This window comes from Electrophorus electricus, chromosome 14 (genome assembly GCF_013358815.1).
Source record: "Electrophorus electricus isolate fEleEle1 chromosome 14, fEleEle1.pri, whole genome shotgun sequence".
NCBI classification, from domain to species: domain Eukaryota; kingdom Metazoa; phylum Chordata; class Actinopteri; order Gymnotiformes; family Gymnotidae; genus Electrophorus; species Electrophorus electricus.
This window is the reverse complement of record NC_049548.1, coordinates 600,001-857,500: the sequence shown is the minus strand read 5'-3', so window position 1 is coordinate 857,500 and position 257,500 is coordinate 600,001. Positions and strand designations below refer to the sequence as shown.

The following is a 257,500-nucleotide window of genomic DNA, read 5'->3' as shown; positions in this document are numbered from 1 at the left end:
GGTCAGACTTCCACTTTCCCCAATCCGTCACATGTGGGAATGTTTTTGCCAAGCTGCTTTCCTGCATGAGAGAGTAACAGTTCTAAGAGCTGGAGATGAGCTCCCCAGAGCCTCTGCTGGAGCCTCGTTATGACTAATAAAGAGCTGAGCCCTTGCTAGGGAGGCTCGCTGTTCTGCATCAGCTCTAGCAGGCCCTCGAGGAACGCCAGAGCGTCCCGGCGTCCCGGGTAACCCGGCAAGCTCGTTTAATCTGATTCAGCAGCCACCCAGGGAGCACAGAGTGTGTCCAGCTAGAAGCCGGGGACGCTGCTCGTCTTTCGGGGGAACGTCTGGTCTGTGGGGGACTACGTTAAACTCGGGAGTGGATCTTGGCTGGCTCTTCCTTTGCCTGCTGGGACTTGCTCCTGCTTCCTCCCCTGATGGAAGCCCTGAGTCAGTTTAATCAGGCAGTGTTCAGCCTGCTCTGAAACTGTGGGAAGATTGAATTAACAGTCCATTATTCGGCGTCCCCCCCCCACCCCCACTGCACCGTGTCGAGTTCTCTAGCTAATAGTGCTTGCTGTCAGTAGGAAACGCCCATGTCAGTGGGAATCAGTGGGAAACAGTGGTAAAACAACTGCACACTTCATTGACCAAATGAGAGGCTGTTTCAGTTTGTATGCCCAGTTTGTCTGAAATGGGGGGCCTGTTCTGGTGCCGTGACCTCTGTGTTTGGTGCAGGTGTGTGCTGAAGGCTGCTAGGACCCCTGCCTTCTCTTTGACCTGTGTGTTTGGTGCAGGTATATGCTGAAGACTGCCAGGACCCCTGTCTTCTGCAGCTGCAACAACATCTGCCCAAGTACTTCGGGACCTGGTGTTCTCCTGACAGCCCCACAGGTGCCAAGCCTTATGGGACACCTGCAAGCAGGCCCCAGTAGCATCCTAAACTCCGTCATATCTCAGGTGTAGGATAGTACCATGAAACTCCAGAGAGCCTAACAAAGTCCTCTGTAGAGCAACATGCCATCAGATGCTTTAAAATCTTCTAGGGCCAAACATTCTTGTACCTTTTGCAACAAGAATCCATTTTTACAGGCACCATGATTTTAAACTGAAATTATTAAAATGACAATATTCATGTTGACAATAGTTGACAATAAAGATTTAGAAGATTTGTTTATTGCTTTAAGGTTTTTTTAAATTTGCAATAGCATTATTAATTGTAATAGTTTTTGTACAAAAATTGCTATAGCAACTATCTCAATTTTAGAAACTACATTTTATCTTGCGTATTAATCATTTTATCTGAATAATATACAAACAAGATTGTAAATCTGCAATTATGATTGGTAGACAATATTTGACACAATCAGTATATATACAGTATATAGGTTAGAATTACAGGTTAAATTGTGGTTAGATATTTTCTCCCAGATCGTTCAGCCCTTCCTGTCCACGGTGAAGCCCAAACCAGTCGCCTGATTTAAAATCTAATTAACAAAGAAACACAACAGGATGAGCGTAGAGTGCAGGTGCAGACAGACCATGATGGCCGGGTCTCTCCGTGTGAGCAGAGCTGTATCTGAAGCTGGAGGATGTGACGCGCCAATTCCAGAAGCCCTGCATCATGGACGTGAAGATTGGCCAGCGGAGCTATGACCCCTTTGCCTCGCAGGAGAAACGGGAGCAGCAGATCAGGAAGTACCCGCTGATGGAGGACATTGGCTTCTTGGTGCTTGGGATGAGGGTGAGTGTGAGAACACGGTGCCCTCTGGGCACGTGGCTCTGTGTCAGTGTAGATATTGGCTTGAAATGAGTTTCTGTACTCTGAAGTTTGGCTGAAATTGGCTTTTTCAACTGCATTTAATCAGACATTCTGGGTATTGCATTCAGTTGTACACTGAACGTGATGAACGACGTTGCATCACCAGAGACCTGACTGGTTTTTTCCCGCAGGCCGGCGTGCGTGTGTCGCATCCACTGCAGTTTCATTATGATGGAATGCTTTGAGGTTGTACATGTCAGTCATGCTCAGGCATATCTGATGCCAGTCAGCAAGGGACTGACAGGTAGCTGCTGACTTAAATCGTTAGTTTGGAGAAGTCTGCATCGCTGTTCGGCGTAACGGGAAAGGCGTTCGAGCGCTGACGGCCATATAGCTGTGCCTTCGGAGCGTCGTCTAATCCCCGGTCACCGCCGAGTGACGAGGGTGGTGAGCAAGGCCAGGGTTCCTGCATGGACTCCGTGTCCCTCAGCGTCTCTGCTCCGCAGACAGAGTTCAGTGCCACAGCAGAGAAAAGACGAGCAGTTCTCTGAACCTGCCTCGCAGAACAGATCTGTTCCAGTGAAATGGGGTGGAGATGCAGATTAGATGCAAACACAACAGCTTCTGGCGGGCCATCACACGCCACCAGTATTTTGGTTTGCTTTTCACCATATGAGTAGCTGACAGGCTTAATTCATCAAAAATATCCAGAAAATAAATATAGAACCAGTTGGGTGGTTTACTGGTTGTGTTGTTATACTGAACTGCACTACTGGAACAAAACTGTACTTTAGAACAGTAGCTCCTTTACTACTGATGACACGGTCATAATGTCCTCAGCCTATCCACAAGCAGATGGGCCTCAGCGCTTTCTAATGATGCTGTCTGCTCTTAATACACTGTTTTGTTTTCACTTGATTTCTGATTCATACTTTGCCATATTTGTAAAACATTACAGGGTTAAATAACAAATCTCAAGTTTTTAAATCAATGGTTAGGACAAAATCAAGTGCAGGATATTTGCTTTTTATGAAAAGCTGCTTAATGTTCCTCATGAGATTAACCCTTTATATGTATGCACTACATGTGGGTTTTGTTTCCGTTTGGTTTTGCTTGAAAGGGGTGTATGCAATGTGTCAAATGTCAAGACCACAATGAGTTGTTTCTGAAATCCAGTTAATACACAAAGTGAATCATATATTTTGCCCTTCAGTGTGAAAAGCTGAATTATGACGGATAAAATTATTGCTTGTTGTAGTACTTTCCCTCCCAAAGAGCAAAATAAGGTTTCACCACCTGTTGTGTTTTTTTAATAATATAAATAATTCATATATAATAATATAAATAATTATTCATAATTACTTACTTTTAAAAAATAACTGATATAAAACCATTTTGGTGTATGGTCAAAACCAATGTGTCATCTTGTGAGCAAATGTTTTTGGAAATATCCATGTGGTTCTAGGGCTACCGCCAGATCAGGTTAGTACTGGTCAGTTTTGTGTGTGTGTGTGTGTGTGTGTGTGTTAGGCTCATCCTGTCTAGCTGATATCATTCTCTCTCATTACCTGCCAGGAGTCTGGCTCTTATCTCCAGCAGCCATCGTGAGCTTTACACAACACCCCTCGCCGTCATGTGGGACGGGGACTTGAGTGCTTTCTAATGTCTTAAGAGGGAACATTTTATTGCGAGCTGCAGATCTTGCCCGACAGGAGCGGGCCTTGCGGGGGTGTGTTAATTTACCTGAGGTGTGGCCTGACGTAGGTTGTGTAATGCGTAGTGTAATGGCCTTTTGCCTCCACCAGAGGGAGACATGACCTCTGTTAAAACAATTAGAGCCACAAACGTCCCCTTCTCATTTGTCATTTCTTAGGTGTACAATGTCGGCTTGGACAGCTTTGATACATATGATCAGCATTATGGAAGAAGTCTTGTGAAGGACACCATCAAAGACGGTATGATTTAAAGTGTTTATAAATTTGTTATAAATATTAAATTCTTTTTCTGTTTTGGGAATTGTTTGGTTTCCTGATGCTTTATGGCACTTGTTAGGTCATGATAAACAGAACTGAATAAAATCCATCTTTCTAGTTATTATTCAGTTTAGCAGCCACTAAGCAAGTAAAAATTTATTTAGTAAAAAAAAAAAAAAAAAAGTCATGACCACCTAGCAGAAATGATTTTCAAGCTCGAGGCTGCCAGCCATGATCTTTGACCCAAACTCAGAAGTTTAGATTACTTCTCCGTAAACTATCCACAGTGAGCAGTTCCTTCTCTTCACTATAGGACTGTCCAGATTCTTCTACAACGGAGAAGTCCTCCGCAAAGACGCCATCACTGCCAGCATCGCCAAGGTGCAGAAGATTCTCCAGTGGTTCGAGGGCCAGAGGCAGCTGAACTTTTTCGCAAGCTCCCTACTCTTCGTGTACGATGGCGACTGTTCCGCCGGCTCCCCTGCCCCAGCCGTGCAGGAGATGCCCGAGGACGTGCTGGAGTACAACAACAACGAAATCGACCAGAGTCTCTCCAGCATGTACTCGCTACACACCAAAGGCTGTGGGCGGAGCCACCACCGGGCTGAGCGAGGCAACGGTGGCTGGGCGCCTGCTGCCCACCAACCAAACGGCAACCACACCGACCACCCTGAGCCGGAAGATAGGGGGCAGGAGGAGGCGGGGCAGGTGGGGAGGGTGGCCTCAGCCGCACCGGCCCAGGTGGAGGTGAAGATGATCGACTTCGCTCACGTGTTCCCCAGTGAGGTCGCAGACCTTGGCTACGTCTACGGCCTCAGGAATCTTCTGATGGTGCTTCAGCAGGTTCTTGAGGACCCGAGGGCTCTCCTCCAGGCTCCATCTGTAGCGACGCTTACATAAACGTCCATAAGGGGGCGATGTGGCTCCACTCAAGCCACTCTGCCTCTAGGCCCCGTGTTCTGCGTCGCCTGTGGTAACGGTGAAGTCACCTGCTCAATCACCTAGGTCTTACCCATGTGCTTGGTTCATTTTAACAGCTGCATGCAGTTCTGTGTTTTACTCAGGTAAACTGTTTCCATCCTCATGTATTCAAATGATACTTCACACACTTAGTCTTAACACTCAGCCTGGTTTGCAGCTGTACACATTAGCTTGTTTTTTCAGAGACATGAAACAAGGTAATTGTTGATTTTTTTTTCATTTTATTTTTCAGTAGACTTTGTGGCTTTGTTAGGTAAACATGAGGATTTACAAGTACATATTTGACAATATTCGCTGCCAAACAACCCCTGTCTGTGGTTTTGCAACCTTTCGATGGTATGTTTTGTGATTTTTAAACATGACAACCTACATGTGAATGATCTAAACCTACATACATTTTCCAGTGTAAATATATTACTTATGCTTTGTGATAACTGATGCAATATGCCAATGTGATGAAAATGACAACTGATTCCAATGAGACTGGAAGAGACATTGAGTTTTGTTCTCTCAGTCGATGGTTCCTGTAATCACCATCAAACGCCTGCATATCCTGATGGTATGCCAGGTAATTCTGAAAAATGAGGGTGTTAAGAAGGTCTATTACTAACACATGTTTGTTTGGTTCTCATTTCCCTGGTCTGGGAGGGTGTTTTAATAATGCTGCATCAGCTGGGAAAAGTGTCTTTCTCATTTTTTCAATGTTACTGGGCAGAATGAAGCTACATTTTGAGTACATCAATAGTATGGATTTCAGTAAGGAAGCAAATGTTAACATGAGATATTGACCGTAATCATAAAGCCATAGACTAAAAACAGGAGGAAAAAGCACTTGGAAAGTAAAGGTTTTAATCTCAAAATCAAGTTGAGGATTTTCTCATAAATTTCATCTGCCCTTTACCCTCATTAGTCAGTGGATACACGCTTGTTAATGTCATTTCAGTTTGTAGTCTTGTCCATCTTTTGTACTTGTGTATGTTATTTATTAGCACTAACTTTGCATTATAATTATTTTAGTAAGCTTTTTGGGTTATTGTTTGTTTTCCTTTTTTAAAAGATTCTGGGGCATTATAAGATTTTTCATCTCATTGTTTTGTCACCTATAGGTGCATACTCACCCTACGTTCAGATGAGCTTAAACGTCGGTGGAATTTATTACACATCTGTACTAAGTAGTTCTTACTTTACTCTGAATCTGTTGCAGCATTTCAGGAAGATGTTGTGTTTTTAATGCATTGCCTTTCATGTTTCGCTATAGCATTTGCGTGGTATGTCTTATGAAGCATCATGTGTTTGGTCGTAGCGTGATGTGATGTGTGTCTTTTGACCTCGGCTTGCGCTGAAAGTCTGCCACTGGGCTCAACACATATGAAATTCTGTTTTAACGTTCCTGTTCAGTTGAGGCCTTTGAAGATGTTGGCTCACTGTTTGTCCACACCGAAGGAAGCCCAGCACTGATGGCAACGGCAACAAAAAAAGAATCTCACTTTCATGTCTTTGGGCAAAAAGTCAAAACTACCTGCGTGTCTGATTCTCAGGAACATGGTAATGTTTAAGGGGACGCCAAAGCGCTTGATAAAATATCAGTGTATGCAAGAACTGGAAACAAACAGGATTTTAGATACTGCATTTATCTTACAGCTCTCAGCCAGTTGAAGCCAATTACAGCCAGGGGTTGTTCATTAGCACGGTCAGTTAGCGTGGACACCTGGTGACGTTCTGTATATGTTTGCGCTGGTTAGCGATGTAGTGGCATTGTTTTGCCATGAAGACTAATGGTTCTTTCTCATTTGTACACTGAAGAAAGTTGAAATACTGTATGATGCACAGCCATTCTGCTGTGAACTAAGCCAGTCTTCTTTAATTTGCTTTGGATCATTTTAGTGTTTGATCTTTTCTTTCATGTGCTTTTTTTGTTTGTTTGTTTGTTTTTTTGGTTTGTTTGTAATTACACCTGAGAGTTGTGCTTCTGTCAAGGCACTTTAATGATTTGCTTGTCTGGATTTTATCCCAGGAACAGATGAATTTGAAGTAACAGTAAAGGAATCTTATACTTTTAAATATCTCTTAAAAAGATTGTATAAAATTCTCATTTATTCGCCTGGTCAAGTGGTTTTGATATCATTTTTCCCCTATGGCACATAAGGCTTTTTTGTTGTTCTTACTAACAGTCAGGGTAATTTTGAATATGATGGGATATGTAAAGTATCCTTAAACCTGTCTCTCCTGGAATATTCAGGCTATTTTCAGCATGAGCTGACTGAATATGTCAAATGCTCAAAGGTATCTAAGTAATTGTACCTGTGAAGCAATGAAGCAACAGGGTTGTGCAAAGAAAGAAAGATCCAGTAGCCATTCTGTCTGGATGACCCTGCGGGGTTTGGGTTGTTTACTGGACTGATCAGTGAGCTGTAAAAAGCCCCTGCCCCCTTTAACCCTGTACACAACTGCAGCTTTTGTCAAATTAGATATGTAACAACATATAGCAGTAAACAATAACAGATTCATGATATTGGGTGTATATTTGGCAAACTTCATTATTAATAAAATCTGCTATTACTGAATACATAGTGGTCGGTTCCATTTCTGTACTTCTTTTATGTTTATTTTTTGTTTTTTTGGTGTTCCACATAGCAGGGCCCCCATGCCAACATTTAAATGACAACTGACCCTGCACCTATGTTGACTAACTGAAACTAGTACTACTGTAGGCTATTGTTTATTGCACTGATGTTGACTAAACATCAAACTTGAAACTTGAAACTAACAAGATGGAGCTTATATGTATTGTGCACTTCTAGGCATCAGCATTGATCCCTGTATTTCTACAGTATTCTAGTTCATTGGTATATTGAACTCTAACTCACTCTACTGACTAGGATGTATTCTTTGAGTAAATGACAAAGCACTTTTGTAAGTCACTCTGGATAAGATAAATGTAAATGTAATGCCAACTACTTGCAGTCTAAATGGTGTATCAACTTTCCTATGAACTGAGGTGGGTGTACAGGACAGGGCATCTTTAAAGTCATTGATTTAAACACTTTGCAAAGACCTGGTGAAAAAAAACAAGGTTTTACATATTGCAGCTTTTTGGTTAATTAGTCTCCAGTATCTGGTTTGTGTTGTAAATACACTGGAGCTGCTGAGATGGATAGATGGATGGATAGATAGATATATAATGTCACATTATTGTTATATCCTCCATTCCTGAAGAAATAGGTTAGTATATGTTAAATACATTAACCCTTTGGCTATTAGTCAAATAACAACAATCATCATCATCATAAATCATCATAATTTGTTTTTGGGGTTTTATTGTATCCACACAGATTCACCCTCTCTCATGTCTTCATGAATGCAGATTTCAAGTTGGTGCCAAACTCTTGGTCTAAACCCAGTTGGCAGTGGCTAAAGAACCAGAACCCTGCCAGCAGCCCATTAACAGGATGCACAAAGATGACCTCAGCCTTCAAAGTTCAGCAGTAACGCCACCCGGACAGCTGACCCAACCTCACATGGGCGCAGGACAGGACATTATCTCACAGCTTTGGTCAGTGTTTTCCACCACTTCAGCAAGTATGAATATGCATGAAGGGACGGAAACGTAGCTGAATAATGAATCAGTCTCACACACAGGGGCTGGAGATGTTCCTTCACATGTCATCTCATTAAATCTGATTCAGGCGCGTTGACCAGGGTCTTTCGGGAAAATACTGAGGCGTGCCAGACACGATGATCTTTATCCTGGAGGCTGTGGATCCAAATGATATGATCTGTGGAAACAAAGATATTTAACTACATAAAACGAACTCAAGGGAAAGTATTGGTCCACGTTTATTTTTAAGTCGATACATTATTGGATTAATCACCAGCAATATTTTCAAGTATTGAAATGGAGTGAATAAACGAGTGCGATGTGATTTCTGGTGGTACTTGCGTAACTGCATTGGGAAGGCCATGACAACCTCACCAGCGGGGCGCGTCTGTCCACACCGTCCCCTGACTGCATGTCACAGGTTTGTTACATGTTCTTCCTCGTAGACGGACAAAACCGTATCGTTACGTCTGAAAGCACGTTGTTTGTCCTTCGACTATCACAGTTATTACAAAACACTATTCGGACAAAAACAGATGAGAGACGAGACAACTCTGCCTTCTGCCACCACTGAATCTTCTTTTGCTGAGTGAAAAAGATGTTTTCTTCTCTCCCTTCCGGAAAGTTTAATGGGGTTAATGTGCACGCCAGTGTAAATATTTTCGACGACTAAATGTTTTCAGAAGTGTTATTTTAGTTAGCCAATATTAAGGTTTACATTGTATTTTTCAAATATGTTTTTCACAGTGGCCTGTTATCGTTTCACGATGAGGAAACACTTAAAAAATTTAGATTAGATTAAATTAGATAAAATTAGAGTACTGAATTGTAGCGTGAAGTATTAGCCTACTAAACACATCTCAAACTTTGGTTTAATTAAAGGTGCTCACACTAACGTCTATGTAAAGCTGGTTATGTGGCAACTGGAAAAGTCCTCTTGGTGGCGCCATCACCCCTCGGAGGAGGTCTAGGATGGGTTCCTCTTCCACACAACGTGGACCATCGATTTATAAACGGCAACCTGGGGGAAAAACCTTATTGTTTTCGATGTTTGATTATATAGTCAAAATTAACCATACAGAATAAACGTTTGATTGTAATTTTCCAAGAAATGCGCAGCGATCTATGAGTGTAATGGGTAACTAGCGCGGGGCCTAATAGGAAGAGATGTAGGCAAGGCACGAAGTTTCGGAGTGCATCGACGCACTATAACCCACCCTGAGTTTACTCAGCACGCCCATCACTCCAGCTAATACAAATCACGGTGTCTTTGAATAAACCTCTTAAATGCGTCTGTAACTATATTTTAGGATAAAAAAAGGAGACTGAGACAACCCTGTCGCGTCTCACAAGCACACCGTTCGTTTCTGCACCAGTCGAAATCTGTTGTGTCGGTTGGAGTACCAAGACCTTGAATTTTCATAGAGAGCACAGTAGTAATTTACTGGAACGCACCGTCTTCCTTCAAATGAGGGATGTCGGAGTTATAAGTTGGGGGGAATCTACGATGCAAAACATTAATTCCAATCGTTTAACTTGCCATCTGCTGCATGCCAGCCACGCAGTTTGTATGTAAATGTACAAAGTCAGGCAACAGAACGAAGCTGAAAAATACAATACAGTCGGAGATGTACTGCTTTTATGAGTTTTATTTTGTTAAAAATAATGCAGAGGTGGGTAGCTTCACTGTGTAGCCTTAAAGGCAGTCAGATATAGATAACTGTCTCGCGGAGGAAGCCTCAGGGGCCTCGATGTTTCCTGAGATGTTTAGTGAGTAAACTGTCGCTTCCAGATTGAGGAGCCTTTTCTGCTGTCAAATGTCTGGTTCAAGTTCGATTGGCTCACAAGAAAACATCCCGATCCCTTGAGAGACACCACGTGTAAATGCTGCCCAGTGCCTGACCTAATGTGCCTGTCCGACATCATCTCTGAACCATTTGTTGAGTTTATTGTTGTGTGTTCTAACAGACTTTCCCTGAAGGTTTGAATTAATTATCAGATAGATGACTGCGTGTGTTGAGTGTGAATTAAGGATTCATACATTGAGAACCACAGACAAAAACATTGTTCCCAATTCTAGACTTCACTGAGGCTACACTGATGATATAAGATAGACATGGGCAAAAAATCGATTTATTTGACCTACATATGACATAAATCTGAATTTTTCCCCTAAGTAGTGGGAACACTAGACTAATATTTTCAGATTAGATTTGGGCCACTTTGGCTTTGCTCATTCTGGCAGATCAGATCCAATGCATCAGCACATTTAAGCAAGAAAGATATCTGCAGTTAAAATGACCAAAAGCCACATGAAATGCCAACTGGATTCAACGCACATTTGAATGTACCACCAAATATTCAAATCCAGCTTCCTACCATGTGTGTCTGTTGGACCAGATTGTTAGCACCTGGTGCAGTTTCTGTTATTAGTTATTTGATTACAGTTTGTGACTCAGACTCTCTGCTGCCTACATCCCATTAATGACTTCAGTGTATGTACTGAACAATCAAACCCACTCCGTATAACCGACACGAACACCTACTCTTGTCTGATGCTCTGCTACACTTTTGAGTGTCATTTGAGTGCAATCTTTATCATGGTAAGCATTCAGAGCATTCACAACTTTCACTTGTTTGACTGGATCCACTATGTTCCATAGAAATGATTGGCATATCATGTGTGAGTGGTTCATAAATGTAGGCTAGGCTATATGCATGTGGGATGTTTGTATGTGTGTCTGAGAGAGAGAGAGAGAGAGAGAGAGAGAGAGAGAGAGAGAGAGAGAGAGAGAGAGAGAGAGTTTGAGCTCCAGGGCCCATTGGTCCTATAATCTGGCTAACGTGATAAGGATACCATCAGCCTTCCTTGACAGTTTAAGTTACTGAGTTTGACCAGGTATCTTGTCATACCAGAGGTAATCAATTTTAATTAAAATTGATGTTTTTAATACAGTGATCAGTCATATTAAGCGATTACTGCACAGAACGAGCCAGTCAGGCCCTTTTGTCAGAAGTGATGCTCAGCAAACGCTAAGGTCTAAACGTGAAAGCTCAAAGTCACAGCTGTTAATGAGGTCTGAGCATGAAAAGGTTCTCGGTCTGTTAATTAGATTTATTTAAAGACATTAATGTGTAATTGATCAAATAGTCTGCAGGCTCTGACCCTACAACGCCAACAGTTGTGTGAATCCTGGCCGCCACCCCGCTCATGAAACATGGATGAAAGAAGTGGAAACACTCCAGATTCAGTGTGGCTCCGTTGCACGGCGTTGCTCAGCAGGATTTTTAAATATAGTGCTTGTCTTTACATGTTGAAGAGAACAGCTGTGGAGCGCCCAGCCTTGAAAAGTCTTGAAAACCCGTGTTTAGCAACACTAAGACGAATGTAAAGCCATCTGTGGTAGGGAAAAATATTTCAATACATCTGTATTTTGTGTGTTATTTTAATAGTTAAAGTTGTGTCTTAGGATATGGAAAAAATGTAAAATTGTGTCTTAGATACATATATACATTATTGCAAATATACATTATTCCAAAAGTCTGAGTTCTCTTTGTTCACTTTTCAGCTAGTTGTAACAAGGTCAGTGCCAAATTATTCAGTTTTTGGTAGTGGACACATTGTTGGACCCTACTGTATATGAGTCAGTGTGTGTTTACAGAGATTTGTTGGTGCATTTCAAGCCCTATTCCCAGAGGTGAGATGATGCATCTTGCTAATCCCACAAAAGGTTACTGAGTACAGATTTACCCGATGAGGTCCAGTTGGAACAATGTTTATATAGGTCACCTTTAAAAAGTCCTTAATTCAGATATTAAGTCACTGCAAGAGAAAGTTAACATGACAAGAAAAAGTGAATTAGTTTCTTGTGCATGTGTCATGTCATGAGAAGCAGGAGAGAGGGTCATATCAGTACTGCAGGCTCTTATGTCACTGAGGCAGTTTTGGAACACACTATCCATGCTACTGTGTCCCACCTGCAGATAAAGTTTCAACAGGCTGTCGGGGCAGATGGCTGTCCAAGATTTGGTCATTCTCCAGTGAGCATTCAGGAGCCGCACTCCCACACCAAACTAACCCATCTGAGAGATTGTCTTGGATCTTAAGCCAGTGGTGTGGGCAGCAACTTGCCATACAGAGGGGCTACAGACCCACTCATGTTGAGGCCAGGCTAAACCAGATGTATGAAGCGATGTTGCAGCGTATACCTGCATTCCCTACAGTACATGAGGCACACAAACAGCAGGTACACCAGCATGATGGCAGGACTCAGACAGCTGCTGTGGTCCCAGGTACCCTGACGAACGCTGGTGTGAAGGTGTCACCTTAGCTTGCATCAGTGGAGCTATGCGCTGGTGTGGAGAATGGAGGACAAAGAGTGACAACAAAAAAAGTCATTAATAAAGAATTTGATAAACAGAAAAAACATATGGCACATAAAATAGTAAATAAATCAATGTTGTACTTATTTACGCATTTATGCATTTGTGCCTTTATTTATTTATAATTTATTTGTTTTTGTATTTTCTTCAGTATGCTTAACCAGCACACTATTGGGTAGTCAAAGAGAAAGCAACGTCTTGCCTCTTTGCCTCTGTGAATCAGGTTAACCCTTTAAGTCCATTTTACACCTGAAGCATCACAGATACTCCACGTTTGCTGTCACACCGGACGTTTCTACACGTGTGTAAGGAAATATTCCTACAGTGACAAATGGGAACGAGGATCATATACAATCCACTCGTCGGAACGGTGCTAAAAATATCTGGTAACATCTCAATATCAGTTACCGTGTTTTTTGGTTTGCTCTGAAATAACATCTGATCTCAGGGACTTTGTCATACGTTTCCTTTCAAAAAGTTCAAATACTGATGAAAAGTGAAAAATTAGGAAATTACACTTTTGTGGAGATGCTGGGTAAGACATGGCATATGCTAGCTATTTTCTGTTTTGAGTATTGACCTAGATTGCATGATATATCAAGAGTACTTCGCTTTTTTCTAGGTAGGTACTGCATGTTTGCACCAAATGTCTAAAAGACCCAATGATAATTTTTCTAAAGGAATAGCTGCAGTTCTGCTTGTAGCACGTCTGGCATGAAAGGTCACGTTGATTAACACAGGAACGTATATAGTATTACTACAGCAACAAGACATTGTATAGTAGCCTGTTATACATACAGATAGCTAACAACTGATGGCAGCTGCTCTGAGTAATTTCTATAGAAGTTACATTTAATAGGTTTATTTTAGACTTTGGAGATTGTGGAGTTGATTTCCCACAGATTCTGTCTTCATGGCCATGCTGGTTGGATTTGATTGACCTGATGTTTAGTTGCATCTGGTCCCACTCAGCCCTGCTTACTATGAACAATGGCTCATTAGAATGACATCAGTGTCGCCCACCTTGCTAACATGGACTGGAGGGAGAAATCTAAAGATAATTAAATCTATAAATAAATAAAAGCAGAAATAAATAAAATGATAATTTATTTTAGTATTTCTGCTCATAAGTACACATTAATAAATAAATAATTTAATTAACTAATTAATTTATGAATATATTTCTGTGCCACATTTATTTTATGATTTTCTGACAAATGTATTTATTTAAAAAATCTAGCACAACTTTATTTATTTGCTCTTTAATGTCCAATTTTTGTTTGTTTATTAATTTGTTTGTTTAAATGTTTGCCATGTTTATTCGTTTTTATTTGTTTGTTTGTCACCTTTCATCCTCCATATTAGAACAGCAGTTACTCAAACACTGAAGGACTAACTTTTGTTAATGTTCACAACTGCTATTCTTTTCACATTATTGTCATAATGTTTGTCTTGTGTTTATTTCTGTACATGTACTCAGTGAAGGTAGAAACATCAGTCCAAAGTGTGTGGCGTCCTTCCCCTGCTACACTGATAATGCACTTGAGACAAAGGAAGGCTGCATGGACTTCATGTTGATTGCATATATAAACTCTGTGTATAAACCGAGTTGCTGGTTTAGTTTGGTGCTATGATCTTGTAGAGTGTTGTGCCTTCTTTATATAATGTGCTCTGGCCTTTCAGAATAGCATGAACTGGCAGGAACATTTGCTTGACAATATGCTTCGTGGACTATTCAGAAATATTTGATCATGCGGTAATGTTAAATGCATGTAAATATATGCATTATTTTGCTGGAAGTATCTATTAGAGAAAGGAAAGTGAGCATAAGGGATTCACTTTCTCAGCAGCGATGCTTAGCTATGCTGCAGACTCAGTTGATGCCCAATTGATGTCAATGTGTCCAACGCGCCAAAAAATATTTCCCAGATCACCTTCCCAAAGCTGTGGTTTCCCATGGTTTCACCCTGTTTAGCACAAACCCTGCCCTCCACCTGTTTACCACAAACCCTGCCATCCACTTGCTTTTGAACTGGTCTGACAAGGCAGCATTTTCTGGTCTTTAGCTGGCCAATTTTGGTGATCACATGACCATGTCCAGTTTAGCCTTATCTTAGTTGAAGGTGCTTCTATTGCTTCAACCTGTCATCTCATAGTTTGGTGCAGTATGTGGGCAGGGCTGCTACAGTGGTGGCCCTTGGCTTATGTGAAATGGCCCATCCTCCTTCTTTCTGACTGTTGTCATTAACTAGACATCCCAGAACTACTGCCACTGAATGCTTTTGTAGCAGTATTCTCTGTGATCTCCAGAGATGGTAATGGATTGTGGTGTTAAAAGACTGGAAACAGTAGAAATGGCATGCCTCACCTCTGAAATCAACAATCAAAACATAATTCAGTCAAAGCCCATTCAGTGTGTGTGTGTGCATGCGTGTGTGTTTCCACAGAGTGTATATATAGTGTACTTACTAAGTAAATGTGTACAGTATAAATAAGATAGAAGTCCTTTACATTTGATGTATGTCCTTCATCAAAAGTCAGAGAAAAGGGTTCCTTAAATTATAGGAAGAGAGCAATTAGTGATAGTGCACATATACTGTATATATAAGTATAAAAGGAAGCTGCTTCAGAGATTAAATCTACCTCTATTCTTCATTTAAATTAAAACAATATTTCTGTTCAAACAGACCTAAGAAATATACATTTCCAGAAGAAGCCGTCATCTTTATGTGAGTCTGTTTGACACTGTTAATCCATCAGTATTACAGTCTTCTGCTATACGCCATTGAAGCCAGTGCTGACCAATGAGGGCCAGGTCATGTTTAAGCATGTTAAAGATTTTGGTTTCCAGGCTTTCTTTATGCTCTGTCAGATCACAGATTCCTTAGAGTCACGTGCTGGGGAGAACAGAGAAGGAGAAAAACTGAACTCCCATACTGCTATGACAATGGATGGATATGGATAAATACAACAGCAAAACCAAGACAACAGCAAATATTTTTTTGATGTATATACCTTAATGTAGATCAATATAGAATTATCATAAGTGGTAAAGAAATGCCATGTCCAGAGAAAGTAATCTCATCAGCCTGTGGCTTTATATCACATACAAGTGTGGTGGAGCGCAATATTTCCTAAACATGTCCACTATCCCTCTTTGGCTGTAGCAGTAAAGAGTGCATACGGTGGACAGAGGGGAGGATGGCAGGATGAAAAGATCACTGATTTGTCAGGGGGATTAAAAAAGACAGAGTTCTAATTTTGTCTGAGGGTTGTGAACCACAGAACTTCAAACACAGTGCGCTGAAGACTACTGGCCCCTTAGGGACAAACGTAAGAGCTCCCCTTTGACACGGCGGACTGACTTATATTTGTGCGTTTTCCTATGATTGCTAAATTCTCAAATGGCATTCCACTGTATATTCATAGAGATTTGGAATCAATCTTTGAATAAATGATAGATAAGTAGAAGTATATGAGTAGTGCACGTTGTGGTGCTCCGTCTGCACAGCTTTCCTAGGTGCCTTTGTGATTGCACTTCCTTTCTTAAAGACATTCAGAATAAAGGTCTTGAGCAGTGAGCTATTCAGGCTTTTCAAATGTGCAATATTTCCTTTCTTTTGGGAAGGGAAAAATGGATCATGACATTTTCAAATAAATTGCATTTGAAATTTCCTCAGATAGGCTTGGAGTTTAATGTCACTGAGAGGATGATCAAAAATCAATAATCTATTTTTGTGCACGGCCATTCCGGCTGTAGATTGGAGATTGTTCCAGCTCATCACTTTGCTGAGCTAAACATGAAAAACGTAACTTGAAATTCTATCTACAGTCAATTTTTGTCCCTTCTCTGTCCATGTTGATTGTGAACAGTGATGGATTTTGCAGATGTTGTGACCATAGAGAAACCTACATTATGCTGTATGAATTTGATGTCGTCATGGAGACTCCATCCTAGGATTGGCTTCAGCTCTGCCCAGACTCTGGCCGTTCATCTTCACTTGCAGCTGTGTCTGTGTCGTTGACAGTGTAATCACTACCTGCGTATAAAGTATTAGTCTGGTCCTAGTCTTAGTCCAGGGTTGTCTTCACATACCCTCACGACCTGCCTTGGGTTTGGACTGTTCTGGCTGTGCTGATGGTGGTTTTTGAGAAAAGCCCCAACAGAGCTGCCCTGCAGTCTACTGCTTACAACCCATGTTAAAGACACTGGAAAACAGACCGTTGCAAAAAGTGTTTACCCAAACGCATTTTTAAATAATGGCAATAATGCTAAACATATAAGCCGAACTGTCATTCATTTATCTGCAGGCTTCCAGGACATAAGCAGTGGGACAGCTTGAAGGATCACTGCAATATCAAACACATGTCAAGGTCTTGTGTAACGACATCCTGGTGAGCAGGTCTGAACTGCATGATGCCCATGAGAACATGTGCTGGATAAAGGACCTTCAAAGTCTGCATTAAGTGCCGGATGTTGATGATTGTGTGGTTGATTCTGAATAGGTTTTGTTTTGTTTGAGACTCAATCTTAGTGTGCACATGATAACTTATCCTCAAGTTGACTTCCCAGTTCTAAGCAAAACCATGTTTTTGCCATTATTGCTATTGATCTGGTTAATGACCATCTTGGGTGAAAAGACATTTCATTTGCACACATTAAAAGAACATATTACATGGGGATGTGCATTAAGAGATGATATGTGAGGTGTGTTATATGAGTACTGGTCCCACAAGGACAAAGTGTGCAATTTGTTATAGGCGTGATGCGAACTAATCTTTGATGGGGCTTCTTTTTTCCTGCTATTGAGGTTTTAATTAAGATTCAACGGTTCTTAATGTTGCATTAATCTGGGGGTCCTTGCTCATGCAGGATCTAATGGTCCAGAACTAATTAACTAAATCCAATAATTTAAAACTCGCCTGAATTATTGGAATGATACAGTTTCTATAATAGCATGTAAAAAAAGGTAAAACGTGTACGTCCAGCAGGAGTATTAAACAGCCCCTCCAAGAAAGAAAGAAAATAAAAAGAAGGAAAAAAGAGGGACAGAAAGCCTGCTCATCTGCTTCATGCGCACAGTGACCGAGCTAAATAAATGCTGCCGTGTTCTGGCCACACAGCCAGATCTCCGGCTGCTGCACATCAGCCAGCCTCGGCGCCCACACCTGTTCCTATGATGCACCTTCCCATTCCCCCCCGAATTATTCTTTTTTTTTTTTTTTTTTTTTTTTTTTTAAATTTTTGTCTGAGTGCCTGCAAACTAAACATTATTTGACACCCCTAATGCAACTCAGGTTACCAAGAACCAGTTGATCATAGTGGTACCGGGTTAAGGCTTTTGAATGGCAATATTATACTCTGTAAAAATGAGCTGGGGATTCCAAGCGAGATGCTGTCATGAATGTTTTATAACCTGAAAAACAGAAGACTAACCATATAAATCATCCATCTTGTTATTGCATTACTGACCTTGAATTGGACAGCTTTCCTTTATCAGTGATATAAATTATTTTGGCCTGTACAAATATTTTGCATGTGTTTCAGCTGATAATCATGTTTCTTTATATGCATTGTTATAGCTTATAAAATACCTTGGCCACGTCTTGTCCCCTTGGCAGTCTTACCTCTGCAGCAGGGAGCTGTGGGCATCTTAATCTAATCCTCAGGGAGGGAGAGGTGGAATTATTCTTCATATTAATTTCACCAATCTTTCACTCAACCCGTTTTGTAAATAGTGACAAACTTGCTGGTAATTGTTTTCCATCCATCCAAGCCTGGTAGGTGCTATCCATCTGGTAGTCACGCTGCGGTTCAGTTCATCCTTCTCTTCTGGGTCCTTGGGCTATTTTTAATACATTTCAGATGAGATCTGTTGAGTCTGCGAACTCGAAGTGTTTGGCAGCTGCGCATGCGTGATCCGTGGCACTCGGGTGTTAATTCTGGTTTGTACATTTCTTCTTCTGTGTTTACTTCACACTGAAGATACACTGTGACGGGTAAATATGAGGCTCATAGATCAGTCTAAAAAGTATTTAAAAAATAAATGGCCATTGCTTGAGGATATGCCTGATAAAGAAGAGTACGTGAACATGGTCGTAAAAAGGCGCTTGATAGAGCAGTTTAAACAAACTGTGACAAATTAGTTTAAAAGTTTTAAAACTTCCTGCCTGCAACAACTCCACAGTAGTTAACTGTAAGATAAAGGTCACTAGCAAATTTAAATACTGAAAATGTGTTGAAGGCGATGAATAGGCCGTCCCTCTTTAGGACCAAGTTTGCTATGTGGTTTGCTCTGTAAACGCTGACTCATTAAAAAATGTTAAGGGTAGTTTTTTAATTTAATTTAATTTTTTGGTAAAAACCCCCTTCTATTCAGATTTACGGCTTTTAAGATAAACTATCAGCAGCGGTCATCCCGACGTGCTCATGCAGAGCACGTTTTTCTTCAGAGACAGTTAACGGACCCTGGGTGCTTAGGTTCTCCTCGCGGAGACGTGTAACGAATAAACACACCGATGATCCAACTCAGACAACGATTTCTCAACATCTCAATAACGGCCCGCGTTGCCGAGCTGTTGCATCACTCCGCGCCCGCGCGTCCATGCCTATGCTGGGGAAAAGACCGAGGTGATGATGATGATGGTGATGAAAACAAGAGAAGCTGTCAGCCGAACCCATTTCATGTCCCCCGAGAGGCCGCTTCCTTTACAACTTCAGCACTCGCGTCGCAGCGTTCGCGTGATGAATTTTTCCGGGAGGCGTCCGGAGAGCTTGGCACGTGCTGCGCAGCTCGCGAAGGACACGTTGGAGGTGTGACATGATTCCAGCTCGGGCCGAGCACCTGTCCTGAGCAGGCGGACTGCTGATGTGTTCACAACAGAAGCTTTCGTTCTCTGAGAAGACAATCGGCTTTGATTACACTGGAAAGCACATATTGTGTAGACTACAACAAATCGCACAGTGGATAATCGGTATGTATACAGTTGCCAAGCCCTCATACAGACATGATAGAACTGGTCGTGGTGAAAAGAATTCGTTTTTTCGTGTTTTATTAGAAACCTTTGAAGATTTTAACAGTTCTTGTAGCCCTACTGAAGTAAGATGAACTTTCTTAAGTCCACAATAACACTCAAAGGGGCTTCTCACGTCAGTCCCTACATGCCAGTCCCTCAGCAACGTCACAGCAGAGAAATCTGTAGATGATGACTGTGTAAACTGCTAACAATCATTTTCCAATAGTAATCATTCAACTGCTGTACAATATGTAGAATGAGAAATAAGAGGAACACCTACCATCCACTTAAAAAACAAAAAAAGAATCGTTGAGAAAACGGCAGGTGCATTGGTTAACCCTCCAGCTCATGGTATGGCCTGCGTTTCTCTCCATTCAAACTGGGTCTGGGTCCAACTCAACACTTGTAATGACCCAATCACTAAATCCAGTGACAACTACACTTATCATTTCTATCACTTTGCTTAGCAACAACATTTTATTTAAAATCTTTTCCATTTTGAAGTCACTTGTAGTAAACATATTTAATACATTCTTAATCCTCAAAGCAAGAATGTGGTAGTTTTTCAAAACACATTAGGTGGAAATGTTTTTTATATGATGACAAATTGGCAGTTATTTCCTGTTTGATATGCTTCATATGGTCATTTCATCAGAAAACATGCAAGGATATTCTATAAATAAATATAAATATTTATTCATATTCATAGGGGCTTATTAAAAGCCTTAATCTCATTTATTACCAGCCAACATTAAAAGCAAGTTGATCAGTTTCTCCAAATGGCACTTGTCATCCTAGTCTAAGTGATAGGTGTTGGGGTGGGAAGGGGGTTGAAGGGGGGCGTTTCTGGGCTTTAACCTCCAGAGTTAGAACACTTGTGCTTTATCTTTCATTTAATGGCTGCGAAATAGGCACAGATATATTCTGCAGTTTGGCCTGTTAAATTATTTTAATGGTTTATGAGGCAGGATGTAGAGCTCCAGGAATATTCCGGTACTCACTTCAAGGCTTACACGCTCCCCGACGCATGAGACTTTAACTCATATACATTTTATATAGAGTAGCAAAAGGAAAACAAATTTGATTGTGCATGTTCTACACTTTTAGTAGACCAGTGTAAGAAAGCACTGCAAGATTGAGAGAACGACAGCTGTATCGTTAAACAGCACAAGAAGCAGTTTCAGACAGAAGCCACTATTTTGCTTGTCGCACGGAGAACCAGAGAGCGGACAAATGTTGTGTAAAAAGTTAAGAGTTACAGGAGGGTAGTAGAATGCCTGCAAGCAAAGCTGCAGCGTTAAATGTTCAGAGCCCCACTGCTGGTGTGAAACTAGTATACGAGTTTTCAGTCATCTGCTTCCCGGATTGGTGAAGCAGCACTGGAATTCAGTTTTTGATGCACAAACCATGATGCTCTGCTTGGTGGTGGAGACAGACAGAAGTCCTTCTGATGGCAATACAAAGATGAGTTTCATGACATTACATCATATACTATATGACAAAAGTATGTGGACACCTGACTATCACAACTGTATGAGTTAGTTACAAGGCTAGGAAAGCAGGGGCAGTACATGCTATATTTCATGATTATTATGTGCTATTATTATTAAGAAAAAAACACAGTAAAATAACCCAAAAGCCAAAGCCTAACCCTAAACCCTAAATTCCAATCAGAAACATAAACCAAAAAGTAAACCAAATCTGTGGCTTAAACTAATGCAATTTGCCAAAAAACGTCCTGAGGTGAAGCATCTCAGTGCATATGCCACTGTGGATGAAAGGTGCTTCACAAACAAACCTGCCTTGCCTCACCAGGGGTTGTATCTGTTTGCTAAGTACGTGTCTATATGCAGGTATTCTAAGTTCAAAGTATGGATGCAAAATCTTTCTAGTCCTTCTTCCCTTACACAGGCTACAATCTCTGACACAGAATGAGAACAAGCTGCCAGTCTTGCTAAGCTTGTCCCATCCAGCTCTCAGGAGGACTGGCAGGCTCTAAGGCTGAGCTTGATGTCGTCATGCTGCACCCTCACAGCGTGGTTCCCCTCGGCGACTCTTATGGTATCCAAGCAACTTATGGAGAAAGACAATAAAGAATGAAGCAACAAAACAAGGCTCTACAATTTGTGCACAGCCCAGAACCTAGGCAACCCACGGAAGAGCAGGGAACACCCCATCGCAGTAGAAGATAGAAAGAAAAAAACACTCACAATAGCTCTGACACGTAACCAGCATCCCATTCCAAAAACATGGGATTTCATTTAGAGCTGACTCCTTTGTGGATATAAGAGCCTTCACTCTTTTGAGAAGGTTTTCTACAAGATTATGGAGTGTATCTGTGGGAATTTGTGTCAATTCACTTAAAAGAGCATTTGTGAGGTCAGGCGCTGAAATTAGATGAGAAGGCCTGGCTTGCAATCGATGTTCCAATTAATCCCAACTGTGTTGTGTGGAGTTGAGATTAGAGTAGGGCACTGGACGTCTACACCAGGCTCATAAAACTATACCTTTATGGGGCTCACTCTGTGCACAGGGGCACAGTCATACTGAAATAGGAAAGGGCCTGCCCTGAACTTTTGCCACAAACCTGTAAGCAAGTAACTTTAAAATGACTGTGTATGCTGTAGCACTGACATTACGTCTCACTTAAGCCCAGGCCCACAACCAATCTTGAAAAGCATCTACACACCATTATCCCTCCTCCACCACACTTAAGTTGGCACTCTGTATTCCAGTAGGGAACGTTCACATGGCCTCCGCCAAATCCAGATTCATGCATCAGACTGTTTTGCATGCTTTACATCCCTCCAGCCAGTGCTGGGTATTACACATGGTGATCTTTGGCTTGTGTGCAGCTGCTTGGACACAGAAACCCACTTCAGGTCTTTTTGTTGATGTCACTTCTAGAACCGGATTAGAACTCTGCATACAACAGGGGGTTGGCGATTTTTAAGCTCGACGTGCGTCATCACTTGGCTCTCCTGCTTTGTGAGTTTGCATGGTCTACAGCTTTGTGGCTGAACTGTTGTTGCTCCTAGATGCTTCCACTTTACAATAATAGGACTTACAGTTGACTAGGGCAGACATAAAGGAGGCTTGTGGCAAAGGTGGCATCCTATGAAAGTGTCGAAGACACAGAGCTCTTCAGTACAACCCATTTTTGCTGCTGCTGTTTGTCTACAGAAATTGCATGGATACATACTTGAATTTAAGCTTAATATTTAGGAGAAGGTGACTACATAATTTTGGCCATCCAGTGTATTTCTTGTTCAAGGTCCCTGGGTGTTTTGGACAGTATAGTTAATTTAGCTGAAAATTCTCATACTGTTTGAAAGTTCCTCATTGTTCTTTAGTACTTTACTGCTTTGAGGGTATACAAGATATATGTGGGGCAGGTGACAGGTTTATCACAGAATGACACCATATTATTGGCTTACCTTCAGGGAGGACTGACACACTTACTTTCTCCAGTGAGATCTCCTTAAACTTTCCAGAGGTATCACAGTGACACATCTAAACATTGAAGTTATTGGTATTTTCCTTTAAAATGTTTTCAAGTGGAGGTTTTTGGAAAAGCTGTTATGCTGGATTGGACGAATGCATTAAGATGTATTACTTTATCTCACATTCATGCAGGTTTTCAGTCTGCCTGGAATTTAAAGATATTCTAACAAATAATAGTCATTTTTGTTGTATTTCCTATGAATGCAGTAAGAATTCTGCAGCTACTAAACCTGCCACTCACCCCAACTTTAACCGTTCAAACAACTTAGTTCAATCGAATTCCTGTGACTTTGTCATTGGGAGATCATGTTTCTTCAGTGGACAGGGGCTACAACATGCTGTAAATACAGTCTGGAGTTGCTATTTGTCCCGTCAAACAAGGCAATGATGGAGGAGGTGATGTCACTTTCAGTAATGGTCTTTTCAGTGTACAACATTAGGTTGGGTGCCCTTTTTCATTTGCTGCAGACAGCATATACACTGCGGAGCTTTTCTTGTTGATGGAGGTGATGTTTGTGCCCCAGGACTGACTGTTAGATGTGGTGGTTTCCAAGACTCTGAACAGCATAGCCACACAGACACTGGTGTGATTGATTTTGTGTATGTGTGTATGTGTGTGTGTGTGTGTGTGTGTTGTGTTGGGGGTTTGCAGAATTACAGAAGTCGATCATCCTTTTCACTGTTTTAGAGATACTGAGTCCCAGATTGTTTACAGCCAACCACAATGTAAGGTCTCCTGCTTCTCTGCTACAGTACATATCATCTTATTACATCCCTGTGAAAAATTATTGCAGGCCCTTTGTAGTCATGGCTATGAATTGAATGTAGTATATAAGATACACACTGCAGCAACTCAGCAGACTTCAACTTCAGTGTAAATATTTGGCATCTCATGTTAAAACTGGTGCAATATTTCAAGTCATAGAACAAATATAAACTAGACGTTATGTTCAGTGCCATCAGATTTAGACAGAATTATGCATCTATAGACCAATTATTGTGTTTTCATAAACTGATTGGATTCATAAAATGGATATCGTTGTTATAAGAAATTGTAGAAGGCCAGCCAAATATTATGATTCACAAACCTACCTAAGTAATCTACCTGCATATTTCTTCGTGTGTATTGCAATATTTTATCAGACTTAAACTTACAGTTTGTAACTGATAATTGTTCACACATTGTAAAGGCAGCTGGGTATATTGAATAACAATAGTTGCATTTAATTATTGCTTTATTATAACAAAGAGGAGTACAGGTAATATCTTATCAAATTAACCTAGAGCTCAGTGGTTCGCGACCAGTAATCAGAAGGTTGCTGGTTTAAGCCCCATCATCACCAAGTTGCCACTATTGGGCCCCTGAACAAGACCCTTAACCCTCAATTACTCAAATTGTATTCAGACATAATTGTAAGTTGCTAAAGATAAAAGTGTCTGTAAAAATGCTGTAAATATAAATTTGTTCAAAATGTTTGTTATTCTTATTCATAGCAATGTATAAATCTGATTTATACACTTAATGGAGTTATGGAATAACTGACGTTTGTACCATACTGCTCTTTCTCTTTCTCCATCTTCACTGGGGGTGTCCGTGGGGTCAAGGGGGCTGGCTTCTCTACCTAGAACTCCATCCCAAAGATCTCCCGAGTTCTTCCCCCATCCTACAGTCTCACAATCACTGTTCCAGCCTCTGTGGAAGGCATAGTTTGCACCTGCAAACTCGTAGACTAGCTCCCTATCTTTGGTGTAGGCAGTGCTCAGTGACTCTGCCCTTTGTGGGTTACACAGAAATCTGTGATATATTTTGAAGTTGACAAAAACAGAATTAAAGTTCAGGTCTGTGCAAAAGCTGTTCAAATACAGCACCAAAGTGCTTTCAAACAGTAGCATTTTCCAAAACAGTCAGCTAAGTGTGACCTTGTTGTGTTGAAATAGATCCCACCCTTGTGCAAGGAATCCAATAGCAATCTGAAGTCAATAGCCAGATGAGAACATTCAGAAAACAAATGTGTCAGAATAGCAGGTGGCATGAGCAGTGGTAGTGGGGGGATTTCCTGTGCAGAGAACCCCAAACACAAGGTGAAAAACAAGGTTAACAAGCTTGAAATTAAGATACAGGGACACTCTCACTGTGGAAGTGTAGTGTAGGAGAAACTCCTGGGAGCTCTGAGTTTGTCTTGCAGAGAAAATCACCGTTCTGACACACCTGACACAGAAGTCCGTGAAGGGAGCTGGGTGGAATGACAATGTTTCCTCAGCATCCACAGTTTTAAAAGCCTTCAGTTAGTTGACCTCTGAAATCAATCTTAGACTCCACCCCTAACTCTGCCCTAACAAGTGGCCTCTCCTGTTTCTCTGATTGATCAGCGACATGCTTTTAATCATTCATGTGACGCCCCGGCCTGATAACACAAACTAAACACATACACACAATTAATAATTAAGATTTGGAATTGATGAAGCATCAGACCGTTACACTTGGGAAGCGTTTGTCAGCTGCGACACCCTGCAGGGTTAGACTGCTGTGTGTAGTGTGCTGATCGAGGTGAATTTTCTCTCCCCTCAAGTGGACTGAAACAAATAAGACTCTGCATTAACCTGGCATTATGACTGCTGAAACATAACTGTTTCCCAGAGCATAACGCCTGCTATAGCCTGGGAACTGAGAGGTTCACAGCTCCAGCGCTTCCAGAAAGAGTATAGTGGATGTAACACTCCATGCTATAGCACTGTTCTCACGTAGGCCTTCAGTACAGTTAGTACAGTACTGCAGAGGAACAGAATGTTTCACCAGCCTTACCGTCTAGATTTGTGCTTCATGTAATTGCACTTTTGGAAACTTCAAAATGAGGGTTAGCCTACTTTTGGCTCCAGTGCGCTAATATAAATGAGGCTATGTGCAAAGCTTCAGTGCTTTAGCCAACAGTGTTTCAGCCAACTTTTGAGTAATTCTACACTTATTGCTATTCAGTTTACCGCATTGCTATTTAATTTACATAACCTTTTGACTGAACCGAGGAGCATATCATATGGAATAATTCATGCAGTTCCACAATGTAGCTGCTGTACAGCAGTGCTGGTGTGGGCCATCCCGGAATCACCCCTCACCTCTCCCGCCACATCATTAGCGCTGGGATGTAACATACTCCGCTGTTTGCATGCAAGATTTGAAAGCAAATGTCACATGTGACTGTCGGGGTCTTTTTGGGCTACTGGTTGGAGCCCCTGTACTAATTACGCTCTCGCACATTCGTTTCCCCAGTCATGAGGAGGCATCCTCCCTTACTGGGTATTTATAAATCTGCGTGATCTGCGAGCCCGCTAGGTTTCGACTAATGACCATGCTCATTTCACTTTCAGCGCGCATTTTTCTCGGTCCACTTTGCCTGGCTTGTAGCAGTTTGTACATTTGCTTGATATAACCGCCACTGGCTAATTTACACATAAGAAGCAGTTACCGACGTCAAAGTTTACTTGCAGTCAACCATCCTCCACACCGAGTCCTCTTCTTGTCTCCTTCTTCTTTGGTAGATAGGAGCGTATTCAAAACAACACAGCTCCTGCCTGCATAGAGAAACTAGCTGATCGGTTGCAGTAATCTTGGACCGTTTCCCTGAATATTGATAACCTATTCTTGTTAGAAACGAGGGCGTTTAATGCCGCACCTGTGCGCAGTTGCGCTGCGCCTCGACGGAACAGTGCACGCTTTTGTTCGGCGCTGTTCCTGCCAAACCGCACTGTCAATAGCCCAGAACTCTTACTGTTTCGTTCATTCCTGTTTCTTAATACACATTATGTTTGTATTCCTGTCAGTCGTGTTTCCATTTAAATTTACGCTCTTATCCAGAGCGACTTTAAAAAAGTGTTTCTCCTTGAAAAGTCTTGAAATGACATTTGTCCTCTAGCTCTCTAAATGTACCATGCGCTGTAACACGAATTAGCCCAAAAACACTTAATGTGCAAGCTATAATATTTTTGGATCTCCAAAAAAAAAAAAGAGAGAAAGAAAGTCCATGAATTGGAATGACATAGACTACCAGTCCAGTAGACATACAAGCAGACAGACGCTCTGTGTAATTCCAGCCCCTGATGGGCTGATGGCAAACCATTTAATCCATGTGCATTAGGACCCAGAGGAATAGCGAGGCCCAGGCCCTTGTAACACCAGCTCCATGCGCTGCACTCCAGGTGTGTTGCTCTCCACTCCAGGTGTGCTCTTAGACCAGAGGCACTTCGGTTCTCAAAGAATTCATGATCCTAAAGTGCTTTTTTTAAAAAAAATCTATTCACTTTTATCCATTCACAAAAAATGCATGCATTTTATAAATTTTTGAAATATAGTTTAAGCAGCCACAAGCAGCTGCAGCCTAAATGTAAAGTGGGCTTCAGCCCAAAAGGCTGGTGTGGTTTGTTGCCTGCAACCAGCAGTAACCGTGGCTGAGGTTTCCTTGCACAAGGCACGTAAGCCTACCTGCTCCTTGAGTGCTGCGACAGGTGTCTGCTCACTGGATTCACTCCAGATGAGTTAAACACAGAGAGGAATTTCCCCAAGGGAATCAATAAAACCTTCTTCTTCTACACTATCCTACTTCCTACACCTTTCTTACATTAATTGCATACACCGTTTACTGATTGATTTGCGATTCTGACAGCATTAGATGGTAATGTATGAAACAAACTGTTTAGCTGTAAATCAGGCTACAAAAACAAGGAAATTAAATTGGAAAGATTAATGCTTGGGAATGCAATATTATGCTAGCAAGTGTTAACACAGAATTTCAAAGTTTGTAAGCCTATCTTATCTAAAAGTTTCCCAGCTAGTATTATATGTATTTCCCATTTGTGCTCACTGAACTCTATAGAAACAAAAGTTAAAAGTCTTTTTTATTCCTCAACAGAATGCGGCTGACAAAACAAAAGATCAGGCATTGTTTCCAGACTTAAAAAATATAGTCTGCTTGAGAGAAGGTTTAAAAAAAGAAGCTCTGAAAATTGTGTCAGGGTAGCGCTTAAGGGTTAAGTTAATTTCTGATGCTGATCACAGCGGGCATCACGGCAACGAGATCATTTTTCTTTGGCTGTTGAATGAAGCTGCTTCACAGCGTTTAACCCTGGAGCGTAACGCTGAATCAGCAGCACCTCAGCGGGCAACGGGAAACTGAGAGAGGTACTGCAAGACTTATAACCTTCTACAGGAATGAAACTTCAACATATACAGGGCAATAGCAGTGTGTCATGCAGTACAACAGCAGAAATGATCTCTGACCAGTTGGACTAACTATATTGTAGAAAACAGTTAGTCTAAATCTTATCATTTGATGGAAACATAATGTGCTCCTTTGTAAAACCTCCCAGTGAAGTATTAAACAATAACTTTCCATATCCAATAAGAAAAGTGCTGCATTAAAGGTTATGGACCACTGATATGGAGGCAACTAGCAGTTCTGGAGGCCCAAGGCAATTTCCCTATAGGTGCACCAAATATTTCCTCAACAGATGGCTCAAACAGCTCACAGAGACATGCCCACATGGCTACGTGCATGTGCGCTTTAAAACTAAGTAGAGTATTGAACATTTGCTGATGTGGAAGAAGTATTACTGCGCACAATGCAGACTGGGGGAAGGGTTTTTATACAGTGTGTCTTCATTTGAGCACTCTCCAGGAGCACATGGATGTATTTTACACCCAACGCTGTGGGGGAGATTGGCCTCCCTTTTTATGGCTTAATCGTTACTTTCAAGGGTGGAGGGGAGTGAACTCACTGACATTTCCTAGTGAGTGATGCTCTACACAACAGTAAGAGGGAGCCCAGAACTGAAACAGCTCTCCTACCCACCCAGGGCATAATGAAAGCGGTACAACATCTTGGCTGTGTTCTGTTGGGATTTTCCTATCGGCTGAGTGAACTTTCCCAGTTTAGGAAACAAATAGCAATTTAATTTGTTGACTACAATACACCTAAAGCATGCATACCTCTATTCCTAGGACTGATATCACTTCCCAAATTAATATTAATTACATTTCTGTCTTTACTACCAATAATATAAACATTTAAGTTAAATCTTAAATAATTAAAATAATAGGTTAATAGTGTAATATAAAAACTGTCGTGAAGCCAGGCTTTCTCAATGTACAGTAAATATAATTATTATACTTGTTTAAGGTTCAGTATTTATTTTTCAATATGGTGTTTAAAGTAGCACACGTACAAAACATTAATGTGAACCTGCTTTGAATTTGCATGTCAAAGCATCTGACAATCCAGCAGCTGCCCCGTGGTCAGAAGCTGAATTAATAACTGAATGATGTGCTATCAGCTGTACCATGCCAAAGGAAAAAGCAGAAAGGAGAGAACTTGCTCTGTTGCTGGCGGTGGGAAGGAATTGATGTTCTCAAGGAATTAAACTGCACAGTAGGAGCCTCTGGATGTGTAATTGGGCTCAGCCACCAGCTTGGAGTTAATAAGGATTCTGCCCTTTGCATAAGACACACATATTCACCTTAAAGAACAATAGCAATTTCTAGAAAGTGTTCAGTTTTCAAATGCTTAATCAAAGGTCATTCAAGCTGATCTCAAATAAAACGTAACCTCCAGTCTGGGAAAAAAAATATGGCATGACATATCTCAGGCAGACCAAAAAGGAAAGTGTGAAAGATTAAGCAATTCTAAATGAGCTGATTAAATAAGTACAGAGTTGTGGAGAATCTCCGAGAGCAGCAGTGACTGATGAAGTCTTTGGTCCTCTGCCAGCAGACAAGAGGGTCATGTCCACCCCACTCACGTCCTGGGCTGCACCAGGAAGGACATTCTGAAAGTCAAAGTCACTGCGTATTATATCATCAAAACCGCCTCATCACAGTACAGTTACCACGGCTGAGAAATGGAAGTGAAACAACATATAGAGAGTGACAGAACGAAGGAGATCTTCTCTCAGATTCCCTTCTGAACTATGGACTGATAGCGATTCGTTAGACCCTACCCTTTTGCCAAGGACCTAGCATTATTCCAAGTACAGAGGGCGGATGAGTCGCCCTCATCACATCCAATCCAGGTCAGATTTTGTGGTCCGAGTTTGAGGCCTACAGTACGTCGCGTCTAGTTAACGAGGAGATTGCTCATTACAATGCTGTTCTGTTCAGCCCTTGAGAAAATGGGCCTATTTTGAATTTCGTTTTAGAGGCTGGTGACTTCTTTTTGCCAAGCGCATTGTGCAGTATGGTTATGTGTTTGTCACGTTCCAATACAACCAATGGCCGGATATTTCCCAGGGAAAGTCATGTGAGTGAACAGGGAAGTAGAGAAACACAGGAATAGGACTGAAATCCAATGATCTAACTATTGTGCACCACCCAAAAAGAGAACTGATGACTTCTCTCTCAGAATTCTCAGAGTCTTTGGGAAATCCTTTTTTCATTATTTATTTTTTGCATTTTTTTTGTCCATTTAGCTCCCCAAGGTTTGCTGACACCAGTTCCTGCTGGATGTCTGGACAGGGAGAGTGAAAGAGAGCGAGAGCTTCATATCGAGATATGCAAAGCCAGACTGTACTGGTGTAGAGCAGCTGACAACTCTTGGAGGAGCCCAGCTGCCTGCTTCTGTGTGTGAGCTGGCAGGTGTACAGGACCGGTCCAGCCCACTGTAGATCGGCAGGCGAGAGGAACTAAACCTCCCACACAGAGAGAGCAGGGCCCGTTGTGCTCCTGGACTCCCAGCGGTAGATGAATACTGTGTCTTCTGTAGCATTATTATGTATTATCCACTAAACATGTTTGCTCAATGGGAAAGATTTTACCTCCAAGGAGAGTGCAAAAAAGTGTGTCCATGCACAGTACATTCTCACATAAAAACATAATTATAATGTTTTTTTTTCTTCTTGACTTTATGCTTGAGTCACAAGAATGATAACTTGAATATGTTCTGCAATTATAGGCCAACTTGTGTTCCTTTTTAAAACAACTCATTGTGCATATGCAGTAATATTTCTTATAAACATGTACCTGCAATCTCAAATCAAAGTGCAATCAAATGTCAAAGCAAAAAAAAAAAGAAGAAGAAGGAAAAGAAAAGAAAAATAGGAACTAGAGCGCCTCACTGCCAGAGGCCTTTAATTGCATTTTGTCTGAAAATATCAATGTTCAATTTTCTAGGCTGTCAACTACAGAGATATACATTTAAAAAAAAAATCTTCTTCTTGTCATTAAAACACTGTCACTGTGAGTGCCTGGCTGTGCTGCGTCCCCAGAGCTGGAGCCCATACACTCAGAAAACAGAGTAACAGGACACAGCCTGCAGAATCAATAGGCTTTAAGGATGGTTCAAGTTAGACCTAGTGAATTGGACACCAAGTAATCAGCTATGCACACACAGCCCTGATACTAAGCACTGCAGTGGAGCTCATATACCCACAATCCATAATGTCCCGTTAGATTCATTTAGATGCTCCAAATTGGATGGATGCAAAATGTTTTGGTGCCTTGAAGGTCAGAATGTGGGTTTTCTTGACACTCTATAGAAAGATAAATAACCCTGGATACAGAGGCAGGTTTCAGTTATTACATTTTCATTAGCTTAGAGAGAAACAGTCATCTGCGCATGCTGCATTAAAATTAACCTCTGTGGAAATTCCAGTAATTACTTTCCAGTAATTAATTGCAGAATTACTTTATTAATTACAGAATTACTTTGTTTTGACATTAAGAGATCTAAGTGTATATCTTGATATATTAATATACTGGTTGATGTATTGGCTAATAAATTGTTTACTCATAGAACCTGAGTCTATTGCTTTGATCATCCTGAAAACATCTTTCTCTCTTGCTAGTGGAAATCCCCAAAAGCTCTTTTCCATACACTAATACATTGGGCACGACCACAAGCACATTGAAAATCACATATTAATGTCTTCAAGAACGTAGACTGAGTCAGCGCTCACTGATCAAAGTGTTGGATTTGGACATTCTCGCCGAGGTGTCCACACCACCTGTTTCACCTTCCTCACACACAGGCGTTTGGATTTATTACGCAATGCACCACACTGTTTCAACATCATCGCTAAATTCACGTTTTCACTTTCAGCTGTCTAGTTCCGTTACACCAACACTAGAGCCTTCTGCTAAGTTCCGGTCTACATAGTCCGTTTTTGAAGAGAGGTGAAATCATGGCTAAATCCACCACGACTCTGTGCTTTTTTTCATGGTTTTGAAGGGGAAGGAAGTAAAATACACTGGAACTTCTGAACTACCTAAAGTTGTCTGCGGTTTGCCTTTTAACAGATGTAAAAATTACAATAGCAAAGTTGTTTTGTTTTTGGACTAAATAACTATGTGAGTGTTCGCAGAATGTAAACTAGCTTTTCCATTTATCTTAGTGTTCCAAGTTTTCTTTCTCCATTTATTTTGAGTCTGGGTTATGTATCATCAAGGAAATAGAACAATACCTTTTCTGTCATTGTAGAAACAACTGGGGTATTTTTATTTTTGTTTCATTATAGTCAGAGTTAGTGTTTGCGTTACTTCCAGTCCTTTAGAGGTTAGTTAGCACTGTTTTAAATTTAGGCAATAATTTCTGAGTTTATACTATTAGTCCAAATAAAGCAAATGAACCTTTGGTCAAATGTATTTATCCATCCAGAAGGGCACTAACACTAATTAAGTGTGTCTAGCTTAGGGTTTGAAAGTCATTTGAAAGTCAGAAGGAGGCTGTGCTTTCATTAACATTATCCTCTTAACCATGCAGTCTAAAAATGGGTGCAATTGTGTTGTAATGGTGCAACATATTAATGTCCTTGCCTGTGCATCCAAAACACTGTCCAGTAAAAACATGGTAAAAAATAAATATAATGGCTTGCTTTGGTATAGTTAGTAGATCAACACCACTGCCTACATGACCTCCAGTAAATATGCACTAAAAATAGAAACTTTGGAATTGGTGTCCACAGCAAATTGGGGGAACATTTTCATTTTAGAATCAAATGCATCACATAATCACTCTGTTAGTGGACCAACACTGGAATAGGAATACCATCAAATATACATCACTGGTTAATTTTATACCATTCTATTTTATTTTATATGAAAGATTGTTATCACATAACAATACATTTTATGTATTGTTAATACATAAAAACTGTAAATATGTCTTTTTCCAAAATGGATCTGTACATTCTGTATATTGTGTAAATACATATATACACAACCATATACATTGTACATTGTGTATATAAACATAATATACATATATTGTACATACATTGTTAATATATTTTTGTACATATATAGAATATATATTCCTCTATGCACCCCTGTTTTCTTTTTCCTCAGTTTGGACAGAGCACTCGCAACCATTTCACTGCGAGTTATACTGTGTATGACTATGTATGTGACAAATAAACCAAACTTGAAACTTGAAACTTGAAACTTGAAACTATTACTTGGTCAGTCAATAATCAACCAATGACTCTGTCTTACATGTAAGCACCTTTAAAGTACTTTCTTCCTTGGACATCAATCAGATTTCCTAGGTCTTGGTCTAATTAATTAAATGCAGCATGCTGTCCATTCAACAGGGATCAATCGTAAATGTGTTTTAACACCGATGGTTTTTTGTGCGCTGCGGGAAACTCACTGGTGGCCTTAACACCTGTTAACAAGCAAAAATATCATCAGGTCATAGAGTCTTTAATACCCACATCAACATTTCACCGGGTCCTGTCACAGCTGTTCTTGTTCACATTTAAGAGTTTTGATGTTTCCATTCATTTATTTTTGGGATGTGTGTTTTCCTGAGTGATTCTGCCTTAGTTTCTCCAGTAATGTAAATAGCTGCATGGGTGGTTTATAAATGCGTTTATTTATCCTGGGCAGCGGTGGTTCTGCACAGGGACCTGAGGGGCTTGAGCTGTGAGAGCGAGACAAGACAGCACAGGCTGTGAGAGCGAGACAAGACAGCACAGGCTGTGAGATCGAGACGAGACAGCACAGGCTGTGAGAGCGAGACAAGACAGCACAGGCTGTGAGAGCGAGACGAGACAGCACAGGCTGTGAGAGCGAGACAAGACAGCACAGGCTGTGAGAGCGAGACGAGACAGCACAGGCTGTGAGAGCGAGACAAGACAGCACAGGCTGTGAGAGCGAGACGAGACAGCACAGGCTGTGAGAGCGAGACGAGACAGCACAGGCTGTGAGAGCGAGACGAGACAGCACAGGCTGTGAGAGCGAGACGAGACAGCACAGGCTGTGAGAGCGAGACGAGACAGCACAGGCTGTGAGAGCGAGACAAGACAGCACAGGCTGTGAGAGCGAGACGAGACAGCACAGGCTGTGAGAGCGAGAGTCTTCTGAGTGAAGCCCAGAGGCTCAGGGGAGCTGAAGGGGGAGGAACTGGTGGAGAGCTGGTTTCAGAGCAGGACGAGCCAATGCACTGTGGGGCGATTAATAATCCAAGGCCCGGTCAAGCCACTGATACTGGCGCTGTGCTTCTGGCTGGGAAAAATAATTAATGGGATTCATTTTTTTGTAGCCCCTTTTGGATTTACTGAGAATAGTATGCTCAAATGTCCATCATATAACATGTGAACCATATTTGTTAGAATGACTGAGATGAGGTGTATTTTACTGGTGTTAGAGTACTTATATAACTTACAAATAGACATCTTGAATGCACTGGAGGTAGTGTTTACATCCCCAGGCAAATATACTTGCCAAAATGTTGTTGTAGGATCTTTGAAGAATTATGAATGTGTTACAAAGGTTTCATGAAGCCCTTCATTAAGTAGGGATCTTCAAAATAAAAGAAACCTGAAAAGACTTAAAAGTTAAACATGTAAACACAAGTTTAGATTGTAATCTGAGGACACCATAATTTATGTTTTAAATGCACATGCCTTATGTGAGAAGAAACGCCACTACTTATTATTTCTGATGAAAGCAAATTCTCTGCATCTCATCATTATAAGCAGATCACTGTAAACATATAGATCTTCTCTCTTCTATTGTCATGTTTAGTTTACATTGTACTACTTATATTGTATTGCTTGTACATCTTACAATCTGACTTTCTAAATTCTAAGGCAGCCAGGTTGATTTTTTAAAGTTAAAAGCAGGACATTTTGTACACAATCTTGTTTTATTCTGGTTACTATCTGCTAAAAAGGCAGAGGGCAAACACACAGCCAATATACAGTCCAAAGTGCTGAAATGAACCAGTTCCCTCATTCAAGCCAGAATGAAAGTCTCTGGGACCGAGCCCCAGGTCACCCTGTTCTCTCCATTACCCCCGTGGTCCCTCCCAGACCCGAACACCACCACCACTGACCTTGGCGCTTCATGGCTGGCGGCGGGAATTTTAACTGAAAATTGCACATGGCAGGGGTTCTGAGCTTTGGAGAATTCCTTTGACTGAGTGCAGCCCATTCCGGTGCAAACAGGGGGCAGCAGTAGAAGGTTCCATGACAGGCCCATGTGGCCTGGCGGGGAAGAGATTAACTTCAGTTCTTTTTCTTGCTTCACAATCAACTTGTATTTGGACACGGCGCTAAATGTGTCAAGCTAGAGTTCCCAGCCTTGATGTGAGTATGATTGAACTGGGCAGTGAACTGCTGGTTTGGATGGGAGAAAAATAAATTGTGTCCGACATCTTCCATTGACAGCAGGACAGACACGGTGCACCGACCTCCAGAACCTGCTGCTGTAATGTTTGAGAAGACGCCGCAAGACACCAGAGACATGATCCATCACACTCGTTGGAATTCTGCACTTCCATCCACTTCTTGAAGCCAATTCACCCTTTTCTTTCTGATATTTACCAGGTTGGTATTTGCCTTCCTGTTCCTGGGTTGGTTTTTTATTTCCTCCTTTACACATGACAAAATGGAACTTAAAAATAAAGCCTCAGTATAAAAACATCATCAGAGTAACCCTGGCTTCACTTCACTGAACTGCTTTGAAATTCGCAGCCTCCAAGTTTATGGATGTGGCCCTGGTCTGAGCTGAATTCCCACTCACCAGTCAGGCCTCAGAGGCCCTGGAGAGAATGGGGCCTGTGTGAAGTTTTCTCCCTCCGCAGGGACACTTGCTGAGGAGACAATCTTGCGACTGTCGGTTCACCTTCATGTCCCAGTTCAGCTCACTGCAGCAGGGGACTGGGAGTCTACCATGCAGCTAATGCCTTTTCTAATCTAGACCTCAGAAAAACGTGTCTTCCGTGGAGAAACTCCATAGTTATTTGAATGATTCATATTACAAAGAGTTCAGTGCTAAACTTTGCTATTCATGCCAAGGGGTGGTTGATTTAGCTCTGGTGCATTTTTTGTTATTTGCCTTACCGAGTTGCAAAACTAATAACTAGTGACTGAACCCAGCTGCTTGCCTTGCTTGGCTTTAGCTATGTGTTGATATTCTAGTGGAAGAATCTTCTAAGTGCATGGTAACAGTGTGTTTTACAGTCGATGACCACGGAGCAGGTAGTGCTGGGGACGTGTGTTAGAACAGACTGAATGTATCCTGTGTGGACTAAGAGAGAGTGCTTCTATGGATGAAAGGTGTATAAGGAATAAAGAATGAATCACTGTTCAAACTATGCAACCTCCTGCCCCTCATAGAAGTGCAGGAGGAGTAGCAGACTGGCTTTTTATCAGGACTTCAGGGTTGATCCATACTGTGTGTGTGCGTGTGTGTGTGTGTGTGTGTGTGTGTGTGTGTGTGTGTGTGTGTGTGTGCATGTGTGTGTGTGTGTGTGTGTGTGTGTGTGTGTGTGCACGTGCAGGTGTGTGCATGTGTGTGTGTGTGTGTGTGTGTGTGTGTGCGTGTATGTGTGTGTGTGTGCATGTGCATGTGCGTGCATGTTGTCTGTCTTGGGATACATAATCTCTTCGGTTCTTCCATCAACCATGCAAATATAGAAAACCTGAAAGAGTTCATCTGATAGGCATTCCAGTATGTTACAGAATCTCCCAGGTAGGAGACCAATCTTTCCTCTTCTTGGTGGAGGTCATGTAGGGCAGAGGTTTTCAGTCCATTCCTCAAGGACCTGCCTAACTTTTCTCTTCTGCTTGAACTACCAACACACTCAATGAAGTAACCAGGCACTGCAGAGCATGAAGCACCCCTGTGTTGGGGCAGAGAGAGCACAACCTTGTGGATTTGACTGAAAACCTCCCGATGACGGCATAGTCAGATTGATCCGCGTCTATCATTAGTGGGTTACCACCTACCCTTTCTTCGGTTTGAGTTGGTGTAGGTTGTTGTAAGTTCTTTGTTTTAACACAGCTGTCTCTGTATCTCACAACAGGACTGCTTTTTTCATTGCAGCAGACAAATAGCTCCCTAATACACCAAACCATCTTAAAAAACACGGTTAAATTAACACTTACAATGTTCATTTTACATCAGCATTCCTTCAGACTGGATTTGAAGGAATACTGTGATTGTTAACTCTGTACTGGGGCATTTTGCTGCATGAAGGATGACCTCAAACCTTCGTGTGGAAGATTTGGTGAAGTTGATTCTTCACTTTATCATCAAAACATTTTGGAAACTAGGAAACCTTCTTAGAACATGCTCAGTGAGTGTATAGATCACAAGATCACAACTTGTCATCACACACACAGTTTGTCTAGAAAGAAACAGAAAGAAAGTCCACTGTGGAGGATTTACCAAGCAAAAGATTTAGGAGCTTGGATTAGTTTGGATTAGTGTGGATTAGTTTGTCTCAAATACTGTTCAGAGCCAGTGACCAAGGCTGCTCTGGTACACTTTAAGAAGTGGAGTAAATTAACAATATACATTTAATTACCTCAGTATGTTATAAACACAGAGCAAAAAACAATTAAATAAATGAATTAAAAAACCAAGCATATTTACACCAATCAGATACACTGAAATATGCATCTTATGTGACTGAATGAGCTTAGTTTTCATGTCTGTTGATTTGGCATCACCTCTGACATGTAGGACCAAACAAAACATTCATGGTTTCGTATCTGAAACAGAACATCCATGGTTTTGTATCTGAAGCAGGCTGTCTGCTCTTATTTAGGTGCGGTCGTGGTCTTCTGTGCAGCAGAACCCCAGCAGCGGGCTGGTCACTGTGTCTCCATCCACCTGCCACTGGAGGCCTCATCGAGCAGGAGACACGGACAGCGTTTATGGCCAACATTCCTAACAGGTGCTTGATGGCTCTCATCTTCAGTCTGGGCTTAAGCTGCCGTGCTTAACGACTGTCTGTCTCTTAAAGGAGCCGGCGGTCCTGAGGCAGTAATATTCACCGTGCAGGGTCTCCATTCTTGAGAAAAGGCTGTCTGGGGGATGGATATAAATGGGGTATGCACAGGATGAGACATGGCGAGGGAGAGAGATTTTCTTTTAGACAAAGACGAAACGATAAATGCTAAAAAAGATGAACTGAATGTTATTGCTCTCTTTACCCTTTTTTCATTTTGTTTGTTTTTCTTTAAGTCTCTCTCTACTGGTTATTAATGATACCCATTTGCCATGTTATTGGTCCAGTCTGCCTGCCTGTTATTTATTGTGATGCTCAGCGATTGAGTCGGCATCACTATAGGTCATGTATACAGACTTAGGAAGTTATTGCTCTCATCCCAGTGTGTTGAGTTCCCCTATAGTGCTGTGTGAGCCACAACATGAATCTCGTAACATGCAGTAATAGGCTTCCCATGACTCTGACAAAGCATGTGTTAGCCTCCATCCTCTCAGATCGGAGAAAATTTAAAAAAAGGAAACAGTCTTTATTCTATGAGTTATACACCACCAGTGTTATATTATTAAAAATACCCAAATACCCACATTAATAGCAATCTTCAGATCATGCTGTCTGAAGCACTGGTACATCTGGTACACTATGCTATCAGGATATGACTGTTTAGCTCAGAATAATGCAATAGCATCCAGAGGGAAAAGCATAGTTCTTCATTCTTTGTAGGGCTGACTTATCATCTCAGTCCAGAATAATCTCTGCTGCTTGGCAGGAAGAAACCAAAACATTGCAATTAGATTGCAGGCATTTTCATTTTATTTGTTTGTTTGTGGCTGGTTTTGTTGGCAAAGTAGATTTGATGTTTTCGTGGAGAATGTGGTGGCAAGCGGGCATCTGTTGGCCTGTTGACATTTCCTCCTGTTTTACATTCCACCACACACTTGAAAGGTTGGGCTTTGCTATAAATTGCCTGTGTTACCAGCTGAGTTCTCTAGATTTACCACACATGAAGCATGTAATCCTGCTCATAATAAATGATTCTGTGTGGAATCTGTTATTCATGGTGTTTAGAGTTCATACCACACAATTCCATAAGCAATCCATGTGTTGGCTGCGTGTTACCTCCCCCACAATAAGCACATACACACACACACACACACACACACACACACACACACACACACACACACACACACACACACACACACACACACACACACACTGCATTCAGTATGCTGACATTTCATACCACATCTTCTCTTTTCTCTTTGTGTATGCCACAATGCATGAGGGGGAGAGAGAGATGGCGTGCGAGGGAAGCAGTGTAGGTGGGTGTGTAGGTGGGTGTGTTTTCAGCACGCTGAAAGCCCTGGCCTCTGCAACTCCTTTCCCTCCTGCGTCTCAGCAGAGGGAGGCGTAGCCGACAAGCCGACAGCCCATGAGGCGTCAGCCCTGCAGGCTGCCCTGCAGCCACAGCGGAGGGACCACACAGGGGAGAGAGAGCAACGACAGCACACCTCACTTCACGCTGCGATCTGCAGGGGCTTCAAAACATCTCCCCAGGCATCTCAGGGTTTGGGGCCGTATGAAAATGTCAGCAGCTCCGCCCAGAAGAAGGGCACACTGCATGACAGGAAAAAAGGGAGATTAGAGTCATCATGACTGTCCAGGCTTGACAGGGTGTCGCAGGACTCGGGAGAAACATATGGCTGGAAGAACATGTGCATGAATAATACCATACATCTGGTTTCATCATGACTTGCTAAAGATTGGTTCATATCTAAGACATCCCCTTTCCTACTGCCGTAGATGCGGCTCTGTGTAATTAGGCAGAGTTGTTGCCTGGACGACTGGATTAATAGCAGGGTAAGTAATGCAAATATGAAAATTAGAAATGAAGCATGGAATAGCATTCTATTCCTAAAAACTTTATTTCACTGTCAGTGTTAGCTGGTTGTACAGAGTATTTCTGATGATGAGTCAGCACTAAAGTAGAAGTCCATTCTGCAGAGTGGCTGCTGGAAATCAATTTTTAATGACAGATGGCGTTCCCATGAGATCTGGTGCCTGTGGAAACAACTTGCTGGGGTCACAGTGGAGTGATTAGGTATGTTGTCTGGTTACATGTTCACTCTGTTTGTCTCAGTCAATGCTTTTGTCAAAATAAAAAGAATAGAACAGTCAATATGTGCCTTCAGTTTTGAAGGATTTATTTTAGGTATTACAACTTACCTAATAACATCAACCTCAAACTATAGATTTGCAATACTTGTGTTTTTAAGATTTAGGTGCGACCTGGTTAAATCAAACTCAGGCCCTTGTGACTTTAGACAAAATGACTTCTGACCTTTACAGGTAGAGATCTTGATCCTTGGCTTCCCCTCCCTGAGGACTGGCCTTCACTCCTGGCTGCAAACGTTAAGCTCTTTGTTTACATACACAGAAAATAACCTGTAAGTCATCTGCATGAAGCAACAGTCCTGCCACGACAGGAACTGTTTCTTCTTATGTTTCTGACAGGGCAGAAGCAGCACCGGACCCTGAGGGAGCAATGGACTGACACAGATGAAGAACCACCCTCATCAAAAACCCATGTGGGACTTAGATTAAATCCCAGACTTTAGGGTTGGCCCCTGTAGTGTGTTACAGAATGACTAGAGGCTGTATGCTGACGACACTCCATGTGGGACAGTGAACAGACCCTGGACTCTACTACAGTCCCAGCCATACAGAAGGCAGTGCTATTGCACTACATCTGAAGTTCCACAGGAGGTTGCTTTCTCTGGAGTCTTTCATCTCAGAAGTATCATCTGGACAGTGAAAGGGCACCTACATGCTTTGCTCATGTTTGGACTTAAATTCTTATCTTGTTTGTGTCTTTGTTTAGTCTTTTTTTATGTACAAATGAACACAACACACACAGTTCTGTTCTTGCAAGGGTGCAGCACGCACGGTCAGTGTAATAAACATAATACATCTGCAAGATTGATTATGTTTATTATGTATCCCATCAAAATCGGTGGCATTTATTATGTTCATTGACTAAGAACTGGAGAAAGAGGCCCCAAATTGGGTGTGATCTCCTGTGATCAGCTATCCTTTATTTGAAGTGTGTAGTGGGTTTACTACTGGGATGGAATAAAAGTAGGAAATGTGTGATTCTCAGTGTTGTTACAAGTTTGTCCATCTGTGTGTGTTCAGCAGAAATGATGGCTGGAAGCAGAGGGAAAGATTCATGTCCGTATGTAACTCTTGAAGAAATAAGTACATCCAATCTCATGGGTTTAACAATGGCTTTCTGAGGCCTGGGAATTTATATTTTGAATTTGAACCAAACCAATCAAGTCCTCAAGTGAAACGCCCAATAATAAAACTTGAAATTGGGTGATGCAAAGAAGCTCTGCATTGTCATGTTGTGTGACATATTCTGTGTTGCTTGATTTTCCAAAGAAAACTTTTGAAAGCGATGATTTAGAGGTTTTCTGGGAAGCACAAAAAAAGACAGTGGTGGTGATTTGAATAACAGTTTAGTGACTGAAATCCTGAAGGCCTTGGGTAATACAAGGTAACTGTCATGGGCAAATAATGTACAGGAAAACAGGAAGAAACAAACGTAAGTCTCCAACAGAAGAGTTCAAACAAACAAATGAAATTGAACATAAAGGTGCACCAATGAGGGCAATTCTATGGATTAGGATGTGTGTTTGTCTATTTAAACCCCGTCAGCGCGTGCCTCACCGTTGGTCATTGTTTGTTTGCTGAGGTATGTAAGTGCATATGTAGTCATTGCTGGATGTTACTATAGCCTGTGTTTAGTTAGATGTATAAGTCATGTCTGTCGTTAATGTGGTGTGAGTGCCACCGTTCTACATGTTTTATGTTAATAAATGTTTCACATCGAGGGAGTCTGTGCGTCCTGCTCCACGCCCACCGGCACTCGGGCCAGCGACAACGTTACAATCGTAACGTCCCGGTTGGCACCTAGCCAAGGTTCCATTAAGACCAACACCAGTCATGTTCCACAGTCACATCCTGGCTAACTGTCACAAAGGCTACTGTTGTCCCCCTCGACATTGCTGTCTTTCTCTGGAATCTACTCACAGATACTTTTTCCTTTCATGTTAATTTTAATTTAAATATTTAATCTAACCTTTTTTTTTTTTTTTTGGTTTACTATCATTCTTTGGCCAGACCTTAAACACCTAAGTTGTACTAATGTATCCTAATTAGTTGTAATAATGTATGCTAATTAGCTGTACTAATGTATGCTAAAGTAAACATTAACATTTTGAATTAAGACAGCTTCTGTTTAACATCACATTTTGTTTCCAGCAGGTTTTCTCCTCCTCTGGTCAACAATCATTTAATAATGGCTATTTAAATAAGCACATGTCTGTTTAAATGTTCACATTAAGACTGTGGCAGGCTAAAGCTAAGCTTATGAACTTTACAAGCTCTACGAAGCCGTAACACTTCACAAATGTATTTTTTTCCCTGGATTAAAAATAGATTTTTGTCTCCACCACTTGTGACTCAGTTCTGTGTCAACAATGTCACAGAATGTGATGCCCAAAGACAGCAGCGTAGTGAGTGATGCATCCGTGGCCGAGGCGATGGGCATACAGGGCACGGTGACTGAATGCCAGCAGCCAGGGTCTAGAGATCTACCACCTTAGAGCTGGCATGGACAGGCTGGGCACTGCGTGGTGGGAGGGGGGCTGGAAGACCAGCTGAAGTTGCCACTTCTGGGTCTCCATCGTATCCACATCGCTACTCCTTAGGTACACAGCGGGGGCCTGGAGGGGCGGGAGAGCTTCATTTTCCAATGTGAGCTGTCATTTGCTTACCAGCCCCTCATGCCAGCTCACACCAAGTTGGTGTTCATTATCGGTTTACTCACAGGGAGAATTAAATCCTGGGTCACTGAATTAAAGGTCACTGATGCGCCTCTGACTTTGTGCGCCAGCTCAAGGTAGTCTTCCATCAACTGAAGCTGGGTAGGGCCTACAGTCAAGCCCTGTTGCACCTCGAGAAGGGCTACCACTCAGCAGAGGATGCCTTGCAGTTCCACACTGGCAGCGGTGACTCCGTGGAACGAAGATGCATTTATTGATGTGCTTGTGGACAGTCTGAGGAGAGACCTCCAGGCTGAGCTCACCTGCAGGGAAGGTACGAATACTCTGGCCATTGTCGCTGCCTCCTGGAAGAAAAATCTCTCCACACATGCCAGTGAGCAGCATCCTGTCTGCTGTGCTCTCTTTCACTTTATTATGCACAAGGGGTGCTCTATCTCTTTTGCAGCCTTTATGGACTCTAACAGTGGGGAACCTGATCAGCAGAGGACTGGTCCTCCAAGCTTGGCCTGGAGGTGCTGTCTTTGACATCTCCCCTTTCCATGCGAGTGCTGAGGAAACAAGGCTTGTAGGGAAAGCAGTCATAGCACATCAAACACCCGTCATTCACATACAGACCAGTGCCCCGCACACAGAACACCTTTCGTTTCTGATTACTCACTCCCCAGCACACCCTGGCTGCATACACACCACACTCTTATTTCCAGTCAAGTATCCATACCCCCTGCCTTTGGTCCCTGCAGCCCTGGAGCAGCTCTGAGGCGCTCGGTATTAAATTAAATTGGATCTACACAGCACCTACAACCTGGTCAAGGTTAGGGAAAGTGATAGGTGGAAGACCTTGTTCAGAATGGCTTCCTCTTTCTGATCCCTCTAGGCTGTTCACTGTGATGTTTAGTGCTTTAAATGCTGGAGTGGAAGCCCTACATTTACATTTACCTGACGCTTTATCCAAAGCAACTTACAATTATTAATCAGCATAGCTAGAGAAATTGAGGGTTAAGGGTCTTGCTTAAGGGGCACAACAGTCAAGTACCTTAACCACTGAGCCTTTATCATTAGGTTGACGGAGAAGATCTGGCCACTATAATGGTCTATACAGGTGAATGTGTGATGGCAGTATAGTCCTAGGGTGGAGCATTGTGTTCAACATGTTTGCCCCACCCAACAAGACACTGGCTGAGCAGCCTGTGGGAACTTTGGCAGGAACTTTGGCACATGAATTTGCCAACCTCTGTAGAGACACCAGCAGCAACAGGCGGATATATTCCAGGGACTAGTACACCCGACATCAAGGCAAGTCTCAAGGTGCTGGCTGAACGTAAATATTTCAAGGATGTTATACACATCGGCAATGATGACATGAGGCTGAGGCAGTTGGAAATGACCAATAATAACATTAAAGAAATGTATGAGTTAGCAGAGACATTGTCGGATGCTGTAATATGCTTTGGCTCCATTCCAATCTGGTATGGCACCAAAAACATACAGCAGATTATGGGTGCTTAACTGCTGGATGTCAAAATGGTGCTCAGAAAACAATGTGGGTTTTATAGATAACTGGATCCATTTTGAGGGCAGGCCTGGCCTTTTAAACATGATGGCATTCACATCTTGTTGGGAGGTTCTGCTCTCATTTCTGCTAGCATAGTCGCAAGGCTTTATAGTGGTAGTGCAAGAGTAGTGGGAACTGACTAACCAGAGTGGAGGCCAGGCAGCAGACAAGCATGCTAAACTGATTGACTGCGAACTGCAGTGAGACGTCACATGCTTCCACTCTGCTGAGAGTCTGTTCCTCGTGCTTAGATCTCATGAAGTCTAATACCAACATTATGCTAATACCAACTATTTTAATCTGAAATTAGGATTACTAAATATAAGGTCTTTAATATCTAAAGCACTAAATATTATTTAAATAAAAATTGACCATAATATGAACATGCTCAGATGAAACCTGGATCAGACCAGATAATTATAATTCAGATTATGATTCTGAATGAAGCCTTTCCCTCAGGCTGTTGCTATGCTCATAACTCCTGTCCTACACAGAGGTGGTGTGGCCACTGCATGTGACAAAGATTTAGGCATTTCTCAAAATCAAGAATTTCAGGTTGAACTCTTTGAATTCTTCATTCTCAATGTATCCGACTCGTCTTCAAACAATAAAACATGCATTTTTGCTCATTACTGTTCACCCCCCCCCCCCCCCCATGTTTCTACTCAGAGTTTCTGCAAGAAGTTTTGGATCCAGCATAGTACGATGGATTGATAAGGCAATTATCGTTGGAAATTTCAACATTTATTTTGAAAATCATTTTAAAATGAACTTCCAATCCTTTCTTGATTCCATGGGTATCACTCAGAATGTGGTGGGCCTACACATAATTGTAACCACAATGTAGCACTAATCCTGTCTTTGGTATTCAGCAGTACACTCCTCAACATGAAGGCAGTATCTGATCATAATTTATGAAGTGTGTTTGAACCATTCATCAGCTGCCCTGTTATCAAAAAAAGGATGTGAGTGTATAACTGTACAATTTCTGTATAATTTTAGATAAGGTTGCACCTTTGTTGATCAAAAGAGTGAATGAGAAGAGAATGGCTCCTTGATCATATGAGTAATCTCAAACAAGCTGCATGAATCTTGGAATGTAAATGGCAAAATACTAATTAGAGGTATTTAAGTGTCATAGAAAATAAATTATTAGATATAACCATGCCCTCTCTGCAGCAAAATCAATATAATTATCATCTCTAATGGAAAACCATAAAAAATATCAAGATTCATATTTAATACTGTATCAAAACTAACTAGGAATCATACTGAAATTGAATACCTGATCACAGAAGAATGCAGCAGTAATAGATTTGTATAGATAGATAGTAATAGATATTTTTTTAATGCCAAGATTTAAAATAGCAGACAAAAAATTAATTGTGCTTTCTTAGACCCTGTTAATCTGCAAAGGCATTTTGGCAGCTGCCTGGTTAGATCAGATGTAGAATTCTCTTCCTCGATCTGTCTTGAGGAGCTAATTTCTTTAATCATGGATACTTGATCTAGTCCCACCTCATTTATTCAAAGAATTAGTGCCTACTGGTAATTCAAAGAATTACTGCCTATTGGAACCTTTGCTCAATACAATTAACTCTCTGGGCCAATTCTCTGGGCCTATGTTACATTCCCAATTCATAAAATTAAAACTTGCAGTCATTAAACCACTAATTAAAAAACACAGTCTTAATCCCCATGAGGTTTCCAATTACAGGCCAATTTCCAATGCACCTCCAGTTTTAAGATCATTTTTCAACGATTTATACTTGTTTAACACTAGTTATCTCAAATTGTACACATACCACAATGATCATTCAGGATTCAAATTAAAAGTAGACACTTGGCACAAGAAATCCATTCACATCCAGGCTTATTTTTCCATCATTTAGATTCCATTTCAACTCATCTAATACAGAAGAAAATGTAAAAAAAAACAAACAGAAAATGCCTTTTATTTTTGGGGTGTATAATGTGTATTTTGATGTTGGAGATTCATTTTCAGTCATGCTCTACATTTTCTGATTCACCAGGGTCTTGTCTAGTCACAAGGTCATCAGTCAAAGTCATCAGTCACTATACATCGAGGGTAGATGATTCTTTTTGCTAAAACATCACAATAATGTGAGAAAACTTACTAAAAGACAATATTAGCTTCATAGTTTTATTGTTATTAGGCTAAACGGTTATGCTGGGGAAAGTACTGTAATACTGTAACTGCTGTAATACTGTAAAGAAATAATATCTCACTTATACTTACATTTTGTAGCAGGATTATGAATTTTTCCAGCAGTAAATGGAAACATCCAGTGATTTGCGATGCAAACATCAAAGCTAGTCTATGCTAGCAGTCACTGAACTGTCTCTCAGATTCCAGTTCATAACTGTACCCATACAACTCCACATAAACTTCAGCTGAAATGAGCCTCTTCCTTTCCATGATGTCCAATGCCATTGTCCAATAGTATTTGCTTTCCATGATGTCCAATAGTGTTGTCCAATAATATTTCCTTCCTGCCTTTATTTCCAAAGTACTATAAAATGTTCTTTCATCACAGTTATGTGCTATTTTGCAGACAAATCATGTTCATGAAGTATTTCAGCCTGGATTTAGACCCCACTGCACTGTAGCACTGAAACTGTGCTAACTATAATAGTTAATCTCTTTTCTTATACCTTTAGAGTTTATTGCTGCATTCAGCACCACCAATCAACAACATCTTACTGATAGACTGGAAACACTCACTGGCATTAGAGGTCTAGAAAAGCACTAGAAAATTTGACCACATTCGTCCAATTCTTTCAGCTCTACACTGGCTCTTGGTTAAATTTTGGATAATTTTTAAAATGCTTATTTTGACATATAAAGCACTAAATGGTCTGGCCCCACTGTATCTGAGTGAAGTCACTGCATACTATAATTCATCTTGCCCCCTGCACTCTCAAAATGCAGGGCTTTTCTTAGTCCCTAAAATCAGTAAGACTACAGCCAAGGGTAGAGCCTTCTCCTATAAAGCACCTCAGTTATGAAGTAGCCTTCCTACATCAATCTGAGATTCAGACACTCCCAGTTTATAAATCTAGACTTAATACTTACTTATTTACTCAAGCTTTCATTGACCCTTCTGCATATAAAGGAGAAGAACCTGGAGGCCCTGGTTGTACAGTCTTCTGGTAATCCAAGATGTTGATGCCGTCACACAGCCACTTCATGTGTTCATTAAAATTTGTGAAAATGATTTGGGTGGAATGCAGTATCTCAGAGAGCCCTGTGACTGTGGTCGTACTCAGGCCCTCCTTAGTTATGGTGCTATAGATAAACCTGTCAGAACTACATGGTAATTTCTGGCATGTATACTGTATTTGAACTGTTCATGTGGTGTTCATCTTTACAAATCTGACCTACATCTGTTTGTCTACTTGTATGCTACTGCAGAGATGATGCCAATGTTGGTCCAGTCGTGTTCCTTGGTGATAATGCATCCTGAAGATGATCGGTTTTGATCGGTGTTTTTGGTGGGCCTGTATGGAGGTGGTACTGTCACGCTCCTGTAAGTGTATTATTGTCTGTACATGTGTCCGATCACCTCACTTCATCGTTACCCCACTGGAGCTGTCGTCCAGCTCTAAAGCTTCACTAACTTCTAACTTCACTCCCACATTCCACGATGATGCAATGCTTTATTAGCATATTTTTCCTTTTGATTTTGGATAAACACTGTTTTTTGGCTCCACTTCTCCCGTCTTGCTCCTATGTCACAACTGCAAGTTTATTCTGGCAACATCTTTTGAGGGTTCCAATTTTGTTTCTAGTTTTATTTTACTGTAACATTATTAAAGTAAAACAACATTATTAAGTGCGCTTAATAATTCAGCACGGTCAGTAATTTGAAGTAGGTTGTGCAGGGTTTGATGTGATCCCAGTTAAAATTTATAATCTGGGAGATTCACAATAAATCTCCTGCAGTAGCTGATATGATTGTGTGACTAGTGTGGTGGTGTGGTGACTATATTGTGACTGATACATAGGTCAAATGAAATAAAGGAGATGGCATGAGACTGGGGAATGATGACCGTTTTTTATGTTCATGCCATTTGTCAGTATTAAATCAAACATGGCCATCAGAATGTGTGGAATCTCAATGAGTGAAAGTGATTTCAGTAGAGAACTAACTGCTGCTCTCTAAGGATCTTGAAGATTATCAAAATGAATGATGAAATCACCAACAACAAAAGCTCTTCCTACAAAAATAACTAGATTAGAGAGGAAATCTGCAAACTCATTAAGAATCTCTGAATAGAGTCCTGATATCCTGTAAATAGTATCAGTGAAGTAGGCTGAGTAGTCGTCTTTTTGCTGGCTACAGCGTTTATGCTAATAAAATGGATTTGATATCATAATCAGCTTTTGGGTTTACGCATAATGTGAGTATAAATAATTGTAATGACACACAGCCAGTTAGGTGAGGGCGGTGTGCATAGTTATAGCCAGAAGGACTTGTTTCATTTTAAAGCTATGTACTCAGTTGGTCTGGGATGACAATCTTCCCTTCCTGATAATGTAAAAATTCACCAGCCATTCATGTCCTTTTGTTGAAAAGAACAGAGAACTGCTAAACATCAAGATTCCGTTAAAAACTCCTATGGATGTGTGTTCCTTTTCGAGCCGTGACACCAGATCTTATTTTGGCTCCTGTGAGAAGTTTCAGTTGTGGAAGAGCGAATGAGTGATTCTAGTGGACTAATGAATTAGTGTTTTATTCTAGGGAACTGGGAGGATGTAAAACATTAAACAAACTCCCAAAGGAAATGACAAAAAGAAACCAGGAATCTCTTGCTCTATCACAGATTATATAAATTTCAGTGCCTCTACAGCTTTTGTAGCTGCTTTCAGATCCCAGTCTCAGTAAACTGACACAGGGACATAAATAGGTCAATCTTAATTGGACACAAGTGACTGTGCTCTCTCTCATTATCATCCAGTTCCTGGATCTGTGCATAACCACGCCCCCAGTACAGGGCATCTGACAAACCTGAGTGCTGCTGGGATGGGAGATATAAAGCTTTCATTGTCACAGAATTTACATTTCTACAGAAGTAAAAATTAGCTAAATTTGAGACTATGAATAGCACAACCAATCCCTGGAGTCTCTGAGTAGATGTACAGAGGCTGAGCACACAGAATGTTTGGGTCTCAAAGCTATTAGGCAGGAACTGTAGGTCTATATTCATTATAGATTTGCCATCATTCATTCAGTTTTGAATGCATTTCTTGCATAAGATAAAAATCGATTTTATGACATGAAATATGTATTTAAAATGTTTAAAGTGTTGAAAATAAGTTAAAATTAAGAACATTCAGGTATGTGAAATTGGAGTCATTAAAATTTTTTTTTAATAAAACTAGTGCAAAGGGCAAAGGAAACAAAGAAGCATGTTCAACCCATTAATTCATACAAAGTGTTAGTGGTGGCAGGATAATAATAAACACAGTAAGCCACGAGCAAAAGACAGAACAAAGGTCAAAGACAGACAGGCAGGTGAGTTCATAACACAGTATCGCCAGGAAGAACTGGCAAGGGGTCAAAGCATAGAGAGGGTAAACAGGACAAAACTAGCAGAATAATAAGGCTGAAATGTCTCAGCATGCACACCAGAGACGTCATGAATGGCAATGCAGACACACGGGAAGCATAACCGACTACTAATGAGTCTGTGATGATGGGTAGGAGTGTTATGACCAGAAGGAGCTGGGCTGTAAGGAGAGCCAAGCAGGAAGCCACTGGATATTAGTCTGGCAAAGCCGACCTCCGATTGCATGATGGCCACAGGGCGGAGCGGATGATGTGCCGCCACGGGCCGGCTTCCCGGAAATGGTCTGACTGGATTGCAAAGAAAACGGTAAAGGTCGTTCAGAGTTCATTCAGTTCTGGTAAATTTGCCCTTATTAAACATGTCATCAATACACGCACTGCAACACATGCATTAAACAGGAAATCAGGCAGCATTAAGAACCACAATCCTCCAAAAAATTGTGCTGTCTGCCAAAAACAAATAATCAAATAAACAAATAAATAAATAGAAGCTTTCAATTAAACTATGTGGTGCTAAGGATGGAGCTGCAAAGTCCTTTCTGCTTCACAAAGGAATTATGGGTCTATAATTTCTGCTTTTCCAAAGTGTGAAAGAAATAAAACCTAGAGAGATACACACAGCGCACAGTACCAAGCTCTTTGTTGTAGTTTGCCTGTCCATCTGTGTAGCCTGAGTTCTTGGGCTCTGCTCGCTGACTCGTCTGATGCCTTGTCTTTGGAGCCTGCATAAATACAGTGGGATCTTTCAACCCCAATAATACTGTCAAGGTAGGAAAGCAAATCGGCAGGTTTCTCTGCTGGAGAGATAGCACGCTGTCTACCCCGCAATGCTCAAGGAGTTTCTTCCACCTTGACTGTGTCTCTGCACTGCTCACACAGTACCAAAAACAAGCCCTTGTGCTTTATTAAAAATAATAGCATATTTGGTAAATATTTGATTTGAAATCATTTTTTAAAAATAGTTAATAATATTTCTTGAATGGATTTTTCCCTCTGTGGTTACCTCTTCCTCTTGATCCCATCCAATGACAAAATGCATGCAGTGCTTTGCTGTAGTGTCCTTTTGACCTACATGTGTTTACACCAGCTGGTAACATGGCAGCTATCAGATCAGAGACACTGTGAACCAATTCAAGGAAAGCTCAACAGATCCCTAAATGTAAATAACGAGAGAGGGTCGTTCGTGCCAGCAGTTAAAGTAACAGTTCAGAGGCTGATGAGGCTGTTAGCGAGATGTTATGATGACATGTCTGCTGGCTCCCACAGCCACCTGGAAAATGTTACATAATTATACTTTAATTGAATGTTTGCCGGCCAAGATCAAGATTGTTTTCACTATGCCAGGGCAATGAAGAAATCTGAACATTTTTAGTTAATATTGTACAAACAGAGGCATTATGATATCGCACATGTTGATTTATGTTGCTAGGTGTTCCAACTTCAATGGGCTGCCAGAGAAATTCCACAGCTGCCTGCGTCTGAGAATAAACAGTTATGACTATCTAAGCGGCAAGACCAGCGGCTCTGATAATGGGTGACAGGGCCAGTTCTCCCCTGTTCAGCAGTGGTGCTAACCTGTGGTTTCTCCATGGAACCTACGCACAGCTTTAGCAACAGGCATTTTGGCTCAGTCACATCATGCTTATGTCATTGCTCTGGCATGCAGCGCACGCAACCTGTTTTCATCATGATGTCTGCAGAAAAATGTCCCATACCACAGTCCTCCTGGAAGTGAAGCTGTTCAGAATGCTGTTGATGGCATTAGACACAATTTCTCATGCAAGCTCCCACCCACCATTTACTGAATGGCTGTGGAGATTTAAAAAAAAGCAGGAATACTGTTCTTTGTCACTTAAATGGGGCTGCTGAAACAGAAAGAAATGCTAGATGTCTCTCCCCTGCTCTCCTCCTCATGATATCTGCAACTGATCACATTATGACACCATATGTGCTTAGAGTTACTGTTAGTTCTAGAGATGTGACATGTAAAGTGTTGTCCATATGCATCTGAGCACTGTGTGTATGTTGGTGGTAGAGAGACTGACAGCAGTCTGAGAGAATGCAGAGAATTCGAGGTAATTCATCTATCAAATCTTCACTTTATTTGGGCTTATTGGTTAACCCTGTACCTGCCTGCTCCGTATTTTGTTTTTATTTTTGAGGAAAAATGTATGACACATTACCAAGGCCCAGTCATTTCAGTTGGGGAGAGCACTTAACGATTAATGAAGACTGTCAGGAACACAATCATTTGTGTTAATTGGTTCATTCAGAGAATATTCACTGTAGTACCTGTTTAAATTTCTCCTGTTCTACTACTCTCCTTTTTTTTTTTCATGAGTCTACTGTCTCTATAAACTGAGCATTAATTTTCCAATTATTTTGCCATTAAGACCTGAGCACTGGTGGAATTAATTTAGTTAACAATAACACTATTTGTAAGTGGAGATGAGAGAAAAATGAAAAAAGACCAAATAACTATTTGAACTGAGGGAATGACCTGTAATATTTAATAGTATCATTTTGGTTTCTGGAACCCCCTCACAGCATGAACATGCATGCTAGACATTGGGGTGTGAAGATACAGGGCTCTTTTTACATACGCTTGAACTCTGGACTGAAGAAAATCTTTTGTGAAGGAAGTTTTTTTTTTTTTTTTTTTTTTAATATCTATGTATTTTTAACTTTCTCAGCAGCACACCAGAGCTGGTTAATTCTCAGTGAGGTTTACATGGCTAGCAGTTGAGTCTCTACATCAAATGTTGAAGATTTTTTGTGTTTGTAATGTAGTTTTTATTTCTATATTACATTATATTTATATTATATAGAATAAATAATATATTACATCTTTTCCTGGTGATTTGTACATGGGACAGAATGTTCTGAAATGATGTATTTGTTCTGATCTCTCTGAATTGATGCTAAATTTACTCCATGCACACAGCTACAGGGAAGGTGTGTCTACAGGTCTGTATCTAAGCTTGAAAACTCAGGAGCGAAGATTGACGATCAAATTTTAACGTTACATTTTTCTTGTGAAGTAAAACCTCGGCATACCAATCACTTTATGAGTACAAAGGATAAAAACCTCCCTACTTTACGATGTATTTTTATTTGCCCAAGACAGGAATAAACAAACAAACACATAAAGAATCCATGCTTCCACAGACAGATTCTTTTTTTCTGTTTCTTTTTCTGATTTTCAAACGATTCTGTCACCAATGGGATTGTTTTATCAAGGTTAATTGTCACACTATGCTCAGTTTAGGTCAGTTTTGATTAATTTCATATCCTTTACCTATTAAGCTTTGTATTATAGATTCTAGCTTCTATTTTAGTAGATGATTCATGCATACATTTATGCATTTATTTATGTTTTTCATAACAGATCTTAAAAATATCTTCCTTTACCATTCAGTGGATCAATGGAGCTTGGCTTTAGTGTAAATGTCCTCAGAGAAAAGTACTTGGTAGCCTAGTCAACCATCGATCTCTCTCGCTCTCTCTCTCTCTCTCTTTCTCTCTCTCTCTCTCTCTCTCTCTCTCTGTCTATCTCTCTCTCTCTCTCTCTCTCTGTCTATCTCTCTCTCTCTCTCTCTGTCTATCTCTCTCTCTCTCTCTCTGTCTATCTCTCTCTCTCTGTCTATCTCTCTCTCTCTCTCTGTCTATCTCTCTCTCTCTCTCTCTCTCTCTCTCTGTCAGCATCTCCCTCGTTCCCCCAAAATTCAAGATTACGGATAATCCCTTGACATTTGAGTCACACTCATGTGCACATGTAACTTACTAGAGGAGAAGCTCCAGTATGGAGTGCCTCACTCTCAGTTTTTTCTTTGAGTCTCACATTAGCAGACTGAGCCAGTACAACTTTCTTTATCAAACTCTGGCATACCGTCTTGGTATATCATTAGCAGCGTCATTAGAGTCTCATTCATCCTGTGGAATATTTGCTTGTGTTTGCAGAGATGATGTGCCTTAAAAACATGGTGTCTAACCGCTGGTAGTAGCTGGAGTCTACGCTGGTAGTAGCTGGAGTAGAGGAAGAACTGGGGAGAACTGGATGAACACTGCTATGATAATTTTATTACCTGCCACATATGAGACAAAACGTGGGTAAAGCTTGCCTTTACTAATGTTTATAACAGCACTTGAGAGAGAGAGAGAGAGAGAGAGAGAGAGAGAGTGAGAGAGAGAGTGTGTGTTTGTGTATTTGTGTGTGTGTGAGTGTGTGTAAGTGTGTATATGTGTTTGTGTGTACCCCCTAATGCTGAAATCTATCAATGCCCATTTCTTTGTCTTTATGGTCAGCTGGAACATTTTAAGATGCCAGTGCCGTTCAGCAGTAAATGCCTGTAAGGCATCCATTGATTTCCCACATTTAAAGGCCTAAGAGTGGCAGGCCTCTGGGACCAACTGGCCTGCAGGTAGCCTGGAATTGGTAAGTATGTGTGAAGAGATGTGAATTGTCCTGACTGGCATTTGGCTCGAAAATATTGCCATTGTGCAACTGCTGGGTTTTAAAAATATTAAATGGTATATGCAGAAATGCAGCTTTTATTATTGATTCTTGTGAGGAGCACCCTTAAATGGCCTTAAATTTGAAAAAATGATGATTTTATTGGCTTAAGTGGCAGTCCTCTTATTTAAGGTAGACCCCTAAATGATGCAATTATCCAACGAACAATTTCAAAACATAATTTTCACCTCATGGGTAGTTTGGTATGGCATGGTGTTATTTTTTCACACCAGCAACACAATCTCCTCTGACTTTGTTGCTGGGACCACAAGAACAATCTTTTTGGCCACAGATCCATCGGTTGATTGGAATGTGGTGAGTAGACAGTAACAGCTCCTGAGAATCAGAAAACAAAAGTACAAATTGAGTTTGAATGTAGAAACAGTTTGGGTTTGCTGACCACTCATCAATGTGAAGATGTCGATATTCCATTAATATCATATTAATATCCCTTTAATATCCTGTTAATATCCCATTAATATCCAATCCTATTAAGATCACACTAATATCCCATTAATATCCCATTAATATTCTATTAATATCCCATTAATATCCCACTAATATCCCATTATTATCCTGTTAAAACCCCATTAATATCCATTTAATATTTAATTAATATCCCTTTAATATTCCATTAATATCCCTTTCTCAGTCTTGTCATTGTCACAATGAGTCCCTCCCAGTTTCCATGTTCCATGTTTTCCCTGTCTTATGTATTTTTGTTCCATGCCATAGTTTAGTTTTCTCAGCCCCTCGTTTGATTTTCCACACCTGTCCCTCATTTAGTTCAGGTATTTAAACCCTGCCTTGAGCCCTGTGTCTTTTGCTGTTCTTTGCATTTGTGTTTGCTTCATTTCATATATGCATTCATTGTGGTTGTTAGGCTTCATTGCGTTTATGTGTTTGGTGAATGTTTTTGAAAGCCCGTATATGCATGTATTTAGGTTTTTACTCTGTGCCTTTGTGTTTCCTAGCCTTTGTTATAGCCTGCTTCCCTTGTTTGCCTTCATGTGCTTTGTTTATCCCTGTAATCTCGTATTGGTGCTTTGACCCTCCCCTCCAAAGTGATCCAGTACAGTTTAAAACATGAGAGGGCACCCAGAGCATAGTTCCAATTACATACATTCTGGAGAGTTTCTAGTTTCTCCTCTGGGTTAGATCTCAGTGTTTGTGTCTCATTAGAACAGCCCTAAAAATGACAATTCTTGAGAAACTGCAGCAAACATTGTGAGATACTGACCCACAGCTACTTAATCACGGGAGACTCTGCTCATTAGAGCAGGACAACAAAATGCACAAATGTCAACAATATAAATACAGAAAGCCTCTCACTCCAACTAACACAGCTAACACGAACAGTATAGTAACTGTGTGGTATTTCAAAAAAAAAAATTGAAATGTTGAATGTAATTCTGACTTTTGGAAACACAACAGCAAACCTGCCACCCAGATAGATTATAAACAAGGATATAAACATTACTCATCATTCACCAAAACAAGTGCTTGTGTTGTGCCCGGGTTGAACTGCACTCACTCTCCAGGACTCTCTATAATGCATAATGTGAAAAAAAAGTAAAATAAATTAAAACAACAATCTAAAAAAAGTCATACTTTACTTATGCCAAGTGGACACTACACGACTTTCAAGATCTAACTCAATATAGTTACACAGAGATGTGAAATGTACGTGGAGTACCTTTCTGTAGTAAGAGCAAAGCACCAAAATAAATGAGCCTGTACCGCCCTGTGATACTCAGGGATAACCCTTAATATCCAAACATTTCCCTGCAGTCCTCTCTATTAATGATCTAGGCATGGAGGCCACCAGTGGGCTATTTCCTTATTTGTTCTTATGCATAATGGAGGAAATGGCCCACTTTGCAGCTGTGTTCTGACCCTCTTCTGTTTCTGTGTGACCTCCAGGGATTCTGCTAATTCAGGGTTAGTCATCCGTGGAAAATCGATCCGTATATGTAGTAAGGTTTGGCAGGAGGGACGCGGAGGCACAACACTGCTCAACAAAACCAGGCTGAGCAAGGGGACGAGGAAGATATTTTTAAACATAAAAGTCAAGAGGAAATTGCTGTTGAAAATTCTGTCAGTCCATGTCCAGCGGGTGCACATATCCAAACAAGACTCCCCGTGCCAGGAGAAGCGCTCTTACCCTCTACTTGCAAACGCAAGGTCCTTTTGAAGTTTTCCTGATTGAATTAACACTTCCAATAAAACAAAAGAAAAGCTAAAGTGCCTGATAGGCACCTGCAGTATCATATGAACGTAATGTCCAATTTCTGAAACTGTTAACGTGCAACAGAATAACAGCCATACCCAGGCTGCACGTCAGTGACTGTGTGGATTTGGGTTGTTGTAAGGAGGACGCAGGTGTACTTAAAAAACACCTAAAGCACAGAGACCTCGAAGAGAGGTTCAGGAAGAGGTTCAGGAAGGTCACAGACTTTCATCACCTCAGTCCAATTTTTAGCATAAACACGAGATCCCTGCACAAATTCTGTACAAATTATCTACGACATTCACAGTCTGGACTATGTTCAGTTTTCCAGCTGGTTTGTCAGTATCACCATCATCATCATCATTATCACGTTCATCATCACCGTCATCATCATCAGCATCATGATCAGATGACACATCATTGCAATTTTTAAAAATATATATTTTTATTTGGCTTGTTTCTTCTCCCTAATGACATTAGAAAGCACAAGGCTGCCACTCTTGCAAACCAAGTGCTTGTTATTAGTAAACAAGCTATTAGCTTGCTATTCCTAAGACATTGATCGAATCCCATTAGGGTCATAATTGAAGAGGTGAGACCATGAGGTTCAAGATAGGGGCAGGACTTATTGTACAGTGTAACCAGTCAGATGAACTCAGATGCTTGCAAAATCAATGACACAAGTAGAAAAAAAAGGCAGGCAAAAAACAGACAAAGTAGAACAAGGGCGAAACCAACCAGACGGCATCCAAACAACAGTCAGCATACTGGAAAAGCAGTACAGAGAAAACATTTAGTATGCATACTAACGATTGGCAGTAAATCTCAAAGAGGAGACATCCTGGACCTGCTTAAATACACTCAGATATGTAAGAAACAGGTGAGGCTAATCAATATTCAAGAGATGCAGCTCTCCCGTGGTTTCCTGAGGCACTGTGGGAAGTGGAGTCCTGAAACTTAGGACTGGAAGGCAGCAGGACATAAAATGTGAGCCTCCTGTAATCTAAGAAGCTTCAGGTATCACTACTCTGTTTTACTTTCATACCCGTTACTCTGTGCTTGGACCTTAATAACATTTTTATATTTATATTCTATTCTATATTTCTATATTTTATTTCAATGTCTAAAAATTATGAATGTTGGTAAATTACAAAAAATTCTTTGAGAGACTTGATGTGCTTTAAGATAAAAAGGGTGTGCATTCAATGTATGCCACTCTTCCCAGAGTGCAACTGACCTTATTGATAGGATCACAGTGGCACCCGTCTGCTTTGCTGAGGTATCAGAGTGGATTCTGCTCCACCTTATTTCAGCAGCAAGTCCATCAAGACTGTTACACCCAGGTGGTTCACAGAACACACAGGGAGCACAGACAATACTCACTATCATATTTAGTTCTAAAAATCTAGATAAGGAAGAACAAAAGTCACTTTTTAACTACCTTTCCTGTTCCAGTGAACAGACAGCTGCAAAGCTTTCTCTCACGCACGCACACATACACACACACACACACACACACACACACACACACACACACACACACACACACACACACACACACACACACACACACACACACACTTACTTTTGCTTATTTGACTACTAATCTACTGGTCAAAAGGGACCTTCTGCAACTTTATAATACAGAATAATACTTATGTGTGTGTATCTGTATTGTGTATTTAAAACTTATTTAAGGGTCCGACATGCATATTTTTCGTTTTTGTGACTTTTTTATTTTTGCCTTTCAGACTAAAAATGGCAATCGTTTACAAAACAAAAGTCACCATCTTACAATGTGTCCTATAGCAGAGGAACTAGTCAGAATAGCTATTAACACAGCAAGCGTCCGCCCTTCTGTAATGCTGTTTCCTTTTGCTGAACCCTTTGACACTCTCCTTACCTGCTGTGTTGCATTTACTGAGCACAGGTACAAAAAACCTTGGACAGAAAAAAAAAACTTTCAAATAAATGAAATTGCCCTTTAAGAAGATTAGTAGTTTAAACAAATCCAGAGTCCTAGAGTTGGCTACTGTTGCTAAGGCCATGTGTCCCCCACCACCCCGTGATTAGGGTTCTCCAGCAGTACATTGGGCTGGGCTCTCTCCGGGAAGGAAATGCCTTCAGCTTCCATTTTGTCTTTCACTCCATTCAAATTGAGCCTGGATTGTGTCTTCTGATAGGGCAGATAGGGCTGAGCAGATATCACCAGGTCAAAATAACACCTGCAGTCTGGGTCACACCAGTCGTGGGAAGGCTTGTGCTGCCCCTTATCTTCACACATCGCTAGCCCCAAAGAGGAGTATGGGGGATACTGCTAATAGCATGGAGATACCTCCACCACAGGGGATGGGCTACAGCAAGCAGTGAAGGACAACAGGAAACAGCTTTAAAGGTACAGAGAAAATCCCTTCATTTGCAGTTCATCCTAATGATTTTACAGGAGGGACTCTAAATCCCAGGGCTTGCACAGTACTTTATTTAAATTTTTACTCTTGATACATCCTTCAGCTGATGAAAGGTTTGACAGTTATGTGAAGAACTGAACTGGTTGTGGAAGAATGTGTATCGGTTCCCAGCACTGGCATTGAGAGCCACTGTCAAACAGGCCACGCCAGCATTGGGTTACTAGGACAGTTAAGAGAAGTGTGGTGCTTATGAAGATACAGCTTGTTTCAGGGCTCTGACTAACCACATTAAAAAAACAATGGCAGGAAAGGCACTGTTCTTGTTAGCCAGAGTTAGAGAAACAACGCTGTTAGACCTGCAGATTTAGGAAATGACAAGATTGCTTAATATTTAAAATTCCAGTGACATTCATACATGAAAAACCGTAGTTGAAGGACAAAAAAGTGCATTCCATTCTCGGTTGAGAGGCATCTTCTTCATTCAGGGTCTAAAATAAGGAAGCTGTGCAGCCAGACAAGATGGGGACAGGTGTCTTCCCCCATCGCTGTGAGCTATGTACTGTGACAGAGGTGACAGGCTGCGCACTGAGGCGTCAGAGTGCGCCTCACCTACTGCACAACCTGAGGAGGATAAATTGATGCCAAAAGAGTGAAAGTGGGAACTGTGAGAAATGCTGGTGGAAACACTGATGGCTAGAGATACCCACAAAGCATGTGGGAAAGGCAGGGAAACTGGCTTTTTCATACACACTGCTGTTTATTTAATGGTGTGTACAGAGTAAATGAGAGGTCACATTGTTTTATCTTTGTACAGTTCAGCAGTGATCTGAACGGTATTGATCACCAAGACATTGCTGAGATAAATAGGATAAGGAGCAAGGAACTGTTTCAAAATGATCCAGATGTATAGAAACTTCACCTGTAGAATCAGTATCAGCAACGACGGCGAGTATCACACCTATAACAGACGAGAGACTAGACAACACTCACTTTTCATTGCCCTTCTGGTAAGTGATAGGTCACTGAAGCACTGTGAGCACTGGGCCTTCAATAAGAAATGCAAAGGTACATTTCACAGGGGATAGCACTCACACTTTACAATTACACACATAATGTTATATTCACATTTAAACCACATTACAAGATTTATGCATGAGTAAAAGTTAATTATTCAGTAATAGTAATATTATTCATTATAGTAATATTTAAAGAATCATTGCATTCTGAATTTATCTAGCAGTTACTGATGCTGATTTGTCTTCAAATGATTACATTTTCATATGAAATTCAGTTCAACTACAGTGAGTTTTGTTAGTTCTTTTTACTAAAACTAAAATAAGGCTGTCCCTTAGACAATTCAGTTATTAATATATCTTGTAAATATTTATTGAAACATCTGTTATTTATAGAATTTGTAGGTTATATCGTTTAATTTTTATTTCACAAGTGCCTGTCGTGTCAAAATCACTGATTTAGAAGTTTCATTAATCATTTAACTTTTTAAAGCAACATTAAATAATCCTATAAAATTGCCTTAACAAAGTGCAATCAGAATCAGAATGGGTTTTTCTGAATCAAAACCAATCTTGGCAAGGTATCATGTTTAGTCCCTCCCAGCTTAAGTGTTCCATGTTTTCCCTGTCGTGTGTATTTTAGTTCCATGCCGTAGTTTTGTTTTCACCGCCCCTCGTTTGATTTTCCACATCTGTCCCTCGTTTAGTTCGTGTATTTAAACCCTGTCTTGTTGCCTATGTCTTGGCTGTTTACTTGGTTTACTTGCATATGCATATGTGTATGTGTATGTGTATGTGTATGTGTATGTGTATGTGTATGTGTATGTGTATGTGTATGTGTATGTGTATGTGTATGTGTATGTGTATGTGTATGTGTATGTGTATGTGTATGTGTATGTGTATGTGTATGTGTATGTGTATGTGTGACCAGGTCTGAGGAAACTACATGTGTTATGTACAGTTTATTGCTGTATGACTTTTCATTTTTGTGTACATATAGTTTTAGGTTGGATTACAAAGATGATATACTGGACAAGTACAAGCAATGGGGTTATGTATGATAAAGGTGTGCTAGTTTATATGCTACAGAGCCAGGAGCTCACTCTAGTTACTGAGGACCACAGCCCTGGGAAAAACAGCTCCTATATCTAGTTTACTTTGATGGTTGTCAGTCTTCTCCTTCATGGGAGGGATTGAAATAGATGTAGGTGAGTTCTGGATGAGTTTTGGGCATGATGTAGGTGAGATGTAAGTGAGATTTGGGTGAGATGTAGGTGAGTTTTTGCGAGAGTCTTTGCCAGCGGGCTTCCTGACTCTGCTGTTGTACGTGTGCTGAACTGTTGGCAGGTTACATATGATAATCCTCTCAATCTGGACTGTGCACTAGGAAAGTTCACATTCCTCTGAAGTGGAGAAGCCAAACTAAAGTGTTAGGGAGGAGATGAAGACACTCAACAATTACAGTGTAGAACTGAATAATCAGAGCCTGTGGCAGGTTGAATTTCTTCAGCCGCCTTAGAAAGAATACCTCCTGTGAGGGACACATCTACTCCCACTCCCACATAAAGGCCCTGGAAATATACTAATAACCAAGAACTTGAGAGCTCATAGCTGGAAACTCAGTCATTGATGTTGAGCGGGAGAGTCGATGTTCTGTCTACAGTCTGCAAACATCTCTGCAGTCTTTTGGGTGTTGAGCCTCAGGTAACTGGAACCACTGCAAGACACAGAATTTCCAACCTTTATGTGACTTGTCACATTCCATTATTCTTTGAAGTAACACCCATTTTGTGTAATACTTAAGTTGTTTTATCATTGCATATATTACATGTACCGAAAAAAGGACTTAAGCATTCTAAAATACTATAGACCTCTTCTGGTCAGTTTAATAAATTAATGTTTGAGCTTAAATGTTGTAAAAACAGCACAAATGCACAGTGCACTGCTATGGCAAATAATGAATGTCAGATCAACTAAGGTTCAACTGAGTAAATCCAATGTTTCTATTTATGCAATTGTAACATCCACATGATGGGTAAAGGATAGTGGACACAGTCAATTTCATATTGTTCACTTTGTCCTTCACTGAAATGCAGGATAAAATATACTTAATCTTCTTTTAGCAAGTAAAGCTATCTATCTATCTGTCTCTCTGTCTCTATTTGTCTGCCTATTTGGCCACCCTCCTGACATCCCTGTTTCCTTGGTTTCTCTGTCCTGTCTGTTTTCCTTTACTTCCTTGTTTCGTTTTCTCCGCCCCTCATCTGTTCCTTAATTCCAGTCCTTATTTTGGTTTTCCCTGTTCCTATGTTCACCTGTGTCTGGTTAGTGCCTAATTGTCTTGGTTATTTAAGCCCTGTGTTTGGTTTCCCATGTTGTTGGTTATTTTGGTAAGTCTGCTCATGTGTGGAGTTGTTGTCCTTTTTTTTTTTTTTTTTTAAATTTAATTTCTTTTAGTGTGTGTGATGCCTTGCTTTAGTGTTTTCACTGTGTCTGTTTTATTTGCCTCCCTTGTTCAGTTTTCCTCGTTTAGTAAAAACCCTCCTGCATCTGCGTTCTACTTCTCGCCTTGTTTCTGCACATGTTATTCTCGCTATCTCTCTCTCTCTCTCGCTATCTTGAAGTACAATTTTACCTGGCCATTACTTATAATGCATCACACTGTATTTTTCATTGGATTTGATGTTGATGGGCCTTCCAGTAACATTACCTTTTTAATATTTAAGCTACAATACAATGAATGGCCATTCTTCTGAAAAGTTGTTCACCCTAATTTTCTTATCACACTGAAAGAGGTTTTCATGTTGCAACTACCTGTAATTTACTCTCTACCTGAATGCATAATCGCTGTGATGCTGATATTTTTGCTTTGAATTTAAACAAATGGTTTAATGGGTTACATATAGTACTGCCTATCACTGAATAAGGCACAAAACCCTTCTAGTATATTCTGATCAGATGCTAAGGTGCTTTCATGATATCTAGACATATACTGAGTAATTAGTTATGTTTATCACTTTCACAGTATTCATGTTAATGGTGACACATCAACTACTGTCCACTAACGTCTGTGGCTCCTTACGATTAATTTTAGCACTCACGAGGGTTTTCCCCAGAATGTAGTTAAACTACTTGTTGAATTTTAGAAGACGCACTTTTTTAGATAGTGTGTGAGGGTGAGGATAATGTTTTCACTTCCTAAATTGTTAACCCACCAGGACACTTAAGCCCACAAAATGCATAGTTTGCAATGTTTTTCTGGTTAAATTCCTTGTGACTTATCAGGTCATTATTCAAAAGCATCGAGCTAAAAAATATCTGTACAGCAGAGAAAATGAATACAACACATTTTAAAATTATTTTAACATGACAGTAAGAGGTCAGACTCTGACCTCCCTACAAATGGTGCATCAGCAGTGGAAAGTACAGTGCTCAGGTGAACCCCTCTGAGCAGAGAGGATGTATGAGTTCACCCTGAACCCCTAGTGAAGGGCATGGGTGTAACCCTGGTTAAGGTGTGGATATGGGAAGGACACATGGGACATATGAAGTGCACAGGAGAGGGCAATGGGACAGAGACAGTCCCTTCCTGAAGGACAGGCATGTGACATCCACCAGCACTAAGGAGGGTTAATGTGTCTTGCTGCCTTGCCAGCAGGCTGGCTCATTGCTTGAGTCCGGGCCTGGTTGTTGCACTCTACCTTAGCTACATTGCCAATCTGATGAGCTGCTTGAAGCACAGAAAGTCCACATGGCGGGAGACTTAGTCCATGACAAAAGGATGTCGCCAGTCATTTCATCCAGACAATGGTAACAGCATGTGAAGCTCATGCGCTATTACAGTGTTTATTTCTCATTTCTCATGTCTCCTCTCCCTGTTCACAAACTTCCACTTTCTGGTCTCTCGCCTTGCCAGAGAGATGTGAAACCGCATTAACAACCTTGGGTAGGTTTGTGGGGAACTAGAGGGGTCATGTGGTAGATAAAGTAAATGCTGATGCATAAACCTCCCACAGGCCAATGTTTTATAGTTCCACCTTTCTGGTTTGGAGAACTTTAGATTCGTGTGCACAACCGGGAGATTCCTCTCTGCAGTGGATTGGGATAATGTGCAGAGAGTGGTCAGCTGACCAGTAATGACGTTTGTGGAGGAGGGTCATCTGAGGTTGATGTTGGAGGCCGTCACAGCTGCAGCTACATTTGCTGTTGCTGCTGCAACATAAGTTCTTCTCTAACCTTTGCAAAAATAAGGCTCCACTTTCAGCAGCAAATAACAACAACAATAATAATGCAGTGAAGATAGATTATTCCCCTGGTGAAACTCTGACCTTGTCAAAAGGCGGTGCTCTGTCCCACCCCCCAGGCCACAGACTAGACCTGGGACATGCTGGTGCCTTGAGGCTGAGCAACAAAGCCAGAAGTGGCCCAACTATCAAGATGGACTGACCTCTGACCCTCAACCCCATCACCCTAAAGGGTCATAAACTGGTGGATGGGAAGGTGAGAAGTTCTTACCAACCTGGTTATATTGCAAGAAACTGAGACCAAAAATTCCATTAGACTCAAATCTCTACCAGGACAAGTAACTTTTCTCCTCCCCACAGATTCACAAAGTAAAAAGAAAGGATGCTACTCTCATCACCATTTGGGCAGTTGGACGAAAGACCGATTTTAACTTGGCCTACCTTAGTAGTGGTAGTAATGGTGGTAGTAGTGGTGGTAGTAATAGTATTGGTGGTAGTGGTAATGGTGGTAGTGGTAGTAATAATAGTAGTAACAAAAATAAGACAGAAAGTAAGAAATATGTTTACATACCAGTCAAAGAAAGGCTAAGGCACAGACACATATGAAGATGTAAGGCTTTGCAACACACACACAAACACATTAAAAACACTAATTACATTTAAAAGAGATGTTAAATATCCAGAGAGGCAGAGCACTGGACATGCACTGTCAGGGGCGGAGCACAGCCATCAGTGGAGCACTGCCAGGGGAGGAACTGTGACAGAAACCAAAGAAGCCTCACTCTGAGGCAGTGTGAAGCAGGCTGACATGAAGCGGATAAATCTGAAGGAATCATTAGGTGTATCTATCAATCAAAACATTGGGCATACTCAAATCAATTTCATTAAATAAAAAAACTCCAAAGTGGATAACTTTGCTGATGTGTAGTCTTCACACAGACAGAGCATTTGTGGTCTGGCTCCAGATCAGTGGAGTCAAAAGCTCAAATGAGAATTGCTCGACACTTAAGTAGGCCTCACAATCATTATACACCACCTGATTTTACTCTTTGGTTAACGTCTGCTCAGTAATTAAACACAGCGTATACTTTCCTTTCTTTTACTTCACTCTTACATAGGTAGGGACATGGACAGATAGATCACAGCTCTGCCTGTAACATCCTGGCCCCTCTTTTAGTAGCAATTAGCATGAATATCACTGAGATGCTTACACAAAGGCTGTGATCAGTCCTGATATGAACTAGGATTTGCCACATATAACCCTCCCTTATGACCGATCCAAGTAATAACAGTAAGTAACTCAGTGCATTCACATTAAATACACCTGCTCTTTCTGGCTGTACTACTACAGAGTGCTACCCTGCTGGCCCTGGATTTGTAAGTTGCTATCAAATCCCAATATTTATACATATTCAAAACAATAACTTTGAAGAATAATGGCATGAATGCAAGCAGTGTATGTTTTTAATTGCTTTAGGCTGCTCCACTGTGCAGCAGTGCAGCTGATTAGCTTCCATTTATAAAGTGACTGCATAAGTGAAGGGTGAGGTGACTCATTCTGCCAACCTGAACATGGCAACAGGAGGCACTTCCAGCAGAGGAAAGTAATGTTCTTAGCACGTACAGAGACAGATTTGCTCGCGGTAAGACAAACGCTGCTTTATTAGAGAACACACGAAGTCCACAGACAGAATCCAAAGTACATAAGCCAAGGTCATACATCCAGAAAAGCAGTCCACGGAGCAACCAAAACAGATAGGGAACAGGTGCAGATCCAACTAACCAGGTACAAATATACAAATATACGACGGCTCAGAAACCAAATGAGTAGACAAGACTTCACAAAGCCTGAACACAAACACCAGATTTAAATAGAGAGACTATTTAGGACTAACAGTGCAGTTGGTTACAATAACTAACTTGTATGTAATAGAACTAACTAGGGGGTGGAACTAAAAAAACAAAACAAGGAAACATAAAGAAACCAGAACCAGGAAGTAAACAATCATACTGGCGTTGCTGTGGGAACCGCGACACCAGGCAGGGGCAAACGAGACAGGGTAAATAATTTACACACCTTATTTTTTTAATGCTGCGAAGACCTGTGTTCACAACAGCCCAAATGTAACTGCAATGTCCCATCAGGTTAGCTGTAGGCCAGCCCCGAGGAAGAGGAGAAAGGAGACAGAGACCTGCCACTGGAGGAAGAAGGAGGTGATGTCCGTATGTGCGGTGATGGCTGGGTCATAAACTGAGCATGAGCAGAACATACAGGTAACTGAGCGGAGGTGTGTAATGGAGTCATTTCCTGAAAGACAGGGTGGCGTGATGGAGTCAGTCACTCAGGAAGGCAAAATGGGTCCTCTGGGTCTTTGGTCGGGTGGTCAGAGCATACGTTTATTGCCTGCAAGCCCTGGGTTTGAGATCAGGTGTGATTTCTGCCCTCAGCCTTGGCTACAGGCTGGACATTTGTAACTGCTGACACTTTCAACAGTCTGGGTGAAACATGACTGAGTGAAAAAGCAAATACGACAGTTAGCAGAGCTAATAGCCTGCCATCCAGAAAAAGTCCCATGAACCTGAAGATTCAGTGTGAAGTTTCTAATTCTATTAATGCTTTTTTAATGGAAAATCCTCCACTCCTAAAACGGAATATGGAATAAAGGTGTATACCATAAAATTGGTTTATATAACATGAGCAGAAATCACAGACTGTAGCTTTAACTCTCTAAGTATGACAACTGGCACCGAATACATTGGAGGTTTTTAACAAAGTGCTCAGTGTAATGGAGGAAACAACCAATAAAATAAAAAATTATGCCTACCTAAGTGTTTTGTCTGACTCTATCTCCTTTCCAGAGTTTAATAAATGTTAATTATTAAAAAGACTCCCTGCTTGTATGGGTTTATGACAGCCTTAAAATGATGATTAAAAGTAGGCATACTAGCACTAAACTGAGGGCTTTGCAGTAACCAGCTAGAGATAATGATGCAGCCCATAGCTGAATTCATCCTTTCAGAGAGTAAATATATTTTCATTCATATAGGTTCATTTTTTTTTGTAACTGAACAAAAGATCAAGTGTGAGCCATCAAACATGCTCCAAATGCAGAAATAAAAAGAAACCTCGCCTGAGGACGACCATGTAGGTCAAAAGATTGTATTTGGCTTTTAGCTTTTTTGCATTTTGGCTACTCTGCCCAGCTGTGCTTCTTACGTGATGTTTAGATTTGCGTGCTACACCTCAGAACAGGGATCAAAAGCACTGCCCTACCAGGTGAGCCTGCATTATATCATTTTACTCTACTTGAGGTTACTAGATATCTATGAGTGTATTTTTATGATGCTGCAGGTATTTTGCAGTTGGACATGGGATGAAATGTTAATTGTGTTTGCTTGTGTGGGCTTCTGAAGAGATCTGCGCTCATTTTGGTTTGAACTGACATCGGCTGGAGCAGTCGTAGCCATCTGCTGTGAAACGGGAAACCTGAACTGGAAGTAGCTGAATTTCAGCTAACCTTTCCTCCTCCTCCGCAGGAGCTGTGGTGGGCAATGTGCTTGTTTTATAATGTTTCAAACTATAACAAGAGAAGCATCTTTATAAGTTTATTGAGCGTGATCCAATATTTTTATGGCAAAAATATTTTCTTTCCCCAGTTTTAAATGAATGTTATTTTTAAATATAAATGAACACAATTTGGTCCAAAAGTATGTGGACACCCCATGTGCTACAGTTGTGAAATGGAAGTGTCTGGGAGTAACAACAACTCACATAATGTAGGCACCAAGTGATGGAACTGTCACGGACTGCTCTGTCCCCATAAGTCCCGTGGTATGGCCCGCCGTGTGCAGGGAGATCAACATATACTGTATTTATTTGTGTTGTAACCACACCCCCCCGGATTGTACACATGTGCACAGGATTTAATGTTAATGTCTTATGTCTATTTAAACCCCTGTCTGGGTGTGTTCCCATTGTTGGTCATTGTCGCTATGTGCGTGTTTAACTAGATCTGTGTAACCGTAACCTTGGTTTGTGCTATTATCGTTAAATGTGTATACATCTTTTAATGTTAAATGTATAGTCATGTTTATTGTAAACGTTGAGTGCCACCTCTGTCTCACTTGTTTATTGTGGCAATAGTTTGGGAAATGTTCTTTCCTGTTCCAGCATGACTGTGCCCCTGTGTACAAAGCGAGGTCTATAAAGACCTGTGATGAGTTTGGTGTGGAGACACTCTAGGAGACTACACAAAACCTCAACCTCAGCCCCACTCAACACCAAACACAGTCATTTGAGTGTTAATAAGAAGGTCTGCCCTTTGTGGCTATATCAGCTGTAATGTTTTGGTATGGCTCTCCATAAGAGTTTGGAGTCTGTCTGTGGGAAATTATGCAGAGCATCTCTGAGGTCAGGCACTGTTGCGGCTGGAGAATTCCTGGCTTATTCCTGACCTTCCAGTTCATCCTTAAAGTCCTACATATCCAACAAGATCATGTAGGCATGATGTTCAGTTGTCCACACACTTTTGGCCATAAAGCTATTTTTGTGTGACTATGTAAATTATTGATCTAACATTTCTATGAAATTCTTCCCTAATTAAATGTGGTTGCGTGTTGTTTAACAAATAAGAGATAGTTGCTTTTACAAAGTTTAAGGAACATAGATTTTTTATTGTATATAGAATGTCCCGAATACTCATACATGGTTTGCACCATCCCGCTGCAAAACATTACAAATATTATTACTGTTAACAGGAGACCATGTGACTTTGACTGAATGAAGTTAGTTGCTGTATTTATGACAAATCATAAATGGATTTGGACATTAGGTTATTTTGTTTAATTACATTTTCCTTTTTGTGGTGATTCATGTTGTAGGTGGCCAACCAGTCTCACAAGAAAAATCCTTTCCAGTACACCTGAGAGGGTGACTTAATGACAGTGTGCTCGTTACCGCGGTGATGACTGATAAGGGAAGTACTGAGCAACTGGGGGTCCGTGTTTTGGTTTTTGATTTTCTTTCTTAAGTGTAAGTGTAGATGTCTGCTTTAATTTAAGAGTATTCACATCTATATTAGGGTGAACCATATAAGAATCACATATCACACATTAATACCTCCCCAACCCCCCACCAAACTGTGAAATCAGTGACCACTGAAATCACCAAAAACGAAGCATCTTCGCTGGTGAAGCGCTGTCAAGCCTGTAAAACAGCCATTTTCAGTTCTTATTCTCGTCTCGTGTTCAGGAAGTGAAAGGCATGCTCAGTGGAATTCAATGCTATGTATAGCCCTATTCAGATTGGATTGGTCTATCAGGGGATGTCTGTAATGTCTATAACTTTTTATATCTCTCTTCAGTGATAAAACTCTCACATTCATTCACAGCAGGAAATGAACAGAGGAGTGAGTTTCTAGTGCATTGTATTTTTTATGAACCTGGAACTTGGTAACATTTGTAATCATATGGTAATGTGCAACTGTAAAAGATTAAAAGTTTGAATATGAACAATTCAATCATTTACATAATTGAATTGTATTTAATCAAAGTATTTAAATAATTTAGCACCATTTAACATTAGATAGTTAAGAAACATGAAGTGATACAATTATATATAGAAAACTAAAAGTTAATGATATTGTGCATATGTGAACATAAAGTAATGGTTTATACCCAGAGCTGCTATTATAATCACCCCTTTTATCAGCCTGTGGGATCTCACTTTTCCAACAGATTTTATTTCCTTTATCCTGCTGGTGTTTCTCTACCAAATAATGTATGGAGTCAAGGGTTCACCACCCACACAAAGTAGATCATTCAATCAGTCTTCAAAAGCATCCATTTAGCAATTTATGATTCAAATAGTGTTTGATGTCTGGGTGAGGGTTACTAACATGCACAATTCAAGACTAAATATGGCAAGTAACAGAAACAACTTTTTTTGACAATGTGAAGCAACACCTGCATGGAAAATCACAGACACGTGAATCCAGACGGGAATAAAATGATCAGACAATGGCTGAGGATGGTGAAAAACAGTGGGAGTGTAATGTTTTCAGAGAAAGACAGAGAAAAACACAGATATGACTGATACAGATAGAAATAAAATTACACTGTAGCACCCGCAAAATAGGAAATGAAACCAGCACCCTATATAAATGTAATGTCGTGCGAATAGGGCTTGATTTACTTAGTCTGTCAGGAACATTGCACTTTTTGGCCCTAAAATGCTCCAATTGTTTATGTAGTGTGTTTCAGGTCATTGTCCTGCAGTAAAGCGAACCACCGTCCATTTGTGTTTTGAGGCATTTGGTTGAATCTGAGCAGTTATGATGCTTTTCTACACTTCAGAGTTCAAGGATATGTATGCCAGCAGGACATCATTACTTGGTCTGTGCTCTGTCATGTTGTACCTGCTAAAATGTGGTGTTTTTAATACAATTTAAGCATAAATGTGATTGTTTTGTCCTGTGCGTGACTCTGGTCATGTCACCATAAGCAGATACAGTGAGCTACGAGGTCAAACTGCCAGCAGCTTTCTGTGCCAAGGAAATGGGTCAGCTAGGAATGGGTTACCTAGAGTGTGATGTTAACTCTAGAGTGTGATATGTTAACCCTGGAGTGTGATATGTTAACCCTGGAGTGTGATGTTAACTCTAGAGTGTGATATATTAACCCTAGAGTGTGATATGTTAACCCTAGAGTGTGATGTTAACTCTAAAGTGTGATATGTTAACTCTAGGGTGTGATATGTTAACCCTAGGGTATGATATGTTAACTCTAGGGTGTGATGTTAACCATAGTGTGAGAAATTAACCATAGTGTCTGATGCTAACCATAGTGTGAGATGTTAACATATCTGGCTACAGTTTGGAGGAGCAAATCTACTGACAGGTTGAGACTGTCGGGGGAAAGGAGGGAGGTCTCAAGGGTAGTTGAAAAGGGTCATATTGTGATATATTACTATTCTATGGTTGTTGATTTATACAAAAACTCCTGTGGCTAATATTCTTTCTTCCATTTTCTTTTATTCATTTTTATTTAACAGTGGTCAAATTCAAAGAACTGTGTGTGCATATGTTGGTTTGTTATTTTTAGTCTGCCTAATACAATACATTTTTTTTAATGATTTGAATGTGTTAAATGATTTCACACATTCTTGGCACACCACAGAGGCTGTATGTATCTGACTAGGCAGGTAAAGAGTTTGCTAGATCACCCAAACAGGCTCTTTTATAATGCACTGTATAACTTAATCACTGCCACTGCCACTACATATTACTGAACATCAGCTGAAGACTTGTAAAATTATAGCAAAAATGTTTGAAAACTGCATTTATGTCCAGTAAGGTGTGAGAAATATGTGGTGACCTTAGGTTGTCAGTCTGCTTTTTTCATGTTAGGCATGGTTCTAAACTGTGCAGGTTAAATGATGCCCGACATGGAAAATGCTTTAAATAATCGAATACACAGAAATGATGTTTAGCATCTGGGTCAATCCATCAACAGACATGAGCTGTGTCTAGCACCTGGGTCAATCCAGCAGCAGACATGAGCTGTGTCTAGCACCTGGGTCAATACAGCAGCAGACATGAGCTGTGTCTAGCACCTGGGTCAATACAGCAGCAGACATGAGCTGTGTCTAGCACCTGGGTCAATCCAGCACCAGACATGAGCTGTGTCTAGCACCTGGGTCAATACAGCAGCAGACATGAGCTGTGTCTAGCACCTGGGTCAATACAGCAGCAGACATGAGCTGTGTCTAGCACCTGGGTCAATACAGCAACAGTGCCAGGTGCACGTGCAGGTGCAGGTGCACTCCTCTTGCTGGGGAGAACTGGTAGTTGCTTTCCATTGTCAGAATTACAATAATGTATCACTGGCTCACCTCTGGTGACCTACGAATCCATCCATTGGCTTACCGCAGAAAATCTGCACTCCCAAAGCTAGTTAGTTCAGACATTCTCATGACTGCTCTTGCAATGCTGTGTAAATGCCATGAAGATAAATAACTTACAGCTCTCAGTGATCAGCACATCCTTTTCTTTTGAACAGTAGGAATTATCATACCTTCTGTACACTATGCCACACCTCAAGCTTGGAGAGAATATTAATTTATATCACACAGTTCTTGTTCGAATTGGACTCCTCTGTTATATAAGTTGTGGTCTTTGTTTTGTGTGTTGAAGTGTTATATCCCCATCTCCCATATGCTCTCCTTTTGAGGGTGTAGTAATCGTTTTAGGGGTTATGAAAGTGGCCACCTCGTTGATGGTGCTCCCACCAAGACAGCGCTGCCAACATGTTTGATATGTGGGGGGTATCACCTCCCTCTGCACTTCTGTGACTCTCTGATATTTCAACATCAGGTGAGGCAAGTCATGCATTCTTAAGGGTTTGCATGCCTGCATATCCTTGAGTCAACACTGGGAAAGCTGTAAGACCTTGAAAAAGCTAACGCAAGTTACATTATTTTACTGATGTACACTTTGCAGTCTTCTATTTGTTTAATCCCATTTCTGGGCCACTCATAGTTAACTAAAAAATGCTATATGCAAAGCTCATATCCATAGGTGCTTACTATCAAGCCAAAGGTAAACCATTATAAGATCTTGTGCCTTAAATACCAAATAAAGAGAATCATTGGTAGTTTGGTTATTGAAGATGCTTTTCTAATTGCTCACTCAGAAGGCCTCTGAAATCTTTGAATTAGCATTAAGGAAAATACCTCATAATTCATCATCAAGGAAAATATCTCACAAGTCCTTGTTAAGTAAATATCTCACAATTCCCCATCAAGGAAAATACCTCACAACTCCTCTCACTGGTACACTCTGATGCATTGCACAGGGCCTCATCCACAGCTCTTGCAGGGTTCCACACACTGAACACTGTGACGGGGCCATAACGTGACAAACACATTCTCACTGGCTGTTTGGGGTTGAACAGCAGGGATCTTCATGGTAAATATTTCATGACCCTGTTGAAGTTTTATCCAGCACAAATGTGACATATGTATATATATATATGTATATGTATATATATATGTATATGTATATATATATATGTATATATATGTATATATGTATATATATATATATATATATATATATATATATATATATATATATATATATGTGCATATATATATGTGTATATATATGTGTGTATATATGTATATATGTATATATTGCTGTCATCAGGTCAGTCAATTAAAATGTCACATCAAAGATTTGGGGGGAAAGAAATGCAGCAAACGCACGTCTCAAAATGCAACGGTTTAACAAACAATGTAATGCAAATAAAATAAAAGAAAGTCAATGCAACCAAAATAATAATTAATAATTGTCACGGTATGGCCCCTCCTCCCAGAGTGTCTGTGTGTGTGTCTGATTGTGTGTGTGTGTGTGTGTGTGTGTGTCTGATTGTGTGTGTGTGTGTGTGTGTGTGTGTGTGTGTGTATTTGTTTGCATGGCCATGCCCTCCCTGTGTATTGCACCTGTTCCTCGTTTCAAGTCGTTATTGTGCATGTATATAAAGCCTTGTGTAGTCATTGATGTTGTTGGTGTGTGACGCTGTGTTAGCCTGTGTGCGTCGGTGTGTGAGAGAATAAACGTGTCACTGTGTTTTATATGGCTCGTTTCTGCATCCTGCCAAGTCTCCTGCATTACAGTAATAATAATAATAATAACAAAACACAAACGGCTTATAAAGGCAGCACATAAAACAATAATAATAGGCTGTGTGGTAACAGGCATAACACATGCCACCTGAGTGGGGCATGGCACAAAACAAAAATATAGACACGTGTAACACAAAACTGAAACAAACAAAAGGCCACGTGGATGTGCAACCCGTGCCAGACAGAGGCTGCTGACGGTGAGGTACCAAAACAGTTTGAAAACAGATATGTACCCTTTCCACTTCTAAAACACTCTCAACTAAATGTTTTACTCAGTAAAAAACAGACTTTGTTAATGTCTGCTATGCACAGATGCCTTTTTAGAGAAGGTCATGAAACAAGTAGCAACATGAACAACGTGAAGAGTTTACTGAACAGAAATCAAATGTACAAATCCATTATTTTCCCATTGTTTAAAAAAAATTAAAAATCAGTGATGGTACTCTCATATTAGTATTTAAGTGCTGCTATTGTAACATTGAAAAACTCTAGTCCAGGGCCATCAACATAAGTAATAGTTGTTGAAAAAAATCTGTGGAGGCATTAAATCTTTGATTATATTGATTTATAAGCAGAGGAATGAACAACAGTGCCAAAGTGATTATTCCAAGTGTCATCGCTCAAATTATTGTCATGAAACTGAAATGCAAGTGTACTGAGGCCTGACCAAGTAGAGGTTACACTATATTTCATATTTGACAAGCAAAACCAACTTTGTCACTCTTGTGAACAACATTTGCATTTAGCCTCAGTTAAATGTCAAATATATTAAGTATGTTGCTAAAGCATGTTTCTACAGTACACAGTTTGTAGATCATCACACATCAAGATTTTAGGTTCATGCCAGATGGAGTTTTTTGTAACATCAAATATCTATTTTTCCACACATTTTTCATGTTTAATTTAGCTATTTTGGCTTAGTGTGTGTGCTGAGATGGGTAAAATGCTTGGCCTTTTTCTATATCCATTTGCATGCTAAATAAATATGCAGGCTTTAGGTGTGAAAATATAATTAGCAACTCCAGTCATGTCCAGTTTATTTATATAGCACTTTTTACATGTGTTGTCACAAAGCAGCTTTACACATGTTTGGATCCAGATGCCTAATGAGCAAAACGGTGGCAAAAAAACCCTCACTGGGTGGAATTAAGGAAAAAACCCTGAGTGAACCCGTCCTCTGATTGGCTGAGCCAATAAACACCCCATTCTTTCTTATTATATATTTATTATATATAGTCCATGTAGCCAGTTCAGTATAGGGGTGGGAATCCTGGCTTAGCTGGAGGGTCTAGGATGGACAAACTGCTTCCCATGGAGTAGTTGGGATGAGTAGGTGGGGTCAGGATGAGGTTTGAGTTCACTCCAGTGATAAATTCAGTGATAAACTCCAATTATAAATGTAGACCACACCTATTACAAATGTGACTAAATGTACTAGCAGGCTGCAATACAAACATAGCATCTAATTGCTCTAATTGCACAATCCAATGAATTTTCCTGAAGTAAATATTTCTGACAATTTAGTCTAAAAAGGCATAGAAAATAATTTTTACGATAGTGCATGTGATGCTGAGTGAGGAAACGATCTACGAGTGCACAGAGTTTCTTTCTTCTCCATTCCATAAAAGAAGTAAAGGTGCACAGTGCAGAGCTCACACAAAAAACAAAAATGAAAACAAAGCACACAGGCAGTAAGTACGCAGCGCATGGAAACGCGGGAGAGCAGTAGACGTCGTCATGGTGAGGCACAGCACTGGAGGAGAGTATCTGCGGGCTATAAACAGGGGTACAACCAAATAAGAAACAGCTGCTCCTGGTTAGTAGTCAGGATACTGGGAGCAGGGAAGGAGTGGTGTGTGTGTGTGTGTGTGTGTGTGTGGCGGTGGGCATGTCCCTAGGGTGGGGTGCCTAGTGCACCATGACAGCACAGACATTGTTCAAATGGTGATAATATAAGACATCAGTGAATCTTCTCAAAGTGCCAAAAATCATGGCTAACCGTTTCTACTTAATACACATTACGCAGTGCACAGAAAACCTGAGGTGCACGACTGAGTGCCCATTACATTACACTAGATTACACTTGATTCAGAGCACACCAAGGAATTGGTGTCATTCATCCTTGTCTGCAGCACCACAGCTGTTTTGATGATATGTCACTGTACAAATACCACTACTGAATATTACTAGGCACCGTACATTTGAATCATCCTTAATAAAACCAAGATGAAAGTGGATCACAATGTTGCAGGGGCCCTTAAGAAAGATGTACTAGCTTCATGGTTTTCTGATGCAGTCAAGCTTTTATTCAATCAAATAATCCTTCCAACAGTAAAACACAAAGGGCAAGTTTCTCTGACATGGACTAAGCCTTGAACTGAATTGTAGTGTGAATGGTGGAAATTCTTTTTGTTCTGGGTTTAGATATAATCTGGATCTGGCCCTGTATTTCATCCATGAAGTGACCAAAAACCCTCGACAAGCCTAGCTGTGCAGTGCTCCTTGACTCTTCTGTTAAGCCTGTACCGTACTGCTGTAAACAGATTGCATCTCAGAAAGGTTGTTATATCAAAGTTGTGTCAAATACAGCATGGAAATCACATTAATGAGCAGCACTGAGGTGTTCCATATGTAAGAGGCAACACTGGGATAACAAAGACGAACCGAAATCAAAGTAGATCCTAGAAACTGGCACCAGAGCGCCCAGCAGGAGCAAAAGCGGGAAAGACAGCAACTGTAATGAAAGTCCAGACAACAGGCGAACAGTAACTGAGAACTAAGACTGCCACAAACAGCATCTTGCAGCAACTTCAGGGATATGTGTATCTTAATTACTTCAGCCAAGATCAGTGTTCAAAATGGCACCATTAAAGGGAATCAAAACAAAAATAGAAACATGTAGCGGTGAATCAAAGTGGAAAGCACTGCTGACTTAGAAAATGCTCAGAAGAAGTTTGACTAAAAGCACTCGCAATGAACTCCAGAAGAAACGTAAAAAAAAAGTAAGAAGATTTGGATCACACGGGTCGTGCTGTATGTACTGAAACCACATACAGCATGAGCCGTATTGAACAATATGTACATTCTTACAGATGCTCATGTGTGTTCACATAATTGTTGTGGTTTGGGGATGATTTGTTGTTTCTGCTGCGTCAGCTCGGAAATCTTCAGAAAACTGTTGTTTGAGTTGTCTGAGACAAGTTGAAGCTAAAGAAAAGCCAGACTGTTTAGCACTTTTAAACACATAAGCGTGTTTATGTTAGTGTGGTTCTGAAATAAAGGCTTGCCACCAGCAATTCTTGCTTGAAAAGCTGCTGAAAGGTCAAGAGTTAAAGTGGTTCTGCATGGATGAACTAACTGTAACCCTGTACTCACAACAGTAAAAAAATGAGCAAGGTTGCTTAAAAACATCAGAGGACAATGCATCACTGAGACACTAAAGCAGGCATCACTGTGGACTCTCTTGGGGTAATTGTTGCACTGTGGATGTTATACTGGGCCTCGGGTAGAAAGACAGCAGATGGTTTACTTAATTTCTTACAAGCAGGAATCACTCTGCTAACTTCAGTTCAGTTCAGTTTGATTCAGTTCAGTGTTATCAATATAGTGCTTTCTACACAGATGTTGCCACAAACTACCTTTACAAAGATCCTGAACTAGATCCCCGCTGAATAGGCCAATGATGACAGTAGCAAGGAAAAACTCCCTGTATTATTGCTATGCCAACACAGGATAACACAGAATGGCTTGGCTGTGCTCGAGAGAAGGGTTGTGAGAATAACTATTCTACTTCATCTTCATAATATGCTGATAATGTCCCGTCAATTGCCTTTCAAGGTGATACCTTTTTGTGCTTGGTTTCCAGGCTACAGACGATCACAGGCTGAAAGTTATATATATTCGATTATGCCCCCCCCAGCTCTGACAATCAATCATCCAGTTAGCACCCATAGGCAAGGCTTTGTATCAGATGCCCAACTATCAGTGCTTTGCTCATTTCTCTCTGGCCTCTTGTCCTCTGTCAGGTTTCTGGGGCTTATGATGGGTTCCTCCATGATTACTCGTGTGTGATATCCACAAATGCGCCCAGTGCTTACATAAGACCAGCTCTCTTTTACCAACTGCCCAAGGCCACAACGTCGCTGTTAAATTATTCTGTGTGAACTGGAAGCTATGTGCATGTATTAAGATTGTACATTACAATAAGGAAACCACATTTGTTCAGCTTATCTGGGACTTGAATACTCAGCTTGGAGAAAAGCAGACCAAGCTCTGAACATCTTTGTAGCAGGATTTTGTGTGTAGCATTATGGAGCTTATGAAATCTGGCCCAAAACAAAGTCCTTCGAATTTGTTCAATGACTTTTGCAGTGTAGTTACCTGTCAGTAACCAGGCAGCTTGGTTTTAGGCAAGCATATGCTGGCACTATTTCAGTGGTAGCCCCACTATCTAAATATAGCTTTAAGAATGACACGTCTTCCCTCCCCTGTGTCAGACACAGTACAGTACTTTCATGGAGTGCCAGGCTGTCTGCGTGAACCATGTGCCTTTCGTCTTTCACCAGTTTATCACACTGCAATGGAGATGTCTGCTTGAGCAGTGTAAATGACTAATGAAGTGGCCTGACACACTAAAATAAGTGTGACAAAGTGACCCCCAATGCAGCACTTGTCATTTTGTGATGACAGGCCGTGAAGTTCTTAACTCTGGGGACCTACTTCGCTCCCACAAATGGCTCATGTCTGGATTTGAGAAATGCCAAACACCCTACTGATATGTCAGTGGGTTTGACAGGTTTAAGAATGGAAGGATGAGGAACGCGAGTGGTCATCATTATCCCAAACACTGTTATAGATCTGTGTATACACAGAACTTCCTCCATGCAAAATGTAGAGGGGAAAGGTATCAACGTCTATCTTAAATTTCTACTCAAGTTATCTGCTAGTATCTTGGTACTTGGACTGGAGCTGTATTTTGGTTGTTGTTTTTTTATGGTAAAACTAGAAAAATGGCAAACGTCATTAATAAAACGTCCTACGTTACCTAAAACAGGAATGTATTTGACCAGTGGCCAAAGAATAAATCAAAATAACATATTCTTTGCATCTTTGTGAGTAATTAAAAGGGGAAGTGACCTGATTAATACATTGTTTAGAGCCAGGAAATACGAGGAGATAGAACACTAATTTATTAATTCAGTAAACATGTTTTTAATACTCCTGCATTTTGTGCTGCAAGCATAACCTACTTGGATTATTTTTTTTTAGCATTTAGCATTTAATTATTTATAGAACATTACCCCTTATTTATGATATGATAACTGAGAGATGCCCAATTCATATTATTCAGTTCAGTTTGGCCAACTGTGCTGTCTCCATGTGCTCTTTCAGAGTGCCCATAAAAACACTTTCATGGCATTCATCTTCTATGCCAAGCTTCAAACACCATAATGCATGGAGCAATCACAGATATCACTGAAACATATCCATTAACTCCTAAATCCTTGGCATCACATATTTTTGGAACCCAGCAAGGTTGTTCTCATTATCCCAGTTATTCTTCTTCCCTGACATTTACATTATTGAGAGGAAGTTTATTTCCTGCTTATTTTCCTGCTCACGGAAAAGCTGTGTTCTCACACTATTAGCGCCATTGTCCTCCTCGTTGGCCTTTCTGCTAAGACATATATGTCAGTTTGCTTTGCTGAGGATGATACGGTTGTGCTATGAAAGCACACTGCCATCCCTAGACATCCTGTGGAATGTTCTGGTGTGGAGAAACACTAGCTTCCCTGGTTCTTGGAATCATTTACAACATAATCACAAACCAAGCCTACTTTCTCCTGCTCAAATTCTTTTGAGCTGGATGTCAGCAGGGAATTACAGCAATCATGGAGCTAATCGATACAGGACCTAATATAACTGCTGAACCCTGCCCGTAGGATAAATACTAGGCCTGAACTGATTTTTTTTCCTCTCAGCTTTCCTGTGCTGTCATGATTCAGAGAATATGTTTTACACAATAAGGGTTCATTTGAGGAACAATCAACATGATTTTAACTGCATGCAAGTTGGCTAGTGAATATATATATATATATATATATATATATATATATATATATATATATATATATATATATATATATATATATATATATATATATATATAGTTTCAGTATTAGAAAGTGTTTATCTACAGAAGTAGGAGTCATTATTTAACACCAGTTCTCAGTGTTTAAGAGACTCTCTAAAAGAGCAATACAATCTGCAAGTCCTCACAACAACAGTAGATCTCCAAGAGAGGGTTGCAACCATGATCAATGGTGGCTGCACCAGAGTATGACATAATCTATGTCTCCTGGCCTAAGAAGCTAGTAGATCTGCATACCCTGCAGTACAAATGAACCAGCGGCTAGAAACAGGCACCTCCCCTGGCTGGCTAAGCCCAGTGCCAGGCTGTACTGGTCAATATCCCAACAAGAGACAAGTATCATCTAACTACAAATAAGCCTGTTGGCCCTCATCATATGAACCTGAAGTGAAATAAAAGTTCTTATCAGGCATTGTTATAGTTACTAGTCTGAATTAGTTTTTATTAGATACCAAACCTATAGATGTTCCTAACACACTACTACACTATATTTTACAAACCAGATTGTGATGTTCCTCATGAGGATGCTCTCAATAGTGCAGGTATAGAAGTTCCGCAGCACCTTGGAGGGCAGTCTGAGTTTCTTAGGCGTCTGGGGTGGTAAAGACGCTGATGAGCCTTCTTTGCCAGGGAGTTTGTGGTGGAACCAGAACAGGTCCTGTGAGACGTGAACTCCAAGGTACCTGAAATTGTCTACTCTCTCCACTGTGGTTCCGTTGATCCTAACCAGTTGGTAGTGCCACTCCTGCTTCTTGCTGCAGTCCTCAATCATCTCCTTTGTCTTGCTGACGTTTAGGAGGAGATTATTTTCCTGGCACCAGTTTTTCAGGTGTTTAATCTCCTCAAGGTAGGCCCTCTCATCGTTGTCCGAGATCAGGTGCATGAGGACGGTATCGTCAGCAAACTTGACAATGATGGTGGAGCTGGAAGTGGCTGTGCAGTCATAGGTGTACAGTGAGTAGAGCAGAGGGCTTAGGACACAACCCTGAGGAGCTCCAGTGCTGAGGGTGAGGGTGGAAGAAACACAGTTGCCCACCCGTACTGATTGCGGTCTGTCTGTTAGGAAGTTGGAGATCCAGTCACACAGAGATGGATGCAGTCCTAGATCCTCCAACTTAGTAGTGAGTAGGGATGGGCATGATGGTGTTAAATGCTGAATTGTAGTTGACAAACAGGATTTTAACATAATTACCCCTCCAATTGTCCAAGTGGGCCAGTGTGGTGTGGCGCAGATGTGCAATTGCATGATAAGTAGAGCGTTTGTCGCGGTATGCAAACTGCAGTGGGTCGATGGAGGCTGGCAGTGAAGAGGTGATGAAGTCTCTGACCAACTTTTCAAAGCATTTCATTGTGACTGATATGAGGTCAGCAGGGTGGTAGTCATTGAGACAGGAAGGCCGAGGTTTCTTTGGGACAGGGACGATGGTGGATCATTTGAAGCAGGATGGGGTGATACCATGCGTCCAGGAGACGTTAAAGATTTCAGTGAATACCGGGACTAGCTGGTCTGCGTAGGCTTTGAGGACTCTACCGCAGATGCCGTCTGGTCCCGACGCCTTCCTGGTACTCACTCTTTTGAACACTCTCCTCATGTCACTCTCCATGATGACGAGAGGGCGCTGGCCCATGGCGGGCTCTGCGCATGCGCCGTTGTTAGTGCTAGTACTGTTAGCATTAGCGCTGCCAAGTGCAGCCTCAAAGTGAGTGAGGGAATGTGTTTAGCTTGTTCGCCAGAGACCTATCCGCGCTCATCAGTCCAGGGGGTGGGCTCCTGTGGTCTGTGATCGTCTGTATATTGTCCGTAGATTCTGTGAGGTGTATTCCAGCTGCTGCTGCTGTTCTGTACAAGCCACAGCCCCCCCAGCTGGATCATCGCACCCATAAAATAATTAAAGTCACATTAAAGTTGCTACGTGGTTGCTATGCATGGCATACGTGACACTGCTGACCTTCCCAAGTGCTGACATCACCTTTCTTTCCACCATCTTTATCAGCAAAAACGCGCCACATATTTTAAGATCTCATTTGTGTTGTGACCAGGGGTTCTGACTCCCCAGATAAAAACTTTTCACAGCTGCACTGTGAAGCCACAGCAATGAGCTTGAGGCATTTGCTAGTAAATATTCTAAAGTAATTACACTATGCCAGTATTCACATCATTAGGCTGCAGTGATAATCTAAGCCATGATGCTCTTTCAGATTTTCCCCTCATTTCATTCTGTGTGCTTTGTAAACTTGTTGTTTTGATAATGGTTAGAAGTTTACACCTTGTGCTGAACCCTTTGTTTCTGCTGATGAAGTGCTTTAGAACCCTGAATTGTTTCTGTACTCTGTATGTTGTTAATAATTTCATTTTATGTTCTCAGTTGCAGTCATCTGCAGCTTGGAGTCAAGTGAATGGCAGGATCAATGTCATTATGGTGTGTACGGCTTATGCAGCAAATTTTATACTTTGACTTTACATTTTTTACTTCTAGCAGATCCTCTTATCCAGAGCGACTTACAATTTTCAATCATGTTACAGAGTTAGTTGAGTGTAGTGTTAGGAGTCTTGCCCAAGGACTCTTATTGGTGTAGCAAAGAGAATTTGCCCCAGAAGGGATTGAACCCCAGTCCCCCACATGAGAGGAAGTGTTGTTACTCCAACTTAACATACATCTCACTCCTAATTTACATTTTCTATCAAGTGTCAATTGTTCTAGTTTAATTTGAGGGGACCAGGAATAAAAAAAACTCTAATGAAGTTTAATAGATGAGTCTAATGTTAGCAGTCAGTTTTCAAATATCTACAGCATGTTAACTGTATTTGACATTAAGTAAGTATTCCTGTGAATCTCTTCTATCATTTGTGAAGTGACAGAAGGGTGACATTAATCTTAACCTATTTAGTGAAAATCAGACAAAACACCCCCAACTCTCAAGCTGTTTCTCACTGTTGTGTATCTAGACTGGATACAAACATGTCAGTGTAAGTAACATTACTAAAACTGATTGCAGTTCAAGCCTCTGGTAGTGTGCTTTTATAGGCTATACAACATTCTACCTTTGTTTTCCCAGTGTAAATTACCATGGCTGGTACACTGCCCTTGTTTTGTGGCTAAAGTCAAAGATTCCTTTGATCTCTCAGTGACGACACCCTTCTACAGCTGCCTCTCAGTAGAAGCCGCCTCCTGCCACAGCGATCTCCACTTTCATATTTTCCTTTCGGAGGAGGTAAAGTCAGACTGTCTGTCATTCGGCTGCCTCGACTCCCAAACCAGTTGCTCGTTCGACTTAAGTCAACTGCTGTCAACCTGCCCATTGCCCATCATCTCAAGCCCAGATATGAGGGAAGATTATGCAAACAGCATGTAATTGGTTTTATTAATGGAATATGTCAGAGAACAAGTGCACACGCTGCTGACAAGGCATTTTATTTCCAGAGATCTCTGGATTGCCTTTGATCTCGGAATTGTGGGCAACGCTTCATGTGCTCTGAATGTGGTACTGTGGCGGTGCCTTCTGCCACCTTTGGGGCTTTTGCCCAGAAGCCTGCAAGACATAACCACAAGATTTTGTGCCTGAAAATACTGAGATATGAGCCCCATTCAGGATTTACTGGGTTTTTTCTGTGCCTTTTTTGAGGTGGAATGAGAATATTTTCGTGTTGCTTCTGCTGTGTATTTTTGGAGAGGTCACAGAAGTAGAGTCAAGATTGATGGTGAAGTACTCTCTTGCAGTGTTGGTCAGTGGCGCGTCCCATAGCTTTTCTTGTATGCCTGTTTACTGGGCTTGCTTCGTGTTAAGGCTTTCAAAGGATTGCAGTGCTCTGCCTATGATTGTGGGAAATGTAGGATTCTTGTCATTTTCTTAATTGCCTTTGCCTTGCACCACCACATACTCACATGATGGCTAGTAAAAATGCATTCAATAAAATGTAATCATTTTTGACCTACTACAGTGACGCAAGCTCAAATATTTGCTACGAATGTGTGTTAGTGTGCAACCTGATTGAGCATGTGAGTACAGAGTGTGTGAGAGAGTGTGTGGTAATGCAGACAGGCCTTCCATTTTAAACTGAAAAACAAAACAGAAGCATTGTGCTTATGGCTGCAGGGTGGAGTTCCAGCTCCCCTATACTGGTGAGTCACTGCAGCGAGAGAATAAACTGAATGTTCAAACTGAAGAACCCCTGGGACCGAACATATAAATGTATGCTCCCAGAGGAGGAGGAGAGGAAGAACAGATCGCTCATCTCCTACTGAAGTGTTTGTTCTCACTCACAGTTCGGCTGTTCATGTATTATTGAGGCTGAGAACAACGCACTGAGATATGCTTCCAGTGAACTGTGTTTGTCATTTCTATAATTTATTTTGTGGTTTGGTGTCTGGGTCAATCACTAGTCTTAGAGAGGTGAAGAATTGATTTCATCGATTTTGGGCAGGACAGAATGCTGAGATATTGATCATGGTATTTTAAGAACAATCTAAGACACAAATTTGATGTCCATTAAGAAAGGCAGGAACAATAACATGGTGCAGTCATAACATTTATATGCTTACGAGCAAATCACCTTTTATCATTTAACTGATAGACATATTTTACTATTGCACCCTTGTCTCATAATGCAGCCAAGTCATGACACTCAAAGGAAGGCCCTACACTGTGTGTACAATTATTAGGCAAGTTGTATTTTTGAGGATTAATTTTGTTATTGAACAACTACAGTGCTCTCAGCCAATCCAAAATGTTAATAAACCTCAAACCTGAATATTTAAGCAAAAATGAGGTTTTGGCTTTCTTGGGAGAATATCTATGTGTGCATAATTATTGGGCAACTATTAGTGTGAAATAAAAAATGGAAATATTCTCAACTCACATTTTTGTCTGTTAAAGTGAAAATAATAAACAAACAACTCAAAATATACAAATAAACATTTCTGACATTTAAAACAAAAAATCAGTGAACAATATAGCCAGCCTTCATTTCAAAAACATCTTCCATTCATGGAATCTGTCAGTTTCTTAACCTGTTGATGATCAACTTTTTGTGCAGCAGCAACCACAGCCTCCCAGACACTGTTCAGAGAGCTAAACTGTTTTCCTTCACCGTAGGTCTCCTGCTTAAGAAGGGCCCACAAGTTCTCAGTAGGTTTTAGGTCAGGTGAGGAAGGGGGCCATGTCATTATTCTTTCATCTTTAAGGTCTTTACTGGCTAGCCACACAGTGGAGTGCTTCAGTGCATGTAATGGAGCATTGTCCTGCATAAAAATCTTGGTCTTCTTGAAAGATACATAGTTTTTTTTTCTGTACCACTGCTTGAAGAAAGTGTCTTCTAAAAACTGGCAGTAGGTTTGGGAGATTTTGAGTCCATCTTCAACCCAAAAAGGTCCAACTACCTCATCTTTAATACCAGCCCATAGCAGTACCCCACCTCCACCTTTCTGGCATCTGAGTCGAAGTTTGGTGCCATTACTGATCCAGCCGCGTGTTCGTCAAGAGTCACTCTCGTCTCATCAGTCCATAAAACCTTTGAAAAATCTGTCTTCAGATTTCCAGTCGTGACATTTCACCTTATGTGTCTTGTTCAGTGATAGTCAGATTTCAGCCTTCTTAACCTTGTACTTCTGGGCACTCCAGGTAGGTTGCAGTCCTGGAATATGACAGTAAGTTAAATCTCTTCTTTGGCCCATTTTGCCCGAGGAAAAGAAGCTGCCTAATAATTATGCACACCTTGATATAGGGTGTTGATCTCCTTAGGCCACACCCTCCCTCATTACACAAATACACATCACCTTAAATCCAATAAGCTTTCAAGTTTATACAGCTTGTAGTTGGAAAATATGCATAAATATTATGATATGGTCAAAATACTCTCTTGCCTAATAATTGTGCACATACTATGTTACCAGAACAACAGGCCAGATGGAATGTCTTTATTTGGTCATATATGTTCACATACATGTGCAGTACAATGATATATTCCTCTTCACATATCCAAGGTGGGGTTAGAGCACTGGGTCAGCCATTGTATAGCACCCCTGGAGCCAAGAGGGTTAAAGGTTTCACATAACAGCCTAACAGCAGCTATACAGCAGAGCCAGGATTCAAACCCACAACCTTCCAATTGGCAGCACAAAGCCCAATGAACCAGGTGACCACTGCCCTGTATTCAGATAGTCTCTTTTAGTTAATAACGTCTCCTTTAATTAATATAGTCTCCTTTGGTTGAACCTATTGCCTACAGAGAAATGACAGTATGGAGAGAAAACGGAGAGTCACAGGAGTTAATTTTAGCACTGAGCTGTAGCATGGCCTCACACTTCCAGTTCCTCCCAGACTCAGACTAAATGCAAACAGATCAATAGGATTATCTAACCACGAGAAAGTTAAGGCAGCTTAACCTTTCAATCGGTCATTGAATCCGTCTACTTTAATTGAGCCGTTATTAGGATTTTATGGCTTCCAGTCCTGGAATTATATTAATCGTGTCTGTAAATGTCATAGAGTGAGAGCACTTGGGGTAAAGAAAAAAAACAGCATCATAGGTGTAGTTTATCCTTTCTTCCCTTGGGTCATGCGAATGCTGTCAGAAATCTGATCCTTGGTCTCTTTCATATCTTTTCAAAGCCAACTTTGCACATCCAAGGGTTCGGTTTGCCTGAGTGATGGATTAATGGAAGTGCAGTGTCCAAAAGGTCAGATAGGCACAAGCAACACAGAGAATCCTGAGAAGGGTGTAAATTTGTGAAAAAAAACAAACACTTAGCCTTTTGAGGAACAGAGGATCCTACTACAGGTAAGATTACATAGATTGTCACTTGAAGTCCCAAAAGATGGACCTGTGAGGTACCACAGTTCCTTGATGGGACCTCGTAGATAGCAGAGTAGTTACCAAGAGAAAAACTTATTAGTTCTTTGCGGCCTGCGTTTAAGGCTTGAGAGAGATTGCAGTGGTCTCCTGGTTCAGCACAGAACTCCTCTTATTCATCTACTGAGAATAAGTGTGCTGGTTATTTGTACTTTATACCACACTGAAGAGGAATTCACCTCTGCGTTTCTAAGTCAGTCAGGTTCTGTGCTCTTCTCCATTATCTGACCAGGATTCTGTTATTGACAAATGTGCATCAAAAAAATAAAAAAATAAAATAAATGTATGTGTGTGTGTGTATATATATATATATATATATATATATATATATATATATATATATATATATATATATATATATATATATATATACAGTTGTGCTCATAAGTTTACATACCCTGGCAGAATTTGTGATTTTTAAATATTTTTTCAGAGAATAATGCTAATACAACAACATTTCTTTTATTCAAGTTTAGTGGTTGGGTCAAACCATTTATTATCAAACAATTGTTTTTGCCCTTTTTAAAATCATAATGACAACAGAAACTTCCCAAATGACTCTGATCAAAAGTTTACATACCCTGGAAGTTTTGGTATGATAACATACACACAAGTTGACACACACAGGTTAAAATGGCTACTAAAGGTAACCATCCTCACCGGTGATCTGTTTGCTTGTCATTCAGTGTGTGTGTATAAAGAGTCAATAAGTTACTGGGCTCCTGACAGACCCCTGCATGAGACATGGGGAAAGCAAAAGAATTATCAAAGGATCTGTGGGAGAAGATAGTTGAATTTTATAAAACAGTAAAAGAATATAAAAAGATATCCAAGGAATTGAGAATGCCAATCAGCAGTGTTCAAACTCAAACAAAATGTTCAGCTACAACTGCCAGGAAAATTGTTTGGGATGCAAAGAAAAACCCACAAATAATGTCAGCTGACATACAGGACTCTGAAAAAAGTGATGTGGCTGTTTCCAGATGCACAATAAGGAAGCACTTGAAGAAAAATGGGCTGCATGGTCGAGTTGCCAGAAGAAAGCCTTACTACACCAGTGCCACAAAGCAGCCCGCTCACAATATGCCAAACAGCATAGAGACAAGCCTCAGGATTTCTGGAACAAAGTTTGGAGTGATACCAAAGTTGAACTTTTTGGCCACAACCATAAATGCTACATTTGGAGAGGAGTCAACAAGGCCTATGATGAAAAGTTCACCATCCCCACTGTAAAACACGGCAGTAGATTGCTGATGTTTTGGGGATGTGTGAGCTACAAAGGCACAGGGAACTTGGTTAAAATTGATGGCAGGATGACTGCAGCATTTTATTAGAAAATACTAAAGGAAAATGTGCACTCATCAGCCCGGAAGCTGCGCATCAAAAGCACTTGGATGTTCCAACATGACAATGATCCAAATCACAAGGCCAAGTTGACCTGTCATTGGCTACAGCAGAAAAAAGTGAAGGTTCTGGAGTGGCCATCTCAGTGTCCTGACCTCAGTATCATTGATCCACTTTGGGGAGATCTCAAACATGCAGTTCATGCAAGACAGTCCAAGAATTTACAGGAACTGGAGGCCTTTTTCCAAGAAGAATGGGCAGCTTTACCATCTGGGAAAATAAAGTCCACAACTACCACAAAAGACTTCAAGCTGTCATTGATGTTAAAGGAGGCAATACACTGTATTAAGGACTAGTGTATGTAAACTTTTGATCAGGGTCATTTGGGTAGTTTCTGTTGACATTATGATTTTTAAAAAAGGGCAAAAACAATTGTTTGATAATTAATGTCTTGACCCAACCACTAAACATGAATAAAAGAAAATTTGTTATATTATCATTATTATTCTCTGAAAAAATCACAAATTCTGCCAGGGTATGTAAACTTATGAGCACAACTGTATCTTTGGTTACTAATATCTAGATGACCCAGGCAAAATCTGCTTTTGCATGAATGCCCCATGAATCAAAGACATTTGTTATGTTAGGACCTGTCAGGTAATTAAAAATAAAGCAAAGCTGATTTTCAGGCTCATATAACAAACTATTCTTCATTAGCCTCCAAAAGCAGGCATTAACTCCAGGAGGCAGTTGGATTTATAGAGAAGTAGTCACCCACATGTATAAAATATGTGACTTTGTTATTGAAATGTGGTAATGTAGCTTTTGAAAGGCCTTAAAATGTTCTAAAACAACATGGCCCCATTTTCTGATGGTAGTGTTATGATGTTCATATAGCCTACTTCAAATATCGCAAAATGTTTCATGAGCTAGTCAAGGTGTATTGCCCTGATATCAACAGAACATGTGCAAATCTGTAGGGTTTCATTTCAAATGTAAAGAAGGCTTTCATCACTGGCTCGCTGCCTCTGGGCCAGTGATTCCTCTTCTGGCTCTTTTTCATGTATGATAGTCCTACGAAGTCCATTACAAAGTCTTTCTGGCCTTCTGCAGTAATCAGAAGCTTGATTCTGTAAGGTTGATGGCAACAGTAACAACGTCTCAGCTTTGACACTCAACATCACAGCAAATGAATGCAAATGTCTGTGGGGGGAGCCAAATCCTGTGAGCAGCAGTGTGTTGCTACACCTTAATGGCACCAAAAGCAGAACTTGGACGGGAACAGGACAGTCCATTCCAAGTCAGACTATTGTGAGTCCAAGGTGATCTCTTACCATTGTTTTAAGTACACATTCTTCCATGAGAAATTATCACATGAAAGAAAACGTGCTGTTACTTAAATTCTTGACTGTTTTGCCAAAAGAAATGGGGCTAAGGCATTTCAAAAAGGCACAAGAAGACAATGAAATACCTAAAATAGAAAACAGTTAAAATATTACTTGATTTGCTGTAGTTATACGATATACATATACATTTTTCACCCCATTTTGGTATATTATTACCACAAATGGATGAAACCTCTTTGCTAAAGCGTGCTTTTCAGATTAATATCAATTTGTGTAAAAAGGTCAATGATGGTAATAATGAACATTCTGTTAATAAAAATTGTAATTATATGGAAGAATATAATTATATGGAAGCATACAAGAGGAATTGGGCTATTCTAACACATTAAAAATGTGTTCAAGTTGGTCTAATCTAAAAAGACTGTAAGAGAACTGAAAGAAGCCTCTGGTGTTAGGCTAGTAAACCCTGACCTGGTGGCAGCGTAATAAAGCCAGCCAAGTGTGTGTGATTGGGTCCGTGTTGTTCAGTGCCTGGTCTAATGGAGCCAGGTACCACAGAGCACATCATCCTGATGCATAGCTCATGAGGCAGCTGAAAAGCTTGGTGTTTTATTCCCTGTGATAACACGCTCTGCTCTAAAAGATTATGTGTTGTTCTTACTAGTTTGGTTGCAAACTCAACCGGTACAACAACCTTTTCCTCATATTCAAAGCACATGAAATATTTTCCAGCTTTTTGTTATGGTAATGGTAATATGTGTTTATTGATTGGCAGACACATGACTCTTGGCAAGTGTAACAGCACGCACTTGACACAGTGTTAAAGTTGAATGTAACGTGAATGTTGAGGAGTCTCTGGCCCACGTCCTCTCTGCCTCTGCCCTCATCTGCTTGCACTTCTGCCTCATTAGTTACCTCATCAAAGCAAGTGTATGAACAGTCTCTGTGTTTCCACTCATGCTTTGCAAAGTCTTTTCAGGCACAAACCACACTACTGTGTTCTGGTCTCTAGTGTTTTCTGGCCTGCTGTTCTCATTCATCATCATGGATTTGACTTTGATGGGCCCGATTATCTGTGTATTTAAATGTCTTGGCTTTTCTAACCATGACTCTCAACAACACCACTAGTAACTCTGCACTTAGGCACAACTGCGTCTGCCTTTAATCTGGTGAAACATGCAATTTTCTGATGAGCCCACAGAAAAATAACCATCAATAAATATTCAAAAATTAAGCTCTAGCCATGTTTAAACATTGTACACATTGTAGTACACATTGTACACAATAAACAACCTACCCATAATAACATGTAAAAGTAACAGCCAATGAGAAATATTACATGCAGAGGTTTAACAATTACATGTTTAGTGGATGCTTTTATCTAAAGTGACTTATAATTATGACTGAATGCAACTTTAGGGTTAAGGGCCTTGTTCAGGGACCCAATAGTGATAAGTTGGAAATGGTGGGGCTTGAACTGACAACCTACTGACTATTAGACAAGCATCTTAACTGTTGAGCTCCCCCTCCCATGGGTGGTGTACCAGAGGGGACAGTATACACTGCTAGTTTACATTATTTGGAAAGAAGGCATGGTTGGAGTTAATGTGCTGCACTCCAACCATTTCATCTAACAAGATTTCCAGAACTGTTGGCAATGGGAACCTTTGGACCATTTTAAACTCCACAGCCTGTCTATCACTGACACTTTTGAGTACTTGCTGACTGTTTTTTTGTTTGTTCGTGTTGGCCATAACTGAATTTTCAGATGGCATTAGGTAGAATACTTCCAAGTCCAAGCTTTAAAGTGCCAACAGAACCTACCGATGCAGGTACGCAGACTCCATTACCACATATAAGACAACTCACACTGACAGATCAAGGAGGCAGTTCAATTTATAGTGAAAGTATTGCATATACGTCTGTAAAGTGTTGAGGGGTAGCATTACAGCACTCTCGAGTTCTCAAATGGCATGATTGCTTTGAACTGCCAAGATATCACACCACAGCCCCACATATTATTACACAAGCTAAGCGCACAAAGTTATTGTTAACTGCAGATTTTTAGACCCATATACATCATGCAGTTCTACCAGCTCTCTCTCCAACACATATCTACGTGGTAAAAGCCTCGTCACCATTGCTGAAGGTGTTTGTTTTAGAATGACCAAGCAAAGGAGGTAGAGCTATAATCTATAACCCACGTAACTGCACCCACTCTTTCACTTCCTGTTATTCCTCCTGCTCAGATTCCAGCTGCATCCAGATACACACCCTCATCCAGATACACACCCACATTCAGACACACACCCTAAGAGTGGGAGCGCATGAAGACATAAGAGACAGCATAAATGGACACCCTTGACACTAGAGAGGTGCCCCATGTATCCTTGATGCTTCACTATCTTTTAACAAAATTCATAGCCAGTTTTATGAGTCCAGTAGATGTTCTGAGAAATAGAGTCCTAATACTTAAACTCTGTGGAAAACACTTTATAAACTTTATAAAAGAGCAGGGTTTTTATTTTGCAGTCAGATCTGTTAGTGCGAGGTTATGGCAGTGGATCCCTGGTCTCTCAGGTATTACTGACTTGAGCCACAGGCAGCTGGCTGTATTCAGCAGTAATCAGCCTTTGGTCCAGCTTCTCCAGGGCGATTGCCATAACGACTTTAAATACCCACACACATGCATCACCTTCTTGCTGTTTAGTTTCTTTTAAATGATGAAGGCCATGTTCATCAGAGTCTCCCTGTCTTTGGAGCCTAAGACTGTGAATTAGTAGAAAGTTGGTTTAAAAAAATGTTTTTGCTAATGATGCTTCTTGGGAGAAGTCACCAATGAGGTTTTTTACCCCTTATGAAACACAGCCTGTCTTTTGCCATGGAATGTACCGCTTACTGTACTGAATAAATAATTAACCTCTGGACAATGAAAGCCCAATGATATGCAGCCTTTCATGATCAAGTTTAAATGCATCTCCTGTGTTTTCAGAGCAGAGCCATGAACCCCTATAATTGCATCTCATGCTGTAGTACAGTCATTTCTATTTACATCAATGTCAGAGACGTCTCTGCATAAGGGAGCCTTTTTTTTCATTTTACTTTTGAATGTTTTATGTTATGAAATCCGCTATGGCTGTCATGGCTGTCAGTCCAATACCGAGTATAAATGTGTGTTTTGAAGCTTGCAGAAAACCTTTTTTTTTTTTTTTTTTTTTACACCAATAGCACAACCTAAGATTACGACGGCTTGAATGTGCTCTTTTAAGGCTGGCTCGGCATATTCAGAAAATCCATAGGAAGAAGCTGCACATAAAAGCTGCAGACATTGACTTCCTGAGTGGAAGCTGCCATTATGCGGTCCTCCTCTGTGGGGCTGGGGCCCAGCACGAGACGACACGGAGACACTGCAAGATGAGACGGAGACACCGCGAGGCGAGACAGGGATGCGGCCTTAAAGAGCGACAGTGGCACAGGCCCCGTGCTAAGCAAGGCTGCTCTGACATTTGCAACTGTCTGTGTATCCAGCCTGCTATTGAGCTGCTCACATGGGGGGTCTCGCTCTCTCTCACCAGAAGAGGCGCGGTTAGCCATACACCATGTCTACTGCTGCACCGCCTTCCCACCACTCAGGAGCAGTCGGACGCTCCGAGATCGAGCGGAAAGATTTCTCCAACATTTCAGATGATGACATTCACATCTCGCAGGATACGGGAGCGAGACACCCCCCTCCAAACTCCACGTACACGTCCCTATTTCTATTCTATCAAAAGGCAAGGTGCACTCAAAAGAATAACAGTGGATATGGCCACAAAATAAGTGACTGCCGTGTTCAGCTATAATGGCTGAATGTCGTATCAACAGTGTTCGTCAGACTTGGCATGAGAGAAGACAGCTGTAGGAAGAATTGAAGGATGTGAGGTGTGTGGATTGTGGTAGTGGGTTCAGCCCAGCACTGGCCTGAGTGCTCTAAACGTGTGCTATTTTTCTTGTAAATATGTATTATCAAAATTTGATAGAGAGTACCAACTTATCCTAATGTTCCTAAAACGTGGGGAATCTACTATTATGTGTATGAAAGTATGCCTGTTAATCTCTAGTTCTGATTAACCAAGCCCTCATGGGTTCTGCAATGGTGTGCAGTTAGATATTTTAATTGAGTTGTGCAGGGTTATGTGCACTACATGTAAAGGAAAAAGGCTACGAATCCTGCCTTGTCATCTCTGATTTGACAGAAGGGAATAACTTGCATTTACATCACATTCTGTCCCACATTCCATTGTGAAGTATTATCTGTGATAATAAAAAGTGATATAAGAAGTAGCAAGCAGTGCTATACTGAATACCAATTAACTCAGTTGAACTGGCAATAACATGCATCATGCATCGTGACCAGACAGCTATGTGCAATTTATTTTTAGATTCTTAATATCTGAATTCAGTATTTAGGTTCATTTCCATTTTTAAGTTGTGTAGAATGGAAAATATTCCATGCGTTCTAATAGCAGCAATGTCATTTTCCAGTGTCCTTGTTCCTCTCAGATATAACGACATATATGACTGACCTTGACTGTAAAGGCCGTTTAAGCCACTGATTTAGTGGTTTCATGAGATGGGGACATAACAGATCATCTAGTATGTTTGTTTAAGAATATAATTATAGGTCCTAATGACCACCTCAGTGTTTAGAATGAGGAGTGTGGATTCTCTGTGTAACTTTGACAGAACCATAAAGAACTTTCATTTTGTTGCCTTTTTGTGGTTAAAGTGTTGAATGATGTATTGAAATATGAACATATCCAGTAACTACTGAATACATTTGTCTTTCATTCTCCTAGATCATGTTTTCTTTATCAAATGAGTCATCTGAACAAATGCATGAGGAAGCATATTTAAAGGCCATGACATTGTAGAAGAAGATTCACATGCTAATTTTAGTCAAAAATGTAAAGGCGTGATGCATATTGCAGTTACCCAGTTAAAGGGCAAAACATTTACATTTAGCACACCTCAAAATCTCCTGTTGTGAATGCTGGGCTAACTCCTGGACACACCGTGCCACCTGACTCCTGGACACACAGTGCAGCCTGACTCCTAGACTCACCGTGCTGCCTGACTCCTGGACACACCGTGCAGCCTGATTCCTAGACACACCCTGCCGCCTGACTCCTGGACACATCGTGCTGCCTGACTCCTGGACACTCCTGGATGTTGTATTTCAATATTTGTTTCATAATCATGTCCAATTTTTTGTGCAACAGGGAAAAAAATGTAAAAGGTGAGGTGTCAAAGTCACTTTAAAAGAAAAATAATTCTTTAATTTGAATATAGTGTGTGCCAGAGGCGTCATTCCCACAGAGCCTGAGGGGGCACGTGCCCCTCAGTTTTTTAGGAAGTAAAATGTATTATTGCAATGATAATTAATTTAAATGTACATCTTATGTTAATAAGCACAATTTTTATTTTAATAAGCACAGTTTTGAAACAAATTTCCTAAACATGTCGAACCACCCATTGATTATGTAATAGAATTTTACTGATAGAATTTTCAATGGGACATTATTGCTAATGGTTGCGACCATTGACAGTAGAAAAGATTGCTTTATTCAAAATACCTCTAGGGGGCAGCATCTCTGATTTAATCTCCATTGTATATATAGTACACGCACATGTAAAGCAACATATAAAAAGTGCAATAAGAAAACGCGCCTTTTTCAGGCTGTATGTGGTTGTATATTAATATAAATATATACCTATATATGTTCTTAATTATTTGGTAAAGCATTATGTTTCTAAATTCCTTATGCATTGTTTTTCCACTTATACTAAATTATCGTCTATTTTGCCCCATCAAAAACAGGGTTGCCTGATGCCCTTGGTGTGTACTTTTTCTTCTTCTGCAGGAGCACTGTAGAACACTTGCGTGTGTTCTGTTTTGTCAGATTTCCTCTCACACATTACAGCTACATCCAGCCAAATTATTTGGTGCACTCACTAAATTAAGTTAAACCTAAGTTTAGGTAATTAAATTACATATAGTCAAGCCAGGGAAGATGAATAAAGAAACTGTACTTCACACACTCAAAGACTAATTTGTTAAAAAAAAACAACATCAGGATTTAATTTGTTGTGTCTATTTTAGATCACCATTATATTATGTTTTGCTTTCTCTTTCCATATAAGCAAAAGTGTAACAGTTCACAAAGCAAATGCACCAAGGGTGGAACTATGAATAGAATTACTCACAAAAGAGTAGCTGTTAACAAGGTGTCTTGCATGTGTTTGGCCTCTGAAAGATCACAAGGGAAATCTGGCATGGAGGTGAGAGATATTTAAATGTCATTGTGAGCAACCTACAAGTGGACCTTGTTGAAAAAATTTCATTCCAAATCATTTATTCATTGCTGTTAACAAGTACACATTCCAGACGCTAGATTAGGCGAAGGTTTTCAGGACTGCATTATTTGAAAAATAGCAGCAGAGACCATATCCAGTCCCCGCTGGTGCCAGCAACCTGTCATGCTCCTCTTAGTTCTGGTTTTGCTAGGTTTTGTGGCACTCGCCAGAGATATAACCTGAGGATGCACTGGTCAGTGGTGATTGTGAGAAACTGTGCCGTCAGGAGCACAATGTAGATCAGGTGCACATGCAAATCAACTGTGACATGAGCCTACTGCAGTCTGCATATATGTGTCATTTCTGCTGATATTTGCCAGTTATGATGACATTTATATATTTAACAGCCTAATTTACTTACCTACACATAGGACAAAATTTTGGCAGCACAGGGCTACACTACAGCCTCATCCTGATTTGCTTTATCAGGGAACATATTTTGGTGTCAAAGCTCATGAGGGAAAATCACTGGATACTTTAATCTTCTAAAAAATGTATGTATGTCAAATTTACCGGCATCCCTGTTTCTACTGTATGAACTCTCCTATTGCCAAGGTAACAGGATGACATCATCCTCTGTGATGTTGAAGGAGGTCAGGAGCACAGGGGTATGGATGTGTAAGCAGGAGGCCTGGCCTTACCTTGGACTTCTGTCCGTAGCTCACAAGAAGAGTTTGAATGGGATTCTGTCAAGCTACTGAAATGATCGCTGCAGATATTTTATTCTGGTCTAAGAAACATCTTTGAGCAGAACTGGAGGACTCTTTTGGATACATAAAAAAACCCTGCTAAATTATGACAAAAACCCATAAAGAAGACAAAAGTGAAACTTCACACTGGAGACTGTATACTTTAATATGACACCCTCCTTCTCTTCACAATGAACCCATCTGCAGTGTTTATAGGACCCAGTTCATGATCCATGGGGCTCATGGTGCACCAGCTGGTTTTATAAGGGAACAGTATTTCTTCTGGAAAAATTTCTAAATACCTTATGGCTTTAAATACCAATGCCTATTATGCAATTGCGTTCTGTGCAACAACAACAAAATAAAGTTTACATGGACTCTCACTGATTAAAATCACACAGTAGACTATTAGAAATTGTTCTTTTTCTCGCATAATCTAAGTCTAGATTGCAATTTCCATATCATTCATGGGTAAAAGTAGACATTTGAAGCAATACATGTGTACTTTAAATTATTTTCTGTGTTTTATGTACAAGAAATGTATATCTATACTCTGCATAATAATAATGACCCCACATAAAATACCTTATGCATTTATTTATGTATTTGATTCTATAGATGTGCATGCTTTCAGGATCTGTCTCTGTTTCCGTTGTGGAGACCATGGTTTGATACATTAAGCCTCCAGCACAGAACCTGGCTTATTTGATGGTCGACCACTATACCTGCTTTTTGTCTGAACGCTGGAGCTCAACAGGATTTAATGTAATCCACCGAGAGAACAGATGGACTGATAGCATCGTCTCCCCTAAACGCGCGCTATACCGCAACACCAAGACCTCTTGCATGAGGAGAAATAACTTGCTGCAAGTTGTATACTTTTTTTGGTCGAATCTAGTTATTAGCGCTGTTAGCTGACTGATATTTTCTCATACATGAATATTTACTTTAAACAAACTATATGCGCTCTAGGACTGGATTTCGTCAGCTCTGGCAATATCCGGCGCAAGCGCGTCTTTTGCACCGTGTATGTGTGTGAGTGTGTTTGTGTGTGTGTGTGTGTGTGTGTGTGTGTGTGTGTGTGTGTGTGTGTGTGTGTGTGTGTGTGTTTGTGTGTGTGTGTGTGCTTGTGTGTGTGTGTGTGTGCCTCTTTACCCAGCCGGATGGGATTACTCCTGTGGCAGGTGGACGCGGGGAGCTGAGGGCAGCTCACTGTGTGCTGCGAAGACAGAAAGGTCTCTGGACGCACAGCTACACGTTTGGCCACTGGACTGTCCCACATCCAACACGTTGTTTCTACAAGTTGTGCGTTTGAGCGCTGCGGGAGACTCGGCTGCTGGACACGGAGGGCGGCAGCGCTCCTGGCGGAGACAAGCTTGACGATGCAGGTTCAGACTGTGGCTTTTGGAAGAGGATTAACACTGCTTACCAACTAACGGGGTAAGACTTTGCTGTGTGCGTGTGTTGGCGTGATTATTGGGTTAAGATAGGATACGTCCGGTAAAGAAAGTTAAGTGGAATTTCATAAGATGTAGTTCGCGCAGTGAAATCGAATCTGAATTGTGTTGGTCCCATTGCCATGCTGAGTATTCTCGCTGCTGATCAGGTCAAACGAAGGTGCGTTTCTTTCTTTCTTTTACATGTTTTAAAGTAAAGGTGTGGCTAAAAGGTGTTGCTTGTATTCAAAATGCACTATATCGCTAGTGTCGGTTAAAAATAGACTCATGCCGTGAGTCATTTTTTCGGCAGATGGGAAATAGCCTAGGAATTGTCCGACGATGTCACATAGACACAGGAACAGCATATTTACTGACACAGGGATTTAATTCTGCATGTAGGTCCCCCTTTCATGTCAGTTTGCTAGCCTATCAAGGCAGGCAGCGCTGCGGGATTTGGGATTATAGACCAGTTCATCCAATTACTTCGAACATTCCCAACAATCTGTTGCCTTGCCAGTTTAAGTGATTTAAGCGAAACTGCGCTTTGAGGGTAAAATCGAATCGAAAACCCGGAGTATCGGTTGCAGCGGCACTCCGCAGTGGTCACTGTATAAAGATATTTGGACGATTAGTTTTATGGGTCAGGGACTGTCGGGGGAATCTTGAAGGAGTCAAGGCAAACGTCACACTCCCGGATTATAATCGGATGCAGAAGTGCTGCGTGTCATTTTTTGTAACCTATCCAAGGGTTAATTTTAATTATTCGCATCGTAAGTGCGTATTTTAGTGTTTTTCTGTGAAAACTGAACCGTTTGTAGACGCATATTAGATCTTAGAATATTTGTTTTACGATAAGAAATATACTTATAGAATTTGAAGAAAAGGACAATCTAAGATCTTTCCAAAAGACAGCCTGTGAAATTCGATTTTATCTACCTTAAACTGTTTTTCCAGTACGTGTTCAGGAATCGCTGCTATACCTGGAAAAGCTGTGCATTAAAAAAAACACACTCATGTAATTCGAAAAAGAAAAAAACCCAGTTGAGAGTGCAACGGAATAGAATTAGCCTGTAAATGTTATGGGTGTCTCTATATAGATCACCTTGTCTACTAGAGCACTCACGGTCACGCTTCTGTGCTCAGGCCCCCGCACGTTAATTATTTACTTACACCACATAGTCCGTCGTTCCCATAACCCCACTGCTGTCAGTTGTGCTAGTAATTGTCTGTCTCCAAGCGCTAACTCAGGTGACCAGTCTGTGTCAACGAGGGTCATTGCCAAGGAAACACATTTAAGCTGTACAAATTGTTTACAGAAACAGAAATATGCACCTTAAATATGATGACTGTTTTCTGGGGATTCCATCACTGGGATCAGGCAGGGTGAGCTCTAACCATTTAACAAGCTTTAGCAGTTTGCTTGCATTCATTGCATTCAAGCAGTTTGCTTGCATTCAAACTGTTTTCTCCGGAATAAAGATGCTGAAGGAAGTCACCAGCTCTATGTAATATCTTCCACCAAATGTTCTTTTTCACTGTGCAAGGGGCAGTGGTCAAGGTACTTGCCTTGTAGTTGCCAGGTTGTTGGTTCAAGCCCCACCACTGCCAAGTTGACACTGTTGGGCCCCTGAACAAGGCCCTTAGCCCTCAGTTACTCAAATTGTTCTCTGTCATAATTGTAAGATGCTTTGGATAAAAGTGTCAGATAAATGTACTGTACTCTGCTGACCAGGAAACCACATCAGAGATTTCCTTTGCACCTGTTAACACACCCTATTTTCACTCCAGATTTTGTCTTTCACAGTTATACTTCACATTGTGTGTTCATATTGCCACATCTGTTCTGTGTAGCCCGGCGTCTGCTGACTCATTGCTGCATGTTTAGTTGCGCTGTCCCTGGCTGTCTCATTAAGGCCAATGGCTAATAGGACATATTTCGCGCTTAGCCCACCACAGCAAATTCTCATGTCCCTGCAGCTTCGCCTGCCTTCGATCTGCTGAATATGCTGCCTGTGAAGAACTTCCACATACTTCCACAAGACGTACGCATGCCAGTGAGCCCGGCGGGGTCAGCGTGTGGACACGCAGCAGGGGCATGGCGCAACACCTCTCTGCTGATGGAGGCCAGACATCAGCCCCTGTTTTGCTCTCAGATTTGACTCTGATAGGAGTCTTACAGGGTCGGAGGGCCTCCTTTTGACAAATGTCCCTATAGAACTGGCAATAGAACTGTCCATGTCTTTTACAGAGTACCTGAAGGCTGGTCGTTTGTTTAGGACCTGCAACCAAGGCTATTTCCTCTTCATTACAAGCTCTATGGCAGTTCATATTCTATTCATCTATAAGAGCATTTTCTCTCATAGTAACCAGGATGTCCACAGGCTATTGTGCACTAGAATGACTGCAGGAAGTTAAGTACTCCTAGGTTCTGTCTACTTATGCAGCACAATCATGTAAATGGTTTTTACAAATCCTTGTAAGTCATAGATGTGCTGTGATTTGTATATTTGTGTATGTATGTGTGTGTGTAGGACAGGGTAAAATTTTCATACTGTATGCTTTTTTTTTTTGCAAGGCTAACAGAACCAAAGATTTTCATTGGGTTGAAGTTACAGTTACACTCAACAGCCACTTTATTAGAAACATCTACCCTGTACCTCCATTCACTGGCCATGTTGTTAGGTTATTATCTACCTTATTGGTGCATTTTCTGAGTGTACAGTTTTAGATTGAATTAAATCCACAATTTTTGGCCATCTTTACCTCATGCATTACTGATCAAGTGAATAGTTCAGTTTCAGAAAGTCTTCCCCAGAACTGCTGCATTTGCTAATTATCCCAGTAGGCTCTATTAATTAATGAAGTCAGATGGATGATTCAAATCTATGATGCTTACATGCTGAACTTGCACTTGACCACAGAAGCACTTCAGACTGGATATGATGTGCCTGACAGGGTCAACAGACCGTCACAGTGCCATGGTAGAGGCAGTGGTGGCATTGCTGGGTGGGTCGATTGCTGCATTTGTATGTTTATTTAGGAATTTTTGCTGTTATGTCAATCATTCTGACAAGTCTTTTAATTCTGTTCATTTCCTCTTAGTGTATCCACTTGTTGAAAATAAAATAGAACAATTTGCTCTTATGTAAGTCATATTCGTAATTTTCCTACTGTGCACATTATTTTAGGGTTCAAGAGTAAAACACTAGAGGAAATTACACACACACACACACACACACACACACACACACACATGCACACACGCACAGTACTCCTAGAAAGCTAGTTTGGATCACTAATTCCATCTCTATGACTTATATTTTAATCATTTGTGGCATAATCACAATAATTAAACATTAATTTGTTCTTAAATTATCATCACAACTACATTAATCAGCCCTTTTTTGCATTTTAGGAGTAAAAGAATGCCACCTACTAAATGAAGGAGTTCATCCATCTCACCACTTATTATAATTCTTACCTATATGAGACTGACAACATGCTCCATAAGGTTCACGCACTGAAGGCTGAGGAGACATTCTGAGATATGGACAGATATGAGTCACCATGAATGGGCGGGAATACTTTGAGATGTGCCTGTCCATCAACCGTGTTAAATGAGTTCTGCTTCACTGAGCCTCCACAGTCCCTGACCACGTCCCTCTCGCTGAACATAATGAAAGCCAGATCTAAGATGCTCACCTACAGGTGCTAATGCACCCTAGGCGAGACCATCTCATGACCTTGACTGAAAACCCCCCACACGTGTGTATTCTTGAGGCTGTCGCAGCAGAGCTGCCTTCAGATGCTCCTCAGAGACTGAGGCATGCTGTTTGAGAGGAGAACGTCCAGGCTGGCTTGGCAGCAGGTTAATAGTCTTGGGGAGCAATCAGTCAGCGCTACCTGCCGCTCCTGCGCTCCATTCCTCGTCGGCCTCATTATTCTCTGACTGTTGTTTTCTGTCATCCGCGTAGCGGGCGGTGATGGTGCCACTATGGAGGGTGCTAAGAGTAATGGATTAGCCGTGTTCACGGGTTCAGTGTGGCCCATTACCTTACTGATCTCTGTCAGAATCCGCCCCATCGCTTCGGAGCTGAACGGAGTGATTTTCAGCATTGCCTTCGTCTCTCCGGTAATAGCGCTCACACACTCTGGAGCGCTTCTGTCACGACGGAAACAAGTCGGTCCAGACAATATGGCATTCCTTCTGTTGTCATATTTGGTTTGCAGATTTGATTTTGGTGTCTAATTTACCTTTTGCCTTGGAGTTTGTCTTTTCATTGATATCACTGGGGCAACACCTGATGTGTTTTCCTTTCTGTTATGATTCGGTATTTGATAGAAGTGCCATTCCAGGAACTGTATCAAAAGAAATCTTTTCTGGGGGTGCAGAATGCAGGCATGTTTTTGAGAGGTTCTTGAACTCGGACCCCGAGACATGCACACTAGGCCAGCATGTGTTCTTCTCTCTGCATATAAAATTAAATGTGGAGAGCTCTGTTTTATGCCATTAGCTTACTGAGCGTACTGGAGGCTGGTAACATTACTGTGCATGGACTATGAGTCTGAGCAATAAACATCCTTATTGGACCTGCATGATCCAAAACCTTCAAAAGGAATCACAGGCAGTCAATGTGATCCAGTTGCTTTCTTCAATCAGTGGCATTCTCAAAGTCTGAATGATCACTTTTTGAATGTTGTGAGAATCATCATTGAGTTGGGAAGGATGGCTGACTGTCCTGACAACAGAGGGGCAAAGTGCGATGTGTCTTCAAAGACTCGTGGAGAGCATGGAGAACAAAGGCCTTCTAATCTCCAGGCATGATGAGTGTGTCAGAGCACTCATAGAGTCTCGGACAGAAAAGGTTGTGATGAAGTTTACTGGCTTGAAAGAACATGTCACTATCTGTCCAATTGCTCATCGTCCCTTTATCTGCACAGCATTCTATGGAATATCCTTGAATTACAAAAGTTTAATCTGATAACCGAATCCCAGAGGTGGATAAATCTTTTGCTTCCTTGCTGTAGTCACAGTATGTAGGCCAGCTGTTAGCCAGTCCAAACTCTGTTTGACTCTCTATTCTCCATGTTCAGCCTGAGCATTCTGTGAAATGTGATATTACTATCCTAGATAATACACTGCAATATCTGTGTTTCATTCCTTTTTGTGAGATTCTTTTGCTATGGATAAAAAAGGAGAGCTGTGGGAAACAGTATTCGTGTTTAACTCTAAAACAGATTTTCCTTGATTTGTTCACTTAACCTTATCCATTCACAATGGCCAGAGACCTGTAAGAGACTTGTAGATTATTTGAGCTTTGACTCATCTCCTGTAACTGTTACCTTGTAAGCAATTGCATGGGGCCCAGAATCATGTGTGCTGCTTTAGATACTAAACATAATGGCTGCAACGCAGGGGTTTTCGTTGTGGCTGTGACATGCTTAAACCTCAGTGGCCATGCTATTGCCATAGTGACACTGGAGCACATCTCCTTTGTGTTCAGCTAAACCTGGTGATCAAGGGAGAGGTGTGCTGACCTCTGATGTGCAGGAAAAGTTCAAAGCTTTTTATTTGGGTCGTTCCATCATGCTCTCGGAGAGCACTCATCATTCTATCTGCAGACTTCAAAGAGAACAGTTATATGTGCAACAAATACCATTCCTCCGTTCCATTTTTACCTTGAGCCTGCATTTGATGCAACACCTCTCCAAGGCCAAACCTTTGGATGTACCTGCAGTGTAAAATCTGAACTGTAATTACGGTAAAGGGGCAGACCGTGGCCTGTGTCTGTTTTAATGCTGAGATCAGGCTGATTAATCAGAAGTGCTCTGGTAATGTGTAGGATAGGCAGGGTAAGAAAACAGTCTGTCCTTGAAATACAGTAAATTCAGGTACAGTGGACATGCACAATATTGTGAGAGCTGTTTATCTACTCGCTCCTGCCTTATGGTTTCTGTGTTTTGAATGAAGTCAATATTTGAAAGCTTCTTCTTTGTGAATCAGTAATGCTTCCTTTGTGTTTGCAGGTGGGCATGCAGTAACGCTGGGGGAGGATGTGGCCGTCTTTGTGGTTCTGTAAGTGGCTGGGAGTTGGCATTGGAGTCCTTGCTGCGTCAAGCTTCTCTCAGGACTCAGAGGGTGGGTGCTGCTTGTAATTCTGAAATAGTGCTGACTCACAATATCCCCAAGAAAGGAACTTCCCAAAGCCTCATCACTCAGGGAATGTGTGCCTTCTTCAGCTAACCTAATACACCTAGACACGTGGTTTTGTTTTTGATTTAATGGCATTTGCACAAATCTGATCAACAAATTGAGTTCTGGCTTTCTAATGATTTACAGGCTCCTGGGTTGAAATATGAAGTATATTGATGAGGTATTTTCAGCACTTTAATAGTAAATTTATGATTTTAAATTATGTAAACAACCGTGCCCCGGCATACTTATCGCCAGGTTTTTCCTGGAGGGATTTCCTCTCTGATGACCCAGTGATGACCCACTCTCTCACTATAATGCATGATAATTTCATACACTTTCATTCTGGCATAATGCCTGCATAACATGACTCTGGGCATTCAAAATTCAAATCAGGTCTCCATCTTGGCTCTATTTTCCCTGGATCTTCTCGGACTGAGGAATGGCTCTTTGTGCTTTTCTCTTGTTATATGAGTGCCCGCTGTAATCTGTAATTCCCTCAAGCAGATACACGGAAATGGCGGTTTCGTTAAAAATCAAAAACTGATTCCCCAAATGCTGAGGCTATAAGGAATGCTGGGGGGAGGTGGAAGGAGTCACAATAGCAAGCAGAAGAACTGTCCAGGTCAGCAAACAGGCCAACAAGCTCCTGAACACTGGGATCGATAGGTGTCCACCGTGCTCCTGGTCTGAAGACAGATGAAAGGGCTAATGCAGTGTGGGCAGGCTCATGGACACAAACACACAGGCCATGGTTGAAACACAAGAAGCAATAAGGAAAACAGAGACATCATTGCTCAGAAGCTCAGCTTACACAGAGAGAGACGCAGAAATAAGATGGCACGTGAACACGGTAGCTGACGTTGTAACCAGGAGCAGGTGTAGATCATGGCTCAGGCTTCATGTGGATCCAGTGGACTGTAGGGCGGTGACGTGAAGCACCGTAGTGGCCAAAAGCGTGACAGTGACAGCGATTTTACATTTGTTTCTAGTGATTTTTCTTTAACACTCCTTTAACAGTAACAGCTGGCAGTTCAATATTAACTATTATTTCAGTTGTTCATATCAAGAGATCATCTACGTTTCAACCCAGGCTTTTAGCTCACTGGAACATATGGCCTGTCAACAGTGCAAATGTGTAATGGTATAATGGATTGGAGTATTCCGAGGTGTGCTGAGAGTTTAATATGCTCATTTCACTGGTGGCCTTCTTTTCTGGTGGTGACGCTTGTGCTAAATTAGCATTTTGTAAGAAAGAAATGTTGGATTTATTCTGTGATTTATTAGTTTTAACCACTGGTGTTGGGAACTAATGAACAGCCATTGTTAATGTTGTTAACAAGTGTTGTTAACATTCTTGGTTTGGGAATATTGAGCTTTTTGGTTTTCATTTTGCATTATTAGTCAATTCACCAGTAGCTACAGCACGCTGCATTGTTTTGAAGGCCTCCATTCAAGGTTAGAATTTATGGTAATTTGCTGAAATCATAATGAGCCTCCTTATGTTCTTGTCATGCCCTGAACACGACAGGGTTGCTGCACTAAAGAAACAAGCAGCTCAGCCTCATCGGCCTTCTGCCACAAGCAAGAAACAAAGTGCAACACAAGAGGTTGCTGTGCTGATGTACCTCATCTGCTCACCTGTAACCTGTCTGCACTCCATTCTTCCCTGTCTCTCTCTGTCCCCGTGGCAACTGCTAAAGTTCAGATTCTCCATAATTGAATGAAATGGGATTGATTCTATTACGTTTATGTAACTCCGGGCAATGCAGCACACAGCCAGCGGGCTTAAACTGCAGCTGTACACTGCCTCTGCTTTATCAAAAGGCCCAGAAGTCTCATCTTAGCAATAAGGAGCATTGTAGCTTGGCTATGGGCACCCAGGTGTGCGCTGCCACATCAGAGAATAGCCATACGTCCTTGGTGCAGAGGGGCATGAATCAGTCATGGGTCAGTCCGGACAAGTCCCAGCTACAGGCTAAAGAAGGCCAAGGCTCAGATTCACACTGCGAAATGTAATCTCATCTGCCAGTTACCGGGAGGCTCCGCCCCCCCTCTCCAAATGTGCTCTGTCTTCATACTGGCCAGCCATTTTAAGAAATACATTAATGCGTGTGCTCACAGACCTGAATGTGGAGTGGTGTGATGAGAACCACTATACGTACACACATTACCAAGGCAATGACGCTCGAAGCTGTAGTATAGTACAAACAAATTTGCTTTGTTTTAAGAGGGTAATACATAGTAATACGTAGGAAAATGAGATTGTTTGGTTCTTGTTTCAAGATCTATTGTAGAATTTATTTACTTGTTGGATTGAAGGCATTCGGGCAACATACCTCAGTAGCCTGTGTGTGCCTGGAGCTCTTCTTTACACTTGCTTTTAATGAGGTTTAATTGACTGTAATCAAAATAAAGCAATCCTCCAACATGAAATTAATTATTTCTTGATAAGAACACAGTTGCTTTCTTGATTACCATAAATTACATCTTTTGATTTGGTTTTATTTTATTTTTGCTTTGTTTTCTACCTTTTTTTCTGCGGTGTTATTTTATAAGGGCGATATAAGGGTGATAAGAGAACCACATAAGGGCCATAAGAGCTGAAGGAAACGTGAAGGCATGAAGGTCAGAATCAGCAGATTATTCAAAACGGTTTCACACAGTCATGTTCATCTCCACTGAGAGGTGGCCATGGAGAACTTTGACCTTGCCTGACATAAGTATGTCCCAGGACAGAGCTCAAGACAGTGTGTATGTGTGTGTGTGTGTGTGTGTGTGTGGACCAGCTTGCAATGTTCCATTTTGTTATTCACTATTCTGACAAATCTATGAAACATTACTTATCAGTCAATTGATTATTTGGTTATTATTGACTGCTTGAAGAAAAACAGATATGGTAGGAGTCCCATGTACTCTGATGATGTCATATCCCATAATCCACCTTATAATGATCATTGAGGTTCTCCTGTCCTGTTCAGTAGTTATAATTAAATCAAACAGTGATTCTGGAAGTGTTTGATATTTGACTTCTGACATCTTTCAAGGAATTGTGGTTTCTGTATGTAGGTCTGAGATTAATCTACTCAGAGGGCCAAGTTTGAGGTTAAATGAGGTGAATAACCAGGATTTAGCCCAAACTTGTTTATTTACCCTTCAGATACAGACCCATAATGAGAGATTATTAAATGTCCTGTGTGCTAATATATGTATATATGTGTATATATTTCTGCCCATGCAGTGTTTATGCAACCCAGGGTAATTTTGCTATTCTTTAATGTTTCATTATTCTTTCAGTGCAATTATGGTATTTAAATGGCATGATGGATTTTCTAAAAAAGTCATTTAATCTTGCTAAAGGACTTTGGCTTGATTTTTATGAAAAATTACAGCTCGTCATTTAGAAATAAATGTAAATAAATAACCTGATATATAAATCAACAATACATTATTAAAATGGTTATATAGCACAATCCCTAGGCAGCCTGCCAGTCTTCCAAATAACAATTTAAAACCAAGCCATATTTGAGCGTCAGTATCAAGCAGCCTTTACTAGCTACACAGCACTGGTCCCCAGAGTCAGTATATGGCCCACAGTCTAGTTGATGGCTGAGTGGAGACTGAGGCATGGGCTGTGGGTTTGGTAATTGATGAGTGTGGAATTTCTTCAAATGACTACTTGCGTTGCCTCCTGTCTAAGCACGGAGAAGTGTGTTCCACACAGACTAGCCATCCTGAACTCTGAGAAGCAGTCCAGATGGCACCACAGAACTGGTGACATTCCCAAATATGGAGTTTGAGCTGTTGAGTCCATTGATAGTTTGATAGTCTTGTCTAAGGATGCTCTGTCTAATGCCTTACAGTGACACTGTGACTCTGTTTGGCAAAGCAGCCCCGTACTTGTAGCTTGGCACCCTCATTTGGCATCTCTCCAGTGCAGACTGGATATTTTTAATCCTTTAGAGGGCATTTTGATTCTGTTTGGGCTTGTCCATGGACTGTACTGTATCTTCTAAAATAATCCGCAGTCCTTAACTATGAAATGTGACTTATGAATTCAAAAAAGTCTAACAGACTTCGATTAACACAAAACTGCATGTCTGCATGTGCGCTGATTGTGTACATATTGCTGTGAAATCATATGCATTTCTAAGTATAATTAAATCAGGTTTGGACTATCCAATCAAATAACTTTTACAGGCATTCGTCATGTTGTATGACCATAAAGGGGTGAAGGGACTTGCTGTTGTAAATCTTTAAAAGGAGAGATAGCCAGTCTTTGGGCTGCTTGTTGAAATGGCCTGTGATCAGTGGCCCAGTTGCTATGAGGCTCACTCAGCTTGGGTGTAGTGTGACGATGCGTCTGATGTCATGTAACATGACCTATATGCGATTAATCTCTAATTCATGAGCACCAGACCAAAGGGAGGTTTTGGAGACATACGAAGTGTGGACGGACATCCTGGCATTGGAATACGCTGACCAGATGCAGCGTAATGAACAGACGTGGGGTTGTGTCCTGGCGCAAACAGAAAACTGCTCATCCTTGACTTTAAACGTAATGTTGGAACACCTGTAACAGAATGATTAATACGCAGAGCGGGACATTTCACACAGTCCGGAGTTCCTGCTGAACGAAAGTTTTCTTTCTAACCACCGTTGTGTGTTGCTGAGAAATTCATGGTGTCGATTTGGGGGTGATTTACATGCTGCTGTCATTCTTCGCATAACTAGCCGTTGATTTTTGGGGCAGGAAGCATTGGAGGAAGGGAGAGCAAAAGAGGAACAGAGAGCTGCTCCAGGCTGCAAATGAAAGCATGAACAAGCACAGATCCCCCTTGCCAGCCAGGAAGGAGGACGTTAATCAAATCATTCACTCAAGCACTGAGTGCAGCGCTGTCCGAGTCCCGCTGCACTCACTTCTAAATCTAGCAAATGCAGCATCCGCACTAAATGCTCTGTGCAAGTCTGAAGCGTTTTAGGCAAACGCTGCTAATCACTGAATAAGTTGCTTGTCTGATGACAAGAGTGAAGGTGTATTGACAATTCTGCTGATTCCAAGCTTGACAGAGTTTATTTGTCTGTCCACCTACATCTTTCTGTGTGAGTATCAATGGTGCTAATAGTGCTATTGCTAATACTGTCACAGTCAGGTTTAAATCAATCCATTAAATGCCAATCTTATCAGCAAACCCACATGGCTTTGAACGTTAAGTTTCCAATAAATAAATAAGACTTGAGTACAAATGAACTGTAACTGAAGCTGAAGACTATTGCTCAGTACAGGAAGGTACCAGTGTCCAAACTCTACCTCTATGTCTATTCACAGTATGCATCTATGCACATAAAAATGTTAGTTTATCTCTCTCTCTCTCCTTCCTTGCTGATAACACTGTTTCTGACCACAGACTGGCAGTATGAGGGTAAGTATGTTAACCTTTTTTTCCTCTTCATCTCTGGCATCCTTTCATCTGCTCTGAGAGCACCACTCGATCGGCCCCTGCCTGCCCCTACCGTAATGGCCTTAAAGCACATAGAATGTCATTTTGGGAAAAGACCCACGCCACGTGTTCCTGCCCCTGTCCGTGGTGCTGAATATAGTACTCATACTGTAGATCCTATATTTATGTGCTAGTCTTGCCACAGCCGGACATAATGGGCACCTTAACCCCAGCTGAAATTGAAATGTCTCCCGTCCTCTTTAGCATGAGTTGTATGCTGTTGTTTGAGGCTGATGACATTTAATGTCTTTTTCTTTTTGCCTTACAGAATGCAAGCTCTCTAGAGCTGGTCCACCAGCCACCATAGTCGCCATAGATGAAGAGAGCCCCAATGGTAGGCATCCATCCCCTTTTTTTCCATGAATTTGACAAAGAAAACACTTCAGTTTGCTAGTGTTAATGCGTCAACATGGTTGATAGTATGAGAGTTTAAATATTTTAAAAGCAGATAGGATGTCTTTGAAAAGAAGTTTGGGACTGTTCAACATCATATTTATTTTCTAGGATTTTTTTTTTGTAGAAGGCATGGGAATGTAGAAAGCAATTTAAAAAAAAATATCTTTCAGTGTTATAACTCAAATTTATGGCTGATTAAAGAATGGATAAGATTTGTGTAGTACATAGAATTTATGAAAGCAAAAAAAAAAACAAACAACAAAAAAAATTACTCTAATGACAAAAGTTCCTGTTATGGCAAATGTGAATTGAAGTCAGTGCCATTTTAGGCCTCCCACAGTGCACCTCACAGGACTGGAGTGCCACATCACAGATGGTGTTCAGTGTGCCTCCACAGTCAGGGGGCTCTCTATGTGTAATGGATCTTTCTCTTTGTGTGTTACAAACACGCACACGCACACGCACACATACACACACTCACACACACACACACATACACAAGCATGCACACACATGCACACACACACACACACACACATACACACACACACACATGCACACACACACACACACACACACACACACACTCACACACACACACACACACACACATACACACACACACATACACAAACATGCACACAAACACACATGCACACACATGCACACACACACACACACACACACACACACACTCACACACACACACACATACACAAGCATGCACACACATGCACACACACACACACACACACTCACACACACACACACACACACACACACACTCTCTCTCTCTCTCTCTCTCTCTCTCTCTCTCTCTCTCTCTCTCTCTCTCTCTCCGTTTGATGTGGACTATTTGGGCTAGCTCTGTAATTGTCTTTGAACATTAGTGAACCTTTTGACAGGTATGATGGGGGGTCTAGCCTTTAGCACTAGCCAAGCTGTAAATGCACCCTAAAAGGGTTTTGATAGCCTCAATCTCCCAGTGAGACCTGAACACAGCACAGGTCTCTAATATACTCCAGGAATGTCTCCTGAAGGACATGGTCAATTGTTTATACAGTTAATAATTTGTTATAAATGTGTGTAATTAACTTGGTAAGCAAATCAGGAGAGTTTAAGGAGTCATTTATTTAGGTCATGACTCAGTGAATATTAAACAGTATAAAATGGTCTCAATGTTTTGGGTGTAACTGGGTCTCATCAGTGAACTTTTTGCTGCTGCTGTCAGGTAGAACTGATCCCATCAGTCACAGGACAGACGGTTGGTCGCTGGAGATGCTGTGTGCACCCACAAGTCTGAAACAAAGTCCAGTTTCTGACAAGTTATAAAACCAATTTAATTTTTTTTTATTGTGGCCCCAAATACAATATGGCAAAATTAGGTTTTTAATTAAAAAAATTAACACTACTGCAGATGTGTATAGTGAACCCTTGTGTAAGTTGAGACTTTATTATTTAAATGAACTCCATACTATATTATTAAAATTCGTGGTGCTCTTGGTGATTTGGGGGGCAGTGGTTTAGACCCCGAGCCAAAACCCCAGGGTAACTTGACATCCAGGCTTGTGGGAGGTGACGTTGACATGCATGCTGTGAGCAGTGCTTCCCTCTGAACAGCTCATCCCACTGTAATCTGTCATCAAAGTTCTGTATTTCAGAGCCAGAACACATAGTCTTAGCCCTTGTGAGTCCTGCCTGCAGCTGTATATGAAGAAATGTGTTTTCATTCTAGCTGGCACTTAACTATCCTTCATTTGCACTGTACGATATATTGAGTGTTATGTGTCATTAATGTTTGATGTCTGTCACACCTGTGTGCATTTTAGTCAGGATCTTGTTGACTCTGAAGACAGTTATTACGACTTCAGGATAGACACTGTTCTCGGCTTTGTTTGCATTTAAACCAGTAGTAGTAAAGTGATTAATTCTTTGGCTTTGGGATTTTATGCAGAAGTTAGAGAAAGGTTGTATTTGCCTGGAAAGATCGAGGAGAACGACTTGTCTTTGTCAAAGTTAAGTGAGGCTGTAAGATGGAAGGATTTAAGAAATTCTTTTCTCATTAAATAGACTTTTATTTCAGGCTCCATTGTGTTGAGTTTCGTTTGAGTGGATGAAGCACTGAGGCTTGTGAATTTACAACTTCAGATTCACCCAAGTTTATTATCTCCTAATCTATGTGATGCAGATTTGTCATCGTTCATAAATCATGAATATTATCAATAATGTTAAGTTTCCTCATCTACCTTTTTATTTCTTCCCTCCGTTAGTGATCACTGCCTATCACATAAATGAGGGAACTTAAAAAGTTGAGACCTTTTCAGATAAAGGTTTCAAATGTAGTTTTTAGGTCAGTTCTGACAAACACAAGTGTTAGATGTGCGCTTACATATGTTGGGGCATGAGTGTGATTGCCACTAATGAAAATAAGTTTGACAACAACAGAACGTGGCGCCTGCCATGCTTAGTAACGGCATCATGAAGAGGATGTCCTCCCTCTGTTGGAGACATCGAGACACAGAGGATGTCCTCTCTCTGTTGGAGTTATCGAGACACAAAGGATGTCCTCTTTCTGTTGGAGACATTGAGAAACACCCTCATGTTCCTGGTGCATTAATCATTTCCCTGGAGGGACATTATATCTCACAGAGGTTTCCTGCTACATCTGGGTGAGAAACCACCGATTACAGAGTGTTGATAATTCTGCACTGAAGCAGAGAGGTGACTGTGCTCTTTAATACAGACTGAGAAGATAAAGCTTCCCAGATCTATCACTGTTTATTTAATGAAGCCGATGCTACCGTTCGCATCTAATTTAGAAGGTTCATAAGGTTAAAGCTCCGTCATACTGCAAATAGATTAAATTATAAGCATTGCTGACATACGTATTCACAGGTAAAATTCATAGGAGGATATTTTCAATTTATCTAAATATTTTTGGGGAAAAAATCAATAGTTCATAACATTCAGCACACATAGAGTATTAAGTCATGATGGTGGCCTCTGACCTCTATAGTGGCAGGTGAGAATAAATTGTATAAGCAGGAAATTAGTGTTGGCTCTGTTTTGTGGTTTGTGCTAGATCAGTGTGCATCAGTTAATAATAATAATAATAATAATAATGGATTTTACATGAAAGCCACTCTATATAAAAGCAGTGGGAAAATCCTTTGAAAAGATTGTTTTTCTGTGTGCTCTTCTGAGACTGCCCAAAGTTAGGGGGGTGTTCCTTTCCATTTAGATGTTGTAAGACATTATATGATCCACAGCTAATATGACTATGGAGTAAACCTATTCTTTAGATTACCATTATCATATTTAAAGTGATATTCTGTGTTTTTTATTTATTTATTTATTTTTCTGATGCGCTTGTATTTGAATTTCATAGTACAGATCTAATTCTATTCTAATTTACAGTACTTAACTTTTTTTCTCATGCCTACATTTCAGTAAAAAATGTTGGAATCATTTTTCAAAATCATGGTCATGAACTGATAAGTTTAGAATCTTATCCCATCAAACTGCTTAGTCCATGTTTACTTTTACCTTCAGCACAAGAAGGTTTAAACAAAACCTTAGATGGCTGGTTTGTTTACTTGATTGCATCACCATCTATCTTTAACATGAGAGCACTTTGCATCTATCTTGCCATTTTGTCTCATTCCTTAGGTTTCAGATTCACACAGTTGTGCAACAGCTTCCCAGAAAATCACCAGGGTTACGCTACTACACGAGCTTTTATTAAAAAGGAACTATTTCATATCAATTGGCCAGGGCTATAAAGTGTCACTGGAAGATGGGACCCCATAAAAGACTGTAGGATCAAATCTCATTTCTCTCTCCCTCTCACCCCTCCTTAGTAGCGTGGCGCACCAAGGACCATGACATAATGGTTATTATTATATCAGTACCTTGCTACAGTACCTTGCCATTCTTGGACGGTGGAATGCTCTTTTGTGTCTAAACCCCTGTGGTGCAGTGCGGCATCAGGTATGCAGGATGGAATAGTGTGCACTGATTGATTCGAGGATGGAGATCAGCACCATTTGCAGAATAAATTGAATGTCAGGCCATGGTGAAGTATCCCCTTCACTGACATAGTGAGGAGTTTCAGAAGCTGGCCAGGTCAGTGGGAAGGTCCACTTGAGTGTTCACATTGAAACAGATGAAGGTGATGAAGAGATGAGCTTGATGGTTAATTAGCAACGTGAGCTCGAGTGACAATCACTTGTGATATTTGGAGGAACACGGTCAGCTATTGATCTGTAGAAATGACATGAAGGCTATGAGTGCAGACCTTGAGCTAATTAGACAGTGCCTGGAGGTTCTGAAGGACTCTTGAAGCTGGACAGAGCAGAGCAGAGCAAACCTGCCTTCATTATCAGATTTCCTTGATACAGTTCTTCCAACTCATTTGGCCTTCATCAGCCTGCGCTGTTCTCTCAGATCTCATTAAATGCTAGTTGCTAGTTCTCTGATCCTCCTCGATGCATTCAATTAGATGCACAGCACCGCCCAAACTGTCTTCACACCAAAACTACATTTGTGACATTTGGTTAGTTAAAAGAGTGAGTGCATCACAAAGAGCCTGATCCAAGTGCAAATTAGAGACCAGCTTTCATCTTTGTGAAGTCCTGCATACGGCTACTATATAGGTCACATTTTCTCAGCACACTCCAAACAATTCCATTCATTGGACTGGAGTTCTGGATTGCAGCATGGCTGTGGTTTGACTTCTTTCAGGGTTTTCTCTTCTGGCCCTGCATGCGGTGTGAAGCGAGTCCAAGTCCACAGCTGGGGACATGTGTGTGGCCCTTCAAGCTCAGTGACAGCAAGCATGATTTCATATTCCCAGCCTGGCTGATCCTGGGTTTATCCACACTGTGCTATAAGGCCCCATGCCAAAGCTATCCCTCAGCTTCCCTCTGCTCAGAGACAGGTAGCTACACTGGGAAACCCGGCCAGCCGAAGCCCCTAGAGGTGGCTTAAAACTGCCTCGTTGAGGACAAGGACCAAAGAGAATCTAGTCCTTCGTTTTAAACACTGCTTCAAGGTTTGGCTCATTGGTCCAACCATTTCTGAATGGATTTTGAACATTCTCTCATCCCTCTTGTCTGCACTGTGATAAACCCTGAAAGAGCGTCATCTTATTGTCTAACATCAGTCTTAAGAAAATGGATCTGATTCTGTCACTCATGGTTTCGGCGACATTTTTTCGCCTTGGATTCCAGATGGTTCTCTGGCTGATTTAAAGTGATGCATATTCCCTGCCTGGATCAGTGCGAGGGCAGACAGCAAGCAGGCCAAAGCACCTAGCACTACAGAGCCATGCTGAGCTTCTCGTACTCATGGAAGACTCGTACTCATTATTAATGAACTCTGGTGTACATGGACCAGTAGATCCATCCACTGGCTTTAGTTATGAGAAGAGCTCACCTGAACTGACAGCATGACCGATAGTGTGGCATTCTGAATTATTTAACTAGAATTAATCAATTATTACATGTTCTTGCCTATGAACTGTTAAGTACTGTTAAGGGTATGTTAAGAAATAGTTTCCTTGGTTTGTGTTGATTGGGATTGCATTTTTGTATATTGTATTTTTACCTATTGTTTGCAACCATTTGACGCTTTGCTTTGAGTCGATCCTCCATTCAGACAGAGCACTCCCTCTCATGTTTGGACAATCTATATGCATCCAGGCAACCACTGCATCAATCATCTGGTATACTTCTCTAGGGTCAAGGCTATTCAATACGTCCTCCTGCCTCCTCCACACAAAAGCTGGACCAGAGACCAGAAAACAGCTCTGCATCCTTCCCTTTACTAAAGAAACAGAATTTTTAGGAAATCCGCTTCCTAGTCATAAAGATGGAGGAAGTCCTTTTACAGCAGATATGTGCTGAGATCTCCTGGATTATTTATTCTGGCGGTCAGTATGAAACTGAAAGATGCTCTTTGATTTAGGCTTTTGTTAAAAAAAACATCTATCCTGGGTGCTTATAACAAGTTGGGACACACTATGACAAATAAAGGGTCATGGCAGCATTCCAGTTTTTGTGTGTTTGCCACAAAATTGTATATCCCATGTAGTTGCCATGTTTGTAGATATAGGTTGGAGTAATAATAATGGGTCACACATGTCAGCATTTAGTGATCTGACTCTCCTGGAGAATTAAGTAGACTGAGACTCCTCTGTTACAGCCACAAAGGAAGTTAGTAAATGTAAGGCACATGCACCGTTCCACACTGAAGTGTACTCTGAATACAGGAAATGGATTGCACAAATAATATTCAGACATTTAGACAATGGCTAATCCTCTTTCAGCTTTGGGTACACTGTGTGTGTGTGTGTGTGTGAGTTTATATATATATATATATATAGTGTTCTTATTTACTTGCTTGACCATGCAGCTAGGACTTAAAGACTAGGACTCTTTTGTTCTTGTGTCTTTTATGTTTCTTTTATGGATTTGTTCAATTTTCTCCTGCCAGAAATCTACACTTTCAAAAAATGTGTTCTCCAGTTCCTTACTATGTATACCACAGTTAAAACAAAAAAGTCACAGGCATGCCAAGTGGAGTCATGGTAAATTGATGTCATTTTCCAGATTCATGGTACAAGAGCTGAAGAATAAAAACATCCACCAAATGGCCAAGTGTCACAGCCTGAAATGGAAACCCTGCCAAGGTCTTTGGTCAAAGCTCTTTTAACGGCCAGTACCTGTGGTTCCACTATTATCTCCCCTTTCCTGAGCCAAACCTCCTGATTGGCCATAAACATCTGATAACCCTTTCTCACCGATTTGAGTGACTCCTCTGGAGAGTTTAAACCTCTGATGCCCCGGAAACTTCTCCGATTAGCCATACTGCTATGACAAATTACTACTGAGACAACTGATTTCATCCCTTATGGTTCCCATTGTCATCTTGCATCCAGCACATTGGGAATGTACAGTGTAAACATGATGTGAGGGTCAGATTGTTGGCCAGCCAGTAATGTAAATGATAGGGCTCTCTCTCATCCTGTTTAGGAAATTACATGCACTGCGCAGCGCACTCACATTTTCCTAAATCCTGGTAATGAAATGGATCAGGCTGAATGACTCTCAAATGTACCATACCACTGAAACTATGATGCAAACTAAGGTAAAAGATTACAGTTTTTAACCAAATCAGACACTCCAGATCTTTCCTCTTTTGGAGGGAAGCCCTTCTTCCTGTTATCAAATGCTGGTTGTGTACAGAGTCTTGCTGGTGTACTCTAAAGGCCACTGCAGTACGGGAGGCCTTGGTGAGAACAGGGCTGGTGGCACAGTAGCTGCTCAGGGATTGTACGGGCAAATGAAAGGAGAAGTGAGCAGAATAGAGAGGATGTGAAGTCGCGTGGGCACCAAAGCCAGGTGCAGGAGCAGCTTGCTGAGACTTGGCCTGCTACGTGCCAGCTGCTGGGTATTCCCCGCCTGGGCTCAGGGTGGGAAGGCCATGGGTTCAGCAAGACCGTCCAGCTGTTTGAGACGCTGGGAGCAGGTGCCCTGAGCTGGAAGGTCATGGTATTCCACAATGAGGAAATGTTTGAATGAATCCTCACAACTTTTCAACAGCTTAAGCAAAGAATGCTATGGATGAAGCCCGCGCTACAGTTTGGTTTGCTAGAAAGTAGCATTTGGTAATCAAATGAATGACATTGTGTTGAATATCCTTTCTTTATTCAGTCTCATTCCAATCTGTATAGCAAAGCTGTGTTATTTAACCGTCAAGACAGTTGCTGATAGGCTCCAAAACCCCCAAAAACCTGCAGGAATTTTGCTGTACACCTTCATCAATGAAGTTCCTGCATGTTATCTTTAGGGTTCCACAGGAATGATCATTTTCCTGTGGGATCAACCAGGAATCCTGCAGGATACCTACACCACCAAAATACAACATGCACAGGACTATTGTGTAGCTTCTGTAGAATTACTACAAAACTACTCTTAATAAATAACCATTTCAGAAAAAAGAACAAAATGAAAAAAATATATAAATATATGTCATGAAATATGGATCCTGGAGTAAACAAAGAGAAGAAGAGAAACAAGGTAAACAAAACATTAAAATAATTGATCTTATGAAGTGTGTCATTAAGATCCAGTAGCTAATTTTATTTCTAAATCATATCATTATTATATATCAGTGATGAATGCCTTGATGAATTTGTATGTCCTTATTTTTTTCTTGTTTTTTGGAGTTTCTGTCATTTTGCAGTGTGCATTCCCTTCTTCTATTGCCTTAAGTACAATAATAATATTTATATCATACATTTAAATCTACATTAATCCAAATACATTTCAAAAGACATATTTAAAATAAACATGAGTCAGTCATTGACTTACCCATACAATGTTCAAACAGATGTGAATTTACAACAAAGAATATTACCGTGTGAAACTCAAGCAGGCTGAATAATTTGCAGATTGTAATTATGAGCACTATGTCTGGTGAGTAGTAATGTAATAAAATGACTACCTTAATAGAAGATTGTGCTCATCATTCAGTTTGTCACTTACTGATGTCCTAAAAAATTTCCTTTGGTATGCAGGGAAATCGACTCTGCATGATATTGGAAAATGAAAGTAGTAATAAATATATAAATTCTAATTGTGCATAAAGAACCATTAATATATCTGACAAACCCAAAACCCAAACTATTGAAATATAAATAAATATAGTGAATATAAAGAGCACAGGAAGGTCTCCTTCCAAAAACAGACACTACACGATTTTTAATCATAGCTGGCCAAGAAACACCCCGTCTGCCACATGCCCAGAATGTCTGTCTGCTAATATTCAGTGTTTTGTACCTTTCAGCCTGAGAGATGTAAGTCATGTGAGGACATCTCCAGTTACTGAACTGCAGAAGTGCAAAAAGGAATGTAGTGTTTCAGATACATTAGTTTACATATTAATACATAAACAAGTTAGATAATCTTTATAACAGTGTAGCAATGGTTATATGTGAAAATTGTAAGAAACCCCTAATGAGACCATTCTAATACTTGTCTACATTCCTCACATTTCTCAATGCAATGATATAAAATTATCAAAGTAATGTTTTAATAATATATAAATAACTGGTTCTCCCATAGCCCACTGAGAATGTACCTGAGTGGAAGGTTTAGGCACTGTGGCAGGCTGACATGTTAGGTAACACACTGACAAAGAAATAGCTCCTTAAATCTGCTAATAATGTCCAACTGGGGAAAAAAAATCACATTAGTCTTATAATCAAAAACCAATTAAAAAACTTTTGCGATACAGAAGACAGAAACATGGCTAAGATCAAATACCTTGTTACAGTTTACAAGTTTAAGGGTTTAAGCTTCTGATTCTGTGTTTGTAAAGCCTTGACCTCTCTCCTCTGGTCTTTGACCTCTCTCCTCAGGGCTTTTTTGTTTGCTTCTCTTCGAATTTTAAGCACCTTGTTCTTATTTGCTTTGTTTAAAGTTGAAATGGAGAATTAAATGATTTTTTTCAGCATTCAAATATTTTATTTATGTAAGCCAATTAGTATGCTATTTACATTTCATTTAGTTACATTTACATAAACTATTACATAGCCATATAGATTATAATATAAACTATTGTCCTGTGTAAAGGCTTATTGCTTTCAGGGAGCTTATCTTTGCATCGAGGCATTTCAGTAGCCTCTCTTTATTCTCTACAGAAATAACGGTACTTACTTTAATGCATTAATGTCAACATAACAGTTATTCAGTATTTTATTAGGGCCACCACAGTTTGGTTTCCAAGAGCATGGCACAGAAAATGTCTATTTTAGCAAGGCAGCCAAGCAAGGCCCATGGAATCCACATGAAATGGTTCATTCGTGTTGTGTGAAAACCTGCAATGAAGTCAAATGACAGATAAGGCAAAATGGAAGGCACCAAGTCCTGTGCGAATTGAATTTTGTATGAAATATTATCTGCTGACGTAGTGTGAATTCAGGTAATCTGGGACATTTTTTTGTCATTTTGAATTTTGATATCTGTCTAACATGTTAGATCATCACATTATAATTTTCCACAAACCCTAAGATGCTCTCTAAAAGCAACAGAAGAAAGACTGTAGATATCGTACCCAGAAGAGAGATGCCACACCTGTTAGTGTTCTTAGTGCCAAAAGAAAAAAAATCTGCATGAATTTTACAGTCTGGGACAAGTAACTCTATAATCTGGGATAATGGTATTAGGCTTATACAAAACCTAAATCACCTTATTTTACACAGACCAAGCTCAACATCACCAATTTTTAAAAAGCAAAAAAAATCTGAATAATAAAATTTATATAGTTTGCAGAAATTTTGTTCATTTAAACATATAAAAAATCATTTTTTTTTTCATAAAGAAATAACTAAATAAAGAAACTGTCAGGTAAAATACTTTTTATCTCTAATCAGGATTAATGGATCTACAGTGTTGACTCGTTTAAATAAATTTAAAACATTCCATTAAAATTATATAACATTCTTAAAAAATCAACTAAAATTCAATCAACAGGAAGTAACAATTATTTGTGTGTTTATTCATTTAAATTTCCCACTCTGTTAAAATTTTGCAGGGAACAGAAATCTGCCGGTGATAGTCCTGTTGTCATCCATCATGCCATTATCTTCTGCACATGTTTCATGACACCAGATCTTACAGGAAATCCACTCTTCAGTGCCTTTGGGACTGTCTCAGACACTTTATTAAAATGTTAAAAATGCTACAATTCATTTTAATTAATTTTTTTATATTTAATAATTCAGTCTTAACCCATGAAAGTTGCTGATTCGATATGTGATTATTTTTTGCCTACTAAACATTATAATATCACTCTTTGCTCACAAACGTAAAAGCCAAGGTATGTTTATTGAACAAGCAGAGATAGGAAACACAGTTCACTAGAATCACCATAATAACAATCATGACATTACAACCAAGAAAAAATGAACACAAATGCTTTGTGCTGGATGAAGGTAGCTAACTAGGCATATAACAAAAAGAAAAAGAAATAAAGGAAGAGAGAACTGATTAAGCAACTTGTGGGGATGACCAGCCAGGCAATCTACTCATCAACCAAACAAGGCCAACAAAGGAAACTTATTAATCCAACGAAATTCGTGATTAAAGCATGACCAAAGTATAGCAGAGGAATCAGGAGAAAAAGGAAAAACAGTTCAGAGGGAGAACTCATTATAGGACTGAGGAGGCTTTATCGCAGAGGAGAGGAAAGATTTAACTGATCTAATGTGATGTATAAATAATACATTTACTATTGATACCAAATGATAACATAAAAAGTGAATAGCCTGTTCCGATGACTTTCTGGCGCTCGACCATGTAGAACTGTCTGGGTGGCACAGAGAGAGAGATTGTCCATCTTCCTTCAAGCCGTCAGGGTGGCACACTAAAAGAGAGTGTCAGTCTTCCATCAAACTGCTCGGATGACAGTGAGAGAGAGTGTAAGTTTCCCCAGCATTGCTGGTTTGACAGTGCACACGCAATGAAGGCCAGTGACCAGGGTTCTTGGATGAGGGATTGGATCTTCAGAGCTGGCTCAGCTGGAGAGTCATATGTAGGCTTTTCCAAAGCAAGAGTTTGGATTCTTTTCCAGCAGCACAATGAGTTTGTTTGATGAAAGCTGTGATGAGCAAATTCTGGCAAATGCAAACAAACGATAAGAAATTAGTAAACTAATAAACAAAGAAAGAAGAAAAAATGTAAATAAACTAAGGTGAGATTTGAGTCTTTCTAGCTGCATAGCAAGTGGTTATTGACTTAGTTTAGAAAAAGAAAAGTTGGAGTGGTTGTCTCCCCTCGCAGTTTTGTTTCAGTAGGTCCTTCACACCTTGTATCAGGTCCTGTCTGTGGCCTGGGGGCGAGAGAAGGCCGAGAGAAAGCCCACACTGACCAGGTCAAAGTTACATCAGAGGGATGCATTGTAATCTGCCTTCACTACATCTCTGTCCCCATATGTGTGCTGGCAGATGACACATATGACTCCTTTTTCTTGAGATTTGCCGTTGGCCCATCTCCCTGAATGCAGGAAAAATGTCATTGCCTGTGAAGTTCATGGACGGAACAGTTGATCTTTTCCTGATGGTGGTTGTTTTTTCTTGGACTGACACCTTGACCAAGATGTTAGACAAGACTGCTGCTGACCTGTTGCCCTTGCATTGCTGCCTCCACCTCAACCCCGAGTGCCAGAGGTGGTGCAGAATTCTGGAGCCCTGCCAGTGGGCACCGATAATGACGCTGGTGAAGAGGGCCATGTATGGGTTTGGCCTCGGTACGGAGGTGGGGAGAGGCGCTGAGGGGGGTGATGGGCTGGCGTGCACTAGGAGGTCTCTCTGATGTGAGCTGTGTTCAATGGGTAGAGCCCACTGCCCTGAAAGACAGCCATGGCATTCAAAAGGGTCACTGCCTTGCTCCAGGCCATTGAAAAGACAGCCAAAAACAAGTTTCTGTCTAGCCTTTCCCCCTGTTCTCCCCAGTGATGGCCCTACCCTCTAGCCTCCAGTAATGCTTCAGGCTCTTAAAGAGTGCCCTGGCTGCTGGCTTCCAGTAGGGTGAGGCATGTGATGTAAGACCAATTACATTATTGTCCTTCATTAGGTTTAAAAGCTCCATGCTATGTGGGAGCTGTGTCCGTCAAGCAGAACACGTGGACATGGCTCATGTTGCACACATGTTGCTTCCCCCATCCACCCTTTTTCAGACATTTTCACCAGGGCATTTAGTAGACACCCAGGAGCCACTCTGCCTTCATCCCTTTGCCCTGAATATGATCCTTGTGGTTCCATACCCACCGGCAGCATTAAAACAGGCAAGGCAGGTGGTGGTCTCTGCCTTCTCACCTGTAATGACCACGAAACATGCCTCCCACCCAACCTCAGCAACCACCCTTGAGGCAAAGTTGTTGTGCAGGTCTATCTCATCACAGTTACAAATATGGGTGCATTTTTTAAGCCCAAAGTCTTAGTCAGAGAACCACTTCATAACTACCAGGTAGTTCTGAACCTGAGTTTCAGGAACGCCTGAAACCAGACACAGCCAGCTTTTTGCTCTGTTTCTGAAAAGCCCTATATTCCTGCTTTTTTGTGCGAACTGGAAAGTAAGGTTCTGGATATCTTGGGATAATCCCCCTTTTCCCAAGTGTCTTTGTAACCTCTGGAAGCTCATTTTCATCTTCTTGGGAGATAAATAGTTTTCTCCCCGTTGTGTGATTGCCGTCCCCCGTGCCGCTGAATCTCCGTTGAAGGTTTGAACGTTCTGAGCCATGGCCAAAACACGAAGATGAGGGATACTTCCTTCCTCCACCAGCTCTCTGGACTCAGCTGTAGCTTCCTTCATACTAGTCTGCTAGTCTGATTCAGCTTCTTCCTGCTTCTCTCATTTCTCTCTCTCTCTCTCTCTCTCTCTCTCTCTCTCTCTCTCTCTCTCTCTCTCTCATTCTTTCTGATGCCCTCTCTTTTCCTGACACTATGGTGCCATTGTATTCTGTAAGCTAATACATTTAATTGGGTTAATCATGTCATATTTTCTTATTTTAGCTAATGACTCATGTGTAAATAGTGTGTGTGGCGGGGGGAGACAGAGAGAGAGAGAGAGAGAGAGAGAGAGAGAGAGAGAGAGAGAGAGAGAGAGAGAGAGAGAGAGAGAGAGAGAGAGAGAGAGAATGTGTGTATGTGTGTACAGTGCATTGTCTACTGCCAGTAGACCAAGTAGTTAACACTTGTGGGCTAATAGGCAAGCTAATGTGGCTAGAGAGCTAAGTGATTGTGCTGGTTACCTGGGTCACTACATTTAGCTAAGTACCATTTAAAATAGCTTGGTCACTAACCAGACAATCAATTTCAACAGACAGGGACAGACAGTCTGACAACTGCAGGACATATGCTAAATCTCTTTAGTTTATCATTTTATACTCCAGCAAAGCAGGGTTATAAAAATCATATGATGTGACTGAACAATTATGCAGCCTTAGGAAGTTTCTAAATTAAAAATTCCCCAATTTAAAGAACTTAAATGACTGTACCAAATTACCCAAAGTATACTGTCCCACATTGTTAAAAATATAATAAAGTAGAACAACAAAATGTTTGAAAAAAATTATACAAATGGCACATTTCAACACTTTAACTGTATTAAAAATCAAGCATTGTTGTGTCTTTTCAAGCACGTGTGTTGCTTGAATATATCACAAACATAATTTGATAACAATGAGAAGATTCCAGTAACTGCAGTGTACTGTAGTAAGAGATATGGAGATGTTCACAATTGCGATGAAGTACACAGTTCTGTTTCTCTGGGAACTGTGTACTTCAATACAGTTTTGAATATCTCTATTGTCTTATTTAGGACAGATCGTACGTCACTGACCGCGGTGCGTTATCCCGGGGGTGTGGCTTCCGATTGAGATATGCCCTGCCCCTTTCTGTGACATCGCCTGCATGAAGTCATGTGATTTCAATCGTAAGGCGTCCATGCTAAACCTATAATAAAAGTCCTGTTGACTATATCGTTAAAGCGGGGAGTAAACACACTTGAGTTTAGGTGTCCCACGTTACCCGAGTTCCTCCTACCTTATTAGCGTCACTGCCCAATATTTCCCATATGCGGTAACCACGAGTAATACGCTCCTATGTTAGGCAGTAATGTGCCACGCAGCGCCACAGCGATAACTGTCAAAGAAAAATACGCATGGCTATTGCCATATAAGACCACAATGTACATATGTGTAGATATTAAAAAAATAAGCATTTTTATGCATTATGTGCTTTTCTTGTCCGTGTGGTTTTTTTTGGGTTTTTTTTTTCTTGTGAGTTGTGGGGCTTTAATTTCTGGAGATGTCTCAAGAGTCATAAGGTGCTGAGAAGTGTGTTGGCACGAATGGCAGCCAGATGTTTGATACCACGCACACGAATTCAGTGCATTCAGTCCCAGTCACAGTATGCTTAACCACTCAGTTGCAAGCGTTTTGCAAACGTGGTCTTGAGGAAGTCACAACTCTCTTCAAGTACAGCTGGCTTTTCTAGGCACCCTTAAACACCCTTAAACAAAATGTTGTCATGCCAAACCCACTTAAGAAATCAGTGTAAAAGGTTTATGCTAGTAATGTTAGTGGTAGAAAACCTAACTAAATTGTTTGTTATGTGTTCTGTATAACAGTGAATTAATCAGTGAATAGTAGACTAGTGTGGCTCATGAAATTGGCTTGGATGCAATGAGCTTCTTGCGCTTACATTGTAATGTTCTACAAAACGAGTGCCAAAGACCATATCAAACAATCTGGACTTGCTTCCTTGTTTTGTGTGTGTGCGTAGGTGTGCAGGCATGTGCGTAAGGGATGGTGATTGTGTTTCCGTTTGGCACATTTTAATACAGAAAAACAACTGTGAAACTGTGGAGCCAGCACATTTCGATGTAGTCAGCATGAAACAGTTATTATGGCAGCAACACAACAGACAGGGGCACATTTGCCAGGAGATGCTTGATTCCTTTTGTTTTTTTATTTAAGGTTTACATCCACTGAGATAATACATTATTCACACATTCCAGAAGGAATATTCACTCTGATGCAGAATCATTTGGCACAGCTTGCTTGAAAAAAGCAAGATGATTTCCCTCATATGTGTTCAATTACTGAACCTTTCATCTCAGAAACAGTGGAGGAAAAAACATCAGCAGCAAAAAATTGGCAGCGCACTGTAATTAAACGGGTCCTTTTTAAAATGGTTTGGTACACTTAATTTGGTTGAATATGACATTGATATCTAAATAATTACGTGGGGGACTTGCAAGCCACAGGAGACGATGAGGAATTCCACAAAAGACTCAAACAGGAGAAATACACAAGAGGGCATATAGAGGACTGAATGCAGCACTCATACTGAGTGTAAAATGAGGAAACTTCTGTTTGTAATTGACCCAGGTACTCTTCTGGTGGAAAACATGCAGATCAATGGGCAGACAGAGGACCCGGACAGAACCATCGCGTTATCCCTGCGAGACAACTCCAACAACTGGGTGATCCTAGACCCAGTCCAGCAACGTCTTTACCTTAACAGTACTGGTAGAGTCTTGGATCGGGATGTAAGTTACTCAAATGATCTGGCTCTCTGTAATTGCTTTTTTTTTTTTTTTTTTTAAATTAAGCAGAGTTTCAGGGTTGCATGTTTGGTTCAGAGTCCACATCCCAGATGAACTCCTTAATGAGAATGAACTGAGGAAAACCTTCTGACCATCTTGTTGCAAACTAACTGCCATCTGTTTCCTGCCTATTAGCCTCCTTCCTACATCCAGACCATCGTGGTGCAGGTCCAGTGCACCAATGAGCTGATTGGCACAGTGATTCTCCACGAGGTGCGCATCATTGTGAGGGATCGCAATGACAATGCTCCTCACTTCCGGCAGCCACGCTACTACGTGGCTGTTAATGAGGTAAATTCCCCCAGATGGTCCGGGTAGCATTCTGGAAAGATTCAGCTGCTACACATCCCAGACACTTTCCCAGTGTGCCGCAAACCTTTGCATCTGAGTTCATTCTACCGGCGTGCTCAGCCCTGGGCTTTTGAAGAATTATTAAAATTCACAGTGTGCTGATAATTGGTGGGTAAGGACTGGAAATGCTGCCTGTTGAGTTGGGGTCATGCAACATTTTGCATACAGTGTGCAGCTGGAGCTACAGCACCTGCCTGCTGATTCTGGTTGTTTAGGGCCTGCTGTATAATTACAGCCAGTAGCAGACCGCTTACTCGCCACTGTTCAGTCGACTAGTGTGGCTTCTGTGATTCACCACCTCCTGACTCCAAGGCTGTGTTGTGATGTGTGCTTTTAATCTCTCTTGGCTACTAGCAGCACAAGACAACAGTAGAGATACTCCTGACACTGGTGTGCTGGTGGTGGGTCTACATGAAGTGTTCTGCCAGGGGAGTGTGTCCGTATCTGGTCAGAGGCATTGCGTGTCACCATCTCAGTAGCATGGAACGTCCACGCAGACATTTTCTCCACTTTTCGTCTGTAATTCCCTGTTGGCTAAGTTCCCTTTCCCTGTTCAGTGACTGTTTCTATAGGTGTTGATGTTAAAATGTGTAACACCGCTGTAGGTCATGGACCGCTGGCCACCTCCCAAAGGGGTGGGGATGGTAACATGCATCCTTGGAGGCTTTTGCCTAATTGAAAGCGACTCCCCAGGGGGCTGTCAGTGCAGATTTGCCTCATTACATGGGGCAGCCGTGGAGAGCGATGGACAGCCTTTCCACAGGCTGCTGCAGCCTGAGAAAAACCGCTGCACGTCATTTCTTGCTATCGATTCAGGCACGGGTCCGGAAGCGTGGGACTGACAGGTTGATGAGGAGTCCAGCGGACCCTGAGGCATCAGTCAGCAGCAGTCACTGACCGCAGGGGAAAGGATGCTATTGAGCTCGACCACAGAGAGGCAGAAATGGCTTGTAATGGAGAAGAGATGGAGAATTTACTGATGGAAGTGCCATGTGTGTCATTATTGATATGGAAGCTTAGAAAAGGAATTAGAAGATGGTCATTTTTATATTCTGTGTCCCTTTTTTGTATTCCATGTCCCTGATATGGAAAGACTCTGTCCCTATCAGGCTTATCGACAAATAACCGATAACCGAGAATACACAAAAATGCATAAATGCTCCATTTCATGCTGTATATTACCTATAACTTGCCACAATAACACCTCCCATGCTTGTATGACTGGATTGGCCTAGCGTAGCTTCAGAAGTGTTTTTAGCAGTGCTAATGTGAATGAAAACTATGGCCATTGCATGTCTGTAGTCTAGTAGCATGGATTTGGGCTAACATGGTATGACAACAAGGGCAAGCTAAACCATTCTTCATTCAGGACTGACTGGCCTCATGCTGGCTGAATACATAATGCATCTTCTGTGTTTGTGTCCCTTTGATTCTGATAAATGAGTCCCCTGTCCTGTACCAGAAAGGCAATTTTGGGTCTCATCAGACTTTTCTGTTTACTGTGTGTTTCCTTGGAAATTACATTGAAGGAATTAGTATCATAAATGCTTTTTTTCTCTCTGCACATTTATATATCATCTGACATGACAAACCTGTTTTTTTCCCCATAATAAATGTATTTAAAATTGTATTTGGCAGCGGGCAGGTTGAAGTAGTTTTTCCTCTGCTATGATTGCAGGGATGTGTATGGAAGGCTTTCACCAAGTTTCTGACAGTTTTTATTTTTTTGCTTTGTGGGCTTGGGGAGGTTTTTCTTTAAAGAACCTTTTCACAGGACAGTGTTAGCGCAGGAACCAATGCCTGAGCTCCCAGTCGCGTCCATTCCTCCCATGGCACACTCCTGGCTATTACCTCCTATTCTCCTTCCTCCTTTCACTCTTGAGAGGTTCTCCGCAGCAGGGCTGCTACTCAGATGGCCCAGAAAGCGAACAAACCATTTATTTTTTCCAGGCTTCCATCAGGTTCTTTCAGTGTCAGGCAGGGTCCAGAGTTTTCAACCTGCGGTCAGTGCGCTTTGGCCATAGGGAAGTGCAGCTTCTGTTTGGTGCTGGGAAACGAGCGTGACATGAGAACATACGAGGGGTGGGTGGAGCGAACCGATCGTAGTAACCGTAGTGCAAACCGCAGAATGTTTCCTCCTTAACTTTTGTTGTTGTTTCTGTTTTTGTTTGTTTGTTTTTAGCTGACTCCTGTTGGCACCACCATCTTCTCGGGCTTTGCCGGGAACAACGGTGCCGTTGACATCGACGACGGGCCGAATGGACAGATTGAGTACACCATTCAGTACAACCCTAATGACCCGGTATGCTCAGACACTGTTAGCCTACTGACTGTACGATGGTTTACAGAATGAGAAAAACTGTTATGCTAAAAATGGACAGCAGGTGTTAAAAGGCAGCGTGAGACTTCCTCATGTTTGTGTGTGTGTGTTTGAGTGTGTGTGTGTGTGTGTGTGTGTGTGTGTGTGCGTGCGTGTGTGTGTGCGTATGTGCATGCGTGTGTGTGTGTGTGCTTGTGTGTGTGCGTGTGTGTGCGTATGTGTGTGTGTGTGTGTGTGTGTGTGTGTGTGTGCGTGTGTGTGTGTGTGTGTCTATGATGCCAGTCTGACCCGGTCGTTTCATCTGTACAGACTGCCAACAAGACGTTTGCCATCCCGTTGACCTTGTCTGGCTCTGTGGTCCTGAGAGAGAGGCTGAACTATGAGGAGATCACCCGCTACCTCGTCATCATCCAGGCCAATGTGTGTGTGTGTGTGTGTATGTGTGTTTGCGTGTGTGCATGTGTGTGTTTGTGTGTGTCTGTGTGTGTGTGTGTGTGTGTGTGTGTGTGTACGTGTGAGAGAGAGAGAGAGAGGGTGTGACTCTACTTGTCCTGTCCATGACACACTGTGTAGTAATGAATACTGCAACCGCTGGGAGATCACCCTACCCCCACTCCCCAAGACAAACACACACACACACACACACACACACACACACACACACACAAACACACACATGCACACGCGCAAACACACACACACACACACACACACACATGCACACGCACAAAAACACACGCACATGCGCAAACACACACACACACGCTTACACACACACACAGACACACAAATGCATTCCCCTATTCATACAAAAATATTGTGAATTATTTTGATATTATGCAGCAGTTTTATGTTCACTCTCTGTCCCCATTTTCTGAGTTGTTGCCCGGGTAATCAAAAAATGTCTAATCTAATTCTCTAAATATCTCATTCTCATTTTCGATGTTGTAGTTAACATTGAGCCTTGACTGAGCCATGACTCAGCTGATCTGTCAAATCTAAGCTCTTCCTATGTCTCCAGGATCGGGCTCCTGACTCTAGAGACCGTCTAACGGCCACCACCACGCTGACGGTAGACGTGCTGGATGGTGATGACCTGGGCCCCATGTTCCTGCCATGCAGCCTGGTCGACAACACGCGGGACTGCAAGCCGCTCACCTACAGGGCCATCGTGTCAGAGCTGGCAGACCCCGTAAGCCTTGTCTGTTCTCTCTTCTCACCTCACGATCATTTTGCCTTTCCTGGATAGTAGCTCAAAGAACAGGGTGTGCACTGTCCGCATGTTCGTGTGTCTAGAGCCAGGGGTCTGTTTGGTTTTGGTTTTTCTGTGAACACTGATCAGACTTATTTTTGACTCTAGTTCTAGAAGTTGCGAACTCTGTAGACTAGTCACATGTCTCCCCAACTGTTGCAGATCGATGTTGTATCTGAGGTCACTGACATGGTTATTTTCTCCCTCAAACAGAATACCCTGTCAACTATATTATTATATTTACTACACAAAAAGCAGTATCTATCTGTAGCTGTCTTTTTTCCTGTCCAAGAAAACACATTTATTCCAGAGAGGCGGTGCTTTCTTCCATTTTAAATGGCTTTCAGTAGTACCTCTCCAGTCACTTTATGCTACACGGACCCCTTCACTTGCATGGCCCGCTGTGATTACATTTGACCTGTTGACAATAGCATAGCAGGATGTGGGCTGTTAAAAGAAAGTCATTCATGCCGCCTGGAGTCCCGGTGAGGAAGCTGGAACAGTGAGTGGTAGCGTGTGTTCAAATGTAGCCTTTAGATAGGGAGAGGCCTTTTCAAGGATACGTAATGGTGTGCTGGAGATTGATGGAATTGAATGCAGTTGAAGATAATTGCCTTTTTTGACTGCTTTGTCTTGTGAAATGGCCAAATGCTTGTGTGTATGTGCGATGTATATACAGACAGAATTGGAGATCAAAAGTGGTTGAGAGAGACAGGAAGTTCAAATAAACACAGTGTGGGCAGACCAATGTTGGATTTTGCCTTTTTTATTGAGTTTTGTGCTGATTTTAAATGTAATTAAATTTTAAATTTGATTTCTATTTCATCACAAAGTTTGGAAAATTGGTTGATCACTTTCATGATCTTCTTGATCTCTTCCACTTGTTCACTGTCTCAGAGCAGCAGTTCACACTCACTATGCATTTGCCTGCAACTCATCTCCACAGAAGAACTTTTAACGCCGCCTGTCTGCTGACGGTGCAGTTTTGCAGCATGTCTCACATGGCGTGGTTAATGTGTGTAAATGGTAAGGCACTGCTGGAAACCTCAGGGTTGCCAGGCAGATCGTTCCCAGGTAATTAGCTTTAAGCTCCACCACTTTGCGCTCTGGCGCCAGTTCACTGGAGGTGTTGCGGTGCGACTGCGTGGGCCACACATATCTGGTGACTGGAGCAGGAAAACATTCAGCATTCTGCAGCTTCTGCCTCTTAACTCCATGCCACCATCAAATAGTTCTGCCACTTCTGCCTTATTTTTCCTATTTGTAAATTGCCTTAAACAGAAACTACAGCTCAACAGCTCTTTGCTGCATCTTCACTGAACCATTTGTGCCTGAAGAATGGTTTCGTTTCTCTGCCAGGATTTTTTCCCTCTTTTGGTTTAGGAACGCCCGAAAGCTCATTGCCACTGAGCCATGCTGCAGCATCTGGCTTCCTCTTTTTCTTTCCAAGATTCCTTGGATCCTGCGTGCTCTCAGTCAAACATCAGGGGAGGAATAGATGTGTCTTAAATCATGTTTACTCGACTGCTTCCACTACAGCCATTTGTCTTCTGGCCATAGTATGTGTTTTGCGAGTATCCTGCGTGATTAAGTACACTAAAATGTGCTTGTTACTAGATGTCTTATCGGCTGTGTATTACAGAGGAGAGTGTCTTACAGCTATTGCCCAGGTGGCCCACGCACACCCAGCAAGCCGTGTCTCATCTCATCACTTGTCAGCCAGCAAACTTTTGCTGCCCTTCTCACTGTCTCTCGTTTCTTTCTTTCTTCTTTCCTGTCCTTGTGTTGTACCATCCCTACCATGTGCTTCCTGCAGTATGCCTGCCTTTCTGTCCAAGCCCAATTTAGACCCAGCACATGTCTAATTACTGCATTAGTTGCCAGGGGACAAAAAAATGGCAGCTGTCTGAAATAGCAGGGAAAGTTCTTTTCATGACGCGCTTTGCTTTTAAAGGCAATATCTCATTCAGGCAATCAACCAAAAAAAAAACAAAAAAACAACTAAAAAACAAACAGAAAGAGTCCCACATGCATAGAGCTCAGTGTTGCTCGGCATCTCCACTCTGGAGGAACGGAGGGAAAGTGGAGATGCTTTCATCACCTGACAGACATTTTTCTCTCTCACCGGCCTAAGTGCCTCTCTGCCACCACAATAACAAGTGAGGTCAACAGGAGCAAGGCTGGAGCAGAGCAGAGGGGCGAGGCCTGCTCCTCCCCTGCCCCAACTCACCTGCTCTCCACCCACTAACGAACACAGCAGCCTTGTCGCCAGTCACATATGTCTGGGAGATCTGGCTGTGCTCTGGGAGGTGAGATCTCGGAGCTGGTGTAATTGGAAGCGGGGTGCTAGTGGCGATGTCAGGGAGTGCTGTCCATTCCCACTGAGCCACGAGGGCTGTTTGAAGTCCTTTCCCGGACCACAGCACAGATGGGGCGGGTCTGTCTCAGCACCCAGCTCAGTGAAGTGTGAGGGACAGGCACTGTGCTGCAGACACACATCCAGTGATGTCTCTGCACATTACGTAATGACTTCCATTCCGATTTTATTGTCTGCTGTAGGTGCGCACAGCAATTCTGTAACATGCTGTAAATTATTAATGGCCAGAAGTCTAATAATCAACAATAATGGGTTCTGCACTAATAAAGTCTGCAGACTATCAGCACTCCCCTTTCTAAACTGAACTGCTTCTGTACAGCAATACCTAGAGTCAATTCAGTTAAATTCATATAAATTCAATTCAGAATGGTATCGTCCATTAGTACAGATTGGATCTTTGTCAGTTTAATCGCTGTCTTGAAATGGTCTCCCACCCCAAAATATTCATGCAACAGCTGTGGTATGAAACCAACACCTAGATAAGAACTTGGAGAATGACTAGCACAAACTGACATAGCAACAGATGGAGTGGCAACAGATAGAATGAAGTTAGTCATTCATACAATTCAAAATCTAGTACAGATTTTCTGTTAGAAAATCTACCTTGGCAAGATGTTTCTGTTAGAAAATCTACCTTGGCAAGATGTTTCTGAAAACATGTTAATGAACTGGGAGGAAAGTGTATAAAACATCCATTATGCAGAACATACATTGCAGACTGTCAAAACTAAACATAATTTGTAATAAATACAATAAAGCAAACCGCACAGCTCCTCTGAAATCTCCCCATAAATGATTAAACTCATTAGAATTATGGAAGACGACATGACAGATGCTGGAAGTTGCAGCCTCGTTGCCTAGGCAACTACTCTCTGTGAGGATAAGGGTGAACCTCGGGGGTGGGTCAGGGAACGTCAGTGTGACCTCTCAGATGTGGGCCAATGAGGCTCAGAGTGAGCCTCGGGTGCAGGGCAGTGAAGGTCATTGAAGGTCAAATTTGCAGGTTACCTGCCTGATGGTTACCATGGTTACCCCCCCCCCCCCCCCCGCCGCATCTATGGTCATGCCAAATAACTAAGCACAGCCAGCAATGAGAGTCAGTATTCATGATAGTAGAGAAAAACAAAAGATAAACTTTATTAGCACAGACAAGACCAACAAGGTAAACAACAAAGCAGAACAACCAACATCTTCTTATGGGGTCTGAGGTTTTCTTTTAGTGACATGTCATTCCTCCAATCACAGCCATCTCTCTTACATTTTGACCTCTTATTATCCCTCCCCTTGCTTGGGAAAATCCACTATTGTATATTGATATCTGCTTGGTCATCACTTTTCTTGTACAATTATATACAATCTAAGATTGAGCCCATGTGAGTCTGTAGATGCACCTCAGTGTATGTGTATGTTCTGTGAATGTGTATGATTAGGTGTATGTGTGTGTGTGTGTGTGTGTGTGTGTGTGTGTGTGTGTGTGTGCGTGTGTGTGCGCGTGTGCGCAAATGTGTTAGGTGTACATGTAACATCTGTCTTAAAATTAAATCCCAGACCTTATTACTAGATTTATTACTCTGAACCAGGGCTTCTTTGAATGTATGCCTCAGTACCTGGGACTTTTTCTTATGTACGTTCAGACATGGGTTTGCCAGGTATGTGAAAACAGTGTAATCAGACAAAGGTGAGTAAAATACATCGCATGACTTGAAAAGAAAAGGTCCCAAAAAAATTCCCACGCCTGCAGGTGGCTCAGTGGGTGGTCAGGGTGACACCTTCAGGTGCAGGTCATCAGGTAGTCAGGGTGACACCTTCGGGGGCAGGTCATCAGGTGGACAGAGTGACACCTTCATGGGCGGGTCTTCAGGTGGACAGGGTGACACCTTCAGGGGCGGGTCATCAGGTGGTCAGGTTGACACCTTCATGGGCGGGTCATCAGGTGGTCAGAGTGACACCTTCGGGGGCAGGTCTTCAGGTGGACAGGGTGACACCTTCAGGTGCAGGTCATCAGGTAGTCAGGGTGACACCTTCGGGGGCAGGTCTTCAGGTGGACAGAGTGACACCTTCATGGGCGGGTCATCAGGTGGTCAGGGTGACACCTTCGGGGGCAGGTCTTCAGGTGGACAGGGTGACACCTTCATGGGCGGGTCATCAGGTGGTCAGGGTGACACCTTCGGGGGCAGGTCTTCAGGTGGACAGGGTGACACCTTCAGGTGCAGGTCATCAGGTAGTCAGGGTGACACCTTCGGGGGCAGGTCATCAGGTGGACAGAGTGACACCTTCATGGGTGGGTCATCAGGTGGTCAGGGTGACACCTTCAGGTGCAGGTCATCAGGTAGTCAGGGTGACACCTTCGGGGGCAGGTCATCAGGTGGACAGAGTGACACCTTCATGGGCAGGTCATCAGGTGGTCAGGGTGACACCTTCAGGGGCGGGTCTTCAGGTGGTCAGGCTGACCCCAGTAAGTGTCTGTACAAATGCAGGTGAATCTCCACTATGTTTGCCTGCCTGTCTTAGCAACCAGTTCACATACACACTCAGTTCAGGTCTGTGTGTGTGTGTGTGTATACATGATGTTGAGTGAATCACAAGGGCTCCGTGTTGATTTTCCAGACGCCCTGGTCTGCTGGGAGCTGGCGGACTTTTTTCTCTGCTACCTGCCTGTTTAGAAGAGCCTGCCAGTGGGGTGCTTGTGGTGTAAACACCAAGTGCTGAGTTTGCTCTCGGCTTTGCTGCACCCCCCCCAGTCTGACCCCTCCTCTGCTCTCAGCAGGAGCCTCCGTAAATCCCAGACTTCACGCTCCCGCTATTCCACTTTATCCGTTTCATAATTCAGATTTTGAGCGGTTGAGATGGGGCCTGTGGTGGTCTCCTTTCATCACTCTGGGAGACCAGCACTCCCATCACTCTGGGAGACCAGCACTCCCATCACTCTGCACTCTTATCACTCTAGGAGACTAGCTGCTCACCACTCTGGGAGACCAACCCTCCCAGGAGTTGAAGCGGTGGCCATTATCTGTGCTCCTTGTCTTCCCAAGACACTGTCTCCATTAAGTAGTGCATGATACTTGTGAACTCCTGCATGCTAGCCAGTCAGTTCAGCTTCACGTTTGCAAACTGCAGTCTCACGGAGGGTTAACCAAGGCCAGGTTGGTGATACTGCCTGTTCCGACTGGCTTAGGATGGATGTACACATCTAACTTACACTTTAGTACCAAGCGTCGCTGTCAGGAATTGTTAGCATCAAGGAAGCAAGTGTGAAGGGATTTGTTTGAGCAGTTTTAACATCTCGATTTGTTGGTTGTAGGAAGGCTATATTAGGGGAAAGTCCCTGGTCGGTCCTGCTGGCTTTGTCTCAGTAAACCAGTTCAACAGACATTACCACACAGCACGTGGCATTTGGGAACCAAGCTACTTATCTTCATATAGACCTAACACCCTGAACGTAGGCAAACGCAGGGCGTTTAGAAACCCGCCATGCTCAAACCATGACTAATTGCACGGGTGATGATGTCAAGCAGTGGGTGAAGTCTTTATCCCACCTCTTCCTCTAACTGATGTTCCAGGCCCATGTCTTTCGCAGATAATGAGTGATTGAGGGAGTGTCCCGGCCAATCGTGGCCGGAGGCCTCGGCGGACACCTGTGATTTACGGCCTGCTTTGTAATTGCATGGAGGGGGGCGGGGGGAATACACCGTGCCAGGGGCAGATCCATTTCTTCCGGGCAGGTTGGAGATGAGCTGCTACTGGACCTTATTAGATCGGCCAGACCGGGCTGGACAGGCCGGACATCACTCTCTCTGGTTACACGTGGATGGAATTTGCTTTTTGGAGCGAACAGAGGCAAAGGGAGTTGCTAGGGTGTTGTTTGAGAGTGTTATTTACTTGATGTCATATGGCTAATAGTGAATGAATGAAGACTACTGGACTCAGACCACTCAACATTAGATATATAGCTTATAACATATATATATAACATGTAGTATTCATGTCTACTAATTCTGTTTTAAATTAATGGATTATGTATCATTGGCTTACCGTCTATGAGCTTTTATAGTCAGTCTATGAGTTTGCCACTGTAACCAATAGCACTTTGGCTTGCACACCAATTGAAATGTTTGCACTGTAGTACCCTACACCTTTGCCACTTTATCTTTGTAAAACATGCGATGGAGATTGTGTGGATAAGCAGGTATGCATGTGTAATGCCCATTTCCTGCGGTGCTGCTTGGTTCTCCCATGCTCCACTGCTCCAGTGCGCTATAGCCTACCAGGGACATCGGTAGTCCTGTTGCCATCCTCCTCCATGTGGTTACAGCAGTCCTGAGCTGCACTTAGCAAAGAGCAGGCGCGTGCTAATCTTCTACGCTACCCTGCCGAGCAGCTTTCGTCAAAGCCGTCTTTCTCGCCCGCTGGTGTGTTGCCTGCCCATCCCCCACCCACCCCCCAGCTCCCAGTCTCCCTTCTTAATGGTGTGATTATTGGTTTTCGGCGGGCTGGCTGAATTATGGATGAGCTACTTATTTACTGGCTGCTGAGATTACACCCAGGCCCTGTGTTTGTGATTCTGCACATCCATGCAGAAGAGGTAGAGAGAGAGAGAGAGAGAGAGAGAGAGAGAGAGAGAGAGAGAGAGAGAGAGAGAGAGAGAGAGAGAGCGAGCGAGAGCAGGAGGCCCAGGCTCATAGATGATAAGGATGAAGTTTGGGTGCTCATGGTTTGCTGAAGGAGAGCTTTAGCAGCCCCTCTTGTGTCTAAGATAATACTTTTTTGGCCGTATTGTTCTTGACTCCTTTGCTTGCGTGTACCCTGTGCGAGCTCTCGGTTTCCTTCTCCCCTCGTCCACGTTCGCTGCCCAGCCATGGGGTGCTCAGACAAGGGGTTGTAATGCCCTTGATGTTGCTGTTGGAATCAAAGGTGCTAAAGTATCTCGGCAGAGAGCAATAAAAGATGGTAATCACTGACGTCTTCCTGCATTAGCCTTTTATCTCCACGAGGTGAGAAAGCGTATGGAAAAGTCTCATTTAACAGCTTCTCTTTATCCAACAGAACCAGGTGAACCCAGTCAACGTGACCCCGCCGATCCAGGCTGTCGACCAGGACCGTAACATCCAGCCGCCCTCCGACCGACCAGGGATCCTCTATTTCATTCTCATCGGTAGGAGTCCGCTGGGCTTTTCGCTGTCAGTATTCAGGTCAGACTCGTCGCGGGAGGATGTCTGACATGAAGATAAGGCAGGGCAGAGGGATGGCTCTGTTTCACCGGGAGCGGGGAGGCATTTTCTGGCCCAGGGTGAGGTAGACACCCTCCTGCACTGCTCCAAAATTAGACCCAGGCACCGACGGGGGAGGATGGGCTGGCACTGGGGGACCAAGGCTGCCGTTTTGTGTTATTGCGTGTTACCCCCTTGCCCCGCCCCTGCAGAGGGTTCGTTGTTCCAAAATGAATGTGGCACTGAATGCATTTCGAACTGCTGGCAAAATGATTTTCCCTGATTGATGCCTCCCTCCCCTCCCTCAGGCAAACCCGAGTCATACGCGGACTACTTCCTTCTGAACAGCACAACGGCCGAACTGAGGCTTCTACAGCCCGTCAGCCGTGAGCAGCACCAGCGATTTGACCTGGTGATCAAGGTAAGGATAGAAATCTGCTGCTGTGATTTGGTTGCCAGTTGCTGTGCGGTGGATTGTGAAGCAGGTAGGAAAAGAATTAGTATGAGAGAGGGAGGGGGAAGAAGGGAGAGGGAGAGATAGAGAGAGAAAGAGGGAGAGAGAGAGAGAGAGGGAAGAGAAAGAGAGGGAGAGAGAGGGAAAGAGGGAAAGGGAGAGAGAGAAAGAGGGAGAGGGAAAGAGGGAGAAGGAGAGAGAGGGAAGAGAAAGAGGGAGAGAGAGAGGAAAAGAGGGAGAAGGAAGAGAGAGAGTGAGACAGAGCTGGGTTGAGCTCAGCCGTGACGTTGTGGCATCATGCGGGAGTACCAGTCTGCTCGAGAGTGGAGTGGTTCAGTGTAATGATGCATAAAGAGCAGCGTGTGTGCCATGGGACGCTTGCCCCACGAGCCCCGGCGTGGACATGGCTAATGTGTGGATGAAACACAGCCCCTTGCTAGCAGCTCCGCCTATGGCATCCCACAGGATCAAAGAAAAGTGGAGCTGCATACTGAGATATGGATGTATGCAGACATGTTACATGACTACTGTGTATCGTGAGTCAGAGGTGTGCAGTGTGTGCTGGAAATTAAGTGTAATAAAGAGTGTGTGTGTGCTTGCGTGTGTGCGGGATGTTTTTGCTACAAGCTTTTGATCTGCTTCAAGGTCAAACTCAGGGCTGCTTGAGCTATTCTTTCTTCCAGACGTCTCCCTCGGTCCCTCTTGGTGGTCCGTATTGGACAAATCACTCTCAGGTGACAGTTCGTGTTTGCCGAGGGATTGGGCCTCCGTGGGGAGATCAGCAATCCTGCCCCTGATACTCTGCCCGCACTAACCCAACAGGCTCACCAATCCCTCAGACTGAGTTACAAAGTGCCAATCTGCCTGAGAGATAAAGCCGCAGCCTCTTGCCTATGAAGATAAGGGCCTACCTACCACTAGACCTCCAGAACTCTGCCTCCAACTCATACAAATGTTTACTCTGTAAATAAGAAATTATTTGCTGTACTGAGGCTGCTGATATCTCTGTACTGGTACGTTTACATGCCCCTGGCAGAATCTACAAGATGTATACCATGTTTAGCGAAAATATGAGCACGGACCTTAAACATACCACAGCAAATACTAAAATGGGCCTGTTCAGAAGTACCCATAGTTATTAATGTCCTGTATTGACCCCTTTGTCATGAATGACAGCTTGTAGTCTTTTTTCATAGTTTGAGGCCCTTTTTATATTTTCTCATGTGGTAAAGTTATAACTTGTTTGGTTGCATGGTGCACTGCATGTGTGAGTCCCTCTCCAAAGTGGCTCAGTGATGTTGAGGTCACCAACCACTCCAGACCAGTCATTTCCTTCTGCTGAAGCCACTGAAGAGTCAACTTGGCCTTGTGTTTGGGATCATTGTCAAGGTGGAAATATGACAATGGATGTAATTTGTCCCCCAGTAGTTTCTGAAAACACACTGTATTCATCCTGGTGCCGCTTTTGACTAAATTCCCTGTGCTGCTGTAGCTCACAGAGCTTCTCACTGGGGTTGGGGTGCTTTTCTGCACATGCCTTGAGGAGTCCTTTCCAAACATAGGACTCATCACCCCCAATCATTTTATTCCTAATTTTACTTTTTAATTTTATGTTATTTTATTTGAATGATTTTAATGATTCTAAGTTTTGAGGCTTCTCTAGGGTTGGTTGGCATATTGTATGAGGGCTGTTTTGTGGTATTTGTGCAGAAGGCTTTTGTCAGGCAAATCTACCATGCAGACCATTTTTGTTCAACTACGTCCTTATAGCATGTTCTGAAATAGCCACAGCACTTTGTGCAGAGAAGGCTGTATTTCAGCAGAAATTGCTTGTTTTTTTTGTTTTTTTTTTTGCATCCTTGCAGATTTTGCTGGTGGTTGAGTATGAAATGTTTCTCGGTCTACCTGACCAGAAGTGATTGACATTTTCAAATGTTTTTATGCCCTTTTGTGATTTGTGAAGTTGAATTGCTTCTGTGTGCTGATTCGTTGTTGGTTTTGTTGCTCTCCCCATGCTTCAGTAAGTCAGCACCACTACAGCCATGGTTGAGATGCATAAGCGTCTCAAGAGCTGAGACACTGACACAGACACTAATTACAATCAAACCAGAGATGGGGGAGACTTACCCTTTATTGCCATTATCAACCTGTGTGTGTCAACCTGTGTGAATTGACACAAATTGAGTGTAAATCAGCCCAAATGTTCAAGAGTATGTCAACATTTGGTCACAACTGTAGGTACAAATGTACTACAACTGTAGGTATGTATGTACATCTGTACATGTATTTACTGTAGCTTAAATCAAGCACTAACGTCTACTGTTGTGACTACTTCAAATAACATCTCAAGAGTAGGCTTATTTTCTTTAGTTCTTTAGTTATCTTTTATACATAATCCTATATATGATATACATATTCATAATTATACATAATACAGAATTTTATTTTTATGTTTTTTATTTTGTTTGTTTCCTGTTTTTTTGTCTGTGATTTTATCTAGTTTTGGTTCTCTGTCTGACCTTCCTGGTTCTGCGACTTTCAGATGTACTATGGATGATCATACTGGATTGTCCCTTAATCCTAATCCTCCTACACTTGCGTCATGCCTAGCCTGTCAGATCGTCACAACAGTACTCAGTTGCTTGGCAACCTACAGATAATGTCAGATTAAAAATGATAAACGTTTAGGCATGTTGCTTATTTGGTAAGCGATCCATTAGCCACCCAGACTGTGAATGTGATGATATGAATGTAATTCTGTGAACACACTGCCCTTTCTGGCCAGTTGGAGCGCTTGGCTGCTCATTTTTCCTTGCGAATGAGATGAGATTTACTCCCACTCCTCACATTTAGCTGTAGATGTTTAGTACTTTTTCACCTCGGCAGTAATCACATTCTGGCCATGAACCAGACCTGTGCAAAACCCTGAATGAGCTCCTATGAAGATATAGTTCGTATGTAATGTGGAACCCTGCTAGAGGATGTGCGCACCTTGCATTTACGCATTCCTTAACCTGTGTTAATCAGCAGTCCAGAACAGGAAGGAGATTCCCATCCTCTTGTTCAGTACACTTGTCGTTTCTTTCTGCTAAAGAAAAAAGATCGATAGCGTTGTGATGTGTGCGCATGGCTCATGTAGAAGTGTCAAGCCCATGTCCAATTTTAACCTTCTCTAGTCTATTATATCTCTGCTGTTTATCGACACCTTAAGACTACCTCAGTGACCAACTATAGTGTGACTGTCTTTGAATTCTCTGGGGGCTCAAACACTATTAGCCTGGCGCAGAAAAGAGCAAGAGTCTTTTAGAGGTCGCGTTTCTGTGGAGCAGAGAGGGAGGGGCCCAGCGAGACTGTCAACCTTTAGTAATCCTTTCATGCAACAGAGCCACTAAGATGACAGAGTTCTGGCCATCTACGTCTGCGTCCCTCCATTGGGCCCTTGGAAGTGTTGGGTGGTGTTCATCTGGGGGCACACGCTCCAGAGGAATTAACTCTCCGTTTATGGTCAGAAAGGAGCCCCATCAATCATATTGGCTGCTGAGTTTTGACTTCTTTTTAATCATCTCACATCAGTCATAATTAACATTTTTAGCCCCAATTTCATGTCACCTGTTTTACAAACATGAGTTTAATTTACATATGGAAATATCACCCTAACCTCCTGATGTAGAAAACATGCAAAATAAAATGAGTGTCTTTTGCATCTTTATGAACAACAAGGTAATTACACATTCACTGTCTGCTTTACAGATACAGATACCTACAGTAGCTTGCACCTGTACTATCTGGAAAATCTTTTGGGTGTGGCTACCAATCTTCCTTGTTTTTTTGTGCTGTAGCCCATGTTCTTGCTGAGCCCAGCAGTAAGACATGTAGAACTACCCCAAAATACCACAGACATGGGTAATGAGGATATCCTGCTTTCACTTGGCCAGGCTGTCAGCACTTTCTTGGAATAAATTAGGGTTGTCTTCCAACAACAGGGATAATAAAATTAAATCAGTAGAGAATTTGAGAATGAACTGGTTGGGTGTGTAGACTTACAGCAATGGTTGACTGACAGAAGCCCTGTGGGGCTCCAGGTTCAGGTACATTCAGCCTTAAATGCTGATGTAATATTCAATAAAGAGTGCTCAGAGTTTAAGATGGCATTTGAGACATAGTCTACCCTTCCAAAACTGGTAAAATAACTTTTTAATGAGTTTCGTCATTTTCTGATGAAGTTGTCTCAGATGTAGGTGCTCCACGCTCTTCATAGTGCCAGTTTTAGAAACATGCTCCAGGAATTTCCCCAAAGTCTTCCAGGCTGACCTCCCTCATCTCTTAGGTCTATTTCTACCAGTTTTGAATATTCACATTATTCTTTAAAACATATTTTCACTCATTCCTGGTGTTTTTACTGTCTTTTAAAATGGTGTTTAAACTCATTAAAATTGTAATTATAGTTAATAAGCTAAAATGTCTTTTTTTTTGTGGGAATCTTGATCTACACACACAAAAATATTCAACAACAAAAAATATTCAATATGGCAGTAGTGGTTTTATCCAAAATGTCTTGCTGACATCTGGCAGTAATAGCCCCTGCCATTCTGTAATGGACCCCTCCTTTATGTAACCCCCCCCCCACCCCTGTAATGGACCCCTCCTTTCTGTAATGGACCACTCCTTTCTTTGTGTTTCTGACAGCATGTCACTGTGTACACTGAGTATATACTTCCCATCTCCCTCATGTTGCCATACCCCCATGTTATTCTCCATCTCCCTCATGTTGCCATACCCCCATGGCATTCCCCATTTCTCCTTGTTGTCAGTTATTCATTCTGTGTTACTCTTTTGCAGTGAATATACATCTGTTGTTTAAATGCCTTTACATTTGTTTTTTAATTAAACTCTTTGTTCTTTAACTCTGATTTGCTCTTGTACTCTGCTTCCGTACGTGACATTGGCCCCAACATTCAGACCAGACTTTACATTTATTCATATGCTCCATAGTGTGCTGTGCCCTCTTAGCCTTCTCTTGCTGCTTTTTAATTTTGATTTAGATGTAACAGAGATCAGGTGTTTACAAAGTGAATGCTGACTACTGAATGTCTCAATTCTGCCCAAATACCTAATTCACACCTGTCTGCTCAGCGTGGGTTTTTTCAACAGGGCGCCTGTTGGGCTTTGGTGTGAAGGCGGGAGGTAATTGGTTGGGGTGGGGGCGGTGCACTCCATGTTTCCCATCTGCTGGGAATGAGTGAAGTGTTTTGTCAGAATTGATGCCGCAGCTCATGTTTCCCACTCAGGCTAAGTGCTGTCAGCTCTAATGGAGAAGGGGCCTGACACTAGCTCGGAAAGCCCTGCTGCTGAGTCAGCAAGGGGTCTGGCTGCGGGGGTGCCTTCCGAGGCATCACTGCACCGTTCCCTCATCCCGGTCGGAACCCGACCACAGCAGGCACTGTCAGAGCAGGTCACAGGCAAACTCGGAGCTGTGTGTGTTTCAGCTGCGCTCAGCGCTTCAGCCCTGGGTGGGCACTTGGTTTCATTTCTACGACCCCCCATCCCCTTCTCTTTTAGAACCAGCCACTGAGACACCATCTCAATTATCTCTTTAGAGCTTGTTTAGCCGTAATTACAGGCTGCTGAATGTGTCAGTCTCATTAGAATGCTGGTCTTAATTGCAGAGGTTTGCGCTTTCCATCGGAGGAAAAAAACAACCTCTCCGACGCTTATTGTCTTATTGTCAGCCGCGGTTGTAGGACACAGATGCGTTCTCTAATTAGCATCAGAAGCCTTCTGTAATGAGGAGCACTCTTAAACTCTTTTGTGGTCAGCACTGATGAAAGCTGTGCCCAGACCAAAGTAACTCAGACTCAGTGATAGGAAGGGGAACTTAATTAATGTAGATCTCTACCTTTGATGGCATGGTTTGAGCAGTAGTTACTAAAGCTTAATTATATTTTCTTAAAGATTATCAACATTTATGTGCATCGTGCCCTTGGATTCATAGCACAGCTACACTAGTACAGACCCTTTCTCCATCTGCCATTCACATCCTGAATGTCTGTACTTTTGCTCTCAGGCAGAGCAGGACAACGGGCACCCTCTCCCGGCGTTCGCCAACCTGCACATCGAGGTTCTGGACGAGAACGACCAGGCGCCGTACTTCCAGTTAGTCACTTATCATGGCTTTGTCATGGAGTCTGCTCCAGTTGGAACAACAATCTCCAGCAACGCCAGTCTCACCTGCCCTCTGAGCATTGTCGCCATGGACAATGATGTGGAGCAGGTAGGAATCTTGTCTACATATACAAGATGAAGATTTATGTGCAAAAAAAGAATTGTTAAGTAAACAATTAAACTTCACTTTAATAGTCCTTCACTATTCCGTATTCCTTGAGTGCTCATCAGGACATATAATCCAAAATGTTTATTTAAATGTTGAGGGTTTTTTTTTGTTTTGACTCCCACTTGAAGTTCACACTGAACCGAGTGTGTTGGTATTGGTGGAAGTGCTAGTAGCGCACAAATATAGCTGTAAGGTCTGCCCTCGTTTTTGCTGTGCTCTCCTTTTTCCTACAGTAACCATCTTGCTTTATTGTTTTCTGATTACCTTTAGAGCGCTAGCATGGCATTTGAAGTGTCTCATATAGTCTTTGCTGAACCTTGAGGGCAGATCCCAGCAGAAAAGTACAGCCATGTTATGGGAAACTGAGCTCAGTGTGATGGCTGAAATTGAAATTAAAAAATAAACATTTTTTTTTTAAATTTCTTTTTTTTTAGCACAAAGGCTACTGCTAACAGAGTTCTCCGCTCTAATTAGCGTTCAGAGAATACGTGCCTGTCTTTACACTTTAAGTGAGGGCATAACACGGCACAGTGGCTCTGACAATGAGTGCGTCACCAGAGGTCCTATCTGTGTAGGTCTACGTGTGGAAGAAAGTAACCTCACATAAGGTTAATAACGTTCATTCAGTGTTGTGTGAAGAAACCTCTGCCATCACGGCCATTTTTCCTCAGACGCATTTGCTAATCCATTAACAACCAAGGCCACAGAAACATTATCTACCGTGCTGAGGTAAGGTAAGCAGCTCACATAATGGAAGTGGTTAGAGGAAGGCACTGTGCTCACAGGCCAACGTGTACCTGCCGCCCTGGTGCGGGTCAGAGCAGAATTCTGATCAGGCCACGCTGCTGGTCGTCCACACTGGCACACTCCTGTTAGCCCTGCGGTGCGCTAAGCACTTTGATGCAGTTTACTCAACACTTTCTTTTCCCTCTTTAACAAGACTCCACCAACCCCTCTTAAAATAAATCAGCACCTTGCAGGTATAGTCACATAGCTACCTCAATATGTCAGCAAATATTTTTTGTTTACCGTAATATTGCATTTTTAACTGTTATTGTGCTAGTGAAGTACAATTGTCTCAGGGTAGTAGGCTTGTGGGTACATTCATCCTTGATGTTCTTTCCATCTTGAATAAACTTGTTTGACACTTATGTTTTGCTTTAGCGTTACCGTGGCGACTGTCCTGCTGATCTCTGGTCGTTTCAGCTCATCCTCTCCATTCTCAACCCACGAGTTTGTTCTTTTGTGCTTTCCTGCTGTCTTCGAAATCGACTGCCTCACTTTCATATCCAGTGAACGGACTGATGTTCTTTGCCTTTGCAGTGGTGTGCTGTTTTCGTTTGAATGCTCTGTGCTTTTGAACACTCTCTGATTGATATCGCTTGCAGACCAAAGACCCCATGGTGCAGTTCTCCCTGGACAACTACGCCAGCATCTTTGCAGTGACGCCTACCGGGCTGGCCCGCTACCTGACACTCCTAAAGCCCGTGGACCGCGAGGAGCAGCAGAGCTACGGCTTCACAGTAAGAGCCTCTGGGGTGTCACACCTGGACTCCATGAGAAACCCCTGACCTCTTTATGACTTCTTACCCTCATCACTGTCACTTTTGAACTTTACTAGTTATGCAAGATTCCATCAGAAGTTATTGTTATAATCTAGATCTAGGCCCAGTTTAATGAAACGTATGAGACGTTTCGCCAGTCTGCAGTGCCCTGATAGTTATTTCTGTCTCAAAATGATGGCGCGAATTATGGTACCATTTTACATTTTATGGCCACTTAAACAGAGCAACCCTGAACAAATCTGCTTTTTTTTAAAATAAAATAATATCCTATACAAAAAATGTATAAAACTACAAAAAAAAAAAATGTGCAGTTTTGTTTTGTTCTTGGTCCTTTCTTTTGCGAGCACATATATTTGAAATCCCATCATTCTTTGGCACGTATGTTTGTCTGTCTTTGTGTGTGTTCATTCGGAGCCCCTCTTGGATTGATGTGCTTATAGGAATATGTAAGTGGGAAAAAAAGAAGAAAGCTGGAATGGAGGGATCGATTGTAGGCATGAGAGAAAGCAATCAGCATAAGAGCATTCTTAAACATTAGACTGTGGGAAGAGATAAATCGCACATCTGTAATGTAATGCCTTACAGTTGCCTTACTCATTAACTGGTTCTGAGGTCCCCGGTGTGAGCACCTTCCTCAAAGAACTTTCAATCATGAAAACAGTGGTTATTAAGCCCTGAACCCTCTCCCTCTTCTGCTAGCACAAACACGGCTATGCTAATGAGCCAACGACGCAAACACACAACCTTGGGTTCTTAGGGTTGTTTTGAGCAGAGAGATGGATGGGGGTGTCTGGGTATTGGCAGTGGCCTCCATGTCCCCAAAACTATGTGTTCTGGATTGGCAGTGTTCCAGTCCTGTCCCCTAGAGGTGGTGTCATGGCCTGGGGATTGATGGCCTGTTGCTGTGCAGGATCGCCGGAACAGCCTTCATTCCAGCTAACTCACTGATTTGTGGGGCAAGTTATAAAGAACATGGCTAACTTCGAAAATATCTGAAGTTTTTAAACCCAAGACAGGTAGCGTCAGCTACCATCACCATGTTCTCTAGCCTGGCATCGATGAGTGATGCTGTAATATACAACATAATCTAACAACATGTTAATTCATTTTTACAGTTTTATGTCTGATGCTGGAGGGCTTACACCCCCAGACGAATGGCGTGCCTGCTTTATCAGGTTGTTCTGCCAGGGTGTTGGAGGATCACAGCAGCCGTCTAATCAGGTTGAAATGTGGCTGGATCCTGTTTAAGGCCGAGACTGTTAACAGGCACACTGCTTCATTTGAGCCCTTCCCGCTTGGCAGCCTCAGACTGTGAAGCCTTGTGCTGCATACGAGTTAGCTGGAATCCCTCCAAGATCAACCTTGAGGATAGTTTGTTCTTTCTTTACTCCACACACACACTTTCAGGACCTGGTCTTATACACCTGAAGAAAAACAAATCCTGTTTTTTTTTTGTTTTTGTTTTTTTAAATCCAGAAAGGCCTCATTATGTCGATTTATCACCCTGCTCAGAGATTATCAGACACATTGGAGCTTTGTGTTACTCTGTAAATACCAGGAACCGCTGTGTGTTTCTTTTTGCTGTCGATCGCTAAATAGACTCTCCCGTTTCTTTCAGTAGAGGAGGTCAGTGCCTGTGATGGAGGCAGATTCAGATGCAAGGGGGGGGGGGGGGGTTTGAGGGCATGTTCGCATTCATGAAACTGACACCACTCCCAAACGTGTCTGCCTCCGTGATGACACAGAGGCCTCTCATCTCCATGACGACACTGAGGTCTCTCGCTCTGTGATGGTACAGAGGCCTAACAGTAGTTAGTCTGCTACCTCTCACACAATTAGGCCAACAGGCTTTCCAAAGCTAGCACCACACTAGGCCCTAGATTAGTACAGCACATGTGCTAAACTGTATCTTTCTAGGTGTGCTGGCTGAAGGTTGCACACGCTGGTAGATTTACTTTCGGTTCTTTCAAAGACTGGATTGTGCATCAGGATATCAACAAAACAGCAAGGCGAGATGTGCCAAGAGTTTGAGCTCAGTTCGGCTAAATGTCACAGACATAAAAACGGCAGTGTGTGTGTGATTTCCACGTCACTGCTTCTACCGTGCTGACCTGTGGGCTTTTATCCAGTTCTCCTTGCTATAGCTGTCCTTCTACGTGCCAGCATTCTGCGGCATTGTCTGGAAATGGCTTTGACTGAGACAATCTTTTATATTCTGTTTTTTTTGTCACTGTTTGACTCACTTGCGCTGGTTCCCAAAGTGCTGCCCGTGGACGGTTATATACTGCACATGCACTCCCTCTGACTTCTGACGTGCTCTCTGATCTTCAGAACCCTGGGGTGTCCTACTAATCATCACATTGTGTACACAAGCGCTTTAGAATTATAAATTAACCAAGGCCATATTTCACTTTAGCTAATGGGAAAATAGCTTGGATAATTATGGGTCCAGCAATTGGTTCTTATATTTTAGGCCTTATTCTAATTTAACTGTAATGTTAGGATCATTACAATAAATTTAAACAAAATGTACAAACTTTTTATTTAAGACAGTAGATAAAATGGTAAATAATAAGCCAGAAAAAAAATGCTTGTTGTTACTACTTTAATACTTCAATGGAACTGTGTTGGGGTGCTAGGCATCAGGGTGTGATAACCTACATTAGATCAGACAAATGTAATGAATGAAATAAATAATGTGATGAGAGATTTTTGTTTGCATGGTGCTGTTCTTTTTCTTCACTGAGCATTACTAAATGTTGAATATGTTTACATCAGGTGAATGCCCATGTGGGTCAGAGTTGGAAAAGCACCCCACTCTGTGCTTTGGTATTCAGGTCTTTGATCGTTATATCTCTCTATGCTCCTTCCAACAGATGGTCGCCTCAGATGGTGTTCACGAGAGCTCTCCGGTGACCATTAACATCACAGTGATCGATGCCAACGACAACACGCCCACCTTCCCCAACGTCTCCTACAGTGTCAACGTTTACACAGACATGCAGCCCGGGGAAACAGTATTACGGGTAATCGATAACCCACTCACTGTTTTAGCAAACAGTCCACTCGCCCAGAGTAATAGGATTAGTGGCCTCATTTATGAAAGGCTTACGACTGGAATAATTGCGGGATCTGTCCGCTCTGGCTGGTCATTAGCCAGGCGGTTCTGGTGGAGTGAGTGCTGCACGCAAGCCCGCTACCTTGCAGGCTGCTCAGTAGTTAGGAGAGTGTTGGCGCTGACATGCAGGTGATTGACAAAATAGGTCAGGGCTCATGTCTGTGTGGAATAATACAGGCCTGCTGTAGTGGACATCAGGATGTTTACTTTCATTGAGGGATGTGGAGCATGGACATCCCATCACAGTGTTGTAAAACAAATCAGTATCAGGCTATGAGTGTAAGTATTCAAATTTTGGATGCCCAGGTAGTGCTTAAAATGCCAAGAGTTTTGCATTAGTTACATCTTATCATTTCACATTAAACTCACACAGGCTGATGCTGTACTGAAGTATCTGAGTTGTTGTATAACTTTCATAAGGCTAGTGGCTTTAATATCTTGATCTTGTCACTGTGTTAATGACACACAAAAACACATAATAACACACAAAATAAATTCATGCCTGGAAGAACCTTAATGTTCTCCTGCCCTAATTACCCCTCAGAAACCTGTTGTGCAAACGAAGTGGCTTTGTGAGACGTGTGCACACTTGGGCGAAGCCCTGCCAAAAGTAACGAAGAGGATTTCTTTTCCAGCTCACTGCGACAGATACTGATGAAGGTCCCAATGGCCTGATAAGCTACAGCATTGTCGCGGGGGCCCAGGGCCACTTCATCATGGACAACCGCACAGGGCTGATTACAGTGGCACCCGGTGTCAACCTGACCATGGGACACTCATATGCGCTCACCGTCAGGGCGGAGGACAGTGCTCCTTCCTCTGAGCAGAGGTGAGTGTGGGTAAGCATAGAGGGCCATGGGAGAGAGGATGGGGGCCACTTTGTTAGAGAGACCTGGTGGGTCTATCGTTAGGGTATGTAGCTCATTTGTTGGCATGCACAGCAGCTGGTGTTAGCCATCATCTACATCAAAATGGTTGCTTTCTCTGTTTTGTGTCTTTGTGGATGGTGGATCTCACGTGATGCTGACGTGTAAAAGAAACGCTTTGCGCCTGATACCTGATACACACATCTACAGCTATTACTACTACACAGACTCGAAAATGGTTTGCCATTCAAATACTATGTGGTCAGCAATCAGCAGTGGTCCTATGGCTCTGTGAAAGACAGACGAGAGCTGATGAACTGCACAATGCAGCAGAAGGACTACAGTGTGTAACTGTACACTTCTAAAATGCACCTATAAGACAGATGGACCTAATAAACTGACCAGTGAGTGTAGATACCAGATCAGGGTTTGTAATAAAGTGGCTGCTAAGTTTACAGTATAGTAGAAACTTGATGCCTTCTCCTGGTCCACTCTTTGATCCAGCATCGTGGGGGTGACAGATTTTGCTTTGGAAATGTCCCTCAGGACCAGCACAGCCAGGCAAGGCCCCTCCCCAATCCATCTGGTACACAGAGATGCAGAAATTGGAAACCTCTGCCTGTAAGTGTGGCTACCTCCTCTCACGTCCAGCACACGTCAGCCCGGTCCCTACCCCCAGGAATCCTGACAGGCTGCCGGATCAATAGAACAGCCGCCGTTAAGGATGCATCGCTGTTCCAGGGAGCTGGCCCCCAGTTCCACGGCAAGCCAGCCGTAGGTTGCAGGGCTCAGAGCACAGACACGCTGCCTTCCAAAAATTGACTTTGGGTTCAAATGTGTTTGCAATGGATGGGAATCATGGAGGGCTAAATGGAATATCGCAGATCACCTGCATATAAGAGAGGCAAAATGCTGAGTGTTAGTGAGAATGTGTGTGGGGTAGCGAGTGTGTGATTGTTTGGGTTGTCCAGATGGTGCTCACATGGACAGCACAATTACTGTAATTTTTTTTTTCACTGTCACATGAAAAGTTTTACTGTATGAGTGAGCAAGTCTTGACTCTCTGTACATCGTTGTACCGGAACATTCTTCAATGTAATAAAGTCATATTCACAGCTCTGCAGGCTGCAAGCTACACACTGAGGAGTATTGACTCAGCTGTGTGTGTGTGTGTGTGTTCTTTGAGCTCATCTGATTGCCGCCCATGTTCACATGAAGTTCTAGTGTCCATACAGAGATCTTTTCCGCTCCTCATTCTTCATTTTTATCGCGTCTCTCGCAATGGTGTCTGGAGCCGTTCTTCAGCTAGATGAGCTTCTCGGAAACTTCCACAGATGCTTGAGTCATGTGATTGTAATTACGCGCCTTAAAAAAATGCTGAGACATTAATATATGTCATGTCTGATCGCTATAGCAGATGTTGGCTAATGTTCTCTGGCACGAGCACTTTTTTAATGTATTGTGTTCTGCAGAGCGTGTGACGTGCAGTGGGTGCTAGGCCCATGGGACGCGCCCTCACACCTACCCGGGCTGACGTGCTGGTTTTGTTCCTAGGAGTTCCATCACCACTGTGTACATCGAGGTGCTGCCCCCCAGCAACCAGAGCCCCCCAAGCTTCCCCCTGCTCCTCTACAGCCTGGAGGTCAGCGAGGCCATGCGGATTGGAGCCACCCTGCTCAGGCTACAGGTCAGAAGCCCCGCTCAGATCTCCCACTTCTGAGTCTCTTGCATTAATTGACACTGCTAACTGGGTGTTAGATGCTTCCGAGTGCCTTCTTTACCAGACAGCATAGGAATCGATAGTTCTTTGTAGAGCTTTGCTGATTTAAGCCTGCTGTTTCCGTGGCGTAAGTACGAGAGAGCTGTAGACCTTTGTGGGTGTTCCAGGCTGAGCCAGAGCATGAAGGCTTTCTAAGCCTAAAACTTTATGTACCAACAATTGACAGTGAGTTTGTTTGGAGGGCCTGCTGTCCTTTTAAGGAGGTTCCTACAGAAAGTGCTGGCATATCCTTCCTGGACTCCGTAGGCGGTACTGGATCTGTTGGTACATGGTCACAGGCCTCTCGGGGCGGCCGGTTGGCAGCTGGTTGGTTCTGTGCGACACCACGAGCGTTGGTCTCACAGAAAGCCCACTGCTGTTGCTCTTGGACCGTGCCACTTCCACAGTGGCTCTGGGCCTCATGCTGTGCCATGACTGTGGTAGTGAAGAATGTACGTGCAGTTTCCTCTTGATCTGGTAGTAATGGGCACTTGATTTGCTATGCTAATGAACACTTTTTATGAAAGATGCTGATTCATCAGAGGTCACATCTTATAACTACCAGAGCATAGGCAAGTGTAATTTGTTGGTATAATAATTAAGTAGTTCAAATTTGAGGCTCACAGTTACTGGTATGTTAATAATAACAGTGTGAGTTTAAGCAATATTAATAAATGGTCAGAGGTCACTTTTAGAGTGAGGTTTTTTTTTGACCTTTTACATAGATGCCTGAGTTTTTCTATCTGCTAACACAATTTGAATGAATGTACCTTGTGTGCATACACCCAAAAGCTTAATACTATAGTATTGGGCCTAAACCTTTTGGAGCAAATCATGATCTTTCTCCATAAGTATCCTGCAATGTTTCTGTTGGGGTTTCCCACCGGAGCAGAGCCTTGTGGAAGATCAGGTAAGTGATTGAATTACTGTTACATGAAAGTGCTGCGTTTCTTTTTGCAGGCAACAGACCGTGAAAGGGATCCCATTACGTACGCCATCCAGAGTGGGGATCCTGACAACGTCTTTGAGCTCCACCAAACGTAAGCTCACTCTGAAAGCTTTTGAACATGTTTTTGTTTCACCAAGTCTGTGGCTATTGCTGGACGATGAACACTGATATTGTAATGTAACACTCCCTGCAGTAGGGCAGAGATCACATTAGCCAGAGCAAATCTATGTGTTTTGTTAATTGACATGGTTTTATTGATCACAGTCTGAGGTGAGTTTCCTCTGAGTGTTACACTAATGTTGAAGACAGCACAATTGTTTGTCTAATTTGAAAGAAAACCTTACCTGCTAAACTTGGCTTTTTGTAACCATAAACCATAACACCTCCGGGGCATCACTCTTGTATGCTGTGAAACCTGCTTTAGCAAATACCAGGCAGTGCACACACCCCTGGTCTTTATTTTGCTTTCCTCTTTACTGCAAGTACAATTTCAATTACATTAAATGATATAATTACAATGGAAATTACATTTAACCTAGATTCACTTAATTCCAGTCAAAGGTATCTTCTGCCTAATTTTCCCAAGTTCAGACATATTTGATTCCTTCGAATGAAGAGCTGAAAGTTGAGAAACACCTTTCTAAACCATCAACTCTCTATAGTGTAGGCCACACTTTATCTTTCACAAAGCGTACATGCATGTGCAGAGTAACAGATCAATAAATAAAGTAATTCCTTTACTTCTAAAAAGCAGGCTTACACACATTTGTTACTTAGGGCCTCTTTACAGAATATGTATTTTCTCATGGTGAAAACTGCTGATGCGTTCATAAGACATCTTTCTTTTATTTATTTCCTGTATTCTGAGAGCAGAGCCGGAGGATTACTCTAATATAAAAAGGCTGCCCATTATGTCTTAAGAAATAAACCTCTCATATTCCAGCCTGTTACCAGCAGATGCTCCAGTCACCTACCACCTCCCTGCTCTTGAGCTTGCAAACTATCAAAGGCAGGAAATTGTGAACATTATAAAATATTAATAAGTCCGGGCTATTGGAGTGTCTCAGTAAGCAGGGAGTAGGAAGTGAGCTGATGACTGCCGGCAGGCCCACGGGCCCCTGGGCCACCTCTCTCACTGCCATCGCTACACTGAGGGCAGCTGCCACTTGGAAAGGGCTTTATGCAATAGCTCAACAAATCCACACGTTCGGCAAAAGGTGCCTGGAGGCGAATCTCTAAAGGCATGCTAGTGTTTACGTGGCAAAGAGGAAACACACCAACCTGACAGTGAAAAAAAAGTCACCACAAACATGTCTTCTGCAAGAAAGTTGAAGACTTTCCGCTGCTTTGTGTGTGTAGAACGTACAGTCAGCGTTACGGCAGGCTGACAGAGTTGCATATTGGCTGGTTTAGACACTCAGAGCTGTCTGCTCTCCCCTCATACCCCCCACCCCTTCTCTTGCCTCCACAGACTCAGAAATCAAATAAATGGAGGAAGCTCTGCCTCATGAGGCTTTTGGGTTTTCTGATAACTGTTCTTCATGCCCCCCCATGGGCCTATTAGTCATTCAGAGTGCCAAAATCATCCCTCATTCATGAGGTTCCCTCATTCATGCTTCATTTTATCTGCATTTACAGCTACTGCTCAGAATAATCACGATGCTTTTATCTTCATCAGTAATCATTATTGTTGATGTTATATAATGGGGAAGAATCATTGCGAGGTTTGTGACAGATAGTGCTCTGTATGAATAGATGATAGATACGTACGGTTACTGAGGCCTTGAGGATGCCATCTTGCATTTGTTTGTTTGGCATCAACAGAGAGTGCCTGTCAGCACCAGGTCCGCGCATTCTGGGAACTCCCAGCCTTTGTCTGAGAACCGCTTTCGCTAAGACATGAGCATTCGTGTCGTCTCAGAAAGTTTTCCATTTCATCTTGGCACTAATCAAAAAAGACGAGATGTGAAATATTGCGCGCGAGTGCAGCACGCAAGGCTCGCAACCTGCAGACTCAACAAAACATCCTGGAGGTTTCGGTTATAAGCCAGGCCTTTTCCCTAGAAACAGACTGCAGTGCCTTGGAAATACTACATAACTTCATTATCAGTAGTGCAGTAATGCCTGAGTGATCTGTAAGGCTACGACCTGTTCTGCATCTGAGGAGCTGTGTGAGAACAATTACTATATTTTCAATTTCTCTCTGGCCTGCAAGGAGTCCAGGGCTCGAGTCTGATTTAGCTGTTCAGAATGATGAGCTGTGCTGGCAGAGAGTTGACTAATGCCTTGCAAAAGAAATTAGTCCATCCTCCTATTTTACAGAGTAATCTCTTTATTCTTTTACTTTCCCCATTTTCGTACCTTGTGCAGTTTTCTTCTTCTTCTTCTTTTTTTCCAAACCTTTCTCTGCTCTGTGATCCCATCCCTTGTCTGCTGTGGCGTTCTTATTGAACTGTGACTGCAGGCCCCATGTCCTTCTGTGGGTCTCATGCCTGTCGCGTCTTTACTTTGCAGGCAGGGGCTGCTGCTGCTGGCCAAGCTGCTGGACAGGGAGCGTACGGACCGCTACACGCTTGCCGTGACTGCCTCCGACCGCAGGCCAGATGGGGTAAGCTCCCTCGCTCGGTTGAGCCACTTAGTCAAGAGAGAAGTGACGGGGAAGGAGGCCTTTTCTGAACAAATCTTCTGCCTGAAAAGGAGTCACAGAGGCCAGTCCGAGCACAGCACCGAAACAGATCGAATCATAGTGGTGTTTTCCAAAAGCGCCGTAGCGCTTGGTGCGTGAAGCAGATAACATGATCCTCGTTTCTCCATCTTAAACTCATGTTGCCGAGGTGGAACTGCTAAGAAGCTAAACCCAGTTTGAACCCTGGACCTGGCTAAGGGCTTAGTCAGAAATGCTACGGTAAAGCTTCTGCACTGCCTTTACTTGCTAACCGCTGTGGAAGTGTCCATGCTGTGTGTTCAGATGCCCCAGGCCCCTGAGCTCTTGGTCCGTGGGCCCTGACTAGGCATTCGCTAAGTGGGCCTCTCTGAGGACCCGCTGTGATTGATTGAAATAACTGTGGTGTGAGGTGTATCTCACTGCCGAGCGATTACGCTGCAATGATGGAGATAAACGAGCCCAGTGCTCTTTCCCCCTTTTCTCTTAATTACAGATTGTTCCCTCGCCGAGCTGCCATCGTGGGTAAGCCACAGTCTCCCATGGATGCGCTAGCGTCATCTCCCACAGCGGCGTGGAACAAAAGAGTCTTTACACCTCAGGTTTAACATCAGTTTCCAAGGACATTGGCCTAATTTCCTTGCTTGCATCCTTGATGATATTTCACCTGCTCTGGGCGAGGTGGGGGCGTTAAGAGAATTCTCCGATCTAAAGCAAACCCACTCTCCTCTCACCTCCAGCTTGTTGAGGCAGCCGGCAGACAACAGATTTATCCCATCAGGAGCTCAGAAGATGGGCGCCTTGGCATCTTTTAGTACCACTTTAGCATGGTAGCACTGTGACCTTTATGGAGAATGAATACAAATTCCCCTCCACTCCCATGTGCTACCGAGTGAATAACCACTGTGATTTAATCAGGATCCACCTTAATTGGCAGAAACTGCACCTCTGGTTTTCCCTTCCCCTCCTGCACAGAGGAGCTGAAACATGGTGACCTCATGAAAAAAGAAAAAGGAATGTATGAAAGTTTCCTCCGTCTGTCTGTTTGTCTGTCTGTCTCTCTGTCTCGTCAGTCTGTCTCTCTGTCCTTTCCTCTGTCTGTCTGTTTGTCTGTCTCTCTCTGTCTGTCTCTGTCTCTCTGTCTCTCTCTCTCTTTCCAACTTTTTCTCTTGTTCTTCCCAACCTTCTCCCTGCTGCTGCAACTCTCTTCCTGTTCCCTGACCTTCTCGCCTTCATTTCCAACTGAGGACACCAAGGAAGGTTTTGAAGGGTGTAGTTAAGGCGAGTGTGTGCAGTCCAGAGAGTCCAGCTCCTTGAAATGCAGTGACCTTTCTTAAACCACTGGGTCATTAGGCAATTTAACAAACACACCTTTCTGGAATGCTCAGTAGGAGAGAGATGAAAACTGGACACGTCCCAGAGACCTCTAGGTGAAGCTTGGCTAGTTGACCTCTGCTCTGTGGGAGGTGACCCAGCTGTATGTGATGTGATTGCAGCCCCGGATAGCAGAGCCCCATCAGACCTGTCAGACCCGCTTGGAATTTCTACCTGAAACTCTAGCTGCCTTTGTTTAGGAGTTTTATGTAAATGCACAGGGTTCTCACCCTCCCACTAAGGGGAGCAATCTGTGAATGATCTTCCCTTTTCTGCCTTGGTAAAGGGAACCCACCTAGATTCTTCACAGTGTTGTTGACAAACCAGAGAACAAAATTGTGTTTGTCCCACAGCTTTGAGTAGCTTTGTGCATCCCTCATGCTAAACCTTATGTTGACTTAATGCAAACTCAGCAGGCTATAAATTTACGGCAACAATCTGTCAAACTCATTGCCATCTGAACCTTGAATAAAGCTCTGTCCATTCCAGTGAAGGAGCATTAGGTCATTTATGGTATTTTCCTTTGCCCTTACCGCTTAACCTGGGTAGGCCCTGGGGGGCCAATTTTTTATGGACATGGACACTAGTTGAGAGTAACACAGGTACAGACATACGTGACGACATGATGAGAGTACTCAAATGCACACTGAGCCTCAGTTCTGAGCACCGTCTGTGGTGGTGGTGGTGGCAGAGTGGTTGGTGCAGGAGGGTACCTCTCAGCACGCATTCTGGATCCCCGCAGTTGGGCTTGAATGATGGTTTGATGCCTCTGATCTGAATCTGGAACTGAACAACGTCAGCCTGGGTCGTGGATTGTGAAGCTAACATGCTCGAGCTATTGGATGTCCCAGTGTTTACGTAGACTGTTTGTACTTTCCAAACATTCTCCCAGGTTCAGATGAGTCAGCGTGATGGAGCTGCATGACAGATCAGTGTTGTTTTTCCTGCTTTATCACCCAATTCTGACATCAGCTTGATAGAAACTACAGGAATTAAATGAGAGGTGATGGAGGAGAGAGGACACAGTGTCCATATTTGCCAGTAATACACTTACCAGATTATTTTATTTAAAATGATGGAACAATGATTCAGTATCTCCAGAGTTCTTCAACAGACAGGAACTGACATTCAGTCATATTTTCTCTTTTGAACATGTAATGGCTTCCATTCCCTATTAGAGTAGACAAGGGAAAGCTTCATATTCATGGCAAGTAGATCATTCCAGTAATCAAAGCCACTTTGTCACCACCAGCTCACTGGTGGGGCCTAATTGGCCTGGAATAGAATCCCAGGTACCATGGTGACCGTAATTTGAATAGGGTGCTGGTAGGGCCAGCGGGAACAGTGTTCCAGCACCTGCTTGCATAAAATTCATCTGTGGTTCTGGGTATCAGGACCTCTTCAGACAGGTCCGTGTCTGTACATAATCGCCACCAGCTTCGATTTGCTGTTCTATTTTGTGTTCTAAGAAAATGCAACAGTGACAGAAACCGGGAAACCAAGTGCAGCCTGCCTGCTGCTTCTGGAAGTAGCCTGCAACTGTGTAAGAGAAAAACACTATGGGTTCTAATGATGCATAAGTGGACTCACCACCACTTAAGCCATTTATGTGCAATCAGGACTCAGTGTTCTTTATGCTAAAGCAACCGACTGCAGAATGTAACTTTTCTCCAAAGGTAGATGTAATTTCATGCATATGTTTGCCCAAATTAAACTTCATCAGACGTTCAGGGTCATGTACGACTCCACAAACAGGGCAACAGGATGTTTGTGATTATCTTACCAATGTCACGTGCCAAATTAACACTAACATCTGTTTTTCTATTTGTTAGGCAAAGACTGTGTGCTTTGTTAACTTTCAGAAGTTAATCATTGTTACTGGATTATCTGCTCCCCCCTTGAGAAAGAGTTGATTTGGATACTGCAATTTTTTCCTGCCGATCCAGACTCCCAACATACTAATTTGGCCAGCAGCTGCAGGAATCTTTCATTAGGCTTCATTCACAGCCTGATAACGAATGCAAATATGTTATCAATTTGGCCAGATCAGCGTAAATTAATCAGTGGAAGGGGATATTTGTTTATGGAAGCAAACACTAGTCTCCACCAGGCAGACATGAAATTAATCACATTCAACAGTTTAATGGTCATTTTTATTCACATGCTGTCTGCTTGACTCATCCAGCTGTAGCACTCATAGATGTGTGACATGCTTGTCCCTCATGTACATTACTTATTCTGTATCTCATGATGTCCTTTTATCGAATTGAGATTTTGAAATTCTGACCTGACACTTTTATAATTTCCAGACTTCGACCACCACAGTCAGCGTGCTGGTGACCGACATCAATGATAACGATCCAGTGTTTGATTCTCTGCTGCCCCGAAATCTCACTGTTCTGGAGGAGCAGGCCAATGCGTTCGTGGGTCAAGTAAAGGTAACCCTATGTCCACTCCCTTCCATTTCACTGTCCTGTCTTCCAGTCTGGTAAACCGCCCAGAGTAGCTCATCTGTCTGAGGGAACTCCAAACTCTTTGCCCCACCTTACTGTTCCACAGAGTCCCTCCCCTGTAGTCAGCAGTCTTTTGAATCCGCGCCCCCCTCATCAAACTTTCTGCCCACTTAAATGTAATTAATCACCTTTAGGGACATTCTGTATTAAGTGTCTTTGTTAAACTACAAGGAATCGTAATTAGTGATTTGATTAATAGGGCCTTTGCTTTGTCGGAACAGTAATCACAGTGTAATGTGGGCAGATGTTTGGAGGGGAAGGCGGTCTTTTTGTTCTCTCAGCTTCTTCCAATTTGTTTTAACTCCAGGGAAATAAATGACACTGAGTCCAACCAGGAGCCCCCTGAGAGGTTTTCCCTTTGGTCTCCTTTTCTTAAATCATGGTTTGTTTGTGTGTGTGTGAGTGTGAGGGATCATTCAGAAGTTGCATTTCCTGTTCCACTAATGGCTTGGTGCTTGTTTGGAGCCCCAAACACATCATCCCAGGTGAGCTCATGCTGGACACACACCACTCATAGAGCACCATGCCACTGCCCCTCATTGTGGACATCAAAAGAGCGGGACAGGCCTGTGTGCACCACAGCGGAGTCCACCGTACTGACCACATCACCATCGCCTCAGTGCCACAGCTGAGTCTCACTGGATAGATCACCATGGCTTCAGCGCCACAGCACAGGCCGCCTTGCTGGCTTGATTACCTCCTGTAGCTCACTTGTTATAGCAGGTAGACCAGGTGCTGACAACTCCAAAGTCACGGGTTCCCAGGGAGTAAACCAAGTGTCATTGTGATGGGGATCATCTTCTGGGCTGGACCTGCACACCTGAACGTCGTGAGCGAAGCATTCTCAGTTATTTAATAACACAATGTATTATAGCAATTAAAACAGATCCCAAAGAATCCGCCTCTGAGGACAGAAGTCAAGGAATGGAAAAAAGGAAAAGAGAACAAGAGACAGGTTGCCAGTTGTGATGTGACTGAGCAGCCTGTCCTTGGCTGGACGTGAGTGCGTCTCCGTCAGTGTCTTTGGTTGTGCTGGATATCAGGCCAAGACAGAGAGGTTGGTTTCTGTAGTTCTGCGGGACTCACCCGTGCTGAAGCTGACGGAGGGTCTTACTATGCTCTCTTAACTCGCGTCTCCTGTCCCCAGTAGTGGCAGCCCACCGTGAGTGACCTTGCGGTCCTGCCCTTGTACATGTGCTCTGGGTGAGAATAACTGGCATATAAGAGCGTTTGCTAAAGGACCTTGTCTGCCCCACTAATTGCAAATGAGTTTTGCACGGGGTGGACATCTTAGTTAAACACACAGCATCATGGGTTGCCATGGAGATCACTTTCTTTTGTTCGATGCGTAGTGTTCGTGTGGGAGCAATCTGATGTGGGCTTTATTATCTAAAGACCATTTGCTTTGCTTTGATCTTTTCCCTTTTAAAAAACTTTCTTTGTCAACATGCGTGCTTTGCGTGTAGACAGAGACATGTATATACATATTATTAACAATATCTACTTGACTGTGTCCTGTCAAAGCCAGCACAATTACGATTTGATGCACACAGCTGCAAGATGAATAACCGCTAATTGGTACCCTGTCCTGTTAGCATCTATTATGTTCCTAATAACACTGTGATCACTGAGCACTGGCTACCCCAAACATTTCAGCTGGGTTCCCGTTTCCTTTTATCTTTAACAAGATGGATATCAAGCGGGAGTTGCACAAATTACTGTACTTCCTGACAGGATGTGACCTCTCCTCAGTGGGACATCCTGAACAGAGCTGCCTGCTCTTGTGATGCATGGCACAGGAATATATAGCTTGCCTACATAAGGCCTTAATTAAATTTAATTTGATTACTGCGAAGACGAATGTTTTCGTTACTGGCTCCTGCTTTGATGTGGAACACGATAACAAACAGGAGAATTTCTGTTCTTTTTTGTTCTCCTGTAGCAGAGAAGCTCCATGTTGTCAAAAAATGAAAAAGACATATTTGACAAAAGAAATGGTGAACAACCTTGCAGGAGGGCACAAGTCTTTTAATTCCTCGAAGTTTGCATTGTTTCCTGACACAAATTACCTCATCAGATCTAACTTTTAACTGGGCACAGTGGACTTCATAGTGAGATTTAAAGAGACAGTGTCATCACTGGTCCTGTAATTATGTTACTGCCATAGACAGTCTTTTGATGCCATTGACATACGTTTTCTAAGGCTTTTTTTCACCTAATTACGTAGGAGTTCCAGTTAATAAGAAACTTTAAATGAATGCTGCAGCCTTTTTGTAGCCACTGCTATAAAATTTGATTCAGCCTTTTGTGTTACCATTTAATAGCAAACTGAGGGCCTTGATTTTCTATCATTAGACAAATCAAGGAGGTGTTTCCTCTCACAAAAGCTCGACTATCGATCATATGCTCACGTCCTACCCTCCCCCGGGTCATTCTCCTCATAGTCTAAGATCCTGCGTGGCAATGAATGAGACTCTGGGTCTGTTGAGAAAAAGACAGAGTGTGGTATGTGTTAATCTGCATTCTTGGCAGTAAGTCGGACCTTATCAGAGAAGCACACTAGTGCTTTAGCCTGACCACCAGTGAAGTAGCTTCAGACACCGAAAACAATGAAAAGTGGATAATGACACCCGGGGATTGATTGATTCCATTAAATCTTGACCATACGCATGCTGACTGTGCAGAAGGAGCTTGCCCGCATTGTTCTTTGTCAAGGAGAAAGAGGAGTCTGGAGATTTGATTTACATCCCGTTGATTTCTCCTGCCAGCATAAGTGTGTAAAGTTTAGAGCTGGTTTAATAAGCCCTTTTGTTTTGTGGTTTGAAGAGAGAGGGGGAGAGGAGGAGAGAGGGAGGGAGAGAGAGAGAGAGGGAGAGGAAGAGAGAGAGAGAGAGAGAGAGAGAGAGAGAGAGGGAGACAGCAGGTGTCATTTGACTACCTCAGTGTGCACCTGTGTGCTTGGCTGCAGGCTGCCAGTCATCTTGCTGTTGCTGTTATCGATCATCCCACTGGTGGAGCAGGTGTCTCCATATAAACATGTACTGTGTGAGTGTGTGTGAGTGCGTGTGTGTGCACGTGTATGTATGTGTGTGCGTGTGTGTGTGTGTATGTGTGTATATGTGTGCGTGTATGTAGTTTTGTGTTTGTGCTTTCGCAAACATGGGGGTGGTTGTGTGTGTGTCCATTTGCCATTTCATTACTCTTATGTAGACTGCGTTACTTGTGATATCGGCAAATGTCGCCTGTTAATATGTCTGACCCTGCATTGCAAAGAAATGCTTCTACACAACTGATGTATATAAATATATAATATTTAAATATATAAATATTTTGATGAATGATTTTGTTTATATCCTTGTGTGTTGTGTTTACATACATTTGTGTGTGTACGTTTGTGCACACATGTATATGTATGTACGTTTGTGTATGTGTGTGCCCATGTGTCACTAAGGCAACGGATCCCGACCTGGGCGCCAACGGGCAGGTGCGATACAGGCTGCTCACCCACACCGACCTGTTTCGCATCACGTCTGACGGGAACATCTCCACGACTACGACGCTGGACCGAGAGCGCAGGGCTCACTATGACCTGGTGGTGGAGGCGTATGATGCGGCCACGGACCCCCGTCGAGCCACTGTCAAGCTCTCCGTCAGCGTGCTGGATGTGGATGACAACAGCCCGGTGTTTTCCCAAGCCTCGTACAGCGTACTTCTTCCTGAAAACAGCCCTGCCGGCATCATCCTCCACCTCAGTGTGAGCGCCTCACACACGCACGCACACACACGCACACGCATGCACGCACGCGCACAGGTAGGTCCTGATATGATAAACTGGTATCGGTTTTATTGAGCACGAGCGAGAGCCCGATCCTTTGTGTTACGCAGTGGTCGCACGGATGTCGTAAACGGAGAGCAGAATGCGACTAATATTTTATATTGGAGAAAAAAACCTGTCCAACAGCCACGTGTAACATCTGCAAAGCAAGCATTTCGAGAGGTGGTAGAACAGAGCTACATTCAATACTGCTAAAAACAAACACTCAGCAGAACACCATGAGGTTACTCAGGTTTGTGTCGTCTCTGCGCCACGCTACGTCCTTCCATCTCGACACTGTTTCGGAAGCGGCCCTGCCGGAGCTTTACAGTGAGGCTCACGACCACCTACGAGGTTTTCTGTCAGCTGTGGCTGCTAGTGGCTTTAGCGCAGATATTTGGAGTTCTGATGTTGTTACTGGATCGACTCCAGCGTGGGCTGCATCACTCACACACTTCAGGTTGTTGTACATGAGGCTCAAAATCTTTGTTAGCTTTATTATGTAAAAATAAAAATAAACATTAACTAGCAGCTTGGATGAAGGCATGTTTTCTTAATGCGCTGCAAAGCTGTTCAGTTGTCAAACAAACACTGGACTGATTTTAATAACTGGAATGTACTTGAAGTGGGACTGTGCAGTAATATCTCGGAAAATACAAGTATCGGATCAACAATCGATATCGGAAGACTAAATGTTAAAATGACTTGGATCGGGGGCAAAAACACTTGATCAGGACATCCGTACACACAGTTTGGTGTTGCTGACTTGTGAAGTATTTCCTTGTCTTTTATTACTCTAGCAGTCTACAGACTAACAGTCGGCGGGAGGGGTCCCAATAATGAACTTTATGTGTGCATGTGCGTGTGTGTGGCCCCCTCCCTGGGGGGTTAATGAAGCAGTGCACCTGTGGATGGTTAACGCTCAGCCCTAAAGTGTGTGCACATTGCCATAAAACTGTCCTTGTGTGAGTTCACTGAACCACAAAACAAAACAAAATGAAACTGGCCCGCCCCACACATGAGAACCACACTCACTGGCCTGCTTGCTGACTGAGAGTGAAGCCACCAAGCTGTCACACTGGGAGAGTTTCACGTCTCAGACTGGAGCCCACAGCTGGCGTGGCAAGTGTAAGCAGCTAGGTAGAGCACCTACCAGGAGCAGGGCAAAAAAAGATAAATGTTCTTCATAAAAACGGAAAAACATTTAGAATCGTTTTGACTGGTCCTATAATAATGTTTCAGTTATGGAATGTTATTTAGCTTTTATGAAACGAGCTGCAGTATATGGTGAACCTGAACACTGCGGGCATTCTCTAGCCCATGATCTCCAGTGTTAAACTCTTCTAGCTGGCCTTTCCTTGTTGCACATCCTTTGTCTTGTCTATTGGAGGCTTCTGTTTGTGAGAGATGGACTCTGCGTGGTGTGTTACTGGGATAGTAAGGACAAGGATGTTTGAGCTGGTCACTTGTCATGCTATAAGATTTGCCAGTGGTGGTTTGTGTTACTGAAGGTCTGTAGATGAAGGTTCTCGTATCAGATGAGCAATGACCTAGTGTTTGAATATCTTAATATCGCTTTAATCTTAAAATTATTCACATAGTTATAATGTGTTATGACTTCCTTCTGCTACAATGACATCTGTAGCACTGTGACCTTTATTAAGTTGGGTTAGTGTTAATGATAGGGTTAGGGTTAGTGGTAGGGTTAGCGTTAGGGTTAGGTTTATTATCTAACTATGGCGCAGGGCACCTTATCTCCTTACCTCAACATCACAGACCCATGCTTCTCAAATGTCTTGTTGTTTGAAGACATAAAATTTTCTGATTATTAAACACTCAACTCTCACCAGCATGCAACTGCTAGAATAGCAACAGGCTACCACAGGATCGTAATTGCTCTGTGGAGTGTGTGTGTGTGTGTGTGTGTGTGTGTGGAGCGTGTGTGTGAGTGTGGAGTGTGTGTATGTGTGTGGGCCATGCTCCTTTCTGCCTACACCTTGGTGACAGAGCTATCATGTCTATCAGTGACAGGCCTGACAAGGGCTGGGAGGCGCACGCATGCACGCACACGCACACACACACACACACACACACACACACACACACACGCACACACACGCACACAAGACCTCTGCCAGGACTTTTACCCTCACTGTCATTTTTAGAAACCTTTCGTGTAGGTATTTATGTGCCTCATTTGGCACGACAGACAGATCTGTATGACAGGACCTGCACATTAGATATTAGCATATTAAAATAACCAGGTGTTACTGTGCGACCCCAGCATGAGCAGGTCTTAACCGCCAAGTTTCATACCCTCAGCAGACCAAGGTTTTGATAGTCTGTCATGTGGGTCAATGTGACTGACAATCCTCACATCACACCTGCTTGTTCCTTCTTTTCCGCACACGTGTGTTTCAAAGGCGTCAGACCCAGACATGATCTCAAACGTCACCTACCGCATCAGGACAGAGGAGGCCAAGGAGCTGTTTGTGCTGGACCCCATCACAGGCGATCTGAGGGTGCTGTACACCCTGGACTACGAGAAGCTCTCCACCCAGGAGACCACACGTACCTTCGTGGTGGAGGCTCTGGACGAGGGTGGGAGTATGCCGGCTGGCCTCACCACCGTTACTGTCTCCATAACGGTAAGAGAATGCTGACGCTACGAAGCCACTCCCGCGCTCGCACAACACCTGTCTTTAACTCTCAGCCCTTTCCTTTCCCTCTTGACTTTCTAGAGGACAAACAAGATGAGTTGTCCTCCTCTTGTTTGTCTCCGTAAGTCCAATGGAAACTGACCTATGGTCTGCTACTGTATTGCTCTGAAGCACTGCAGCTGTATTGGTGTCAGGGGCTGGTTTTGTGAAACTCTCTCTCTCTCCGCTGCCTGGTTCCTCAGGGCTGAGAAGTTCAAGCTGCAGACACAGGTTGCATGGCAATTAGCTCTCAGTGGAGGACAGCTGCTGTTGGGTTGCCGTGGCGTCTGAAAGAGGACACTGCCGCGCTTGTTGTTCCGAGTTCCAGCGTGTGGCGAGCTCAGCCCGAGGCTGAGGGGGATTGATATTCTCCGAAGGCTGTTCTGGCTAATTTCCTGCCTCCGCAGGACCGCTGTTCTTTTCCTCTAATCCTGGAGAGAAGAGATTGAGCAAACATGACCGCTCGCTGTATTAGCTCCGGCAAAGCTCATCCTCCACGCTAGTGGGCAGAGCCGTGGAGCCATTTGGAAAGATCAACCTATAAATATCTGCGACGCACAGATTCGCACTACACCCGTTGGGTTTGTTCCCGATTGAAGTGTGTTTGGCTCTTCTTTGTATTGCCTCGTCCACTCTCTGGGCCGTGGCAGTGAAGCAGACAGATGCCTTGTGCCTTGCCTCATCACACGCTCAAACCCTGTGCCAAGCAAGGAGACAGAGACCATATTACGTCCCTACCAGTCTCTGCCGAACAGCTAATTGTGTCTGTAGATGGGTTCAGGATTATTTATTAATTTTCCTTCTTTGCACGGCGCGGCTAATTGATAATTAGTTGCTGGGGAAGATTAGAAAGCGGCAAAGGCAATGAATATGCTACCTGGTGCATGCAGCCTGTGTAATATCGGCGTAATTACCATGTGATGACACCCCTAGGGCACGCTTTGATCAGGAAAACATCACAGGAAGAAGTGAAACACTGTCCCTCTCACTAGATGTTACAGCACTTGCTACTTCTGGGGGTTTGTTTGTTTGTTTTGTTTTGTTGTCTGTTTGAGGGCTTTTTTGTAAATAGTAGGCCTAATGGCTCTGTGCTAGCTGGTGCCACCACCCGCCGGTGGGGAAGAGGGCGAGGGGGAGGACAAACCTCACAGTTCCATTTCCAAGTGCTTTCTCGAGGAACGCTTTCTTATTGATGCACAAGAAAACAGCTCAGGTTTATTAGGCAGGCCCTTGTGCCAGGGATGTCCTTGAATAAACCCTGGCTTCTGCAGGAGGGGCATACGTGGAGGCCTACAAGGGGTGGGGTTTGCCCCCCTGAACTGCACTGGCCTCTCTTTGGACTCAGGGAAGCGCGCTGTATTGGAGGCCTGTGAGCCCTGCGAATAAAACCTCATGGTGAAAAACCCTCCACCTCTGTTTACTTCTTTATTTTTTTGATGAGACGCTGCTTCTCTTTCTCCGTTTTATTGCAGTGTTACTGGCTTTTATTCTTCTGTTTTTAATTTTTTTTTAATTTTTTAGGGAGCCCCTTGTCATGTACCACCATGTCACATCCGTAATGCTGTTCATGAACTGCTATCAAGTAAATGCCATTTTTGTTTAGTGCAGCAGGGTTGACAGCTAATGCGCTCCTCATCGCGTAGAGTGGAAATTCAGCCCCTGGGAGTTGGTGTGGGGGGCGGGGGGTTGGTGATGCTGCCTGCCTGCTATTGGGTGATTTATCTCGGTTTGACTGTTTCCTCTCCACTGGCAAAGGACATGAACGACTTCTCGCCCGTGTTCAGCCAGACGACGTATGCAGGCATGGTGGCACCTAATGCAGCGAAGGGGACCATCATCACCACCGTGCAAGCTGAGGACTTGGACACCCCGGTGAGTGACTCTGACAGCTGTTCTGTGTGTGAGTGTGTGTGTGTGTGTGTGTGTGTGTGTCCTCTTCCTCTGCCCAGACTGACAGTTGTTTTTTCTTCTACCCAGTCACCCAAACTCTTGCAGATTGGAAAGTGGGAAAAAACCCTCAAAAACACTCATATGTATTCATCGCTTTTGCAGGCCTTGTATGAGTAACATGTCATTCAGGATGCAGTCCGCTTACTCACCTGGGCAGTTGAGACTCTTTAGACTGCTCACACAAACAGTGAATACATTACACTATACATCCCCTCCAACTCCCTCATATACAAGTCACCCGGGTGCACACACTTCCCTCCTGGGTTTGTCCCTTGTAATCCCACTGCTGCTTTGTAACCCCAGTGCCCTCTCATAATCCCACTGCATTCTCATAATCCCACTGCCCTTTCGTAACCCCAGTGCCCTCTCATAATCCCACTGCAATCTCATAATACCACTGCAATATCATAATCCCACTGCCCTCTCATAATCCCACTGCATTCTCATAATCCCACTGCCCTTTCATAACCCCAGTGCCCTCTCATAATCCCACTGCACTCTTATAATCCCACCGCGTTTTGAGGCTCTGTGTGGATCAGATTAGCCATTCTGTCACTCCTGCAAAGCGGAGAACCTCTGTTCAGGGGGTTCTCTGGAACATCCCGTAGCCTGAGTCATCATTCCTGGAAGTACGGTGCTCCGCCTACACCTGTGAACAGAAAACCACTGCCCTTCTTGGCTATGAGCTCCCCCGCTCACACTAATGACGTTCACCTAGCATCAGTGGCAAATCAGTGCGTGTACCTCAGCAGGGTCACGTCAGTAAATGTCTCTGGAGGTCTGCACGGACCCACTGGTGTGTGGACCTGTAACGTGTGGTGGCCCGAGTACCACAGGGCGAGCAGCAGGACGCACACATATTATAAACGATGAACATGAAACACGATACACAAGGATACAACATAAACACGTTCCATTCAGACATTACATCTATAATGACCAACCATGCCGCACACCCTGACGTGAGTTTCAATACACACAGACAAAACGAGGTGCAGGTGTGTGCAGGTGTGCTTACAAACAAAAGTCCTCCTACGGCACCACGTGACTTGCGGGAGGCGAGCATTCCGTGACAGGACCTGGATAATTCTGCTGTCCTCATGTCTCTTAACCATCTGATGGTTATGTTAGAGGTATCTGCTCTGCTACACTGGACTGCCACTATATCCATTATGGTGCATTATGGTGCAAGATGTCACCGCCATTGTGCTTGTGTTTGCTGCAGACGTGTTAGTAGTAATGCTGTGTGTATTTATGTCATCACATAGTCAAGCAGAAAACCCCCACAAAAAACAGGAGGAGAAAAAGGGAGAAGAGGACAGAACGAGTTTCTGACAGCTGCAGAAATGCTTTCCAAATAAATCTTATTAGAAGATATTCCAAACACACATGAACCAAGATATTCCAAACACATGAGAACTAAGATATTCCAAACACATGAGAACTAAGATATTCCAAACACATGTGAACCAAGACACTCCAAACACACGTGATCCAAGATATTCCAAACACACGTGAACCAAGATATTCCAAACACACGTGAACCACGCCAGCAAGCTGCTTGAAGCTAAAGGTTTGGGAGTCCTAGATTCATTATCTGAAGCTAACCTGACCAGGAAGAAGACTTTATGGGATTTGATGTCAGAAAGAGATCACATAATGCTAGCTCCATGTGTGCAGAGCAGTCTTGGTTGATTCCAAATCTAATTTTTGGCATTCCAAATGTAATTTTTTGAAGGCTTTGTCTAAGAGCAATGTTTGCGGTATCCATGAGTAATCTATGTATTAAATAGGCTTCTATCATTCATTCTCTTAAATCTGATTTGCAGTCACTCTTGTTAGGAACAATGAGATAACACTGTTGTCCTGTAAAAATAGTCTGTATGTGTGTGTGTGTGTTTTCGTTCATGTTTGTGTGTGAGCATGTGGGTGCGTGTCAGAAATGCAAAGTAGCAAAAGCATCTCCTGAACCACAGCTCCACCAGCTAGCGTCTGAACCACAGCTCCACCAGCTAGCGTCTGAACCACAGCTCCACCAGCTAGCGTCTGAACCACAGCTCCACCAGCTAGCGTCTGAACCACAGCTCCACCAGCTAGCGTCTGAACTCTGTTTTCCTTCCTCTCTCTTTGTGTGCATGGACGTGTACACAGGATCATTCTGTCTCTTACACACTCACTCTATTTCTCTATCTCTGTCTTGTTCTCATGCACCTCTGCACAAACGCACACACCCACACTGATTGGTATCACAAACATATTGCTACTCCCGGCACCTCCTGTGCGATGAACAGCCGAATCCATCTGTGTGCGACTACCACACCCGTAGCTTTTTCATCTCTCCATCAGCTGAGTCTGAGTGAGCTCTCCTCTCCTCACGAGCATGCCCACCTGCGTGCTCTCTTCAGAGGCCGAGGAGACGGAAACTCCCTGTGCTGCTGCAATGTCACCATGCTCTCACCGCACTCTCTCTGCTGACGTGTCGCTGGCTTGATTTGTTGTCTGTCGCTGGGGTCCATAACTCACCGTGAGCTGAGGCTGACCAGAGGCAAGGCGAGCCAGACTGCCCCCTGGGCCCGCTGGCCGCCGTCACACTCCAGCACCCACACGGCTGATCTGGAGTCAGCACTCACTTGCTCACCTACATAGGGCTCCCGCGAATGTCCCGCAAATCTCAGGGTGGTAACGGGAGCGGTTCAGAGTGGCAGGCAGACGATGGTTCTTGTCTTGAAGGAAAGTGTTTGGTTGCAGATTGTGGCTGTTGGCTGTCAGATCTGTTTTTACATGAGGCAGACGGTCACAGAGGAGCTGAGTCCGTCCTGCATGGAGCATATGGCTTGGGAATACTAGAGCATCTGACTGAAATGGCACCACCTTCATAATGTGCTTTTCTGCCGCTCTCTTTCTCTCTCTCTGTCTCTCTCCTCCATTTGCAGATGTTTTGAAAATGCTTGGTGTGAAACTAATCATTGGGAAAGTAATTGTGAAGCATTTATTGCATGTGTCTGAATTATGTAACGTATGATTTGGGACCACATTTATAATAAAGGGAAAAAAAGATGAGGCATTAAAAATATTCCCCCCAGTGTTCCTCAGTCCTGCATATATCACAGAGTAGCTGTGCCACTCAGTCATTTCCCCCTGCAATTGGTGCTGCAATTCAGCTGTTCTAGGGGAACTTTTCTGAGTGAGATCATCACACCCTCAGTGCAAAGGAGATTAATATGAAATACCTCCTTCTTGGAGAAGAGGATGTGATGAATGGATCTTCGCATCTCAGCACCTGACGAGAGCTTTGATGGTACAGTGTGAGGTCCTTCCACACAGCGCCAGTGACTGACAGTGTCCAAAACTTCACTCTCACTCCATGTTTGTTTCCTCCAACACTTTACAGGCAGGAGAGACGGACAATAAGCTATAACTTGAAAATGTCTCTGTGTACATTCTGCATGGCTTCCTGGGTATTGTAGTGCCATTGAATAACGTTACTTGAGGCTAAAATCATTCTGTTGTTTATTCTGCGTTTTTTTTTTTTTTTGGTTGTTTTGAGGTTGAAATGAACATTTGTTTATGAAGGTAAACAGTCGACTTGGTTTTCAGTAGCAAGAGTTCAATTACTATTCTAATTTTCCATCTTGACAAATATAATATGTAATTAACAAAAACCCATAAACAGCTTGTGTTCTAATCATTTGGTGAAGTGGCATGAAATAATCTTCCCCACGAGGAGAGACTGTCCTGCTTTAACAGGACTAAGATGTGTAGATACTAACTTGGTTGCGGAATATTTGAACTGTGCTGTGTGTGGCAGTACGGGTACACTCACTGGGACACACACAGCCATACGGGACTACTCAGGTATTTGTTTGCATTATACAAGTCTAGTTCAGTGTGGTTGTGTATGTGTGTGTGCGTGTGTGTGTGTGTGTGTGTGTGTTCCATCCATATATATTTTCACACTGTTTGTGTATATGTGTGTGTGTGTGTGTGTGTGTGTGTGTGTGTGTGTGTGTGTTCCATCCATATATATTTTCACACTGTTTGTGTATATGTGTGTGTGTGTGTGTGTGTGTCTTGCATTCATATTCATTCTCCCCCATGTGTGTGTATTTCCTGGGGCCCAGGGGCCATGCCTGGCATGTCTTAGCTCTTCTGCAGCAGATGGTAGTGTACACACTCCTTCTCTGTCAGCCAGAGCTGCTCCATCTCTCAGAGCCTCTGTCATTCCTCTCTCCAGCACGCAGGCCGCCAGTCCTCCGCTACACAGTAGGACTTAACCAGCGCCTGAAAGAACACTCCTGGCTTCTGCCTTTTGTGAAAGGGATTCGTTCCAGAGAGGCTAAGTGCTGATATGGGCCTCTCCTTGGAGCTCAGTAGTTAAGAGTCCTGCACAAAGTCTGGAGTTGCTTCACTTTTAGCACGAGTCTCAGCTGGACGTCTGCATGACTGCAGAATTGTTTCATCGCTATTTCAGTGATAAAAACCTGTCAGTGATTGATAGGGGGCCCTTACAGTGTTGTCTTTTGGGGGGATGGATCCTTTTTGAACTGTCCAAGTTGCCGCAGACACAGCATTTTTCACGAGTCCCACAGTGGCTTGGAAAAGTATGTAGCAGAAGTGCTGTCACGGTTGATTTGTGTGTTCTGAGCAGGTTTTACAGCATCCACAAATGATTTTGTTTTGTGGGAACTATGTTTATGGGCCTTCCATCAGGTCATCAGCGGTGGTCACCACTACATCCACCACAGTTGTCTCCCTCTGTCTCCAACTGTCTCCCACTGTCTCCCCCACTGTCTCCCTCTCTGTCTCCCACTGTCTCCCTCTCTCTCCCACTGTCTCCCTCTCTGTCTCCCGCTGTCTCCCTCTTTGTCTCCCCCACTGTCTCCCTCTCTGTCTCCCACTGTCTCCCTCTTTGTCTCCCCCACTGTCTCCCTCTCTTTCTCCCACTGTCTCCCTCTCTCTCCCACTGTCTCCCTCTCTGTCTCCCGCTGTCTCCCACTGTCTCCCTCTCTGTCTCCCACTGTCTCCCTCTCTCTCCCACTGTCTCCCTCTCTGTCTCCCGCTGTCTCCCTCTTTGTCTCCCCCACTGTCTCCCTCTCTGTCTCCCGCTGTCTCCCTCTTTGTCTCCCCCACTGTCTCCCTCTCTGTCTCCCACTGTCTCCCTCTTTGTCTCCCCCACTGTCTCCCTCTCTGTCTCCCCTTCTACCAGCCAGCTCCTTATACTGGCATCCATTGTCTCTGTTTCTAATACCAAGTGTTGTTCATAAACTGTCTTTACTTATAATAAAGTGAAATAAAATTAAAGCAAATAATTTTAGCAAGTTTTTTGTACCCTGTGTAATATACAACTTTGGCCCTTTTTTGTAAAATAATTACATCTGCAATGTCTGTGTATCTCTAAACTGGAAAGATGTGAAATATTAAAGTGGAGACAGAATGAGATTTGATGTTAATCAGAATCTGCAAGGTTGAGATTATGGTGATGAATGAATGTGAATGAAGGAGATGAGGAAGTCTGACTAGTCCCAGCAGGGCCGTGAGAGCAGCCTGGATTACAGACATTATCTTAATCCTCATGCCCTTCTCCTCTCACCTGGTGCTCTGGAATCAGCCAGTGAGACTTACACATAGCACCTCAGTCCTCAGTAAAGCCCACACCATTCTGTGTGTGTGTGTGTGTGTGTGTGTGTGTGAAAGGGTGTGTGAACAGGTCTGTAAGTGCATGCCTGCATGTGTGTTGTAGGAATGGGTTTGTGTCTGCACGTGGTGGGAATGGTCACGTGTGTGTGTGGGTGTGGAATGTGCCCAGGGCTACACCTCAGCCTATGGTACCTAAACATTTTGAAACAGCAGCACACGTGACACTGGCAGTCCTCCCTGTTTAGGTTAGTGGTGTGTGTGGGGTGGGTTTGCGAACCCTGGAGCTCAGTGCTGCTCTTGCCTCCTGCCCAGGGCACAGTGGCCAGCCGAGTGCACTACCGCGTGGACCTGGAGCAGTTCCCCTACAGTGCCACCATCTTTGATGTGGAGAAGCACACAGGCAACATCTTCACGAGGGTCAACCTCAACGAGGAGCCCAACACCAAATTCAGTGTGAGTACAAAGCTTGGCGCCGGTCCGTTAGGATATAGAAGGAAATGTTTTTACGAACCCCAGTTCTTCTACAGCATCTGATTTTGGAATGGCCATATCCTGTTTACTTGGCCTCAGAAGAATTGTCTTATTGCCTGTATTATTTCCTTCTGCCAACTGGTTTGGCGCCGAAATTAATTTCCTCTCACCCGTGCCCTAGTTGGTGGTTCTGGCTTATGACGATGGCGAGCCGGTGAAGTTCAACAAGACCCTGGTGGAAATAACCGTCTTACAGCCGTCCGTGATCCCTGTGTTCACCCAGGAGGAGTACAGGTAGATCACACCTCAGAGCCCTCTCCCAACGTCCTCATCAAACAGGAAGGGCCAGTAATCCTTCCTGGTAATGTGGCAATATTTTTATTAAATAACCTTTCTATGCCAAAAGGAGTTGAAATGGAAGAGTTTCCGTTCTCGGCCTCAGCAGTGAAAAACCTGCATGAAATATCATCCCATTTAAAACTGGAGAATGTAGGTCCAGGTTTCTGTGTTGCAATTAGTTACAATGGACTTAGTTATGGCTTTTGATTAATTATTGCATTATTTTTTATTTGTTTGTTCTTGTATGCTGTTAAGGCAGAGACATTCAACCCAGGACCTAATAAGATGTGATTTATCGCCATAATTGGGTTCAGGGTATCAAGGTGTTTGGTTGTATAGAAATACTGAAGTAGACTTCACTGGAGGGAGAACAAAACTCTCTAATGAGGTGAATTTCCACAAGCATGGTTGACTTCAGTTGTAAAGGACCGAATTGCTCACAATAATCCAGAGCACAGTTTAATTCTGTGTTGATTTAATTCTGTGTAGTTATAAAATAATATACAGTATGTCAGGCATGTATTTCACGTGTTTTGGAATAGCTGGTACACAGTAAACACACTGTACACGGTGTTTTTACTGATAGCTAATGTTTTTTCCTGGTTTGCGATTGCAGGCAGAATCAGAACTTTTGGGTTAAAAAGTACCTTCCATGTCCAAGAATGGGTCAGACCTATGAGTATCGCAATATACTGGTATTAGCCACGATACCATGATATTTAAAAATGAAATATTCATATCATGTTAATAATGATAATGATAATTGTAAACATTTGTAAACAATGAGGTGCCAGTGGCTCAGTACTGGTAATTAAGGCAGATGTTATACCTCAGGAGTAACGCTGGCGGCACAGAAGGTATCTTTTCTTTATTAATATGCTGTGTTAGTGTTACAGACTCTCCATGTCAGTGTACGGAATTCATTTGCCAAAAAGTAGACAAAACACAAATTTAAGGATGAATTTGTCTTATAGCATTTTTGTTATTTTGTTCAGATTTGTATAGATATTACAGTAATATCTGTGTTATGAATTCTTTTGGCCACAATAATTTTTTATAATAATATACACAATTGTGAAAATCTAATATGGTGACAGTCAGAACACAGCACAGAACACAATAGCAGGTGCAGGGAAAGATGAATGAATGAATGTATACGTGCCAGCACATAGGAACTATGAGAGAGACTGCTGAGAGACAGCATGAGAGAGACTGTAGAGAGACTGCATGAGAGAGACTGTAGAGAGACTGTCTGGCCTGGTTGTTGTGTACCAGAGATTTGACTCTGGAATAGAAGCAGTTAGGCTTACTGGTTCTGGTTTGTTGGTTTAATAGCATTTTCCTATTTTCATACTCACTGTGATTATATCTGTTTTACGGAGTTGCCAAGGTACTTAAGAGAAGTCAAGGTGAGGGTAAAATTGGCAGTAAAGCTTTAATCATACAGTTTATGAATATGTATCAGACCTCTAAGGTGTCGGTGTTTCACAGGATTGTTTTTTAAAAGGGCAGGGTGCACTCTCTGACTACATTATGGCTACTTTATTAAATTAAATGTTTAATATATTTGACATGAGTGGTAATCAGTTTAATTTGCTTGGCCTCTGAGGAGAATAACACTAGATGTTCCAGTAGTAGTTTGCTAAATGGCTGTTATTGAAATAAATAAAGATACTAAAGCATGTGTGTTTCATGGCCTTTACATGTCTGGAATATACATGAGGAAAACCATTTATTAAAAACCTATGGATTTTCATTCTTATTTACAGTACAACTCTGCAAAAACTCCATCCCTTACTCAAAGATTTTAAGACTTTTGCATTGAGAATGAAGATTTCCTCCAGAAAAGTATGGAACTGGATTTCCTTTGCTTGTGTTTTAGCTGTTCAGAGGCTGGATGCACTGACCTTGGGATGGACGCAAACACGAAATCCTTTGGTGCTTATCATCCTACAAATAAACCAGTGGCTGATATTATGCGTAAACGCTTCAGAATCGTCCGGATAATGCAGAGACTGCGTCCCTTTTTGAGAGTTCTCCATTAATCTCCTACAGACAAGACAAAAACATCAAAGACGCGATCATCAGCAGCCATTCAGATAAAAGCTGTGGTACTGTAGATGTGTTACATGTAATTTAGTAACAGTCAGTAAAATAGCTGGCATGAAAGAATCAGTTATCCCCTGTTCCTCTTCATGCGTCACTGGGAGTTAGTCTACTGTATTATTTGCATTACACTGCGTATATCACATCTTGCCAATCGTTTTTTTCAACACCTTTGGACAAAGAGAATCAAGGATTTGTCATTTTTCATGGCAAGGCAGTTTAATGCTAATGGATAGTGCATTTACCTGTTTAGTGGCATATCTGTGTGCGTTGCCAGTGGTCTCACGCTTCCAGTGGGTGGTCATGTCTTTTCTCCTGATACCAGGGTATGGCTCAGTATTGTTTCCCTTCCTGGACAGAGATCTGTTGGAGTCATGCCTCCATCTTAAGGGTCATAACCCCATGTGAGCCCTCGTGTGTGTAGCACAAGAGTAGAAAATGAAGAATTGATGCCAGGAAGTAACTGTGTTGTACTTCGGTTAAAGATGTAGAAATGGTCATAGAAGACGCCGGCGTCTGGGCCACTGTGCAGAGTGGTTTGGAGACTGGATCATAACAGACAGCAGGGTTCACATTAGGCAGGAATATGTACCAAGTTGAACTTGTAGTTGAATTACCTGTGCCTGGATTACACAGCACGCAGGCCCTGATATGTGGATTAAACCCGCTACACAGATTAATTCCATTATTAGGATTAAGTGCTTGAAATTGACATTGGGTCCTGTATGCTAGTGTATTTGCGGCAGGCTGTCATGGTTGTCTGAAAGCAGCAACTCCACAAACGTGCGGTCGGGTAATCCTGCATGCTTGCTTACAGGATCATTTGCAGGCTGCATTATTTAGGATCCTTTTGTCACTTTTTCCACCTTGGTCATGATATACACTGATGAGTAACAACAGCAGCCTCCTTTAACTGAACAACAATACAGAACTCAATTTGCAGAGAATGCTAATTTCCATAATTACAATCCATAGTGAATGTATAATGGATGACTAAGTGGAAGTATTTTTAATTCCATGAACGGATTTTGCTGGTTACAGTTCCCATGGTACATGAGGCAGCCAAATACCTGCTGTCTGGCTTTTTGCAGTGCGGATTAACTGAACACCTAATGAAGACCAACTAACTTCCACTAACCTTGCACCTTCAAATTTTTGTCATTTTGACGATCAAAGCTTAATTCTTTTTGCTTACAATGCCAACATACATCTCATCCAGGCCAGAATTCCCCCAAGTCCTGGGATAAATGCAATAAACATTTATCTTTTGAGGCAAGCTGTGATGAATAAAAGTGCTAAACCTTAAAAACAAGGAACATCAGAAAAAACAATATCCATGCAACCAAGTGTCCAGGCAGACAGAAAAGCCCTAAAGGCTGTTAACTATTGCGGTACCACTCTTCACGGGGTAATTGCTTGTGTGTCTTGCACTTCTTTATGTTTTTTGTCTGCTAAGGTAATTGAGATCGTTTAGGATAGCAGATATTTATATAAAGGGGTTGAGGAATTCACCGCACATTACTGACAAAACCAAAAGGGATCTGACTGTCCTGTAAGTCGTTGTGCCTCATGTGGAGCGCTCATGTTAGGAAGAGTTGTGCGAGGAACTTAAACAATGTACTCTTTACTGCTTATCAACACAGAGCTAAATGCAACAATAATGAACTAGAGGTACAATTTATTAGCAAGAGTTCCTAACCCTGACTGTGTTTCCATTCAAGTGTTTTACAAATGTTATATGCATTTCTGAAAAGGTGGCAAATAAAACTGAATGAAGGCATGTGTTCATCCCTTAAGGTCATGTGAAAAAAAACAAAAAACGTAAAACGGTTAGACATGAAGTGTTGAAAAGGCATGGCACTGGTCGTAAAGAAACAAACTGCATGATGGGAGATTTAACCTTGTATTTGCTCATAGTACTGTAGTATATTTTCAGGTTGTATTAGCTTGTTTTTGGTCCCATGTGTCATCCTCTATTCAAAATCCTTTTCCAACACCATTTTTCATATTTGTCTTTGTCATTCTAACTTTTCCAGCTTTTTTTGCAGTATTTGTAGAGGTGAATGGAAAATTCCAAGTCTTAGGAATGACGCAGAAAAACAAACAAACAGAAAAACCCAAAGTACATAAAACCCCCACCACCCTTGATCGTGAGACGATGTGTGCGAGGTCTCTTTGTTCCAGCAGAGTGCAACTCTCCACAGAAACACACTCCAGACACAGCATGTCTTCGAACCAAAATTGGTTTCTGGGTATAGGTCCAGCACTTAAGCCTGCCCACTTTCAAACAAATAACTTTTTTAAGACAGAGATTCTTCTGGACAGTGCCCTATACCACCCTTCAGAGCTGCTGGGTGGTGTCACAGACAGCCCAAATCCCACTTTAACCCCCCTAGCATGACAACAGGCCGTGTGTGGCACCCGCCACCATAGTGGTGCATTATAAAGACAAAGGCAAAAAATGCACTGGGTTTGTTTTGCAGGTTTGTCTCGTGTGACATGCCAGAAGTTACAGCTAGAAAAGCAATAAAGTATTCCTGCTGTGTCATGCAATCTAGGCTCATAATCAAAAGAGAGAACAGGCATAAATATAATCAGGAGCATTACTACCTCTGGAACGCTCTAGGATAGAGAGCTGAACAGGAATGAGGCTCTGTCCCCACCCCAACTGACCCCAACATCCCTACACCATCCCTGCCCCATCTCTGTGTCCATCAGCCCTGTCCCTGCCCCATCTCTGTGTCCATCAGCCCTGTCCCTGCCCCATCTCTGTGTCCATCAGCCCTGTCCCTGCCCCATCTCTGTGTCCATCAGCCCTGTCCCTGCCCCATCTCTGTGTCCATCAGCCCTGTCCCTGCCCCATCTCTGTGTCCATCAGCCCTGTCCCTGTCCCATCTCTGTGTCCATCAGCCCTGTCCCTGTCCCATCTCTGTGTCCATCAGCCCTGTTCCTGCCCCATCTCTGTGTCCATCAGCCCTGTCCCTGTCCCATCTCTGTGTCCATCAGCCCTGTCCCTGTCCCATCTCTGTGTCCATCAGCCCTGTCCCTGTCCCATCTCTGTGTCCATCAGCCCTGTCCCTGCCCCATCTCTGTGTCCATCAGCCCTGTCCCTGTCCCATCTCTGTGTCCATCAGCCCTGTCCCTGTCCCATCTCTGTGTCCATCAGCCCTGTCCCTGTCCCATCTCTGTGTCCATCAGCCCTGTCCCTGTCCCATCTCTGTGTCCATCAGCCCTGTCCCTGTCCCATCTCTGTGTCCATCAGCCCTGTCCCTGTCCCATCTCTGTGTCCATCAGCCCTGTCCCTGCCCCATCTCTGTGTCCATCAGCCCTGTCCCTGCTCAATGTCACCCACCTGCTCGTATGCCGCACACCGGGCTCCAGTTAGCTGCACCGCAGCCGCTCTTGTTGCTGGCTCAGCCTCCTCCCCGCCCGCACTCGCTGTCCGGCTGTGCTGGTCTCCTCTGTGCAACATGGAAGATTTGCAGAGAGGGCTAATGTAAGAAAAGTGAATGGTAGCAGCAGAGGGTCAGGAAACAAACCGTTAGTGCAGTGCGATTTGTCAGCATGCACAAACCCCAGGTAATGCCCGTTCTGGCCCCAGCTAGCACGCTGGCGCCGGCCTTCGGTGATGAGGGTAATTAGGAGGCGTGAGCTCCACTGGCCAAGCTCTGTCTTCACATGTACAAATGCACCGTGGTGGTGATGGCTGTATGTGGTGGTACTGTAGGTGAGGCAGAACATGGGGGCAGCGGTGATCGGCTGTGCTCAGGAGCTGTGAAAACTCTCGACAGAATATCAGTTCCTACGTAAAGTGAGTGGAGATGGAGTGGTGGGTTTGGAAGGGAAGGATAAAGTGAACAGTCCTGATGCAATATTTACCAAGTTTACACAGGCAGGGAAGCCTTATGTGGCTTGCATGGTTGTTACACTGCCAGAGTTTAGAGATCAAATACACTTCCCAAGGGACAGATAACCTCATTTTAATACAGTTTGGTATTTGGTTATTTTGGGGTTGCCTGTAAAGTAAGCCTGTTGAAAATATTAGACAAATAGAAATATTGTATTTCAAACAAAAGAACCAAGACTAGTTGTCCAACAAGCTACTTTAATAATAGTGAAAAATCTATTAAAGTTCTCCCAGTATATATGTCATTTTATAGTTCATTTTAGTCATTCTAGTCAATTTTCCAACTATATACGTCAGTTGAGATTTCTGATATTGTGCTATAAAATGAGGAAGTGGTTTTATGATTCAGACCTGTGCGATCTCACCCGGTGGAGCTCACCCGGACTGGAATGGGACCTGGGGGAGTACTTAGACTGTAAACGCAAACCACGGCCTTGTTTCTGGAACCAGTATGGCGTGGCACTGGTGAACATGATGCATTATTCAGCAGGATGTGCAGCTGTGAGGGGGTGCACACGCCATCATACTCAACTACTCCTCCGAATGCAGAGGAGGTTCAGTTGGGGTCAACGTTCCTGTGTGACAAAAAAAACATTCCACACACAATTACATCAACAGCAGCAGCTTGTACCTTTGACACAGGGCTCGCCCGATGTATTTGTGGGGTTGTGCCGTTTGTTTTTTCATTTTTGTGCAGTGTTTTTCTAATCTCTATTTGGCTAACCAGTTTTGGCGGTCACACGCTCATTGTTACGTTGTACTTCTGCTCTTACCTGATGGTGTGTCTGCTCTTGAAGGCCTTTCACTCCTCATGGTTCTGGGTGTTGTGTGAGTTTCACTGCTGTAAAGAATAATTCTTTCAGTATTTGTGACCTTCTGTTAGCTTGAATCCTGCCTTGCTAGCCTTATCTGTCTGCACTCATCAACAAAGTGTTTTCAGCTACAGAACTACTTATCACTATTTCTGCATCACATTATTATTCTCTGTAAACTCTCGAGACTGCGGTACGCAAACCCGGCAGGACAGCAGCTGTTTCTGAGATACTGGAACCACCATATCCAACACGAATGCTCACATCACTCCCAACTCCATTCCTGGACGTCTGTTGCCCTGCAGAGAGTTCTTCCAACACACCTGCTTTTCAGCTTCTGATGGTGCTGAATGCTTTGATTAATTGGGTCAAGAATGTTGGACTGGATCTGGCGATGAGCATTATGCCTTTATTGACCCAACTGCAGTCACGTGATTTGTTGCTTAGAAGAGCAGGATATTGGCGCAGCAGTACCCAATAAAGTGACTACAGAGAAGATTCCCCAGCAAGGTTGAAGAAGAGTTTTGGACATGTGAACAAAAGACATCATTTTATCAGTTTAATCAAACCTACCCTAGTAAATAAAATGTGTGGATTAATCTCAACTCAGTCTGTCCATTAAGTTGCTTCAGCTTCAACAGGCACTATAACAGTGACACAGCCAAACATTGCGTATATTATCAGTGGAGTATGTCTGGTGTATTACAGCTCTATTCTGTCACTGTCTTAAAAACTGCACATGTGCAAACCTAGTGTTCCCAGCAGATCACAGGGGTTTGAGCTAAACAAAATTCTTTATTCTTTATTCAAAGATCGCTTTAATGCAGAGTAACAGTGTGATCTTTGTTTGTTTCGTTATGTCTGGATCTTAAATGAGAGCTTTATTACGGCTGCATTAGCCTTTGTAATGTAATTGTTTTTATGACATCTAATGCCTTATCTTTTGCATCGTGCTGTTGTTTGTAATTGCTGAAGTTGATCGTAGTGATGTGGCGCTCTGGCTTCGATTGCTCTGATGATTGGACACCCCTATGAGTGCTGAAGGATACAGGAGTGAATCACAAGCAGAGTGCCAGTTAATCATCTCAATGGCTTCTGTTCCCTTTAATCCAATCAAACTGTGCATCACAATCAAATCTCTGCGTTCTTATTTTGTTTTTGTCTGCAGCACTCAAAATGGCTACTCATGAAATATTCATAAGGCTCTAAATAATTTATCTTTCATAAATTATCTTATCTTGTTGTAGGACACTCACTAGAATGACTGGTAAACATCTAAATGAGTGCTGTATATGCAAACGAGACTAATGTTTCAGCCGCAAGATCAGCAGTCTGGTCATATCTGGCGGCGCTTTCAAGTGGTGTTATTCATCCACCGAGTGTCATATAGTGTCACTGTTTCTATTATTTTCAGGCCATTTGATCTGCTAAACCATCTTGCCAGTCCTCTTTCTACCTCACAATTTTCTAATTGATTGCACGAAAACCACCTGAGCGCAGCTTCCTCCATGAACTGCAAGGTGTTACACTTGCGGGGCTGGAGTGCTGTTCCCTCCTGAAGAACACTAGACGGCCTCCATAATGCATGACGCTCTGGGTAGCAGTATGTGCAGCTCAGTAGGAGCCAATAAGCCCTGCTCCGCTGGAGGCGTCCTGTCCCACCAGGTTAACCAGGGCGAGATTTGACCTTTGCTGCCTCTCCTCAGAAAGAACATGCACAGTGTGCTAGCTGGTTACCAATAGCACTGATCGCAAACAATCTGAAAAGGTCAGCGCTTAATCTGCTGCGCTGGACCTTTAGAGCTACCGTGAAGAACTCTTTCACTTAAAAAGGGGTGAAGGCAGTTAGCAGAAGAGTGCAGAGATCTTGTTCCTGTCGAGGGGTCCGTGCTGTAATCGGCAGACTCGCATTGTAAAGGAGAACTCTGCGAGAAATCACGCGCGGACAGACTGAAACCACGTCACCCAAATAGCCACAGAAATGAAAACTACAAATTAAATTGTAATAATAAAAAACATACTGACGCAATATAATAAAGTGGGAAAATCCAAAATGTATTGTGATTTTATCAGCTATAGAGAATAAACACATATTGAAAATGTATAGACATGATTCACAAAGGGGATTTTATTTATACATTTTTATTTAATTGTATTTTTTGTTTGTTTGTTTGTATTGGCTGAATGATATGGAAGACAGCTGTAGTAGCTGAGAGTTATTTTTTTTTAACGAACGCTTCACTGGATTAGGCCAAATATTTGCAGCGAGGAACTCTTAGGATTTGTTTGCATATCGGCAGTGTGTTCTACCGCTGTTAGCATCCATGTTAGCAGCACAAACGTTAGCGCTCCGTCTTCCTTCCGCAGTACTGGCGCGAGGCGTTGAAGCAAGCTCCTTGAGTAGTCCAGAGCGACGCTCTCCGAGACTTCTGTTTCTATGGCAATCGCTTAACGTGCATGCTCCACGGGGCAGATAGCCCCGTACACATGAAGGTGGTAAAATATTACACATCTGTGCCAAATCACTGCTAGCCAGCTCTTCCCTGGTCGGCTTTAGATAACTCGTGCTCCTGTTTTGTGCTCGGATGCCAGTGTCTGGTTTCTTTTATTATACGCCAAGAAAACAAAGCCTGTGGCTTTTGTTGAGTCACTTGAAGGTTCCCCACGGATCTGCTCGGGTCTGTGAGCTGCGGAAAAAGCAAAGGAAAGGTTTGGAAAATAGTGGCCCCTGTTAATGTAGCGCCTAGACGTGTAATCCCATCGGCTGTATGTATGCTATGCTTTGTTTTCTTCGGACGTATTTATTATGTTGCTGTTGTTTTAAACAAAGGCTTTTTAAAATTAAATGTGTCATAACAATTCAGCTACATGATAGTCTCATCTCTAGTTTACGTGATATTTGTTATTTCTCTCTTCCTGTTCCTAGATCAGACAAATCAGTAGAGTTAAACAGTCTTTAATACTTAATGCGACTTATTATGATAAACGTTAGTCATCAGACATCACGGCCCCTTGGCCATCTCTCAGCACCTGTGTGTCTCGTCCAGGACTCGATGTCCTGTTTTGTCTGTTCTGACACACCCACCTTAAGCCTGTGAGGGGCTCCTGAGTGATGTGTTGGAAGCCGAGGGGGATGTGGGGACGTGGCCCAGAGACTGGGCACACACAGCAGCGGTGCAGGAGGGTTACAGGACCTCATTAGAGCCCAGCACCTGAGCGTGTGCTAGCGTGGCGTCGTCACCGGAGCTGTGTCAGCATGCTGTAGGAAAACACCATGGTTTGTTCTTATCTGAGCAAACACAGGGATGGCATGGTGCTGGCAAGAGGGTTTTACAGGCAGAGGGAGTGTGTGTGTGTGTGTGTGTGTGTGTGCGCATTTGTATGTGTGCATTCGTGTGTGTGTGTGTGTGTGTGTGTGTGTGTTCGATGGAGTGATGTTTAAGAAGGAATTACAAAGGGTGATGTAGCTAGTGAGAACTTTGGACATCTCCTGGTCTGGAATAACAGGAAGCTCAAGTGTATCTCATTCTGCAGCATCTGAGGACACAAAACGCCCAGGGAGCCTTCGTGCAGTGGTCCACAGGGAAGACTATAGTGCTGGGCACAGCGCTATCTGGCTAAACCCTGGCCTGGCAGACTTACTGCCTAACATGATAAAAGCTTGTCCTGCAAAGGATGTCCTGCAACTGATCTGAAGCACCAGCTGTCAGTGCAGGTGTCCTTAGATCCAGAAAGCAGAAGCAGCCTGGTGTTCGTTCAGAACACATTAAAATGGATGACTATTCATTTTGGGACATGGCTGCATTTCTGTGGACAGCGTGTCCAGATTGGTGTTCAGACCCCGAGTATAAGCAGCAGTGGTAAGTGGTGGTAACTTGAGTATGAATGTCTGTCTACATGTCCACAGTGTTTATGCAGTAATGGTCTGTGTGGGAGGTGAATCCTACAAACCACACACACACTTTTTCTATATCACTTTTTCTTTTCTGTTATTTTGTAACATTGTGGAGCTCTAATACGTCGTCAGCTCCACAATGTTACACTTTCCCCACAAGCCACTAAACACTTCATTACCTTTTATTCCTGTGTAGCATTTCTGTTTTTATAGTGTGTTTGAGCTCCTCCAACATGTGTGAAAGCCATCCAGCTCTGAGCCATGTGTTTGCCACATGGGACCTTTTTCACAGTGGTAGTGACAAATTCCTATGACAGCTGTTTCAGTCTGAAACAGGTGCCTCTGTGTCTAATAAGGCATCTGGTTCAGGAGTGTCGCTGTTCTGTCCCAGACACACACACACATCCGTGAACACTCTCTGCTAGGCTCCCGTTGGCAGCCGGATGCCTCCGGTCCGGACTGCACTCCAGAGATTCTTTTAACTGCGCTAGCTGATTAATTACTTGTATGGTTTTTTTTTTAACCTTTTTTGAACCCATGGGAGCCATTGCAGCCCAAATGAATTCAGTCAGATTCATAAAAGCAAATGGAGTCGTGATCCTGTCCTGAACGGCGTGTGGGAAATGATCGGTCTGGAGACAAGGCTGTTGGCTCCTGTGTGCTGTGGTTCATCCTCCCACATCTCCCAGGGTTCATAGCGCTGGAGGAGGAGGGGCAGTGACCAAGACTGGGTTAGAACTGCCCTGAGACTGGAGTATGAGACTGGGTTAGGACTGCCCTGAGACTGGAGTATGAGACTGGGTTAGGACTGTCCTGAGACAGGAGTATGAGACTGGGTTAGAACTGTCCTGAGACTGGAGTATGAGACTGGGTTAGGACTGTCCTGAGACTGGAGTATGAGACTGGGTTAGGACTGTCCTGAGACGAGTATGAGACTGGGTTAGGACTGTCCTAAGACTGGAGTATGAGACTGGGTTAGGACTGTCCTGAGACTGGAGTATGAGACTGGGTTAGGACTGCCCTGAGACTGGAGTATGAGACTTGGTTAGGACTGTCCTAAGACTGGAGTATGAGACTGGGTTAGGGCTGCCCTGAGACTGGAGTATGAGACTGGGTTAGGACTGTCCTAAGACTGGAGTATGAGACTGGGTTAGGGCTGCCCTGAGACTGGAGTATGAGACTGGGTTAGGACTGCCCTGAGACTGGAGTATGAGACTGGGTTAGGACTGCCCTGAGACTGGAGTATGAGACTGGGTTAGGACTGTCCTGAGACGAGTATGAGACTGGGTTAGGACTGCCCTGAGACTGGAGTATGAGACTTGGTTAGGACTGTCCTAAGACTGGAGTATGAGACTGGGTTAGGGCTGCCCTGAGACTGGAGTATGAGACTTGGTTAGGACTGTCCTAAGACTGGAGTATGAGACTGGGTTAGGGCTGCCCTGAGACTGGAGTATGAGACTGGGTTAGGACTGTCCTAAGACTGGAGTATGAGACTGGGTTAGGACTGCCCTGAGACTGGAGTATGAGACTGGGTTAGGACTGCCCTGAGACTGGAGTATGAGACTGGATTAGGACTGCCCTGAAACTGGAGTATGAGACTGAGTGAGGTCTGTGGTGGCTCAGTGCCAAGGAGCTTGATTAGTAATCAGAAGGTTGCCAGTTCAAGTCTCACCACTGCTAGGTTGTTACTGTTGGGTACCTGAGCAAGAACCTTAAGCCTCAGTTGCTCAAGTTGTGTTCAGTCAAAATTGTAAGTTGCCTTTAATAAAAGTGTCATCTAAACACTATAAATGTAAATGCTCTTGTCCCCAACACAAGAGACCTGGATGACACTGCTGTTGATGGTGATCTCATTAAAGGTGTCTTTTTTTTACCATCTGAGGTCACACAGTCGTCCCCAACTCCTCTTTAACATCCCAGATCGTTTTCATCTCTCCTGTAGAAGAGGCTGATGGGCTGGGCTGATTCTTCACTTTCTTCACTTTCTCTCCCTGTGTATGTGTGTGTGTGTGTGTGTGTGTGTGTGTGTGTGTGTGTACGTGCAGGTTTCCCCCTGTTAGTGAGAGTGCTCCGGTGGGAAAGGCAGTGGGAGTGGTCCTGGCGGCTGCCGTAAATCAGACCATCGTGTACTCCGTCCTGGAGGGGGATGATGGGGGTGAGTGTGGGGTGTCTCAGCATCAGCCCAGTACTACCAGCCTAAGACCAAAGAAACGACCGCTGCTCCTAGTGAGGGGACTGCTAGTCATACGCACGCCTCCGTGCTTTGTGTTTACGATGAGGCTCCAGATAAAAAAACCCCGTCTAGAATCCCTAGTAACCATGACAGGTTACAGCCTAGTTACCAGCTGGATAAAGGAATTGTAATTTTGCCTAATTTGTAAAATAACAGATTCAGATTTGTAACACAGATTTGTAGGTGTTGTAGAATGAAAGATAATGAAGGATTTGAGTGAAACAGCTGTAAAGGGAGCAAAACACACAGACTGTGTGTGAGAGGGAGAGAGAGAGAGAGAGATAGAGAGAGAGAGTGAGTGGGGAGAAGAGAGAGTGGGAGAGAGAGAGAGAGAGTGGGAGAGAGAGAGAGAGAGAGTGGGGAGAGAGAGAGAGTGGGAGAGAGAGAGAGGGAGAGAGTGGGGAGAGAGAGAGTGAGTGGGGAGAGAGAGAGAGTGGGAGAGAGAGAGTGGGAGAGCGAGAGAGTGGGAGACAGAGAGAGAGAGAGAGAGAGGAGAGAGAGAGATGGAGAGGGAGAGAGAGAGAGAGAGAGAGTGGGGAGAGAGAGATGGAGAGGGAGAGAGAGAGAGAGTGGGGAGAGAGAGTGGGAGAGAGAGAGAGAGAGAGGGAGAGAGAGAGAGTGGGAGAGAGAGAGAGTGGGAGAGAGAGAGAGAGAGAGTGGGCGAGAGAGAGAGAGAGTGGGCGAGAGAGAGAGAGAGAGAGAGAGAGAGAGGACACACATCACCAGTATGATCAAACCGCATGCTCTGAGTGTACCAAGATGAAATTGCTCTGCCATATTGGAAGTCGTGTCTGAATACATCTGGAGCGATTCAGAAATGAGAGGGAATTGGTTCAGGTTCTTTCTCATCAGGGAGAAATCAGAAAACACAGGTAATCAACGTGCTGTTTTCATTAGAGGAGCTTCAGGAGAAGATAATCAGGGTGACCATCGAAATCGCTGAATCCAAGGTGTTTGACGCAGTGACGTCGTCTAAGCAGAGATAATCCTTAATGACTCCTAATGAGTTTTCAGATGTAGATGGTGTCATGCACCCAAAATTCTAATTTTACCTAAACATTGCAGAGAGCTTTTAGTAGCAGACAAATAAAATACTTCACTCAGTATCATTAACGTTCCTAATTCTTAATGGAATCTAGTTGGGTGCAGTTAGCACAAATTACAAATCCAGATTGTATTACCATCAATTCACTCTTAGCCACGTTAGATGTGTGTTGGACCTTTGTGTTGGATCAGCGGTGTCCTTGAGAGCTGACCTGACCTGAGAGCTAGAGCCAGACTGACGTGATGTGGAGCTCTCACACACACCTCTCCCACTGTCCCCACAGGCGAGTTCACCCTGGACAACCAGACCGGATTGATCAGCACCGCCAAACCGCTGGACTATGAGAGCAAGAGCAGCTTTGTGCTCCGGGTGGTGGCTGACTCCATGCGAGTGGTCTCCTCTAACCTGAGGGCACCGTCGAAAAGTGAGTCAGGCAGCAGGGCTCAGACATGCGGGATAATGGCGGTGTCGCCCCCAGATGGCCCCTCGGCCACAGCTCTGTGGGCAAGTGGACTAATTGGTGCGTCCTGTCTCTGTAGCACATGTTTGGGTTATAGCTGAGGGGATTATTTCTCAGTGCATGCGGAACAGGGAGATGTTTACCCTCACGCTGTCACATGGGCTTGATCAAGAGGCATCACGTAACCAGAATTTCAACGAGGTGCCGTTAGGCTGCCAGAGGCGTTTTTTAATCTCCTTAGTGCCTGTTGGAAAAAATGTTGAGTCCAAGCTGTGTGGGGTTTTTGTTTGTTTCTTTCTTTTTTGATTAACGTTTGTTTAGATCTCATCAGCGTTTTGAAAGCGGGTCGAGATGAAAACTGCACACTCTTCAAACAGCACCTCTGCTGGTGGGGTGTGGCACCAGCGCCGCCTAACAGAGGTCGCCACAGAGCCGTGCTTCCCTTCAGCGCCGCGGTGTCTTGACGCAGTCCCTCAGTTTGAAAGTCAGAGCCGCCTTCAGGGGTCGAGTGCGGTGAGCCATCCGGACTGGGAGGTCATGCGTGTGTCTGCATGGCGTCCACAGCCCGCCGGATAGATCCTTGACTTCCCCAGCTGCCCAGCGAGGAGCGCGTGGCGCGGTGCTCATGAGTTTCACAGCCGTGCAGTGCAGCTTGCCGTGGCAAAGAAAATTCCGGATGCCCCCCCAGCCACCCCTCCCCCCCAGCAGGATGATGAATGATGCTGTTGTGTCGTAGTTCCTCACTCCAACATGACGTGACTCAGCATTATTCTGTGGGATGGAACAGAGAACGCGACCTGCTAAACAGGGGCTTGTACTTCTCAGTTCAGGAGTACGGGGCTCTAGATCTGTCACATGCTCAAACTAGTACTAGTATTTTAGGGTATTGTTTACCGCACTGATGTTGCCTAACAAACTCTAGTACTTGTTGCTTATTACACTTATCATTGTCTAAGATGGAGCTTATATGTATTGTGCACTTCTAGGCATCAGCAGTGATCCCTGTATTTCTACAGTATTCTAGTTCATTGGTATGTTGGACTCTGACCTGCTGTACTGTACTAGGATGTATTCTATGAGGAAATGACAAACCTCTTTTGTAAGTCGCGCTGCTTAAGAGCGTCTGCTAAATGCTGTAAATGGAAATGGAAATATTTTACACCAGAATGCCTTACCCTTCTATCTCTTCAATCAGATGATGTTTCTTTGTTTTATCATCAGTGATGATGCACTTAATGAGGAGATATAACCATCCATAGAGTGTCATGTATTTCAAGCATTGTAAGCGAATATGTGTGTTTGCAGGTAACACAGCCAAAGTGTTCATCGACGTGAAGGATGAGAATGACCATCCTCCCGTTTTCACCAAACCGCTCTACCTGGCTGGGGTCGCAGAAGACGCCAGGACCTTCACGTCCGTCCTGCAGGTGCAGGTATGTCCTGCAGAGTAGTACACCAATAGTAGCTCCTGCAATGCGTGAATCTCTGGCCCCTACCCCCCTGCACCCGATGGCGTTTTGGCAGTTGTCTTCGTAAACTGCGGTCCAGTGTGCGAGGCTGACTTTCGGGATGCAGTGTGCTTCGCTCCTCTCAAGGCTGCAGAAGCCCAGAGCCCCGACGGGGTTCTCACCCACGGCCGACAGCCGGACAGAGATGTCACCAGGATCCTCATAAATCCAGCAGGCTTTCTCCTCTACCCTGTAGCACAGCTCCATTAAACATCTCTCCATCATTATCTCTCCCTCTCTCCTCCTCCTCTCCACCACCCCGGTCTCGTAGGGCGGTCTTTGGTGCCGTGTTTGAGCCATAATTACGGCTTCTCCGGCTCTGGAGGTGAAAGGAAGCTCCACCCCCACTCAAGGTCACCTGCTATAATTAACGTCGTGCGTCTAGATGCATCTTCGGAGTCCTGCAGCTGCAGCTGTCTCCCCACGCTCGCTCCGCTCGTGTATTGTCCATCCCTATAAGGGGGTGGATGTGTACAGGATGAAATGGCAGGATGATGTTTGTTTCTGCGGACTTCATTTGTGAAGATTTCAGCGAGGGATAATTCTCCGAGTACCAGCTGCCAGCACTAGGAAATCAAAGGTTGTGAAGGATTCCTACAGGCAGGAAAGGTGTGCGTGATGCGGGGGTTTAAACGGTAGTCAGGGTAGTTTCCTGTGTCCACGTTGGGAAGTTGGTCTGGGTTTGTATCTGCTTTGAACTGGGTTTGTTATACAGGCTTAGTAGAGAAGAGAGGAAGCTGGAATCAAGTTTTACTGAGCTCTCTAATCTCCACATCTTCTGTTTGTTAGAGAGAGAGAGTGCGTGTGTGTGCGTCTGTGTGTGCGTCTGTGTGTGTGTGTGTGTGTGTGCGTGTGTGTGTGCGTGTGTGTGTGTGTGTGTGTGTGTGTGCGTGTGTGTGTGTGAGTCTGTGCGTGTGTGTGTGTGTGTGTGTGGGAGGGGGGTGTAGCCTGCGGGTGAAACATTTTTCCTGAGTACCAAGACTATCAAGTAAATCTTTTAAAAAAAAACAACAACAACAAACTCAGAACGCTCATAACATTTGCGTAGAAAATGTTGATTGATCCGCTGCCTTCTTGTGAAAAGGCTTGTCAAGTTAATGTGACATAAATTATTTAGAAAGCCTACGCAACATTTGGACCGTGACAGGAAATTGTTATATTCGTACAGTCTGGAAGCGCTATGAGTTATGACCTCATATCATTGAGACGATGTGGAAATGTTGTCTCAATTTAAGAGACAAACCTTTCCCTTTAGAAATGTTGTTCCCAACACTACGGGTCACTGTTTCTAAGCTGGAAGAGACGTCGGTGCGTTTGTAGTCTGAGACGTGTTGCTTCTGTCTGGAGGTTTTTATATTTTTTCCCTTAACACATTTTATGTCTTCCTGTCACACACCTCAAGCTGGACAGGGTGAATACTTGAGGTGAGAGTATGATAGCCATGCTGGACTATTCAAAAATGCACAGATGCATATCAACAATCAGGCCAAATAAATAACAGTAGACTGTAATTCTAGTTACAGTGTTCTGTAAGTGGATCAGTCCATGTCTGTAGGGACCTTGGTTACAGGTCCCTACAATACCCTGACATATGCACACACACGCAGCAGTGTGTGTGCGTGCGTGCGTGTGCGTGCGTGTGTGTGTGTGTGTGTGTGTGTGTGTGTGTGTGTGTGAGACTGAAGGTGTGAAGGGTGAAGCAGAGAGACGTCTGTGTCTTTCTTTCCCACACAGACAGACCCCTGAGCCTGTGCAGGTGGGGTTCTGCTGAAGCACCTGTCTAAATTGTAGATCACACTAATCTACTTTTCAGTCACTTTTTTTTCGGAAGGGGGCCATCTGCTGCTTGTACTGGTAATTGTGAAACGAGATGAGGATTTTAAAAAATGCACGTTTCCGTTGTGTGAATGTTGGCGGTGCGTGCCTCACTTGGAGAGAAGGCAAGTTTTTCTGCTCTGCACCACTAATTAGCGCTGATGCGATCTGCCTCTCTAGAGATAAACAAGGCCTCCTGACAGCTTTACCTCTCCTCTGCTTTACATCCAGCAGAGAAACAGGACCAAACAGAAGAATAAAGAGCTAATGAAGTCTGGCGAGAGAAAGACTGACAGACACTTGGCTTTGGGCAAACACTAAGTGTGTTTCACAAGCCTCCTTGAGACCTGAACTGCAGAGTGCAGGCTATATGTGGACATACCAGTGGTTTTTCATCGCCAGTTAATGCCTTGGCGAACCTTCAGGATGAGAGTGTGTGAGTGTGTAGTGAAGTGTCTCGCGGGTATGCTGATTCGTGTCTGCCAGATGCCCCTCCTACCAGATGCCCCTCCCACCAGATGTCCCTCCCACAATGACACAACCATAAAGATCCATTATAAATCAGCATCTCTGCAGAGAAACCCTGAGAATGTTCAACTTGGTGGAGTTTAGTGTTACAGTGAACATGCCATCATCATTAGCTTTAAATCTCCCCCTCATGGCCAGGGTGGGAATTGCAGGTTTGCTGCAAGGATTGTTGCAGGAAGCTCATGGCCATTCCTCTGTGCGTGCGTGTTTGTGTTTGTTTGTTTGTTTGTTTGTGTGTGTGTGTGTGTGCGCTGTTTTAGGCTCTGGACAAAGACACAGGGAATTACAGCGCCATGCGCTACCGACTCACCACCCCCCCCACGGCTGACGGGAAGGACAGCTTCGTGATCGAACCTTACACAGGCATCATTAAGACAGCCATCGTGTACCGGAACATGCGACGCTACTACTTCAGATTTGACGTTATCGCCACCGACAACTACGGACAGGGTTTGAGCAGTAGTGCACAAGTGGTGGTGAGTGTGTGTGTGAGAGAGAGAGAGACTCAGAGAGAAGCAGAGCCACACACAGAGAGACTAGAGAAAGATTGAGATTTCACAATAAACTTTATTAAGCAATTATATTATATAAGCACACAACATTTAAACACACCTTACAATTTCAAAAAGGAAAAAGAAAATTTAACTCAAAAAATCACCAAAAAGCACTTTCACATAGCACAAAACATAATTGTCACCCAAAATATTTTCAAAACTAGTCAAATCATTCAGAGCAGAATAAAACTTAAAATTTTAAGAGTAAAGCTTAAAACCCAGGCTAGGTTAAGCCCTTCCCCCAGAGCCAGTTTTTTAGTGCCAAGGGGCATCAATCCACCCATTTAGTTTATCTCTATTTAATACTTTAACACAGGCTCTGTAGAGGGTCTTCCCAGACACCTACTCCAAACTGTCTCTCTCAGTCCTCAGATGATGGTGACAACTACCAGCACTGCTCCCACTGTAGGCGGGGTTAGACTTGAGCAGAACACGTTCTTCCTCTGTAAATGTGAATCTCCATTTATGTAGAAGTTGTGAAACGCAAAGAAAAACGCAAAGACTTTACACTCAAGTGGGTAGCTACTCTGTACAAGTCACCAGCTCAGGACCTGCTAGGTTTACTAAATCCCCTAGAGACAGAGTTCTGACCAGCGAAGAGGCCGACCCACTAGTGATGTCCAGGCGAGCTCCTTTAAACAAAGGTTCTTTCAGGAGCCAACGCTGAGAAGCTGTACTTTCGCACTGCTCAATCTTAAACCAATTGAGAACTTTAAAAAGTCCAGAATAAAAAAGTGGGAGATTTTGTGAGGGCAGTCTTTTAGTATCCATTAGGAGCAGACAGGTCCTTGTCCCAGCACCCAAGTCTGGTAAGCACCGCACAGGCCAAAGGTCTCCACACCAGATTTGCTGGCCTGGTGAGAAGTCTCTGCAAAAACTAAAGCCGAAAGTTTGTAACCCTGCTGGCAAGGTATACAAGCCCCTGTCCGCCATCTTCATTAGACAGAAACAACACACTCTGAGGGAGCCAATGCAACTTGTCCCAAAACAACTCCATTAGCACTGCCTGGAGCAGGGTGTAACACACTAACTTGTGCCAAAAAGAAGAGATCAGATCAGATGTTATATGTTACATGGTACTGAGGCTGTATCCAGTTCCATCTGTTAAGTCCACCTTTAAGTTTCTCTAAAATCCATCCCAGTTTTTGTCCATCCCCCAGAAATACTCCCAAATATTTAACCCCTTCCTAACACAACTCAACCCCTGTGGTAAACAAGGTGTCCTATTTGTCCAGCTTCCAACCAGCAAGGCCTCACTTTTGTTCCTGTTCACCTTGCAGAGGAGATTTTACCAAACTGTTTCAGTGTGCTGAACAGGTTATCAACATCAGATTGGGTTTTAAACATCACAGTAACATCATCAGCACAGACAGACAGTAAAATCTGTCAGTTAAGATTAGATTACTCTTTAACCTGTAAGAAGGGTTCTATAGCTAAAGTGTAGAACATTCCAGACAGGGCCCAGCGCTGACAATCCCCCTCTGAACCCTGAGAGCAGCACTCAAACTTCCAGTAACTCTCAGCATCACAGTACAAGACCCTGATCTTGGCTATGGCTATTAGACCAGGGTAGAACCTTCCATACATATTCATGTTCAACCCTGTCGAAAGCCTTTTCCTGGTCCAGTGAAATCAGACCAGTATCCAGACCCAATAGTCTTGACACTTCAAAAAGATCCCGAATTAAAGTTATATTATCAAAAATGGATCTGCATAGCACACAGCACGTCTGGTCAGGATGGATCAGCTGGTCCATCACCTTCTTTAGCCAGATGGCCAAGGTTTTTAAACACAACTTGTAGTCACAACAGAGCAGTGAAACAGGTCTCCAATTTCTCAGTTCCTGTAAATCACCTTTCTTAGTCAACAAAGTCAGAACTGCCCTACAGCAGCTTGATGGCAGCCTCAGCTTTCATAAGACTGTCATTAATAACCTCCAGCACATCCTCTCTGACCACAGACCAGAAGGATTTGTAAAACTCCACTGGTAGTCCATTGGTACCTGGGGCTCTTCCACCGTCCATGACCTGAAGGGCGTCCTGCAACTCCGCCAGGGACAGCAGCCCCTCAAGACCCAGGATGGCCTCTTCTTCCACCTGTGGGAGACCATCTTAGAAAATATTTTCCAACTCTTGGTGTGTTCTATAGTCACTGGTATATAGCCTAGTGTAAAACTGCTGCTCTCCTACAAATCTCCATAGGATCTGAGAGTACAGTACCAGACTCCAACTTCAAGGCATGGATCCTTCTTCTCTGACCGTTTTTATGCTCTAATCTAAAGAAAAACTTGGACAGAGCATCCGTGTCATGTTCTGAAAATGAAAATGGACCAGGTTTCCCATCCTTTTACTTGAAGCTCCTTAATATGCTCTACGTTTCCCGTGGAATCTGTTAAGTGCTGGAGGTCCACTATCTCCATCCAAATTGCTTCAAATACTGTATAAAACTTGCCCAATCTGGAAAGTTCTCTTTCACCCCTTTTGCATGTTTTGTATTTTCCAAGAATGTTCTGAACATTTTCTGTTTCTCCAGGACTACAGGACTGCAAATACAAGGAAACATTTGAAACAAACGAATCATTTTCAGGGTTTTCAGTCGACACTTCGTCCATCTGCTCATCCGCTGCCATAAATCTCGCACTCTGTGTTTTGTGCTGACTGAGACGGTCCTTCTTCCTTTTAGTAACTGAACTTTATCACCAGAGTTAACCAAACCAGCCAGCGTGTCGTCCACGTCCTCAGACAGATTTAACTACTCCCACTGCTGCACAACCCACACTTCCAGACTGACTTAAATTATAATCCCTTCTGTGCCTATTCACAGTTCCACTTTCACCATCTCTAGACTGACCGATGTCTTCCCCCTCATGCCCATCATTGCTCTCCTTACCTCCAACATTGTGTTTATCCACCATGATTCTAGAACTGTCCTCAGGCCCTCACCTGGTTCTCCCGTCCTGTTCCAGAATTGATTTACTCAAGCTCTTGGTATGTGGTCCACTTTTTCCAGACAGCACTGTATGAGATGGCCTTCCCCTCCCAAAGCATTTCAGCGTTTCTGTTGTAGCACAGAACAGATAATTAAAATAATCAATTTTGAATTTAAATGCGACATTAACATCAGTCGTGTTATCTTTCAAAATCATAAAAATGTGCCTCCTAAAAGACATGACATGTTTTAATAATGGTGACTTACATCCGAGGGGAATTTTCTTAATCGGAGACATTAGTTGGACAAAGCGAGACAGTTTCATTAAGCTTTCATTAATAATGACACCACGACCCACGACATCAGAAACTATCAATGCTATCCAGAAACAAATCAAACTATTCATTCTGGATGCAGATAAGATACTGTCGTGCCCCACGACACACCCAGACTGCACTCCTCTACTGAACCATTTACATCTGCGGCCACTTTCACTGCGGGTTGCCATGGCGCCCAGGAAGAGACGCCAACCACACTAGCACAAAGCAAAACAAACACTATGCACAAAACAACACAAAAAAACTATAAAATCTCCCTCAAACGCAAACAATAAACAACTGATAAGTAACAAAAACGAAAGGAAAAAACACAAATGAAAAAGGAGGGGGAAAAAAGAGGGAGCTAGAGAGAGAAAGAAAGAAGGAGAGCTAGAGAGAGAGAAAGAGAGAGAGACAGCTAGAGAAAGGGGGAGACAGAGTAAGAGAATGTCCAAGAGAGAAAGTGTGAGACATGTCCATGCCACTGTACATTTTAATTCATTTCATTGCTCATGTTTTTTGAATATCTGGATTATAAGGGTTATAATGATAAAGATTACATTTTCTACCCAAATCAATTCTAATTCTAAAATTACATATTCAATGCCATTGGCCACTAAAACATATTTTAAATTGAATTCATTTTTAATTCGACTTAATCCTATTTCCCAGAACTCTGGACATGTGCCACTCTGTGCTAAGCCCATATCTTATCTTAGATGGCAGCTCAGACCTGAAACCTGTCAGACACTCTTCCAGAACCTTCCAGAACGCCCTGCCAGTGGCACGCACCTGAAGGCCACTCCAGTCCGGTGGAATAGCACCGCAGTGAAAGGTGCAGGGGGGACTGTTCATGTCTTGGGCCCGCCCCTCTAACACACGTTCACACCCGATAGGACACGCCGAACGGGCGATAGAGCGCTGGGCAACCAGATCTGGTAACAGCTGTTTAATGGAGCCAAAGAGACAAAAGCAGAAGACCTGTGCTCTGCTCGAGTCAGTTCTGACCTCACACACACACACACACACACACACTGGCGTTGGCTTATCACACCACCTAAATTGCTGACCATTAAAATGTAGATACACACATGACCAGAATGGCTTAAAGTGGGCTTTGGACTGGGGAAACATTAAAGAAAACCATTCACTTCTCTGGGTAGTTTATATTCACAAACCAGTCACTTTATTCCAAACAGCTCCCTAGTACCTGCAGGTCTGCTTTATTTGGTTCATCTGTTTATAATCACATTCTATAACTCTACAACTGCAGTTAAATATACATATAGACATGTATACATATATACATATTGTTATTTGAGTACAGCCACACGTCTACAACTGCAGACTGTATGTGTTGCCATGCTACTCCCTTTAATCACTGGCCAGTTGCTAACAGATGACATCTGCCAAGCACTGAGGTCGCGGGCCATTTCCAACACAGCATCAGCACTGCCATGGAAACTGCATGGCTGTGGGTGTGGAGGGCGGCAGGAATTTGTACACATTAGTGTCCGTGTGGGGTTGAGAGAGGTCTTCCTCCTGAGAGAGGTCACGTACATCCAGCTAGAGTCTTGTGGTCAGAAACTGACGTCCGGTTCAGAACTAGAGGAGGGCCAACGCGAGGCATGCAAAAGACGTGCGCTAGGTGCTAGCTGCAAGGTGTTTATGATCAGGTGTGGCTGGTGTGGGAAAGTGGGTAACATTACTGGCCCTACTGTTAGGGACTGGGGTTCATTGGGGTTTAATTCCCAATCTGTGCAAATGCACCACACCTCTCTTCGGACAAAACTCCTAATTCTACATTCACCTACATCTGTAAAGTGTTAGAAATTGTGAGTCGCTTGTTATTTTAACAAGTAAGTTGTTATTTTAAACAAGCAAGTGAATTTTGTTAATGGATTGGTTCATGTCCTCAGGTGTCTGTGGTTAACCAGCTGGACATGCAAGTGGTGGTCTCCAACGTGCCCCCCACGGTGGTGGAGGAGAACAAGGAGCAGCTGATTGGGTAACGTAAACCCCACCCCTGACCACAACCCAACACCTCCCTAACACCACCCATCACCACTACCGTAAGATCATTTAAGCACTGCAGATTTCCAGTCACGTTGATCCACCTCCAAAGAAGCTTTTGCTGAGATGTGATCAATTAATACGGAATGGGAGAGGAAAGGGGTCGGAGCGCTTCAGCCTTGGCATGGTTGGTTGGGATGGGACACAGATGTTAGCGGATCGGCGGATTGTTTGATCCCATTAGCCGCCCTCACCTCTGAATCGCACCTCCTGCTGTGAGAAACCAGAGGAGACACGTTGTGCGCAGCTCCTGGTTCACCATTCTGCTAATGGCTAGAGCCGACGTGGTTCGCGCCTGCCTGTCGTGATCAGAATATGTCTCGTGTTGGTCCAGATGGGAACTTGGCTGGTAGTGGTGTTGCAAGGACAGCAGTGCACACTGGAGATGTGTCTTTCAAAAGGACTGAGCGTAGCATGCACACCCAGACATGCACACGGAGACACATAGACTGGCACATTGTGAGGCCTGGCTGATAGACTCTCTCTATTAACCCCTGCCAACTGGGGCTGCAACACTCCCACATGTGCTCACTCTTTTGTCTGAGGTTTGTTTCGCTTGGGAGTGAGAACGCTTGTGTGCCTGTGCTACCAAGGGGAAATCCATCGATCCACCTACCATCCAATTACACCTGTCCTCCAACACCACACACATATACACATAACCCAACCAGAGCAGGTTGATATCCAGAGGCCCAAGCTCTCCACACCACACACACACACACACACACACACACACACACACACACACACACACACACACACACACCCACACACACACCCCAACAATCTGTCCTCCCAACAAACACAAAAATTCTGCCATGCACACACTCACACTAACATATCCCCTTGCCCCCAACACACACACATGGTTAGATGCCTGTTGCGCACAGTCACACACAGGTAAACATTCCCACAAGGACATCTGCTTTGAAGCCGTAGCATCTGTCCCTTCTCTCTCTCTCAAGTGCAGAGTGACCTTTTGAGGTGAGAGGGCCGTCTGACCGGCCAGACTGATAGAGCTAATTGCTCCTCTGTGCTCTGACTGCTATCGTCTGTGTTTGGGATCATTAACATTTTGTCCTGCGTGTTACTGAGGACCGAGTGGCCTTTCAGGTTTCGGACAGGTATCTTCAGCTGTTTCCTGTAGCGATCTGCAGGATGGTGTGGGAAGTAAACTTTGGGAAGGCCATGGTCCCGAAACCTAAACTTTCTTTGACTTTTGCACTTTATTTAGTATGACAGACACTATTATTTTGTTTTGGTTCAGTGCATGAAGCTGTAAGGGACTTTGGGCTGGACGGCAATTACAGACATTCTCCAATGAGATGTTGCTGGAACCATAATCTGCAATACCTTGTGTCTGTCTCTGTGCTAAATCCCTCTCTCCACCTCCCGCTGTCCCACGCTGCAGGATTCTAGAGCAGTACGTTCAGGACCAGGTCCCAGGTTCCACGGTGATGGTGGAGTCTGTTGGGCCACACCGATACGGAGACACCTACGAGCAAGAAGACTACTCCAAATCAGATCTGATGGTCTACGCCATTGACCCCATGACCAACCGCGCTCTCTCCATACAGGAGCTGTTCAAGTAAGCCCCTGATCCCCTGTAACCCCCAACCCCACTCCCCACCCCCTCCGAGTTTAACTCACCTCTTTCCGCCAGATCTTCCTCTCCACTTTGGAAGGCTGGGAGCTGCCATCACTCTTGGGAAGTATGTTACTCATGTAATTGCTCATTATGAATGGACTTTTGGTTTTAATCTGTAAAAGCCACACCGTTTTTGTGTCTTATATTTGATTTTTATGCGTCCGTGATTTCAGGGACTCCCAGTGAGGCGCAGCTCTGCTTACAGCTGTTTCAGAGACTGACGTAGCCTGTCCTCCTTGCTCCGTCAGGTTCCTGGACGGGAAGCTGCTGGACATCAGCAAAGCGTTCCAGCCATACCTGGGGCGGGGCGGGCGTATCCTGGAGATCCGCACGCCCGATGTGGTGACAAGCGTGAAGAAGGCGGTGCAGGCGGTGGGCTACACAGAGGGGGCCCTGCTGGCCCTCGTTGTCATCATCATCCTTTGCTGCGTCCCCGCCATCCTCATCGTCATCTTCACCTACCGACAGTGAGTATCCTCTGGGCGGTTGATGGTCTATGGCCACGCCGGCTGTGCCGTCGGCTTCGGCTGAAGTCTTGTTAGATGCCTGTTAAATAGCAAGGCATGTGTAAACAATTGAGCGTTGTTCCCGTTAGCATCATTCTGGACCTGTTTAGGCAGATGCCTCGCTGAAGTCTCAGTGACCAGATAACACTGCCTGGTTTCTTATAGTAGCGTTAGGGAAACGTTAGGGGCGTGCGTGGAGTCGAGAACGTGCTGCTGGTGCCTCCGTCTGCTGCCTCAGGACAAGTCCTGCAGGTCCCGCCCCGCCTCCTGCCTTACGGCCGTGGCGGTTAAGGGAATGGAGGGCTCCGTTTGCCCTGGAGAACGTGAGTGCTGGGGGCACTGATCAGACACAGAGCAGCTGGGCGCGGGGCTGATATGAGGCGCAGAATAAAACATCCTCACCGCAGGACGGGGGAGGGGGAACCGCCTGCAATCTGCTGCAGCTGTGTCACTGAAATATACAGCAGTCAGGCACTGCACTCCACAAAAGAGTCTTATTTAGTTTTTGTGGTTGATATTTTCTAAGGCGTTTTTTAAACTTAAACTGTGTTTTTTTCTTTTTGCATTGATGCATTTTCTGCAGATTTAAAGAGTAAGTACTTAACTGTGCACGAATGTATGCATGACTGCTTTTCATCTCTGTTCTCACCAAACAGCGTGATGGTTCGCTGTTAAACATAATTATAGCTTCTCCCTCATCCATTGGCCATAACACACTACACCTGCTAAGCTTTGCCCACGAAGACCATCAATAATAAATAGGAAATGTGCCCACCAACCAGGTTCTTTAAAACCATGTCCACCGTCTGCATTATGCATTAATGAGCGCCTGGACATTGGGCCCTGCTGTGAAGTGATGATGTAACTGTGCAACTTGTGTCCAATCCACCATCCCAAGGCGTCAGACTGAGTGTGCCAAAACCGCCAGGATCCAAATGGCACTGCCAGCTGGCAAACCTGGAGGGGCTGCGCCCAGCAACTTGTATGAGGAGCTCGGCGACAGCACCATGTAAGTGCTCGTGACTTTAACTGGTGTCCCAACGATAGTTGGCGTTTCAGCTCTAGAACTCAGCCCGTCATTTCAGACAGTATTGGAAGAAACTTTGGCTGGGAAATGTTGGCTAGATTTCTCTCCTGATCTGTGTTGGCAGAACTGTTTTTGCAGAAGTAGGCGATGTGATTCCTGTGACGTAAATATTGTCATTTCTTCATAAGACTTTTTATTTAGGAACCAAACTATTCTAGACACTTTTAATGGAGATGCACTGTACTGTACTTTTAATGGAGATGCACTGTAATGGAGAACGCTGCCACCAGGTTAGCGAGCAGGAGACGGGTCTTCATTAACATAATGGCATTTCATATTCAAAGAAAACGAATTCTTATGTTTGAAAATATAATTTCCAATTAAAATAAAATGTCTGTGTTTAAAATTATGGGTAAGTTAAAATGCATCAACGTGGTTCCCAAAAGATATGGTGTGACGTGAACATGAAAGTAACGTGATTGAAATGCAGTTAGAAACTCAAATTAATTTTGTTAATAAGCGTCTGAGTGAGTCTGCGGTAGTGTGGCACTAGTAAACAGGGCCAATCATATTTCTGAAAGTTTAGATATTTAATGTGCCAAGTCAAGGTGATGTTTGTTGGATGAACACTTCCTGTAACTCACCGGTGCATCTGTGGCTTGTGTAAACCAGCTTGTTGTTAGAAGGAAGGAAGGGAAAGCAACAGTCCTTTCACAGGATGGACCAGTGGATGGACTTTTGTTGCCATGACTGTGGAGGAGACATGTCCTGCAAACATCTCGGAGCTTTCCAGAAACACCCTTTCGTAGTGATTGGCTCTAATACACCATGTCAAGCATCAGTGCCGGTTTACTCTGGCTGTACCATTCCTTTCTGAATACTGTTCATCATTCCATTTTTCCTTTTCTTTCTGTCGTTCCTTCCCTGTATTGTACACCAGGCCTAAGTAAGTGGATCTTACTGTTGTTTGTTAGCTGCCCTCGTACTGTGGATCCTGCTTTAGTGCTGCTATCTGATTGATCTCCTGTCTGGTAAATAGTTCCTATATAAGATAAATCCTTTCTTAAACAGAGTAGCAGTTCATTGCATAGTTGGTGTACATCAAATTCTTCCACATTACAACTTGTTTGATTTTGAATGAACACACCATGTCAGTGTATGGTTTAGACACCTCCCTGATGTGCTGTAGTGTGTCTCAAGTAGTACATTATGGGTACACTTTGGTTGGCTTGGTCGTAGCTTTCTCCTCCTGTCCCCTTGGTCCCCAGGGGGCCCCTAGCTGTGCTCAGGACGTGTGTGTGTGTGTGTGTGTGTGTGTGTGTGCATCTGTGCTGTTGTGCTGAGTGCAGGGCTAAAACCTGCGTCTTGGAGGAGGGCGACTGCCAGCGTCTCATCAGCGAGTTTTCCTCACGCGTCATCGCCACCCACAAGCATTCGGCAGCCAATGGTGTCCTGTTTAACAACCTGCTGCACTCTGAGTGCAGCGTCAGCTTCCTGTCTGACGAGAACCCGCTGACCATCACCAGCCCCCTTTACTGCGATGACAGCAGGGGGTGCGGCGGCCCCAAGCATTCCGCCAGTACCCAGCAGCACGCAGACTCGCCTGACAGGTGCTTCTCAGTCCGGCACTTCTCTGTTCGCCGGCTGGGCCACTCCTGGACCCTGCCATCCAGGCTGCGCAGGCGGGAGGCAGGCGCAGGAGGCAGGCGGAGCCACCTGGTGGTGATGGACCCTGTGCAGCCGGACACGGAGGAGAAGCCGGGCGGCCCCCAGTGGCCCCAGCTGACGGTGAGGGAGCAGACGACAGGACGTGACACCCGGGGCTCACTCTCTCTGGACTTCCTGCTGTGCGATGAGCCGTGGTCTGTTGATGCGGGCTCGGGCACTCCCACCATCATCATCACCCAGAGTGACAGCACGCCTCCACCCAGCCACAAGCCGACCCCCCTGGGGGTGCGCAAGCCCCCCAGCCTGGCTGCCTGCCTCAGGGAGGACACCTACGAGGTTAACTTGGAAATCATTCCAGACCACCCTGGCGTTCCTGCTCCTCTACCACCCACGGAGGCAACCCTCCAGACCGCTTCCACTTCCCCACCTCACCATTCCAGCCCTCCTCCCAGATCTCCACCCCCTCCACCCCTCCTCAGCCCTCCAACCCCTCCCCCTCTCCCAGTCCTGTCTTTACCTGCCCCCTCCCTGCTGCTTCTCCCACCGCTGCCTCCGGTGACATCTCTCCAGACGGTGACCCTGCGTCCTCCTCCACTGCCCCCCCCAGCCGAGACCCCCAGGAAGGAGCTCAAGCGCGTCCTCGGACATATCCAAAACATAGCGGACATTGAGAAAGCTGTTGCCAACATGTACAGTCAAATAGACAGAAAACAGCAGCCACCAAAAGTGGCACCAAAGTCACCAGTGGCTGTGACAACAGAGATGGGCAGGTCAGAGGCGGAGACCACGCTGGAGGCGGAGCCTGTGCAGAGGGCGGATACAGAGAATCAGAAGAACCCAAACCTGAACTCTGTCTTTGTCTCTGTCTCTGAGAGCTCCCCCTCTCAGTACACCATGCTGTGACTACACCTCCTCTCGCTTTTCTTTTTTCCTCATCTCTCTCTGCCATCTTTCTCAGTAACTTTATTTGATATCCTCCTTTTCCTAATTTTTGTCATGTTTTCCCCACTCACTGTCATATTGTACATGTTGTTTAGAATGTCCTTGGTTTTTGGGAAGTGAAGCTCCGCGTTTGTGCTTCTTGGTTTAGATTTGATCAGATTAGATTCTAAAAGTTTAATGAATTTGAACTCATTCAGCATTTTTTATTCAAATCAGTTTTGTATGAGAAAACGACTTTATTGTCTGTCTGACGTTTCTTATTGGACAGTACTTAGAGATGCTAAATAAAGCTTTGCACTGGGGTCTCTCTTCTCTCTTTCGCTAGTGTTGGCACAGCATGTACAAGCTTTCTCCTTCATCCATTATGTAAAAGCCTTCCAAACAAAGTCATACATCTCTCACGTATAGTCCAGAAAGACCCCAGGCGCTCCGCATTGACTGGCGCCTGAAGAAAAGGCAGAACGCGTCCCGTCCTGGTGGAAGGCAGAGTAGCCCCTGTCGGCCCCTGCTGTGTTTGAGAGGATGCCACTCACTCACATCACTCTGCCCTCAGTTTGATGGACTTCTCTAGTTCAGCCATTACAGAACATGATGCCTGTCTCCCAGTGGAAACGTCTGCTCAGAAGAAAAAGTGCTGGCTGGGCAGGTGATGTGATGGAGTGAACTGAGCTCACCTCCACCGCTAAACACGCCGTGTCTCTGCACACCATACTACCTACAGGTGCTGCTGGATTGATGAGTCTGAACACAGACACTTTTAATTGCAGACCCAATCGATGGTGTGTGTGAGTGTGTGTGTGTGTGTGTGTGTGTGTGTGTGTGTATGTGTGAGCGTGCGTGCATGCGTACGCATTTATATGCATTTGGCCTCGTGATCCCTATCTCATCATTCAAAATGACACGGCATTTTCCGTGTGTCCAGGGCCTACTTAATCCCAGCTTTGATCTTCACTTCGTTAATGACAGAATCCCACGTCACTAGTAGTTGCCACCTTGAGTCGATAGACGCCCTCATCTGCCATTGTTGTGTCGTGTGTTTTGAGGTGGGGGTGTTGGGACCCTGGAGGACCACACTGACTACAAAGGCAAAGGCGGGTGTGTGAGGGGAGGTGTTGGGATGATTTTCTGTATGCTGTAATCTTTCTGACTCAGTGGTCTCTTTTTATTCGGAGTGCAAATTCAGTCAATGTTGTTTCCCGCCCACCTCGCGTTGCATCTCTGTGCACACTCATCATTTTTTTTATAGATTCTCTAGAGCTCTCCGAGAGTTCCCCAGTAAGAATCTGCCCGAGCTGCTGTCATAACATATCTGTGACTTGAAGGAATAAACAACATCTTTATTGTATTCTAAACAATGCAATCTTTATTTAAAAGTCCGGGGCGTGAAGACAACCGAACTAAACTAGCCGCGACTTACACATCCGACATGAGCCGTGAAGCCGTGGTTAGTCATCCAGGTTTGACTTCTCGGACCAGCCAAGCTAAACAACCCAGTATTTTTCCAATATGCCATGCAGGCTTGTATAATAAAACCCTGGGCATTTTCCTTGTGGTCTGTGTGCATATAAGCAGAAGCAGCACTGGAGAAGGACCAGTTTCAGGCATTGGCGGTCTGGCCTTGTCTGGCCAGACCCAACCAAGCCTCACAGGGTGAAATGGATCCTACTGCTCCTGCATGTGGCCTAGACCAGACCCGCTTAAATACACACACACACACACACACACACACACACACACACACACACACACACACACACACACACACACACACACACAGACAGACAGACATATCTGCACACATGCGCACTTACACAAACACATCCCTAAACACCAGCATGGGGCAGGGCCACTGAGGAAACTATCCGTGAAGACTCTTGAAACCCCTGGACAGTTGTCTAGATAAATTCTCGTTGGAATCCTTCTGCAATGGGCCTGAACTACAGCCAGACTTCCATTACCCACCAGCAGCCATCCACATGATAAATCATATAAAACAGTATTTAATCATTTATGCACAAACTGACATGCTCACACAATTAATCTTAGAACTTTGGTTAACTTTTTGCCTGTGATTAAAATCTACCCTTTAGTAATGGACTTTTAAGATCCAGCTCTATTTACCCTGCCTTTTTGTCTCCATCTCTGTAGCACATCCTCTCCACATTTTTACTGTCTTTGATTTCTCTCTCGCGCACACACACACACACACACACACACACACATATCCACACTCACACATTTCTTTGTATCTCCATTATTAAACAGAGTGAAAAAGCCATGAAAAATGTAGGCCAATAAGAATTATTCTTGTCTTTACCACATAGTTTTATAAGTGATCTCAACCTCATGAATTTAAATTGGAAAAAAAGGGGACAGCATTCCAGAGTCACCCGTCAGCTTTGGGCGCAGAATGAGGAAATAGTTTTGACACATTACACTGAAGTGGTTTGTGGTGATGATCTGACTGATGTGTTCTTATCTCCCCACAGGAGAGTGTACGGACATCAGGAGGTATGTGCCGTTATTCCTGTCGCTTAAATTGCATTGAAAATATGACCCACCTTCAAACACTTTTGTTGGCCCTCATTTTTATCAGTCGATGTAGGTAGAGGGGCTGATTTTGAAGGCAAGCATTTATTTTAAATTTAACTTGTTGTTTTTTCCTCTTTAAAACTGCTGGCAGATGGATCTGTCCATCTCCACGTTAGACAAAAATAATCACCTATTGTTAGTCATTGGGTTTCTTTCTGGAACTTCAAGGCTTAGAATTCATATATAATTCAAGTGTCAGCATATAGGCACGTTACAGGTAAATGCAGACGTGTCTTGTAACAGAGCCTGAAGAGTAATGATCTAGCTCTAGACTTCTATAGCTGTTTCTACCTTTTTCTTCCTCCATGCTCCTGAAGTGTAATATTCCCTCCTTTTCTTCCGCCCCTCCATTCCACCCTGACTCCCCCGCCAACGTCCTCCTTCAGCTGCAGATGCTGCAGCCATCCCTCCTGCGGCCTGAGGTAGTGCGTCTCTCCTCTCCTCCGTTTAGGAAGACAAGCAACCCTCCATCTCCTTACTGGGCTTCTCCAGATGTGTTCAGTTTCATCCTAATGCATTAAAGACTTTCAATTCACACCTGAATAGATGTTTGGCCACCTGAGTAGGTGGGTTAGATGTCTAGAATAAACACTTAGTGCTGCATGAAGTGAAAGTTTCCTTTCAGACTACTGCGTGCACTCTGGAGTGGAAGGTTGCCTGTTAACTCTTAACTGACCCTTCTTCCTTCCCATGCTCCTGTTTGTGCTCTCCCTGAATAATGACTCTCACTCTGACCACAGGAGCTGTCTATGGAGTCTGGGATTGATCCAGGCCAGGACTATTATACACAGGATTACTATAACTACGACCACGGGTGAGTGGCTTCATCACACTTAGACACCCCCCCCCCCCCAGGGGGCCCGTGTCCCACAGGGCTTCTGTATGCTAACCCTAAACCCCCCCCCCCCCCCCCCCCCCCCACGGTGCGGAGGTCGGCATGCACGAGCCTGTGTTATTGACGAGGCTGCTCCACCTCGCCCAGGAATTATGGATCTGGTAATTTTACCTCAGAGGCCTGTGGAAAGCGACTTCTGTGATAATAGCAGCGCTAATGACTCACTGAGCCGCACGCAGTGAGAACCACCCATGTGGCGCCTCACTGAAGAAGAGAAAGAGTGGCAGTGCAGATGAATGCATATGCTATGAATTAAGAGCTGGTCCTTTCCCAGAAGGGAAGGGTAATGGATTTGGGAAGCTGGGTTTATGATTTTTTTTTTTACACTCAGTTACCTCAATGGTTATTAAATTGAATATGCTTTATTTATTTTGATTGTGCTCTGTTCTTTAGCCCCCTTATTATGTCAATTCTTCATCTCTGTGCCTAACCGAACAAAGATTGTCTGGTGACCTTGACATTACCTGGGATTATTACTCTCTGGAGACGCAGTCCACGGTGTCCCTGCTGGCTCGTGGCTGTAATTACATGCAGTAAATCCTTTCTCTTTCTCCGGTGACACCTCCACTAATCTGAGAGGAATATGAGTTCGGGCAGCTTGGTGCTACACAGGGTTAAGTCCTTTAGTCCGGTCCTTTATTCGGATGCTGATGTGTGATACTGGCCCACACACCACATATCTCACGGGGAAGGATGACGAGTGAGAGTTAAACCGCGCGGATGCTTCAGCCTAAACAAAGATCATAACTAATCTGTTTAACTACCACAGTCTGGAGCTGCGGGTCCGTCTAAGCCGTTAGCTGTTTACCGGTACTGTGCCACGTTTGCAAATTAGCAATGCAAATGTCAAGGGCTGTATTGTCTAGAGGGTTGTAAAAAGACACAATGTCATTTATTTTCTGTGTGCGCCAGCAGGCATGATTGTAACTGCTATTGAGTGTGTGTGTGTGTGTGTGTGTGTGTGTGTGTGTGTGCGCGCGCGCGCGTGCGCATTTACAACAAGTGTGGAAATTCCTCCATTTCTCCTGTCCAGGTACGAGCTGCCCCAGTATGGCAGCCGGAGGAAGCTGATCTCTCCGGCTGGAGTCTATGATGAGTACGGGGAGGTGATTGTGGAGGATGGTGGCAGCTATTACTACAGCCCCCACGAGTCCGAGGGAGAGGTACTGCCTGGTTCTACCTTTTCCAATTCGAATATTGAGCTTATGTCTGTCTGCTGGTGTGTATCTCTACAAGGTGTGCTCTGTATTCACGTGTAAAACACCTTTCTGTGTAAGTTCTGTCTAGTTTAAAGGGAAAAGTGACTCTTCCTGTAAAACTAAATGACAAAGGGGTGAACTAATATGCATAACCATCAATAATGTCTCATAATTCATTGTGTTACAATCAAAGTGATAGCGCTTTGGACTATAACAGGTTGCCAGATGTGGTATAAGGCTGATCCCACCTCAGAGTCTGAGTCCCCTCAACCTTCCCAAACTGGTGCTGCAATCCCAGCCTGATCCAGCAGAGGGCGCAACACTGCCTCAGCGCTCTAGAGCTGTGAGGAAGCTCAGCAGACTGCTTGGGTCGCTCAGGCCTCGCCACGCTCCGTGGAAGAAAGCTCGGATCTTCCCTTTCTCTGACGAGGAAACAGATGGCGCTGATGCCCCAAAACTACCTCCAGGCCACCGTACTGACAGCTCCCATAGCAGCCTGGTCATCAATGGCAGCTGCTTCCAGTCCAGAGATGTGAAAAGCTTAACAAAAAGAAGTCTGGGGAAAATTCCTAGCCGGGCAAGAATCTCCAAGAAGTCTCTGAGCAGCATTAAAAAAACCACGGACAGCTCGAGCGATGGGATCGTTTCTGTTTCCAAAGCAACTAACGATTTGGAGAGGGAGTTACAGAGTTTTCCTTTCTGGAGTGACTTTCTGGAGACTGGGAACAAGGGGCAACCTTTCAGAGAAGCTGCTGTTTGTGAGACCTCCTCGGACAGAATCACTGCCATATCCACACACACGTATCCAAAGAGACACCAGGAGATGGCTTACATGAGTAGCTTTGACTCCGATGAGGAACAAGGAAGGTCTGAGGACTCTGACAGAATGGGCCGTTCAAAGGCTAAACAGGATGCCTACAAAGGTGAGTCAAAGCCAGTTGGAGAGTCTGGTATAGACCAGTACTCTGAGACAGAGACAGAAATGGAGCAAGAGACAGAGGCTGAGAAGGAGTCTGACAGCGAGAAGGAGTCCGAGACTGGGGGACAGACTGTAGTGTCTGAACAGAAGAAGCAGGAGGTGATTGAGGAGGAGGAGGATGAAGAGAAGGAGAGAGACTCAATTGACAAAGAGTCAGAGGAGGACCGTGAATCCTCCTCGTCTGCTGGGTCCTTATCGCCCAGTGTGAAGTGTCCCCTGTGTCCAAAGATAAGCGAGACTTCTAGAAGGCAAAGCAGTTGCTCGGAGAACCACAGTAATGTGGAATTAAGCCTAGAGGGTGCCAGGCTCTCCCCTATAGCCAAGGACGAGGAGAGACATGCAGTATCAGAAAGATCTCACAGCAGTGAGAAACATCAGGTGTCTACAGAAGGAATAGGAGATCCCAGAGTCCAGGAGAACATAAGGAGGACGAGTCGTGCAGATCCAGACTCGGACAAGGCTTCCTGAGCAAGTTTCAGGCTGGCTGTAAGCGTGGACCCCCCGACATGTTGGTCTTCATATGTGTAGCCATCTTCTGCATGCCGAGTGTGTTTTTGCTGCAGTCTTTGCCTACAGCGTTTGTGGAATTTCCTGAGTTTCGTGTGCATGCACTATCCACTACCAGACCTCCACTTTTCCTTCTCACTGTTGAATCTGCCCAACAGAGGTTTTATGCATTAAGGGGGAAAGATGATGTTGAGAAAGTGTATTTATCTGTGTGTATTTACTATGAATCATGGACTTGCATATTCATGGACGTGTAAATGACCTGCTGTGTTGTCAAGCAGAAGTTTTAAGAAATTACACCAGTGCCATCTGCTGACCAAAATCTCCTCTGGGCATCTTCAGACTGTTTATACCAACAATAAAAAAAGTCCTCTCAACACTGCAAGGATTCCTGGTTTTCAGTTAGGACTTGCAGAAATCACCTAACAGTTGCACTGCTATCAAATCCATTCAGAAATTATGTATGATGGGTTGATACTGGCAGTGTTCTTGAAACTGTATGGTTCTCAGGACTGTGTGCTGTGTTGCGAAATGGTGCCTCTTCCCCCAGCACAAAGTAAACATAGTCCTAGATCATCCTGAGGTTTTAGTCTAGGTCTAGGTGAAGGTTTTAGTCTAGGTCTAGGTGATGGTTTTAGTCTGGGTCTGGATTAAGGTTTTAGTTTAGGTCTAGGTGAAGGTTTTAGTCTAAGTCTAGGTGAAGGTTTTAGTCTTGGTCTGGATTAAGGTTTTAGTCTAGGTGTAGGTTTTAGTCTAGGTCTAGGTGAAGATTTTAGTCTAGGTCTAGGTTTAGATTTTAGTCTAGGTCTAGATGTAGGTTTTAGTCTAGGTCTAGGTGTAGGTTTTAGTCTAGGTCTAGGTTGTCAATCACACTTGCCTCACTGCCTGACGTGTCTGTGCTGTTTTCCCTCCAGTATGCCAGAAAGAAGAGGATAAAGTTAGTGGTGGACCGTGAGTATGAGACCAGCTCAACGGGGGACGACAGCGCTCCGGAACCTCATCGGAGCCGCCTGCCCAACTTGAGCACCCACAACAACATCAACGGGAGCATGTACCTCACCCAGAATGGCTCCGTCTTTCGTACACGGCGCGTCACCCACGCCAACAACGTCAAACTCAGCTCCCCTGTCCGGCTGGGGAAACACTTCAAGAAACTGGACAAACTGGCCGTGACTCAAGAGGAAAGGGTTCCTCTCAACAGTCCCGCAACCACAGGAACCGCCACCGGGGGGCAGCACACTGAGCCCATGCCCTCCGGCGGGTCCCTGGCCTCCAGCAGCGCAGGACCAGAGGGCATAACATCCAGGCCGAGCATCACACAAGAATGGGAGCAGACACAGGACGCAGACAAGCAAGAGTCAACGGTGGCCAACCAGGAGGTGAGGGATCCGCTGGGATCACACAGCGACCGCACGCAGTCTGACGAGGAAGAACTCTGGATGGGGCCTTGGAATAACCTGCACATACCAATGACTAAACTGTGACTTGCTTTGTCATGTTATCCAACACATTCGTTTCTATTGTCTTAATAAGAAAACATACAGAGAGAGACTTTGTCACATTACAACAAAATTGCACTTTTACGTCTTTGCTTTTTCTGGGTCTTCGGAACGTCACTGGTGTACTTGCTCTTTGACTCCAAAGCTCATGACCAACATGTCGGGGTTATCCCACCTGATTGTCATCCATGAACATGTTTTGAAAGTTGCTGAAAAACTGTATATGCAAATATTTATTTTGTTTTTAAAGTTTCTATTGCAAAATCAAACATATCCACTAAAATGTTATTTTTTTTGTAAATGTTTACCAATGACTTTATTGAGTCCTGTATCTACTTGGTGCCATATTTAAAAGGATGGGAAAAGAGAATGTTACGTTTGTGACGCTGGGAATATTCTTGCCTATGTGACGCTGGGAATTCTCTCACGTATGCTAATGTTATGATGATTTTTTCCCCTGTTTAGTGGGATCCAAATGTCAAATCTTTTGTTTATTTCTACAGGTCAGAAAAAAGGCACATCAATAAACATTCCTGGTCAAGACGGAGATTTTTTGGCCTTTGTTTAACTGCGAAAAAGTGAAAATAAATTGAGCTAATGCATAAAATCATATTTAAAAACCTCATTTGGAGATTTTTTTTTTTTTTTTTTTTTTTTTTTTTTTTTTTTTTTTTTTGCTTTATCAGTAAAACATTCAGTTATGAGGTCTGATAAAACAAGACTTTCCAGATTTATGAAACAAATCTCTAATAAGGGCTTATGGATTCAGATTTGTGTGCTGAAGTGATATGCAGTCGGTGAATTATGTTCCTAATGCTTACACAAACAAGGCTTTCTCATCGTTACCTTGGGAATCAATGTTATTTTGATAAAATAAATTCCAATTTTGTCATGTCTACGTTTGCTGCACTATAAGTGATTATTGTCAAAGCCTGTTTTATTTCATTCAGAAGAAGATAATACCTGTAATATGCTTCCCTAACTCTGATCTTACATAGTTTGCTTTTGTCTGTCTGTCTGTCTGTCTGTCTGTTTGTTTTTTGTTGATAATAGACATGTATGTAGGCTTTGACATCTGTGAGTATCAGTCTCCAAGACTGATTGCCCTTCTGCGTATCCCCAGAGTGCGTTTGCCGTGAAGACAGGCGTGACGCTTCCTACAGAATCTTCCTCCAAACTGTTTGTGGTCCTGTCCTGTCATGACGCTGCTTGTCTGCGCTGGAGCTTCTCTGACCAGTGCTCTGCATCTTTGGTGCTGTCAGAGTGGTTTCATCCAGCCATGGTGACCTGCCCACTGCACCCGGTTTCTTTATTTGGTACATTTATACAGCACCTTGCTCATACCTAAGATCGCTTAACTCATGGGGGATGTACATATAAGTTTAAAAAAAATTTTAAATCCATGTAATCTTATTCTAAAACTACATTTGTCTGGTAAATCCACAAAGACGTCAATATCTGTTAATTTGTGGATGTAAAAATGACTGATTTAATGTGGACTATCTGGAACAGCTGCCTATATCTGCCACTAGGTGGCAGGTTCTTTCTGTATTTCCTTTATTTTGTCTTCTAAGGTTTTGGCTATTGACACTGATTGCAAAATGTTAAAATGTAGCCTCTTTTGAAAATATTGGGGAAAAAAACAGTTATCTTCTTATGCAGTTAATTTCCAAATCAGGACGCTGTTGTTGTTGACGTAAAAATTTGTCATGACGTAAAAAACTGTCATGCTGATACAACTTCAAAGCAACTATTTAAAGAGATTTAATGTAATGCTTTCTTACTATACGGTTTGGCTTAAACTAGTCAAATCTCTGCTGTGTCTAAGATAAATAATTCTGAAGGTGGAAAGGAAGTTACAAATGATATGTTTACCATCCCTGATGAGCAAATATATATATTTTTTTACCTACGATCTTCAGATCAAGATACCGTTGAAATATTTCAAACATGTCAAAAGTAAAAAACAGATCAAATGATCAGAGCTCTTCAAGCATCATGGACACTTCAAATTCTATAATTAACTGACAAATCAGAGAGAAGCGCGTCAGAGCGCCAGAATGCCGCATCCTGGTGGTATTGTGCAGTGCGAGGGTATGGAGGAGACCACGCGTACATTCGGTAACCTGTGCCTTCCTTGCCTACGTCATGTCTCCAACTCATTTAAACCCGACACTTTCACCCGTAGAAAGTCATCTCAAGCATTAAGTCTCAAAGAAAATGTTTGTGATGGGGGGGGGGAAGTTTAGTTTGATGTGATTTGATATTTGAAGCGCTATAGTATATACAGAATCCTACAGAGCAGTTCCCTCAGAATGCAGACGAGAGACATTCAGTCATTCGGAAGATCTGTAATATGAAACCCGTGTAGCATCTATTTTTGGCTGTTGTGTATATTTGGAGCCATGTTTGGTTTCTTAAACTATATGCTGAATGTTCCACATGCTGTGTAATTTATATCCATAGAGCACAAATTAGTATTTGAAAGATATTTGTATGATCCTCCTTAAGAAAAAAAAAAGACATAATCAGACACTCACAACACACCACATGCATACAGGGTAAATAATGCCAATGGCATCCCACCCAAGCGTTGGATTCTTTCTGAAACGCAGTCCGTATAGGAAAACACAAGCCTGGTAGTCTGGCTCTGGTAATGACGGGGTGCACGCGGACCGGCTCCAGGACAGACGTTGGGAGGTGTGTCTTGGTCTTCAAGCCACTAGAACCAGTAATATGGTGTGTCGCAGGGATACAGAACTGACCGGCGGGGGCCCTCATTCGCTGTGAAGTGTGTGTTTTTCTACCTGCATGTGTGTCAAAGCTTCCTCTCTGTATAACACTCGTAGAGTGAAGCTGAGATGCTCTAAACATGGACAGCTTGCCAGCCACAGTGGGGGTTTTTTCTCACTAGGCTTCTTGCATCATGCATGTTCTTTATTAAATGGAGCATTAAACATTTATGCTCCTTCTATATGGTTATCCATTATGTTTTTGTGGTTTGTAACAAACCCAGTGTTTTTAAAGAGGCCTGCTGAAGTTAAGGCCACAGAGACTCATATGAGTGTTACACCCGTTTGGTTTTCCATTGTTTTGTGTTAGCATAAAGCTTCTAGACATGTTCAGAACTGATGAAAGTCATCTGAATCCACAAGCTACTGGGTGTTCCCTGCAATAAATCAGTCACAACCATTCCTGCCTTCTTGAGAACGTTTTGGCCAGTGGCCTTGTGGGTGTTAATACATAATACGGCATCACTGGGGCCTCTTGTTAAAGTGAAATGGCATGAGAGGAACAGGGCACTCTGTGGTCGCAGCGCCTGCTGGACTGAGGCTAAACGCAGTGTTTTTTATGGGAATTTGACTGTCTGCTCTCATTAGAGCTACTGCTGGGCCTGAGGACGCGAGAAAACCGCGGCGTCTCGCTCTACGTGCGCTCGCCGAGACCAAATAGATCTCTGCTCTCGCCAGGTCTCGGCTGGCAGTGTTTGCAGTGTATGCATTTGCTCCTTCTCACCAATGCTGAATTTATCCACACGAAACTGCCACAGAGCTGCTATTGCCACCCTGATCTTTCAGCATAGAAACCACATAGACAGACATTAACAGACCAGACGATGCGTTTCAGTGGAGACCGTCTGTAGGGTCCAACAGGACACTGCATGGCCCTTCTCAAGCATGGGTGCCACATGGTGTTTGAGTCAGGTGTACAGGTCCAGTCCTTCCACTAGCCGGCACTTCTGAGATTTGGAGTGTGGGTTTTTGGCAGTCTTACTTCAAGATCTCTGTGTGCCAGTACTATGTGGTGGACCTTAAACTGTACAACACCATTTAAAGACAGAGCGGTCAGCGGTGGACCGTGGGCAGGGACACACAGCCTGTTCTGGGCCGTAAAGCTCTGTCCTTTCTTTCCCATGGTTTTAATGAGCCTGGCGCCATGAGGCATTTAAAATGACATTGGCTTCATGACTGTACCATCTCCGTTTCTGAGGTTTAAACCCCGGTTTTAGGTATGTTGGTGTGTTTGGCATTTTGTCAGCTGATCTGGATACAGGCCTGTCCCAAAAGAAACAGCCTGCAGAAATGATGAGTAATGATGTAAAGCACTGCAAAGGTTCAGATGTCTTCTGAGAAATCTAATTTTCCAAGACAACAGGGACAGAGGCAATCATCTTTTTTCTGGCAAATGGCATTTTCATACAGAATTTGACTTACCTTGGTGAATACTAAATCCACCAGCACTGTGTGCTAAAATGAAAAAGTCCAGAGCACGTCCACTTGCTCAGGGTCCTCAGAATGACGATCTGAGTCCCAAACGCCACACCTCTGCTTTCTATACCGGAGTTTTTCAGAGAACACATATCATCACATCAGCATCAGCCTGCACTGGTTTCTGTCAGTGACCAGAGCACCCCGAGCAACAGTGAGCCCCATCCATCAACTCCCTGATGGGCCAAACAACGCTGGGCTGCACTGGTCATCATCAGCCACTTTGATCTCTCTGTCATGCTAATGAGCTCATCTCTTAGTCCTAACAGAACAGTCACTTCAGTGCATATAACCACAAACCACAAAAGTGTCTCCAACCAGCCTTCTTCCCTCACCTCAGTTCAGAAGCAGTCGGACGTGACACAGATTTAGTTAAGGGTGCAGCTGTGATCACACAGAGACAAGCCAGCATTGGCACACACTGCGTGTGCTCCCAAAGCTGCGTGCTTGAGCTCTTGGCGCCAGTGGGGTGAGAGTTCCTTTGATTTGTGACCTCTCCCAGGTTAATTATAAAGGAGACGTCCATTAGCTGTAATAATGCTGTTTCTTCTTCTCTTCTGCTTGATGCGATTCTCAGCTATGTCTCAACTATTTCTAGTTCTCTGCCATTTTCCTTGGCCTTACTATTGGTGATGTTTAGTTTTGTAAGTAGCTGTTCAGACAAACAGCACTTTCTGATGCTTGCTGGGGTTACCAGACGGCTGTGTGGTGTCAGGGTGGGTGATTAAGGGTTATTACCTTCCAGGGTCCCTCTTACTTTTACTGGTGATCAGCCTTAACTGACAGGAAGCAGTCTGTTAAAAATCTTTCATCATAACACTAAAGGGAGATGAAATAGTCAGAATTTACAAAGGTCATATTGAATAAAATTTTTAAACTATAAAATACATAATATGATATAAAATATTTTAAATATTTTCAAAGTAAAAGACTGTTGTTACCCTTCTTGACTATTGACGTTAAAATGACGTGAATGAGGGTGGTGAGATTTGGTATACAGACATGCATTGTGTTTTCATGACAAGTCTTAGATACATCACCAAACATTAGCCACAAGCAAAGATATAAATACCAGTTCCCATGGTAGCTGAAACCTGTTAATCAGGTCTTTCTCTTGGTATTTGTATTTCATCCATAGCTTCAGAAGTGCCTAATGGGTGTGTAATTATATGCTTTGTCATTTATTTTGTCAACTAAACCTCATTTCCTGCAATTAGTTCCTCCCGAAAGGTGCCGTCACAATGCCGTCATGTCCCCATCCTGGACAACTCACATCTGTTTCGAGAGATCCTCCAGGGTTCCGTCTCACACACTCCGAACAGGCTGCCGGGGTTCTGTCACACACTCCGAACAGGATGCTGGGGTTCTGTCACACACTCAGACGCTCAATGGCTGGCTGGCGGGGGCAGTGAGGGTATGTCAGCAAGCACAGCTGTGTTTGGTGTTCCATCACTCCGTGCCGCATCCACTAACTGCTGTGTCTGTGTGCACAAAAGCAGTGCCTGCACCAGGAGACCTGACTCAGCCAAGACACTTATCTTGAAGTGATGGGCCACGCTCATGACACACTCAACTGACCAGGAGCCCTGTACAGCAGAATGAATGCCAGGCATTTTGAACATAGATTTGGGAGAAGCTGGTTGAATTTGTGGTTTGAGGCACCAGAAACGTGTGTAAACTGAAGCGTCCTCTTACACTGTGCTCTGTCTGCTTGGGATAAGAGAGGTAACTGGCTGTCTGCTGCCCTGAGAATTGTCGCTGTAATTTGAGAGTGTACTCTGAGAGACAGGCATGTTTGGGAGAGCCTGGGACTGTATGAACACAGGGTTACATAGCCCTGGACTCACACTCTGATAGACGACGTGTCTGCATGCGAGTACTCAGAGGCTCAGCAGCAGAACGGAAGGGGAAGTCCTTCTCAGTGTCACCGTCAGGACATGTCCAGGCCCTGGGAATCCTGTCAGACTTCAGGCTTTGTTCTGTCATCTGCCACTTGTCATAGTCAAGTAGGACTGACTCATCTCCCTGAGTCTCAGCTCTAAGTCTATAGGAGGACCACTAGTTAGTTTGCTGCTTCATGAGTGGTTTATATGGGTGCAAATGTTCATGTTTATGAAACTGAAATAAAGTGATGTAATAATGACATGCTTTAGTTTCCCTTGCATAAATCCAGCATTATTTTTTCCCAAGCGCCTTTCTGCTCTCACTGATCTTATTTCCAATACACTTCACATCTGAAGCGTTTCGCTCCCATCCCTAACAACTTACACTGCAGCGTGAAGTAAGAGAGTGGGGAAAAAAGGAGGGAGCACACCATAGGCGTGACGTTTTCCTGCACGACCGTATGAGCATGATCGGGAAGCGGAACATGGCAGGTGGAATGTTTCCTGTCTGATGGCCTGATACTCTCACGTTGTACTTCCCTTTTATCTTCCTCTGTCTCTGTCTCCCTCCTGAAGAACGAGTGAAAGAAATCATGCACTGGAGTGCCAGCATCTCCGCTAAACAGCTGCTAGCTCAGCTTTTGATGTCACATTCATCATCATCATCATCATCATCCTCATCATCATAGCCAGCCACATCTCGTGGTGCCTCGGGGCCTTCTTTTGCTGTCTCCGACCGTATCCCAGACCATCTTCTCATCATCGTCGTCTTCATCATCGTTGTTGTTACTGTTGTGTAATCAGATGCACTTCCATAGCAGTTCTTGGATGCACCGCAGGCCTTATAATAAGAGACACTCCATGGAGGGCCTGGAGAGTGGAGACGCCACTGATAAGACACTCCAGAGAGCAGCTTGTACATCTGCAGCGTGGAACCTTGTTATTACCCTCCTTACACACACACACACACACACACACACACACACACACACACACACAGGGAGCAGCCACTGCTCTTACGGGAAAGAATTCCGACTGCACACTGTCACTCTATGAGCTGTTGCACAATCTTTTTTGTTTTGGACATGTCTTTAGCGCCTCTGGGCCTAGACACCATTAATCACCTCTGCGTGTTTGAGATTTTAATGATTACTATCGATTATAAGAAGGATTTCTTTGACCAGCATGACATAACAAAATAGAGAAGTCCATGACAAAACACGGAAACAGTCCTCACCATCCGTTCGAAGGTATCCCAAATATTTACGTGGAATTCCTAGAATGGCACTTGTTTGTACGTTCTCCACGGGGAGATGGGTTTTGAGGGAAGAGAGGGTAAATTACAAGCCAGCAGTCAGAAGTGTACTAGGGCTCAGGGAGCCTGGCTGACCCTGGGCGACATAGAGACAGAGAGGGAGGGAGAGAGAGAGAAAGGGAGAGAGGGAGGGAAAGAGAGAGGGAGAGAGGGAGGGAAAGAGAGAGAGAGAGAGAGAGAGAGAGAGAGAGAGAGTGAGGGTAGGGGAAGGTGTGTGGCGAAGCCCCAGCCGTGATTAATTGCACTGTTTAGGAGTCAGCGCTCCTAATGACAGCCGTGCCCAGGTCCTGGCAGCGGGCCGAATCCACTCTGGTGCCAGCAGGCCTGCCACCAGCATAGTCTGACTCCAGCTTGACTGCCAGCACAGTCACACCACTCACTGGCCCTGGACCACTGACTCCAGTCTATACCAAATCTTGTTTCTGGAGCATGAACAGACATTTGTTGTGTTATTTGGATTTCAATGTGGGTGTCGTGTTTATGAATTACAGTTATGATATACAAAAAATGAATCACTGTGTATCAACAGACTGTGTAGAATTTTTATCTCATCTGATTTTAGTAACTGTATTTTTATCATGCAAAGACTATTGTGGTTCATGAATATTTTTTACCACAATAGTACATGGTAAATACTGGATACGTTTTTAGACAAGCCCTGATATCCTTACTGCGAACATATTATTCTCCTTTGGAATCATGTCTACCTGATGTGCCACTGCAACGCGCGAGCCATGGAGCAGCATACGATCCAGATTTTCCTCAGCATGCACTCTGGACTCGCAGTCTAGTCTGGGAAAATCTCTACTCATCTCTACTCATACTCATCTCTACTCATCTCTACTCATGCTTTACTCATCTCTACTCATGCTTTACTCATTTCTACTCATGCTCTACTCATCTCTACTCATGCTCTACTCATCTCTACTCATCTCTACTTTTTGACGCTGTGACGAGATCTGACGAACGTCTGCTCTGTATTAGCAGTTTGAGTCATAAGCAATCACCCAAGTGTAAATATAGAGTGGAACCCGAAAAAGAAGAACAGAGATGCAGGAGGCATTAAAGTGACACGCCTTTAAAACAGTGGACTTTATGTCACCGCTAAATTCCCATGACATTTCATTAATGCCTGGTCCTCACAGCCTAACCGCCCCTTAACCCCCTTAATCTCCCCGTTAGTCTCTGTGCTTGTATCGTTGGTCACGAAAGGCCGAATTAGCTGAAGACCCCGTTGTGGACGTAAGGCAGCAGAGGCGCATAAACGGGGCCTTCTCCCTTAAGCTTCTATCTCATATCAATTAGCATTAATGCTGCTCTCAGTGTGTCAGGAACCTTACTCTAGAAACAGCCATTTTCATCCTGGCACTGTCTTTTAACTATTACAGATTGTCTGGGCTATCAAACATGCTTTCTCTGTTATCTGTCACAGCAACAACAACAGAACATTTCTTTCAGTGACTAAACACAGTCGTCTCTTCAACTGCCATGTGGCATGTAATGGGGTATCCAGGCTGCAGGGTGCTGTGGGGTGATCACCTGTACCACAACTGTCCCATCGTGTTCTGAATGTTGGAACATAAGCCTGATGTGACTAATGTATGCCATTTCCTGCCCGGTTGCTATTTACAGTGCCTGCAAAATGTCTGTCCATTTTCAGTATTTGTGAGGCTTGAGTGTCTTTTTACATGTTTTACTTTTTAATTTAATGGCCATTAAAAGTTTTAAGTTTGTAGCTTTTGGCTAGCAAGTGGAAGGGAGATGAAAGTCTGGGTTGTAGGCGCGTTTTCAGATAATTGTCCTGCTCAAATCCTCCATGACTTTCCCAGCTCCTTCCAGCAAATGGCTCAGCTCAGCCATCAAAGAAAATTACTATTTTATGAATGCAAGAAAAATACAAAAAACAAAGTACAAAGTACTGACTGCAAAAATTGGAAATTTGCATGTCTGTTGTGTGTAGAAAACTACGAATGATTCATAGGTCTTAGTGTAGGGGATTTTGAAATCGTGAACTTAATGAATCCAGCTGTAATGTATCTCACATTACATTGAGCAGTTTTATTGAATTGTTGCTAAAGCACACATTTGTCTTATTGGAGATGTTCCAGTAAATGAGTAGATGACAGTAGGTGAGAGGAGTCAGTATGGCCATATTAACCATAGAAAACAGCCTAACAGAGTCAAAGAGTTATAATAAGATGATATGAAGTTGCTGCAATACCAAGTAGTGACATTTAAATTCACCCATAAACAGACCAATTCAATAAACTGACTGATTACTTATGTTCTCCTTCACTATAGCTGTATCAAAAAGGCTGCCCATCATAGGCCTACATTTTAGTCAGTTGTAATCCATCAAAGATATGACTATGATTTTGACAGATGATATGTGTTTGGCATGCTTTGGCATGCTGGATATCAGCTTCTGGGCAAAATCTTGACAGATGGCAACCCATTCATGCCTCATTAGTGTTTAGAGTTGATCACAGTTTCTGTGTTTTTGTTTGTCCACCCTCTTTTTGAGGATTAACCACAGGTTCTCAATGGGATTGAGATCTGGGAGCCATGGACCCAAAATTTCAATGTTTTGTTCACCGAGCCACTTGGTTATCACTTATGCCTTGTGACATGGCGCTCCGTCATGCTGAAAAAAACATTCTTTATCATCAAATTGCTCCTGGATCGTTGGGAGAAGTTGCTCTTGGAGGAGCAAACCCAAAATTTTGAGCAAACCAAAGGCAAAAGTGATAACCAAGTGGCTAGGTGAACAAGAAGCTGATATCCAGCATGCCAAGGCGAATTGCAGAAGTCTTAAAAAGAAGGGTCGACACTGTAAATATTAATTCTTTGCTTAAACTGGATGTATTTGTCAATAAAACATTTTTAAAAACTTATGAAATGCTTATAATTGTACTTCACTATAGCATATAAACATCTGAGGCAGTAAACTTTGTGAAAACCAAAATTTGTATCAGTCTCAAAACGATTGGCCAGGACTGTACTTAATAAAGCCATCACTTAGTGTATAAACACTGTTGATGCGTCATTTTTTGTGTGTTGTGGGCTTTTTACAGATCAAAGCCTGTCTAAAAAGGCTCACTTATAGTGACTGAGTAAAATGGCTTTGTTCCACTGTTTTTCAACGTTCTGAAGAAAAGCTCCTTGTCCATGGACGTCCTCCAGGGGACAAAGAAACCACAGGAGCATTCCTTGTTGGCACACAGGCTTGGAGCCCAGGCGAGTACTGTGTCTCCCACAGCCCGTAACAGCCCAGCCCTGCCGTTGTACACATGCCTCCGTGCCTGAACTTGGCTGGAAGCAGGCAAAGAAGTCGGCATTTGGGCTAATCGGTCTCTCCTCACTGCGGTTTTACCAGTCGTATTCTGCCACCCCCAAGCAACACCGTGACGTTCCTGATTGCCCTTAATTGGCCCTTAAACAGCATGAGTGCCCCAGCTTGGTGGCCCATGGGTCAGAGAGCTGATGTAGTGATGATGTGAGCTGTAGGGTTACCATAGCGACTGGAGAGAGTGGGTAATGTGCACTGAGCTACTGATGGAAACTTTAAAGGCTTTTCATAAATTCTGCTAATTACAACCAGTGACATCTGCATGGGGAGCTTAAGAAGCTGGTAAAACTGCCAAAGTTCTGCACTTATTCCTGAATAATGTCAGAGGTCCTGCTATCAGCAGTGACTGTACCAGCACTGCTGTTATGTGCTTTAGCCTAAGTACACTTTTCAAAATGATGTGTTTAACAGTGCATCCTCTTAAAGGGATTGAATTATAATCTAATTAACCAGGGTTTGACTCCCAAATTATGACAAACATAAATTACACATCGTGACTGAGCTCTCATCGCTGAATGACCTGCATATTATTTCTAATAAATTAATGTTTGTTTGGGTAGTGAGAATACAAACATCTCTGGAAGATAAAAGAGAGATTGTTCTTATGACAGACTTCAGCTACACGCCCCAGAGACTTAAATCAACATCTCCCTCATCTGCTCTTGTGAATTCACATCACGGATGTTATATGCAGTGTAATGACGGCACAAAGTTACGCTACTATATGCATAGAACACAGACATGCTACTGAAGGTTAGTACAGGGTTTAAATTACAAATATGACTAGCCGATGCATAACTACAATATATTAAAAATTAAAATATACCAATATGCAAGTGTAGTCTATTTTCTCTAACTCTAACCCAAATCTTGAGAGAATATTGTATATATTGGATATACATCGTATATTCTAGTTTTTCTTGTGAAAAACTAGAATATACGGGGGGTCCATTACTAGAACATTTTTTTTGGGGGGGTCGATTCACCCAAGTAAGTCGATTATGAAGGAATTGCGTCTTGCAGTTGACCGCATGTTCCACAAGATGCTTGTCGAGTCACAAACTGCGTCTGGAATCCACATTGCTCGTCATTGGCCTTCTCTTGTCTCCGCGAAGATCCTCCTTTACAGTCCGCTCTTTGTAAACAAGCTTGTTTGGATGGGAAACACCTGTGCTTGGAGTGGAGATTAGGGTGCCTCGAGAGGAGATTAGGGTGCCTCGAGAGGGCTGTTCCTGGCTGATAAGCAAGGCTCCGCAGCACTCGCGATGGCTCGCCGTCCCCCGTACAGACTCCGACACGTCGTCGTCACGCGCAGCTGCTCGTCTCCTAATATGCAGAAGATGATGTGTAGCAGCGCGCCTCGAGCTACAGACTGCACATACCTGGAATACCCCGAGCGCGTAACGTGCGTTTAGTTCCTCTGCGGAGTAGGGGCGTGCGCCTTCATGAGGCCGTTTGGAGAGTGGGAGCCCCGTTGCACTCCTGCGCAGTACTTGACTGCAGACCTCGTAGGCTGACAAGAGCTTCGGTTCACTTCTGATACGCCTTGATGAGGAGGAGGGAAACAGGCTAGTTAGCTATAGCCTGCTCGCGGCATGGTCGAATAGTTTAACAAGCAGAGTAAAACACCAAAAACAGCGGACCAAGTCAATGAATACTAATACGATTAATACTATTAGAAAACTATTGGCTAACATAAGAGTACGTACGTGTGTGTGTGTGTGTGTGTGTGTGTGTGTGTGTGTGTGTGTGTGTGTTCTTTATGAGTTAAATTGGATATGGTGTTTATCTGTTAACAGAATTATATATATATATAAAAGAAGAAGATTCCAGATGAGTAACTGCAGTGTACTGTAGTAGACATGCAGAGATATTCAACATTGTAGTGAAGTACACAGAGTTTCAGAGTTTCAGTAAGAGGTCCTTCATCAGCTGTGCAAGCAAAGTGCTTCTCAAGGATATTTTAAGAGGAAAGTTTTTAGTTTAGTTTATGGGGCTCTGAAGTTCCAAGAGTGTAGATTAGTTCATTTTCTTTGAGTTTCCTAATTTCACTGCTGCAACACCTGGCACTGCAAACAGATATGTCAAACCAATCATCAAGTCTTCTCTCGGTTTCTCCAATGTAAAGCTCATTACATCTCCTACAAGTAATACAGTAGACAAACTCCCACAGTGATGCATGAAGAAGAATGATGATAACTGATCCTTTAGTGCCAGTTATTTTAGTGACTGCGTTATTAAATGTACATGTATCACATCTAGAGTTGTTGCAGGCTACAGTACCACAGTTATTATATGAATGGTCATTTATCTCACTCTTGATGAGCACGTCTATGATGTTTTCGTCTCATCTGTAGAGATTAGTGGAGTATCCTTAAAAAGTGATAAAAGGTGATCCTGAAGAATTTAAATGTTAGTCACTGTTTTATTTGTAGGATGATAAGTGAGAACTTGCTGATTCTTGTTGTCTTAACTGTAGATGTATAGGCCAGTTTGTCTATTGTCTGAACAGGTAAAACTTATCATCTGTGACATTCTTAGCAAGCCCACAGTTGTGAAAATATTCACACATTTCCATACTTTTCCGAAGCAACATTTCATTCTCACAGCAAATGTGCTTAAGTCTTGTAGCTATAAGGGAGAGTGTACAGGCCTTAAAATGTGGAGAGCTGTACTGTAAATAAAAATGTTTGTTCTTAGGTTTATTATAGATGGTGGTATATACACCAGGATTTTTAGACTTAACTGAAACATCTACAAAGTTCTCCTCATGCCAGGATGTGTGATATTCCATATGTATCCCACAGATGGTGGAACATGGAGTTGGAAGTTGGAAGAAAGAAATAGTTTACCTCCTCACATGTGCATGTAACAGTACCAAAAAAACTCCGTATTTGTGCATAGTATTTGTAGTCAAAGGTTAACACAAGTTCTGACAGTCTTAAGAGAACATCTGTAGTAGGGTCTGTCTCAGGGAGTTGGTTGGTAATTGTTTGTGTTCTTTCAGCTGTTCTGAAACAAGTCTGTCTTTATCATACGTAATAAAGGACTGAACGTTTGGTTGAAATGGGTGTCAGGGATGTGTCTTGCCAATACAGCATGTTTGATAGTGGACTGAACAGTAGAGTGTAACTAGTAGTGTAACTAGTACTAGTAGTGTTTTCCTTTAATTATTGTTTTCTTGAATAAAGCAAACTGGAAACCTCATGCACTTCAATCCAAATTTGATTTTGACTACATACTCACACACACACACACACACACACACACACACACACACACACACACACACACACACACACACACACACACACACACACACACACACACACAATTCATTCTTCCATAAGGTGCAATTAATTCTTCCATTTATGAAAGGCACAATTAAATTTTGGGTTAATGCCTATTTCAAATAAAATGTATGGTTTGACTGCTTTCTATTAAAGTATCTAATGTGATTTTAACCATGGCAAACCACCATGCCACCCAAAAAACTGCTATAAACAAGTTTAAAGGCTGTATATTGGCAAAGTGACCTGTAAGGGTGGCATATGTGTAATTGCTTGCATCCATAATGACTGTCATTTGCTTTCACCAGAAATAGAAATTTCTGCATCTCAGTAATGAAAACTATCACTCAGCAGAAAGGGTTCTTGCGGTCTGTCTGTCATATTTGTCAATTTGGTGTAATTGAATTTGCCATTAAAATGAATTGCTGAGTTGGTTGTTCATGTAATAACGTCCTTAAAGCTGTAGCTCTGTTGTTACCTCCATGGGTTCTCACTGTATGTTTTTCTACATATTTCATTTTTAGTCATTAAATACTTAACTGGTGAGTTTGTAGATTTGCAACTGCAACCCAGTGTAATGCAGGTCAGATCAAATGTCACATCCTGTTGACTACACTAATCTATGAGCAAAAGAACACAGCTGAAATGATGCCATTCTTTTTTTTTTTATCAAAGTTTCCAACTGGGATGAGACAGAACTGGAAATGAAAGTTCCTTTAATATAACACATAATTAATGAGAGGAAATGAAAGAGTACTTTTAAAATATAACACATTATGACTAAGGAGACATATTAATTAATAAGGTAGTAACTAACTAATGAAAATATAAATGCAGAAACACAACACAGATTTAAGTTGAATTTAACTGGAACTGGGTTTCCAAACTGAAAACATGAAACGCAATCTTAAAAGGAAAGAAACAATAACACCAAAAAGAATCAATAACACCAGTTACCTGAATAAACGTATTGTTTTACCATCAGCTCTTTTCACTTGTAGATCAAACACAAAACAGAAAAATGAACACTTTTCCACATCAGTCTCTTCTCTCTGTATCTCCTGTGTGTCACATTTTAGACACGTGAAATAAAACATGTTTAATGAACAAACACTCAGTCTGATAAGGTATGATAGTAAGAGCAAAAGAATGTCTGGCACCAGAAACAAATGTGACCGATGACATAGTTGTTAGAGAGACCAGCTGTTATTTCAAAGGACTTGGGGATCAAAACAATTGAATGGATCTCACTTTATTGGCCGTTGACGGCATGTGCTACTAAGCATCTAACTGATGTTGACATGACCAAAACTACTCCAGCACATAGTATGGAAATACATAAATCTATACATTACATCAGATTCCTCAAAAGTGTGTATTCACTGTGTGTATTAGTCAATATAAATGAATTAAAGTAACATTTTATAAGCAATCAAAGAGCATTGTTATTTCATTGCCTTTGATTTTAGAGCACCCAGTGGTTTTTATGTTCTCATCTATTCCTCTGTGTAAGCATGTGACTTTCTTATGGCTGTGGAGCAGCAGGTTCGTTGATATGGTCTCTGGGCTGATGTGGACCTTTAAAGCTTCTGCCTGTCAGTCTCCACGTTTGTTTTGACCCTCTCGTTGTCTTCAGAGGAAGCCACTAAACTGTGCTCAGGTAACCTTGAATGGTGTAGCCTGGAGTCTGTCTCTCTCTCTCTCTCTCTCTCTCTCTCTCTCTCTCTCTCTCTCTCTCTCTCTCACCTTCTCTCTATCTCCTTCTCTCTTTTGTCTCAGCTGAGTTCAGTTCAGTAGCTTCATTGGCATGACCATATGAAATTACAATATTGCCAATGCAGTATTATAACACGAACATGACACAACATTACAACTTTTGCGATTATGGAAATTAAGAGTTAGAGAAGCTGTGATTGGTCTGAAATACTAATAAAGGGAGGAAGTGAAAAGAAAGGAAAATAAATCAATAAATCAAGGATGGATAATAAATAGATAACTTTTATAGTTTGTTTGTGTCTCTCTCTCTCTCTCTCCACACATGAGTGAGCAGCTTAAACATGAGCAGAGGGTTCAGACTCTCTGGGGGGGGCTCTGGGGGGCTCTTTGAAGTGCTGTAACGTACACCCACCACTCCCTCTTCCTCATTAGCTTATTTATGGTATTTGTTTCAAGAGCAGTTAAAAACACCCTCTCCTCCCCTCTCCTCTCCTCTCCTCTCCTCTCCTCTCCTCCCCTCTCCTCTCCTCTCCTCCCCTCTCCTCTCCTCTCCTCTCCTCTCCTCTCCTCTCCTCCCCTCTCCTCTCCTCTCCTCTCCTCTCCTCCCCTCTCCTCTCCTCTCCTCTCCTCTCCTCTACTGCTGAGCCACTCTACGCATATTTAGAATGACTGAAACCTTGGAAATAAGCCAGAGGGAGAATCAAAGCACCTCGCATGAGACAGAGAGCAGATTTGTTGGGCAAAAGAGCGACGAGGTCGCTGAATAACCCATGCCAACATGGTGACCCTTTCACAACTGTCTGAGGGGCTTGTTTGTCGTTACCAACAGGCACCGATGTGCTAAATGTTGTTTGTTTTTAGATAGCGGCAAGCCTTGTGAAAGCAAGGCTTCTCTTTTTGAAGTGGCTCGCCCGAGGCTGGCCACTAGCCTTGTGTTCAACTGGAGATAAACCCCAAGGATTTGAGGGCATCTGTCCTGAGCCCTCCCCCCACCCCCTGTCAACCCCTCCCAAATGACACATATTCTTTGCCCCTAAACACTTGTGCAAATGAGCAAACACACTGATAATAATGTATGGGTAATGGCTAGAATCAGGGCTGCTATTGTCTTCTGCCCAGTGCCTCACACCCGTCCACGGTGACCTGTGGGTCCACTGGTCCAGCACATTTACACCTGACTAAGATCAAAGGGTCCTGGGTCTTTTCTGGGGATGCAATTACTTAGGCAAATGAGGTTCTGCGCAAACGCTTCTTTGTGACGGCTAAGTCGGGCTTTTGTGGAGAACAAATGGGGGTGTTATGGGTCTTGGAGAAGGAAGAGCCACTATCAAAGCCAAGCGACCAGGGCATTATTAAGGCCCTGCAGAGTGTACTAGACACAAAGGAAACAATTGGGTAGGATAAAATGCTTTGGGCTTCTCTCACAGGGAGAAAACGAATGTGACATAATTGCTTTTTAGAACAGGCATGGGTGGATGGAGTAGTCTGGTGGAATGAAATTGTCCCTTTTCACAGGGAAATGAGAGTGGGGCCTGGTGGATGGTCTGAGGCTGTGTGCAGAGTCAGGGTGTTATCTGCTTTCAACTCTCCCTGACCCACAGAGCTCAAAGGAGAGAGAGAGAGAGAGAGAGAGAGAGAGAGAGCATACAGAATGCAGCTTCTCATTTTGACAAAGGTCAAGTCCAATTTCAGGAAAAATCAAGCACATTACATTGTGGATCAGCAGTTGGCAGATAAAGATCAATAACAGCATGTAATTAGAATTTTTTAAAATTTCTGTATTCAGTAGACTATGTATGGAGAACCTCTCCTCGCCTATGAAAACACTGTAATCATTTTATTGAGTGTATCTGCATGTATGCATGTATACGTGTGTGTGTGGGGGGGGGGGGCAGAGAGAGGTAGAGAGGAAGTACTCTGACAGATCGGAAACCCAGATGATTAAACACAGCGCCATGGTGACGAAAGAAGGACTGCCGGTGGTCGTCACATGACATGACCCCACATTCCCGCAGAGCCGCAGCAATGTTTTCCTTGGACCTGACACACCGCCGTCCACCACTGGAAACATCAGCGTGAAAGAAAGCATGGCCTGCTAGCATGATGCAGATCAATGCTTATTAAATGGCAATATTTGAATAGATATCATTTATATATATATATATTCCAAACTGTAGTAAAAACTGTAGTAAAGTTCACAAAGTTTCTAGAGAAACAGGACATTTTGAACAGAGATCCTGCAAAGAGCTTCTGAATTAGTAGTAGGAGGAGCCAGTTTATATATGAAATAATAGATGTTTAAATCATAATGTTCATTCCATGGGGTCTGAAGTTCCAAGAGTGTAGCGCTTTGAGGTTCCTTGTTTCATTACTGCCATAGCAACACCTGGCAGTGTATCTAGATATGTCATTGGGTATACATGAATCCATTAGTATTAAATGCCCTGCCACTGGAAACAACAAAGGTCCTTGAAGGTCTGAAGGTGTTCAACACGCTGATCTGTACGACTTCTGTTGGTTTCTCCAGTATTAACCTTGTTACATTTCTTACAACTAATACAGTAGACAAACTCCCACAGTGATGTATCAGGAGGAATGGGGGATGATAACTGATCCCTTTGTGCCAGTTATTTTAGTGGCTGTGTTAATAAATGTACATGTAAGTGAATTTTAGACATTTTTTCTCAACAGTGCTGTTCAAATATTTTGCAAGCAATATTAACCTGCTTCAGTAATACTCAGTGAAGAACAGTTATGTATAGAATGAATCTGATATGTAGCAATACTATGACTGTGTGCTGTTATATTATATATAGCCTATAAACCAGGTGTTGTCTGCTGTACGCATGTGTCCTGTGTGTACATAATCTGCCAAATGCCCACGCAAGGACACTCCAACAGTAAACTGCTGGCAGTCGCATCATTAATAAAAAATATTGTATTTGTAGAAAAGCCTGTGGATGTGTCTGTTTTTTCTCTGGACCCAAGGAACATGGAAACAATTGAGTTTCATGGAGCTAAAACATGAGGTTAGTGGTCAGTTTGGAAGCTAGCGTGTGTTTTAACTTGCTCAAACAAATAGTATTATAAATATGATGTGTTTGGACTGCAAGATATATGAGCTTTGGTTATTTAAAGTGTGTAAAAATGAATGTTCTTGATTCATGACCATGAGATTTGCATAACCCTTGGCATTAACAATGGCATTAACACACCGGCTGTAAGGCTGTAGTTTTGGTTAATGCCTCTTTTGCCCCTTTGCCCCAAGACCAGCAGATGTATTTTCCAAATTGTGTAATGATTTCTTTCCTTGAAGAATCAGACACACCATCTCTGCAAGTCTGTATTGGATGACTTAGTCGAAGTAGCTCTAGCCAGACTGATGAGAAGTTGTTGATACAAATCACAGCCAGCTTCCCACAAGTCGTAAAAGCCAAATCAAGGTGTTCATCAAGAACTGTGGAATTTGTGTCCAGTGATGTGATTCTCCATAAATCACATCGTAAGGCATCTGTAAGAACATGGAGCTTCCCAACCACGTTCAGAGTTTCCATGATGTGAAGGGCATGTTCAGTGTGATTATAGTGTAAACACTGAGATTATCTGTCAAAGTGATGTCTGAATGGATTAAGACATTAACTTGACAAAACGGAGAAGTGACATCATTTGTAACATCTGAAGCAAATCTTGTGTGTGCGTGGTTACTGATTGTGTTTTGTCAGTAATTGCATTTTTAGCTTTTACACCTCTTCGGAGTTTTGTTTGTTTGTTTTTAAGATCTGTCCTCTTGTTCATCTGATTCTAGTGTTTCTAATTCACTAAAAGGATTCTAACAGCTAGTTGGAGTTTCATTCTTCTGTGCTGTAGACTATAATCTTGTGGTCACAGCCTGAAGAGCTCATGGTCTGATGTACTGGAACAACATACTGTATTTCACTACTTAATATATTTTAACGTAATATATTTTAACATTGTAATAAATTAAGCTAGCAAGTCTGTAACAACAATGCTCTAATGACACATATATGATACACTTGAGTGAATATATAGGGTAATGTACACAGTAACTTTGGTGTCCATGTTCAGACATTTTCATGAACACTAAATAAAATTTCTGAAAGTGATTGTGATGAAAATGAAGAAATGATTGCACATCCCTCCACCAAACCTTAGCTTCAGTTTCCAGGTCATTGCTTTTACTGCACATGGTCGAGTCATGGGCTGAGGGGGTGTGCTGGACTAAGAGACAGAGGTGGGCCACCGTCTTCAGAGCTAAACCGCTTTTCTTACTTTGACGTTTGGAACTCACTGTTTCCTGTCATGGTTTGTGACTGAGTGAACAGGGCTTCACTAAAGATGTTGTACACTTCTCCACATCGCTCTTTGAGTCTTCTCAGCCTGTGTTCTCCCCCTCCCAACCTGCTGTGCCTTCCACAACTCACCTCTGTGATGCCTGCCCTCATTATTGTCTCCTCTTCCTGTCTGTAATTTTCCCAGCATGGCCGTCAGACAGTTAGCAAAGCAGCGTGAGCAATAGTGCATGTTCATTCACTATGAATGGAGGACGTTCACAAACCCAAATACCTGCATGTGAAAAAAAAGGACACACTTATGGCCTCAAGGAACATTTTATAATAAATGTTATCATTAATATCCCTTAATAAAAATGATAAGTCCAGCTGTTTAGGATTCGTTTATTAAGTGTGAACGCAAGATATACCTATTAAAGTTTTTATTTTACTGTTTTTCTACGGTACTGTGAAGAAAGGTATCTGTTGTCTACTCAGGTACGAGGCTTGTAAATGCCTGGGATTACATGGGAGGACTCTAATTAGAAGAAATTGTGGCTATCTCCTGTGTTGATCATAGTGTCAATATTTTCACCCCTTTGATGGCAACATCTAAGAGAAGCTCTTGAGATAGTTAACCTCTCACCAGCAATTACATTCAGTCTCCAAATTAAAGACACCTACACTGACATCCCTGTTTATGCCAGCCTATTTATAGACCGCTAAAAAAGGCATCTCCCCAGCTGAATGCTTATTTAGTTTTGTAACTGCAGATGTCTGTCTTCCATCTGAATAAGGTTAATTGAAATTAGGTAATTAGAAGCTTTGTCATCTCTTAAATGGAAACCTATCTAATGGAAGTTAGAACTAATGGAAAAACATCTGGAAAGAGAAATGGTTTCGATAAGAAGAAAGGCTAACAGGTGGAGAAGTGGACTGAGCCCTTCAGACTGATAGTGAGGAAGTGCACCTCATCTTTTATCCTCTGCCTTTATACAGTCACACGATGCCTCAGAGAACATGTGTGTCATTGGAATTTTCTCCAGTATTAGAAAGGAGACACTGAGGATTGGGTTAAAGGTTTGAGAAAGAGCTTTTCATCCCTTAAAGCCTCAAACCTGGCTTGCTTTCAAACTCTGTGAAATGGCCAAAAATCTCCTTCACAGAAGACCTCAGAATTATTTATCACAGTCACATTTAGCCAGCCAGACCACTGGGTGTCTTTGCATGGAGAAACATGTCACACACTTTACAGGGTAAATATATATCTCACATTCATGCATTCAGTCTCTTTCTAAGTAAGTCTCTCAGAATGCCTCACTTACTTACCTATTTGTCACAAAATAGCATTGTGCCACAAAGCTGTTGACTGATCTCAACTTCAAAGTGAGCTAGGCTTTGGGGGCAGACTGCTTACGTTCACACTGCCCCTTCCAGGCCCTTCAAATGTTGTTTTATTGTACCAAACACACACACACACAAAAACAAGACAAAAAGAGGGAAATCAACTCTTCACCGCTTCAACACTTCTGTGTTTGCAGATTCATTCTGACTGCATGCCGGAGACAACCTCTAATGGCCTCTTATTCCCTTAAGCCAAGAGCAGATCAAATGGCATGACTTGCTGTGGAATCAGGAGTCTAAGAATTTGCCACCTTACAGTATGCATAGCTCGGAGGTTTGAGTTTCCCTTTGCACCATTGTGAAGACTCTGACTCCATGCACAGATGTTTCTGCTCGCTAAGCTGTTGATGGTGTGGACAAAAGCTGGGGTAGGCCTCTCCAGCAATGGCCTAGCACACGGATGGGACAATCACAACATATATATCCTGTGCTTTGAAATGCCTATCCCAATGCTTTGTCTCATTTGACAGCTCAGAGTAAAGATGTCAAGCCTTTAGTTTCCAGTTACTCTGGAGGAAACACAGAAGGGACACTGTGCTTAAGGATGGGAGGTTCTCAGAGGAGCGTGTGTTTTGAGTGGCAGGTTCTTTGAACATACCACCACTACTACAGCTCCAGCCCCACCCCGTGAGCTTCAGGAAGTACTCCAAACTGTATAAAAACAGATCTGACATGCACTGCTAGAGTCATCTTTAAAGCTTAGTGAAAGTGGATTTCATGTTCTGCACAAGTGTCATATGTTGCCACCTTAAAAGATTTCCGGATGCCTGAACTTTGAAAAGTTTTGTTTTCCATATGCTGGACCATATAGCTTTAGAAAAGGATGAAACACTGGATCTAAATCAATGCAAGAACTCTCACATAGGAAGGCCCTCTCCAGTATAGTGGCTTTGCAAAACAGACAGATGGAGAGAGAGAGAGAGAGAGAGAGAGAGAGAGAGAGAGAGAGAGAGAGAGAGAGAGAGAGAGAGAGAGAGAGAGAGAGAGAGAGAAGGAGAGTGCACTATACAGGGTGTCTGTCTACTAGATGCCAGTTTGCCTCTTTGTAACATATTGTGTTAGGTGACATTATTAAAGAAGCACTGTTGTTGGGAATACTGGAGAAATGGGACAGATATTGCAATTTCTTTTCTTAGCACAAACTATGTGGTTTTAGGCAACATTACCAGATACAAAATGTGCCAGTTTTCTAAAGTAATTCCAACTTTACATTTTTTATAGTTTGATTGACCAGCAGCACCTAAGCTCTTGCTTTAAAATGTATCAATATATTTGATTAATAATTTATTATAATAAGTTACCCTTATATTATAATAAAGTTTACTAAAAAGGTTTTAGATGGTAATTGCAATAAATGTCCTTTTATAAACAATTTCAGAAAAACTATTAGAAAGTGTTTTTAACAATACATCAAATATCATTATCTCTTTATTTAGAATAAAAATAGACATATATCAGACTCTATATGATTGTGAATATCTGTATATACATTTACGCTAAACTGGTAAAGGTGAGAGGCATCCTCAATATCTTTGTGTTGACAACCAAACAGAGCTAAGTGCCAACTTCCTTATAGTATTTACAATACAGTAATGTACTGCAACCATTGAATGCCAAGTTTCATAGAGAAACATTTATATCTACTCTGCAATGTTGACATGAATTAGAGATAGAAACAAATAAAAAAAAAAACCAGAGTATCCCATCCAAAATCCATCTTCCACCGACTGCACCTTTTTCTCTGTTTAGATTGGTCCCACTCCCCAGGAGCTTTCAGAAACAAAACAAAACAAAACAAAACCAAAACAACAACAAAAACCAATCCTTGCTAGCAACCTGTACTTCAGTGTCTCTGGCAAGTGTGGAGACTCCGAGAGGACTTGCTGTCGTCTCCCCTTTGCACCTTGCAGGACATTCCTTCCCCGCAGTCGCAGCGCTGGAAGAGCTCTAGGGCATGAGTTCCTTTGCGCTTGTGCTTGGTGCAGACCTGGCCCTCCTTCAGAACAGGCTTGCAGATCTTTGACCAAAAATGACGGGCACAACACAGGCCTTCGGAACAGTCCGATGACCTCAGACAGTTCTCCCCCTCCAGACCTGCAGAAGTGTCACAAAGTTAGACTAAATAAGTTGAACAAATTTGTGAACTTAGTGAAACATGCACAATAGTTAGTCATTTCATATGTGTTCATAAAGAGTAGGTTAATGAGTTACCTTTGATGTTTTGAGTTGCTTCTAGCTGTGGTACCACTGTGGTGGTGTTGTTGTGCGGAGTGCTGACAAGCGCGTGTCCTTCTGCTCCAGCTTGTAGAACAAAGTCATCTGGTTGGCACACTCCTGTCCAAAGAGGATTTTTTAATGCAACGCTGTAGCTGCGTGATCAGCTCAACGTATTCTTATATACATGAAACCGATATTTTAAATATCGGTTTATTTTTGATATGCACCAAAAGCCACTCACCATTGCTACAGTGGTTGCCAGGGCAGCACATAGCATCCCGGATGCAACGCTTTCTGCGCTTCTTGCACTGAAGACAAGCGCCGCGGGACAAGAAACAGAACTCCTCGTCTCCGCAGTCCTCGTCGGCCACGCACAGGAAAGGCTACATAATACACGCAGATTGAGAACAAAATAAACACACAATATTCTAACAGATAGACCATTAAAAGAAAAACGATGAAACACACACACACACACACACACACACACTTAACTTTGAATCAGACTTACCTGCACCGTATCAATGGCAAAGTTCTGATTCCCGCTGTCAAAGAGGACTTGGACTGGGCTCGCGCTGACTGCCACAGCTGGACCGAGCTTAATGGCGTTTGAGTTTAGCAAAACGCTGCCTGCTGTGGTGAGGTCCGTGCATCTGACCAGAGCAAGGCACGCGCCAAACAGGAAAAGGATCATAGTAACCTACTACAACGGGTGGATATTCCGGTACTCCTGCCAGCGGTCCGGGTTCCGAGGCGAGCTGCGAGCTGCTGCAGTCCTGAGCTCGTGCAGCTTCATTTATACTGCAGAGGTTTGGATTCCCGCCCCTCGCGGGAAGCAACAGAGGGAGGGATGAAGTTTCAAAGCTGTGCGTCATGACGCGGCCACCGGAGCGGCGCGCGGGCAGGGGCTGCTCCCTTAAGCCTCACGCAGTGTTTGTGTGCAATTGTGAGCGAGACATCATGAGCTGACATCAAACACAACCCCGAATAGTCTATTAAGTGAGCTGTTATCCCTGCTTTAACTGTAATTAGGGGAATGTGTATTGGCTTCATAATCAGGCGGGATTCTTATGGAAGTTACGCAGAAGCACTTTTTTTTGCCTTTAATGTCTTTCTCCGTGTCAGTCTACTGATCAGATTTTTACAGGTCAAACTCTTCTTCTACCGTTTTTAAAAATTGTTTTGTAACTGTTTCATGACCCCAATGCAAATTAGGTTTCTTTCAGTTAACTGTTTAAATAAATAAACCAATCAACTTGAATAAGTAGTCTAACCATTGTATTTAAGCTGTTTCCACCTTCCTCTCCTTAAACCAGTGCCAAAATATACCATGTGACACGTCAAACCCCTCGCTATGAACTGTTTTCCACTGTAGATAGGAGTGTTGAGTTTTCTTCGCTTGTAAACGTCTACATATCCTTACACGCTGCTGTCGTTCCATCCGCTGCATGTTTTTGATGATCTGGACCTAATTGTAATGGAGGGACTTTGAAATGCAGTTGATAAAACAAGTGGTGAAGATCAAAGGCTACATGCAAATTAGAAGGCGGGAAATGTTTGCCGAATTAATTATCATCCAGTCTATGCTTTCGAGTAAATAGTGGCCGATTAACACTGCGGTAAGTAAGTGGCACAGGCCCCTGTGAGGCGCATATTAAATGCTCTTCATTGTCATTATCTTGAAGAGAGGAGCAGGGAGAGACACATCAACGCCATCTTCTAGACCTACTGCACTATTTCAAGCCTAATTGACGTGCCCAAACATATATTTTGTGAGAAGCCGCACTATTTGCATATTAATTGTTGGATTTTAATTATTAGGTTATAGACCAGTTGAAGCAAGATTTTCACATTTCCCTGTGATAGCGTCTGACCGAGCATTGTATTGTACTGGCGAGGCCTCTTGCACGTTCAGGGGAAGATCGTATCAAACACTAAAGAAAGTAACGTGCAGGAGAAACGTCATTTCTCAAACCGAAATGCTTTATTTTATTTTTGCATAAAACTATTGTTACACTTTTTATGTTTCGACTCTTTTGCTTTTAGTTGTCTCAGTGGATTGTGGGTTATTTTTTTATTTTATTTTTATTTTTTTTATAGCGTAAAATCTGTTAAGGGTGTAACAGTTTAAAGTGTGTGTGTGCCAGTGCTTTGGGATAAGCTACCAAATAAAGGTCTTTGATGTTGGTAACAGAGGTTAGTTATAATAGGCGACAACAGGACAAATGCTCATTACACTTCATTAAACGGGAACTGGCAGAATTCTTTAGTCGCTCGCCATTGTTTTAATTGTACACCCAAAGCCTACAGTGGTGTAAAATGAAGCCTGTCCTTTGATGAGCGCAGATCAAACAGGAGAGAACCCGCGTCTTAATCAGACTTCATCAGGCGCGGCGTGGCGCAAACAGTCCATTTGCTCGGCTTTTAGCGGACATTGTGCTCAGCAAATTCATTTATCGCGCTGGTAGGTAATCCTGTTTTAACGTGGTCTCTACAAAAGCACGGTTACTGCTCGTGCTTCCAGCCACATCTTATTAGTTTAACTAAATGCTCAAGAATAGGGCAAACAAAATAAAACGTAAGCGTTATCAGAATGCTGGGGCTAGCAGGTATAACTCTCTCCATGAGCCTTTTTCAACTGTTTATTGTTTCAAGAGCTCTGTCCTGATTTGTGGAGCGGGTGGGCTCATGCTGTCTCCCTGATGAACTTCCAGAAGCAACGATTCTTTGCTGCTGAAGGCTGATGAAGACGTTGGACCCTAGTTGCTGTAATTGGCCCCAGAAGTTCTGCTTAATACGAGCTGACTTGCACGTCATAATTTACGCACAAAACCTCAGTGTCCGATGCACCAAATTAAGATTAGCTCGTATATGTGGAATTGGTTCAATTGTTTGAAAGAAAAAAGATCAAATCATAAGGACGGCACAGGAATTGTTTATGGAATAGAGGCCTTACACAAATTCTGAACAACTGACAACCATAGCTGTGAATGATGGAGAAGTGAAGTCATCTGCACCTTCTGAGATGACGGCTTTTTGATGTGAGTCAGATACTGGTTGGTGAGGAGCGGCCATTTTCCACGTTTATCTGTGGTGAAAGGGGCAGGGAAGAGAACTGTTTACAAATCATTATGGCCAACTGATATGTGTGGGCTCTTCCTCAGAGACAAAACCCAAAACCTGGTGGGGTCATTAGGGAAGGAACTTTTAGAAGCAATCATGAAGCATACAGAATCAGGATCACAGCAAGAACACCAGAAAACTGGACACGACTGTCAATACACGTCATTTTGAATGGTGCTTTTATTATAAGAAAAGGTCATATAAATCACAGAACCTTAAAAAAGCCACAAATGAGTAAGGATTACATTTTTGAGGCATATAACCTGTTCATGCAGCATCAAACAAATGTGGGGTATGTCTGTGTTGAATGCCGTTGATTTAAGGCACTTCCAATAACTCCAGAGATTGAGAGGGGCACAGAGTCTCCACCACGGAGAAGAGGAGGACAAATTCTACAAAGGCCATACAGATTAAACATAGTTCAAACAAATTAAATAACAGATCTGGGTTACTCTCACAAAGCATTTTTTTTCTTTTTCTTTTACAAGTATCACAAAATATTAGCACTGAATATATACACAAATATTTACCTCTGGTCCTACAATAAATAAAAATCCATAATTTGTTTTCCAGCACAGTTGTTTCTGTTCAAGCCATCACTGCGACTCAGAAGGCAGTCTTCTAGTCTTTGGGGAGGGGTGACTCTGTTTTAGGTTAAAGATCATGATTTAAAGAACACATGACCAGCACGGACGTGGTGGATTATATAGCAGCATGCACACACCATAGTTGTTTGCTGCTTGTTTATGTGTCTCTGTGTAGTTCAACTGGCATCCTAACACTGGCACACAGGTCACTGGTGTTTGTCACAGCCTGCCCCCTGGTGGTGTGAAATCTGAAGGCATGGACGCTGGCCTACATTCAGTATGACACAAATGAGTTAATTTGTTTGCACTGTGTTGCTGTTTCTTTAAAGCCATTTTAAAAAGAACATGCTGAAGTGAGATCTGAAGTGTTATGAAGTGTCTATTACAGAAAATAAACATCAAATTGTACAACAACAAAAAAGTGAAAAGGTATTTCACCATCTGAAGGAACTTTGCCCTCACAGATACATTGTATACATTGCCTCTCTGTGTATTGTCTGGTACAACATGAGAGAGCTTAAATTCCAAAAGTAATAACCAGATATACATATTATCATATATTATTACAATGGCTAACAATGGCTAACAAAGTAAAATATTAAATTATTATGAGCATGGACCATTATCAATACCAGAAATGGAGTAGGAAACTGGACTTTTCCCACTTCTTACTTATTTATGGGCAGTTCAAGCACTGACTAATTTCACTGCTTGTGTGATCATTTAGAGGTGACGGAAATAGAAGGGCAAGCGCACAATAATTCAAGAGAATGAGAAATAATGCTGTGTTATGAAACTAGCCAGCACAGGTTGCCTCTGGTCCTGTGTGGGAGACCTGGAGCTCAGCACACAGGAGTCAGAGGTGCTTGGATGGTTACATGAGAGGCTGGGATTGGGATTGGTGCACTGCGGGGAGCAGGAGCATCCAATTGCAGGTCCAGGAGGGGGAGCAGCGTTGGGGAAGGCATCATGGTGACCCAGAGCTGGGCTGTTTACTTTTTTTAAAATACATATAGTCTGCCTCATTTAATCAGCAGTCACTTCAAACTGAAGGATATCCTGAAGGCCACAGCCCAGGCCCGGAGAGGCAGAGCGCGGAGGGTCACATGACCCGAGGTTAGAAATCGGTGTCCCATCCTGAGTTGTCGTCAGGTGGCGGGTCCTCGTTCTCCTCAGGGAAACTATCAAAGTTACTGGTGTCGGTGGGTGATGACACCTGGGTGAAGAGGGGCAAAAAGAGTGTTGTTTTCTGTATAAGCATGAAATCATCATCATCATCATCATCATCATCATCATCATCATCATCATCATCATCACTGCTGCAAATGATTACAAAGATTACAAAACTTACATCAGGGATAATTGGAGGGGTGAGGGTGCCTTTGCGTAGCCCTTCCCAGTTAAAGCCTTCAAACCATCTGGAGTGCAGAGAGATCAGGATAATGTAAGCACAGATGAAGACTGAAACATGCTTTAACGCACCTTAAAAATATTGTAGTACCACTTACTTGTGCTTTTGAATGTCTTTTACCCCATTCTTCAAGTTTCCCAGTCTCTCAGATGGATTGTCCCTATATAGCATGTAAGGTCACATTTAGCCTTCAGAAATCACTGATTTGAGAACCCCACAGATGGCAGTTACATGGTTTAAGATTTTCAGAAAAATTTACCTGCATAGTTTCTTTATTAGGTTGGCGGCATTTTTGGTGATCTTCTTTGGAAATTCTATCATATCAATACCTCTTAAGATTATATTGTATGTCTTCATTGGGTCTGGGCCTGAGAATGGCGGGCTGCAAAGGCAGTAGAGCAATTTAAGCAGACTCATTCAAAACACCTGATTTAAAAATAATAAAACAAATTCTTTAATCTCAAAAATTCTACTCAATAGATGTAAAATTCTTCAAGAAGCAATCATTACCTGCCAGTTAGGAGTTCATACATCAGGATACCCAGTGACCAATAGTCTGCTGAGATATCATGGCCTTTGTTAAGAATTATCTCTGGGGCTACATACTCCGGCGTTCCACAGAAGGTCCACGTCTTCTTCCCGAATCCAATCTTTTTGGCAAAGCCAAAGTCCACCTGAATCAAAATCAGCTTATGAGACCAGACTACTTCATGCCAGCACACATGTCGGCCGCTATATTTAGAGGTGAACAAGTTCATGGAGTTGTGTGAGAGGTCTCAGGTCTCACCAGCTTGGCATATCCTCTGTGATCCAGGATGAGGTTTTCTGGCTTAAGATCACGGTAGATAATTCCTTTGGAATGCAGGTAAGAGAAAGCTTCCACCACACAGGCCGTGTAAAACCGTGTTGTGGAGTCTTCAAAAGATCCTCTGCAGGTAGACCGTTACATCAGAGTCTGTGGCCATGTTAGACGGGATCTCAGCTGCAGCAGTGCAGTGGACTCCTTACCTGTCTCTAAGAATGGTCCACAGTTCTCCTCCCAAGCAAGCTTCCATCAACATATACAGGTATTTGCTGTCTTTGAATGTCCTGTACAACCTGTATCAGTGCACAAATGCAGAAAATTTTGTAAGTGAGAATTTTGACTTGCTGTAGGCATTGGTCTGTTTAGTTATCAGTTTTGCCCTTGTTGACGTGTACATTACATTACAGGAACAACAGCACTGTTAATGAAAGCTACTGTGTCCACTTAGCATCCAAAACAAGCCGACTGGCTTTCAAGTGTTTGATGGTATATTTTAGTGTGAACCAGTCATGTGGATGCTTGTATGTGGCATGTGGAGGGTCATAACTACCTCACTATAAAGTCTGAATGAGCCTCCTGCATGATCTGCTTTTCTGAGCGTATGTGCTCCTGCTGCCGCGTGTCCACGATGTGCCGTTTTTTCAGGATCTTCATGGCAAACGTTTTGGTCTCTTCGCTTTTCAGCTGCACCTGTGTCGGGAACCAGAGAGAGCGTGTGGAACACGTGCTTAAACACAAACCCTCGCCCGGGTTGCCTACAGTCGCGCGTGCTAATTCTAGAGTATGACACACAGTCTATTTGCAGCTCTGTTAACCTGAATATAGATTGTGAGAGGTCAGAGATTTTTCATATTGCGTATCGGAGGGAGAGCTTGTGTGTGCTACTGGAGAACTTTAGGTGCATTCCACCTAAAGGCCACTTGTTTTTACGGTGTCCCAAAATAGACCAGGCACTCGGGGATTCCTCTTTAGGCCAAACCACCAGTTTTTTCCTCACGACACCAACTTCCCTCAAACAATTGTTTATTTTAGCCACTGCAAAATGTTTTTACCTCATAATGGGTATTATTCATATAATAGAATATAGATCAATATCATAGGTTCATTTAGATTTAATGTTAAGGATACATAGCTAAAAGTAAAAACAGATTGAGAGTAATTCCAGTCAGGTAATGGATGTCTGTACTGATATATAGCTCTATACTGCCAGTGGAAAGTTGCCCTGAATAGAGCTGTCCCATTCTTAGAACTGATCATGACATGACCCCTACATCTCCTCCAGTATCTATAGCACACAGGCTCACAGAGGTGTTTCTCACTGATAAAAGAAAGCATGTCAGCAGTAATAGAACACTGTGTATAAGAGAAGAGGTTTTTATTTATTAAAGGACTCATATAGCATTGGCACTGAAAATCACTGATCAATAACAATAACAATCACTGTCAACAACTCTGTTGCTAATGGTTGAGAAACTGAAATGTTACATTATTATAAAAAGCACTGAGTGCATTCGGTGGTTTAAATACGAAGTTAAAAACGCACACTTTAGCCATCCTACCAGCTCAACGCGTCCAAATCCTCCCACGCCTAAGGTGTCGATGATGTTGAAGTCCACCAGCTTCAGGCTGGAGAAGAAGGCGTTCTCTGCCTCGTATCTGCATTTTTTGAAGTGAAAAAAGGGGAACTTCTTAGAGGTGTGCAGAGAGTACAACACGGGGAATGTTAGCGGAGTGGGGACGGAAACAGGCAGGCCACTGACGCGTTCCCTCTCTCTCCGCTCCCGGGCCGGGGCAGGGGCAGGGAGCAGCTCGCGCATTCTACCCTCCGCTTGGCAGGACTGGAGGAGATAACCCAGCACAGTCCAGGGAACCCTCTCAGAAAGCAGAGGATCACTGCGATGAGCACGCTCACGAGCACGTTCGACAGAGTGTTAGTGACAGGCCCCGCTCAAAGGTGGAATTAAAGCGCCATTTCCTGTTTACATTTCGAGTGTCGAGCTGTGGAGTGGAGTGGTCTGACTCTTTGGAGTGTCCCTGCATCAAGCTCACCCTCAGAGAACTCACGCTCGGCAGATCTGCACTAGGTCTACTAAACTCAGATGTTAGACACCCTAGAGGGACGTCTATCTTGGTCAGACAGCCCCCAAGCAAATGCGGACAGAGCAAAGGCAAATGTGGAAAGTTCCTCCCCCAAGGAACGCTCGAGGGTTTGGAACTGCGTAGGGATGAAGCTTCGCTCTGAGGTGCTGGGAGTGTAAGTGCTGCTGCTGCATGTGTTCAGCGAGACCACCAACAGCTTGGTGATTAAACCTCAGTCATGTGACATGGTGGCATGGAGCACGCCCCCCTGCGCTCTGGATGGTATTTTTAGCCCCTGAACATGGGTTATGGTTCTACGAGTTATTGCCATGCTGAAAACAACTACTGTCAGTCTACAGCACATGAAACTAGTCAGGGGTCTCGGGCATTTAAGCATGTACTTCATAGGTAAATACATACGACTATCAGCCTGGTATGGTCATGGGAGCAGGATAGAGCTACAGAGATCTCAGACATCTCTGAGTGATCCTGAACACACATTTGTAATTGTGGCTCTGTAGATGAACTGCCCTTCCTGGATGGACTCTCAACAATAAATGCTGAGGCTGTTAATAAGGTACAGCAGTGAAAGGGTACGTAGCAGTCCAGAGTTTGCCTGAGGTATAGTGCACCGGGAAGGACAGTGACAAAAAACACTCCCGTGACATTTTAGTTTGAGAGAAAACACCCAGTGGGAGGCGGCTGAAACTGGACACGACCAGGCGACAGCATTAGCAAAACAGGCCTGATGCTTGAGTGGGACAAACATCAGTTCACACACAAAAGGACACGCTGCTCCGCTTTCTGCACTGACACAGTCTGGATATGAAAAAACACTGACACAGGCTGACAATAAAACAAACAAACAAACAACCTATGTCAGATGAGTACTAGCACACAAACGACTGCGGTGAGGCACTGTAGACAGTGGAAGGCGATTCTGGGGCATACACGGGGCAGAATTTAAGATTTGGTTATACTTGCCCCTTGGATAGCAGGACAGACTGTGAAACTCCAAACTACTGTCTTTCTTGTACATTTCATGTTTCTACTCCAGGCTATGACTATTCACAGTTTATCGGACCCACAGTCCTTGCTCAGTAAATTAAACTTCAATAGTCTTCTAATGGCACACGCCGAGAAAATATTCTCTTCTCTGAGGCTCAGAATTTGAAAATCAGTTCTATCAAATTCATAAAGGAGGACAGCCATAATACTCTCTGCTATGCTTCATCTGTTCAGACTAAATACTTAATATATATTAAATATATATTAAAAGTCAAACATATCCAACTTTTCAGATTATCTAAAATAAACAAATTAGTATTTGGTTAGATCCATTCCTAAATCTTTTATATTGTCTTAGTTAGTAATTAGCACAGGCAATTTCTCATATTAGTTACCATTCCATAGCTGTTCCTTAACTAGGTTTGTTATCTTTACTGTCACCATGGTAACCACAGCCACAACCCCCTTGAAAGGTGATGGCTCAAATGTGGATTCTCTGAAGTCTGTAAGAGTGGAGAGGACCCAGCATCACATGGCACGGTCTGTGAGCTGATGACAGCTGATACGCAAGCGCTTTGAACAAACTGCTGATGGCTGGTGTTGTGCTGTGATTTTTCCACTGCGTTGGAGGACAGCATGACAGTACCTCCCCTGGGAGTTTCACAACCCAAACGACACTTTAACACACCAGTAAACAAGCCTAGCACATGCAGGCCAGGGTCTACAGGCCAATGTGTGCCATCTGGAAGACAGTTAGACCAGCCAAGGCCATGTATTTCCCCAGAGCTCCCAGCACACCTCGCTCAGCTAATGAAGAGTGAAGACCTGGTGAATGAGGACTGGACTGTGAAGCTCCATCTTAGCCAACCCTACACCACCACTGCAGTTTACAGTGTTTATAGTCTGATCTCTCTGCTGAAGATGCACTGATCTCTCTGCTGAAGATGCTGAGAACAGTGATGAAATAGCCTATGTCCTCAGATTTAGCTGGAAACAGACTTTAGCTAGATCTTTTCCATGGCACGCATAAGTCACGATACATGATTTCTTCAGAGGGAAGTTCTTTGTGCGGCCTCTAAAACTCCGAGAGCCCAGAGGAGCCGCTGATGAGCCAGGCCATGGGCCCTGGGACAAGGCTCGGTGTCCTTCACGCCTCTCTGTCTGTCCACCTCTGAGGGCAAAGCTGTAAAAATAAGGCATGAGTCCTAGTCCTAGGTGTAGTCCTAGTCCTAGTCTGAGTCTGAGTCCTAACCTGAGTCCTAGCATGGCTCAGCCAGCTTCCTTGTGTATCAGTGATTCGTAAAGCCTGGCTCACCACTGGCTTTGACCCCTCAATGAGCAGAGGAAAGAAAAGAAATGTCAGAACACGTGAGCCAGCCACAGGCAGGGTGACCTTGTGACCCCTTGACCCTGTGTCCTCTGGCCCTGGGAGGAGAGCCCAGGCTGGCGCTGGCCTTGTCACATTAGGTTTACCTGAAATGCCTGGAAGGCCTTAACACTTTGTGCCAAATGTAAATCTGACACCAAGCACTAAATTAACAGTATATGCTGATCATAATTAGCAGCAATATTAGTTCTTTAAAATATTAGTTCAATATTAGTTCTTTTTTTTTAGTGGCATGCTCTGTGTGTTCCATTTAACAGACATTGTGGAGGTCTGTGTGATTTTAACTCATTTCATATTGTTCAAATGTATTTTTAATATTTTTATGCATACATATTTTTTGATACTGGTAATAATACCAAACGTCACCAGTAAACGTAGTGCGGTTTTGGAGAGCATCTATATAAAACAACTGAAACGCTTGAAAATCACCTACAGACTGAATGTGAGTGAAGAGATATTTGTTCTTTTTCCAGACTTTTGTTTGCCAGGCCAAATTAAAGGAGAGAAAATGCATTTTCTATCAGATCCACATATATGCAACGGGTCATCTTGGTGAGAAACTGTGAAAGGAGAAAACTCGTTGTGGTGCATGTATGGATTTGTTGTTTGATATGATCACGTCCTGCTTCAATTCCTTTCACTTTGCTTCTGTAAATATCACAGCTCTCTCCATCACTGAACAATATTCAAGCAGACACCAGTAGACTGAGGACAGCAAGGATCATTAGCATACAAAATGTCCATGTCCAATGTCTGGAAAATGACCTTGTCTTTACCATGGGGCAAATGACACAGTGTGAAAGCTGAATTAAGGTGGGAATTTTGCTACTGCTCAAAGACGTCTTTCAAAAATTGCATTAAATTGTGGAATAAGCATAATTTAAACTATATGTGAATTTTTGCATCAAGAATACTTTTCTGCTATATATTGGAATTTTTAAATTCATTCTTAAATCTGGGAAATAAATATCTGGAACATAAAAGCCTTGCCGTAGTCCTGACCTGCTGGATCTGGGCTCAACACTAGAACTAGACTAGTGTACTGTGACCTGCTGATGTAACCATCACACGCACTTTGATTCACTCTTCAAGTTTGCCCATGACAACTTGGTGACTGAAGTCCTATTTTTTTCCTTTTACTTTGGAAAACAGAAGCCGGTTGCCCCTCCAGTTTGATTCATTTTCCGCCATTCCTGTTTTACTGGCAAAACTGAAAACTTGAACCTATTAAAGTGAATTTTACGTACAAGGCTATTCAATTCAGCCTGTCAATTACAGTCAGTTGGCTATATGTACCTGCTTAAAGATTAACAGCCCAACTTTGAGAGAACACACATAAGAACACTATGGTCCCCTGACCAAGTAAAAAACGTGGGATTTGCTGTCATTGTTTGAGAACACATCTGACCTCGTGACGAGACTCTCAGTGGTCTAATGGATCTCACTGGAGCAGCTAAAGCTAGGTACAAAAATAAACAGTTTATATAGCAGTCTGTGAGGATTGTGTTTCTACTGTGAATAGGTTCTGCAGGGTTTAAAGATCTCATACAGTGGCATTATGGTCAGCAATCCTTTGAATTATGGTGTCATAATAATCCTGAATATTTCATCATACACGCAGTATTTATGTCTTCCTCTCCAACATCACATGTACAGGTAACCAACAGCCAGTAACCCACATGTATGCAGTGATGATAAAACACTGAGGGAACACTAAACATGAGCATGGTGTTTATGTCCCCAGGGAGTGCACCGTGGCCAGCCAACCATGGAACAGCATTCGGATCACATGGTTTCTGAGGGTGGCTCACTTTTGGAGGTGTCCTCAGAGGCTGCATATAGAAGGTGTTTATGCTCGAGGATTCCAGGAAAGAATGACCTCTCCCACCTCTCCCTCATCATTTTAACATCATATCTCTCATGACGGCAGCCTTCACTACTTAATCCTTCAGGAGAACTCAAGCACAAACATTCCCAACAACTTAAACAACCTCTCAAGTTAACACTTTTCTAAACCGTAACCCAAGAACTGGGAACTTTTTCGACCACAAAGGACACTTGACGAAGCAAAAAGGTTCTGTGTATTTAACAGACCCCATCTTCAAGGAAACCCTAGCAGGCATGTTCCTCTACCTCTGTGTACCCCTGCAGGGTCAGGGTGGAGGTAAGCCCCTCGACCACAATGTCTGGCACACAGAGGGCAGGGTACAGTACAAGGTGTCTCCCCTGTTTATGTGGGCCTTGGACCGAGTGTCTCCATTCCTGGCAATGCACAGGGTGACCTGATATGGGTCTTTGCTGTGTGCCCAGGCCGGGTGGCTACAGCAGGCACAGAGCCAGTCAGAGGTAACAGGAGGTCACTGGCAAGATCTGTTCTCTTACGTATCGACTGTGGAGTTATAGACTTCTCAGAAATGCCAAGTTGGTTAGGTGGTCATGTCTGTGTGAAATGACTCAAACTAAATCCATACTCCAGGCTTCAAACGCACTGCTATTCTAAGACACACCTAAAACACCACCACCAACAACAAAATAAATGAATAAACATGTGCATTATGCCAGAAGGCCAGTATCCTAGTAGCTAATGAAGCTGAGGGAAGGTTGTGCTCTGTTTAGCTAGCTGCATGTGTGCAGCATTTCATTAACACAGCTCTCATCCCTCTGATCTCATGCCTGGTGCGAGCCCTCTTTTCCAGAAGCAGCCAAGTATAACACACAACAGGAGCTGGCCTCAGATGATCGTGGGCCCGCCTCAGATGGCTGATCAGCCGCCATAGCAACGGAACTCACACTTGGAATGACAGTTAGAGTTAGAGCCGAACAGGCTAAATGACTAAATCATACCCACATGGCTATGGACTGTCCTAATAGCTTGCAAATCAGGTAGTTCTGAGGTAGAACAGGAACAGACTAAACAGGAATACTTGCTAAGAGGACAGGAGAAACGGTAAGAGCACTGTCTAAGAGGTACTCCCCCATGCGTCTGCATGAGCCCTGCCTGTAGCGCAGTGGTAGCTGTTGTTAGATTAGTTGTTAGGGTACTCCACTTGTAACCAGAAGGTTGCCAGTCTGCTGCCAAGTTGCCACCATTGGGTCCCTGAGCAAGACCCTTAACCTTCAATTACTCAAATTGTACTCGTAATCGTAAGTCGCTTTCATCCAAAGCGTAAATTTAAATGTAACAGTCTACAGTAAATGTGCATCCTTAAAATAATTCTTAAATAATATATACAGAAAAAATATATATATGTGTATGTTTAATAATTCACAGCATTATCTTAACAACCAAATGATATGAAATGAAACAAATGAAACAAAGAAAGTGCACATGCTATAACATTAGTAAAGATCACAGGCTGTCTCACTTATACCACTGCACTAGGCCACTATGTATAGAAATAGCATAAAATACCATTACATCATAAGTAACCAGAGGATGGGGCCTTTGGCTACACAAGGAAAATCTATATTTACTGGACTGTCACTATGTATAAATATCTGTAACCACAAGGTGGAGGTCTTGTACCAACATCATAGTTACAAATTTTAAATTCTAACTTTTTCCCCTGAACCTTATGGCTATTACTGAAGGACCATAAACATTTATGAAAAGTGTGCTGCATTTTAAAAAAGTGAAACAAAGCAAAGTGTGCATGATGTATTTCTGACATTTTATGCGCAGCAATCTTTAGCACAAAGGAACCACGCAGAAGGACGTATATGGGGCCTCGGCTCTGGGGGAGCTCAGAGGTCAGAGGTCTCCTGGACTCATGACCTTCTCAGACAGCTCTGGGGGAGCTCAGATGGGCAGAGGTCTCCTGGACTCATGACCTTCTCAGACAGCTCTGGGGGAGCTCAGATGGGCAGAGGTCTCCTGGACTCATGACCTTCTCAGACAGCTCTGGGGGAGCTCAGATGGGCAGAGGTCTCCTGGACTCAAGACCTTCTCAGACAGCTCTTAGGGTTGGTGAACATCTGGTCTTTGCACATCTGGGAGAGTCTATGTGTTTATGGGAATATGTGGCTCAGGTTTGTAAGAAAAATAACAGACTGGATTATTCTATAACTTCAGGGAACTTTGCCTGATTATTTGCAGAATTCATGGCCCAAAAAGGATTCATGGCCTAAAGAAATGCAGCGCCATCCTCTAGCACTTTATGACCGTCTTCACGGAGGACAGCTCAGGCAAACACAAAATCTCTCCACACAGCAGAACCCCTGGTGTTAGCACCTATAGAGCACGCGACTGCAGTGCACTATCATAATACCATAAAAACTCTGGACTCAGAGACAAACTGGAGCAATTTAACATTGACGTATTTATTGGTCGGCTCCAGCTGACACTTATCTCCAACTCCACACTCTGCTGAGGGTCTTCAGAAAGAGGTTCAGATCGCAGTTAGATTGTGTTACCTTTTCCCGAAAGACTGACCACAGATAATTCTAACCACGAGCAGGTCAGAGACATGACCAGACACACAAATCAAATGAGAGATGCAGACTAATTAACTCATGTCTCGTCAGGATCGGGGGGGGGGGGGGGGGGGGGGGGGGGGGGGGGGGGGGGGGTTGTGAGATGAATGCATGTGTGTATAGAAACATGGTTCATGAGAAAGGTGCTTACCTGGCTTTGGCTCCTACATCCTCGTAGCCTTTGTTTGAGACGTCTTCCAAACCCCCAATCAAGTGCTTAAAAGAGCTGCAAAATTCAGAGCAGACAAAGAGTTACTCCAGCACAAGATTTACTTTTAAAATAAACGCAAACAAAAAAAACCTCAGATCAAATTCTGAACTGTAATCATAATAAAGGACACGCCAGCACTGACAAAAAATGTTTAGACAAGAAGAACACATACATTTACCAGCCAGTGCCCTTTCAGAATGTTTTAGGCAAGATTTGCCTGATATGAGCCGTGTAGTGTGTGCTAGGAGGAGTTGGCATGCCTGCCCCACTTTAAAAGAACACATTGAACCCAATTAAAGAGCATCGCAGCCTGAAGCTCAGTCAAGGAAGATCATTTGGAAATACTGAACACTGGAGGGCTGTGTGCCCGCAAAGCAGCTCCTGTGTGTGTCTCCTGTGTGTATCTCCTGTGTGTATCTCCTGTGTGTGTCTCCTGTGTGTCTCCTGTGTGTGTCTCCTGTGTGTGTCTCCTGTGTGTATCTCCTGTGTGTGTCTCCTGTGTGTGTCTCCTGTGTGTATCTCCTGTGTGTGTCTCCTGTGTGTGTCTCCTGTGTGTGTCTCCTGTGTGTATCTCCTGTGTGTGTGTCTCCTGTGTGTCTCCTGTGGTCATGTATGTATCTCCTGTGTGTGTCTCCTGTGTGTGTCTCCTGTGTGTATCTCCTGTGTGTATCTCCTGTGTGTGTCTCCTGTGTGTCTCCTGTATGTATCTCCTGTGTGTCTACTGTGTGTATCTCCTGTGTGTGTCTCCTGTGTGTGTCTCCTGTGTGTATCTCCTGTGTGTGTCTCCTGTGTGTCTCCTGTATGTATCTCCTGTGTGTGTCTACTGTGTGTATCTCCTGTGTGTATCTCCTGTGTGTGTCTCCTGTGTGTGTCTCCTGTGTGTATCTCCTGTGTGTGTCTCCTATATGTATCTCCTGTGTGTGTCTACTGTGTGTATCTCTTGTGTGTGTCTCCTGTGTGTCTCCTGTATGTATCTCCTGTGTGTGTCTCCTGTGTGTGTCTCCTGTGTGTATCTCCTGTGTGTCTCCTGTATGTATCTCCTGTGTGTGTGTCTCCTGTGTGTGTCTCCTGTATGTATCTCCTGTGTGTGTGTCTCCTGTGTGTGTCTCCTGTGGTCATGTATGTATCTCCTGTGTGTGTCTCCTGTGTGTATCTCCTGTGTGTATCTCCTGTGTGTGTCTCCTGTATGTATTGCCTGTGTGTGTCTCCTGTGTGTATCTCCTGTGTGTGTCTTCTGTGTGTGTCTCCTGTCTTTGCATAATACATTTACGAAATGTTTTTCAGACCCAAACCTTGTTTGGCTGGACTTTCCCTACCAACTATTTAAGAGGCAGACTGTAATATTTTCAAAGCCCCTTTAACAGGGGTGGGAGGTTATTAAACTGATTTTAGTAAATCTCCAGGCTAGGATGGAAATCCTTCAGAGTTTCACATAGCGTTCTGAACTAGGTCCTTACTTGTGCTTCCTATTACGTAATTTGTCAAAATACAACATAACTCCTGACAAATGGAAAATAAGTTCAGTTGGCTTATTTAATTAAATGAGAAAAAAATTGCTAGATTTTGCTTGATACGGGCTGTTACATTTACTCAGTGTAGATTTTAAGATGATTGCACAAACACTGGCTCGTAGATTGGAATCTTTGCTTCCTCATTTAATTAAGCCAGACTGGACTGTATTTGTTAAACTGAGATACAGATCAGACCATTTAAGCCATATTTTAAATATGTTTATTATCTTAATAGAACTGAAATTCCTTCAGTTATTGTGTCATTAGATGCTGAAAAGGCACTTGATAGATGGAGTTTTTATTTGCTGTTCTAAAAAAGATTAACTTGGCCCCTAATTTCATTAAGTTTGTTAAGATTTTTCAGTCTAGTCCACCCCATCCATGCCACTCCCAGCCTTCTCCATCCATCTGTGTCCAGTTCATCTCTCCCTCATCCCACCTGTGGTCATTCCCTTCCCTGATTTCTCCATAAATATATATATTTATATATGTATATTCCTCCCATTTCCTGTCTTCCCAGTCGATCGCGGACTCTGTGGAAGCCTGTTTGTGTGTTGTTTTCTGTTAAATGCCTGTTTCCGTCTCACACCTGCATCCTGCCGCACGCCAACGCATCGTCACAGGTGTTCACACAATTATACAAGATTGTTGACACTTTGACATGTAACCCAGTGTTTATTTGCTGAATTTATATTCTGATAGCTCTGACGTGGCCGCTATTTATGCATTAAATATTTTTACCCAATCACCAAAACATTTTTATAATAATTATTATTATCTGAAATGCATCAGGTCCTCAGGTAAGTTGTTTATCACACAGGAAGCGAATTAAAAAAAAACAAAACCTGCATGTTCTAAATTTTGAAACATCTGGAGTCCCTCCAGACTACATTTAGAAAAGGTCATGTAATTAATGTAGCCAGTGTTATTTAAGGTATGACCCCTTCATTAAATAACAAAGATTTGTTCTTAATGATGGCTTTCTTTGACTTCCCTCCTATATGCCCTGTTCTGTGTGTGGATTCAAATCTATACACACTCAACCTTGTGAACAGATTTTTTCTGGACAAGGTAACAAGGAGATTACAGATTATCAGACCCAACTATAAACGACACTGAATATGAAACTACACAAATAGCAAATCGCTCTTCATTTCATGTCCTTTAACACTCCAGACACTCGTCATCTCAGAATCAGCAGACACCTGGAATACCCTCCCTAGCATCTGTCCTCCAGTGTTATGTAAAATATTGGTGACGTTACTGGTTTTGGTTGATCTGAGGCCTTTTTTGCGTCTGTGTGAATAATGAAATTTTACATTCTAGGGAAGGAAGCCTGATTCCAGTTCAGCCATTTCAGTCATTTATTTATTTCACTGCTTTCTTATTTTAGTAGGGTGAAGTGTCAGTCACTATCAAGACCTGTCTTAAAGTTCCTTAACATGCAATATAAATGCATACGTGATCAACGAACACTGGGGCATGTAGCACACAGAAGTTAAATCGAGGCATTTTTAAATGTACCTCACCAACTTCTCAGACACTGAGTACTTTACTTTCACTGAGTAACTGAGTAAAATGGGTCATCTCTCAAGGGCACTAATGACCCACAGGAGCCTTGAGTCAGTGTGTGTGCATGAGTGTGTGTGGGGATGAGTGGGTGTGTGGGGATGAGTGGGTGTGTGGGGATGAGTGTGTGTGTGTGGGGATGATTGGGTGCGTGTGGATGAGTGTGTGTGTGTGTGTGTGTGTGGATATGAGTGTGTGCTTGGATGAGTGGGTGTGTGGGGATGAGTGGGTATGTTGGAGATGAGTGAGTGTGTGGGGATGAGTGAGTGTGTGGGGATGAGTGGGTGTGTGGGGATGAGTGGCTGAAGCTTTCAGACTATCACCAGTTCACTAAACACTATCAATTCCTACACACAGTACATACTAAATGATTCCTACGAACAACATACCACAGAGAGAAATATGTAGCTTATATGTTGGCCAAAATTTGCCAAAATCTGTTGCCAAAAACATCACAACTGGTTTGCCTAGCAATACATGCCCAATATTAAACTCGGCTGCCTTCCCACTAATAAAGTTAGCCCTGATAGTGTGAGACTCAGGGGTGTTGTTAGGACTGTGTGTGTGTCATTATTCATTTTAGCCCCGGTTGCCTGAGACTCGGGGTGGGGTTAGGACCGTGTGTGTGTCGTTATTCACTTTCACGGTGCTCAGAAGGTTGAATTCATCACACATAGATTACAGCTGCACCTAAATTACAAACACATACCAAAAACGCTTTCAAGGTCAAAGGTTAGCAGCACTTCAGGCGTTTCCTCACTGATCAGCACTTTGTGGATGACACATTTCACTTAAGGCTTAGTTCTAATTTCTAAAGAGCCGCTTCACAGCAAGTCCCACCCACCTGACTGCATTTGTAGTAGGACATCCCAATCAAACACCAGCTGTAGACCAGAACCATGTGACAGGCAGCAGTAATGTCCAATGATCCTCATCTGAACACGCTTGCCTATAGTGAGGTCTATTCTGGAAACTGCATGCTGGCTCACGTCTGATTCCCTAAACATCCCCAGATGCAAGACTGAAGAACCGAGCTGTCTGTATAGATGTCCACTTGTGTTTTACATCAGGGCACTGTGGACATGTATAGACATGTATAGACAGTTGGACTTTATTTGGTCCTTTCCAGAGGCCTGATGTCAGGCTGGAGGCACTTCAGAACAACAATAGGAGGCAAGCAGAATTAGACACACTGGGATCTGTCGCGTCTATGGCGCTCCGCGAAGCACACAGCGCAAGACATTTCACACAGGCCTGCTGCTCGCATGCAGACAGCGGCGGTCTAAGTGAGGTGGCGTGCTCTATTTCATGTTCCAGTCTAAGCTCAGGATGGCTCAGAGTCTCTTCATTGTGCTGCTGTGATGTCATTAAAAGTTTGGGATGGCAACTTAGCAGAACTAGAGAAACACTAGCGGGATGGAAGCCTCGTCACATTATTTATTTATTTATTTATTTATTTTGGGGGGGGGGGGGGGTGAGGTGGGCTTCGGCATGGAGAGCCCAGAACCAAAGACACAGACACACAGATGCAGACACACACACACACAGAAATCACATAAGGAACTCACTCTCTGTCGATGACGAGGCAGGTGACAGCCTCGGCAGCAATGACGTTGGCTGTCCGGATGTCTTCTCTGTAGAGCCACAAAATGACAGTGCATCAGTGCATCAGTGGCTCCAAACCAAATCCTTTTGGCAGTCCTGATAAATTTCAGAAGTGCAGCACCAGGTGGATATCACTTCATTAGGGCATGAAGAAACCAGGGTGATTTCAACATGCCTGAGCAAACTGGCTGCAGTCAATCAGCAGTATCCAAAGAATCAGAATCAGAATTAATCATCTGAATAATTAAAGAATTAAAATTACTTTGACAACACCAGATCGGACATCAAATAATAATCTTGGTATTTAGTAAGTATCCCAAATTTTTACTGCTACAACTGCAGATCACTGATCTTATATTCCAGCATGCATACAAGTAACAACTATCTTGCAGTCTCACGTAGCGTTCCATGATTGACAGTGTAAACAAATGGTCAGTTTTCTATCTGTGCGCAAAGTAAAGCGGTTTCAGTCATCATAACTGTGAAATGACTCTGTAAAGGTCCCGTGATCGCTGGTGACGTCTCCCCCGCTGACCAACAGACGAGGAGTCGTAGGCACTGGACTGGGGTTTACACAGATTCCTGACAGACTGAGGCAAACAGAGGTCATCCTCCCGGGCTGAACCAGAGCACGCCATGTGTCTGTGCGCTGCAGCCTGCCGTGATCTCTGCACCGGGTTTGGGGGCTGGGGTGGGTTCTTGAGGAGGAGCTGGTGACCTCTCTGCTGTGTATGACGTCTTCCTGAACTGCACCCGCAGCCTGGTGAGTATATAGTTCACACCCAGGCAAAGAGCGCTGCTGGAGGCTAATTCCGAGCAGGAGCCTTGATCATGTGTGGGACCACGGCAAGGCATTTCCACGTAATGCGATAGCAGGGACCTGCTCCCAGTAACGGATTGGCTCATAACATGTACACGTTCGTCAAACTGAACCAGCATCAAGCAAGATGTCAACCAAAGTTTGTGACGAGTTTCTTATGCAATTTCTTATGCTGTGCTCAGCCGGTTGCTGAACTGTTGTTAGCACTTGAAAAAAGTGTCAGTACAGAACCAGCTGCTTTAGGGGAATTAATTAAAAGTAGTTATTAAGACAAACTGACAAGTGGCATCTTGGAAATGTTATGATTTATATAAAACAGGATATACGGCAGGAAAAAACACACAGACACAATGTAAAGATTAAAAGCTCTGAATGTATTAGCAAATTTTGACTGATATCTGCTGTAATATTTAGTCAGCACCACATTAGGATAAGAAAGTCCCTCCAGATCATACATATCTCTCATAAAGTTACATCCTATAAAAAATTATTTTTAATATAAATATTTTTAAATGCCATTTGGTCATTTTTTCTTTCAG

At 43.0% G+C, this 257,500-nt stretch overlaps 4 protein-coding genes across 10 annotated transcripts in view; 2 read left to right on the top strand and 2 right to left on the bottom strand.

Moving 5' to 3' along the window:
- Positions 1 to 7,262, top strand: part of ipmkb (inositol polyphosphate multikinase b) — a 10,092-nt gene extending 2,830 nt beyond the window's left edge. The window contains exons 3-6 of the mRNA XM_027009446.2: positions 780 to 876; positions 1,554 to 1,726; positions 3,618 to 3,699; positions 4,031 to 7,262. Of these exons, the coding sequence (XP_026865247.2) occupies positions 780 to 876; positions 1,554 to 1,726; positions 3,618 to 3,699; positions 4,031 to 4,617 (939 nt within the window). The 3' untranslated portion in view covers positions 4,618 to 7,262. The remainder of the gene's footprint in view (positions 1 to 779; positions 877 to 1,553; positions 1,727 to 3,617; positions 3,700 to 4,030) is intronic.
- Positions 7,263 to 98,482: 91,220 nt separating this feature from the next.
- Positions 98,483 to 213,256, top strand: pcdh15b (protocadherin-related 15b). Of its 4 annotated transcripts, XM_027009447.2 has the most exons (38): positions 98,483 to 98,726; positions 104,753 to 104,864; positions 110,327 to 110,341; positions 110,688 to 110,753; positions 126,773 to 126,933; positions 127,126 to 127,281; positions 129,524 to 129,643; positions 129,971 to 130,081; positions 130,683 to 130,853; positions 138,334 to 138,442; positions 138,806 to 138,918; positions 145,016 to 145,222; positions 146,671 to 146,805; positions 149,724 to 149,873; positions 150,601 to 150,794; positions 152,386 to 152,518; positions 153,551 to 153,630; positions 156,054 to 156,147; positions 159,885 to 160,013; positions 163,540 to 163,842; positions 166,326 to 166,550; positions 168,357 to 168,473; positions 174,501 to 174,641; positions 174,841 to 174,953; positions 187,764 to 187,873; positions 189,280 to 189,420; positions 190,762 to 190,889; positions 193,568 to 193,783; positions 199,026 to 199,114; positions 200,591 to 200,767; positions 201,076 to 201,294; positions 201,917 to 201,925; positions 202,232 to 202,342; positions 207,460 to 207,481; positions 207,949 to 207,984; positions 208,303 to 208,376; positions 209,491 to 209,620; positions 212,057 to 213,256. In XM_027009447.2, exons 2-38 carry the CDS (start codon positions 104,780 to 104,782, stop codon positions 212,624 to 212,626), a joined length of 5,160 nt encoding a protein of 1,719 aa, XP_026865248.2. In that variant the 5' UTR covers positions 98,483 to 98,726; positions 104,753 to 104,779; the 3' UTR covers positions 212,627 to 213,256. The 4 variants fall into 4 exon arrangements, with proteins under 4 accessions (XP_026865248.2, XP_035389709.1, XP_035389711.1 ...); XM_035533816.1 differs by lacking the exons at positions 207,460 to 207,481; positions 207,949 to 207,984; positions 208,303 to 208,376; positions 209,491 to 209,620; positions 212,057 to 213,256 and adding an exon at positions 203,710 to 205,337; XM_035533818.1 differs by lacking the exons at positions 110,327 to 110,341; positions 207,460 to 207,481; positions 207,949 to 207,984; ... (1 more) ...; positions 209,491 to 209,620; positions 212,057 to 213,256 and adding an exon at positions 203,710 to 205,337.
- Positions 213,257 to 235,565: 22,309 nt separating this feature from the next.
- dkk1b (dickkopf WNT signaling pathway inhibitor 1b) lies at positions 235,566 to 237,147 on the bottom strand. The gene is made up of 4 exons (XM_027009442.2): positions 236,884 to 237,147; positions 236,614 to 236,755; positions 236,367 to 236,489; positions 235,566 to 236,249 (listed from the first exon to the last, which is right to left on the bottom strand). The coding sequence occupies exons 1-4, from the start codon at positions 237,064 to 237,066 to the stop codon at positions 235,999 to 236,001; spliced, it is 699 nt and encodes a 232-aa protein (XP_026865243.2). The 5' UTR covers positions 237,067 to 237,147; the 3' UTR covers positions 235,566 to 235,998.
- A 2,510-nt stretch (positions 237,148 to 239,657) lies between these two features.
- prkg1b (protein kinase cGMP-dependent 1b) overlaps positions 239,658 to 257,500 on the bottom strand; it is an 82,390-nt gene continuing 64,547 nt past the window's right edge. For 2 of the 4 annotated variants that reach the window (XM_027009434.2, XM_027009432.2), the window contains exons 8-18: positions 256,105 to 256,170; positions 251,397 to 251,471; positions 243,858 to 243,954; positions 242,849 to 242,988; positions 242,502 to 242,591; positions 242,281 to 242,422; positions 242,004 to 242,167; positions 241,753 to 241,875; positions 241,591 to 241,653; positions 241,434 to 241,500; positions 239,658 to 241,298 (exon numbers count right to left, since the gene is read on the bottom strand). In XM_027009434.2, the coding sequence (XP_026865235.2) occupies positions 241,200 to 241,298; positions 241,434 to 241,500; positions 241,591 to 241,653; positions 241,753 to 241,875; positions 242,004 to 242,167; positions 242,281 to 242,422; positions 242,502 to 242,591; positions 242,849 to 242,988; positions 243,858 to 243,954; positions 251,397 to 251,471; positions 256,105 to 256,170 (1,126 nt within the window). In that variant the 3' untranslated portion in view covers positions 239,658 to 241,199. Of the gene's footprint in view, positions 241,299 to 241,433; positions 241,501 to 241,590; positions 241,654 to 241,752; positions 241,876 to 242,003; positions 242,168 to 242,280; positions 242,423 to 242,501; positions 242,592 to 242,848; positions 242,989 to 243,857; positions 243,955 to 244,347; positions 244,586 to 251,396; positions 251,472 to 256,104; positions 256,171 to 257,500 lie in introns of those variants that run through there. The other 2 variants (XR_003410579.2, XM_027009433.2) reach the window with 2 other exon arrangements.

Coding starts and splice junctions, on each gene's coding strand:
- pcdh15b (XM_035533816.1), top strand. CDS start 104,780: ATGTGGCCGTCTTTGTGGTTCTGTAAGTGGCTGGGAGTTGGCATTGGA. Junction 138,919..145,015: donor GATTTGACCTGGTGATCAAG/GTAAGGATAGAA, acceptor TTTTGCTCTCAG/GCAGAGCAGGACAACGGGCA. Junction 187,874..189,279: donor CCTGGAGGGGGATGATGGGG/GTGAGTGTGGGG, acceptor CTGTCCCCACAG/GCGAGTTCACCCTGGACAAC.
- dkk1b (XM_027009442.2), bottom strand. CDS start 237,066: ATGATCCTTTTCCTGTTTGGCGCGTGCCTTGCTCTGGTCAGATGCACG. Junction 236,756..236,883: donor TTGCCATTGATACGGTGCAG/GTAAGTCTGATT, acceptor TGTATTATGTAG/CCTTTCCTGTGCGTGGCCGA. Junction 236,490..236,613: donor TGGCAACCACTGTAGCAATG/GTGAGTGGCTTT, acceptor CTCTTTGGACAG/GAGTGTGCCAACCAGATGAC.